At 41.6% G+C, this 288358-nt stretch overlaps 2 protein-coding genes across 2 annotated transcripts; one reads left to right on the top strand and one right to left on the bottom strand.

Annotated features, from left to right (window-relative positions):
• The first annotated feature begins 74605 nt into the window (after positions 1 to 74605).
• Positions 74606 to 99206, top strand: CTNNB1 (catenin beta 1). The gene is made up of 16 exons (XM_033165526.1): positions 74606 to 74709; positions 88876 to 88934; positions 89931 to 90158; positions 90239 to 90492; positions 90703 to 90941; positions 91026 to 91227; positions 92033 to 92177; positions 92774 to 92877; positions 94474 to 94812; positions 94985 to 95143; positions 95573 to 95692; positions 96341 to 96491; positions 96566 to 96687; positions 97331 to 97391; positions 97996 to 98216; positions 98451 to 99206. The coding sequence occupies exons 2-15, from the start codon at positions 88922 to 88924 to the stop codon at positions 98202 to 98204; spliced, it is 2346 nt and encodes a 781-aa protein (XP_033021417.1). The 5' UTR covers positions 74606 to 74709; positions 88876 to 88921; the 3' UTR covers positions 98205 to 98216; positions 98451 to 99206.
• A 1311-nt stretch (positions 99207 to 100517) lies between these two features.
• ULK4 (unc-51 like kinase 4) lies at positions 100518 to 255356 on the bottom strand. The gene is made up of 37 exons (XM_033165153.1): positions 255279 to 255356; positions 253167 to 253312; positions 252012 to 252111; positions 251270 to 251409; positions 251036 to 251195; positions 250079 to 250180; positions 248640 to 248723; positions 248372 to 248447; positions 248144 to 248238; positions 247595 to 247726; positions 246487 to 246556; positions 246276 to 246381; positions 244545 to 244649; positions 243014 to 243074; positions 241345 to 241526; positions 239687 to 239733; positions 236787 to 236865; positions 233856 to 233963; positions 228292 to 228375; positions 224503 to 224664; positions 220444 to 220626; positions 215642 to 215769; positions 212236 to 212369; positions 207442 to 207563; positions 205370 to 205426; positions 199839 to 199890; positions 199650 to 199744; positions 197422 to 197473; positions 197181 to 197322; positions 195480 to 195572; positions 193729 to 193777; positions 176600 to 176705; positions 160006 to 160172; positions 159214 to 159312; positions 153347 to 153532; positions 104182 to 104270; positions 100518 to 100642 (listed from the first exon to the last, which is right to left on the bottom strand). The coding sequence occupies exons 2-37, from the start codon at positions 253302 to 253304 to the stop codon at positions 100561 to 100563; spliced, it is 3867 nt and encodes a 1288-aa protein (XP_033021044.1). The 5' UTR covers positions 253305 to 253312; positions 255279 to 255356; the 3' UTR covers positions 100518 to 100560.
• Between the last annotated feature and the right edge of the window lie 33002 nt (positions 255357 to 288358).

The raw sequence follows: 288358 nt of genomic DNA, 5'->3' as shown, positions 1-288358 counted from the left end.
ATATATAGATGCCTATCATTAAAATTTGCTAAATTTGCTGAATAACTACACAGCAAAAGCTGAGCACAGATTTACTCTGCAGGTTTTTTTCCCCCCTGACTGGCATGGCAAAGTGCCTCAAGATCTAATTTTTCTATTACTTAAGAGTTTTTTATTTCCCTTTCTTAAGATTAAGAAACGACGAGAAACACTACAGCTAGCTTTCTTCATTTTCGTAGGCATGGGTGGGCATTCCCCCCCCCTTCGTTTCCTCAAAATCTGGATGACTTTGAAGGATAAAGAAACTGTCTTTGAGAATCGGGTCCATTCTGAGCTGTATTTCATGCAGCATTAGATCATGTTAATATTAGATATAATCCACTGCAAATCCTCTTAGTGTCCCTGGCACTGTAATCGTTGCTATAATTGCTCAGTGCTAAAAACACTTTTGTAGCTTTTCCTCCACTCAGACTGTCAGTCCCAACTTTCTGAATCTGTAGTGGTTGTACTGAGGACTCAGCTTTTGTCTGTGGAATATGCAGTTTCTCCTAATGCGGTGTGATGAATGACTGTGCCATTGCCTCATGCCAGTGTTTCTCACACCAGGGCCGTCTTAGACGCTAGTGGTGTGGGGCACTGCAGGGTGCCAGGTGAGAGTCCGGGGAACACCGAACGAGCGCGCTGAGTGAGTGAGGGTGCGTGCGTGCGCCACTCCTGCCAAGTGCCGGCTCGGTTTTTTTCCTTTTTAGCCTGCAGGCGCCAAATTCTGTGGGGCACCAGAAGGCTAAAAGGGGGGGGAAACGAGCCAACGCTTGGCAGGAGCAGTGCCCTCGCCCTCACTCGCTTGGCGCAGGCTCGCTCAGTGTGCTCGCTTTCCCAACGGGTTGAGGCGCAGGCTTGCACAGTGCCCCTCCTGCTAGCCGTCTTCATCTTCAAGCCGGGCACCAGGCGCTGCAGATCTCCACAGGGCCCGCTCGCCGCCCTCGCCCGCCTCCACCATGCCGCGTCGAAGCAGTGCCACGTCCAACCTCTGCCTCTTCCCCGCCAGAGGAGCCTCCCTCCAGCTGCTGCCCGCCTCCTCCAGCCCCACAAAGCTGGGTGCATCACCGACAGCGCTGTCCTGTCCCAAGAGGTTTCCTCCATCGCTGCTGGTGTTCCCTCCCTTAAAAAAAGGTCGCCAACTCTGAGAAACGGACGGGGGGGTGTGCCGCCGGAGGGATCTTTGCACCACGGCACCGGATATGTTTAAGATGGCCCTCACGCTTTTTTCCCCTCTGGGCCACACTTTCAGAATAAAGATTTGCTCGTGCCGCACTGAATTTTTTATCGATAAGAGAGACATTGGAAAACAATATAGTGTCACAGGGTCCTCAGAGTGATTGACTTGGCATTGAAGTAAGCAAATGTAATTTCAATCAACAGACTCAGGCTGAAATGGCTGGCCTGTGGTGTAATCCTGATTTTAGAGCCTCTGTAAAAACTGAGCGCTCTTTCCCACACGATCATTAACTTTCCCAGCACTTGACGAACTGTTCGCGAGAAGAGATCCCACTGCTTTTAGAAACCACTGCGGTTGACATTTTGCATGTGGCGTTTGATCTGAGATGCAAGTTGCTGCTTGATGCTGCGGTCGTCTATTGAGCAGCGCATGAACCTGAACTCCAGAGATTATGCAAGCAAACTTTCCTTGGCAATCCAGAGCCAATGCAATGGCCTTGCACCTCAGGCTGATTGGCATCATGGGTTTCAAGGGAATTCTGGCTGCTCCTTGTGTTTCCTCTATGGATAAAAATCTAGTTCATGAATAAGCGGGCAGCCAATTGCCTTGGGAATAGTTCTGTATAATAGAAGGCCATCAGCTTCTCTCTGTGTTCCTTTGACAGCCATTCATCTTCCCATGCACCTCATCCCTCTTGGTTTTGACAAAGGCCTTGCTGCAGTAGACTGGAATGCTATCAATGTATGCACTGACACCTCATCTGAAACTGAGATTTGTAGAAAGGTTACAAGAGGTCACCGGGAGAAACAGAACTAAGGATTCTAAAACTGCTGCCTGAACGAACAGCATCCTAATCCTACTATTGCCCCTCTGCCAACCTTGCAATGAACAGATTTTTAATGGAATTGGGGGGGGATCAGTCTCAAATATACATTAATAACAGTGTAATCCATGCATTTTCCAATGTTAGAGTAACAGAAAATGCAAAATATTTGAAGAAAATAACTAGATCTTTTCTTTGGGGAGGGATGAAATGTATTGAGGAGACTAAGAGGTCAGAATTATGGGGCAGCGGTAAACATCTGTAACGTTTCCCCAATGGAGTTCTATTTCATACAAATCAAATATCTCAATGTACCAGGGAAAATGGCTCAAAATATTAATTTCAATAATGCTCAACTTCAGGACATTAGTAAACCATGGAGGTGTGTGTGCCTGAGTGTGGAACTTTAGGGGAAAAGTTTGTCTTGGGGGGGGGGAACCCCTATAGCTAACCTCATGGAAAGGGAGGGTAGAGATAAAGCACTGTGATAAAGGAGAATTATTTTCTCTTCAGATGCACAGAACAATGTCAAATCAGATTCATTTATGTGCTTCAACTTTTGCAAATGAGAGGAAGCCGTCTCTAAAACTATTTCTGTTTTCAAGGTCAATAAGCAAAGAGCTAGTCCTCGTTCTTTGGAGATAGCGTCCAGTCACATCCAGCAACTCCCTTGTCAGCCAGCTGTTATCTACACAGCCCACTTCTGCTATTTGATGTGCTACTGGTTTCTTGTCGCTAGAGCATGAGATATTTTCATCCTTCCTCTAGCAGGCACCCTTAACATTCCACATTTTCCAAAGCAGAAATCTCCATCCATGTCCTTAAAGCGGCAATTGGCTTGGGAAAGGAAACATAGAGAGCTCTTCAAAAAATAAAAAAAATAAATTATCGCCACAGTAATGTGTGTATCAAATACTCCTGCATACTCCATGTGATCTTGCTGACCAAGAATGGCAATTTGCATGTTTTTATTAGAAATTAAATGTCCAGTGAGAGATGAACTGTGTGCTCCCAGGAGACCAGAGTTTCAAGTCCCTGGTTTTGAAATTTTGGAGTGTTTCTGAGTAACAAACCTACAGACTCACTAAGGTACAATTAGAAGTTGTTAGTCGCTGATCTTGTTCTCGGAGATATTACATCTCCTTTTGTGGGAGCAACTTTGCCTCGATTCCATCTGCGCTCTGCAATTAAAGCTGAAGCAATTGCTTTTCGCTAGTCATTAGTGGTGACTAAATTAGTGTTTGCCTACATCCAGTTATGGTAGGAGACCGTAAGGGTGTGGACCGAGTAAGGCTGGGATTAGGCAATTTTGAAGTAATGAAAGTACTGACAGCCTTAAAACTTGGTGGCAACTCCTGTCAGCAACAGAATTCACAGTGCAATGGTATGCATGTTTTCTCTGAGGTTCGATGTGGGCTCACTCACCGTATTGTTTTCTGCCATTTAAATTTAGTATATATTAAAGCTTCTCAACCAAGTTTGCTCTCTTAGTGGCATTGTCTGGTCTCATCATCGGGCTTTCCATTCGCTCCCCTTTGTCCTAGCAAGCAAAAAGCACTTGGAAACCGAAATAAAAAATAAAAACAAAATAAAAAATAAAAAATAATTCCTTCCAGTAGCACCTTAGAGACCAACTAAGTTTATTCTTGGTATGAGCTTTCATGTGCATGCACACTTCTTCAAATACCTGTGCACACGAAAGCTCATACCAAGAATAAACTAAGTTGGTCTCTAAGGTGCTACTGGAAGGAATTTTTTTGTTTTTTATTTTGTTTTGACTACGGCAGACCAACACGGCTACCTACCTGTAACTCAAAAATAAAAGCTAAACAATTAATTGGCCACTTGTTCATTGCATCCAGATTGACATTGCCCAAACACAGGAGAGACTTCTAATGTGTGCCATTTGACTACAGGTGTGATATTTTAAAAAAATCAAATAAATTGGTTTTGACTTGGCACTCACTTATTTTTTATGTTAGCAATAAGGGCCACAATAAAAAGCCACCACCCTATTATGCTAGAATTTGGAATCCATGGCCCTGTGTTGTTTTTTTATGGTCCATAGACCCAAAATACACAGTACATTTTAAAAAAAAAATTACATTGTTGCTGTTGTTTTAAGTTCATTTTTGTACTATTTCCTTGTATTGCTTTTAATATTGTTGCAACCCGCTCTGGGACCTTATTTTGGAGGGCAGGAATAAGAAACCCATGATATAATTATAATAATAAAAACAACAAGAAATAATCCAACTAAATAATAATGATAGGAAAAAACAATACGTGAGTCAGGGATGAATTGCCCCATTTCTTCATGGACTTTAGAAAGTATAAACATGAAATGCGGGCTGCCATTCCCCCACCCACCCACAACGCCAAAAACCCAGAAGTAAGTGTTCCAGTTTTCAGACGCTTTTCAGAAGCCAAACTTATTATGTGGCTGTTGGCTATTGTTTCCAGGGTACCTGCACCAATCAGAAGCTGCGCCTTGGTTTTCGAACATTTCGGAAGTCAAAGGGACTTCCAGAACGGATTAAGTTTGGCGCTTTTGTTTTTGCTATTTATTTTGCGTTTTTGAGGCTTTTTTGGTTCATTTGTTTTGAAACTGTGGGAAACCTAGTTCAGCTACTGATTGATTGGTTGATTGATTGATTGATTGATTGATTGTGTGACTTCAGAAATGGATAAAAGCCCCCCATCCAAACAAGGACAATCATTAGTGCAGGTAAGAATTTTTTTTTCATCTACAATACAGTCTTATTTATTTTATAGTACAGTACATTGGTTATTGCTTTCATTTTATGGATCAATGGTCTCGCTAGATAGTAAAATTCATGTTAAATTGCTGTTTTAGGGGTTGTTTTTAAAAGTCTGGAACGGATTAATCCATTTTGCATTACTTTCTATGGGAAAGCACGCCTTGGTTTTGGAACGCTTTGGTTTTGGAATGGACTTCTGGAACGGATTAAGTTTCAGAACCAAGGTAACACTGTATATTTAAAAAGTCTAAAGGTTGTATTAAGCTGTTTTTTTAAAAAAAAAACTGAAAGCAATCCAGCTTTATAGAATAACTTAGCATTTTTAAAATTAAAATGGAAAGATAAAAAGTATAGGGCAATGTTGAAAGATAGGGGGTGGCTTACTAAAGTTTTGTCAGAAATACGAACATAAGCGGTTGTGGTGTACTGGGTCAATTCATCTATGGAGGTTGCCAACATATTTAGGCCTGGGTGGACATTAGAAGTTTTGAGCAGGTGCCAAGTTTTGAGCAGGTGCCAGCCAGCTGCGTTGGATGATCCCTGAGAATACAAACCAAACAACTTGCTTCTGTAACAAACCTCGATACCAACTTTCTATTCCTCTATATCAAGGGATGCTATACAGTCGTACCTCGGAAGCCAAATGGGATCCGTTCTGGAAGTCCGTTTGACTTCCAAAGGGTTTGGCTTCCAATCCACGGCTTCTGATTGGCTGCAGGAAACTCCTGCAGCCAATCGGAAGCCACGGGAGCCCCATCAGACGTTCGGCTTCCAAAAGAACATTCGAAAAACAGTCGCTTCCGGGTTTCGATCGTTCTGGAGCCAAAATGTTCGAGAACTAGGCTGTTCGAAAACCAAGGTACGGCTGTACTTGGATCAACACCATCAGAATATCATCAGGAGATCTTTCACCAGCACATCTTCTAACATATGTGCTGTTTTGGGTCAAGAAATCCCCTTCTGCATAGACCTGAATCACTCTAATGCAGGGGTCAGCAATTTTTTTCAGCAGGGGGCCAGTCCACTGTCCCTCAGACCTTGTAGGGGGCCGGACTATATTTTGAAGAAGAAAAAAAATGAATGAATTCCTATGCCCCACAAATAACCCAGAGATGCATTTTTAATAAAAGCACACATTCTACTCATGTAAAAACACACTGATTCCTGGACCGTCCACGGGCTGGATTGAGAAGGCGATTGGACTGGATCCAGCCCCTGGGCCTTAGTTTGCCTACCCATGGTCTAATGCTATGCAAGAGAATGAACTTCTACACAAGCCAGACAATATGAATGGTTGCACCCAGAATCCAATCCCTAAGCGTCTCCAGACGCTCAAAAGCAGGTCGGAAAGTTTCCACATTTCAACCATGAAGAGCCTCCAGCGTGAAACTGCTGAGCTGGACTTTATTGGAAGATCGGATCCTATCAGACTTGGGCTCTATAAGAAATGGGAGCAATTGTCTCTCATTAGGTGTTTTAAGGAAACGATTCATCTTGATCTGCCAATTTAATAAGAGTGAGAAGACTATTGCACCCACTCCGATTGGATTTTTTAAATGCTTTTGAATGGGTCTTTCATTCAGCTGTGCTTTGCATAATAACATGGCACACCTATTTCTTGCCCATCCTATTCCCTCTCTCTGACCAACTGAGAAGAACATTTTATGTATCTGATGAAATCAGCTTTAGCCACCATAGCTTTTCAGTTGTTAAGGTGTCGCCAGACCCTTTGGAATTTTCATTTTAAAGTTGTCCCATTCTACTCTAAAAGTTTTAACGTGACTTGGTGGCTCTCTGGACCCCCAAGGCCAATTTGGCAATGTACATTGTTGAAAAGGAGCACTTGAAGCGGCCTTTTTATGGAACGAGAAGTGAGGTATCCGTTCTCCTTCGTGTGGAATTTATGAGCTTTCATTCACCGCAGGCCAAAAAGCCCTCAGCCATGTCTCCAGCGCTTTGTTTCAGAGGTATCTGACATCCTAACCTAAAGGGATTTCGGGACTGAGTGTCAGAGCCATAACTATTCTTGTGTCTTCAACGGATTCTCTAAATAGGTTTTGTGGATTGTTGTAGTTTTAATCCAGTACGGTATTGACCAGTTTCCACAAGCACCATGATGTTGCTTAGCAACAACCTTTTCCTCTTTCGATCTGTCGTCCGTCCGTCTCCCTCCCTCCCCCCCCCCGGCCATATGTTTGTAAAGACTAAAAAAAGAGAGAAACAAAATGGGAAGGGGGAAAGGTTGCCATTCTATAATATATTCATTAGAATATCACTAAATACAGGGCCTCTGAAGTGAAATTAATTTTTGTTATTTATTTTTCACCGTTTTTATTTATTTTCATGGTGCAGGAGATAAATTTTGAGAGAACAATCGTTACAACAGTAAGCAACAAGTAACTTCTCCTGATAACATTACACACTTTTATCATGCCATCAATAATGGCAGTACCTACTCTGAGAGACCTCAGAATCTAAACTCTGAGCAAAGCTGCGGTGTGGGAAAGAGTATCCGATTTCAGCTGGAGAAACTGTGGTACAAACCCCTCCTTCGTCACGAAGTTCACTGGCAGATTTTGGTCAGCAAACTATTTCTCGCCCTAGCCCTACTTCACAGGGTTGATGTGAGGATAAAATAACCCCATGTATATCTTCTTCAGGAAATTGCACTGCACAAATGGGATGAATAAATGTATAGTTCGGCGTAAATTTGTTAGCTTTCAGAGAAGAATCCTTGACACGTAGATCTCAGCTTCTTTACAAGTGTTTTGTTTGTATGAATACTGTGCGCAAATAATAATAATAATAATAATAATAATAATAATAATAATTTACTTATACCCCGCCCATATGGCCGGGCCTCCCCAGCCACTCTGTGTGGTTTCCAACAGGGTATTAAAAACACAATAAAAAATCAAACATTAAAAACTTCCCACAAATATTTCTGAGATATGATAACATTTCTGGGAATACGGAATACTTGCAATATTCACAAACTAGGCGCAGACCACGGGGCAATTGGCATTTCACTGCTGGTTCTAAACGTGTTTTGGTGTATTTAGCTATTGTTTCTAACGTATTTTATCATGATATTTTGAAAATGTTGTAAGTGGAGCTATCCCAAGCACTATATTGCCCAACAATATGGACTGTTGGGAGAGAGGTTTTTGTGTGGGAGTCAGAGAAGTATTTCTTCCATTATTTCATCTGAGACCTGAACCGAGCCTTGTAGGATCACCAGGAAGTATTTTAACATTATGGTCACACATAACTTGTCAGCTCCTTGTTAGTATATAGATTTTTGTAGAATATGGGCTTGAATCAAACATGAGTCATATTATTATTCATTAGGACTAGTCACTTGCATGAAATTATTTGCAGAGTCAAACCTGAAAGATTTATGCGATCTAAAGAGTATTTGTAGAGTCAAACCCAATGGAAGTATCAATTTATTTTCTCCCACCATTGAAAAGGGGAATATGGGAATATGTATAATTTATTTGCCTGAGCCATATTGTGTGTGTGTGTGTGTGTGTGTGTGTGTGTGTGTGTGTGTGTGTGTATCACCTGATTATATGCTTGATTCTGTTTGAAGGATGCAATCTACACTCCCAGTAGATATTTTGACTTCAATAGAAATGATGAGAAAATCACTGGAAGAGGACCCTGATCTACTCTCCTTTCTTGGCTCCATTGATTCTCAGTTCCTTGGTACAAAACCAGCGAAGAAAGAATTAAATCATAGAATTGTGGAGTTGGAAAGGACCTCAAGGGTCATCTAGTCCACCCCCCTGGAATGCAGGAATCTCAGCTAAAGCATCCATGACAGATGACCATCCAACCTCTGCATAAAAACTTTTAGTGAAGAACAGTCCACCACCTTCAGAGGGAGTCCGTTCCACTGTCAAACAACTTTTTACCACCAGGGAGTTATTCCTAATATTTAGTTGGAACAGCAACAAATCCCACAGCATTCCCAGTAAATTTCGGGAAGATGTAAGTCTTCTGTCCAACTCCCTAGACATTTTGTTCACACATAAATGTCATAGCCATTATTATTATTATTATTATTATTATTATTATTATTATTATTATTATTATTATTATTTCCATCTGACTGGGTTGCCCCAGCCACCCTGGGCTGCTTCCAACAAAACATTAAAAACACAATAAAACATCAGCCTTAAAAAACATCCCCATACAGGGCTGCCTTCAGATGTCTTCTAAAGTCATCTATTTAAAGGAAAACCAAAGAATGACGATTCCCCTGCTACAAAGTCTTGCTGTTTAGTATTTCCTTTCCTTTTAGTTTGTGCTTTTTAACACACCGTGGGCGCATGGATCCAAAATCGAGCACTTCAATGAGTCCTGTCGATTTCAATGGGAAAGTAAGTTAAGCACTTGCTCAAATCTCTGCCATTGACTTAAAAGTGTTTTGCGCTGGTTAGATATAAACAACTAGCGTTATTTTTTTAAAAAAAATTAAAATTGGAATTGCTTTGTTACTTTCAGCGGAATAGTTAAAGGCTGGTTTTATTCTAAACTAGCTGACCCGGCCATGCGTTGCTGTGGCTGATTTAGTGTAATGGGAAAGGAAGATGCAGTATAAAAGAGAAAGTTATGTCTTACCATAGGTCTTTGCATTGAAGTTGAGGTTGTTTTGGTTTTCTTTTCTTGCTCATTATTGTTTTTGTGTATATGACTCATTATTAGTATTGTATTTTCTGATTCCTTTTTTTTTAATTGTTTGCATGTCTTGGTTTGATGTTGTTGATGTGTATTGGAGGGCAGTATATTTGTTTGTACAGTATCGGGTTAGGCCACCCGAACCCGGAAATGGTGGATGGGACGTTTGCAGCTGGCCTGACTGTGCCGTTGCTTCGCTGTGTACCTGCCCATTCTATCAGCAGACTATCTCAGTGTTAGCGGGCGGCTTACCTTTCCTGCGATCCGTCCGCCCTCCCAAAAGGCGGACGGGACGTTTCCGGGTGGCGTGGCCATGGCGCGGCTTCTCTCTATAGCTGCTGCAGGCGGCATCTAAAAGCCACGAAGGCCAAACTCCGTCTTTGCAGGCGGGGTGCCTTTTGCGGGTGGCATGCCTGTTGATTGGATGGTGGCAGTGACATCGGGGGGGAGGAGGAGGGATCGGCAACGGGTGTGCTATTTAACGTCCACTGGAGGGCGCTGTTTTTTGCACAAATTCACGGATTTACCTGGGAAAGGTGTGATATTTTTTACAATCTAGGTACCTAAGATCCTTCCCATATGGCCAAGGCATGTTGTGTCCACATTTGAAGCCAATCGGTCAAGTGGTTATGGAGAAAGGCGAAAACAAACAAACATGCAGCTTGAAGGATATATATATATATATATATATATATATATATATATATATATATATATATATATATAGATTTCATTCAAGCGGCCCAGAAAAATCTTGTTTGACAATAAGCCTGCTTGAAATAAATAAATAAGCCATATCCTTAGTTGCTCTTTTCTGTTTTCAAAGCTCAGGACTTCTCTCTCCACTGCTGGAACACACAATTCCCATGACGTAAGTGTTTTATTTTTATTTTTAGTCGAAGTGACGGTATTTAGAGAGAACAGGGGGGCAATCACCTCACCCGCACACCCGCAATTTATCTCCCTTCCAGGAAAAGCTTCATCTGCTAGATTTCTGGAAGTCAAGCTGCTGCAAAAAGGCACAGGGGCAGTTAAAAAACAGGTGACAACGATAAGAAGCACTGCCCCACCTTAAAAAAAAACCCAACAAATATATTTCTGCCTTTGGTATGCATACCTCAGTGCTTTGGCCCATTTAACTGACAATAGCAATCTTTTCAGTATGTAAAACCTGGGGCATCTGTCATGGATGCTTTAGCTGAGATTCCTGCATTGCAGGGGGTTGGACTAGATGACTCTTGGGGTCCCTTCCTACTCTACAATTCTGTGATCATATGTGGAAGTTGCTGCCTGCTGCCTATATGTCCCAGGCCAGTAGTTGTCAAAATCATCACCAAAAAAAGAATGAGAAAGGCTGGAAATAATTTATTTCCGTATTAACTTTGAATGTCTCAAAGAATGGGCTCCCAAGTCTTGCCGACAGTGACGCAGGATCTGGGTTAGTGCTAAAAATAAAACCCAGGGTTGTTGTTTCCCCTCCCCCACACCCCTTCCAATAAGGTCCCAAATCAACGGTTTTGAGTCATTTCCACTGTTTTACAGAGTTGTTCTTCTTCTTCTTCTTCCCACCATGCATTGGGAAAGTGTGAAAATGCCTGAAGTACTGTAGGAGTGAAATGGCAGCTTGTAGATTTGAGAAGGTGGTGATAAGATCTTGGGAATATTTAAGATTTAACACTGAATATTTTGTTGGTGTTTAATTCCAAGTCGTTTTTGCAAAAGTACTTTTAAGTTTTCATGCTCAGGCACAAGCTGCATATGCTTCCAGTGGACCTGTGTATTGAAATACGGTTCCATTTGTTCCGTTCAAATGTCAAACGTGTGTGTACAACAGACTTAAGTATCCAAATGAGACAGAGAATGGAAGTTTTAGTCTTGTGGGCTCTGGGGTGTCGGCAGGCAGATAAGACAGGGAACATGCCTATCAGGAGAGTCTGTTTCATGGGGGTTTGGGTTTTTTCAAGGAGATAATACGGTGGCGAGCATATTGTTGGGGACTAACTGTGTACCTTTTTCATTAAAAAATGTTTTTCTTTGCAACTACCTCATAATTTTCATACCCTCCAACATTTCGCCGATGAAAATAGGGACGGCTATTCAATAATAGGGATGCAGGTGGCACTGTGGTCTAAACCACAGAGCCTAGGGCTTGCCGATCAGAAGGTTGGCGGCGGTTCGAATCCATGTGAAGGGGTGAGCTCCCGTTGCTTGGTCTCTGCTCCTGCCAACCTAGCAGTTTGAAAGCACACCAAAGTGCAAGTAGATAAATAGGTACCGCTCCGGCAGGAAGGTAAACGGCGTTTCTGTGTGCTGCTCTGGTTCGCCAGAAGCGGCTTTGTCATGCTGGCCACATGACCCGGAAGCTGTACGCCGGCTCCCTTGGCCAATAAAGCGAGATGAGCGTCGCAACTCCAGAGTCGTCCACGACTGGACCTAACGGTCAGGGGTCCCTTTACCTTTACCATTCAATAATAATATCTTCTGCCAACCTAACAGTTCCAACGCGTACCACTGCAAGTAGCTAAATAGGTACCGCTGTGGCAGGAAGGTAAACGGCGTTTCCGTGTGCTCTGGCCTCCATTGCGCCAGAAGCGATTTAATCCTGCTGGCCCCATGACCCGGAAAGCTGTCTGTGGACAAACGTTGGCTCCCTCGGCCTGAAAGCGAGATGAGTGCCACAACCCCATAGTCGCCTTTGACTGGACTTAACCGTCCAGGGGTCCTTAATAATAATAATAATAATAATAATAATAATAATATTTATACCTCACCCATCAGACTGGGTCGCCCCAGTCACTCTAGGTGGCTTCCACAATAAAACATTAAAAAACTTCCCTAAACAGGGCTGCCTTCAGATGTCTTCTGAAGGTTCTATACTGTAGTTACTTATCTCCTTGGCTCAGGGGTTGCAAAACTCCATCCCCTTCCATACATATGCAGCTTCCAACATATATAAAAACATAATAAAACATTCAACATTTTTTAAAAAACTTCCCTATACAGGGCTGCCTTCTGATGGCTCAGGGGTTGGATAACTCCATACCCTCCAACATTTCTCCGATGAAAGTAGGGACATCCTAAGGAAAAACGGGACATTCTGGGATCAAATCAGAAACTAGGATTGCTTCTGTAAATCCGGGACTGTCCCTGGAAAATAGGGACACTTGGAGGGTCTGCCATCATGGTCCTCTTTGGAAGCAATCAGTAAGTAAGTGGTTGAAGAAAAGCACGAGCAGCAGCGACAGACAAATTCTGACCATGATATTTGTATTTCTATGATATATGTATTTAGTGCATCTATAGACTGCTTTGTATTTCAAACAAAATTGCTAAGCGGTTTACAACATCCTCAAATACAAAAAAAATGCAGTAAAAATTCCACATTTTAGAGCAGGGCACATAACAATTATATGATACCCTCTTAAGCCTCAGTATAAATGGAAACTAGCACATGGGGACCATAATAAATGGTAGCAGATCCAAAATCTAGAAACCCAGTAGAGAGAACCAGCTCTACCCACCAATTATAGAAGCCTGTATTTATAGACAGCAAGAACACTCTCATTTCTGCTGCTCCCTCTCCAAATTAAGCAGATTTTAAAAATTATATAAGATAGTTTTAGGTCATATTTTAGGAGCAACCTCCCGCAAGGCAGCTTCCACCAAATGAAATGCAAAATGTGCACTTATCATTTATATATTTAACCATAAAACAGAAATCAGCAATAAAATAATGCGAAATGGGCAGAATCATTAGCAATAACAACCTGCAGCCCAGCATATTAACCATAAAAATCAGTTCAAAGCTGTTTTGGTACAAAGGGTTCTCTGTATGTATTGTGCCTTGTCCTCCTCCTAGATCTCCCTATCTGACTGTTTCTTCTCTGCACAGAGTTTCATTTATAACTTCATCTGGTCATCCATTTGTTTGAACCATCATGTGCATTTGTCTGATTCCACGATTCTGGTGGAATCATCTATCAGAATCCACATTGTGTGAGAAGAGAAATATTCTGCTTTCTAGGGGTGCTTTTAAAGCCCTAGGACCAGGTTACTGGAAAGACCGCCTTCCCCTATATGTATCGACTGGACTTTAAGATCTTCTTCAGAGTCGCTGTTTTGACTGCAGCTGCCAAGTGACGTGAAGTCAGTAAGATAACCATGAGGTTGGGGGTCTTTTTAGTGGTGGCACCTGAGCATGGAACAGACTTGCCAAAGAGATTCACCTGGCACTTTCTTTGTGGTCTTTCAACCCCTGGTGAAGATCATTTTCTTTATCCAGGCCTTGTAGATATCTTGTGGTCTGGCCATGATACCTTTTAAAATTCTGTGTCTTGATTGCTTTTAGTTTTCAATAGCTTTTATTGTCTATACTGCATTTTAATTGTTGCACTTGTTTTATGAGCCACCTTGAGAACTTGAGTTATGGAGCAGCGATATAAATTTAGTTAATAACGAAATAAACCCGGTGAGAATACTTCTGTTGAAAATCACAGGATGTGTATTGTGTGTTGTAGAAACCTGCTCTGTGTCCTTCCCCTTCAGCAACGGAGGCTCTTATCATTTTGCCAGAGGTTCTCATTAATCTTCCTCCTTCTCCATTTGCTTTGGTTCAGTGAGTTGTAATTTTCCTGTGAGCAAATCCTCCGTAATCTGCAAACAGTTCTAATTCCAGTCATTGCAAAAAAAAATCCGTTGCCTGTTTTGAGTGTGTCTGGGATTCCAGAAGATATGTCACCTGACTTGAGGGTGTCTGCTTTTGCATATGTGGATTTCGCAACTTCCACCAGAAATCCTCAACCATGACAACCAGCAGAAAATCCAGCAGAAAAGACTCACAAAACTCTGCAAACCTTTCTGACCGTGGTCTTGGAGGAATGTAATCATACTGAGGGGGTCCACAACTATATGAAGCAAAGCAGCAAATGAGGCAGACCTCCTTTAGAACAAAAGGGTACAGACCCTCCAAGTGTCCCTATTTTCTAGGGGCATCCCTGATTTAGAAAAGCTGTGCAGGTTTCTGGTTTGATCCCGGAATGTCCCACTTTTCCTAATAGGCTGTGCCTATTTTTATCCTTAAAGAAATCAGCCCTGAGTGCTCACTGGAAGGACAGATCCTGAAGTTGAGGCTCCAGCACTTTGGCCACCTCATGAGAAGAGAAGACTCCCTAGAAAAGACCCTGATGTTGGGAAAGATGGAGGGCACAAAGAGAAGGGGACGACAGAGGATGAGATGGTTGGACAGTGTTCTCGAAGCGACTAGCATGAGTTTGGCCAAACTGCAGGAGGCAGTGGAAGATAGGCGTGCCTGGCATGCTCTGGCCCAAGGGGTCACGAAGAGTCGGACACGACTGAACAACTAAACAACAACAACATTTTAATTGGAGAAATGTTGGAGGGTATGAAGTTATCTGACCCCCAAGCTGTCTGAAGTCAATCCTGTATAGGGAAGGTTTGTTTAAAATGTTTATTGTTTTATTATGTTTTTATATGCGTTGCAAGCTGCTCAGAGTGGCTGAGGCAACTCAGCCAGATGTGTGGGGTACAAAGAGTAAAATTATTTATGGGACGTCCCTATTTCCATCAGAGAAATGTTGGAGGGTATATGGGTGGAAGAATCAAAACAATCAATTTTACTATTTATATTTCTCTAAAGGGAGAAATGTTATTTCTTTTCCTCCGTTCATTTCAATACTGAACACGACCCATTATTTTACACAAGTTGCAACTGCACTCAAAGGCTGCCTTTCCTCTCTGCTGCAAATGCTATGCCTGCCGCCTGCGGTTTTGAATTTGAGATTGGAAAGAAAAATAAGGAGTCAGGTGGCTCCGAGCACCAGTCCAACAAGCTCTGGGAATGGTCAGGACACTCCTGGAATACATAACGTGAGGGTGTAATTGTCGCTCTGAAAAGCAGCCAGGTTACACCACAAAGAGAGGGTTGCTTGCTTCCAACAGCGCAGATGTTTAATGGATGGGTGTGGTCACTCACTCAGTAGCATAAACACAAAGCATGTGCTGTTTCCATCTCTTCTGTTTCCTTTTTCTCTCTTCCCCTGCTGTGAAAATGCTAGGCTGGATAGCAATGACAGAATGTTCTGCAAGGAAATGTCAGTGTTACCAGCCCCCGTTCTGTAAGAAGAAATGTAAACAAGGTGGCATTTTTTTGGATTTCCGAAGACCTTCATCACAAAGGCTAGGGAGGAAAACCAGCCATACTAAGACATTTTTTTTCCCCAAGGAAGCCAATCGGTGAACCTCGTTGATGCTCCTTTTTATGTGTACACTGGGATGGAGCCGAAATTCAGTTTGGTTTCCATTTTCATGCAAGCTTGCCTAATTAATTTCGTGATGCGATTCTCCAACCCAAAAATGCACACAAGCTGTTTAGCGGGGAAGGGGTGCGTTAAAATGCATATATTAGTAAAAACAACAACTACCAAAAAATCCCCCAAATTTCTTTATATTTGGGGAAATGGTTTGCTAAAATGAGTTTATTAGGCAAAGTTGGAGTGTATATTAGGATAAAAATGCATGTAAATGTAGGTGAATCTTCATGCAATTTTTTAAAATGAAAAATTAGTGTGGAAATGTGACAAACTAGCCTTAGGATTAGAAAAATAAGTAACTGAGAGAAACTAAATGCATCAGTCATTTTGTTACTGCAATGACATTTGGCTGCACAATGTAACCTCTCCTTCCTCTCTTCTCCACTCCTCTCCTCTCCCAGTATGCCCCATAGGGGTTTCCCCAGTCCTCCAGGGAATATTTTTGGTAGGGCGCAGGGGGCATTTGGAGAAATGAAATAGGGAGGGAAAGTTCTATTGCAAAAACACAAATCCTTGTGTTAACAGAACTGCTTTGTTGGATGCCACCCATTGCATTTTTGCTGGTTTAAGGTAATAGAATCATAGAATCGTAGAGTTGGAAGGGACCCTGAGGCTCATCTAGTCCAACCCCCTGAAATGCAAGAAAAATGCTGCTGTCCCATACAGGGATCGAACCTGCAACCTTGGCATTATCAGCACCATGCTCTAACCAACTGAGCTATGTGGTTTTAAACTGCTGTACTGTAATCCACTGTGTAGGCATGAGAAGGGCAGGGTAGAAAAGGTAAATAAAAATAAAATAAAAGTGACTTCACAGCTTGGGCTGCAATAGTAAATCCATTGAATTCAGTAGGACTTACTTCTGGGTAGAAATGTTTAGGATTGCCTCATCTGATATTACGCTGCCTAAGCAAATAGACCCCCCAAAAACCTTTTTAAAAAACAAAAACAAAAGACTGACCATCAGAAACAACAGGTAAACTTTATCAAGGTGTGATCTTGTGATTCTGGCATTACAATCCTCTCAACAGGTGACAGCAAAGATAAGAAGGCTGTTGTAAGAACTTTTAACCCTTCTCACCTGGTGCTGAGAAGTGCACTGGGCGACTGCACTGAGAGATATGCCATTTTGATGCCCTCTCCGCCATGTTGGGAAGGGATAGTAAGAACCATTTGTTCGCTCACGGCAGCTGCTTAGTGCACTTTAATAAACCCCCCTGGTCCAGTTCTGACAAGACAGAGGTACTGTTTTGGGCAGACAGGGGATGGGCGGATGTGGGGGACTCCCTGGTCCTGAATGGGGTAACTGTGCCCCTGAAGGACCAGGTGCACAGCCTGGGAGTCATTTTGGACTCACTGCTGTCCATGGAGGTGCAGGTCAATTCTGTGCCCAGGGTAGCTGTCTACCAGCTCCATCTGGTATGCAGGCAGAGACCCTACCTGCCTGCAGACTGTCTTGCCAAAGTGCTGCATGCTCTAGTTATCTCCTGCTTGGACTACTGCAATGCACTCCATGTGGGGCTACCTTTGAAGGTGACCCAGAAACCACAACTAATCCAGAATGCAGCAGCTAGACTGGTGACTGGGAGTGGCCGCCGAGACCATATAACACCAGTCCTGAAAGACCTACATTGGCTCCCAGTATGTTTCCGAACACAATTCAAAGCGTTGGTGCTGACATTTAAAGCCCTAAACAGCCTTGGCCCAGTATACCTGAAGGAGCGTCTCCACCCCCATCGTTCAGCCTGGACACTGAGATCCAGCTCCGAAGGCCTTCTGATGGTTCCCTCACTGCGAGAAGCAAAGCTACAGGGAACCAGGCAGAGGGCCTTCTCGGTAGTGGCGCCCGCCCTGTGGAACGCCCTCCCACCAATGTCAAGGAAATAAACAACCTGACTTTTAGAAGACATCTGAAGGCAGCCCTGTTTAGGGAACCTATTGATGTTTGATTGTGTTTTTAATATTCTGTTGGGAGCCGCCCAGAGTAGCTGGGGAAACCCAGCCAGATGAGCGAGGTATAAAGAATAAATTTATTATTATTATTATTATTATTATTATTATTATTATTATTATTATTATTTTCAGGTAGGTGTTGTTATAAAAATTAGGGTTCAACCCCAGAAGGGAGTCCACGAACCCGGGGGAGAGCCTTTGTAGGGCTCCCCTCCTCTCAAGAGCACTTATGAATAAAATAGAGACAATACAGAATCTCCCAAAGCAAGGCGGTCGCCCTTTATTAGAACTGCTGCAGCAGGGTGTCTTTGCAAGCAAAAAGACCCCAAACAAAGGTGTGCAAGCTCCTATATAGATTTTTGAAATTGCCCCCCCTCCAGCTCAAGACCACCCCTCCATACATTAGAATTACATCACAAATTGGGAGGGTCTGGTAGCAGTCACCTGAGCATCTTGGACCCTGCCCCCATGTCTCCTCTCCCCCTCCATCAAAACCCATCAATTGGAAAAAAAAGATATTTACATTTCCCTATATCCCAGCCAAGTTAATCACACCTTTTTGTCTGACACTCAGATATCAGGATGCCAGAGATTATCACTCAGGCAGAGGTCTGCTGAGTAGCTGGAGGGGCAACCCCCCCTTTGTTCCTGAGACAAAGAAATACTTGGCCAGTTGGGAGTGAGGCCTGTCTTCCTGTGCTGGTTTTCAGACATGTGGCCTTATTTGTTTTTGGTACATTAATAACAATTATTATATATAAATAAAACACCTTAAAATTCTTACAACAGTGTCAGAGGTGAGTGAACTCTCCTGGGTCCCCAGAGCCCAAGGATGACATGCTACCACACCCACCAAATTCTTCATCATCCTGGTAGCAGCTGTAGCTCCTTGTTTCTTAGAGAGCAAATGTGCCTCACTTACTCTGAGCACTGTAAGGCGACAGTAGCAAAGGGCGGCTTTTTAAAATAGTGGTGGTCAAGATGAGGATAGGTTGCTATGTTTGGCAGCCGTGCCTGCTCTTCAGCATGAGGCAAGGGCAGACAAAGAAATGAGTCTCTCTAGCCTCCTCAGATGTTCCTGGGAGGAAGTCCTGAGATGGTGTGGAATAATTGTGCCGTTCCAAATTAAAATCTCTTCCCCTTCCCTTCCAAAGACACAACGCCTGCCAAGGTCCGTCAGGGCATTGCTCTCCGTGAAATAATCACTATGGACTCCCTACTGAAGACCAAACTTCACTTTCCTAGACATTTCCTTATTTTTAACTGGTTTTGTAAACAGCAGATAAGCGTGTGAGTCACAGAAGTGTAGAATTGGAAGGGACCCCACTGGTCATCTAGTCTAACCCCCTGCATTGCAGGAATCTCAGCTAAAGTATCCATGACAGATGGCCATCCAACCTCTTCTCCCAACCTCAAAATACTCTCCTTTTCAACTCCCCCTCCTGGAACCCCAGACAGTCATAAGCTGCCATTTGTCAACCGTTTGCTGGCAGGAAAAAAAGGGGGGCAGCACTTGTTGACCTAACCTGCCCAGTAAAAGCAAACTTTTCCGTCACAACTCCTTCCTCAGAGTGGTGCATTCTGGGCGACGCGGTTGGGAGATTGGCTTAAACTTGGTTTAAAATGTACATCTGGTTCTTAGGTTAAGACATTTAGCTAAGGCGAAAATGCAAATTAAAATATGTAAGCTTCCAGCTGCAGCGGCAAAGTGGTGGCGTTGCAGGCAGTTTATTGCCCAGAATGCATCACTCTTTGAATCTCCTCCCCAACTTCCCCCCACCACCAAAAAATAAATAAATTACTACTTCAGTAAAACAGGTTGTGCGACCCCATGGGAGATAATGTTAACATCTATAGAGCTGGCTCCTTGAGAATTTAATGCACCTTCAACTAATGCATTGTGAAACAAGATGGAACACAATCAACACACATCTTTTGCAAATTTCCACTTCAATACTCACCCTCTTTTGAGTTCGTTGCACGACTGAACTAACTGGGTCATTTGCTTTGGGTGGCTAGGGTATTTTCCTCCTTTCTTAAAGTAAATTGGCTTTTATGTAAATAATTTCTAGACCCGCTGCACTGAACTAATTATCTGGGTCATTCAAATTTCTGCTTCTGGAAGTAATTATGGCCTTTGGGAGTGTACTGTATAATACAGGCTTCTGATTGGAGCGGAAGTGAGAGGCCTCCTTATCTGCGTGAACAGTAGGAAGCAAGGTTAGCAAATCTTCCTTATATCCTAAGGGCCCCCGTTTCATGCATAAAACTCCCATGGATTTGAATGGAAATCACACACAAACACACACATAAACCGAGAACTATACGGGGACCTTGTTACCTGCGCATTGTGTCTTCCTGTTTGCCTGAACAGTCCAGAACTGTTTTCCTTGAGGCAGTTTCCAACTGGTTCCTGCCCCATAGGAACCAGAGACAACATGGCAGCCAACCCAGCTCCCGATTAGAGCATGCAGTTGTCATCTGCACAGGGGTGAGGGGTGGAATAATAGAGGTTAGGACGCTCCCATTCTCATGATTCCTCTTTTAATCCATTGCTGTGTTTACGGGCAGCCAGAGGTGTCTTTAAACTATTGTCTAACGTGATAGCTGTTCAGCTAAAAATAAGAAGGAATGCCAAACTATCGTTCTTAAGTATTGTCACAATACTTCACCTAAGCGTAACAATTGATTGTTCCCATTCAGAGGCAGACTATATTGGAATTCCAAATGTGTGTGTGGAGGGGACCCAATAGGAAATGTCATTTATAATATTTCTCTGCTTGTGAGCTCCTTGGGCTTTGTGTTGAACCGCCCTGAGCTAGAGTGTCAGACTAGGACTAGAAACTAACTTGTGAGAACATAAGCATCCTATAGACCAGGGGTGGGGGAACCTTAGGCCTGGGCACCAAATTTGGCCCTCCAAGCCTCTCTATCTGGCCCTCGGGGTTCTCCCCAGGCCACACTCACTCCAGTGGCCTTGCTCCGCCCTCTCCTTGAACATTTTTGCCTGGCTGGGATGTGTCTCCTACATGTGGCCGGCAGAACATTGCATGGAACATCATGTGGCCCTCTGCATGAAAAAGGCTCCCCTCCCCCTCTCTGCTATGGACATGGCTGCTTCTCATGATTTGATCTGTAGCGCATTCCGTGTAATTCCAAAATTCCTGTTGAAGAGCGCAGTGCTTTCAAGATGCTCTAATTGAGACAAAAGAAGCGGCAGTATAATTAACATGAATCTTAAATGTGAGCAGGTAGCGACTAAACCACCAAAAAAAATGCTCTTTTAAAAATAATAATAATAGATAGATAGAGATAGAGGATGTTGTTGTTGTTCAGTCGTTCAGTCGTGTCCGACTCTTCGTGACCCCATGGACCAGAGCACGCCAGGCACGCCTATCCTTCGCTGCCTCCCGCAGTTTGGCCAAACTCATGTTAGTAGATTCGAGAACACTGTCCAACCATCTCGTCCTCTGTCGTCCCCTTCTCCTTGTGCTCTCCATCTTTCCCAACATCAGGGTCTTTTCCAGGGAGTCTTCTCTTCTCATGAGGTGGCCAAAGTACTGGAGCCTCAACTTCAGGATCTGTCCTTCTAGTGAGCACTCAGGGCTGATTTCTTTGAGAATGGATAGGTTTGATCTTCTTGCAGACCATGGGACTCTCAAGAGTCTCCTCCAGGACCATAATTCAAAAGCATCAATTCTTCGGCGATCAGCCTTCTTGATGGTCCAGCTCTTACTTCCGTACATTACTACTGGGAAAACCATAGCTTTAACTATACGGACCTTTGTCGGCAAGGTGATGTCTTTGCTTTTTAAGATGCTGTCTAGGTTTGTCATTGCTTTTCTCCCAAGTAGCAGGCGTCTTCTAATTTCGTGACTGCTGTCACCATCTTCAGTGATCATGGAACCCAAGAAAGTGAAATCTCTCACTGCCTCCATTTCTTCCCCTTCTATTTGCCAGGAGGTGATGGGACCAGTGGCCATGATCTTAGTTTTTTTGATGTTGAGCTTCAGACCATATTTTGCGCTTTCCTCTTAATGGCATTCACAGTGACCCTTGGAATTTAGGGAATTCTGGAGTCAGTAAAGCTATGCTGGTGCTTACCAGATGTTTTGGACTACAATTCCCATTAGCCCCAGCCTTCTTTGCCAGTGGTGATGGGAGTTGTAGTCCCAAACATCTCAAAGGAACCACCAGCCTGGGAAAACATGCAGTTAACGGAAGTCTGTAAAGTAAACAGAGAGGAGAGTTTTGCTTTTGCACCAAAAAAAACCCCTTCAGGTTTTGCTTGGTTCCCCCTGATTTTCTAATCTAACAATAATGGCACTTGCTGATTAATGAATTGGAATGGATCCCAAGATTGCTCACGACCAGCAGAAGGCTTTTATCCGTGTTAATCTTTTATAAACTTTAAACCCAAAATAAACAGCACGACATATCTGATTTGAGAAAACATTGGGCCCAGCAGTTTCCAAATATGTATATTTAAGAATGCGCTTGGCAAATCTCCCCTGCTCTCTATTGCACTCTGCTTACATTTTCCTTCCTGTTATTCAGTCCCAAACTCAACTGCTGCTGAATAAAATATTTCTATTACAAAACAGAAGTCCAGCTAAAGCCTGGTCAACTTTCTATTCTCAAATACTAGGACAGTGTTATATGTTCTCCCAATTACCAGGTATGCCTCCAGAGTTAATTGATTCATGAGAAATCTCTGCTAGTGGGCCTCCTATTTCATGCACCAACTCTTTTAATATTCTTAAATGAGCTTTATCTCTCCTCTCCCCACCCCTTCATTGAAGTGCATTAAGAGCTTAAATGTCTGTAGCTCCACTGTAATAACTTCCACTTTGCCACATTTTTGGCATGTGCTTTTGATTCAGGCACCTTTTCAGAAGCAGCCAATTATGGCTGGTCCCCTTCGGGACTGATGGGGCAGAAGGCTGGGAAGCCAGCAGTAGGGGGCGCCAGAGCAAATGACAGGCAGGGTCATACTCTGGTTGTAAGGAAGAAGACAAGGAAGTAGGGGCTGTCTCAGGGCAGACTGGTGAGGTTGGTGGGAGAAGTGTCCCATTTGCCGTAACGGGTCAGCCTCCCCCTCTATTAAGCTTCTGTTGTCATTGCTTGTTGCTTTTTCTGTTATCTCCAAAGATACATATTCCAGTTCCTCACCTGCATTTGCAGCTATTTTGCAGTTTTAGAAATAGTGTACATGCCATTGAAATTCTACTCAATGTTGATCCAGAGTAGATTCTAATGTATAGTCAACAGAGTAGAAATTGAAACACGTTGCAGGATTCCCCAAAAAAACAGACCAGAAAAAGAAGAAGAAGAGTTTGGATCTGATATCCCGCTTTATCACTACCCGAAGGAGTCTCAAAACAGAAGTGATAAGAGAACCAGTTTAAGCCAGCTGTACTTGGCTTCTCTAAAGGAATAACCCAAACACCATTAACCTTCTGCTTGTTTCTTTCACACAGAGAAGCTTCCAGAACCCTCTTGAATTAAGTAGAAGAGGAAAGATCTCTACACATCAGATCAATACTTTCTGCACTAAGAAATGCAAACTTACAGTATACGATGCCAGATTTCAACACTGTGGTCTGCAAACGGGACATGAAGGCTGGCGGCATGGACCCCGCCATGTGGAAATTCCTTGCAGATGTCCACAGTCCCTGGAGACAGTCATATCATACATCAACAGCAGCGACCAGAGGAGGAATGACAAGCTCAGAGGAGCTCAGAGAGTAGCAACACCATGATGCATCTGCAGCACAACCAGATGCCTTCATCTACCCCAGCTGAAATAAAACATATCTCTCCCATATCGCTCTCTAGAGCCACAGCAGGCTTTATACCCTTCCAACAGTTTGACTTCAAACCCAAAGGCATACTCCTTCTGAGACAGACAGACACCAACAAGACCACTATGGTCAAAGTGGTCTAGACGATGCAAGATGTCCACACAATTCATACTGATCTGTTATAGGATGGCATTTATCATCTGCGAGTGTTTCTTCACTCTCTTGCCTGACCAGTTGTGGAGTTGCCTTGACACAGGGGACCAATGGGGCACCTTTCCTAGGAGTGGCTCCTCCCCGCCTCGGGGGACCCAACCACATAGGTGAAGGCCAGTCACAAGGGTGACCCAGAAACCATGAGGTGTAGAGGTCAAATGCTTTATCTGATTTCTACAAAAACTGTGAAGCACTTCATGATAACGCAAGCATTTCCTCTGCCCATATTTAAGATATTATAAACTTGCCGGATGCCTGCCTGCCTGCCTGCTGCCTGTGAGCCACACACTCCAGCTTTAATAAATATTTTTGACAGCTCCTGGGAGGAGTTGTCAGTGATGGAACATCGATAAACAGTGCACTCCTGTGAGCAAAATGAAAGGTCAATTTGCCCCGAATGAAAGCTTCACATAGAGCCTAGGGACAGGATAAATTGTGTTATGTTGGCAGGGAAGGGTGTGGGCAGGGAACGTTCAATACATAGAGACAGAATCAAAGGCTATTGGGGTGGGGGGAGAGAACAATATAGGTTGAGATTTGGGCTCTGCAATGCCTTCAGTGGGAAGTTAACTTGATGCCTCCTCTTTATTGCATTTCCACTAAGTTCTGAAAGCTGGTGACTTATCATCTTTCCCCATCCTGCTTAGCCCTGATTTGTCCGCCATCTATCATGTTACTTCCATTCCTGAATCCTAATTACATCCTACCACTTGCCCCAACTTGAGTCTCGAAAACTTGATCAAGTCATCTCACGGGACTTCACCATCCAACGGAAGCACCTCCTTGAGAACATAGAGCCCCGTGTCAGAACACTGTCGTGGTGCATTTTGACTTCAAAGCTGTGCTTTCAGACAAATAATTTATGAAAGCAGAGGCTGCGGAAACCTCGTGAGAAGCCTCAGCCACCGCTACCGTTATAGAGTTTGCCTCAAAAGTAATCCCTGAAGTCCAATGGTCTGCCCAGCAACTCTTTGAGGTAAGTTTGACTGAGAGTAAGTGACTGGACCAGTGAGTAGCGGAGAGGGGATCTGAAACCCTGATCTTCCAGGTCATGGGTAGGCATACTAAGGTCCAGGGGCCGGATCCAGCCCAACCCGCTTCTAAACCCGGCCTGCGGATGGTCCAGGAATCAGTGTGTTTTTACATGAGTAGAATGTGTCCTTTTATTTAAAATGCATCTCTGGGTTATTTGTGGGGCATAGGAATTTGTTCCTCCCCCCCCCCAAAAAAAATACAGTCCGGCCCACCACAAGGTCTGAGGGACAGCGGACCGGCTCCATGCTGAAAAAGTCTGCTGACCCCTGTTCCAGGTCCTTACCACCACCAGAATTGGTAGTCAGAATCACCTGCTAATCTGCTGCAAGCCACTCGGAGATCCACTAGCAGATTTTGATCTACGTTCTGCCCACCCTTGACTTAGCGGCTGCAGCACACACGGCTGCATCCTTCAACACCTGACTGCCCCTGCAATCTGTTCCAAAACCTACCTCATTCTGCCCAATGAAAGGGCCGGCCCTGGTTTGCTGCAGTGCAAACGCACAAATCCCTGCTTCCCCACCCTTAGCTGCTCTTAGCTTTGCCTGGGATCACCTCCCTGTCCCCATGTCCTTTCTTAGCAGCAAATCCGCAGCTTGGAAGAGGAAATGCCCTCCCTCCCTCACACTGCTGCTGCAGTACTTGCAATGTGCTGCCTTCAAATCTGAAAGCCGCTAGCTGGCCTGGGAGAAGCCCCATGCTCCTTTAAGAACCACTAACTAAGGGGTTATCCGTACTTACTTTTTGCTCCGCAAAGGGGTTGGACTAGATGATGCTTCCAACTCCACAATTCTATGATTCTGCAATTCATTCCAGACACAGATCTGTGGTTTTTGCTTCAGGAGCTTTCCCCGTGAAAATAGACTTTTTACAGCTCAATCATAGCAAATGTCAATTTAGATTTACTGTGGGTTGATGTTTACTCCAATGGAACATTAAAAAGCAGGTTTCTGTGGGGGGAAAGCTCTGGAGCAGAAGAAAAGGGTGCTTGGGCATGGAGTTTTGAAGCGAGGATTGGGCCCGGAAATAGCAGAGGAAAGGTGTTACGTATTCAGCGGTCTGTGTTGTGGAGCTCTGCCATTGGCCCTTAAACTCTGAGTCATGATTCGCAGCTTGGAAGTTTAGAAAGCCAATCACGTTGGGAGTGGGAGTGGCCCAGGCCTTCAGAAAAGTATATAAGCAGTTGCTTTGCTCCTGTTGTCCAGTTATGTAGTTCAATAAAGGTTCTTGCTGTTATCACTGGCTTGCCCCATGGGAACCCACCTACACTTCAAAAGGTAAATGTGGATAAGCCCTTGTACATACATAATACTGCTTGCCAAGTGGCACCAAACACAACAGGTCCAAGCAAGTGTTTTCTCATTGTATAATTTAATGGCTAGGGCGCATGACCATCTGGTCAAGGTCAGGTCTGGCAGGCAGACAGAACAGAATATATTAATTTATCCTGCATGCATTGAGCTACGGGCATTGCAATGGAGGTCCCCATTTCCATCTCCTTCACACAAATTATTTCTCTTGCTCAGCTGGTGAACTGCACCCTCTTAAACTGCCTCTCTCATTGAAGCACCCTAGAGCCAACCATACAGGGAGCCTTCTCTTATTTCCACATCACATGCTGTAAGCATGGTGGCATGAATTACAAAGGGTTAAATTGATGGAAAAGGAAGGAAATGTATTTTTGCCCTTATTGCCTAGCGAGCTTTCTATCTGCAAAACACAGCAGAAAATGATGCCATGACACAAAGACTCGACTCATAGCAAGGGACTGGCTGGAGCACCCCCCTGTACGAGTCAAGATGAGCCATTGTTGCTACTTGTGCTGTTATTAGCACTTGCCATTTGTGGAACACTTAAAGTTTTGGAGATGATGGAGAGAGAGAGAGAGAGAGAGAGAGAGAGAGAGAGAGAGAGAGAGAGAGAGAACCCGCTCTCAGCTGACTTGCAGTGTAATAGACATGACACAAAATGGGATGGAGATGGTGGAGAGGGAACAGCAAAGCAAGCAAGCAAACTCTGGTGTCAATTCTCCAAAGCCATGAAGCGATTTGCAACATGACAACATATAAAAACAGTTAAAACAATTGCACAGGGAAAAAATACTTTATAGAAACAGTTTAAAGCAACAACAGCGCGCACACACAAATCAATTCAGACCCAAGACAGATACCAATGAAGGGATAAAGGTTTCAGAAGGCCTGATGCGAGAGGAATATCTTTAGCAGACAGTGAAAAGACAATAGAGAAGCTGCCGGTCTGGTATGCAGTGGGAGGGAGTTCCAAAGATAGGTCTGATACTGACATGGTGCAGAATGGACCTCCTGATTGGATGGTATGTGTAGGATGCCCTCTCACGCATAACACAGTGATTGGTTGGGGACGAAGGGGGATGCGGTGAATGGAGCTTGCCTTGCAAAAAGGAGATGATTATGCAGATTTACCCTCAGGGACTGTTGTTTGGGGGAGTGCCTTCGGCTCTGGCCCCGCCTGGGCATACGGACATGGCCATTCCACCCGGATCCCTTTAATGGGATACCCCAGCGTTTGGAGGGGCAGGCAGAGACTACAACCTCCCCTCCATCCAAAACAAAGGATTGCCCCAATGCCCAACCAGTTGTGACAATTGCTATGAGGTAGGCAAAACCACCGGGTCAGTGCCAATTAGCCCGGTGGGCAAATTCCTACATGGCCCCATAAAGAGCGGTGACTACCGTAGCCACAGCAAAGTCATTGACTATCAGCTTAAACCGAGGGTGGGTGGCCGGGGGGAAACTTGGCCAAGGAACAAACAAACAGGTAGTGCCCCAGATGCGGGCTGCTCAAATGGGGCAAGGGGCGGGTCCGAGGGTCGCCTACCTGCTCTGTCGGTTCCACCCCCTGGCACAGCCCAAGTCCCCAGCCTGCAACCCCATTCGCCAAAGCAGGGTACAAGCAAAAATATAAAAAATAAAATAAAATTGCGGGGATGCTAAATGAGAAATGCCAGTGCTCCAAATCTATCTGTAGAACTTGTGGGGGGGTTTTTTTTGTGTGTGTGTGGTTTTTTGCTAGGAACCAGATAGGCAGTTCATTAAATTCACACGACTTGTATGCTTTCATAACAACATAGTTACATGCCCAACACAAGAATCTATCAAATTCTGTTTATAAGGTTTATTGATATATTGGTTGACTGAGATGTAGAGGACTATATGCAGCCCCAGTGTCAAAACTCTGGCGGATTTTACATTCGCCTTTTAAAATAAAGAGATTCTGGGGAAGTAACAAGACGCTCGGCTAATGTGAAAATAAATGCATGTCTTGAAAAGCAGTATAAAGAGATATTTTATTTGCAGCCGTTTACCCTGTGCTTCAAAGACATGAATTCTCAATCTCTGTTGCTGCATAGCATTACACTGGAAATAAAGTGCCTTGTGTGAATGACAGTAATTGTTTTAAACCAGAATCTAAACTCTCATTTTAAGAAATAAGAGTGTTGCCTGAGAAACAAAGGTGATGACAGATACTGCATTTCTCTCTCTCTCTCTCTCTCTCTCTCACACACACACACAGAGAGAGAGAGAGAGAGAGAGAGAGAGAGAGAGAGAGAATTGTTTGTTATATTTTCTTCCTGGTCAAGTTCATTACCTTCACAGTAGTGGTGGGGTTTCTCATTTGAATGGTTGTCAGCAAACCGGATAAATTAATCATTCTGTGCCCAGTATTGTCATTCTTAATTTGAAAGAGCTGTGTGAAACCTGTAAAGCCAGGCCTCAAAACTGGCCTGGTCTTGCAGGATTTATTTATTTCATTTATATACCACTTCATACTCCAATACAAACCTCTGAGCGGTTTACAAATCCCAACAGAAAGGAATTAATGTAAGCAACAGAAAACAAATTCCCCATTCAAAATGAAACAATACTGCTACCAGTTGTCGTCATCGCAATTCCACATTTTAAGTAACGTAATGAGATAAATCTCTCTAAACAATGTGCACGAGTAAAACAACTAAAAACCAGAAATGCAAATTGTATACAAAACATAAAAAATGCATTGATACATCAAAATGCAACATAATCACAACATGGCATTTAAGAAACTTATTGGTATTGCAAAAAGGAACATGTAATGTAATCATCAAAATCATTCACCTACATTTACAGGACATGAGGAAAAGAATGTCATTTGAATGTGCTAAGCACCGTGCATTACCTACCCCGACTCCTTAAGATGGAGCGAGCTACATACACAAGGAAAGAACGACAAGCCGAATTCTTCCGCACCCCAATTTAAATGTTACAGCTTCCCCTGGGGTCTCATGATTTTGCAAACCTGGTCCCTGTCATAGCTGCCAACCCTCCCTGATATTTGAACATTCACGTTCTTACCCCCATCCCCTGGCAGCAGGCCTATTGTACAATTTAAGGATAACTTGTTTGGCTCTCATCTATAAGGCGATAAGATACAGTGCCATAAATACAGTGTTTTCAGCATCGACGTTTACTGCCAGGCAACCTCTAGCCAGTATTTTATTATTTGTTCCAGAGCCAAGAAGAATGGGCTTCAGATCGTATCTTTGCTTGGTCTTATTGAACATTTCAACTCTGTGCCATGAAGAGATAAATATGACCTTCTATTATCTGATATTTGGAATGGAAATATAGCCCCCTCTGAAACCTAATGCTTCTCCCACAGTATACCATGATTTCGCCCAGAAATTATTTCACCAAACTACACATTACACAGCAATTGCCTCTGCCCATTTTTCAAGCACAACTTTGAAACTCTGTGGAAGGGGAGGCTCCTTTGGGGAGATGATATGGAGCTAGTAAAAAGCAGGCTGAGAAAGGGGCCTACAACTCCCAATCTCTTCCTTTGGAAACACCTTTTCCTGCTCCAAAAGGACACGCCATATGTTTGCATACAACAGCATTTCCCAACCTGGTGCCCAGATGTTGTTGGGTGTCATCTCTCAACATTTCAATCCCTTAGGAAAGGGATCGGAAATAAAACTGCCAATATCCTAAGGCCATAACACAAATCTACAGTGTGGCCACATTTGGGATGCTGCGTACAGTTCTGGTTGCAGTGTTTGGGAACTTTTCGTTCAGAGAAAATGCAAGTAAGAGGTGACTTGAGAGAAGGGAATAAAAGGGCATGTGGCTTGGAGAAAGCAGACAAAGAAAGGTTTTCTCCCTCTCTCATAACACTAAGAATAGTCAACATCCAACGAAGGTGAGGATGATGACGACAATTTTATTACCTGCTGCCTTGTGGGACATCTTCAGGAGAAGAAAAAGTTTCTACACAAATCCAGAGTGGAGTCACTAAGATGGTTGGGTGACATCTTGTACGCCTCCTTCGGGCAACTCCTGCAGCCAAGCTGGTGCCAAATGTATTGCTCTGCTTTCCTTTGGACCACATCAGAAAGGAGGAGGAGGAGGAGGAGGAGGAGAAGAAGAAGAAGAAGTAGAGGAGGAGGAGGAGGAGGAGGAGGAGGAGGAGGAGGAGGAGGAGGAGGAGTTTGGACTTGATAGCCCGCCTTTCACTCCCGTCTCAAAGTGGCTAACAATCTCCTTTCCCTTCCTCCCCCATAATAAATACTCTGTGAGGTGAGTGAGGCTGAGAGACTTGAGAGAAGTGTGACTAGCCCAAGGTCACTCAGCAGCTGCATGTGGAGGAGCGGGGAAGCTAACCCGGTTCACCAGATTACGAGTCCAAAGCTCTTAACCACCACACCATGCTGAAGGGGGTGATCTTCTTGTCTAGAAAGCCCAGGACCTCCAAACACACTGCCCAGGCTTGCACCCCAGAGAGGCCACTTTGGTGCTGCTAAAACAATGCAGCAGGCAGCAGTTATGAGTTACCAGTCTCTGCAGCCACAGCAGGTGCTGTGAGTCTCCAGCGGTTTGACCCCCGGAGGCACACTCCATCGTCTCTCGAGACAGATGGATGCCAACAATAATAATAATATGTTTGTTTATACTCCGCCCGCCCCACCCTGCCCCACCCCCCGATGGGATTCGAGATAACAGAAAGTACTTCTGAATGCAGAGCATAGTTAAACTATGGAAAACTCACTTTCACAGTGACGGCTGCCAACTTTAAAAGAGAATTAGATACATTCACAGAGAATGGCATATTAACTGTATGTTTCTAAATACCAATTTGCTGGGAATCAAGGAAGAAGAGAGTGCTCTTGTGCTTGGGTCCTACTTGAAGGGTTGTTGTGAATATAAAGAGAGAAAGAGGAAACCATTTGATCAACCCCCTTGAGGAGGAAGAGCCGAATAGGAATGGATAAAAAATGGGTTTATACCGAAGCTGTTTTAGGTGCACGCCTAAAAATGCAAAGAGTACATATGAAGCTATACACCGGCTTCCTCGGCCTATAGAGCGAGATGAGCGCTGCAACCCCAGAGTCGTCCATGAATGGACCTAATGGTCAGGGGTACCTTTACCTTTGCCTTTTACATATGACAAATGCACCTGTATCGTCCAGGTGGCCTTATCAGGGAGGGAGCAGCAGTTGGTTGTAGCTCATTGTTGAATGCCCATTCCACAAGAAGCCTAAGATTGCCTCTGTGTCGTGTGTGGAATAGCTCAAATGGTTACAGTCATAACCCCTATAATTAATAATGCATTTTATTCAAATTGAAGAAGAGAGCGGCACATATAAAGGTGAGAAGAGATTGTCTTATTTTGGAAGAGGAGGACATTTCAAAAGCAAACCCCATGATTATCCAAGCATCAAATAACCTGGTATAATTTCCTCTGTGTGCTCTGCTCTTTCTTTCTCTCTCGTTCTTTTAATTCCTCCTGAAGTTTAAAGCGATCGTTTATTTCTCTGGCAACATGAAACAGATGATAACAGAACTCCCCTTTTGTTTTGGGTTTTGCTTTGGCTCTCTATCTATCCTTTGCTGGAAGACCAGGAAAAGTCAGGGGAGGGGAAACGCCTGGGTACACAGCTGCTGTCTTCCCCTGTGGTGCTTGGTGCTAAAGTAGCGAGAGTGCTTCCGAACCCTGATCCTTCTCCCTATGTGCTTTAACAGGATAATTAAGTGGATTTATGCTCGCCAGCAAAAATTTAGAAAGTGCAGGGAGTGGGGGGTGGGAAGAGAGCATCTTGAAACAAGCACATTTATCTGCCTAATCCTGTTACTCGTAATCTGGAAAGCACTGGATTTTGTGGATTGAGAAATGATTTATGGAGGCTGGGAATGGGATTTGACTTGTTTTTTGTTTTCGTTTCCTTGAGGTGCATTAAATGACTGCGATGTCTGCTACTGTTTACGTGGCCTTTCATGAGTAGAGTGCAACTTGGCTGCAAATTTACAGCTATCTTTTCGTCTCACTTTTGAAAATAAGGAGACTGGTTTAATTACAACCCATAGTATTCCCCTGGTGCCAGCTAGTTACGTTGGTGGCAGACTGCTATCTGCAGTTTGTAGCTTGGGAGTAGTCCTGGATCCTTTGCTGTCACTTGAGGTTCTGGTGGCCTCAGTGGCCTGGAGAACTTTGGTTGGTGGCCCAGCTATGCTCCTATCTGGACAGGGATAGCCTAATTACTGTTGTCTATGCTCTGTCAACAAAAGAGTGGCGAAAGCTGTACTGGGATGCAATTTCAAAAATGATAGAATGATCTCGATACGAATCCAAGGCAGACCTTTTAACATCACAGTAATCCAAGTTTATGCACCAACTACCAGTGCTGAAGAAACTGAAATTGATCAATTCTATGAAGACTTACAACACCTTATAGAAATGACACCAAAGAAGGATGTTCTTCTCATTATAGGGGATTGGAATGCTAAAGTAGGGAGTCAAGAGATAAAAGGAACAACTGGCAAGTTTGGCCTTGGAGTTCAAAATGAAGCAGGGCAAAGGCTAATAGAGTTCTGTCAAGAGAACAAGCTGGTCATCACAAACACTCTTTTCCAACAACACAAGAGACGACTCTACACATGGACATCACCAGATGGGCAACATCGAAATCAGATTGATTATATTCTCTGCAGCCAAAGATGGAGAAGCTCTATACACTCAGCAAAAACAAGACCTGGAGCTGACTGTGGCTCAGATCATCAGCTTCTTATAGCAAAATTCCAGCTTAAACTGCAGAAAGTAGGAAAAACCACTGGGCCAGTAAGATACAATCTAAATCAAATTCCTTATGAATACACAGTTGAAGTGAAGAACAGGTTTAAGGATTTAGATTTGGTGGATAGAGTGCCTGAAGAACTGTGGATGGAGGCTCGTAACATTATACAGGAGACAGCAACGAAAACCATCCCAATGAAAAAGAAATGCAAGAAAGCAAAGTGGCTGTCCAATGAGGCCTTACAAATAGCGGGGGAGAGAAGGCAAGCAAAATGCGAGGGAGATCGTGAAAGATACAGGAAATTGAATGCAGATTTCCAAAGAATAGCAAGGAGAGACAAGAGGGCCTTTCTAAACGAGCAATGCAAAGAAATAGAGGAAAATAACAGAATGGGAAAAACCAGAGATTTGTTCAAGAAAATTGGAGATATGAAAGGAAGATTTCGTACAAAGATTACCACAATTAAGGACAAAAGTGGAAAGGACCTAACAGAAGCAGAAGACATCAAGAAGAGGTGGCAAGAATACACAGAGGAATTATACCAGAAAGATATGGAGGTCTCATACACCCCAGGTAATGTGGTTGCTGACCTTGAGCCAGACATCCTGGAGAGTGAAGTCAAATGGGCCTTAGAAAGCCTCGCTAACAACAAGGCCAGTGGAAGTGATGATATTCCAGCTGAACTATTTAAAATTTTAAAAGATGATGCTGTTAAGGTGCTACACTCAATATGCCAGCAAATTTGGAAAACTCAGCAGTGGCCAGAGGATTGGAGAAGATCAGTCTATATCCCAATCCCAAAGAAGGGCAGTGCCAAAGAATGCTCCAACCACCGCACAATTGCACTCATTTCACACGCTAGCAAGGTTATGCTTAAAATTCTACAAGGCAGGCTTAAGCAGTATGTGGACCGAGAACTCCCAGAAGTGCAAGCTGGATTTCGAAGGGGCAGAGGAACCAGAGACCAAATTGCAAACATGCGCTGGATTATGGAGAAAGCTAGAGAGTTCCAGAAAAACATCTACTTCTGCTTCATTGATTACGCAAAAGCATTTGACTGTGTCGACCACAGCAAACTATGGCAAGTTCTTAAAGAAATGGGAGTGCCGGATCACCTCATTTGTCTCCTGAGAAATCTCTATGTGGGACAAGAAGCTACAGTTAGAACTGGATATGGAACAACTGATTGGTTCAAAATTGGGAAAGGAGTACGACAAGGCTGTATATTGTCTCCCTGCTTATTTAACTTATATGCAGAATTCATCATGCGAAAGGCTGGACTGGATGAATCCCAAACCGGAATTAAGATTGCCGGAAAAAATATCAACAACCTCAGATATGCTGATGATACTACCCTGATGGCAGAAAGGGAGGAGGAATTAAAGAACCTTTTAATGAGGGTGAAAGAGGAGAGCGCTAAATATGGTCTGAAGCTCAACATCAAAAAAAACTAAGATCATGGCCACTGGTCCCATCACCTCCTGGCAAATAGAAGGGGAAGAAATGGAGGCAGTGAGAGATTTCACTTTCTTGGGTTCCATGATCACTGCAGATGGTGACAGCAGTCACGAAATTAGAAGACGCCTGCTTCTTGGGAGAAAAGCAATGACAAACCTAGACAACATCTTAAAAAGCAAAGACATCACCTTGCCGACAAAGGTCCGTATAGTTAAAGCTATGGTTTTCCCAGTAGTAATGTACGGAAGTGAGAGCTGGACCATAAAGAAGGCTGATCGCCGAAGAATTGATGCTTTTGAAGTATGGTGCTGGAGGAGACTCTTGAGAGTCCCATGGACTGCAAGAAGATCAAACCTATCCATTCTCAAAGAAATCAGCCCTGAGTGCTCACTAGAAGGACAGATCCTGAAGTTGAGGCTCCAGTACTTTGGCCACCTCATGAGAAGAGAAGACTCCCTAGAAAAGACCCTGATGTTGGGAAAGATGGAGGGCACAAGGAGAAGGGGACGACAGAGGATGAGATGGTTGGACAGTGTTCTTGAAGCTACTAACATGAGTTTGGCCAAACTGCGAGAGGCAGTGAAGGATAGGCGTGCCTGGCGTGCCCTGGTCCATGGGGTCACGAAGAGTCGGACACGACTGAACGACTGAACAACAAATGCTCTGTTAACCTCAAGGTTAGATTACTGCAATGTGTTATACGTAGGGTTCGGAAACTTCAGCTAGTGCAGAATTCAGCGGCAATGTTGCTCACTGGAGCAAGCCGGTTTGAGCATATTACAGTCGTACCTCGGAAGTCAAACCGAATCCGTTCCAGAAGTCCGTTCGACTTCCAAAACGTTCGGGAACCAAGGCACGGCTTCCGATTGGCTGCAGGAAGCTCCTGCAGCCAATCGGAAGCTGCAATAGACGTTTGGGTTCCAAAGAACGTTAGCAAACCGGAACAATCACTTCTGGGTTTGGGAGCCAAAACGTTTGTCTCGCAAGGCATTCGACTTCAGATGTACGACTGCACACCGATCCTGGTCTGACTGCACTGGCTACCAATTAGTTTCCGGGCCCAATTCAAAGTGCTGGTTTTGACCTATAAAGCCTTAAACAGCTCAGGACTGCAATAGCTCAAGGACTGCCTCTTTCCATATGAACCTACCCAGACCCTGAGATAGTCTTCTGAGGCCCTTCTTCGTGTGCCACCTCCTTGAGAGCTCTGGAGGGTGGCAACACAAGGCCTTCTCTGCAGTGGCTCCCCATCTGTGGGATTCTCTCCGCAGGGAAGTTCACCTGGCGCCTTCATTATACACCTTTAAGCGCCAGACAAAAACGTTCCTTTTTAATCAGGCCTTTAGTTGATCTGATTTATATCATATGCCCTTTTATAACGTGTTTTTCTTGGGGGGGGGGGTGCTATTAGGTTGTTGTTTTATTTTTATTATGTATTTTGTTGTTTTATATCTTTATTTTATTATGTGAACTGCCCTGAGACCCCCAGGTATAAGGCAGAATAATAATAATAATAATAATAATAATAATAATAATAATAATAATAATAATAATAATAATAATAATAATAATAATACAGTCATAATAAATGAGGACTTACCCAGCTGTGAGGCTTTTGAACTACAATTCCAATTATCCCTGATCACTGATCCTGCTAGCTAGGGATGATGGGAGTTGTAGTCCAAAAACAGTTGAGAACCCAGGTTTGGGAAACAAAGCATTATATTGAGGCAGACCTACCAGTCAATCTAGCTCGTTTTGTGCGCAATGGCTGGCAGTGATTCTCCAGGGTTTCATGTAGGAGTCTCTCCCAGCCCTACCTGGAAGTGTCAGGGGTTGAACCAGAGACCTTCTGCAGGCAAGATAGATGATCTACCACTGAGCTATGGCAGCTTTGGGGCCATTGTGCCCATGTATTAATGGGCTAGGCTCAAACTTAAATGACCTCATAGAATGGATGTATAGAGAAATTCATAGAGGTTAAGTCTAGGTGGACCATTCATTAGGGGTAAAACTATAACTCCATAGACTGTCTCTTGGCAGTGGGAAGTACATTGCACTGTAACAGAGGAGGGAAGAGAAGGGATGCAGAGCAGTAACTTTTTGCACAATCTTTCCTTGCAGCTGCTCATTGGGAGAAATTGAAATAAAGAACTTGTACCTGAGTTTGCTTATTTCCTCCTCCCCTCCAATCCATGTTCCTTTCATGCCGCGCCTTTTCAGATTCTAAAACCGAGAGCAGGAACTGCCCCCCCCTTTAAGGATCCGTAAACCAGCCTGGGAGCCTTCCCCTGTGCCCATTGTTCTTATCAGTTTCCAAGCTGCAAATTTTTATTTTATTTTTTTAAAAGGTGGGTTTGTTGGGCAAGGATGGTGTTCTTTAATCCGCTTTAAAAATGCAAATCTAAAGTTCTGGGACGCGCTTGGATCCTTCCTGCAAATTATGGCGTCTGGAGGCATTTTTCAAAGGACTAGGTGTGTTTCTAAAAGTGGAATAGCTCCTGCAATCAAGAGTTCACTGCAAATAAATGCGGTGCCTTTTCTTCCACTTGTTTCCAGCTGCAGTCAGAAAAATGCAAGTCAGAATTAGGGCACAAGAAGGCCCCCCCTTCCTTTTTCTGTCTCCTCCTTCTTCCCTCTCCTGAATTCTGCTGGGAGCCAGCTGCTGTTGCTCCATTAGGTTTAACACCTCCAAACCCAGCCCACGCTATCAGCGCTCACATGTTCTCCACTGTAATAATAGGGCTGGGGATTGGGGAAAGAGAAGAAAGGAGGGCTGCTGGAACCTGGGAGCTCCTTCCTCCCCACCCTTCCCACATAGTAAATGTTGTGAGAAGAAGTATGCACTACCTATCAGCCTGTGCAGGATGAAAGGAAACATCCCAGGTTCTTTATCACAGTGGAAAGGAAGGGACAGAGATGGTTTTCTAATGGTTTGATTTCACAGGCTTTTGTGCTGCTTAAGTACTATTCAACTTCTTCCAAATCTCCAGAGGGGGAGTTTCCATGTGGCCAGGCAGGTCTATTTTTATCAGCTCAGCCAGATCATACAAAAAAAAAAAAAAAACCCTATCTGACCAGATATCTAGCTAAACCCTGGCAGGGAGGCAAACAATAGGTTACTTCTTCCACTCCAAGATTACACACAGAAATAAAATAATACGCGTTGCTTTCATCCCATATATTCCGAAGCAAGCACTACACTTATCTCTTTCTTTCTCGACTTCAGGGGCTATCGCGTCTTCTTAATAAGGATTTGCACCTGGGAATTGCCAAGCATCAGCCGCAGATACAACTTCTTTCTGATAGTGAAGAAACAATTTCGGTTGCAGCTTAGGAACATGGGAAACTGCCTTGTACTCGGTCAAACCACCTGTCCATTCAGTTCAATACTGTCAACAGTGACAGGCATCGATAGGAGTCTGGAAATATTGGTGACTGGAGCCAGATACCGAGGTTTGAGCAGGATGAGGGAAAGAGATGCTGAAGAAATCAATGTGGAAACCTCTCTACGATCTACTAGCATAATCCTTGGAGATGGGGTGGCCGTGTTCAGAGGAAAGCTCACCTCCCCATTAGCAAGCGTTCCTCACTGAGAACCTTTGATTAGGTGCAATAATGGCCATTGGCCATCATACCGGGGTAATTATAGTGAATTAACTTTGTGGTGACATTTTGAAAATGATGTGCTATGCACACAGCATCACTGGTGAGTTCTCACAGGATTCTTAGCACTAAGAGACTGCGATCTACTCACAGAGTTAAAAACTGGCAGTGATCTGCCCCCTTTTTGAGGGTTCAAGTCAAAGTTGTTGAGTTTTTTCAGAGAGGAGGTAAAATGTTGAGCTTTTTTTTTGAGGGGAGCCACAGTTGTGCAGCTTCTTTGGGGGTGCCAATGATCTACCAGTGATCTACCGCAGACGTCCAGTGATCTACCGGTAGATCACAATCTACCTGTTGGACATGCCTGAAATAAGTATGAACTACATGCCGCTCAAATGCATGGAGTTCAGATAAAAGCCAAACACAATTAAGATGCAGGAAAGAGAATTCCTCTTTGGAGTGGACATATCCTGCGACGCCAGATTTATTACCGTGTTTCCCCGAAAATAAGACATACCCATAAAATAAGCCGTAGCAGGATTTCTAAGCATTTGCGTGATATAAGCCATACCCTGAAAATAAGTCATAGCGATAGGCGTGGTTATGCAGCGTACCGACGTGGAGTGGTTAAGAAGCTGGGAAGCAACTGATGTATTAAAAATAAGACACCCCCTGAAAATAAACCATATTGTGTCTTCTTGAGGAAAAATAAATATAAGACAGTGTCTTACTTTTGGGGAAACACGGTAGAGGATCTGGCGTGGGCTTGGCAATCCATACTGCCCAAAGGAGACAAAATCAGCTGCAACATCAAAGCCGTCAAACTGACCTGAACAACAACAAAAGACCCAGTCATAGGGAGGTGATGTGCATTGTTCCCAACATAGGAGCCTACTCCTAGGGGCAGGAGGTCCCTTTGCCCCCCCCCCCAATTACATATTTGAGGGAACTGTCCCTGTCCCCCCAGTTGATGGGCATTGTCATTCAAATGCTGTGTGCGTGCCACATCTTGCGATCGATTGTGTGGAGTGGGGCTTGTGTGGGCCCTCCCAATATTTTATTCAAGTTGGTACCCCTGGTTCCAAATGAGGAGGAGGAAATAACAGTTCCCTAAACGACTTCCTAATCAGGACTGCACTAGTATAAAACACATTCCCCAGAGGAAGAAATCTTCCCAGGCCATGAAGGGCTTATGAAATCCGCACTGTGACTTCCCAAGTGGTTGCAAGCAAGTTGTGGCAAGCTTACTATCTGCTTGTGAAACGTGGACCACTTATAAACGCAGGGCCATCTTAAGGGGATCGGCCGCCCTGGTGCAACGATCCCTTGGCGCCCCTGGTGGGCTGCCTCTCCGCCCACCTCCCTCCCACGCTGGCCGCCCCTTGGGAGGGGGGTGGGCGAGCGGGGTATGAGGGGCGTGGCGCTGCAAGCCGGCCGCCCTCCGGAGCCCCAGCTGGAGCGCTGGAAGGGCGCGCAAAGCCCCGCGCTGCTCCAGCGCCATGCCCCTCATTCCCCGAGGGGCGGCCAGCGCGGGAGGGAGGTGGGCGAGCGGGGGATGAGGGGCGTGGCGCTGGAGCGGCACGGGGCTTTGCGCGCCCTTCCCAGCGTTCCAGCTGGGGCTCCGGAGGGCAGCCGGCTTGCAGCTCGCCCGCCAGCGCGCGGGCGGGCGCGGGTTGGGGAGGGGGCGCCCGGTATGCCGGCGGGCTCGCGGGGGCACCCCTGGGGGGCCTGGCGCCCTGGTGCACCGCGCCACCCAGCCCCTATGACGAGACGGCCCTGTATAAACGTCATCTCCAACTCCTTGAAAGATTCTATCAATGGCGTCTCCGAAAAATTCTACACATCACTTGAGAAGACAGGCAAACTAATGCCAGTCTACTGGAAGGAGCAAAGATCACCAGTGTCGAAGCAATGATTCTTCAACATCAACTTCGTTGGACTGTCATGTTGTGTGGGTGCCGATTATTGTCTTCCAAAGCAACTACTCTACTCCGAACTTAAGAATGGAAAGCGTAATGTTGGCGGTCAACAAAAGAGGTTTAAAGACTCTCTCAAGGCAAATATTTAAAAACGTAGTATAAACACCAACAACTGAGGAACACTGGCCTGCGAGCGCTCCAATTGGAGAACAGCCTTTACCAAAGGTGTCATGGATTTTGAAGACGCTCAAACTCGGGATGAAACATGCTATAAGAGGAAGGCATGCTTGGCAAACCCTCACCGTGAGCAACTCCCAGAAACCTATGTCCCCACTGTGGAAGGACGTGTGGATCCATGGAAGACAATCTGTTCATGGAAGACAATCTTACTCGGCTACGAGTGATTACCACTGAGAGCCAGTGTGGTGTAGTGGTTAAGAGCGGTAGACTTGTTATCTGGGGAACCGGGTTCGCGTCTCCACTCCTCCACATGCAGCTGCTGGGTGACCTTGGGCTAGTCACACTTCTCTGAAGTCTCTCAGCCCCACTCACCCCACAGAGTGTTTGTTGTGGGGGAGGAAGGGAAAGGAGAATGTTAGCCGCTTTGAGACTCCTTCGGGTAGTGAAAAGCGGGATATCAAATCCAAATCCAAAGAAGAAGCAGCAAGCAAGTGCCTGGTGTTTTTCTGCACGGGTCTTAGGAGTCTTCCTGCTGTGCTTAAAAATTGGTTGGGAAAGCAAAAGCTTGACAAGGCACAGAGTGCATCACCAGCACTTTTTTCTGAGACCGTTTGGGTTATAGCTGAAGAACATAGGAAGCCGCCTTATGCAGAATTATTGTGTCCACGTTGGGCAAAACAGGGTGGACTGGATGATGCCCCAAGGTCCCTTCCAGCTCTACAATTATATGATTCTAACAGTCCATCAAAGGAACGTGGGTGGCGCTGTGGGTTAAACCACAGAGCCTAGGCCTTGCTGATCAGAAGGTCGGCGGTTCGAATCCCTGCGACGGGGTGAGCTCCCGTTGCTCGGTCCCAGCTCCTGCCCACCTAGCAGTTCGAAAGCACGTCAAAGTGCAAGTAGATAAATAGATACTGCTCTGGAGGGAAGGTAAACGGTGTTTCCGTGCGCTGCTCTGGTTCGCCAGAAGCGGCTTAGTCATGCTGGCCACATGACCCAGAAGCTGTATGCCAGCTTCCTCGGCCATTAACGCGAGATGAGCACCGCAACCCCAGAGTCGGACATGACTGAACCTTTACCTTTACCAGTCCATCCAGCTCACTACTGCCTCCATCTCACTGGCATCAGTTCTCCAGGCAGGGATAGTAATAATAATAATAATAATAATAATAATAATAATATATTTATAGCCCACCCATCTGGCTGCGTTTCCCCAGTCACTCTCTCTCCTAGTCCTGCAGATGCTAGGAACTGAAGCTTGAAGCACTTGTCACCACATACAGCAGAGCTTTCCAAACTGTGTGTCGCAACACGTTAGTGTTTTCGGCTGCAGTGTGTAGGTGTGTCATGCGAACGCTGCTGCCGGGGCTGGAAAGAAGGGGTTAGTTTAACCTCTGGTTTGCTAGCAAAACTGAATTACTGTGTTGCGAAATGATGCATGTCTAAAAAGTGTGTCACCCACGTGAAAAGTTTGGAAAGCTCCGCCATACAATAACTTTTTTAAGTTAGGAGGGAACTTTTGCCCTTAGTGATTATGAGATGCTTAGCTGAGATACTTTGCTTTCACTCAGGTTGTTTACATTAGTAAGCACAGTTGTACCTTGCGAGTTGAACGTTTTGGCTCCCGAATGCCACAAACCCAGAAGTGAGTGTTCCGGTTTGTGAACGTTCTTTGGAACCCAAACATCCAACATGGCTTCCTCAGCTTCCAAATGTTTTGGAACTCAAACAGACTTCCAGAACAGATTCCTTTCGACTTCCGAGATACCACTGTATATGCATCCCTTAATAAGGCTTCCTCCGCAGGTGCATGTTCTATGAATCCAAGGGAAGGAGGCTGGGATTGTGGCTGCCCATGATTTATGAATGTTCATTCTATGATCTGAAGCATAATTGTACATGAACAATTGTACACGAACACTTTCGGTTCACATGCAGATCTGTGGCGGTGAATATTTACAACTAGAAATTCAGCTGCATCCCCCAGTAGCTAGTTTGAGAATCCGCTCATGATTTCTGGTCTAGTTCTCCCTCTCTCTTTTTGGATTTTTTTTTTAAGTGACGTTTTCACAATACAATTAAAAGAACAAACTAATCTACAAGAAATAAAGAAAGGAAAGGAACCAAAGAAAGAAGAAACAGAAAAAGAAACTACAAAATCTCTCTCGCCCCTATGTCTTAACTTTCACCCCCTACTTCTGATCTACTTCAACCTTGGTTTTACAAAATTGGTAAATACCTGTACAATGTTCTTTTTAGGTGCCTTTCAGCAATTAAACTCAACAACTAGCGAAAGCTAATATTGTTTTAAGTTGGCTTTAACACATTGGCGTTAGCTTCCTCATCACGTAAGTGCTACCCAGACACCAATTAACACCTGGCTGATTGGGATCCTTGAGTTTATCCAGAGTGTTGAGTCATTCCCATATATAAAAGGCATCGCTAGGGTTGGAATAAGATTTAAACGTTTGCCTTCATAGCACAGACCTGCATTCATACCATAGATAATACTGCCCACTCACAACACAATGGACCAATGGCATCGGATAGTATGGGAAACAGCCTTATTAGAAAAAACTAACTGAAACTTCACCCCGGTATGTTTCCCCTCTCTGGCAATTGTTAAAACCATAGTGTCTTGGACGCTGGGGAAGAGCTGATCTCTTAGGTATTCTGTGTGCTTTTATTACAAAGAGATGGTGGGTTTCGCGATTGAATCCTCCACTGGAGTCAACTCCAGGGGGCCTTTGGGTACTTCGGCACCCACAATAGTATATTTGTGGGAGCTGGGGGCCCTAAAGTCAATGGGCAAAGTTGTAGCCCTTCACTGTGGGCAGCCACAATCTTTGGCACCTATGGAATCCTCTATTCATAGGTCAACCTGCCTCCCCAAAACCTTGTGTCCTCGCAAAGTTGTAAGGACCTGTCAGAAAATAAAAAAGATGGAGACATCTGTATACAGGGCAATAAAGAAGCAGTTTATGGTGCTTCCCAGCATTAAGCATTTTACCGAAAACAAGACATGCCATCTCTGTGAATTAGCTGCGGCACTTGGCATCAACTGTGTTAGTTTAAAGGTTTGCATCGAATCGTTAACCTTTATTATTATCAAGATCCCCATTGCAGATGGTGTTAGACATACCTCATGCCATACGAGCTAATTAAGCCAGATAATACAGTTTTGCCAGGCAGGTCAAGAAATTATTTCCCCCAACAGTCTCTCTCATTACGTTCAGGATTTCCCGTTCTGTTTCAATTTGGAAATAGATAATGCAGTCTTAAAATGTGTCTCCTCATAACAAGCAGATAAGGTGATTTAGAGAGAAGGCAGCAGCAAAACCAGTGAGACCTCAAGACCTGGGCAGTTTCCCTTTTCAGTTTTGGAGCTGAAACCCAAAACCCTGATCGAGATTCTTCAAAGCACCACACTGTACCATTGTGTATAAACCACATGAATTCATTCTTCCACTTTAGTTTTAACAATTACTTCCCTCCCAATGACATATCAGCTTATAAAATCAGGATATGAATACATTTTGTCACATGAAGACCCGTCAGTCTTATGGAAAAGTAACTTGATTTTGTGCAATAACCGTAACTCAAAGAAAGCAAAAGATTACAGCTCCACAAACCAGTCATAAATTGAGACAGCTCACAGTCAAATTCCTCTATTTATTTTTTTAAAACTTTTAATGGAATTCATATTTCATTAGATACCTATTTTAAATCTATTTAATTAGAATATTGATTGTTAAATTCCACTTTGACTGTTTTAATGTTTATGTAGAAATTAACCTGAAATTCTGGGTTTTTTTTTTACTATGCTGGCTGTTTAGCCAGAATAATAAACATTCATTCACTCACTCCGTTCTGTAGATGTAAAATAATGGAAACAATGCCACAGACCTCATGTTTGGAGACTTCATACAGCTTCAATCCGATTGGAAAATGTAAGCCATATGAAAATATCCATGCCCACTGGTGTGCACTGAGATGGAAACACATCTACCCATGCAGATGGGTACGAAAAATGTGAAAATGTGATCTGAAACACAGTGGAGGCAAACCATCTTGCTGTGCTTTTTATTTTTATTATTTATGTACTTTATTTATGATTTTCAATTTTATACATTTCAATAATTTTACAATCATTTTAACATTTCAAAACTTGACTTCCTTACCCCTCTTTCTGCGGTTCCTTAAATTTATTTTTAATATTTTCTGCATGTCCAAATTAACTTAATTTGCTCATTCATTCATCGACTTTAAATATATACTCTTGTAAAGCTGCAGGTTATTACAATAATCCTGCCAGTGTTCTTATCTGTTTACAGTTTGTTTGTAAATATTCCATTATAAACCATTTCCATTCTTTTATAAAAAAAAAAAAAAGTCTGTTATCTTGATTTCTTATTTTTCCGGTAAGTTTCACCATTTCTACATATTCCATAAGTTTTTGTATCCATTCTTCTTTTGCTGGGACTTCTTTCCATTTTTGCTGTGTTTTAAGCCCATAACGTGTACACAACCTCCATTAAAATGGCATGCGGAGAATGCTACAAAATCTATGCTTCCCTGCAAGAAATTATGCCAGGGAGTGTGGGATCTGCAGTTTCCCCTGCCTCCCAATTCAATCCAGGGAGCAGGGGAAATTACAATTCCCATGGTAAGAACAATGTTTCTAAGTATGCCGAGGAACTGGCAAACAAGACAGGCACCAGATATGGCTTTTTCCAGCGTTCCCTGGGAATATTAAGGGGGTGGGACACCCATCAGGGAACAGGATATCAAAGTACAGTATAAAAAATGCACAGAAATCCCAATTGGTTTGTTGAGACAAGCCATTTGCCTAATGCCTACCACCACCTATGGGTTTATCCACACAGGGGTGGAGGAAGGGGGCGGGGGGCGGGTTGCCCCGGGTGTCACCACTGAGGGGGTGACAAAATGCCAGGTGGCACTCACTGCAGGGCCTGCAGCATGCCCAAGCCACGTGTCTCTCCTGGGAGTGACACGGTAGCTTGGGCGCCCGCAGGCTCCATCCTACCCCAAACGGTCCGCCCACTGCCCCCCCCCAAGCTATAGGGTGACTGAGTGGGAGGAGGCAGGCAGACTCTTCAGAGGCCCCGTGGAGCGTCTTGCCCTGGCTTGCCCCACCCCATTGGGCGGCTGGCCCCACCCCTGGGCGCAGGGCACGCACGCCACCCCAGGCACCCGATTGGCTGGCTCCGCAGCTGTATCCACACTTACTTTTTGCCCTGCTTTTTCCAGGAACCTGTGTCTTAATGTTCCATGCCCAAGTGCAGGTTTTTTTCTTTTCTTTTGCCCCAAGCTTTCCCCATGAAAACCCATTCTTTAAAGCCAAATCAGAGCAAGCATCAATTCGGATTTTCCACGGATTGACATTTGCTCTGATTGAGCTTTAAAGAGTGTTTTTTTTTTTTTTTTTTAGTGAGGAAAGCTCTGGGACGACGACAAAAAGGAGTGGCGCTCAGAGAAGGAGCTTTAAGTCATTGACCATGCCTGGAAAGAGCAAGGCAAAGGTAAGTGTGAGTAAGCCCTATATCTTACAGCTCTTTACATGGGATCTTTCTTCGGACTGTATTCACTATGCCATACAAAAATAGGAAGAGGCGTGGCCTGTTCAATTGGGGATTTCCTGACATGTATAAAACACACACTTACTTGCAGTCATCGCTATGTTTGCAACCAAACCGAACTTACTTAACTCCTTCCTTGTGTAACTGGAAATCTCTCCTGTAGATAAGCTCAGTTCTTGAGGTTGCCATATTTCAAACAGTGAAAATCCAGACAGAAAAGCATGTTTGGCCAAAGTTGCGGGGGGGGGGGGGCTTTTCTTACTTTTGTCCAAAGTTGTTCAGCTCTTTTGGCAAAATTGCCCAAAAGAATATGCTGTTTTGGACCGATTTTTATGGGAAAATGGCAACAAAGGCATTGTCAACATAGGCTGGCATACGTCCGGATTTCCCCGGACATTCGGCCGATTACCGCACAGACGCTGCTGCCGACTGCAGTATTCCGGATATTTCTAGGAAATTCTGGACATATGGCAACCCTATCGGTTCTGGATTTAACAACCACAGCCAGATTTTTTTAAAAAAATCTACAAAAATGGAACAAAAGGACCACCAGATCTCTCTGAACTTCTAACATTTGGGGAACGCCCAGGCTAGTGCCACAACTGGAGAAAGATGTTGATAAACTGGAAAGGACTGTAAAATGAGTCATGAGGCTCACAAAGCATCTAGAGGAGGTTTCCCCACAATTTTCTGTTTCTATGGAAATGCAGCTTTGGGAGTGGGCAATTTAAAGGAGACAAACAGTGGAGAGTGCAGATGAATTTAACCCTTTGTCCACTTGCGGTTTCTCTGCTCTAAATCATACCCTTTCCCCCCTCATAAGCAGTAGGTAGGATCATTCTGGCATTAAAAACACACATTTTACTTATTTGATTGGTTATTGTGTATATCACCAAGAAGGGAATAAACTTAGATAAATAAATGTGAGCAGAATTGTGGGTCCCATAAAATCAGTGAGTCTTTAAAGAAGTTCTATTTTCCCCAACCCAATATTAGGTGAATCAGATTATATGTGTTACATGGCTGGGCTTACTGGCCCAATTGGTAGTTGATGGCATGATCATATGATGGCACACAGCTGACCTCCTGACAACTGAGTCCAGTGCTTTTTTCGGGGGGGGATGCAGGGGTACGCATACCCCTAAAGATTTTGTGAATCTAAGTTTGGCCTCATTGACGGGCAGTATTTCAATATGACTAGGAAAATGAGAGTAACCCTAAACATTTTTTTTTAATAGAAAAAAAGCACTGACTACTCACTTCTGTTTCTTTGGAAGGAGAAGCCTCCCTGCCACCTTGTCTCTCTAATAATAATAATAATAATAATAATAATAATAATGGTTGGGTTTCCCCAGCTACTCCTAGGAAGCAGCAACGACTCACAGCAGACTCCAAACATGAGGTCAGGTAAGCACCACTGCCCCAAGACTGCACTGATTTGGGGCAATGTTTTGCCCAGAATCGTGTGAGATCTTGCACGCTCCACAGGATCTCGCGTGATTTCAGGTGAGATCTTATCCAAAATCGCCCATAATCGGTGCCAAAGGTGGCAGCACTGCTGGTGGAGGCAGTGGGGCAGGCAGGGCACCCATGGGCATGCCACCTGATAGACTCCTGCTGCCTGAAGCACTGGCCTCACTTGCCTCATGGTTGGGCCGGCTCTGACTGCTGAGCAAAATATCTTCCTCCTTGGATGGATCAGTGCATTTTTACCATCTACAATGCTGACAGGTTCTCTTATAATTTCTTTTCTCTTGTTTGGTGCCCTAATACATACTTCATTAGCACCTTCTGCATTTTTGACAGAATGTTTTATTTCCCCCTCTACAGGTCGTTAAATCTCTATTGATTCCAAGCAATTGGTTCTCCACGCTATCTGTGCTTTGTTATAAATTAGTAATACATGATGGGAGTTTATTTAGCTTCCCGTCAGATACCATTAATGGCACCATGTAAAATGCTGAATTTTTAGTTTCTCTTTTCAAGGATACTGTACTTCTTGGGGGGGGGCATTTGTTCCAGTCTGATTGGCCTCAGTATGCACCCAAGGCCTCGATTCAGCACGTCTCTGGAAAAGCTTGTTCTGTCATTTATTTTGCTTTGCATTTGGTACCCGGCAATTGGGTATCAAATATGAGAGGAATCTGGGGCAAGACCAACCCTTCTCTCACATACCCTCCAACATTTTTTCGATGAAAGTTGGGATGTCCTATTATTATTATTATTATTATTATTATTATTATTATTATTATTATTACAGTCATACCTTAGATCCCAAACGCCTTGGTACTCGGATGTTTTGGCTCCAGAACGACGCAAACCTGGAAGTGAGTGTTCCTGTTTGCAAACGTTCTGTGGAACCCGAACATCCGACAGGGCTTCCATGAATTCCAAACGTTTTGGAAGTCGAATGGACTTCCGGAACGGATTCTGTTCAACTTCCAAGGTATGACTCTATTCTTCTTCTTCTTCTTCTTCTTCTTCTTCTTCTTCTTCTTCTTCCCCACCCATCTCTCTGGGTCACCCAGTCACTCTGGGCAGCTCCCAACAGATATAAAAACACAATCAAACATTTTAAAAGTCCCCTATACAAGGCTGCCTTCAGATGGCTCGAGAGTCAGATAACCCCATAACTTCAGACATTTCTCCAATGAAAATAGGGACATCCTAGGGGAAAGTGGGACATTCTGGGATCAAATCAGAAACTGGGACGGCTTCTGCATATCTGGGGCTGTCCCTGGAAAATAGGGACACTTGGAGGGTCGACTGACCTGTATGTAAGCCCTGATTTTAGCACATGGATCAGCTGACATACCAAAACAGCTTACAGAATTATCTGAAGTGGTCCTTCTATATCAGGCTTCCTCAACCTTGGCCCTCCAGATGTTTTGAGACTGCAATTCCCATCATCCCTGACCACTGGTCCTGCTAGCTAGGGATCATGGGAGTTGTAGGCCAAAAACATCTGGAGGGCCGAGGTTGAGGAAGCCTGTTCTATATGTTTGTTTGTTTGTTTGTTTGGTGTGTGTGTGTGTGTGTGTGTGTGTGTGTGTGAGAGAGAGAGAGAGAGAGAGAGAGAGAGAGAGAGAGAGAGAGATTCAAATGTAAGCAGGAGAATTACAGGACAACTGCAATGTCAGATGAAGTCTAGCAGTTCTAGACACTGAATTCCCTTCTGGGATTTGTACACCTTAATTTCGCAAGCGAATTCAGATTGAGTCATATGCGACACAGAGTTCAATGGAATCTTATGTCGAAATAACTGTATTTATCATTGCAGTTTCCGAAGTGGAAATGACCAGCGTGTCTTTCTTGGTGACAATTACAAATGACATTCCTTTGCTTAAAAATGTATTATGAAGCACATTACCAAATGAAGGAAATGATAACACGACTCTCCTCTACAGGAACCCCTCATATGGCAAAAAAACTTACGTAGCATGCAGTAAACCTATAGCTACACAATTATGGCGAAGGGCATTAGAAACCACAGCTATTTAAAGCCCCTTTTGCATATACTAGGTAATAATAAATGTTCTTAAATAAATGGGTATGGTGGGAATCTACTGTTTGATTAAGCTGCCACTTCACTATAGCATAGAAGTTTGGTCCCAGCCACCAAGTGATAACACAGCAATAGCACCACTCATTCCTAGACAAGGCTGAGATATTTTCACGAAAAGCAGTTTGAGTTTGGGGACGCAGGGCTGACTGCTCAGGGCCTTTTCCTATTTTATCGTGGACCACTGTAGGCAATGCTAGAACCCTTTACAAAAGGGATGAGGACCCTGTGACTCTCCAGCTCTCACCATCCCTGAATATTGACCATGCTGGCTGGGAGATGTAGTCACAGGTTTCCCTTCCCCCCATTTACAAGGCATGTTCCAAAGGGCAGGGACATTTCTCAAGAGCAAGTGATACGGACAGGTATGCCTACATCTTCTGCTGTGGTTCATTTGGTTGCTCAGTATTCACTGGTGGAACTTTTAACACCTGCAAGGTCTCAACCTGCAGAGCAACAGAAGTTGCTCACGGGAGAGATGTTCTAGGACAGGAAAACTTTCAGGGCTGAGCCGCTGTCAGAAGGGAGCCAGGAGTTGTGCCAGGGTATGAGAGCCACCTCATGAGAAGGGAAGACTCCCTGGAAAAGACCCTGATGTTGGGAAAGATGGAGGGCACAAGGAGAAGGGGACGACAGAGGATGAGATGGTTGGACAGTGTTCTCGAAGCTACTAACATGAGTTTGGCCAAACTACGAGAGGCAGTGAAGGATAGGCGTGCCTGGCGTGCTCTGGTCCATGGGGTCACGAAGAGTCGGACACGACTGAACGACTGAACAACAACAACAACAATGAGAGCCAAGGGGCCAAGCCACAAGTCAGAGATGAAGAATAAAGCCAGGACATTAAAAACTTCCTTAAACAGGGCTGCCTTCAGATGTCTTCTAAAAGTCAGGTTGTTGTTTATTTCCTTGACATCTGATGGGAGGGCGTTCCACAGGGCGGGCACCACCACCGAGAAGGCCCTCTGCTTGGTTCCCTGCAACCTCACTTCTCTCAGGGAGGGAACTGCCAGAAGGCCCTCAGAGCTGGACCTCAGTTTCTGGGCTGAACAATGGGGGTGGAGACGCTCCTTCAGATATACTGGGCTGAGGCCATTTTGGGCTTTAAAGGTCACCACCAACACTTTGAATTGTGCTCAGAAACGTACTGGGAGCCAACGTAGGTCTTATATATTCCTTCCTGTCTAGGAATGCCCAGTGATCACTGGAACCAGTCCAGAGCCTCAGGACACTTCATTGTTCAGAATGATGCTTTTAATTGCCTCACCACCCAAAGCAGTTGCACACAGAGCTGAGCTTTCAGCCCTGGTAGTTTGTGATGGAGGCTCAGGGAACGTCACCCTGGCGTGGGCCTGTGCTGCCCATTCTTCCACAAAGTGGGCCGGGCAATGTTGACAAACCTTTAGCACAAACTCTGGCCTGTATTACTGTGCAACGGCTTTGCACTGACTAATAAAGGCAGGGCTTTCTCAAGAAGATGACTTTCTGCTTTAAAAAAAAAAATGTCAACAGGAAATCTCTCCAGGCTGAGCAGTGCAATGATGTCATGCCTTGACAGACTGCAGAGATAAATGATCTGACCTTGGCTGCTTTACTAAATTCTCATGATAAATTCTCAACAATATCCTTATTTCAGGTCTTGGCTACTTTCCCTTGAATTGCCAGCCAGCATTTCACTGATTTGTTAGTTACGAAAACACCGCACCTTTCGGTCAGGTAACCAGTGTTCACACCTGAAAAGCCAGTTCTTCCCAACGAACAGCAAGATGCTTTCAGCCTCTATTTCTGGTTCTGTGTTGGCTTCACTCCTATCCTGCCTGATTTTCTTTTTAAGGCTTTTAAGCCGAGGTTGGATGGCCATCTATCATGTATGCTTTAGCTGAGATTCCTGCATTGCAGGGGGTTGAACTAGTTCAGGGGTCAGCAACCTTTTTCAGCCACTGTCCCTCAGACCATGTGGTGGGCCAGACTATATTTTGAAAAAAAAACAACCAATGAATGAATTCCTATGCCCCACAAATAACCCAGAGATGCATTCTAAATAAAAGCACACATTCTACTCATGTGAAAACACCAGGCAGGACCCACAAATAACCCAGAGATGCATTTTCAATAAAAGGACACATTCTACTCATGTAAAAACACACTTGATTCCCGGACTGTCTATGGGCCAGATTGAGAAGGCGATTGGGCCGCATCCTGCCCTGGGGCCTTAGGTTGCCTACCCCTGAACTAGCTGACCCTTGGGGTCCTCTCTAAATCTACAATTCTACGATTCTTGTGGCTTCACCCCTGGCCTTCCACGTTCCTTCAGGCTCCTCTCTTGACCTAACATGTCCGTCCCCCCATGGACTCCACCAGCCCCAGCCCCTGAACCTCTCCAAGGGACCAGGAGGTTTTAAATCAAAAGTTGGCGACTTCATTTGGCTGATTGGAAGGACACCAGGATGCTAGATAGTAGAACAAACCTACCGCTGCATTTCAAACAGAAGCCACGCTGGAGAGATCCCACATTGTCATGGGACAGAGCTGTGTAACAGGCAGCCTTTGTGTTTTCAGAAGTGGGGGGTGACCATTGCTTCTTTGACCCTCTAGGTCTGTAACCCAGTGGTGGCCAAGGTGGTGCTCTCCAAATCCCATCAGTCCCAGCAAGTATGACTAACAACAACAACAACCTTTTTATACCCCGCCTTCTGGCTGGGCTTCCTCAGCCGCTCTGGGCGGCTCCCAACAGAATACAGTGGTACCTCAGGTTACAGACACTTCAGGTTACAGACTCCACTAACCTAGAAATAACACTTCAGGTTAAGAACTTTGCTTAAGGATAAGAACAGAAATTGTGCTCTGGTAGCGCAGTGGCAGCAGGAGGTCCCATTAGCTAAAGTGGTGCTTCAGGTAAAGAACGGTTTCAGGTTAAGAACGGACCTCCAGAACGAATTAAGTTCTTAACCCGAGGTACCACTGTATTAAAAACACCATAAAACATTAAAAACTTCCCTAAACAGGGCTGCCTTCAGATGTATTCTAAAAGTCAGGTGGTTGTTTATTTCCTTGACATCTGATGGGAGGGCATTCCACAAGGCAGGTGCCACCACCGAGAAGGCCCTCTGCCTGGTTCCCTGTCACCTCACTTCTTGCAGGGCCCTCGGAGCTGGACCTCAGTGTCCGGGCTGAACGATGGGGGTGATCAAGAATGATGGAAGTTGTAGCCCAACAACATCTGTCTGGCTATGTACCCCCACAGGTGCAATCTGTATCACCTAGCAGAGATTATTTCAGTTGGCAGAATCCATCTTGGAATGAAGTCTAAAAGCTGATGCTTACCATTTTTGTTATTTGCTTCTTATTCATCCTCCCAGCTTTGTGCAACATCTTCCTTGATGAAAAGTTCTGCTCTTTTGTGAAAATTTGATTGGTTTCAATAAAAGCAACACCCAAGTGGATTCCCCGCCTCTCTATTCTTCATGAACCAACACAGCTATCTTGGTTTTTAGATTCACTGGAGACCAAATGCATCCTTAACCCCATAACTTCCCTATTACCATGATTATTTCCAAAGGCTTAGCTGTGTTAGGCTGCAGCAGCATAAAGAATAGAGAGACTTGTGGCACCTTACAGAGCGACAGATTTATTTGGATGTATCAAATGCCTTTGACTCTAATCTAGAGAAGTTTATGTTACAATGCAGACTTCATGCTGCTGTGATACTCTGTGTTTTTATCATTAAGGTATTGGTGATAGGGACTTTCATTAGGGCATATCATTAATGGCAGGAGACTTGTGTCACAAACAAGTGGTTTTATCAACTATTTCGTTTTGTTTTTTAAATTTGTATACGGCCTTTCTACATTACCATGCTTAGAGTAGTTTGAAACACACGGAAATGACAAAATGTACAACAAACACCACACCATTGTCCTGCAATGTTTTAAAACAGATATGAAAAGAAACAATGAGCAAAATTAAAGAACCCATTTCACACATTGTGAAATATCAACAAAATATCAGCATGACAGTGATGATGAGCATTTTAGAAACAATTCTTAATTGGTTGTATCCAGTGCTTCCTCCCCCCCCCCCGGGGGGGGGGTACGCAGGGGTACACATACCCCTAAGCACTTTGTGAATCTTTGTACTTCTGTCCATTTACTGTATTTATTTTCCCCGATTTGAACTATAAAATGGTGATTTTCTTGAGTCAAAACGAGAGTAGCCCTAAATATATTTTTTAGGGGGAAAAACACTGGTTGTATCAAAATAAGTCAGAGCATGGGCATACCCAGGGGGGCAGCTGGCCCCCCAATCAAGTAAATAAATAAAAATACATAACTAAAAGTAGAAATTGTAGAAAGATTTTGACAGATTTTTCTGAGCACTGAGGTCAAAAGAATGTAAATTGAAACAACTGTTGTTGAGACATTTCATTCCAAATCTGCTAGACAGAGCCAGGCAGAGGACGATGTTATGTTATGCCCCCCCCCCCAACATAAATCCTGGCTATGACCATGACTCAGAGTAGACCTACTGAATAACTGGATGTAAGGTAGTTATGACTAAGTTAAGTCCTGGTTTCAGGGAGTCTAGTTGGAGTATGACTCATAGTGCAATCCTAACAATGTCTACTCAGAAGTAAGTTCTAATTACTTTACCATGGCTTGTACACAGGGTTGCAGACTTAGTCACATAGAGCCCAATTTTTTATTGAGTATGACTTCATAAGCATCCAAAGTACTCAGACGGAGAAAGAGCAGAGATTGATTTTACAAGTTAAGTCAGCAGCAAAAAAAACCCCAGCCTTACTCTAGTGAACAAAAAAGCAAAAGAATAGGGAAGAGTCGTGCTGCAGAGGTGGTCATGCTAATTAAAATGAACTGGGCAATTTTAAGATCGGACTTATTCTAGTCCCTTTAATGAGGATGTAGACAAATGTTTCTCCCCGAATTTTAATTCAGCTTCCTGAAATAGTTTGGCGCAATGCAAAGGAATCGGGACTGCCGCCTAGTTGGGGGGAAAGTTGATTAATCAACTGAATCTGATTCAACAAGAGTTAGGAAGAGAGGGGAAAAACCTTCCTTCCTTTATGCATGCATATGTCTAGAAAGCACATTGCCTTCCATGCAAAAGAGGAGTGCTACCTGCTGTTCTTTGGTTGTGATCCTATGTGAACTTTCCCAGGAGTAAGCCTCATTCAATTACTTCCAATAAAACATGGATAGGATTGTACTGTTTTGTTTTTTTTTAACTGGCTTTTAAACCAAGTGTTTTAACCAACAAATTAAATTAAAGATGGCAACCTTAAAAATAATGGAAACTATGGATGATGGATATTACCACTGCTGAAATCATAAGCAATTGGGAGGGGGGGAATTATGGGCAATTGCTTCGACTGCGAATTCAGCCAATGAACAATGCTGCACCACTCACAGGGAACAGGAACTGACTAATCAAGGGCCAGTTCACACAAGTGAACAGAAAGCAGTTAATTAAATGGGCAGAAGCCACTAATGGGGCAAGAAGGAAATCATTACTTAAAGAGCCAGTTGCGGGAAGAAACGGCGCCTTTGCTGACCAGGACTTATTTATGAGTAAACATAATAGGAGAATAGTGCCTGTGAGGAAGGGCATTTATGGGGAATATAGCACCGTAATTAAGTGCCAAGCAGAGTTACCCTGCTAGTTTCTAAAAGCAATGCTTCCACAGTGTTCAAGGTTTGGAAGCAACCACTGATCTGACGGTGAATGGGGCCCTTTCTGCAGGAACTAGCTCCGTATAAATAGCATGCCCACTCAATTTGTTACCAGTGCTGAGGAATCAGAATTTCAAATCAGTCTTTCATTATCGGTACCTTTCTTCATTGAACAAATGGATGCTCCGGTGAGGTACAATAATGATGAGGATTGAATGTTGGAACTTAAAAGGTATAGATCCCAGTAAAGACCAATGTGAGAAGCCGTGTGTGTGTGTGTGTGTGTGTGTGTGTGAGAGAGAGAGAGAGAGAGAGAGAGAGAGAGAGAGAGAGAGGTCTGTAGCACTAGAAATATTAAGACTGCATTCTTAAACACACTGAACTCTACTGAAAGCCCAGGGAAGCCTTGTGTGGGGGCAGTTTCGTTTCGTCCATTGTTTTATAACTGCCTTTTCTATCGTTAACAACATTGCAAGCCACATTTCTGTTTTCCGTAATTTTACAAGATGCAGGCATTGTTCCACAACAAAATGTTGCAGTGTAAAGTGCTTCTGTTTAGGTTTCTGTCTTGATTTAATTCCATTATTCCCTCCTCTCCCCACAATTTCTTTGCTTCTCCCACTCCTCCAAAATATCGCTACGAGGAAAAGCATTCTGATGAAGCCATTTGCTGCGTGTTTAGCTAGCATACTACAAAATTCCGAGTTTACTTTGGGGCTTCTTTGTTGCCGGTATTTCTGAAACGGCAAGAGCGAAAACCCTAAAGCCCTCTTCATGACATTTCCCAGAAGCTATCAGTCCACAAGCAAAGGAAGGTCTAAGAAGCTGACTTCAATCTACTCAAATGCTCTTATCTCTATTTCTAAGGTCAGTGGGAAACACGCCAAAATGATTATGCAGGAAGTAGCTCCGAGGGATTATCTTATTTGTCAAAGTAATAACAGTGAATTCAATATGTGTAAATCTCTTCTCCTGATGCAACACAGTGGTGCTTTGGGATCCTAGAGGGAGTTGGACGTGAATTGTTTTCTAGGCTGCCAGTCTTCTGGGACTGTTTGCAGATGATATATCCTTCTATATATATACTGTATAGGCCCCAAATTTCTGTAGAGCTTCCTTAACAGCTAAAGAAGAATTCACTGGGCACAACAAATCCTTTGAGCTACCTAGAACGGGGCAAAATGATCATAAACCACGCAGCAAGCACTGTACTATCACACCGAGGTAGCACAAAATTGAGTATTGGGTGAAGAATATCTCCTATTGATTTTTGCAGCCCTGTTGGCACTAATCCATGGCAGGGCCTTTTCGGTGGTGGTTCCCCACTTGTGGAATGCATTCCCTAGTAGGGTGTGCCTGTCTCCATTATGATTAAATTTCAGGAAGAATTTGAAAACATTCATGATTGCTCAGGCATTTGATAGTCAAATAATACTGTTCCTGGCAACCGCAAGATTGCTAGATGGAAGGAAGATTTTAACTGTAGTTTCTTAAAGAACGTTTTACCTGTTTTGTAAGGTTTTTGCTTTGTCCTTGTTTTTAGTTTTCTTATTCGTTTGCTGCCCTGGGCTCCTTTGGGTGGAAGGGATGGGTATACAGTAGACTCAATATATGATACTTCTTTTGTGAACGCTTCTAGCTTAAGGAAGCAAAGGTGGGTGGTTTGTGTAGGAATTAGATGACAGATCCATCTATCCAAGGTAGATAATTTCCTTTGGCCAGCAGGGACTCACCACAGTATTAGGCAAAGGTCATTTCCATTCCTGGCCACTTGAAATTCTCTTGCCATTGGAGACGTATAGCATCTAGATCAAGGGAAGTAATAGTACCACTGTATTCCGCTCTGGTCAGACCTCACCTGGAATACTGTGTCCAGTTCTGGGCACCACAGTTCAAGAAGGATACTGACAAGCTGGAACGTGTCCAGAGGAGGGCAACCAAAATGGTCAAAGGCCTGGAAACGAGGCCTTATGAGGAACGGCTTAGGGAGCTGGGTATGTTTAGCCTGGAGAAGAGAAGGTTAAGGGGTGATATGATAGCCATGTTCAAATATATAAAAGGATGTCATATAGAGGAGGGAGAAAGGTTGTTTTCTGCTGCTCCAGAGAAGCGGACACGGGGCAATGGATTCAAACTACAAGAAAGAAGATTCCACCTAAACATTAGGAAGAACTTCCTGACAGTAAGAGCTGTTGGACAGTGGGATTTGCTGCCAAGGAATGTGGTGGAGTCTCCTTCTTTGGAGGTCTTTAAGCGGAGGCTTGACAGCCATCTGTCAGGAATGCTTTGATGGTGTTTCCTGCTTGGCAGGGGGTTGGACTGGATGGCCCTTGTGGTCTCTTCCAACTCTCTGATTCTATGATTCTAACCGAATTTGAGATCTTATGCAACATATGTGCTCTGTCATTGAGCTGGAGAAAAATCCATAGTGAAATCTTGGGACCCAGAATGAGTGGAAAGTGCGTGTGTGGGAGAGAGGGGGGTGGATTCCCAGTACTTGCATCCTTTCTCAAATTTGGGTCCCCAGATGTTATCAGACTACAACTCCCATCATCCCTAGCTATGAAGACCAGCGGTAAGGATTGATGGGAGTTGTAGTCCAACAACACCGGGGAACCCAAGTTTGAGAAAGGCTAGCATAGAGGCTGCAGATAATTTGATTCACAACATCCTCATAGCTCATCCCCGCATTTGGGAGATCAGAAACAAATTCCTCAATTGTGCAATTTTTCAACGTTTATAGAAGCTGCAGAATTGAGCCTGCTTGACACAAAATGTGGGTGATTCTGCAGTACGAGTCTGATTGTTTTTAGGACAGAGTGCACTTCTGGCTTGCCTTTCTCTTTATTTTCTCTCCTCTTCCAATTCCTTTTCATCTCACCTGCACTGACACAAATGATGGTCAATGATTACCAAATTTCCTCTTAATCAGTCTTTAAAACCTGCTTCAAACCTTTCAAGAAGAATGCACTGCAGTTAGAATGCAGGGAAAGGAATGCATTTATTGTGCATTAGGATATTTTTTTTATGATCGTGCTATCGTGTATTTTTCCTTCGGACTCTGGGTTCTTTCACCTATAAGGAGGATAAAAATACTTTCCACAGTCATTATCACAGCCTTGGCTTTGATTTTCCCCCTCTGTAATGTAAGAGCTATTTTCCTTGGATCTCGGCTTCAGTAGCAATAACAATAACAATAGCATTTCAATACTATGGTTGTTATCTCTTTAGCAACATTTTCATATAATCCTAAATATAGCTGACCCTCAAGGGTACTGTGTTTTTACGACTCTGAGAACGATGCCCACCGAAAACCAAAAATCGCTCTCGCACATTGAAGCTTGTGTTTCAGAAGTGATGAGGCCATTTAGAAATTTCTGGCAGCCATCCACAAATCAGTTTTGTCTGATGACTTGGATTTAAGCAATTTATAGGCTGATATTAACTGCATCATCATCATCATCATCATCATATATTTATATCCCGTACATCTTCCAACATATATAAAAACGTAATAAAACTATACAGGACTACCTTCTGGTGTCCTTCAAAGGTTGTAGAGTTACTTATCTCCTTGGCTTAGGGGTCGCCTAAGTTCATACCCTTCAACCTTTCTCCATTGAAAATAAGGATGTCCTGCCATGTCCTCCAACATTTCTCTGGTGAAAACAGGGACGTCCTAAGGAAAAATCCAGGATCAAATCAGAAACCGGGATGACTTCTGTAAATCTGGGACTGTACCTGGAAAATAGGGACACTTGGAGGGTACAATACTTCAACTACAATAATACTATTTAAAATAGCTTATGCTTATTGTTGTCAAAAGGGATCCCAAAGCAAGCAAAATCTTCTCTTGCTCACGTTCCAGCATTTGCTGCATGTAACAAAGGTTTCTAACACACTGGCAATCTGCAACTGAAGAAGGAAATGTACCTCCATTCAGACATGACATAGCACACTGATGGATGGGTTGTAACTTAGTAGTAGAGTGCATGCTTTGAACTCAGAAGCTTCAAAGTTCACTCCCTGACATCTCCATGTGGGAATGGGGGGGGGGGGACCAGAGGCTCATTTGGTCCAATGCCAAGAAATGCAGGGATCTCAACATGTGGTCCTCCATCCAATATGAAGCCGTAGCATTCCTTCCAGATCCTGAAGCTGAGGCTCCAGTACTTTGGCCACCTCATGAGAAGAGAAGACTCCCTGGAAAAGATCCCCATGTTGGGAAAGATGGAGGGCACAAGGAGAAGGGGACGACAGAGGATGAGATGGTTGGACAGTGTTCTCGAAGCTACCGACATGAGTCTGACCAAACTGCGGGAGGCAGTGGAAGACAGGAGTGCCTAGCGTGCTCTGATCCATGGGGTCACAAAGAATTGGACACGACTAAACGACTAAACAACAACAACAACCATTCCTTCACAGATAAACCTCAGTGGGGGGGGGGGAAGTAACATGTGAAATATCCCTGAGCTTGACCATGCCAGCAACTTTACAGCTTCAAGAATGAAGCGGTAGAGAACTGGAAGTACTGGCTTGACAATCTTCTCTCTTTAAAGGCAGGTCGCTTTTTTTGTTTTTTATAAGCATGTGGATTACAGTAATGTATAAGACATGGAAACTGGTCAGATTGAAACAGGCCTTTGAAACTGGCTGGAAATGCCAGCTGGTTCACAAGAGGGCAGCAAGGTTAACTTGGGTGATGGGTTAATACGATTATATATTATTCCAGTGCTTTGCCATATAAAGTATCATAGAGTTGGAAGGGACCCTGAGGATCATCCAGACCACGGGTGTCAAACACAAGGTCCGCGGGCCTAATCCGGCCCGCCAGACCTTGTCATGTGGCCCGTGTAGCCTCCACTTTACATGCATTCAGGAAACCTCCACTTGTGACTAGACTGAGGCGAGGAAAAGGCAGAGCTTCTGCTCTGGCTCCGCCCGCCGGCCCCCTCGAGCAGAGCGAAGAGGCGAGGGGCGGAGCTTCCTTCCATGGCCCCGCCCTCCCCTGGGCGAGCGAGTGAGCGCGGCCGAGCATGGCCAGAGCAGCTGAATCCCTTCCTCGCTCCTTCGCGGCCGCTGCTGCTTCACGCCCGCCCGCCAGGTGAGTCCGCGCCTTCGCTCGACCCCCCTCCCTTATGTATGTTGAAAGACCCCCAGAGTGGCTGGGGAAACCCAGCCAGATGGGCGGGATGTAAATAAATCATCATCATCATCATCCTTCCATGGCTACCCACACCAAATGAGGTGAGCCACATAGCGGCACTCCAGTTGTGTGACCCCAGAAAAGTTTGTTTGGGGCCTACGGCATGGTCTTTTTAGGCAAGACCATTTTAATTTTCCTTTGCTTCCGAGTTTTAAAAAAGTGTCTTAGTGCTTTTTAGACCTTGGACACCACTATTTCATCTGCTGCTGGTTTTGTTTCTGACGTCGTTTTGATTATATGTTTATGTTTCATGGTTTCTTGTTAATGGGTTTTTAATGTTGTTAATACCCACACCCATAAACCTGAGCACCACCGCCCTGGATGCAAAGATCGTAGAGGAAAGTCTGGTTAGCATTCTATTTGGATAGTTCTCCATCTACAAAGAAAGCCCCTCCTCCTGACAGAACTCCTAATTGACACTCTTTCTTCTGGAATATAAGCATAGCCTTATTCAAGGTCTCTTGTACTTTGAGCCACATCAAATTGGGAGGCCTTGCTGCATAATTTATGTGGCAGCCCCGAACGATTTCTTGCATCCCTATGCTGGAATATCCACAGATCGCCTATACCTGTGTGTTTTGCCCACAAAACATCCCCCATTGCCACATGTTGAGGTTGGGGGGCTGTGAAGGAGCATTTAACTGAAAGGGGAAGTGCAGGAAATATCTAGAGGAGCAATTTTCAAGCAAAGATTCCATTCCGTTCCATTATTTATTGACAAAGGCTCTGGAAGGCAGCTTACGATACTTTTTTTAAAAAATGTAAATGGGGGGGGGGGGAAATCCTATAAAGTAAAATTGGTAATAGTCGAAAAGGAAACAGATTGGAGCAGAAAATAAAAGAAATGCAGGTCAAGAGGTCAAGGTTGCTCAGCGGAAAGGAGGGCAGCAAAATTGCCATTTGGGCCTCCCTCACAGGGCATTCCACAACCTAGGCAAAAAATCCCGTCTCAGGTCTCCCCATGGCAATTTCCAGTAGAGGGAAGAAAAGAGTGCAAGTGTCAGTTGCTGAACAGAAAATCACCCAAGCAGGCTGCCATGAATAATAATAATAATAATAATAATAATAATAATAATAATAATAATACCGGTAATACTTATACCTAGTCCATCTGGCCGGGCCTCCCCAGCCACTCCGGGTGGCTCCCAATAGAATATTAAAAACACAATAAATTTCAAACATTAAAAACTCCCCTAAACAGGGCTGCCTTCAGATGTTTTCTGCTGGAACTTTTAACACCTGCATGGTCTCAACCTGCAGAGCAACGCAAGTTGCTCATAGGAGAGATGTTCTAGGACGAGAAGACTTTCAGGGCTGAGCCGCTGTCAGAAGGGAGCCAGGAGTTGTGCCAGGGCATGAGAGCCAAGGGGCCAAGCCACAAGTCAGAGATGAAGAATAAAGCCAGGGATTGGATCTGAGGAACCCATCAAAACACCACACAGCCAGGAAAACTGTTGCTGCTCATGCAAAGTCTCAGTTCCCCAGCCACTCTGGGCAGCTTCCAACAGAATATTAAACAGAATAAAACTTCAAACATTAAAAATTACCCTAAACAGGGCTGCCTTCAGATGTCTTCTAAAAGTCAGATAGTTGTTTATTTCCTTGACATCTGATGGGAGGGCGTTCCACAGGGCGGGCGCCACCACCGAGAAGGCCCTCTGCCTGGTTCCCTATAACCTCACTTCTCTCAGGGAGGGAACCGCCAGAAGGCCCTTGGAGCTGGACCTCAGTGTCCGGGCTGAACAATGGGGGTGGAGACGCTCCTTCAGGTATACTGGGTCGAGGCTTCACAAGTACATTGAGCAAAAGCATGACTTAGACCCTCCAAGTGCCCCTATTTTCCATGGACAGTCTTGGACTTACAGAAGCCGTCTCAGTTTCTGATTTGATCCCAGAATGCCCAACTTTTTTTCAGGACATCCCTGTTTTCATCAGAGAAATATTGGAGGGTATGGTAGGTTGTCCCTATTTTCATGAGAGAAATGTTGGAGGGTATGGAGTTATCCGACCCATGAGCCTTCCCTGCATAGGGAAGTTAAAAAAAAAAAAGTTCAATGTTTTATTATGTTTTTATGTATGTTGGAAGCTGTGCTGAGTGGCTGGGGGCATCCCAATCAGACAGGCAGTGTATAAATAAAGATGGCAAAATCATACTGCCCATAATAATCTGAAATTTTGTTATGCCCTCTTTAAATTGTGGCTTGAGCTATTAGCCCCAGCCGCCAAGGGCAAAACAATGTATAATTTTATTGCCCCTGCCAATAATAAACACGGAGGACAAAAAGGTATGCATTCTTGCTTTCAGTCTTTCTTGTTACATTTTCATCTTTCAAAAATATTTTGTTAGAAAGAATATGAATAGAGACACAATGAACACGTATGTATCTTCAGAAGATATTTGCAGTGGATCATGAAAAACAGAACCCAAGTTCAAGATGTTCCCTTCCTCGGTATTTGCAAAACTACACAGTTACTCATTATTGCTTAACATGGGTTAATGAATATGAAACTAATATAAAAGTATTCAGTGCTCAATATAAAGAAACATTCTCAGAATGATGAGCTGGAAGAAGGTCTCTTTTACAGCCAATAGTTTGTTGTTAAGCCACTTAAACCACTGAGAAGAGAGTATCTTAACTTGTAAGTGGCCTGTTCTTGCAGTGAAACACTTTTTTTTTTTAGTCAAACAAATGTGTTTAATTCGGAAGCAAGAAGAAGAAATTACCGGCATTTCCCCCCCCCATGTGCTGGATGTACCATAATATAGTTTTCTTCACTGTAGTAAATGGGGGGCTTTTTTTAAAAAAAAAATCATGCAGACATTATAGCTCACTGTTACGAATATTACCGGAGTGATGCAGCTATGGGGAGTGGTTTGGCAGTTGTTATCCAGACAAAAGAGCTGCTGACATCAATGAAAGTTTGGTCCGATTAAGGGCTTAAGGATTAGATCGGCAGGATGGCACGAAGAAGGAGAAGAAATACAAAAAAGGCAATAACAAGTAAGGATTAGTCAATGGCTGACTGGAAAATGGAGATCCTATCCTGACAGAGAGTCGGCACCCAAAGCAAGATACGTTGCCTTGAGCAGAGATGAAGAGTGAGAGGTTTGGAATTTCCTGCAAAAAAAAGGAGAATTCACAAAGGTTTATATAGTATCAGAAAAGGGAGAGATAAAAGCCTTCCGCCAAGGGAAGAGAGTGAGAGGATGGGGGATAATGCAACGTACCACGGAATAGATGTTAGAAAACTACAACGCCAAGGATGCTAGGGACATTAAACAGACATGTGCATTAAAGAAATTAAAATTGCTTTGACCAGTTCCTTATCCCATTATCTTATGGAATTGTTTCCTCTGAAGGGGGCTTTTGTCTGAAGATGACATCCTGACAACAATACAACGTTCAGTAAATAATTCCCCCTCCAAATGCATCTTCCCCAATTCTCAATTCTGTTACTGATAGGTCTCTCTGAGAATCAGTGTGATACTTTTGCTGTTTTAGGATTGGACAATTAGCATTCAATTTTTGATTTTTTTTTTTTTTAAATTTCCAATGCCTTAACCCAGAAAGGCATTCTATTCTGAAACATAGGAAAAGCGTCTTTTGCCCTTTAGCTGCTGCAGGGACATTCAGTTCCCAAACACTTGGGGGCTCTTATATGTGCGTAGACACAACTTGGGCAGGCCTGAGTTTTAAGATAGGGGCCTTATTGATTATTAAAGGGATCAAAAATTCTCATATCAATATTGAGAAGAGGAACCATCTATGGAGATCTTTCTGCAGAGGTGCTCCATCGTTGACACCAGTGGGGAAGTGGAGCACACGATTGTGTTGGCAAAGGGGCTGGGATGGGGCAAATGCCCTTCAGAAAAGGTTTGGTGCACATCTGCGAATGATCATCATTCACCCAGAGTGCTCATAATACGATGGAAAGAAATTACTCCACTGGAATTGTTGCAATGTAAAAAATAAAAATAATGATTCGGTGCTAATCTTCCCCTGATATTCAGATCACTGTGAAGTTAAATCAAAACCACTAATGAAATCTAATCAAGCTCCAAGAAATTAAGTTTAGAACATCTTTTGGAACATATACGCACGCACAGAGCTTTGGTTTTTAGATCAAAGAACAAACATCTCAAGGTTAACTCCGTAAGGCAGAGCAACCTTTTAAAATACATAGTACATAACTGTTTGCTTTAGTTGTGCAGCTTGAATTTGGAATGCAGTGCGTGGCAGCAGCAAAATTAAAAGGCAAAATCAAATTAAGAAAACATTCACCAAGAGGAAGCAACATTTGAGCCTTAAGTTTCCAAGGATGTGGTTAGCCTCTAGTCCAATAAGGTTGCAGTTGTATACCCACTTCTATAGCAGCAAGCCCCACTGGGCTTACTCCCAAGTAGGCATGTCTGCAAGTTGGGCTGGTGCTTCTTTAACATGCACAGAGAGCTGTTCTTTTTTTTTCTGCATTCCTGGCCTGGGGATGAATATGGGCAGCTGCTTCTGGGCATGACAGCTTCACTTCACCTCCAGCTTTTGTAGGCTTTTGAGTTACTATGTTGCCTCACTGATGGACACCCATAAGGTAATTAATTGACTAGTCACCAGTTTCTGCATCGGCTATAGTTGTCACCAGAGGCTCCCTTGCAGATCCGACACAGGGAGAATTAAACACTGTTTACAACCCAAAACATGAATACTCGGTACCCAGCCTCACTGTATTGAATGGCACATCATCTGGCCATAAATAACAGGCTTCAGATTAAAGTTAAAGGGACCCCTGACCATTAAATCCAGTCACGGACGACTCTGGGGTTGCGGTGCTCATCTCGCTTTACTGGCCGAGGGAGCCGGTGTACAGCTGCCGGGTCTTGTGGCCAGCATGACTAAGCCGCTTTCTGGCAAACCAGAGCAGCGCACGGAAACGCCGTTTACCTTCCCGCCAGAGCGGTACCTATTTATCTACTTGCACTTTTGACGTGCTTTCGAACTGCTAAGTTGGCAGGAGCTGGGACCGCGCAATGGGAGCTCACCCCGTCGCGGGGATTCGCGACCTTCTGATCAGCAAGCCCTAGGCTCGGTGGTTTAACCCACAGTACCACCCGCGTCCCTCATAAGCTTCAGATTACCAGACTTTGAATTCCTTTTGTCTTCTAATGGAAGTTGGAGGCATCTGAACTCGTCTCAGCTGCCACTGAGAAGTACTTGCCGCATGCCCCCCTCCCCCAATGTCCTTCCTCTGCCTCAGCGCAACGCCATTACCGGCAAGGATCTTAAAAACAAGAATAGCTAAGAGGTGTTTTATCTTCAAGGCTGGAGATATTGAGTCTCTTTAAATACTTTTAAAAACGCCACCCACTTCTATGATGGTCAAAAATCCTCTAATTTTGTCCTCTACCAACGATGAAAACGTTCAGGAAAGATGGTCCTTGACAACAGAGGCAAATGAGGTATTAATAGAAGGACACCTATATCTGCGTTTATTTTTATTTTATTTTTTGCTTGGTGCAAGAGTGGCTGGGGGGGGGGCATAATTACATTCAAAGAGGAAACGGCCTGGGTTATGCAGTTCAGATCTCACACACCTGCAGCAAATTAATTTGTTGTAGCACATTAATTATCTCACAGCTTCTATTTAGGCTGCAGCTGTTGCTATTATGTTAATATTTCCAGCACCACTGTTTACAACAGGTTATGGCAGTCTCGAGGAAAAAATTCTTGGGGCGGGTCCCCCTTTCCTGTCTTCCGGGCTGTGCATGCGTGGAAATAAACAAAAAACATGTTTTGGTCAGGCATTTCACCTTCTATTTCTTAACCGACTCGAGGAGGGGATTGGGGAACATCAGGAAAAAGGATAACAATAGACAAAGATGGCGCGTGCAGAATTTGTGCGAGAGAGGAAAAATAGAAGGTGGGGAAGGGAGAAAGAAAGAAAGAAATCCCAAACACTGCAATGCTGGGGCGGTGAGTGTTCGGGTGGGGAGGGCGGGGGAAATGCTGCAGTTTTCATGAAATAATATGGTGGAGGGGGAAAAAAGGCATACAAAGAGTAGGTTTTCCATTGTCTGCAAAATATAAACACAGATGAATTCTGTCTTTGGTTTGTTCATGCTTTTCACTCTGCACAGCAGGGATGTTCTAAAGAACTTGCCCTCTGCGCAATTTCACTAAATAGGAACCGTGGACCTTGCATGATGTGATTATAATCACACCAGCCATTCTTTTATTTTACATATTTTTTTAAAAAAAATCCAGTAAATCTTTATTATCATTATTTAAAATATAGAGATACATTTGTATATAGGTACGTAAAACCGTGCCTTTTAAAAATTTATTTTAACACCCCTACAGCGACGTAGGAAGGGCGAAGATATGACTGGCTCTGGCATCCCATCGACAAGCCTCCATGGAGTCAAAAACAATATGAAAATTTGGAGCTGAGGAGAACATGTCTGCTGCCTGCAGTCACCGCAATAGCTCACCATGTTGCCTACTAACCAAAAGATCAAAAATTATCGATTTCATGGCGCTGCGTGCTCAGGATAGAAAAGCTACTTTAAAATTTGCATTATTTAAGTAATGAAACAGGAGAAAAGCCCAGTGTTTTAGGATGCTTTGGAGTGTAAAATAGCTTTACGTTTTAATCTTATCAATGATTTAACTATAATTGTATTATTTTAAACAGCTGGGGTCTGGAAATGATTTTTCTTCTTCTTTTTTAACCGATGAATTTAGGATTTTGCCGCAGTGTACATCTGCAGTCCCAGAATCCTCTGGTAAGATAATCCCCCTTGCGAAGGGGAAACGCCTTTAACCTTTCCGTGAATAAAAAAATCTGCACCCATTTTGAAATTTAAGAAGGGAGGGGAAGGCTGATGAATTCCAAGGGACGGAGTGATTTTGGCTCTTCGGTGAAAGAAAACGGGAAAGAAAATAAGACTGTAAGCGCTTTATATCCTTTTGGGTTTCTCGCCTCCATTGCTCATCATCTCCCATCATCGGAGCATACTTATAGCATGGAACTGTAACAATACTGTATTTGCTTAGGAACTGAAAGCTGAGATCTGAGATGTGTGCAGCATTTACATTGTAAAAATGGCACAACTGTTACCACAGAACAATCCTATGCACATTTGCTCCGAAGTAAGGGCTACTGTGATCAATGAACTTACTTCCTAGCAAGTGCATTTAGGATTGCAGCCTTAGCAGTTGCAATATGGATGCAGGCAGTTCTTTTTTTTCCTGGGGGGACGCAGGGGTACACATACCCCTAAACCTTTTCTGAATCTAAGCTTGGCCTCATTGAGGGGCAGCATTTCAATATGAGTAGGAAAATGAGAGTACCCCTAAACGTTTTTTTTTAAAGCACTGGATACAGGATAATGATAGAAACTTCCTTTGTTTGCACAGCCCAATGGACACTTACAAGGCTTGTTTGTATTCTCGTTTGCAACGAGTCTGACTTCTTTTCAGAATAGTTTAAAGCTTTTTAGGGCTGGAAATAACATTAACAATTTTAACTAAGCAAATACATACCCTTCAAATCTAAAATCCAGATTTTGCCTGCTTGGGGTCTCTTGAAATAAAACTCTCATCCCCACTGCCAAGTATTTTCAAATTAACCATTCATTACGTTGGCTTGGTTGATGAAGGAATTGTCTGCAGTCTGTTAAGAAATAAACAGAGCTGCAGCAGAATATTTTCAAAGCAGCCTGTCAACTCGTTATGCCCTGCTCCCCAGGCTTCGTATTCTTTATCAACTAGCAGAATTTAGGGGGTTGCCTATTATTCAAAATATTGGGACCAGGTAGGTGGAATTGGAGGAAAAAGGCGTTGCTGCTACAATTTTCGTTCGATTTCTGACAATTCCTCCCCTACAAGGCTGGCTAAACACAGAAATCCCATATTGATTTAAAAGACAAGAGGAAGAATATAATTCAGAAAGGACTAGATACGTATATATTTAATGATCATTTTTGAGTCTGTGGGATGCTTGAAAGGGCACGAACTGGGATGTGTTCAAAGGCCACATACACTGACACCAGTCCTACTTCTGTGCAATCCTATTAGTTTGAATGATCCTCGTGTTCCCCCGCTCCCCCATTTTGAAGTCAATAAAAATCAGAAATGACTACCAACCTCTGTATTTACATGTTCAGGTTACTGCTTGGGAAGGGACCGCCTCCCATTCATGCTTCCTGATCGCATACTTTGATGATTAATGTCTCTCCTGCTAAATCGCTAGGAGACTTTCAGTCACACAACCACACTGGAATTTGAAAATATAATTGTTAGGGTACCTATATAAACTGAAAGAAGGATGGCAAACTAGTCCTATGTTGTACTTACCTTGGGGGGGGGGGGAACGTTCGTGTTCACAATTTTTAATTTGTTTAAGAATCTATTTTTTTAAAATAAAAAATACCCTCTAGCAATGGTTAGTGATTCTTACCAATAGTATTTAAAATACCGGTAAGCAATAAATTATAATCAGATTTTTGGGCGTTCACTGTAACAAGTTTGGCGAATGTCAACTTTCACACTCGAACGCTGACAATCGAAGATGAAATCAGTGACTGTCCAAAAAAATAAATACCTATTTCCGCTCTTTCTGGGGGGGTATTACGTGTTTCTAATTTTCAGACGTTTGCAAAATTCTGCTGGGATCGTCAACAGTCACAAAACAAGGTACGCAGGTATATTTGCATTGTACACGTATACATGAGAATGCATGCGTGTTTTAAATATAATGTTTACGTATGCTCCTTAAGTAACACTAAAAAGAATATCAACAGTCATTACCTATAACATAAGCTAAAAAAAAACCCCCAAAACCTAAACAAAAGCTGCTCCTAGTGGTAATATTTATAAATCTAAGGTTTGGCCAGAATAATTACTCACCTACTGTGGCAAACGTCAAATATATTTATCAACTACAAAGGTGACACTGAACTCATAGGGCAGGAGCACAATACAGAAACGCTAGATATTCCTCTTTTGCATTCATTTCTAACTTTATCCCATCAGAGAAGCTGGAGTATGTCATCTATGTGACAATTTTACTCTTGCAAGTGCGAAAAGATTTTGTATACTGAAGAGAGTATTGTTCTGCAGTTAGGTAGCATTCAAAATAAAGTTCTGCTTCAGGGAAAAAATAAGTATTTGTATGATTTTGAAATCTGTTCCTAGCATACACAATATTATAAGTTAATTATACGTATCTTTCAAGGCTATACATCAAAGGCTGAGGCCCACTGTTTTGATGTTTCTTTAAATGTAGTTCTGCTCCATCAGGGGCACTACTGTACTGTTTAATTCTCCAGTATGCTTCTGAATCAGGAATAGCTAGAATTTAATATTCTGAGTGTAAATAAGAGCCAATTACGTTTACCTTAATCATAATTTTCTGCATTTTTATCTGTTTGCTGCATTAAAGCGGATTTCAAAAAATAAAACGTCCCAACAAACTCAGAAAAGTGCTTTAATTTTTATCCTGAAGCAAATTACAAAAACCAGTTGTTTATTATGATAATTTCTTATTCTAGGGATAGATGATAATCATATCAGACCGTAGCTTAACCCTGTTTTTGGTAGGGAAGGATAAATCTCTGCAGGGTCACCATAACAACCCTTTCAAACTATCATCTCTTATTCAAAAACTGCAACTTCCAAAACTATGAACATTGCTTGAAAATACCAGTGGCTAATTTCTACACACAGCTCTGTAAATCTATTAACTCGAGCCTTGCTTGTTAACAACAACAACAGGACCACAATAAATTGCCTTACATTGTGTATAAGTTGTATTGCATTGAGGAGTTGAGCAATTCAATCATAAAACGCAGTTATTAGACACGACCACTTATAGCATTATGTCCAAAATTTGTCAGCCTGCATTCTAGAAAAGTTTAAAAAACACCAAACGAACAGAATTCTTTCCAAAAAAAAAAAAAAAGTATAAATGAAACCAATTTAACATATCATATACAAATCACCTACATGCAAAAATGCCCTAAGAGGCTGCAATAGGATGCAGATTGAATTGCTTAAATTTACAAGGGGGGGGGGAGGAATCACAGGCCTCTTGAAATATATTTGAAATAAAAGTTTAGAAACCTACTTGCACCGTGCCCAATTCTTCCTCCATGTGCCACGTTTCCAGGACCAGAGGATGAGATACAGACAGTATTCCTCCTGCTCCAGCAGCAATACCCAGACTTCAATAGCCCTAGCTCTTCAGACCTCAGAGGGTGGGATGGCACACACAAAGAGGCTCTGAAAGGTATCCGGGACCATGAAATGCTTCAAGGGTAGTAGGCGATTTCTCCTGTTGTGATCAAATGCCCAGTGGAATTACTTGCAGACGACTCGAAGGGGGTGTCCTACAGCTCCCAACACTTTGAATTTTCTGCACACATTTTGGGGGGACGGGCCCAGATGCTGTGGCCTTATCCCCATTTTGCTGGGGGCAAAAGAGGGCCTAAAGTCACAAAACCTGTCTGTTTGCCTGTTTACTCTTGGCATTAAAACAGCTTCTCAGGTAGAACGGCTTTTGAGACCCCAGTCAATTGCGACAGTTCCCAATTCCAAAAAAATGAATCTGCTCGCTTATCTTTGCAATTACACACAAAACCATTTTGATCCAAATGGAAGGAGAGTATTGAGGGGTAAAGTTGTATATGTTTGCAGGATCCGTACTTACATCATTACCAGATGTTCCTTATTTTAAAATAATGGCCGCAGACTCCAATAAACAGAAAATACGCCCCTTAATTCAGGCACCAGTGGGCTTTTTTTGGGTGGGAGGGGGGGAGATACTGGCCATTATTTTTATCTATCTGTCTACAAATGCACACACAAACAAACAAATACGTATGCCTTACTTTTCTGCTGCTAATTTGATCATTAAGGACTTACTGGCACAAGCAGTGTACCCTGGGATAATTTTAAATCCAAATAGCATTGTGCCAATTCAATGCCACGCTTTGAACCCAGGGCTAAGAACTTTGTATGCACTTTGAACTAAGATTTTTACTCCTGAGTAAAAGCTTGTAGGGTAACCATCTAGTCTAAGTGAATAGATATATTCATGCTCCCAGCTACTCTGGAATAAAAACATATATTTTAGTTATGGGTTGTTAAATGTTAATCAAGGTTATGCCACTGTACAGTATCTCAAATGTAAGGCAGTCTCATCTCAAAAGTAAATGATTTGAGGAGGACTTCTCATTGTGACGTACCTCTGAGCATGTCTAGCATTGGGCTATAACTCACAAAATATCAAAAACGGTGTATCTCTCTCTAATAATTTACATTTTAACCATCTCACATGTCAAATATATGCAGTTAGGCAATTTGTTTTGACACAGGCACTGAAATCTTCATAGCTTGAATACAAACAGCAAAACTCACTTGAAATACTCCTCTTAGAATTTCATTTCATGGTGAAATCACCCAGGCCATCTTTGTTCATAAACTGAAAAACAAGATTCTTTAAAAACTGGATCTTGTTATTTTCTTACCAATAGTGTCAAAAGTTTCCAGCTGTGGCAACAGATTCTTAAACTAATTTAACAATACATTATCAATCATTCCTATCTTAATAATTAATAACTACCCATTATTTTAAAAACAACAACCTGGCATGCTAGTTTCAAATCCTCAGCAATGCATTTCATTGAAACCATTGTACATTTTGGATTGGGCTTCCAGAAATTTAGAACTTTTTCACCTTTTAATTAATTATGATTTAGGTGGAGATGCTGGTTTTCGATTCTTAAAAAAGTTCCTGGGAGAACAGCTTCAAGGAGGAAGTGATAAATAGATGTTGTGTTAGGTACTCAAAACCAACAAAGTTCTGGCAACTACAGGTAAATAACCCACAAACCACTGAAGCTGGCAAGATACACAGGGCAGCCAGTTTGTTTGCTTATTGCTCCTGCTAAGTTTGGCGGGACACACTCCCAGGTAAGCATCCAAGACACACAAGATTACAGTGGATAGAACGTGAGACTCTTAATCCGAGGGTCGTGGGTTCGAGTCCCACGTTGGGTAGAAGATTACTGTATTTCTGGGGGTTGGACTAGATGACCCCTGCGGTGCCTTCTAACTCTCAGAAGAAAGCCCCCCTGTATTCAGGGAGGGTGGGAAATTCCTTCCAAATAGAATGTATGATGGAAGTTAGAGATCAATAAATCTTTGGGGATTTAGGCTGCCCCCCCCAAAAAAATTCCTGCCAAGTCTCAGCACCCGATGAGGTCGGTGGGGAGGTGTTTCCCCACGTGGCCTTTGGAGGAGTCGTAACCCCCAACGCCAGCCTGGGACTCCTCCTCCCAGCTCTGCGAAGATGGAGAAGAGGCGGAGCGAAGGCAGCAACAAAAGCTCGCGAAAATGCAGGCTGGTTTGGTTGCTCCGATTCCTCAGCTGTCGGTAGGGTAGGTAGCTTGCGGTTAGTGGACAGGCTGGAGGAAGGAGCTGCCTTTCTAGGCTCTTCCTGCCTCCCAAGGCCACATGGGGATCATTTACGTCCCACACTGAAACCTGCCGAAGTTTTAAGGCAGACCTAATCGCTCCTCCTCCACGTTTCGGAGTCACTTCGGTTCCGTTGTCAGCTACTGTATTCATGTCGGGTCTTATTCAGGATTGCGCCGGAGCAAGTCGAGTCTCTTGCCCGGCGAAGTTGAGATGGTTGTGAGTTGATGTGCAACATTTGTGAGTGTGAGGGCGTCGCGATGTTTGCAACATCGACGTAGATCCGAGTTGGTAAAGGGAGTTGTTTGGAGGAGGCAAAAAGCAGCCGAGTGCTTCGATTAATAGGCGTGTTCTGATCAGTTAAGGCTATTAAGAACTCGCCATATTAATACCCAGCGCAGCCTAGAGACGGGACAACCCGCTAAGATAAAATCACGACCCCCGCCAGTTAAGAAGGCCCCTTTGCAAGTGGTTGTGGGGGCAACACAAAACACCCCGCAGTCACCGATGATGGGGCAGGGAGTGCCACCCTCTGCACGTTACCTTGGAAAGCAAGCTTTGCTCCCAGGAAAGCGTACAAAGGATTGCAGCCACCGGAGCACGCGTGCTCTTTTTTTGCGACCTAAAACTTGGTAGCATCTATATTGGTAGGGAAATCTGGCATAGGGAAAATATACTTTGGCAAGGCTTGGCGACGTGTGTGGGGGGACACCCCCCCCACCCTACAGGGTTGCTTTTGCACCGTCGAGGCACTTCCAGGTACTGTCTTCTAAGCTCTTCGGGCTGTTTTCGCTCACCAGAAACCGGGGTGGGTGGGGGTGAAGTGGGGTGTTTGTTTTGGCCCACATGTCCGCGGCGAATTTGTTTGGAGAAGAACTGCAGAGCAGGCTCTTCCCACTGCCTCCGCCCGTCCCCACAATCTCCTCCCCGGCCCTCCGTCGTAGTAACTTTAAGTTTTAAGGAGTGGCTGCTGCTGCTGCTGCGGGGAGGGGAAGCGAGAGAGCAGCAGCCGGAGGAGGACAATTCCCAGCCCGCCGCCGAGCCCGAGGATCCCGGTTCCGCAGACCCGGCTTCCCACGGGAGGGGGAAAAAAGCGAGCAGTAAGTTGACGCGACACCGGAAGCCCGGAACAGAAGAAGGGAGCCCGATTCCCACTGACGGGGCCGGTGTGGGTAACCGCGGGGGTTCATTTAAAGTCGCCGCCTTCACTTTCGCTGGATGCAAATATGGGGTGGGCTGAAGGGTTAACGTTCCCCCTCAAAAGTATTTGCAATGGGGACGGGGGGGGGAAAGCATGCATGCAACGTTTGCAAGGGGTTTGTGTCGGGGGGAAACAGCCTGCAGGCAGCTTTCCCAGCCCCCCCCCCCCCCAAAAAAGCAGCAACTTCTCTCCCAGGCTGCGGGAACGCGCCTCATTCCCAGCCTCTCCAAGATAAGGAGGGGGGAGGAAGGGGGGGAAGAGGGAGAGGGTGCCTCTCCTTCTGCACCCCCCCTCCTCCTTGAGGGCCTCATCACACCTCGCCGGATCCCTGCACCCGTCCTGCCTCGTCCCTCCACAGCCCCTCCCCCCCGAGCTCCCACAATCCCTCATCCTTCCCGAATCTCCGCTAGGCCATTTCCCTATACTAGCAGCAGCCCCTTCTCTTCGCCAGCGACTTCGCTCGTCTCCCTCCGCCGCGCTCTGTGTATGTATGTGTGGGTGTGCGCGCGAGCGCCTGGCTGAGGGGAAGCCGGCCGGGCACTATTTCTCTTTCCTTCCCCCCCCCTCCCACCTTTCCTGCCCCTTGCGCGTGCGCTGCTGGGTGGGTTTAGCCTGCGTGTGGAATGCTGCGCGCGGCGAGGCGGCGTCGGCGGCAGGATACCATGCGAGCGCTCCCGCCGCCCTCGCTTATAAGAAGCTCCTGGCGAGCGGCGCCATTTTAAGCCTCCCTCTCTCTCTCTCTCTCGCCCGCTCGCTCTCAGTGCTCGGTGGCCGGCGGAGGAGGAGGCGAGGACGGCGAAAGGAGCGCTCGCGGAGGCGCCTGCGTGGCCCGCGCTGCGGCGGTTAGCGAAGGGGGCGAAGGCAGCAGCGGCCGGGGGAGCAGGAGCCGCGAGGAGAGGAGGACCTTGCGCTCTCTCGCCTCACCGCCAGTGTTAGTACCGATTCGGGGCTCCTGACTGTTCCCTCCTCACACGAAACTTGGCCTTGGTCCCAGCACTACTTCTTCTGAAGGGGGGGGGAAGAGTATAATTGTTGCTGGGGGGTGAGGGAGGCTGTATTTTTGCCTCATAAATTGATTGGATTGGTGGGGATAGATACTGTCTTTTAAAAAAGTGAGGGGACGACGACGACAGGGTTTTATTCTCGGGGAGGGGGGGGGGCTCGCGCGTAAAAGAAGGCAGAAAGCAAAGGAGACCCGGAAGGCGTTTCTGCAATTTCGACGTTGCGTTGAGGGGGGCGGGATAGACACCCCCAAGATTTAAAATGGGGGGCACCGTTGGGATCAGGTTGCGGGAATGTTTTCTCTTTGCTTTCTCCCTCCCCCCCCACTTCCTGTGTTAAGGGTGGAGCGCAACTTCTCGGGTTTTTTAACTCGCAGCCTTGGCCGCAAGGTGGGACCTCTTTTCCCTGTCGGCTCGGGTGAGGTAGGGTCCGCGAACCGGGCAAGCAGGCGGCGTGTGCTACGCTTATTTTTATTCGTTATATATTTTGTTCTGGGGCGAGCCTTACACCTCGAGGCGTGTTGTGTGTGTGGGGGGGGGGATCGGGGAGGCGAGAGAGAGAGAAAAGGGGCGAGCGCGCCGTAAGGTCCGAAACGTGCGACAAAAAGCGTCCGGGGGATCGGGAAGGTGGGGAATTCCTGCAGAAGATCCGGCTCGGAGCAAACGGCGGCAGCGGCGTCTCGTGTTGGGCTTGTTCTCCCCGCGGAGGTCGTGGAGCGACTTGCTGGCGGGTTTTCGCCCCCAAGGCTCGGGTTAGGGGATTTGGTGGAGGAAGCGGGTGTTTGGGAAGGTAGAGGGAGAGGGGGGCGAAGTCTCGGGTTTGTTTGGATTGTGTGTAATTAACTCCACCGCCTCGCTGCAGTCAGCAGCACCAGATATCTGTTGCATTGTGGGGTGGGTTTTTGTTTTTTTGGCCTTGCAGGGCAAAGAGGCTCTCTCGATTTGTCGAGCTCTGTGAAAGTGTGGTGCGGCTCAGATTCCCGCCGCTTTGGATGCGAGTGAAAAAGCAAGGCGTGTCGGAGATTTTGGGCGGATCGCATAGAAGCTTTTTACAAAACATCTTGGGTGGCACAAGGATCTTTGAGAAGGGTGGAGGCGACCTTGATAAGGAAGGGAAAGTATGCGCTGCTGAATCTGGTGCGGGGGAACGATGAAGGCTGTAGGCTTTACTAAATGTCTGCCCTCGTGAAGATGCTAATTTGCCCTCCGGTTCCTGTTCTTACACGGGGGGGGGGGGGGCTTACTTAACCAAATCCTGACACTGCTAACTGCTGCTGCCATTTTTCTAGATAGCATTAGAAGAGAAAGTTGATACCCTATCTCTTGGAGGTTTGAGAAGAAACAGGCTCAACAATATCTAGAACTTCCAAAACTATTGTACATGCTGGTGTTCTGTTGATTCTAGATGTTTGAGCAGGCATTGCTGCAACATCCTGCATTTTCCTCTTTTTGCCTTCCAAATGCGTACAGTGAAGTGTGTGGTATGAGATGTATGTAGAAAAGTGCTTGCTTTTTAAAAAAAAACAAGCAGTGGGAGCTTAATAGCAGGTAAGCCCAAAATACATGACTGTCTTAAAGTTCCAGTTGGTCCAGGGCATAATAAACTACTGTGAAGCTTTAATGGTGTTTGGCATTTAACTCCATAAACCTCTATGCTTTTAAATATTCCACACAAGTAAACCTAGAGACCTAGTACAATTGGCTGAGCGCCCTCAAAACATGACATACTAGAAAACAAGCTGGGACTTGAGAAGGAAGGTTAAAATGCACATTCATAACATCTCCACTTGGTTTCACAAAGATTTCATATGCCAACCAACTACATCCCTTGGTCTTAAACTAAGTGGCATTATTACTTGTTTTAAGTGTTTCAACAAACTATAATTTCTGTTTCGAATGGAATACAAATCCTATTTAAGAACTGCAACAGAAATGGGGAACTTGTGCCCTCTCCTACAGCTCCCATAATCCCTGATTATTAGCCACTCTGGTTCCTCATCCCTGAACTTCGTATATTATGACAAGACATAGTTTAGAGAATTCTAAAACTGCAGGCATTTTAACTTTGGCACGGAGTAAACTTGTATAAAATTAGATTGTAAATGCAAAGCTTTCACAAGTGTTTGGCATCTAATGCAACTTCTAAACCAGTGGGGGCATGCTTGTATCTTAAATTTGTAACTTGTATCCAGGTATAGAGGACTTCAGACCCTTATGACTGTAGGACATATATTCCAGCTTAATGTTTCTGTTGAAGTTTAAACTTAAAATCTAGCATGTTGTGGAGCATCTCTGCCATCTGATCCAATTCGGGCCAAGCCATAAATGGTGTTAATGTTACAGATGTGAAAATATATACAGTATGAGGGTGCACCTTCAAAATACATAACTGTACCATTGGAAACTAAATCTAGAGTTACTGGTCTAAGGCAAGAGCTTGAACATCTCAAAAATTTAAAGAAGTTATTCTGTGGCAGATAACAAACTTGTAGTGTGAGTGCTTTTGAATGGCTAAAACTGTTCAGCATCTGGGTATTGAGGCTAATATTTTAAGAAGTACGTTCTGAGAGGAATGTCATTGAGGGTGGTACTCTGTGACAACTGTATTGACAGTCATTACCTGTATATAATTTCTGTATACCCTCATTCTTGTACCTCTGCATTAATGTTCCATGAGATCTAATTTGTTTCGGAATGAAAGTTGAGTTGGGATTTTCTTGGCTACCATACTGAATTGCCCCCATTTTTAAAATTTGTATAAGCTTGTTATAAATTGAGCAAATATTAAGTGCCTAGTAACTGTGCCTAAAGACTATAGATGTTGCCATCTACGTTTCTGAAACTTCTAGTCCTCATACAAGCTTCTGTGGTCTAATGTCAACTTTTGATCCGATTTTGTATACTTCAAAAGGAAAAAGGCTGCTTTGCTTCTGTAGAAATAACATATGAAGAAACCACTGCAATTCCATTTGGATACCTTCACTTCATATTGCATAACAAACCTATGTGGGTTTATGCATAACATAAGTGAGCTGTTTCATATGTAAAGTGATTCCTGCATTGGAAAAATGGGGAACTTAGTTTTGGTAAAACCCTAAATGCTGCAAAAATCTTTACCTAAAGAATAATTGTTATTGTTTGTAGTAATTCAGGTGAGAGCAAGCAGTTATGGCACAGCTGGTAAGGTAAAGGGACCCCTGACCATCAGGTCCAGTCGTGTCCGACTCTGGGGTTGCGGCGCTCATCTCGCTCTATAGGCCGAGGGAGCCGGCGTTTGTCCGTAGACAGCTTCCGGGTCATGTGGCCAGCATGACAAAGCTGCTTCTGGCGAACCAGGGCAGCGCACGGAAACGCCGTTTACCTTCCCGCTGGAGCGGTCCCTATTTATCTACTTGCACTTTGACATGCTTTCGAACTGCTAGGTGGGCAGGAGCTGGGACCGAGCAACGGGAGCTCACCTTCTGATCAGCAAGCCCTAGGCTCAGTGGTTTAACCCACAGCGCCACCTGGGTCCCTGGCACAGCTGGTATCTGAATCTAAATTTGCAGCTCTGCCCTGCTCTTTCCAACAGCCAATACTGCATGTACCAAAAGGGTGCCATATGGTACATCTGGCTTACACTTGCTGCTCTTTTCTGGGAGGATTAAAAAGTTAGGTGATGGATTTTAAGTATTAGTGTGTCATTTCAGCTTTTGAAGCAGATTGTGGTTAGCATGGACAAGTTTATAGTGGATGGTAGGATAGCTAGTATGGTGATCAGATGTGTGTACTGCCATGTGAGTATGCTTTCTATAAAGCCATGCTTCCAGGCCTATATATTGAACCTTAATGAATATAGACATTTATACTGTATGGTTGAAAGCTGGGATAGACATTTAGTTAATAGTTGTCAGAGCTTTGCAAACACAATGTTCAAATTACAGATTCTTAAAAATGCTTGGTGTTGGGGGGGAATAATATTGCATATTGGTTCTTAGGCAGGGTAAGTCTTATGAACTAATTCATAACTTAATTGAGAAAGTACAGTACTAGTACTCTATAGGTCAGTAGTTTTTTACACAAGAAATAATATAAATATTTATTTCTTGAAAAAAAGCATGCATAGGTAAGAAACAATTCTGCTTCAAACAACTCTGATCTAAAATACTTGCAAGTTATGGCTTGACAAAATTAAATGAAAGATATTAGGGTGTCAGTAATTTTGTGTAATAATTCTTGGATATTTGTTTCTAACAGGTGTTTACTCTTGGCCGATCCTAGCTTTCTATTGTTAAGTTGAGTTTTAACTTTAAACTTGTCTGCTAGGGTTTGTAACAGAAAAGTACAGCTGTCCTGAGTTTGGATGCCTCATTATAGTTGGTAATTCCATTCCTAAACATCTTACCATAAAGTTGATGCATAGGTAGCTTAACCAGTTGTCAACAATAAATTGGAGATAAAAGCAGAATGGTGCCATTAGAAGTACTTTTATGACAAAGTAATGAATATTTATGACACAAGTTGAGGGATATAATGTTCCACTAAAATGCTCTTGGTGTCTTTAGCAAGTAGTTGCATGTTAAACTGGGATGGTCAGTAATTAAAGGCTGTAGGTGGAACTGTAGTGTAAGAGCTTACTTGGAACAGCAGATTCTGAGTGGAAGACCTAAAAGAGGAAGAGGAGATACTTCATAGAAGTGTTGGCAAATTTAAAGAACTTGCTATTCCAGATTTCCTGTTGGTTTTATAGGAAGATACTAACACATCCACCCATCGTAACTTCAGCCTTGAAACATGTAGAGAGCTATTTCACTACATGTCCATGTGTTGCCAGTTGCATCATACTCTAGTTCTTTGCAGCATGACAGTATTTGTGTATTGTCAGAAACATGCTTGCTGCATGCACATTGAGTTTTGCAGGCATACATAATTTGAGATGGTCTTAAATCAGGTGGGGATCTAAGATAGGAATTATGAGAGTTGGAAATGTATAAGCTTGCTGAAGGCAATCATAAGGGTTTTTTGTGGGGGTGGTCAGGGAATGAGTGTAGCATGTTCTGCCTTACTCATCCAATAATTGATTAGTGATGAGTGTTTAATTAGCAAGAAGTTGGTAGAACTGTAACATGACAAATGCCACGAGTTAGTTCTTAAATAGTGAATTAAAATGTTAGCATATAGACTTCAGAAAGTTATCTGAACAGTGTTTCAAAATAATACAGCAGTGCTAAACATCCAGAAGTTCTCTGGTCTGCATTGCAAAGTACAGGGGAGTTTATGGTCTGCTAGGGAGGCATCATTGGTTATTTCTCCAGTTGGAATAGAAATCTTGATAGATAAAGCATTAACTGGTCTATTGGCTTCATTTAGCATCAAACTGCTTACACTCATGCAGCCACCTTTCCATGAACCGCCGCTTACTGTAGCTGAACTGGCTCTCTAGCCTGTCATAAATTCAATATATCACAGAAAGTTTCTGCAGTAACTAGGCAGACCAAGAACTTAAGTAGCTGTCAACTGCTTAAGAACTTCCCTGGCCAAGATTTTTTTCAACATCCCTGAACTGTATCCAGTTACAGGTAGGTAGCCGTGTTTGTCTGCCATAGTCAAAACAAAATAAAAAATAAAAAAATTCCTTCCAGTAGCACTTAGAGATTGGACTTGGTTTCTTTTCCCCAAGGAGACATGGGCCTAGTTTGCACAATTGGATCGTAACTTAATAAGCATCATGCACCTACACATAAGCATTTCTGTTTCCACTTTGTGAGAACAGGAAAGCAAACCAGGAACCTACAGTTAACCATTGCTTCCCATTGCAGGATCTACTTTTAACATGAAATTTTCTGAAGAAAACCCACAATGAATGTATCCTGCTTTATGAAAAACAAATTTAGAAATGTGCACACTGCATAGTATATATTCCGTCAAGCAAGCCCCTGCCCCAAACTAGGTTTAGCAGCTTTCTTCTTTCACTTAGTTGAGATTCTTATCGGAATATATTAATCTGGGTAAGATAATAACTATTATTATTATTTATACCCCACCCATCTAGCTGGATTTCCCCAGGTTGTGTGTATAGACAGAACTTAAGATGCATCCAACTCACACTCTGACAGTCAAAACTACTATGCTCAAACAGGTTTGCTTGATAGAACTTTGCTACTTAAATGTTAGTGCTGGTATGCACGAATGGCACAACAACAGAAGTAACCATGTGGATGATGTGGAAGTGACCATCTTCTGTAATTTATTACCTGAGGGAAGGCTGGCTAACTTCTGTGGCCTGCTAAAGTTCTTCACCCTGTTATACTGCACTTCCTCTGTAGGAGGAAAACAATTTAGTTGATAACAATAGACAATTTGATATGTCTGTAGAGGAGAAGTTGTCCTTAAGCAATTGGAGTTGAAAATTCTAAACCCAACTTAAGTTTCAGCTAGCATATTCAGACCCTCTGAGCAAATGGTCTGAATGGATACCTGCATGTGAGCACCCTCTCCAGTTGCAATAGTTTCATTTCAAAAAGAGGTTTTATTTCTGGTCATTAAAAAAATACTATGGGTTCTTTTTGTAATTTTAATATTAAAATTTTGGACCTGTTTGGGCTAACAAGTTCCCATATGATGGGTTGGTGGCAGATAGAATTGTGCAGTGTTTCTGTTAGGTTTTGCTCTTTAAACGGTATACACTGCAGAGTTTGTTGAGTGCACTATTGAAGTAAATTAAAATAAAAAGAATGCAAGTAAGGGCATAGTTTGTTACTGTTCACCAGTTTTTCACTTAGGGGAGAGCTAGAAGAGTACAGTACAGCGGAGGCTGCACACAGCTTTTAATAAAAGGGGACGAGAAAATGCAACCTTGAATTCTCAGGAGGATAGAGAAAAGGAGTGTTTAATCATTCTATTTTGCACTCACATAATGTAGTGGAAGCAGTGTGTGTGTGTGTGAGGAACTTCCATTACAAAAACACCTGCAGTTTGCTGTTTAAAACTAAATATTGCTTCAACTGAAGCTCTAGCCTGGGAGAAGGAAAACTAATATTCCCAGTGCAAGTTAATTGTCAGGAAAGGACCCTTATTTTGGTTCTTCAGAATGTATTCAGTAAATATTTATTACTCCTACAACAGGAAAATTCTTTGTTAAGTTACATGTAAGTGGGGGGGGGGGGATGAAACCTACTCCTACACTATTATTCCAATATTGCAAGTTTAAACATGGTGATGTTGAGGCTAGATAAACTTGCTTTCTTTGTTGTTTTAACTTTGAAGCAGTGTAATAGAAATTAGTGAGTCACTGGAGTAATAGTAAACTTTCACCTGCATATGATAGTAACTGAATGTGTAGTAACATTTCTTTCACTTCTCCAAATGGCAGAACAAATTTTCACTGAGTTCTCGGAGCTTTTAAGTTTCAAGATTCAACACAGAGCAACACTGCATAGTGTTGAAAGAATTATGGATTTTTTTCTAAAGCTTTTTTATATGGCACATAATTCTATTTTCAGAGAGTGAAGAAAAGGATTCTGGTGCAGTACCTCAGTCAGATGTATAAACCATGTCGGTCTGTGAACATTTGAAAAACACCTGTTTAGAGTAAGATACTCTGCTGATTCACTGACATAAGCATCATGCCGTCTTTCTTCCCTGCTAGTATTGGGTAGACCAGCCTAAGAACAGGTCTGTTATTTTCACAGACCTTGTAAACAAGTATAAATAAAGACGTTAAAATAAAGTAATAGAAGTACTAGTATTATTGAATGCCTTTTATATTGAGCTGCTTGTGAAGATTGTTTGGAAACTGCAGCTGGAACAGAATTCAGTGGTCAGGTTGCTAACTGGGGCAAGGTGGTTTCAGCACAATCCTGGCCCAGAACAAAGTTGATTTTGATATATTAAGTCCTGCGTGTCTCAGGATCCCAATACATCATGGACTGCCTCTCCCCATATGGGCCAACCTGGACACTGATCATCCGAGACCCTCCTTTGTCTGTCTCCTCCATGGGAGACCTGGAAGGTCGCAACACAAGAACAGGCCTTTTCAGTGGTGACTCCCGCTTGTGAAATGCTCTCTCCTAGAAGGCTTGCCTGGTGCCATCATACATATCTTGTGTACATTTACAGAGCAACCCATACTGTTCCAAGTGTGATTGTACTAGTAGCATGCTTTGGGATGGACTAGAAGCCAGAATCCTGTCCCATGCTAGCAGTGCTAGAGGGTAGTTTTTTTTTTTACCTGTACTTGCACTGCATTTTGTGCCAGGTTGATACTGAGCCTGAAAAGAGGCTTTTAAATAGCACATGCCTGTTAGAATTTGCACCAGATGGGCAAGTTTTAAAGATACTGCTTTTTATGTCAAATAACAAACACAGACAAGTGGGCTGTAACTTGTAAGGCTGTACATATAAGCAGCTGCTTAATTAGTGGATTTGTAATAGAAATGCAATATGTAGGGTTATTTGCGCGTAGGATAGAAGTTCAAAATTTGAGTCTGCTGTAGATGTATTAAACCACAATACCACAAACCAGATTTCATTTCCCTTGCACCCCAGAATAGCAGTAGCTATTCTAAAGTGGACAGGGTTGCCAGTGTAGTTTTAATTTTCAAAACAGACATGTAAGCGAAAAAACCTGTTTGTTGTAACAGGTTTCTCTGCCTTTGCCCCAGGAAATGGTTAAATAATAAAATTGTTATATTCTTAAAAATATGGTTGTCTTAATTTTATGTTGACTCCTGAATTGAGAGTATTTCCAGAGCATATTTTGTATACTGCCTAGAGGTTTTTAAAATCAAGTGGTATATAAATTTTGTTTAATAAAACAATAAAATAGAGTTGGTGTAGTGTAACGGATAAAGAGACAGTTGTGAATTTGATAAGTTCCCACTTCTAAGTTGTCATCTTGCCTCTGTTATGAACTCGCTAGGTGGCCTTAAGCAAACTGCTCTCTCTGCCTCAGTCCTAATCTTACATGGAGGGAAATACTGATGATATGCATTGTGAATTGAACACTTGAGCACTCTACAGAAGTTTGTTATTTGATGCTACTCGTATTGCTTCTTCCATTAGTATTTTATAATTGCCTCTCCTTTGGTGAAGCTGTGTAAACATATGCTTCCATTGATATTATGGGTTGTGCTAAGAACCCAAAAGTGCACTTAGGCACAAGTTTTTAGATAATCTGGTTGATAGGTGAAGTTTGTTAGGCTTGTAGAACAAATTCATCTGCTCATCTGCAAAAATGTTTTCCAGCAAAATTTAGGAAATCTGTGCTCTACTCTTAAGAAAATAAGGTTGGCAGTATAACCCAGGCTCTTTCTCTATTTGTGTGGGTCTGTGTGTACACACACACACGAGCATTAAGTCTTTAATTAAGAACTTAATAGCTTGCAAAACGCTACTCAGAAAGGGGTCTGCATATTGAACTGGCTGGTGTCCAAACCTTCTGTCCATACGAAGAATGGGAGATTGCTGTAGTGAGTCCAATATTATCTGCATTAAAACACACTAAAAAACAAACCTTGCAGTACTGCTGTGTGCACTGGTTCTTTGACGCAAGTTGCTCTGCCTGTATGTCTTGTCTGGTAAAGCTTCATTAGACAGCTTGTGTTCCATTATATGCTATCTGATAGGGATTTCATTAATCAACTATCTTGGGTTAAGAACCTGAAAGGTGCTAATATGAGCAGATTCCAGCAACTGTTGTAACAGCATAAAAAGATTTGTTGAAGCTATGACTCCCACATTAGAGAGTAGCATCCTTCTTGCTGTAAAGTGGATACAGGTAAAAGAAATGTAATTTAATTAATATATTTTCATGCATTGGGTTGTCAACATGGTGCCCAAGGCACACATGTTCCCAAAGGATTTCCCTTCCCTGCTGAAACTAAGCTTTATTACAGCCAGTAGAATAGGTTGTGTCATGTACTTGGTTGCTGTGTGTGTGGTGCCCTTGACAGTTTCTGCATTTTGCAGATGTGCCCTTGGGCCCTAAAAGGTTGGCTGCTCCTGCATTAGAAGTGGTCCTAAATGTAACTGACTGCTTTGCATGGAAAGTGTTTAGGCTACTGCTTCAGGATAGCTGCCTGATCAACAACAAATTTTGTTGAGTCTTGTTAAAGTACTCTGGGCTCATCAGTTTTGATTCTTTTGGATATGCTATTAAAACTTGTAAACGTTTTATTACTTGAGTTCACAACTAGATTGAAAACAATTTCAATTTTTCTGCTGGAGAGTCTTCTTTATAAGGGAACATTAGAGACGTGCTTTTGTGACTGTAGGTTAGTGAAGTGGTTAATAAGCTGTTCATTGGAACAACTAAATTTCATTGGAGCACATTAGATTTTGAATATGTTGATTTCTGAAGCAAAACATGGATGTACATTCAGTAATAGTAAAACAGAAGGGGAAGAAACCGGTCTTAAAACCTGTTGGCTATGTTAGGGAGGAATGTGTGTCTGTCGTTTCAGAAGGAAGCAAGATCTGTTTTTCTCAGGCAAAGTGTTTTACTCAAGAGGTACCAGAAGGAAATGTTTCAAAATTGATGAATGACTATTATAGATAAAAGAGGATTATTATTTTTTGAGAACAAGTTATAACAGGTAGGATGCGTCCCAATCGCCTTCTCAATCCAGCCCGCGGACGGTCCGGGAATCAGCGTGTTTTTACATGAGTAGAATGTGTCCTTTTATTTAAAACGCATCTCTGGGTTATTTGTGGGGCCTGCCTGGTGTTTTTACATGAGTAGAATGTGTGCTTTTATTTAAAATGTGTCTCTGGGTTATTTGTGGGGCATAGGAATTTGTTCATCCCCCCCCCAATATAGTCCAGCCCACCACATGGTCTGAGGGACGGTCCCCAGCTGAAAAAGGTTGCAGACCCCTGTGTTATAACAATGTATAAAAGCCATAGCAAAAATTGGTAACTGAAGAGGTGGTGTGTAGGGAGAAAGGATAGATTTATTTTGAAATTATCTGTTGGAACCATACATGCAATTCTATAACGTATACAAAATTATTTTGTACTAACGTTACTTGCACATCTGGGGAGGGGGCTGAAATAGTCAAAGACTGGAGCCTTAGAAAAACAGATGGATATTCATGCTAAGGAAATATGATTCCCAGACAAAGCAAAACTTTTGCAAACTTGTCTAAACCTATGGCAGAAATAATATCTGCATGATAGAACCAGATTTTAAATTCCTTTGAAACAGCTCTGTATTCAAAGTTGTATTCATAGCAGTGATTTTGCACAGTGCACAGGACATCTCCAGAGTATCTATGTAGACTTACAGGATAGCTGCAGTTCACCTTGACTTGAACTACCAGACAGTTCCGTGAAGGTGTGTTACACTATTAAACCACCGTTCTAGCAATGCTCAGAGGATGCCTTATTGGCTGTGTGAATACATCCATTATATTTCATTAACCTTGTTGGTTGGCATCCTGAAGGGTGAGCACTGAAGAAGCCAAATATAAGTAGGTCTGACCACTTCCTTCCAGATACCAGGTTTCCACACTTAATGAGGCAATGAGGGATTTCTTTTGGAGGGATTTCTACCCAGCACAACAGATTAGGAAAAGAATTGTTTAGCATTTAATTGCAAGCTTGCAGAACTAGTTATGCAGCACGTAAACTAGTATGCTTCATATGAAGCAGGAAAGACTACATAGCAAATTCACCAACAAGAAAATATTCAACTCTAAAAATAAAGGCTGGAGTTGTACAGGTACCGTAACTCTCAACTTATGTGCATTTTAATTTGTGCTCATTCAGCTTTATGTGCTTTGCTTAACAAAATTAAAAGGGGTTGGCATCCAGGAAGAAAAACTTTGGCAATCCCACCCACCACTGAACCCAGTGTGTTTTGACCATGCACAGTTTTGGCCTTACCTGCTATTCCTGGAATGTAACCCCTGCATAAGTTGAGAGTCACCAGTATTCTAGCCGATCATATTTAATGGTTGCATCTCCAGAAATCTCACTACTTTGGCTCCTGTTTATATGCCATACTTCCACAAATGCCAGTAGTTTTGCAAAAGGGATTGCAGGTGATAGTCTTAAATTGGTATGTTTGGGAGGGAAGGCAGCAAACAGAAGAAACACTATTTGGCCCTTTCATCCAGGACAAAGTTGAGGGCTTTCCAGTATCTTGCTGGAAAGCCATGTTGGTAAGTGTATATCCCACATGTATTGGAGTATATAGGCTTAAGCCTCTTGTGATCTTTATCACTGGCTCTTGTCAGTTACTACTCAATTCAGAGCTGGGGAATCTTTTCCACCCTGTACCAGATTGCCTTCTGGTCAGCATGTGCAATAAGCACAGATTTTACCTTTTTACAGTAGGCTAGTTTATACACATCATTCTATCCAGACTAGAGATGTAAAATTTCCAGATATTTTGAGGTTGGTGGGCCAGGGTGTGTGTATGCTTTTCTAACTTTTTGGGGGGAGGGGAGAGGGAATTGGAAAAAATATATAAGTTTTTATTACAGCTTATCTTATAAGGAAGTTAGCATCTCTGCTTTTGCTAGTTTATGAGGAGCAGGCAAAGTAACAATAGAAACAGGAGCCATCAACATTACAGTAAAACAAATCATTATTTTGAAAATTATCATGTCTCCTCCAGTTCTCCCACAGTGTGAAGCAAACATAAAACACCCATTTCCATAAAAATAGGGGGGAACAAACTTCAATGAACACCACATGAAATTTAATCAGTCTCCATTTCTAACTTACCACTTTCCATTTGTTCCTTCATATTGCAGTTCTAAAATTGGATTATTTGCTCAGATTAAACTAAGCTAGTCCAGAGGACAGGACAGAAACAGGTCCACTACCTATGTCAACAAGAAGGCCACAAGCAAAGAAGGCAGTGAATCATTCTCCCTTCTCTTGTGACAATGACAGTGCCCTCCAAGAGGCAGAAAGCATCTTGCTCTTACATTTTAGAGGTGTACTTTTTGTGTACAGTTTAGGATTTGTTTCTGCTCTGTGTACAGTAGTACCTCGGGTTAAGAACTTAATTTGTTCTGGACGTCCGTTCTTAACCTGAAGTACCACTTTAGCTAATGGGGCCTCCCGCTGTCGCTGCGCTGCCATCGTGCAATTTCTGTTATCATCCTGGAGCAAAGTTCTTAACCTGAGGTACCACTGTACAGGCATATTACGATCTGATACTGTACACAGACTTGCATAAACATTTTGGGGGCCTAAATAAATGCATGCCTTGTCTTGAAACATAATCCAGTTTTTCTATTTTTCATAAAACAAAAGTCCGTGGGGAAAAGCGTATTTTTTCCTGATATTATATACTGGGCTTCCATGTGTATAATTCAGATGAAGCTTTATTTGAGTTCAAGGAAACACTACCAAGTGCGAAGCAGAGCCCTTGAGGGCTGTGGCTTTGAGTGTGGCATGGGCAGAGTTTTGAGGGCCAGGTAGAGAAGCCAGAAGGGCTACATTTGGTCCCTAGCTGCTCTATTTAAAATATTTTCCCTGACCTAGCAAAGATGCAACTCCTTCATTCAACTTCATAGAAACTAATCTTTAGATCATAGGTCATAGCCTAGCAGTTGCATTGTTCTCAAGGTCACCTTTGAGTTGCTGTCGCAAGGCTTCCATCACCCAATAACATTTGGGCTAAGAGTGTGGCAGTTACTTTCTCTGCTGTAGTTCATTAACAGCAGCTCACAGTTCCCCTGCAAGGAAACACAATCTTCTAACAACAGTGTTAATGTTCACTGCACTTAAATGAGCAATAAGAAGATCCAGATGTGTAGTTTATGCCTGGGTTTGGTTTCCTTTGGAAGGAAGTAGCTGGGTGTGTATTGGTATTGTAATATTTGCATTTATTCCAAATGCTCAAGTTGCGCATAGGTTAAGGCACAGTTTAAACAGCTGAAGTCCACTGTTCCCACATCAAATTTCTTGAGAGGCAGTTCCTAAAACTGCTATTTGCTGACAGGGCCAAGCTCAGAGTATAGGATGGCCTACAAATATTAAATTATGCTAGTTTCTTTAGCAAAGCTATGTCTCATTACTTAGTGGAATCGTACCTTAGATCCTCCTATTGAAACCTAAAGCCAACAAATCTCTTAACTATATGTTTTATTGTATTTTAGGGTCTGAAGTGCAGTAGACCACAGTTCTGGGATCACATCAAGGATCATGGCAACCCAAGGTGTGTCTTTTGTGTAGCTATCAAGTTACTGATGGTTCATTGTGATTGTTTCAACTCTGATCTTGCTGGGTGTGGGCACAAATTCTCAAGACTTAGCAAATAACAGCTCAATGTGTCCAGGGAATTAAGGCTACATAGAGTTGGCCTGTTCTGGTAGTTTCACTGAATTCTGTTTTTAGGTTTACTTTGAACAGAGAGTGATAGAGTTGCAGAACTCTGAACAGAGCAGAAAATGGAAGTCATTTCAAGTACATGCAGGCTTCTGGGTGGGCTTGATACGACTCCAAAATCCCAATCTTTTCTCCCTGCCCAACAGACATTTAGTTAGCTTGTACTTACAGGAAAAGCAATACTGTTCTGTAAATCAAATTTCAGGTTTTTTTTTTTTGTTTCTAGAATTTAATGTGTTCGTAAAACAAAAATAATGAATGGCAAGAAGAGGATCAGTACATATTTTAATGCTTCTGGATCATGGCCAGTAGGCATTAGATGGAAAACTTTTGAATTGTGGGGCTGCAGATAAAAGCTCAGGTGAAGGAGTATGAAAGTACGAGTTTGAAGGGCTTGTTGAAACAAAATAGTGTTTCACTATAGTGACGAAACTAGTGGCGAAACAAACAGCAAGGAAGGGGTAATGTGGACTTCTCTTAAATGGGATTTCCTCAGCTTAAGGCTCTTCCTTGACCAATCACTCTGCTGGTGTGTGATACAGAGAAGAGCCTCTCCAGCAGGTCTTAAATGGGGTGACCATTTAATACATAACGCTGTATTGTTTTAACATTCGTTTGGGAGCCGCCCAGAGTGGCTGGGGAAGCTCAGCCAGATGAGCGGGGTACAAATAATAAATTATTATTATTATTATTATTATTATTATTATTATTATTATTATTACTACTACTTATAAATGCATAGATAACTTGTATTTGTCCAAATCCAGGATTTTGCCAAAATGATGTGTAATGTTGAAGCAAGCTCATTGTTAAACATCTCTTGCAGCTGACTTGATGGAGTTGGACATGGCAATGGAGCCAGATAGAAAAGCAGCTGTCAGCCACTGGCAGCAACAATCATACCTGGATTCTGGTATCCACTCTGGTGCCACAACAACGGCTCCCTCTCTGAGTGGCAAGGGAAACCCTGAAGAGGAAGATGTTGATACAACCCAAGTTCTATATGAGTGGGAACAGGGATTCTCTCAGTCCTTCACTCAGGAACAGGTTGCTGGTAAGTACAGTTTTGTTACCTAAATAACTGCCTACTTCCTTGTCAGTCAAGTTGTTAAAAAATGCTTGCTCCTATTCCAGATATTGATGGACAGTATGCTATGACGAGAGCACAGAGGGTGCGTGCCGCCATGTTCCCAGAAACATTGGACGAAGGCATGCAGATCCCATCAACACAGTTTGATGCTGCTCACCCAACAAATGTGCAACGCCTGGCTGAACCATCCCAGATGTTAAAACATGCTGTGGTTAACTTGATAAACTACCAAGATGATGCAGAACTTGCAACTCGGGCCATCCCAGAACTGACCAAACTGTTAAACGATGAGGACCAGGTAATGTGCATGTAATTATTGGCACATAAATAATGAGTCTTTTTCCGTGAGCACCACAAGGGACACTTGAGTTGGACTGTGCTGTTTCACATTGGAATTGTGCCCCCAACGTTCATAGTTTTCCCTTGTTGAAAGTGTTTGTGACTTTATTATCATACCTTGAAAAGTTCATGAACATCAAAACAAGTAACTTTCAAATGCCTTTTGTAGGTGGTGGTGAACAAGGCTGCAGTTATGGTTCATCAGTTGTCCAAAAAAGAAGCCTCCCGCCATGCTATAATGCGCTCTCCTCAAATGGTTTCTGCCATTGTGCGCACTATGCAGAATACAAATGATGTGGAAACAGCCCGTTGTACTGCAGGTACACTACACAACCTCTCTCATCACCGTGAAGGCTTGCTGGCAATCTTCAAATCAGGAGGCATTCCTGCTCTTGTAAAGATGCTTGGGTATGTAGATCGTTGACATGACACATCTTTCCAAGATCTGTCAGCCTTGGACTGGAGGTTTGCTAACCTAAACTTTCTTCATAGTTCTCCCGTGGATTCTGTGCTCTTCTACGCCATTACTACTCTGCATAATCTTCTCTTGCATCAAGAAGGCGCCAAAATGGCTGTTCGTCTAGCAGGTGGTTTGCAGAAAATGGTTGCCTTGCTCAACAAGACAAATGTTAAGTTTTTGGCCATCACAACAGACTGCCTGCAGATTCTTGCATATGGCAACCAAGAAAGCAAGGTAACTATCAAAACATTTTAAACTGTTTTGAGTATGCAAAGGACAAATAGTACTGTATTTACTCGAATGTAACATGCACCATTTTTGGCCAAATTACGTTGTGAAAATTAGGGTGCGCATTAGATTTGATGGCACATTAGATTTGATTGCAAGCTTGAAAAACACCACTGGCATAACAAATACTTTTTTGGTTTCAAGGTTTTGAAAATTGAGGTGCGCATTAGATTCAACGGTGCATTAGATTCGCATAAATATGGTAGTCTGGGAGCTCAGAAACACCATTAGCAAACAGGAAGAAACACCTTCCATGGTTCTTTTAGTGACCAAGAATCCAATAAGTCTGTGCAGGCAGGCAATGGCACAAATGTCAAAAGAGCCCACATGACATAGTGGTTAGTGTTGGGCTGGGGAAACCCAGTTTCAAATTGTCACTCAGCCATCAAAAGCACTTGGTGACTGGCTGCATCTCCCAAGGGGCACCCACAAAGAAGCCTTCTCTTTAGTAGTGTAACTGGTACATTCATTTTTATCATTTTGGTGTGAGGCCAAGATTCATTTGCTTGGGCATTTTGAAGGTTTTACTGTTAGATGTGGTGTTCTTCCGTAGTTCTTTAATTTTAGCTGCCCCTATTCATGGATTTTTAAATTAAATTTATTGCAAGGTTGGTTGTCCCTCACCCTCGTATCTATATAGATGAAAGGCGGGTTATAAATATTTTAAATAAATAGAGTTACTAGGAGGAAAGGTAGGATATAAATGAAATGAGTAATTACTGCTTTATTTTATTTTTAAAACTTTTTGCAGCTTATCATTCTGGCCAGCGGTGGACCCCAGGCTCTAGTAAACATAATGAGGACCTACACCTATGAGAAACTACTGTGGACCACAAGTAGAGTGCTAAAGGTGCTGTCAGTCTGCTCTAGTAACAAACCGGCAATTGTAGAGGCTGGTAAGTATCTTTTATGGCAAGTATCTTTCACATTTTGTGTTGCCTCTGTGTCAAAGCTTATGGATATGGGAGGTGTTTCAACCCAATTGGAATGCTTTGGGTTTAGACAATTATTGCTAGATAGTACTTTTAACTAAAGTGCCACATATAAGTAAAACAAAAGTTAGATGATGCCATGCCACTTTAAAATGGGTTTCATTTCCCAACTACTGTATAATTAGAGACCTCATGACTTTCTAAACTGGTGGATGGGTTAAAGTGTCTGAATCCTGAAGAGGTATTAAAATTGGAAGTACACTGTGATTCTGGCCACACGTGTGTGTGTGTGTGTGTGTGTGTGAGAGAGAGAGAGAGAGAGAGAGAGAGAGAGAGAGAGAGATAATGTGTCCTCATTCACTATGACTTAAAGTTTAGCTCTGAAATGAAACATGGTTGTCAGAAGAGTTAGATGGTTCAAAAGTGAAGAAAATTCAGAACAGCAATCAGGCACATGTGTGGTACTTTTAAGTTAAAGACTGAATGTCCCATGTAAAGACTTGAGGTTCGAAGAAAGATACATGATGATGTGAAACCTAAAATACTTAACTGTTATTTAGGTGGAATGCAGGCTTTGGGACTACACCTTACAGATCCAAGCCAGCGGCTTGTTCAGAATTGTCTCTGGACTCTTAGAAATCTTTCGGATGCTGCAACTAAGCAGGTAAGGAACAAGAACTAAAAGGTTATCACAAACACCAAAGCTATAAAGTGTCCCAAGTGTCAAGCTAAGTTGATAAGTCACCATGATTAAACGGAGGAGCACGCATGAGCCTGAAACATGCATGTTGATTGCAGTAAACCATGGGTTGAATGTTGCCTGGCCCCTGAATTACAGAGCCATGAGACTAGTATTGAGGTATAGGGATGCTATGCTGATTAACCCAAGATAGTAGCATATTGCAACAACCAATTGTGAGTTGGGGGCATGGAAGAGATGGTCTAAGAAATAACAAATGTTGTGTCCGGGTTAGGAATTCTTACTGCAGACTGAAATGAGTGAGGAATTTGAGGTGCCTGGCTTTCTTCCTCATTTTTACTATGTTTTTATTTAAAATTATATGTTGTCCTTTAATGAACCATATTCCAGGCTAGTGTAAATAAAAAAAATATATATTCTGCCTATGGATATGCAATTACTTTCCCAGGATTGTTTTAAATCAAATGTGGGGAAAATAGAGACAGATGAAGAGAGATGCACTGCTGATTCAGCTAATGCTCTTGCATCATCCTATATTTTGGATGAGCTGTTCATGTTTCTTATTTTTCAAAGTGTCAGTCCTACATGTTAAGCGCTTAAGGGTTCACTTATTCCCGCCTCAATTTTAGCCTTGGAGAGGGTTAGTTATGTGCTAATGAGAATGTGGTAGGTGCAGCTGTGCTTTTATTTCTACCCTTAGTTAGAAAACGAATTGCCATTGGGAAGAATGCTAGTCACCTGGGGAATCCTTTCACATTTAGTTGTGGGCTTGATCAAAAGGGCTTTTTCAGGCCTCCCATAGTTGTACAGGAGGAATAAAGTTCCTGGTAGACAGTTGCTAGGGTGGATCTATCTTGGTCCTTTTCATTGTTCCATAGTAAAAACAAATTAAAGAAATTCCTTCCAGTAGCACCTTAGAGACCAACTAAGTTTGTTCTTGGTATGAGCTTTTGTGTGCATGCATGTGAAGAAGTGTGCATGCACACGAAAGCTCATACCAAGAACAAACTTAGTTGGTCTCTAAGGTGCTACTGGAAGGAATTTCTTCATTTTTTATTTTATTTTCATTGTTGTGTACTTTGCTGAGAAGCCCTGTTAATCTGCGATCAGCCATCCCTTCAAATTTCCTATCTGGATTAATACAATTTACAGATAGGAAGGTGAGATAGTATAAATAGCTGCGTGAACGTGTGTTGTCCCCCCTTTTGGATGGTTTGAAACCGCAGCATGGTGGAAGTGTTGGATTCTCTCTCTCTGACATTGACCAAGGGGTGACTGCGGGGGTAGCCGAGTTTTTGGCAGCAGTGCTTCAAGGAGTACTTTAACAGGAGGAAATTCTAGATTTTACATATACACACACATAATCAGCCTATGAGTTTAATTGCTGTTTCTTTGTGTATATATATTTTAAAGTTCCTGTATGTGATTCTTTCTCTCGCGATTTTTCTTGTAAATGCCTAATAAAGGTTTGATAAGTAAAAATAGCTCTTACAGAAACTTGGCATTAATAAAGGGTCAGGTACAAAGAAGCTGGTGTTAATGCATGCTGTCTTCTTACAGGAAGGTATGGAGGGTCTACTGGGAACCCTTGTGCAGCTATTAGGGTCAGATGACATCAACGTTGTAACCTGTGCAGCTGGTATCCTGTCTAACCTTACTTGCAACAACTACAAGAATAAAATGATGGTGTGCCAAGTGGGTGGCATCGAGGCTCTTGTGCGCACAGTTCTCCGGGCTGGTGACAGGGAAGATATCACCGAGCCAGCTATCTGCGCTCTCCGTCACCTCACTAGTCGGCACCAAGAAGCCGAGATGGCACAGAATGCAGTGCGTCTCCATTATGGACTTCCGGTGGTGGTTAAACTCCTGCATCCGCCGTCTCACTGGCCTCTTATCAAGGTAACAGAATTCAGTATAATCCTGTCTTTGAGGGTGGGAGAGGACGGAGGTTTGTGAGGATGGTGGGAATCCGAAACATTAGTTCCAGTTGGACTTTCAAATGCTGAAGCAAGGTTTTTGAGTTCCTTGCAGGATGTCTTAAACTTTCTAACTGCTTTCCTTGTAATTGCAGGCTACCGTTGGTCTGATCCGCAATCTTGCGCTCTGTCCAGCAAATCATGCTCCATTGCGTGAACAAGGTGCTATTCCAAGACTAGTCCAGCTGCTGGTTAGAGCACATCAAGACACCCAACGCCGTACGTCAATGGGCGGCACACAACAGCAGTTTGTGGTATGTGACTCTTAATGAAGAAGGGCAGAAATAAGTGCAATAGGATCTCCTTTGTCTAACCAAAGCATCAAATAATGCAACTACTTGTCTTGCTTTTCCTGCTATTGTGTTAAAATACTCTAGGCGGCTTACTGCTGAGGCTAATTCTGTAATGGCAGACAGGAAGAACTTACTGGTAGACATCTGTAAGTGTTCACTAAACTTATTGCCATACCTGCTATTCAGGGATGCATTATTCTACTATAAAAGTAGTTTTAACTCTTGAATCTCTGCACTTGCAAAACTTGACCGCTCACTGAAAAAACACTAAATATGCCAATACAGACTAGGTATCAAAGGCATGTTTGTCAGGATTTCTGTAACTTATACCTGTGTAGTAATTACATCTCCCCCCCCTCCCCAAAAAAATCCCTCATGTTTCTCGTGCAGGAGGGTGTTCGTATGGAAGAAATAGTTGAAGGCTGCACTGGAGCCCTTCATATCCTGGCTAGAGATGTCCACAATCGAATTGTAATTAGGGGTCTAAACACCATTCCACTATTTGTGCAGGTAGGTAAAGTTTCTGAGCAAGAGAATACTTGGAAGAGTTGTGATCTTACGGAAGAGTGTGGGAAACAATTTTTAGAAACTGCTCAGTTATTTTCTCGCTGCAGCCTTATCCGAGCACAGTATTGGCAGAGTTTTAGTCAATATACCATATATTTGCATAGAAATAAAAAAAATTGGCATTGTGTGCAGAATTTGGCTTCCTGAGACCTTTTTTTAAAAAGTTGAAAATGTGACGGTATGGTGCCCAAGAGTCTCTAAAACTGAGGAGGGTCTTACTACAATCATGCGCCCACTGCCCAGAAAAATAGGGTCTGGATATTTACCTTTGCTGTCAGGACCACCAAACTGGCTGTAATTTTCCAGAAAAAATAAAAATAAAGGAAGGCATCTGGTCCAATTAGTTGAGCTGTCAGTGGCTTTGGAACCCAGCTTGTACAAGTCAACACACATGCACCGAATTCATGATCTCATCCTAATTAGTGAAAGTTGAATTTCTCACCAGAAAGTAGTGTTTGATTACCTAGAGGCCTGCAGGAACCAAACTTTGGTCAAGGCCTAAGGAAGAGAGGTTTTTCTTGACAATGCTTGTAGTATGTTCTCAAACAACATAACCTACAATATCTGTCCCATTTGATGTTTTCCTTCTAGCTGTTGTATTCCCCTATTGAGAACATCCAGAGAGTGGCTGCAGGTGTACTGTGTGAATTGGCTCAGGACAAAGAAGCAGCGGAGGCCATAGAAGCAGAGGGAGCGACAGCCCCACTGACGGAACTTCTTCATTCTAGGAATGAGGGTGTGGGTAAGTGAAGGAGGAGAGAATTGGACTTGGTGGTTTTTGAATTCCTCTGCTAAAACTCACTTTTCCTTGAACAGCGACATATGCAGCTGCAGTGTTGTTTAGGATGTCCGAAGATAAACCACAAGATTATAAGAAACGGCTTTCGGTCGAACTGACAAGCTCTCTCTTCAGGACTGAACCAATGGCTTGGAATGAGGTCAGTTAAACAGCTAGATACACAGCTAACATTCCTTTAATCATGGAGTTGAAAGGGACCCCGAGGGTCATCTAGTTGAACCCCAGCAATGCAAGAATCCTGCCCCTGGGTGGGTTCGAACCATCAACCTCCTGGTTAACAGCCAGGACGGCTCACCCTTGGCACCATATGCTCGCAAACAATAACATTAAGCTTGGACTTTTGTAGTGTGTTTCGGAGCAGTTTTCAGATAAAAGCCATTAGTTGTGTTCCTAAACTGTTCTGTGGTGTGAGTGAGCCTTTGGATTCCTAAATGCTGTTTGGTGTTGCAAGATCACTAATGGCAAATTTAACGGAAACCATATAATGTTCCTATTAAACACCTGATTGTCGCTTAGACTAGAAGGAAGTCTCCCAATATTAAGGTTTCTATTAGAGAGACTATTGCAGAATAATCAGCCTTGGTATGGCAACTTGGTCTGTTTCGTATGTGCTAGCTACATAGAAAAATAGCTGAAGCTGACTGTTGTGTACTTCTAGCCAAATCAGTGCAGGCATATATAACATTAAGTAACTCTTGGAACCAATTCAAAGATTATGGGTGCTTCTGGAATTAATTTCCTGCCTCTGCTGAGAGACTTAATTCTTTGCATATTCCCTACAGACTGCAGATCTGGGACTTGATATTGGTGCCCAAGGAGAACCTCTTGGCTATCGCCCAGATGGTATGTATCAATTGCAGTAAAACCAAATATACTCAAAATGCCTTTAATAAAGAACTGCAAAACATTAAGATGGTAGCATCTTAACTGAACCTTCGTTATTTGCGCTGTTCCGTGGAACAATGCCACTCAAAACACGTGTTGAGCAGCCTCTGTGTGAGAGCACTTCACCAAGTCATTCTAGATAATTGCCTCATATTCAAATGCTACGAAAGTTCCCGGATGTAAAGCGTTTTTGTATATAAAAATGGGCTGGTTGTCAAAATGTAGATGCATCTGTTTTATGGGCAGGTAAAAGCAAGCTATAAGTGTTTCTAGTTGCATATTTAAAAGTCTGCATTTCAGTTGTGTGCATTGTAATAGTATTGCTGTTCTGGGTTTTCAGCAGTATGCAGACTAATGGCTTGGCTGGAACTTGCTTATGCTTCTGATAGTAGCATGCTACTGACTTGCCATTTTGTCCATACAACTTCCAGGCTAGAAAATGTGACTTCAGTGTGGCTGGGTTATGGAATCTCACCCACTGATGTTTGGAGCTTCTGGTGCACCTAACATGTTAACATGCTTTTCCCCTCCTTCTCCCCTCTGCCATCCTTAACTTTCTTAGATCCTAGCTACCGTTCTTTCCACTCTGGAGGATACGGTCAGGATGCCTTGGGTATGGACCCAATGATGGAACATGACATGGGGGGCCACCACCCTGGTGCTGACTACCCAGTTGATGGGCTGCCAGATCTAGGACATGCCCAGGACCTTATGGATGGGCTGCCTCCAGGTGACAGTAATCAGTTGGCCTGGTTCGATACTGACCTGTAAATCGTCCTTTAGGTAAGAAGCTCCACCTACCTACCAATCTGAGAATTTGGCTGGCAGGGAGGGAACGGCTTTGGGTTGGTTCGTGTTGGTCATAGACGCGTGTTTCAAAATTGCAGTGTCTGCTTTCAACTTGACTCGCGATACGGTCTGCCAGAGTGATTTACTTCAGTGTGTCATGATGCAGTTCTAACCTGAGTAACCATTCCTGTTGTTTAACCCTTATTCATTTTTTTTCCTCCTACACAGCTGTATTGTCTGAATGATCTTGCATTGTGATTGGCCTGTAGAGTTGCTGAGAGGGCTCGAGGGGTGGGCTAGTATCTCAGAAAGTGCCTGACACACTAACCAAGCTGAGTTTCCTATGGGAACAACTGAAGTAAACTTTTTGTTCTGGTCCTTTTGGTCGAGGAGTAACAAATGGATTTGGAGAGTGACTCATGAAACGAAGAATGCACAAGAATGAATATCACAAGATGGAATTTATCAAACTCTAGCCTTGCTTGTTTAAAACTTTTTTTAATTTTTAAATCTCTTGTAATGGTACTGACCTTGCTTGCTTTTACAGTAGTTTTCTTTTTTGCAGTAACTGTAGGGTTTCTAAGTCTCTGTGTTTTTAAGTTATAGTGAACCTGCTACAGCAATTTCTGATTTTTAAGGATCGAGTAATGGTGTAGAACACTAATTCATAATCACTCTAATCGTATTCTGAAAAGTGTAACATTGTGTAGCCTTTTTGTATAAAAATTAGACAAATAGAAATGGTCCAATTAGTTTCCTTTTTAATATGCTTAAAATAAGCAGGTGGATCTATTTCATGTTTTTGATCAAAAACTTATCTGGAGATGTCTGGGTAGGGGCCAGTAAGAACTGTTGTATGGAACCTTGTATTGGACAGTTTACCAGTTGCCTTTTATCCAAAGTTATTGTAGCCTGCTGTGATACAGATGCTTCATGAGAACAGTTATACAAATGGTTCAAAATTAAAGTAAACTTTTAAATTCACTTTGCTGTGTTATTTCACTTATTCTCTAGGAACGAAATTTGGTGAAATGCAAAATGGTAGTGGCTAACTGCAGGAGTATCTAATGCCACATCTGATATCAGATTTGCAGTGCAATCCTATGCCTAGGTAAATAACACGTGCTCAAAGGGGTTTTACTTACTAAGTGTTTCCAGGATTATAGATGCATTACAGGATCTTAACATTTCTAATCTCAGATAAAATGTAACTGAGAAGGTTTATAGATGCAGAAAGGTATTGTTAGAATCATAAAAAGCAACATTTCAGAAATTGCCACTTTGAAGAACTATTGGGGTTGGCCATATTCCTCTTGGAGTACTATTACAGGTTTGTTGCAAAATCCAGAAAACATCCATCTAATACAGTATCTCTGGCAAGGGATACAGAGACGTATCTTCTGATAGTTGCCTCAGGCAACTTCCCAATTTTTAAAGGTAAAAAATAGCATGTTGAATTCACTTTGTAACCTGTGAGTCTCTGTAATGTTTCCTTATATATTGGCGAATTAGGAAACATCTCTCATTAAATTCATATATAAAAGCTTCAAATCCAATATAGAGACTGGGATGACAATACCTACTTAAAAGGCCTTCAGTAGGTGTGCCAAAAGGTCAGTAGACCACAGTTCCTCCCACCCTGAGCATAAATTTCGGGGGGGGGGGAGCTTTTAATTTGACTTGTGTTTGAGCAAAGATCATTGTGTAACATTACTAATGGAAAAACATGCAAATTTAAAATTATACAGGATTTGGCTTCGCTGGTAGTGATGGTACACTGTTATGCTGCTAGAATACCTGTTGGGTGCCTACTTACTGTATTACCAACACTCCATTAACTTGCTTCATTTTCTAAATGGTTTGATTAAACGGTTGAAGCTAAGTGGAAATGTGTAGGCAGCAGGGCTCCTAGGTAAGCAGTTTTTTGAAAGCTGTACCCATCTTCTAATACTCAAGCTCCCCTCTACTATGACTAATGAAAACAAAGTTTGGAGCTAGGCAATTGCAGGTGTGCATTATTCCTGTTCCTCCCTTATATTTGGAACAGCAAAAGACACAAGACTCTCTTCACCATTCTCACATTTTGTGCTCTCAGCAGAAAGGTAGGAGAGCTAACACTTGTCTATGTGAGCATTTGGTGAGAAAAGATGGTTCTGCAATTAATGGGCTCATTATATTACACACACAAAACAGGTGGGTTTTTAAATATTTAGGTTGAACCTAGATATAAGTCAGAGCCATGGAAGCTGATTCCAGTTACCCATCACAGCCTTTAGAAAAAAGCCAAATGATAGTAATGAGAATTTTTATTTACGCTATTTCTAAAGCAACAACTGTCTTAGCTGAATGAGCCTTGATAGTGCTCAATTTTCTTGAGGATTTCATTTGCCAAGGAAGCAATCGCTATATCGGCGTGGAAGCTAAAAAAGAGAAGAGGGAAACTAGTTTAGCATCATACAGCAAGAGGAATGAGACAGAGAACCAAAAGCAGGTTTAATTCCATATACCATTTTGACCAACAGCTGCCACATCTGTTAAATGAATTTTCCTGCCTTTAAAAAGCCATTGTCCCTCTGCAAAATGGTTACAGTGCTCTAAAATCTAGCCAGAATGATTTGCTCTTCCTTGTGAGCTCATGTAGCACAGTTAACATGTTATGGTAGAGTTGAAAGCTGACTAGGCTAGATCATGCTCCTAAAGCTAACCAAATTTCAGTCGAGATGGAAAAGTCTGCCTGTAGTTGCAACATGGAAACCCTTTCCCTTTTGTGTGAAAGGCACGAGGGGGAAATGACCTTTATGTTTAAAATTCAAGGACTACAATGCATATGTTTTTATGTAATACTATGTTTGCAAGCAAGTGCTCCTTACCTATCAAACTGGCAACAATTTATTAATGAAGGTGTATCCTCTCAAAAGTTTGACTTTCTGCAAGTGATGAGCTGGACAGTGACAACCCAACAGGATCTTATTCCTCCACTACAGGAAAACAACTGAGATGCTTTGTAGAATATATAGGCCTCAACTAGAACATAAAGTGCTCTATTCTAAGCATAATACAGTTACAGCATTTGGCCTAGCAGCCTAGAGTGATTCTTATGTCAGAGATTAACTGGGCAGCTAACCCAGGGAAAGTACCTGGTTCTCATGGAAGAGAAAAGAGAATTTAGGGTGGAGTGGGGGAGAGAGAGCGATGAAAGTTGGCAGCACCTGAGCAAAGAGGCATAAAATGCATGTAGGGAAGCAGGAAAAAAGACAGGGCCTGCCTACTGTGCCTCACTTAACGCTATTGATACTATAGGTACTTCCATTTTCTGCTTGTTTTCCACATAAGAATGACAACCCTCCTCCCCTGACCTAAAATGAAAAAGGCATCAAAAGTGGGATGAAACGTGTTTAGGGGTAAGGATTAGGAGAAAGCATTGGGTTCCCCGTAGGCTTCTTCAGCTCTGCCTGGACATCATCCCCTAAAATGTAAACATTCAATCAATTTACTTTGTACAAACCTAATATCCACATTATGTAATCTGTGGGCAACCCATTCAGATGAATGCAGTACAAAAAATAAAATTAGATTATTATTCTTAACGCTGGAATGGAAAACCTGTGGCCCTCCAGTTGTGGCTTCAACCCCCACAATGCCTAACCATTGGCAATAGTTGCTGGGACCGGACTGGTGGGAATTAACATCCCCTGACCTATATAATCCACACAAATTATGTAGCTTGAAAAAGTGTCAATAACTACTCATGTAATAGAGGAATGCAGGCAAATGGCTTAGCTGAAAAAGCAAGTCGGCTTAGATCGAAGTTGGGGTGCTGCCCGCTTTTTAGATGCATGGTCTTCAGGCATAAGCAGGAATCAAACCATACTTGCATTAACATTTTTAAAAACAGCAAGAGGCTGTTTAATTAACACCTCTAGGGCATAGATGAAGGGCACTATAAAAAACAAGGGAAGAGACTACAACCCAATGAACTACATGCATGCACATGCAGGGGGGACAAACAAGGCAGAAGGTTAAAAAGGTACCAAAAACACTGCAAAAAGATTTGAACTGCCAATCCACAGTAGAGAGAGCAGCTCTGGAGGGTGGGGCAAGAAGACCTGAAAGAGCCCTGCTTATCTAAACCAAAGAGGTTTTGCTTCATAAGGGCTTGATACATAATGCTAAAAAGCCAATTCTCATTGGAATTGAGTGCTCTTTTTGAAAAAAATTACTGGCTACTTAGCCACAAAAGAAACTAGATACAGGTAGGTAGCCGTGTTGGTCTGCCATAGTCAAAACAAAATAAGAAGTAGAATTACTAGTCATGGGGGGAAGCACAGCAGCCTCCTATCAGGAGGTGCAGCACCACAAGCATTCAGAAACACGTCTCACTAGTTCATTGTGTACCAGATGAGCAATGCAACGGGGAATGGCTCAAAGTGGTGCCAAGGCCACCAAGAAGTTCAAGACAAAGCAGAGATTTTCTTTAATCAATGTATTAAATCTATATCTCACCCTAAGGCAAACACAGTGGGTAACATGCTTTAAAGATGCGTAGAAACTAAAAAGATGTTTTAATAATGAGGTGCAGTAAACTGAGATTCTCATTTTACAGACAGGAAACGGGGGCAAGGAGAACGTGACACACCCAAGTCATGACTCCGCTAAGATCTGAGCACATGTCCACCGCCAATACCCAATTAACTGAGCCATTTCTTTGTGAAAATCAAGAGAGTAAACATTTTGATGAAACTAAGGGAAATGAGACTGGTACATAATGAGCTATGCCACAATTAGGTTATTAGGGTTAGGGATTAGGGATGGAAATCTGAAACAGCTTCTGTTCAAGCCAGTTTATGTCCAAGCCACTTCCTGTTTCCTCCCCACAAATGGGCAACAATTCTATATTACAAAAATACAATATGGATAAAAGAGTCAAGTCCCACGTGTTAGTATAGCACAGTTTCAGAAGTATTAGTACAAGTATTGGCATGGAGGTTTTCAGATAATATCCCTAATTAGAATCCACACACTTAATCTTCCGGAATATGTCATTCAGCTGGATCCTACGGCAATGACCCTGGCAGAATCAGACTTAGGTGTCCTCCCACAAGGAAGGGAACAATTAGCTCAGCCAAGCAGGCGCCAGGACTTGGCTCCTGCTCTGCTGTGGGCTCAGCAGCTGCCATGCCTTACTGGCTGGCAGTAGCTAGTGTGGCAAAGAGTGGCTGATTTAACTAGCAGCAATCCTAAAAGCAAGCACTGGCAATTGGCAGTTGTGTGCTACCAGGAGGAGTTAGGATTTAGCTCCTGTGGAATAAGACACTGCTTGAATCAGCAGATCTGTATGACTGGGAACTATCAGCAGATATCCAGGTCTTCACATATTTACTTTGCAAGAAGACACACCATTCTGTGTACAGTGGTACCTCTGGTTACATACTTAATTCGTTCCGGTGGTTCGTTCTTAACCGGAAACTGTTCTTAACCTGAAGCATCACTAGCTAATGGGACCTGCCGCTGCACCGCCAGAGCACGATTTCTGTTCTTATCCTGAAGCGTTATTTCTGGGTTAGCGGAGTATGTAACCTGAAGCATATGTAACCTGAGGTAACACTGTATCTCAAAGGATTTAAAGACCCCCTGCTGCCATTGGTCTCAAAGAAGGCAAAGGCAGCATGCAGGACTCTCAAACTAGTATGGGGATACGTGGTGCAATGTTGGAAGGGAAAGAAAGGAAAGAAAATGTGCCACATAGCTCTGGTCTGCCACATCAGAGGATCCAAAGAAAAGTAGCTGAGAGAGAAAGCTAGAAAGCTTTGAATGAAAGGCATTTTGATGGTAGTATTGTGTAGGAGGGGGTGGGCTGGTAATACAAGAAGCTTGTAGTACGGGAGGTGATTGCAGACAGATGAAAGGGGAGGAATGTGCATACAGCCTGGAAATTCCAGAAAGCCTAAGGGGAACTCACCTGGCAGTCTGGGCCAATCTTTCTAGTGTGCGAACAAGCATTTCTCCATCATTCTTCAGGCTTTCAGAGTGCTTTTCATTTGAAGTTATCTGCAATCAAAAGAACAGCTATCAAAGGTTTAGAAAGACATTCTTCTCTGTCAGGTGCGGAGGAGAAACAACTTAGTTAAGTGGAACTCAGGATTAACAAGCCAAACAGCACAAATTATCCTGGCACAATGGGAGAACAACTTTCTTCTTATTACTCCACCACAGTCATAGAAGCCATAGAATTCTCTGCCTCTTTGCAGATTTGCTGCTCTGACCACAGCTGAACTAGCAATGCTGCTGGGGAGAGCAATATGACAGGAGAATTCAAACCTTAAATTCTTGTATGTCTTCAAGGCTGGGTAAAGGGGGTTGGAGACCGGATGCAATTCCCAAAATAGCAACACAAAATTTGCATATTGATGGTGGTGGTGATAATAAATAGTGGTTGTTGTTGGCATCTGTCTGTCTCAAGACACAATGGAGTGTGACTCCAGTCAAACCACAGCATTAGCAGCACTGAAGCGACCTCCTTGGGGCGCAAACATGGGCAGTGTGTCTGGTGGTGCTGGGCTGCCCAGAAGAAAAAATCCCCCTCTCTGCCTCACTGATGTGGTCCAAAGGAAAGCAGAGGTGTTTGGCACCAGCTTGGCTGCAGGACTTGCTGAAAGGAGGCATCCAAGGCACCATCCAACCACCCTGGTTTTTTTTTGTTTACTCCTTAGCCTTTTCTTTTCCTGAAGATTCCCTGCAAGGCAGTGGAGGTTTCTAGATGTGCTACTTTCCCTGGTTGATGAGCCCCACCTGCCCCTAAATATTTATTATTATTATTATTATTATTATTATTATTATTATTAGTAGTAATTTCTATCCTGCCTTTTTCCCTGACAGGCACTTAATACAACACATAACTGCTTGCATTAATTAGCCTCTTTATTTCACAAAAGTGACCCAAAGCAACTTATAAAAATAGGGTCCGGGTCCCCCTTCCCTCACCCCCAGAAAGGAAAACACAAATAAGGTACTACAAAATAACTTGCGGCATCTTAAAGACTAACAAATTTACTTTGATATATGCTTACATGGACTACGAAAAAAGCTTTCAGCCTGTAGAGCTTCACAACTGAGTAAAACACACACCTGTGCTCCCTCCCCACAAACTGGTAAATGGAAATAAAGTACTCTGAGCGTGCATAGTTTCATATTTTAAACTTGGTGATCATTGTTTTTGCTCACCAATTCTCAGCCTAACCTACCTCACGTGCCTATTGTGAAGATGCAGAGGAAGACTTGTTGCATCTGAGGCATCTCTGTATTACAAAGGGTTGTGTTTTTCTGCCTGTCCCCCTGCAAATTACTACAGCTAACTGCTGTATGTTTAAGATGCCTAAGTCCAGGGCTTTTTCCCCAGCTGGAACCCACCAGAACTTGGTTCCGACACCTCTCTGGTGGCTGCCATTGCAGTTATAAAAGAGAACAAGGGAGGTGTTCACAATGAGTTCTGGGACCTCTTTTTCTAGAGAAATAGCACCAAGTGCTTCAGGGGATTGATACCTAAGATAGGGTATCTTAGTCCTGTAGTCAGGATACCACAGAAAAAGGGGGGGAAACAGCAGCTCTTTAGGATCACAGGGATCCCTATAGCCTGGTGTTCAAACTTGTCAAAATGGCCAAGAAAAACCTATGGGAAATTAAACTTCAGGGCACAATTTTGATGGTGGGAAAATGTTAGCAGATGTCAAATGAAACACTGGACTATCACATGATTACCATCTCATGGCATTAAAATGAATGAGGGATGTGCAGAAAGTTGGGACTGTCGATAGCTGACCTGTAAATCTTGTACATCAGTTGAGGGGGTTGCATATTCCTTTTATTTAATATGTTATGTGTTTTTATATTGTAAACCACCTTGTGATCTTTGGATGAAGGGCAATATAGAAATTTAATAAATAACTAAAATAAAAATTTCAGTCTACGTTATTAAAGTGTTACAGTGATGTGATTGTTTCAATGTTCTTAGGAAGTAAATCACATTACCTGAAAAGAGTACTTTGCAACTTTCACTCTGATCAACGGACAAAAAAAGTCAGCCCCTTTGCTTAGTCCAGAGAAGCTTCCCCAAATTACACTGGCGAGTTGTCAAAAAATGAATAGTATTATTAATGGAAAGCAAAGCAAACACAAACGCTTCACCTTGAATTGAATTGTAACACATAGTGGAGCTTCTACATGCATGAAAGGTATAGTTCTTCCACATACTGCACATTTGTGTTAGTGTATCTACTGCACACAAATGCTCTCTCTCAATAGTGCACTGAATAAGGCATCTACATCATATGCATGAGTGCCCTATGTGCATTGGAGCTGTTGTGAATACAAGCACAGAATTATGAGAGTTCTTTGAGAGTGTCAACAAGCAAAGAGATACTGTACGAGGTGATCCAGATGGCATTGCATACTTAGGTTTTCAGAAGGCTTTTGACAAAGTACCACACCAGACACCTGAATAAGCTTAGCACTCATGGAATAGGTCCACTTGTGGATCAGTAATTGGTTAAAAGACAGGAAGCAGAGATCAGAAATAAATAGACAGTTCTGCAGATGTAGAGATGTATAAAATGGGAGTCCTCAGTGTCATAAATGATCTAGAGTTAGGGTAAGAGCGAGGCAGCCAAGTTTGCAGAGGATAACAAGTTGCCCGGGATAGTTAAAACAAAAAAGGATTGCAAAGAGCTTAAAAGCATTTCTCCAAACTGAATGGATGGGCAGTAAATTGGCAAATGCAATTCAGTATAAGCAAGTGTAAAGTGATGCATATTGGGGCAAAAAATAAAAAAAATCATCTAAATGTCACATATGCACTAATGAGGTCTGAACTGGCCGGGGCCAGGAGTTATAGTGGATACTCAATGAAGATGTTGACTCTGTGTGGCAGGTGTGAAAAAGGTGAATTCCATGTTAGGGATCGTTAGGAAAAGGATTGAAAATAAAACTGATCTCATAATGCCATTATACATATCTATTCACATGGTAGGGACGCGGGTGGCGCTGTGGTCTAAACCACTGAGCCTAGCCTAGAGCTTGCCGATTGGAAGGTCGGTGATTCGAATCCCTGCGACAGGGTGAACTCCCGTTGCTCTTTCCCAGCTCCTGCCAACCTAGCAGTTTGAAAGCACATCAAATAGGTACTGCTCTGGCGGGAAGGTAAAAGGCGCTTCCGTGTGCTGTTCTTGTTTCGGCAGAAGCGGCTTAGTCATGCTGGCCACATGACCCGGAAGCTGTACACCAGCTCCCTCGGCCAGTAAAGCGAGATGAGCGCTGCAACCCCAGAATTTGGACTGGACTTAACTGTCAGGGGTCCCTTTACCTTTATTCACATGGAACATTGTGAAGAGGTTTGGTTGCCTCATCTTAGAAAGGATGTTGTAGTGATGAAAAGGGTTCAGGAAAAGGCAACCAAAAGGATGGAGAAACTCCACTACGAAGAAAGGCTACAACATTTTGGCCTTTTCAGTTCAGCAGAAAGGTAAGAAGAAACATGGTACATGTGTAATGTAATATAAAAGTGATTATAAATGTTTTTCTTCCTCACTTGTAACACTAGAAGAACTCAGGGATATTAAATGAAACTGAATATTGGAACATTCAGGACAAAGAAAAGGAAGTCCTGTACACAGCACATATTTAACAGAAATCATTCCCGCAAGAGGTAGTGATGGCCATCAGCCTGGATGGTTTCAGAAGAGGATTTGATAAATTCAGAAGAGATAAGGCTACCAATGGCTACTAGCTACAATGGCTAGGTTCTACCTCTACTACCAGAGGCAGTAGACCAGTTTTAATCATAGCTGTCAACTTTTCCCTTTTTTCAAGGGAAATTCCCTTATTCCGAACAGGATTCCTTGCAAGAAAAGGGAAAAGTTGACAGCTATGGTTTTAAAACCAGTTGCTGGAAATCACAGGTGGGGAAAGGGTTGTTGCACTGAGGACCTGCTTTCAGGCTTCCCACAGGCATCCGATTGACCAAACTGTGAGAACTGCATGCTGGACTAGGTATGTTATTAAGCAGCCTCTGGGTCTATCTTATGTTCTGCTTAGTTTTCAGATGAAAGCATCTTTTAATTATGTGCCTCAACAAGTATTTCATTTGTGCATATTCTCTTACACTTCATATAAAAAACTTGTAACAACATCTCACCGGTTCAGCTGGAAAGGATTCTAAGACTTTCCCCCTAACTTATATCAAGTTATTGTTATGAGGAATAAGCACATGTTGAACTCTTTACAATCACCAACTCTTCCCTTAATTAAATACTTAATTAAATCTTGATGTAGCGTGCATTCATTGCAACTGAATAAGAAATCCAAAACAACTTTTCTTTATGAAGCCAATAAAATGCATTGCAGCTTTCCTGGTTAATACAATTAAACAAAGATGAGTTATAAAGAACATCATTGATATGTAAATATCCAAGTTCCTCAAATATAGCATAAATGTGCAGGTGAAACAGCATTTTAGTAAGAAATTACATTTCACATACAATGAAGAAAAAGAAATTCATGAACAGATCTATGCTATTGTTCTTCTAATTCGTGTGGAGTCAGAAGGTCTATTTACATGGCAGTTTTTGACTGAGTTAATTATTAGAAGAAGATTAAGAAATAGTAATCCATATTTTCTAGTTTAAAAGGGAAGAAGAGGGTCTCGGCTTCTCAAGGTTTATGTGTTCATAGTACTGAATTAGTTCCCTCCCCCACACAACTTGCAGTTTTCAATTTACAAGAACTTTCAAAATCAATTAACCTGAAGAATGAATTACTTTAATGCTTTTGAAAGGGATGGTTTCCTCCTCTCCTGCCCCACTGCAACTTCAATTAAGTTGGAAGTTTGCTGCCTGGTTTGGAAAACTCTTTGCTACTTACAAGCTGCTACAAAAGATGCAAAACAGTAGCTTTTTCAACAAAGAGCTTATAGTTTTGCTTGGTCCAAATGGAACTGTAGCCCCCCTTTTAACTGCACTTCAGAGCAATTGTGCAACTGAATAACAATGTCATGTGAAATTAGATGGACTTAACTACTCTCAGGGATAACGACCATTTCCCACAGACAACTGAAGTCAGATTACACACACATGCAAATGCAGATAGCACGTCCATTATTTTACACATTCCTTGGATTTATTTAATTATGGCATTTATACCCCACCCTTTAGCCAAAAAGGCTGTCAAAGCAGCTTTTATTATTTCTTAATATGGACATCCTAAAAAGCTGAGTTAACTTTTTCTTTGAAAATCGAGGCCACTTTCTCAAGTGTTTTCAAAGTCCACACATTTTTGTGACTGTAACACAGTGTTTTTCAACCTTTTTTGGGCAAAGGCACACTTGTTTCATGAAAAAAATCACAAGGCACACCACCATTAGAAAATGTTAAAAAATTTAACTCTGTGCCTATATTGACTATATATAAAGTAATTTTTCAATTTTTCCCACGGCACACCAGGCAACATCTCGCGGCACACTAGTGTGCCACGGAACAGTGGTTGAAAAACACTGCTGTAACATATAAATTCTTATGTGCTCTCTTTTGTTTTCTTAATAGGATCACACATTTTTAATGGATCACAGGATGTAAGTGAACATACTATCGTTTACTGTGACTGTATGAATATACAGTGGTACCTCATTTTTCGAGTTTCTAGGATGCTTAACGTTTCGGTTTTCGAACACTGAAAACCCGAAAGTAATTGCTTCCGTTTTCGAATGCGCCTTGGAAGTTGAACAGCTTCTGCTGTGTGTTTTTCAATTTTCTCCATTGACTTTGCCGACCACCCTTTGCGCCTCGGTTGTTGAATGGTTTGGAAGTCAAACGTATTACGTTCGACAACTGAGGTACCACTGTACAATGGTACATACTCATTCCACAAATGAAGCAATCACATCCAAAATGTGGAATAATGTGGAACCTAATTTCCAGTAATAAGGAAGGCAACCATTTTCTCATTAAGCATTTTGGTTTCTCGTTGGATGTACACCCAACAAAAAAATAAGAAGACTTGCACATCCAAAACCATCAAGAAAGTACTGAAACCTACATCAGGCTTCCATTTGCAGACGTAACGAAAGGTACCAGGTTGCAGTCAAGGCTCAACTTTAACCTGTTTTCAAAGCCAGAGTTCAGGAATCATAAAGAAGTGTCTCACAAACATGTCCAAAGTGACTTTCCTTCACTAATGAATATCAGAAACTGAGCCCCCTCTGAACATCTGTCTGTCATGGTCAGACAGGATATATAATATCAAAGTTTAAAATCAGTGTGTGTGGTTTGTGGGCAGGTTTGAGCCTCAGTGTGAAGTTCTACCTCCTTGCCTTCAGGAAATACTTCATATACAACATGTTGTATGGAGAGGCAAAGATACAAATGCAGTCTGGGTATGGCAAGAAGAAAGCAAGTTAGACAAGTTCAGTTGAGACTGTCAGCTGCTGACTCATACAAACAAGCCTGGGCAATGACAATGGGCCATTTAAACCTGAACCATGTATTTAAAAAGCCAGAGTATTCCAGGTGTTCTTTGGCATATATCATTATAGATGTGTATTCTCAGACAGATTATGGAGATTTGTAACATACAGATCTCAACAAAGACATGTTAGAACAAGCAGATCATCTTCAGCAAGGAAAAGAAAAGAATCAAAGCCTAAACAGAAGAGCTCACATTTCAAACACTGAACTTATTTTCTCTTATTTATGAGAGGACTTATCTTTTTAGGAGTTCAAAGCAATTTGCACTTGTAACTTGGCAAGGCATGCATTGCCTGAAAGCGGCTCCTTCAAAAATCTCCTTTGAGAATTTCATTTGACCTCAGGGTCTACTGTGTGTTCTTCATTTGGAATGTATTTTATATTGATAGAGGAGTAAAAATAAATAAATCACTATACATTAAATAATTCCATATTTTCAGTGGGCTAAATAATCAAAGGTTTGTGATACTTGAGTGTATGCATACATTTATATATACAAACATAATGCATAAATACACACACACAGGAAACAGCATGGTGGTGAATTGTGCAAAGCAGGACTGGAGAGACCAGAGCTCAAATTCCCACTCAATGATGAAGTTTGCTTGGGCCAGACACCTTCTCTTAGCCTAACCTATCTCATAGGATTGTAGGAATATGTGAGCATGTGTATCATGTACAGCATTCTGAACACCTTGGAGGAAAGGTGAGAATAAAAAAAGGTATCTCCTCTCTTCTCTCTCACAAACACACGATTTAAGATACCGTAAAAGTTTTCAAAATGGAAATATCAGAAGTTCACTCTTTTCCCTTTAGAGAGAAAATACAACAGCAGCTATTATTCATTCTTGACATAAACTAATAGAGAAATTATATTAGAAATGTTCAAGGTTAATACTGTTGATAAGGGATGTCAGTGATATTATGTATGTTTGCATAAAATATGGGACGCGGGTGGCTCTGTGGTCTAAACCACAGAGCTTAGGGCTTGCCGATCAGAAGGTTGGCGGTTTGAATCCCCGCGACGGGGTGAGCTCCCGTTGCTTGGTCCCTGCTCCTGCCAAACTAGCAGTTCGAAAGCACCCCAAAAAGTGCAAGTAGATAAATAGGGACCGCTCCGGTGGGAAGGTAAATGGAGTTTCTGTGCTCTGCTTTGGTTCGCCAGAAGCAGCTTAGTCATGCCGGCCACATGACCTGGAAGCTGTACGCCGGCTCCCTTGGCCAATAAAGCGAGATGAATGCCGCAACCCCAGATTCGTCCGCGACTGGACCTAATGGTCAGGGCATGGGCGTACCCAGGGGGGCAGGGGGGCAGATGCCCCCCCCCTAGAAGCAAGCTGCCTCCCAGAAGCAAAAATGATCGGCATCCGTCGCCAGGCAAGAGGAGCCGCAGCCCGGGCTGGGACCAGATCGCTTGCTCCAGGCCCGTCTCAGCCATAGAGCTGACTGGCGCAAGGCGCCAGGCCGCCACGGCCTGGAGCCCACCTCAGCCACACCCGCCACGCCATGGAGAGCGCCTCCACCCTCCAGCCCCGCTGGCAGCGCGGTGCCCTCCAGCACGGAAGCGCGAGATGGCCGGCCGCATTGCGCCCTCCGGCTGCCCGGGGGAGCGCGAGCTGGCCGGCCACGCCAGGGCGCCTGATGTGCTTAAGACGGCCCTGGCTGGCTCGCTGGGGCTTCGCGCTCCTTACCGGCGGCTCTTTGGCTCTGTTGGGAAAGTTGCCGCGGTCGCACGAGCGCCATAAATCCGCCTCCCAGCAAGACAGGGAGGCCCGGAGGGCGGAGACTCAGAGCCGGAGGGAGGGAGGGCATATTCCAGGAACATTTCAGTAGCAGAGGGGGCATATTGAGGGAGGGATTAAGGGAGGGAGGGGGCATATTGAGGGAGGGATTAAGGGAGGGAGGGGGCATATTCTGGGAACGTTTGACGGAGGGAGAGGGACGAAGGGCATATTCCAGGAAGGTTTCAGGGCGGAGGGGGCATATTGAGGGAGGGATTAAGGGAAGGGGGGCATATTCTGGGAACGTTTGACGGAGGGAGCACATATTACAGGAACGTTTCAGTGGCAGAGGTGGCATATTGAGGGATTAAGGGACGGAGGTGGCATATTCTGGGAACGTTTGACGGAGGGAGAGGGACGAAGGGCATATTCCAGGAAGGTTTCAGGGCGGAGGGGGCATATTGAGGGAGGGATTAAGGGAAGGGGGGCATATTCTGGGAACGTTTGACGGAGGGAGCACATATTACAGGAATGTTTCAGTGGCAGAGGTGGCATATTGAGGGATTAAGGGACGGAGGTGGCATATTCTGGGAACGTTTGACGGAGGGAGTGCATATTACAGGAACGTTTCAGTGGCGGAGGGGGAATATTGAGGGAGGGATTAAGGGAGGGGGGGATATTCTGGGAACGTTTGACGGAGGGAGCACATATTACAGGAACATTTCAGTGGCGGAGGGGACATTTTGAGGGAGGGATTAAGGGAGGAAGGGGGCATATTCCAGGAACTTTTGAGGGACAAAGGGCATATTCCAGGAACGTTTGAGTGCGGAGGGGGCATATTGAGGGAGGGATTAAGGGAGGGAGGGGCATATTCTGGGAACGTTTGAGGGAGGGAGAGCATATTCCAGGAACGTTTCAGTGGCGGAGGGGGCATATTCATGGAGGGATTAAGGGACTGAGGGGGCATATTCCAGGAACTTTTGAGGGACAAAGGGCATATTCCAGGAACGTTTGAGTGCGGAGGGGGCATATTGAGGGAGGGATTAAGGGAGGGAGGGGCATATTCTGGGAACGTTTGAGGGAGGGAGCGCATATCACAGGAACATTTCAGTGGCGGAGGGGGCATATTCATGGAGGGATTAAGGGACTGAGGGGGCATATTCCGGGAACGTTTGACGGAGGGAGGGGGCATACTGAGGGAGGGATTAAGGGAGGGAGGGGGCATATTCTGAGTACGTTTGAGGAAGGAAGGCATATTATAGCATGGGCATACCCGGGGTGGGGCAAGCTGCCCCCTCCTATAAGCAAAAATAATTGGCGTCCGGTGTCGGGCTAGAGGAGCCGCTGCCCGGGTTGGGACCAGATCGCTGGCTCCAGGCTCGTCTCAGCCATAGAGCCGAATGGCGCAAGGCACCACGGCTTGGAGGGCGCCTAAGCCGTGCCTGCCCCGCCGTGGAGAGCGCCTCCAACCTCCAGCCCCGCCAGCAGCGCCCTCTGGCTGCCCGGCGGAGTGTGGGAGCGTGAGCTGGCCGGCCGTGCCAGGGCATCTGATGCGCTTATGACGGCCCTGGCTGGCTCGCTGGCTGGCCGGGGCTCCGCACTCCTTACCGGCGGCTCTTTGGCTCTGTTGGGAAAGTTGCCGCGGTCGCACAAGCGCCTTAAACCCGCCTCCCAGCAAGACAGGGAGGCCCGGAGGGCGGAGACTCAGAGCCGGACCTTCCCTCCGCCCCGCCCCCAGCTTTTCCGTGCTGAAATGTCATAACCTGAACGACCATGGCTCCCCCCCCCTCGTTTTGATCCTGGGTACGCCCCTGGGTCTGGGGTCCCTTTACCCCTTTATGCCTCTTTTAATTATAACTGTGCTCAAAGTATATTAGAATGCAATACTGCAATGCATTATACTGTCAATTCCTTTCAAAAGAAGCCCAAACTTTGACTTCACTAAAATCTCAAGACTGCCTCACTAGCTGAAAGAATGTCAACCCCCAAAGTTCCCAATATCTTCCTCCAAATAGCGTGATTGTGAGCTTTTCCTTTTGGCGCCAATCCCAGTACTATAAATTCCTATCAAAGTGTTCCTGATGATGACATTTGTTGAAACAGAGTTGGGAGAGGCGAGTGCAACTCTGCTCATTCTCTTTGATTTAAGCATTTCTATTTTGAGCTTCCCAGGAGGTTTCAAAAGTCCAGCTCCACATGTGGACCAGCATCAAACCCACAAAAAGAAATAGTTGTTTAAGAGTTAAGGCTTCATGTGTCAGGCAATGAGGCATTCTAGTGTGACGACAACTTAGGCAATTATGGCCACAACATCTGATAATATGAGATGCCATTATGTGATAACTGTAAAGTGTTGACTTCTGCAGAATAAATATGCAAGCCACAGATTTGACAGAGATGAAGAAATGGCTTGATTGTGTAAGGAACAGCATTCCCAAAGGCTGTGCAGTTCTGGTTGCCACACCTAAAAAAGCATTATTGTAAAGGTGGAAAAGGTGCAAAAAAAGCGCTACTAATTTGATCATGAGGCTGGAACAACTCATCCACGTAGAAACTACACAACATTAGAGATTCTTAGTTGAGAGAGAAGGTATGTAAGGGGTGTGTGGGTTAAGACAGAGATTATAAAACTATGCATGGCAGGAGGAAAGAAAAGATTTTCTTCCTTGATCATAAAATTAGAACTTGATATCATCCAACAAAGCTGCGTGTTGGAAGATTCAGGACAGACAAAAATGGGACACAAAGTACAGTTAAACTATGTTATTTGCTATCACAGGTTATAAAGATGGTCATCAACTTGTGTGGGTTTAAAAGTGGCTTAGAAGATAAGGCTATCAATAGCTGTGCACTAACTCCAGTATCAGAGGTGGTATTCCTCTGGATATCAGTTGCTAAACAGCACAAGAGGGGAGAGTACTGTTGTACTCAAGATCTGCTTGTGGGGTTCCCACAGCCATCTGGTTGGCATGAGGACAGGACGCTGGACTAGACGGGCTTTTATTCTGAACCAGCAGAACCACTATGTCTCTCCAGTAGTCAGATTTTCAAATATGAATTCAAATATAGCTTATAGTAAAATCATTATGACAGTAAACAAGAAAAGATGGGAGAAGAAGAGGAACAGAACTTGTATGAAGTCCATAGTCCTTCTAGACTTACTGAAAATATATTTTGTGATATTAGCATTCATCAGTGTGTCATAAAAACCCGCAATTCTCACATTTATACACATTCACACACACAGGAAGTTGCCTTATACCAAGTCAATACATTGGTGTATCAAGATCAGCACTGATATCAGCTCTCCAGTTTCAGCCAGAGCTCTCTGAGATTGCCAGAGATGCCAGACATTGAAACTAGGACCATCTGCAAGCGTAACACTTGCTCTACCACTGAGATGCATCTCTTCACAAACATACACACACTTGAACTACTGGAATTTAAAATTTGATTTCCTATGTACTATGTACTAAACCTGTTATGAAAAACAAACAAAACTAAGTGATATTTTTAAAAACCACTGTTAGCAGTAAAAAATAATAATAATAATACACTTTTACACTTTTAATGCTAGAATGTACTGCTGTTACTGTATGGGTTGGAAAGAAAACCACTAAGGTTATTAATTATCAAACATGCAAGTACAAACCCCAGTAAATGAGTATTCACACATCAGTCAATTTTTTATCATTATAATCTGTATGCCAAGAAAAGGAAACTAGATTTATAAATGACTAAGCATTATGTTGAGCTCTAATCTCCCAATTTCTAAAGAAAAGCTGAAGGAGGCGGTAATACTATGTACACAGATGGTGCTATGTAAATAATGAATAGAAGTGCCTTGGTACACTCAGATGGTCTTAGGCCTTGCAGGGAAGGAAAAACAAAGCAACGTGAAGTACTGAAATACCCAATCCAAGCTGTCACATCAGAAGAGTTGCTTTGGGAAATATTTTATGTGAATTGTGCTATTTAGCGATAGGTGGCAAACACCATAAAGGATTAAACAGGTATGTGCATTTATTAATATGGAATGGGGAGGTCCATCCAAGGTCAGAGAATGCAACCATCGAATCCCTGGCATGTGTCAGTGGCACATTTACCGGTACATAGCGCCACATATGCAGCAATTCTGTCTTCAGTGCAGTGGATAAAAGGTTTGGAATAAAAATCCAACTCTCTATCTATCTCTATATATAGTGTGTGCATAAATATGTAGACTCTTCCTCTGCTGCCACGCATCCTACTTCCCCCCACCCCCAAACTTTATCCCAGTTTCAATCGGTGACTGACAACAGCAAATGTGTACAAAGGAAATTGAGTTTCTATGCATGTATCCACCCCAGTGCTGGAAAGATATGTGCGTAGGGGTCTACAAATTCCTGCAGCTGTCACCCAACGTAATGCCTATTTGCACGTCTTGAATCATTATTTCAAGACACAAGCAATTGTTAACCACAGATTTTAATTGCTGCAACTGTAGAAACAAAGAAAACATGAATATTAAATTAAAAAGGATGTACAACAGCAACACTTCTAATGATGAGAAACAACTCTGCTCACTTCTTTCCCATTTATCTATATATGGAATGGAGAATCTGTGGCCTTCCAGATGTTGTTGTACTACTACAATTGGTAACTTCAAGACTCCATTATTGTAAGGTGCTCTATTTGAGGGCTGGTCCAGGGACTCCAGCTCATGAAAAAGGCTGTAGCAAGACAGCTGATGGGGAGAGACTATTGCCAGCACATCGTAACTCTGGTGCTTGAAAGTTTGCACTGGTTGCTCATATACTATCAGGTCAGGTTCAACGTTCTTGTATTAATTGACAAGGCCCGTAACAACTTGGGTCCAGGAAATATCTAGGACTACCTAATCGCTTATATTCCTGCTTGATTACTTAAGTCTTTGGGGAAGTCACTGTTCTTAGTCCTGCATCACTAGGAGCAAAGCAGCATCTAATGCCCCTAACAGCACAGATAAGTCTCTGCTAGGCCTGTTAAAGGGGGGGGGGGCTGAGGGGAGATATAACTTCTTTTTACCTTTGCAAAAGGGCCCCTTCTACTTCTGGTGCAGCACCATTCATAAGTCTTAGGAATGGCTTAGAGGCTTAGGAAGCAGGAGAAAGTACAGTATTCCTTTTATATTTTCTAAACTGAAAAAATGACTTTATTTGTCCTCTCCAACACAGAACTAGAGAATCCTCCACCAGTGCTTCTCTGGATAACAAAAATACTGTGCTTTTGCAACTCTCCCCTTAGAAATTTCAACAGTCTATTCAAAATTATTTTGGCTTCTCAAAAATTCTTCGTATGCAGGGGCTGATTGTCCTTTGTTGCCTCAATGCCACTGGACATATGCTTCAGCAGCATAGATTATCTGATGTAAGGAGGAATTAACTAGTCAAAATCACTTAAGCCACCATAATACAAGTAACTTGCAACTTATGTGCATTTAACTCGTGTGCATTCAGCTTTACACACTTGCAAAAAAAATTAAAGGGAAAGCAAGGGGGCAGGGTTCTAGCAAAAATAACTTTGGCAATGCCACCTGCCACTGAACCCAATTTGTTTTGACTATATGTGATTTTGGCTTTACACACTATCCCCAAGACGCAACCCCCTGTGTAACAGCCTGGAAGAAACATTACACCCAAAAGTTCTCTAAAACTGGCATTTACTAATTAAGTCTGTTCTTCTTAAAATAGGCATATGACAAAATCCTGGTTCCATTTTCTATCACTAGCTCTTGTAAGACCAGTCCCTTGCTAATCCTATCACATATCAAATATTAATGTTGTCATGTACATATAGGGGGGACACGGGTGGCGCTTTGGGTAAAACCACAGAGCCTAGGGCTTGCTGATCAGAAGGCCGGCGGTTTGAATCCCTGTGACAGGGTGAGCTCCCGTTATTTGCTATCACCTAGCAGTTAGAAAGCACGTCAAAGTGCAAGTATATAAATAGTTACTGCTCCGGTAGGAAGGTAAACAGTGTTTCCGTGCTCTGCTCTGGTTTACCAGAAGCGGCTTATTCATGCTGGCCACATGACCCGGAAGCTGTACGCCGGCTCCCTCAGCCAATAAAGCGAGATGAGCGCCGCAACCCCAGAGTCATCCGCGACTGGACCTAATGGTCAGGGGTCCCTTTACCTTTATACATATAGGGACGCGGGTGGCGCTGTGGTCTAAACCACAGAGCCTAGGGGCTTGCCAATCAGAAGGTCAGCGCGATGGGGTGAGCTCCCGTTGTTTGGCCGTAGCTCCTGCCCACCTAGCAGTTCGAAAGCACATCAAAGTGCAAGTAGATAAATAGGTACCACTCTGGCGGGAAGGTAAATGGTGCTTCCATGTGCTGCTCTGGTTCGCCAGAAGCGGCTTAGTCATGCTGGCCACATGACCCGGAAGCTGTATGCAGACAAACGCCAGGTCCCTCAGCCTATAGAGCAAGATGAGTGCCGCAACCCTAGAGTCGTCCGTGACTGGACCTAATGGTCAGGGGTACCTTTACCTTTATACATATAATATCAGCATTGAATACCTAGTTACCTATTGGCAAACTGAACATAGGACATAGTTAAAATTGATGACTCTTGACTTTCACTCAAATTTCACCTATATTATTAAAGAAAGCCTTTGAACAAGCAGTTAGTAATAGCATTGGGTTTTTAAAAAATGTTCAAAAGCTTAATATAATCTAAATAATTTACTGCCTTGTTTTTAATAGGCATTTCTAGAGATATATATCATCTCCCTCTCCCCTCCCCCCAAGTCTGTGATCCTTCTTCATGGAATTAAGATACCTGAAAGTACCTTTCTGTCAGGTTAGAAATAATCTTTCACATTAAAGAATAATTTTGTAAAAACAATTTGAAGTATTAACATCAATAAAATTTGGCTACGAGTTCAATTTTTGAAGCCTTTAGTCCCCTACATGAAATTTGGATTATTCTCTGGCAAACTATCAGACGTGTGAAAACAACATCTAAAATTACTGCTTCCTTTTAAAAAAATACTTTCATGATCAAAGCTGAAAGCTCACTTGAATTTATTGAAGAACCGAGTAGCAGCAGGAAAAGTCTCATCATGTCAGAGATGAAGTAAAAGCCAGGTGTTTAAGGAACAGCTGATACTAGATTTTTCTTTCCAACCCTGTCCAGGTGCATCAGGGATATGGGCTCTTTCTTACACCTTCAAATGATGGAGCTATATCCAGTTCAGAACAAGTGTTATCACTGGTACACCAGATCACAGAATCATAGAATCTTAGAGTTGGAAGGGACCCCAAGGGTTATCTAGTCCAACCCCATGCAATGCAGGAATCTCAGCTAAAGCATCCATGACAGATGGCCATCCAACCTCTGTTTAAAAACCTCCAAGGAAGGAGAGTCCATCGCCTCTCGTGGGAGTCTGTTCCACTGCTGAACAGCTCTTACTGTCATTATTATTATTATTATTGTTGTTGTTGTTTATACCCCGCCCATCTGGCTGGGTTTCCCCAGCCACTCTAGGCGGCTTCCAACAAAATATTAAAAATACAATAAAACACCAGACAGTATTGAATCAGAACCTCATGTGCTTCTGGCTTGCACTCTTTAAAAAGATTTGATGTTATTACCCCTCTACTGCTATCCATGCCAGGTCGCTCAACCATTGCTCTTCTAGCTGATCAAGATAACCAGGTGACAGCAAAAACTGCCAAAAAAAAAAAAATAGCAGGGGCAATCAGATTAAGATCTATTATTTGATTATAGATGTGAACCTCCAGAATGCATTTTGTATAATTAAGTTTTTACCTCTATCTTCAGTAGATTGTACTGTCAGAAAGTCTTTTCCTGATATTTAGTCAGAATCCCCTTTCTTGCAACTTGAAGCCATTGGCTCGAGTCCTACCCTCCAGAGCAGGAGAAAACAAGCATGCTCCCTCCTCCATGTGACTGCCCTTAAGATACTTGAAGGTGGCTATCATGTCTCCTCTCAGTCTCCTCTTTTCCAGGCTAAACATACCCAGCTCCTTCAAGTGTTCCTCATAGGACTTCGCACACATAGCTATGTACATGGTCACTTTTCTCTAGACTTGTTATAATTTTTCAGTGTCCTCCTTCAAATGTGGTACCCAGAATTGTGCACAGTATCCCAGACGCAGCCTGAATAGCAAATATTACTTTTGGTGATCTGGACTGTGTTTCTGTTAACTGCAATAGCTTTTTTAAGCAGTAGCATCCCACTGGTGCTGACCCATGTAACCAAGACACCTAAACCTATTTTTGAAGGGCAGGAGAGGTAGGGGTGTGTGTGTGTGGGTGAATGTATATGTATGTAGAATAATAATTCTAGTATTCATGCTTAATAAGATATTATTCCTACTTCTAGGAAGTAATCATGTAAAGGAGTCTATTATTTTGTGAGGGCTTCCATAATATAAAAAATAATTTCCACCATATGGAAGAGATTTGCCTGTGCTAATGTTGGAAGAAATTTATGAACGTTTTTAGTTTGTTTTCCAGCTGCTATTGATTCACACTTATATTAAAAGACTCCTTTTGTCAGGGAACCTAGGGTGGGTACCTTTTCTTGGGGCAATGGGGATGGGATGCTATTAAATCACATCATAGTTTTTAATTTTTAAAAAAGCCCTACAAGTCCCACCTGGGAACTCTGGTTGATAAAAGTCTACTAAATAAATAAAATACATTTGGGTGAGATTTTGTCAGCTCCTGATGCTGAACACATGGAATGGCATGGAACAAGACCTGCTCTAAAGTGACTACATTTTGGGAATTCATCAATACTGCTCAGAGATTAATCTGGAAGTGAAGTCCATGTAAATGGCAGTACTCATGTGGTCCGCTTGTAAAGGAAAACTGCAGAAGTTATAAACAGAAGATAACCACAGTATACAATAGTGTCAGAGGGAGGAAAGGAATGTTGCTTGTTATCAGGTGGGCTAAAACTTGGCTGTTCTGGGCTAAGGAATACTTCAAATCAGGGAGTTTAAACCTCACTAATAAGGATGCAGAACTGCTATTCACCAATCTGGGCACTGGATTTTGGCAAGCAATGAAGAGATCAAGAAGCACCTGGTGATTCAGTGGTCTGGTTTACATGACACAGGAAGCCAAATTATGATTCACCAGGACTATGCAAATGTACAAGCTCCCAGAAAGGAGCTTGCAGCTCCTTTGGTCCTCCTTTGTGTCAATAACCTAATGCACTTTAATTTAGCAACTGTGACCTTCATGAAACATTTCCCACTGATATACACCTATTATCTGCCCTGAGGGAGGATTCAGTTAACAGAACACAGTTATTCAGAAGACACGGTGAATAACTGCTATAGGTAAGCAAGCCTATTTTATCCTTTTTTATGTAGTCTGATCTATGAGATCTAGTAAGCTGTCACAAATAGCTCATAGGAAAACAGAACCCAATGGTATTCTTCCTATGGTGGCACTAGATTTCAACTGGCTATCAAGAGAACAGCATTCTCTACATACCTGAACCTGAAGTGTATATGTTTGCATCTGTCAGCAATGCTACCCATCTCAGAACTTTTTCAAAGCAAACTATAATTGGTTGGAATATGTTTGGAGCAGTAGTGCGGGGTGCCAATGCAAAACACTTGATTGGGCATGTAGAATTGTCCATGGGTAAAGTAATGTGTGCTTTGGTCCTTTCCATCAAGTAACATATTTTGGAGGCAAATTATGCCTTATAGCAACTTATATTTGTGATGATGGGCTTGGTGTCAAGCTTGTTGACAGGAAGACTTTGCTATGTCATGAGGGTTGTGCAGTAGCTGAGATTGGCAGGACGACTCAAATGTTTGTCGTTAACTTAGCCTCTTTCAGCTTTTGAGGGAACGGTATTTGTTAACCGCACACACACACACACACACACACACACACACACACACTTTGTCCAATACCAGTAACTTCAAAGCCATTTGGCTAATATGACCAGTCATGCTAACTTAATGTTTTGACTGCTTCTCTATGAAAAACAGTTAGCGGTCAGAAGATCCTCTACAGCTTGATGAAATAAATCTAGAGATGAACAGAAGAATTGTAAGCCCAGTGTCAAAGCACTTTGACCCAGTGCATATCCATCTCCATCTGGAAGCAGATGATGGATGTAATGTTTTGATCTGCCAGCTTTTAGCATACACCTGATATGCGCTGCTGGACATTGACCAGGACTCGAGGATGTGTCACATTCTGTTATACTGAACCAATGCTAGTATTTCAGAGTGAGAAACACAACTGATGTAAACGAGACAAACAATTATAGGTCAGCCAAACATTATTAGATGAACACTGGAGTTTCAAGATTCTGGTTGAAAAACAGCGAGAAAAATCCACAGCAAATGAAGTACAAAAATAACTCAGCCTTCAAGCCATGACAGGGAAATGTCCATGTCCTCAGCAATTTTAGATTTTCTGCTGAAGAGAAGTGACAGCACGATAACAGTTATAATAAAAATATAAGCCTCCTCCAGAATTCTAGAAAGAATAGCATGACCTCCATTCAGTGTGTATATTTGCAACTGACAGCAAGGACAATTTTAGCTTCAGGACTGTATTCTTATTCCATATTCTCTACCTGCTGTTAATGCTCATCTTACTTTTCCATTCCCCCCCTCTTTTAGGATGAGTAAAGCGCAGTGCTCAAATATCTGCATCTATGAAAAGCAATCCGCATACAAAAGAAAAAATATACTATGCACACCAAAGCTTAAGAAATGACTGTGTTTTGTCATAGCACGTGATGGTAAATTTGTCTTAAACAATTGGCAGCCCATAGTAAAGTACACATGATCACTACCGCATTTGTAAAATCTGCCAAGAAATGCACTACTGGTAGACACAATATGATTTTGGACCTATCCATCAAGAACTTTTGCACACATCCCTTTTGCAGTGTATGGGAAATGAGCATGAACACCTTTGTGTTCTCATTAATTGCACTGAGGCTTGGTCAGGAAGTGCTTGGTAGATTGTATCTTTCATTAATAAAAAGTAATGCACCATGTACCTCTCTCCTAACATCGTACAGGAGATGCTTAGCTGCACCACAGGAAGAAACAGAGGAGTGGAGTGGAAAGATGAAGACCAGAGATATTGAAGTTCAAACCCCCACTCATCAAGGAAGCTCAGGGTAACCTTGGCCCAGTTAGCCCCACAGGTGCTTTTGAGGATAAAATGCAGGAGGGCGAGACTCTTACGTAACAGCCATGAAACAGCACACATCTTTCTCTTAAATCAGGCAATGGATACCCAGCTGCTATGAAATATTTTCCTTTTACAAAATCAGTGAATATGAGCCATTTATTTATGGAGCACATTCATGGCAGAGAATCAGGACAATGCTTATTCCTTATATTTCACACTACATAATAGCTATTCTTGACTCCCAATGTCTAATTAATTATAGGTCTTTGCAGATCTAATCATAACCATCATAATAATCCTTTTTAAAAATATATTTATTTTAAAATACAAACCAACATGGAAGATAAATATTATTTTGTGTTGGTGTGTTGCTTGGTTAGAAAAAAATCCCACAGCAAAAGCAGCATAATGCCTTTATTTGGGCCAACTGAGACATCACAGAATGATTCACATACTTTCAATTTTACCAGAACTCTTCCTTTGGTGAAACCAAACACTTGTGGTGAGAAGAGGAAGAATTCGACGGGAATGGAAATCCTAATCTGCAGACTGTAAATGTTTAATGGAGGACTTGTTTTGCAGCTGTAATTAGGTTAAATCATGCCTAGCGCAAAAATATTTCGGGTTCTAGCACGGCATGCTGCGCTAAAGAAGCAATGGATACTCTTTGTTGGAAAATATAAAAGCCAACTGCTATTTGAATCTGCCTGTAGCATTAAGTGGAATACTCTGGTCCTTTGTAAAACAGAGACCAGAGAGGATAATTAAAGGGAAAGCAAGCTATTCTTTTTAGCAGCAAAAAGTTAAAAGATTTTAAGTGGTAAAAGTATCAACAGAAACCAAACTGAGTAGGAGGGAAAGTATGCTTCCCTTGAAGGCAAAGAACCATCAATTCAATAGCAGGATTCAAGTGTCTTCCAGCCAGGGCCGTCTCAAAGGGATCGTGCGCCCTGGCGCGACGATCCCTCGGCGCCCCCGGTGGGCCGCCTCTCCGCCCACCTCCCTCCCGCGCTGGCCGCCCCTCGGGAGGGGGGGTGGGCGAGCGGGGGATGGGGGCGTGGCGCTGCAAGCCGGCCACCCTCCGGCGCCCCAGCTGGAGCGCTGGGAAGGGCGCGCAAAGCCCCACGCTGCTCCAGCGCCACGTCCATCATCCCCCGAGGGGCGGCCAGCGCGGGAGTGAGGTGGGCGAGCGGGGGATGAGGGGCGTGGCGCTGCAAGCCGGCCACCCTCCGGAGCCCCAGCTGGAGCGCTGGGAAGGGCGCGCAAAGCCCCGCGCTGCTCCAACGCCACGTCCATCATCCCCCGAGGGGCGGCCAGCGTGGGAGTGAGGTGGGCGAGCGGGGGATGAGGGGCGTGGCGCTGCAAGCCGGCCACCCTCCGGAGCCCCAGCTGGAGCGCTGGGAAGGGCGCGCAAAGCCCCGCGCTGCTCCAACGCCACGTCCATCATCCCCCGAGGGGCGGGAGGGAGGCGGGCGAGCGGGGGATGAGGGGCGTGGCGCTGGAGCGGCGCGGAGCTTTGCGCGCCCTTCCCAGCACTCCAGCTGGGGCTCCGGAGGGTGGCCGGCTTGCAGCGCCACGCCCCTCATCCCCCACTCGCCCACCTCCCTCCCGCGCTGGCCGCCCCTCGGGGGATGATGGACGTGGCGCTGGAGCAGCGCGGGGCTTTGCGCGCCCTTCCCAGCGCTCCAGCTGGGGCTCCGGAGGGTGGCTGGCTTGCAGTGCCAGGCCCCTCATCCCCCGCCCCATAGGGGCGGGGGCAGGTTGGGGAGGGGGCGCCCGGTATGCCGGCGGGCTCGCGGGGGCGCCCATGGGGGGCCTCGCGCCCTGGTGCACCGCGCCACCTGCCCCTATGAATGAGACGGCTCTGCTTCCAGCGCTAGGAGCCAGGACAGCTACCGGTAATTTCTACGTTCTCAATTTTTAAAATGTAGCTAGCCATGTGGGTGCATTAGAAACAAGCCAAAATCAGTACTAGGTGCAATAGAAATGCAAATAACATACTGAGATGTTATTATCTTTATTTAATTATTTGATTTCTTACCCACCCTTCACCATGAGGTCTCAGGACGGGGACAACAGTGAAAAAACCTACTAAAAACAGTTTTAAAACTAATTACGATGAAAAGATTAGGATAGGTCCCTAAATATCTATCTCAAGGGTCAAAGAGGCTCACCTTCAGCATATGATATAAACTACATCAGGCATGTCCAACAGGTAGATCGTGATCTACCGGTAGATCACTGGATGCTTGTGGTAGATCACCAGTAGATTAGTGGCTTCCTCCAAAGAAGCTAAAAACTTTGGCTCCCCTAAAAAAAGCTCAACATCTTTGCCCTGCACCGCTAAAAATAGGACTTTCCTTCCTAAAGAAAAGCTCAACATCGCTTTTCTGTTCCCTAAAGAAGCTCAACAACTTTTATGTGAACCCCCCAAAACAGGGCATTCCTTCCTAAAAAATGCTCAACAACTTTGACCTGAACCCCCAAAAAGGGGGTAGATCACTGCCAGTTTTTAACTCTGTGAGTAGATCCCAGTCTCTTGGGAGTTGGCCACCCCTGAACTACATAATGCAGACGCCAGACACACCACTGTGGAGAGGAAATTCCACAGCCAGAGAGAATGCCCTCTCCTAAAGCTGCTAGGCCCTGAACTTCTGAGGGAGGTGGAAATACCAAGAGGACAATAATAGGTGCAATGCTTTGGAGCGGCAGGAAAAAACAAGCCAAAATTATGGCATGATTATTAGCATATTAGGGAAATAAAGCAAAGGAGCAATGTATAGGGTGCTCAGTGCCATGCAGGGAGGAGGGAGCGCTGTACATCTTTGTCAACGGCTTTTCTTTCAGTATGCAAAGTAGCCAAAATGGAGCAAGCTATTTTTCTTATCTAAGTCATTTGTGCTTCTAAACAACAAATGAATAACCAACTTTATTACGATGGGAACATCAGGATAAATGACTTGAGTGAAGCTGCAACTCCTGAGGGGGAAATTTAATAACATTTAAGGGTTTTGATTTATAACAAAGCACCGTGCCATCCAGCCCTATAAACTGGTGCTTTCCAATATGCTAAAATGCACCCAGCAACGATAAGGGCAGGGCAAAAATAAAAATGCCACAATAACAAGATTGATCTCCTCATTCAGAAATTAAGGACACTGAGTTCAATTATTTTTCTCAGCATCTTATAGTGACAGAAAGAAATCAAAATTATCTTTCTCTCTTCCCAGGGGGAAAATATATAGTTTGCCACCTTTCCAGAATTTCCAGTTTCTGATACTGCCATTCATGGTTTACAGTGAATTATTCAAGACTGCAGTGCAAGCTCACAACTACCACCTCCTGTCCCCTGAGGAACTAACAGGTCTGAGGTCACCAATGGTATATGTTAAAATGCAACATTTTCTTTAGCTGCCCCCACCCCCAGTCTTTTAACACACTTAGGCTTTAGCTCTTCCCTAAATTGAATATTATTGCAAAAAGCATTGTCCCCATAGCATCACATCATTGCAATGACGGACCAGTCTTTTCTGACAATCTTTAATATACACGACAAAAATGACAGTATTGATGATGCTCGGTAAATCTCAGTGACTGCCATCTTTCCATCTCTGGCTACTTATCTGTGTCAATGGACGAGTATTCCAGCAGTGATCAAAGGTATATTGAACTATGGCTTGTAGCAATATAGGACATACTGGTTGAGATCCAACTTAATATTCTGAGGTGTTGCTAAATTTCAATCAACTTGGCAATGGTCTCTGCAGTATTTTCAACAGGCTCTGCATCAAGAGAAATATGCCTCTGGTGGAGAAAGAGGGTGTGTGTGTGTGCATGTGACCTGTGTATAATCCCAAAATTCAGTCCTATTAGTATCATATTTATCATTACTGCTTATTAATCAAATGTGATTAATGCATTCTGAATTTACACAGGTATGTCAGTAGTCTGCAAATGAACAGCATGGCATGTTCCACTAAGGTTTGTTTTGTTTTGTTTTTTGTTTCTAGTGAGAACACATTTGTTTTACTCCCCCCCCCCAATCTTTAATGTTATGTTATTTGTTGTTCTAAATTGCTAATTTTAAGATGAAATGTTTGGGTCTCTTATTTTGTATTTCAGTTTCTGGTGTAAACCCCTTTTTCCCTAAAACTATAGATGGAACAGAGGTCTATATATTAAACTACAATATAAAACTTTTAAAATAAGATTGATGTTAATCCATCCAGTGATGGTGTTAATAGAGTGAATGGAAAGGCAAAGGCAATATGTTTTGTGGTTCCTTCCCCCCCCCTTTCTTTTTGATTGATTCTATTTCTATGCCGCTTTTTATTCAAATAAATCCCAAAGCGGCTTACAAACAAAAGATAAAAATAACATAGTGCATAATGGCACCTCACGAATACAGCATAAATCGTATAGAATACTTAACAAATCATCAGTAAAACAATCACAAATCACAAATAAAACAATTACCATCTATGTAACACTATTAACAAAACAACTAAAAAAATAAGCTTAACATCAGTTACACCAAAAATCATATTATAGGATTCACAAAGTGCTACAGCATTCATATCCATCGAACAATATTAACATTAACAAAATAGCAACAAAACAAATAGACAAAGCCGTCTTGAATGCTCTCCCCACCGCCATGACTGATAAACTTTCATTCTTGGTACCGCTCTCTGCTGAGTAGCCTGCTATTGCTAGTACCGGTACTTCTTTCATATGCACATAAGCAGTTGCCACTGATACAAAGCTAGACTATTAGTCCATCTAACTCAGACTTGCAATGGCACAAGTCTTTCCTGTCATTGAAGACCTTTTAAGCTGGAGATGTCAAGGACAGAACTTGAGACCCACTGCGTGCAAATCATGTTGCTCTACCACTGAACTATGCCACCTGTCCTCGGGGGCATAGGAAGGAGGGTGCGGGGGTGCGGTCCACCTCGGGTATCATCCTTGAGGGGGGTGACAAAATGGCACACTGCGGGGGGCGGCACTTACTGTGGGGTCTGGCCTGCAGCGTGCCCGAGCCACACATCTCTCCTGGGAGTGAAGCGGTGGCTCAGGGCCCTGGCCTACCCAAAATGGCAATGTGGGGCTTGCGTCCACCAGGTGGACTATGTGGGTAGCTCACCGTGGTGCCCCCCTGGGCGAATCGCACCCCCTGCTGCTCCAGGTGCCGGAGCAGCTAGCTACACCCCTGCCTGTCCCATCCTTCTAACATGCAGTCTAAGCAAGGCTGGCTTCCTCATATAGGATGCTGGAGAGAACTCTTTGTACCTTACACAACTGCTGGTCACAATATAATGAATTGTCTGGTAACAAGCCCAATTTCATACTGACAGGATTTACATTTTACAACTCAAATAAGGTATTTATTGACGATTCCATGTTAGTTCTTTCAGTCTAAAATATATTGCTAAGTGGTAAGTATAAAGTTAATGCCAGTTAAGCACATAATTTTAATGCCAAAGAGCAGATCACCCAAATGTATGAAATATTAACAAAATTAGACATAGGTGGCACAACAGGATTACGAAAATGTTGGGAGAAAGATTTGGGTTATGATTGATCCCATAATATGTGAAAGAACAAGGGGGCTATGAAATGAATTTAAGCACTGGTGGTACCATACACCAGTGATCTTATCATCAAGAAATCCCAATCTCTCTCTAAAACACCGATGTTGAGTAAAGCATACATATTTTCACTTATCAGTGTCATTCAGTGGCAGCCTTTTGAGAGATAGTGTTCCAACAAATAAATTCAATAGCAGGCCAATAATTGATGCCACTCCCCTCATTAGTATTACTGATATGAGATGGGCAAAATGAACAAAAGTGATTTTATATTTCTTATTAGATTTTATACTTAATTAATTTCAACTACATGGCAGAAAAGTATTTTATATATAAATGAGACTGACGTGTACAGGCTGTGAACCTCCAAGTCTAATGCAGCCTACCTGACATACTTGTTCTTGTAGCCTTAAGCAACCAGCACAGACAGAAACTTTATGAAACCTCTAATGGTAGGTGAACTGGACATGGTTTGGTGGATTAACATGATTCAGTACAATGGTTCTCCAAATTTGATGCTTCGTATGTTACTATTACACCCTTTAAAAATAAATAAAGTACAGTGGTACCTCGGGTTAGGTACTTAATTCGTTCTGGAGGTCCGTTCTTAACCTGAAACTGTTCTTAACCTGAAGCACCACTTTAGCTAATGGGGAAGTTCTTAACCTGAAGCGTTGTTTCTGGGTTAGCGGAGTTTGCAACCTGAAGCGTATGTGACCTGAAGTGTACTTAACCCGAGGTACCACTGTAATAACAATGCTGTATAATGACTGGGGGCTTAAGAATATCATGAACAAACTAGATTTACAATAATAATTGTAAATAAAATTGGAATGAGATGTTGCATATAATAAGAAATTTTAAAATGATGTTTTATCTCAGCATAGGGAGGCAGATCAAGACACTGTACGTCAGCTAATACACTGACAGCTTCACATATTTCAGAATTATCATAATTCATCCAAAAGTATAATCCTTACCTTCAAGGAGGTAGCTGAAATAGGAAAAGGAAAGCTTTTACTGTAATGTACTTTCTCACTGCATTGCTCTGCTATTGATTATGGATGCAGCTCACCTGTGCTATCTAGATTAGAGAGATGGCTGGGCTTGTGTTACTGGCTGCTCTGCCAGGCTCAGCTGCAGCCAGAAAGAATAACCAGGTGATGCAGTTGTAGGGTCCCCTCCCAGCACCTTAGTCAGGACCATCAACTTAAAGAAATATCCCTCTTGATAGCAACTGCAGTGTTACTTTGTCTCCAACTACCCTTTTCATATTTTCTTTTATTAAAATGAAATTAAGGGCCAGATTCTGACAAAAGCCTGTCCACATTCATTAGCTTCAACATGGCCATTTACCAGTAAATTTTGTGCACTTCAGAGATGGCTTTGGGATTAACAGCATTTATCCTTCTCTGTTTTGGGACATCTTTAAATTATCTGATCCATTAAATGTGTTTTGTGTTACATCTAACCCCCTCCCCCCTTTTTTCTTTTATGCTGCAGCCTTTCACACCAGGAGATTTTCGCACACAAGCTTCCACAGCTCCAATAGCACTCCTGCAGGCTCATTTGAAAAAAGAGAAGATGTGTTAATTAGGGCACTAATGGTCAGAAAACAATCTTTCTCAGTTTCCAGAAGAAATGAGACTGCTGGAAACCCAGCATTTATTTCCAAAGTGCTAGACTGAATGAAAAATTCAACAAAGATGATTTTACACTGTACTTTTAGTTCAATGATAAGGAATACTGGTATACAGTGGCTAATGAAGCTTTGAGCTTTTGAAACTATAGGTATAATTTAAGGTGTTGGGTTTTTTTGCATGGGACAATGAAATCTTTTAAAGTTTGACCAAGTCACATGGTGATAGGAATTCATCCTAAGATTATCTACTTCTTTTCCACATATATTATTTTAAAACAGTTCCATTTAGACCATGCCCTATCTCATTGATGGCCAAACTTGGCCCTCCAGCTGTTTTGGGACCACTGGTCCTGTTAGCTAGGGATGATGGAAGTTGTAGTCCCAAAACAGCTGGAGGGCCAAGTTTGGCCACCACTGCCTTATCTGATGCTACAATGAAGTCAGTATATAGTAACTATATTAAAACCAAAATACTAATTTGTACTAAGCACTCCAAATCTGCAAATTACTTAGAATGAGATCCATTGTAACAGTAGTCTATGAAGTTTGACAGCTGATACTTTATGAACAATAGCACAAGCCTAACTGTCACCAAGTAACAGCAGTTGTGAAACATCTTTTGCAAGACACCCATTAGATCTGGCTGTTGTGCTATGCAACTACAACTAGATGCCACCTTTAAACATATAGTAGAATTAAAATAAATTATGCAAAAAGTTCCCTAGTTTAGAGACACAACTCGTGTACATCTTTGCATCCTTTTTCAGTTAATGTCATGATGTTAGCAAGAGCAGTTGCAAGCATTCTTAGATGAAACTGATTATGCAGACATAGTTCAGTCTGGGCAGTTTCAGAATCAAATCAGTCTTGACTGCCCCCTGGCATTTGCGCTGTGAGGGTGTCAAACCTTGTTGCTCAAGAGCCCACAAAAACCTGAAGCCAGCCCTGATTGTACGCTGCATCTTTTTAAAATCTGCATGGTTGTGGGTGGTCAGATGTACACTTGGCTTTACAAGCGACATGAAAGAGCTTAAACAGCTGTTTCCAAGAAAACTTTGGTGGCATATTTTTTCCTGACATTCATCCAAGACCCCGCATTGTGTAGTAATTACACTTCCTTTCAACCTCCACTAGTTCTCTCTCTTTTTTTAAGGCATATAATTTATTCTAAATGTAGTAGACCTTAAAGCAGTAACACCTGAAAACTCAACTTTTACATGTTTAAAATCTACAGTGAAGGTTTTCTCTATGGAGAAGTATACTTCTCAGGATAATTTCTGAGTCTTTTAATATATTTGAATAACAATAAAACCCACCAGTAACTTAGGCCTTCTCATAAGCAGATGCCAGAGTTGTGAAACAAAAGGGGATCTTTGAAGAAATCACAAACTGTCATTCCATTAACAAACATTATTTTTCCATTTCTATATTTAGTCAAATTGGCTTAAAAATTGCCTAGATGCCTCTGTATATATTTGTAAATTGTTTTGAGCATTGCATTACTTCTGCATGTGATTTCCTCTTTGTTCTAGTCTAGTTGGCATTAGAGAGAGAGAAGAAATCAATCTGGCAACTAAAGAGTAGATGGAGACTAAAAACGGTTTCCCCATTTGAAACCTGGTCCTTTTCTTCTATCCAGTGATGTCTCCTAGCATTAAACTACACATTATTGGGACAGCAGTGATCACTGGAGGAAAAACAATATGAGCAAAAAGGTTTGGTAGCCTTGAGAGGTACTGGGAACACCGAATGCTTCTGTATTCACAGAGGAATGTGCATGAAGAGAACAAAAACAAAAAAAGAAAAAAAGCAAGCTACTTGGAATGAATGCGACAGGTGTGGGTTCAGGGTATGTGACACACACACACACACACACACACGAAAGAGAGATATAATATAAAAGAAACAGAGGATGGGTTGGGTAAAGTATACAGTGGCAGATGGCTGAAGTAAACTGTGGTTGTGCTAGAATGACTCACAGATCTGTCAAAACTAGAGATTTTAACATAGCTATAAAAAGATTTTAAAACTTTACCAAATAAAAAGTCTACTGGCATATGGCCAATACAATAGACAATTATAATCAAACCCTAGAGTGTGGATTCAGAGCAGCATACAGTGTATCTTTATGACAAAAGTGAAGATTGAGAGTCACTGGCGAGTAATTTCTTTTATAAGGGACAGTGCTTTTCAATAAAAAGCCTTTTTTTTAGTTGAATAATTATAACCTAGAGGGAATATTTTCCACAGGGGATTGGAAATTGCTGTACTGCAGAAGAGCCTCAGATTAATCTTTTTAAAATGCGGAAGTTTGCGGCAGCATAATATATCAAAATTTTATTGAAGAATAAAATGTTTTTAGAACATGTTAGTGAAAAAAACATCATTTTATATACATATATTTAAGAATTTCACCTCTGAATCCACACACATGAATATGCATTTTTTCAGCTATATGCAACATTATATGTATCAAAATGTATTTGGCATGTTTTCTGAAACACATTTGTTGTAAACAGTCTTCATCTTCAGGATATCAAGGTTTGGTGCAACCATCTCTTTGTATTTCAGAATACAGAATATGTATGATATTATATGATGGGGCTTGTCAACCTGGGAAAGTAGCTCATCTAGGAGAAGAAAAATTCTGATCCTAAACCTCTTTTGCCTTGTGGGATATCCTCAGGAGAAGAAAAGAATAAGGAGTAAGGTAAAGGTAAAGGGACCCCTGACCATCAGGTCCAGTCGTGTCCGACTCTGGGGTTGCGGTGCTCATCTCGCTCTATAGGCCGAGGGAGCCGACGTTTGTCTGCAGACAGCTTCCGGGTCATGTGGCCAGCATGACAAAGCCGCTTCTGGCGAACCAGGGCAGCGCACGGAAACGCCGTTTACCTTCCCACTGGAGCGGTCCCTATTTATCTACTTGCACTTTGACGTGCTTTCGAACTGCTAGGTGGGCAGGAGCTGGGACCGAGCAACAGGAGCTCACCCCGTGGCAGGGATTCGAACCGCCGACCTTCTGATCAGCAAGCCCTAGCCTCTGTGGTTTAACCCACAGCGCCACCTGGGTCCTATAAGGAGTAAACCCTACACAAATCCAGAGTGGAGTCTCTAAGTCGTTTGGATGATGACTTGTAGACCTCCTTCAGGCAACCCCTGCAGCCAAGCTGGCGCTGAACATATCTGCTTACTTTTGGACAACATCAATGAGGCGGAGAGCAGGGTCTTGTCTTCTGAGCAGCCCAGGACCTTCATACTCAGTGCCCAGGCTTGCACCCGGGGAGGTCACTTTGGTGCTGCTTATGCAGGAATTTGACTTTATTGCAGGAGTCACACTCCATTGTCTCACAAGACAGATGGATGCCAACAACCAAGCTATCCTCAATATTCATTCCTTTTAACTTTAGTTCTCATATATCATCTGCTAGTAAAGTAAACCCACTAATCTGTTTAACCTAGCCCACCTCAAACCTCTGATGCAACTATTTATATGCTGTTTTCTAGCAGAATGCCCTCCAAGCAACGCACCAAAGCTCATGATCATTCTTTTGGTACAGAATTTACTGGTGTTGAGATGCCAAATGAAAAGTGTTGCTTTTATTTCTGCTGCTGTTTTAATCTGCCAAAGCTTTGATTTGTTATATATTATTATTATTTAATGTTTTATTGTTTTTTAATGTGTTGTACGTCACCCTAGGAATTTCAGTTGAAAGGAAATACATAAGTCAAATGAATAAATAAATCTAATCAAACTCTTCATTTTTAGTATTTTAAAAACTTCCTTTGGTTTTCCTGCTGCAGGGTAGCCTTGAGTACAACTTTTCCTATAGGATTAGAACATAAGAAGCCCTCTGAGAGCAGATCAAAGGCCTGGAATAGATGCTAAACCAACTGGCCCTTAATACAAGATTCCCCAGAAACTTAAAACAAAACAAAAACTGGGATTACATTGGCCACTTTCCTGTTCTTACATTTGGAGCTCAACCATGCTATTTTTTGTAGAGAAAGAAGTGCCAGATCTCATAATGAAAGTCTCCCTTGTTCTCTTATAATGCCAATATTTCCCACCTGAGAGGTGCTGGAATTGAGTTCTGTTGAGTTCTGACTGGGGAAAAAAACCAAAACTTTGGAGCTCAATCTTAGGGACCCACTTCACTTCTTGCTGAGGCCTTTGGGTTTCTCTTACACCTCCCTTCACAGCTCTTTTTTATTTTCCCTTTCAGGCTTTTCTGTTTCCAGTCACTCTGCTTCTCCTTTCCTTCCACCAACACAATAGTTGACTTTGCACATCTCAGCTTCATCTGTCTCGTCTTCTTTTCTGTTCTCCCATGCCTTTCAAACACCTATCACTGTTGGCCAGTCAGGATGGAAGGAAGTGGACACAAGTAGAAACCCCAGCACAAAAAACAAGGCCTAACAAAGAATTGGAGCAGTCTGATGGCATTGCACTGGTGACATCTTGGCACCAACGGGCACTACATTGGCAACTCAAAACTAAATGCTTGAATTACCATTTTTTGTGTGTATAAGATTGCGATTGGTGGTGAGCGAGTGGGTGATTGGCAGCGGCGACCTCCCCCCCCCCCCAAGTTCAACAATTCCCCTTTAAAAAAAACAGTAACTTTGGCTAACTTCCCACTAAAAAGCTCAACAATTGAAGGGTGATCTCCCCCCAAGGAAGCTAAACAACTCAAGAAACATTGATTTCTTAATTTTGGCGAGCGTTTTTAGAGGTACCTCTTGCCCTACTTCCTCTTTAGTAGTTCAGTTTTTAGAGCAAGCTGCCACCTGGATGCAGCCTGATTCATTTATCTTCCTCCCCCATCATATTTTATTTCTTAATTAACATTTAAACTTATTATTAACTTGGCTTGCACTTTAAGTGAGGCTGTGCAGTACTTAAGAGATAATGGGCAGAAAGCAATATGATGTATTATTTAGTTTGTTCAGCCCACTATTCAGTTGTTGAGAATGCAAAAATAATGGTGCTGTTTTTCTTTGTGGAGCTCCATTTGGCTGAAAGGATGTTCTCCACTATTCTGTTATCTAAAATTAGCATGCAGATTCATGATCAACAGCTATTAAAGATATGCAAACCCTTGTACGTGAGCCACTAACAAGCAACCAAGAATGCGTAGAATAAAAACTAGGAGAATGACTGACACTACACATAATGTGTTATGATTCTAAAAATTATTAAACATTGTATAAGCTTTAATTACCCACCAGCAGCAATCATACTATTATGATACCACAACATTCAATTCCCCTATGTAAACTATGTGGTTAATCAACAGATGCAACATTTTAATTAATGTCAATGAGGGATTGTAGTCAGTGATGCTAGCCTTAGATGAAAACACAAAAGCAAGAATGCAATACTTTAATAACAAAAATGATTGATCCATGTCTATAGTTAAGCCCTATTTGGTATTTATGCCATGTTTGTTCAACCTTATCAGACAATCACAAGGCATTATTACTGAGGAACATTGGGATAAAACCTCCTCTTTAAAATTATTTAACAATCAAACATAGGCACATAATGCTGTTTAGTATTATAGAATCAGAATTCAAACAACTGCTGTTCAACATTTTGAACATGGGCAGTGGTACAGTGGTAAATTCTGAAGTACAGCAGCTCATCACGAGAAGCACAACAAAAATGACATTTTGACCAAAGCAGACATTGTGGCTCCATTACCAAACCATCCTTTTTCTCCACCCACACCCATCCTCCTCTTTTGCTTAGCATTCAGTCTGAAGAGTTCTGGTAGACTCAAAAGTTTGCTCACTATTTTGTGACTTTAGATTTCTTAAAAGTAAAAGTGGAAGTTTAATTCTAATATTCATACATGCTAATCTCACTCTTCCTCTGCTTAGCCTATTTGGCCAGTTTCTCTCTGAGAAAAGACTACTAAGTATGCAGAGAATTTGCATCTCTAGAGAAAGGTGTGTGAGAGAGAAGAAAACACACAGAGAAAAAACTTGGTTTCCCTGTCAGAGAGGGAAGGGTAGCCTTTAATGTTGGAGAATGTTAGGAAGAATTAATTTATTGGTACTCACAGTTGAAGGGGAATTGTTCTTTAAATTTAATTTCTAATGGTTTTTTTTTTAAAAAAAAACAACAACAACAACCCTGCAAATAATTATTTGTATATATGGGCTATACATGTGTCACAATCTGTCATCTAGCCCAAAATGTTATGATTGGACAGTCCTTTCCTATCCTAGTTTCAAAATATCAACGAGAGTATGATGGATTGCGTACAGTAAAGTTCCGGCGTAATGCCCAATTTATTATGTACCGAATTTTAGACTGCCATACTCCCACATTTGATTTATCTTCTGGTTGTTATGATGGTGGCTTCTTTCTCTTTTTTTAGTAGTGCAAAAATATATAGCAACAGTGCCCACAGGCTCAGCTCATTATCAGGGCTAGTCATAGTACAGACACATTATTAGAGACAGCTCCTGCCCCAAAGGGCTAGTATTCACCATGCTATCCCCAGTGTCTGTCATAAGTAGACTGGTTTTACCACTATATATTCCCAGGCTTCCAATTTACATTTCTCATCCTTCTTTATTTCTATTGCATTGTGCCTGTGTGTTCTGCAGAATTTCCCACCTTACTTGCCACAACAAGTGTCTGCTTGCATATATTCCAATTACTGTACCTTTTATTTTATATGGGGCAGCCAGTGCTCAAATTAAAGCTTTGTATCTGCTTGTCGGTTTACATTTTTATACAAAATTGCCAAAGATTTCTGAGCCCCCTTTAAAAATGTATTTCACTGTTCTAAAAAGATACACAATGTCATCACTCTGCATACAGAAAAGCAGCAGCCAAGGAACTGACAGTAGCAATGGAACAGCCTGAGGTTTCGAAAACCAGAATGTGAAGAAGAATGTGAAACAAAAAAGACGAGAATTATACATTCTGTGATGAACACGGAAATGCAAATTCAATTGAACTTTAGAAAACAAGGTAAAGAAACAAGGTAAAAATTAAGAGTTAGTGTCTCTCTTTATGAAACACAATTCTACCTTATATACAGGAAGGGAAGTCTGTCTTTCCAATGAAAGGCCCAAGCGTACACACCTGAACCCAAGGTTATATTTGACTGTAGCACAGTCCTCTCAGAGGTCTTTGGCACTTATACAAAAGCTTTGCAATGCTAAGGAAGAAGCATGGTGTTGAACTACTTAACAGAAAGTTAGGGTTGCCATATTTGGAAGAGCAAGAAAGAGGACGCATTTGCCGACGTCTTCTTTTAACTACAGATTGCTATACGACTCTCTATAGAAGCTGTGATATATTGCTAGTAGCAATGTTCTTAACTTTCAACAAAATAATAATAATAATAATAATAATAATAATAATAATAATAATAATAATGTGCATACATTTCTTACATGAATAAAGCTTGGAAACACAGAACTGTAAGGCATCCGACATATTCAGCCTCAGGAAAATGGCCTGGAAACACAAACCTGAGTTGCTGGGCATATCACGCCCAGCAGCCTGTACTGACAGCCAGCCAGATGCCTATGGGCAGCTCACAAACTGAGCCCAGCTCAATAGCACTCTCTCCACCAAGGCAAAAGGGAGCCTTACCCAACACTTACCTACCTGGGAGCAAGCTCCACAGAACACAGTGGCACTTCCTGAGTAACCATGAGCAGAATTGCACTGAAAGGCTCTTGCACATCTACTCAAAAGCAGGCTTCATTGACTTCAGTGGAACTTGCTGCAGGGGGACTGACTGCCCAGCGCAGTGAGCAGAAAAAAATGCAGCGTTAAAGGACTTGGGGTGGGGTGGGTAGGAGTTTTCCCACTTCACCATAAGGCCTGTCAGAAGGGCCGCCAAAACCCTGCCTCCTCTTTCTTTCTGCCGCCTCAGCCAGAGTCCCGTTCCTTCCTGTACTCATGCCACCCGCCTTCTCCTTCTTTGCCTGCAGATGTCACAACGTCGGCGGCCAGTGATGGCAGAGCGCCTGGCTGAGGCTGCGACACCGTTCCTGGGGGGAGATGGCGGCAACGGTGGAATCTGTGAGGAGCAGCCACTGCTCCCACTGCCCTGCCACTTGCCTTGCCAACTTCACCAGCAGCTGAGTGGCTGCCTTAGGTGCTCAAGTAGCACCTGAAACAAACCGAGCAAGCGCCGCCCTGCCACCTGCCCTGGCTCCTTGGCTGCCACTCACCTGGGTGCTCTCCTTCAGGTTGTAGCATGTGATCCAGGTCAAAGCCGATCACTTTGCTGACGCCCAGGGAGGAGGGCAGCGCCATGGTAGAGGAAGAGCACAAGAAGCAGCAGTTGCGGCCGCGTCTGCCTTCCACCACTCCACGAAGGAAAGCCGCCACCCTGCTCTGGAGGTGCCTTCCTGCGGGAACCAAGCCGACTCATACCACCAGCTGCTGGTGTCCCAAATAAGTGGTACCACCCCACCCCCTGGACATTTTGCAATATTTTAAAAATCCGCCCAGACAGAAATTTTAAACCTGAAAAAGAGGACTTGTTTGGGAAAAACCAGACATATGGCAACCCTAGTTAATGATGGCCCTTGTGGTCTCTTCCAACTCTATGATTCTATGACTGTTGAAGAAAAGTTTTATGTGAACAATCTATTAGCTGATAAAATGTGAATGGCCCCTTTGTTACAGGGGCAGCTGTGGGTGGGTGTGGATACGAATAGTTACAAAAGCTGTTGAGACGCAGAACAAGCAGATAGGAGGAGATGCAGAAGGTTGGACAATCCAGTAGACTGGTGGGCCTTCAGCTAGCATTTCAATAGGAACCCAATGACATTTAGAATCAGGCTAGACAAGATGCAGGAGATCTGTGGGATGTCCTTTGGTGTGTGTGTTTTTGTGTTTCAAGATTGAATTAGTCATAGGAGAACTGGATCAATGCCTCAGCTTTGTAGGGAAGGAAAGGTTATCAGCAGCCATTTGTTCCACAGGGGAAAGCATACAAGTACCATGCATACCTGTTCACAGATTTTCTGCACCATAAATAGGTTTGGCCCTTAGAAAGAGTCCTAAGGCAAAACATGCTTATGAAAAACATAACAGTAATTATAATCTTTACTTGCGATGTTATTATTTCAAATGGGGTGGACAAGCCTGTTTTATTTTCGACTTGTTTAAAACACTAGGGATTCATGAGCTCACCTAGATCCTGACAGGAATTAACTTTCACATGATGGGAATTGAAAAGTGAGGCAAATGAAGGAAGAAGCAGGAAAACAAGTATATCAAACACCTAGGCAAGCTTGAAAATGGGGTAAAGTAAAAGAGAGAATCTTCTCAACAGAACAGCTGAGAATCCTTTACCTTTAAACTATTAGAAATTTCATTCTGATACCCTGCTGGCATTATGAAGGCAAAGAAAAAAATAAAATATGGGTGGAAAGAAATTGGTTTCTTTCCTGAAGACTTTAATTTTCTCTCTGAAAGAATAATTGAAAAAACTGGGGAACAGTGAAACCCCTTCATTTGCAATATTTTTTCTTTTGGAATGTGCAGGACGAAGATTTTCATATGAGATATTTTAAACAGTGGGTTTTTTTGTTATCATTTGTTATTATAGTATGTATTTGTGTTTTTATTCTGTAAACCTCCCTCCTTAACCATGGTTTGGGCACCTGTCTTGCCCCAAAGCCACAGAGCTGTGAGGAAAGAGTGGCTAGAAACTAAATCCACTTAGAAGGCTGAGTGGCTCTTGCTGGCACTTCTTCTGAAGTTGACCAGTCATCAAAACTCTGCCCATCAACAAGCATTATTGCCTGCCCTCTCCTCTATGAAAAGCACTTTCTAGCTTTATTTTGAAGCTCCTGTGTTGCAAGGTGAAGGAAATTTAAAGGGATCACTGTCCACTCTGTTCAGGCTTCATCTAGAAAGGAGCAATAGGAAAGCAGCAACACACAATTAAAAGGTGCCCAGCAAGTAGTAAACTAAGGTTATTTTTAATAGAATTGCAAAAGCTGCTTTGGGGCTGTTCTGGAGTGCATTCTGGACTCAATAGCACACCAATATGTGCAAGATCCCTATCAGGGCTACAACGCACTACTGTGCTGCCACCCCCAATCTATTGAACCACTATAGCAGGAGCCTCCAACTCTTATTAATTTCCCTGGTAATTCCACAGAGAAACAGACACAGAGAGGAAAATATACTCCTTAGGAAAGCTGTCACTTATCCACATGGGCTTAACATGTAATCCTTAACCTACCTTGATGCCACTGCACTCCTCACTGGTTCTCCCTAGCCATTAATGGCTTCCACTGCACTTGAGTAATGTGACTGTAGAAAAACTGTTTTTAACATCGGGGCAGGGGGAATAAAAGAAGGCCAAATATCACATTTTGGATCTTGGTTGGGAAATTTCTACTCTAGCAGAGTGCAAGGAAGATAGCATGAGAGGTGAGGGGCTGGTAGGGGGCAGACAGAAAAGCCATGCTCTGATGTAATAAAGAAAGGCTTGCTTGATTGTCTATAGGATGACTCAAACAATAATTTATTACTCAAACAATGGCTGACGTGTATAAATGTGAGCAGTGTGTGTTTAGCACAGTACAGCCTCAGATGCCACTCTGTCAGTAACCACAAACCTATCTACCCCCAGAATTCAAGTATGCTTTGGGAGGAATCTTTAGCCCAACGACACCGTAACACAATAGATTACACTGAGGTGTGTTCCGATATCCTCAAGTGCTATATTATGAGTCATAGAATCATAGAATCTTAGAGTTGGAAGAGACCACAAGGGCCATCCAGTCCAACCCCCTGCCAAGCAGGAAACACCATCAAAGCATTCCTGACAGATGGCTGTCAAGTCTCCGCTTAAAGACCTCCAAAGAAGGAGACTCCACCACACTCCTTGGCAGCAAATTCCACTGTCGAACAGCTCTTACTGTCAAGGAAGTTTTTCCTAATGTTTAGGTGGAATCTTCTTTCTTGTAGTTTGAATCCATTGCTCAGTGTCCGCTTCTCTGGAGCAACAGGACACAACCTTTCTCCCTCCTCTATATGACATCCTTTTATATATTTGAACATGGCTATCATATCACCCCTTAACCTTCTCTTCTCCAGGCTAAACAGTGCAAAGCATTACAATGCAAAGTCAATGCAAAGCATTACAAGCTCCTACTTCTCCATAAACCACTGTGAACATAGTTACAAGGCTACTGAGTATCACTCAAAGGTTACATCCTATGGTCCTATGTGGTACTTCAGGCCTGGCGTCTGAATGCAGCCATCCAGGTCTCTCTCCCTAGGTCACACCCCTCACTTGCCTTGCTTTGCACCCCAAGTGTTAATGCCTCTTCCTTCCCTGGATAGAGAATAGGGAAGGAGGTGGTGCAGAAACTAGTCTACCCTACAAATGCAAAATTTACATTCATTGCTCCACCCACTTTTGCCTCTGTTCTGCCCTTTGGTGCCACATGGCCCTTGGAAGGCTACACAGGGGGAATGTGGGCCTTGTGCAAAAGGTTTTCCCATCCCTGTCCAATGGGATTGTGAATTTCACTTCCATTCCTGGTTCCCTCTTCTAATTAAGTAAAATGGTTTGTAGTTCTGTTGAATGCTGTGCAATTTCCTCACCCTAGATATTCCATGTCAGCACTAGGTACTAGTACATATTATTTCCATCAAAAATATGACGCAATTGGAGAAGCTATGCTGCTGCAACATAACTGCCCCACCTCATGTGGGCAGAACAAATCACTAATAAGAGTTTGCCAACATCTTCAAAAACAGCAAGGTAGTTTTACTGCCTAACCTTGACACATACCTCCATAAATATTTAATATTTCCCAAATATCTATGATTGAAAAGAGCTGCTGAAATCAGACCCCAGAAGCCTACAGTCACTGTGGAAAAGCTTGACCATTTATATCCATAGACAGAACAAACAAAAATCAAAAGTTTTCACTCACGTTTAAGATACAGGTAGGTAGCCATGTTGGTCTACCATAGTCAAAACAAAATAAAAAATAATAAAATCCTTCCAGTAGCACCTTAGAGATCAACTTAGTTTGTTCTTGGTATGAGCTTTCGTGTACTATCTGAAGAAGTGTGCATGCACATGAAAGCTCATACCAAGAACAAACTTAGTTGGTCTCTAAGGTGCTACTGGAAGGATGTTTTTATTTTTTTATCATGTTTAAGGTGTTATTTAAAATGTTGACCATAAAAAAATAGGGACTAGGTACTTGTTAAGTGATTTTTAAGAGCATGCAAAATGTAAGTACAGTGTCTTTTTAAGGGTGGTCACTGTGTAATGTAAGATAAAGCATATTAATATTCAAGATGTTGCTGTTATTCCAATTCTTATACAGATCATCAGCTTTGTTTTGTAGAAGTTGAAGTGTGGAAAGTTGTCAGATAGGTGCCTTAGGACAAAGGATGAGAGAAGAATCAGAAAAATGTGGAGGAAGTTTAACTATAGGATGGAACACAAAGTAAGGTAAAACAAGATTTTTAAAAGTCTTCAGAAACAAAAATGGCAGTGGGGAGGGGAACAAGTTAAAGGGATTTCCCAGATGCCAACTTCCCTAGCAACTGTAGCCATAAATACAGCATGTTATGTCATGTAAAGGTACCCATCATAATAGGTGTTTAGAACCCCATTGCCCTTGTGCTGGACATTCTCTGGCTAGGACCAGCAAAAAATCTGCATCAAGATCGGCACAGTTGTCACCTAGTGTGTGTGTGTCGCATGCTGCTATGCTAACACGCCAGCGTGCAAATCATCCACAAAAGTACTACATTACTGGAGAAACATATATCTGAAATGCCTTAACAGATTAGAAGACTGCAACCACAAAAAATGTTCACATAAAATAAATCACATATTTCTCTTTCTAGCAGTATATTTTAACTAATGCTTAGCTGGGAGCAGGTGTAAACTTTTCACAGAAGTGTTCATTTCATTTTGTGTGTATGCGCTTGATGTTATATCCAAATTGGAAAACTATGGTCCATTTTAGGGCTGCAATCAAGGATAACTAACCAGTTTCAAACCACGGTTTATAATCCTGGTTTGGAGGGCTAACACAAACTGTAATTTACCGGGTGTAATGACAAACTATGGAAATAATCCAACTGAGGCACACAATGGGAGGAGATGAGAGTGCATGAGTCTGAGGTCTCGGTTTGGTGATATAAGGAACTGACCCTGAGTACTTGTGGGTCCACTGTGATTGAAGAATAGGCAAGCTATTTACTGACATGCACTCCTTGTGCACTTACTATGGGGAAATTGCTTTCTCAACTACTGAATAAAATAACCTTTCAGAATGCAAAGCAGAAGATTTGCTTTCCCCTGGCAGATAGCCATATATATGCAACTCATTGAGTGGCCCTATTCACTACTGCAGCTGCCAAAATTAGAAATAATTTTGTGGAGGCAAATATGATTAAGTGTCAAAGTTATTTTGGAACGAAATAAAAGATTAAAAAGACCCTTTATAAGTTACTATTCCCCAAGAAAATGCAGTTTGTCTTAAGACGTCTCTTATGTTTTGGATGCAAATTCATTCAGGATATGACACACATCTAGTTATTTTATACATTTTAAAAGTCACGACTTTGGTTTGGATGATAAAAGGAACACTATTACTTCAACCATGAATGTTTTAGAATGTGCATCTTAGTGCACTTTGTGTGACACAAAGATGGGAGTACAGGTTAATGCAAATCTTTTAACTGCAAAAAACATATTTGTCCTTTTAATGTGTTCTGTGCCAGCTGCTAGCTAGTTAAGGAGGGTGCAAATTCCATTGTATGCAAGTATACTACTACAGCCACAGAGCCCCCTAGTGGGATTCTGAGATTCATTCAGAGCCACTGCAGCAGGTTAGAAAGTCTTTCTGACCAATGAAAATGAGTTTGATTAGCATGAAGGTGATTTTATTAGTAAGTTTTATACCTTATTTCTAGTGGGGCTCATAACTCATAATGCTCACCTATTCTGAAGCTTACCAACTACTAACCAATTGATATAGAAAACTTTGTTTCGGTCACTGTGTAGCATAAAGTTTTATTGGAGAAGAAATGATCTGAAAAACTTGAAAGAAATAAGAAACCAAAACATCACCATTCAGGGGAAGGATAGTTGGATTGCAGAAGCTGGGGGACGTATTTGGAGAGAGCAAGAATATGCACAGGAGACAACTAGGAAGCAGTCAAGATACGCTCTGAATTTGTTTTGGAGGGTGGGAACCAGAACAAAAGTTCTTATTTCCTTAAAGAGGGAAAAGAGGCAGTAGGCCATAGTCACATGATGTGAATGTATTCATTCAGGGTTAAGATTTAGATATTCAGTAGACACAGCAGCATCAATTAATGAAGTTTTTATTCCCTAGATTGTACTAATTTGGGCTGGTGTTAAGGGGCTTCATATATGAATGCTCCCTCATTTACAAAACTCATTGCACAAACAAAACTTGCATGGTAGGAAACAGAATTCACTCTATCCTTCTATCAGACACATTTTTAGGTGGCTCATAAATTAAAAATGATATAGCAACAAATTTATAAATAAATACATGTTGCAGTCAACAAGGCACAAAAGGACAGGAAAATAGGAGCAGAATTATTCATATTTTAAAAAGTAAAAGGGAAAGAAAATCATCTCATCATTCCACAACGAAGAAAAGGGATTTCCCTTGATATTGGCATAATTAGAATTCCAATAATATCTAAGCAATTTCTGCCTCTCTTCAAAATAGGTTAATCTTTCAATGTCCTTCTTTAATTAGTATATTGCTTGTTAACAGGATCACAGTAGCTAAAGCTTCAATCCAAAGCACACTTACTGGAGAATAAACGCCAATGAACTCAGTGGCACTTACCTATGAATAAATATGCTTAGGATTGCTCTGCATGCCCCATTATTCCAGTGAGGGTGTTCTACTATTTTTCTAATATCTGGTGGCTAATCTGGCTGCCACTAACATAAAGAACAAGTGGATTTTTGGCCTCTGAAACTATTCTTTTCAAAAACGTAATGAGATAACTTTTAGGGTCAAGCACCAATTTAATCAGAAGGGTTTTATTTATCAGATACTTTAATTCTAACCAGAACTTTCTAGCTCTTCTTCAGATTCACCAACAAGGAATGAAGTCTTTTCTTGGTAACATTTTAAAATCTTCCTTTTCTTGGTGATGTTTCCATGGTTCATAATAATTATTTCTGTATCTTAGACATAAAAAAAAAATCTGAGGGAAAAGAAGCAGCACTCAGGCACCTGTCCACGGGTTCCAAGTCTGAACCTTTTATCATTACAGAGGGATAGGAAACTGCCTTATACCCAGACAGAATATTTGTCTATCTAGTCCCTGGCTCTCCAGGATCTGTTTTTCAAGTTTTTGACATTCAGGGTCAACCTGAGACATTTTTTTGCTGGAGCAGCAAATGGCACCCACCACTCCAAGTCAAGGAATATGCAATAAAGTTGGTTTTAATGGGGTACAGTGGTACCTCAGGTTACAGACGCTTCAGGTTACAGACTCCGCTAACCCAGAAATAATGCTTCAGGTTAAGAACTTTGCTTCAGGATAAGAACAGAAATTGTGCTCTGGCGGCGCAGCGGCAGTGGGAGGCCCCATTAGGTAAAGTGGTGCTTCAGGTTAAGAACAGTTTCAGGTTAAGAACAGACCTCCAGAACGAATTAAGTTCTTAACCTGTGTATTTTATTTCCATAGGATCCATAAACCACAGTACTATGCCACCTGCCTCCTTTTCCCAGAGAGTTGAAGACATAGGCTCTTCAAACACAAAGAAATAAGGCAGGAGTAGAGGGAACTATTTTCCATAAGCCTTAATGGTTCTGGTGTGCACATGTGATATGTAAATGAGGTCAATATATCTTAGGGCTTACACATACAAACACACACACACACACACACACCCTTTCTATGTTTACTCATAACTAAGTGACACTGATTTCACTGGAAAATGCTATCGTTGTTGTAATTCCCATAGGCATCTAGTTGATCACTGTGGGAAACAAGTTGTTCTTCATACCATATATAGTTTTGCCATGGGGCTAGCTAGTTCTGAGTCTTCTGGAAATCAAGTGGTAAAATGGAATGAATGCACACAGTTAATTAACACCTGGAATTCAAGGAAATATATATTCACCTTCTGTGGATAATGACAGTTAATTCCAAATCTAAAGCATACCCTCAAAATCATGAAAGCATTTTGCATGGGCAATTTAAAGCTACCGTGCAAATCTGAGGAACTGTGTAGGAAAGCATTTAATAATGTATCAGATGTATTTCATGGTGGACCAAAGGTCCTAATGAACACCAACAACTCTAATTGACAACCAATAATAAACTAGTGGAGATAGCAAAAGTAAAAGTCCAAGCACAGAATATATCAAAATATGAAAATAAAGAAAACAGATGCCTAAGGTCAAGCACTCAATTGAATATATATTCTGGCAGGCTGTTTTAATCAAGAGGACTTCATATCCCAGAAAAAAGCAGTATGAAATATGAAACTGTAATTCACAACTCATGCATAGACCAATACTTCATCATCACTATACAAATTATGGTTGTTATACATTTATAATAGTATTCATATTAAAAATACATTTTAGTAGTTTGTAAAGAAATGACAGCAGTGGGCACATATATAAATGATTAACTAGGTGATCCTTCATAATTCAAAATGTTTAGGTTTTATTCCTGAATATGTGAATTACAACATCATCTAAACCTAAAAAAGTCAATTGCTGTGAAATACACTGAAAGCACAACCTCATTCCAAGTGCTATATTTAGACATCACTTGCAAACCTGAGGTTCAGATGAGCTGCCTTTTCAAAGCATGGTTTCATCATGCTTTGTTGGCTCTCTCTCTCTTTTTTACTGCTCCCTCCCTATGTAAGAATTTAATTCAAGGGGGGTGGTTCACTTTTATAGGAATTCTCAAGAGTAATCAGTAAGTATGCACAACATGTTAAACACTCTTAACATCACAAATCTAGATCTGCCATTCAACACAAACTCAAGATACCCAGGATCTTCAAAGAATGCTTCATAATGGAATTCTGTTGTCAAACGTATCTCCTATCCCCAACCTAGCAAAACCGACAACAGAAACTAAGCACTGAGACCTATATAAACTTACAAAAGACACTTTTCATTCTACCACCTAAGCTCCTGGTCCATATATACTGAAAAGTTATTGCTAGTCTTCTGATATTACAGTGAGTGGTGTTACCAGATCTCCTAGCGTGTCCTGTACAAACATGCATGTGAGCATGTATCCTACATGTGTATACACAGAAAGTTGTAATTTGAGGAATTAGCAAATAATTGCTTGGGATCTTTACTAGAGACAACTGTGTGCATAAAGGCAGGATCACATGGGCTATGAATACATTGCTTACAATGTTCCTGTATAACTTATCACTGAGCAATAAGAACCAAATATGGTGGTGTTTGCTCAACAATGACCACACCAGTGTTACAATTGTGATGTTTATTTACAAATGAATAATGGCACTTTGAAGTCAGGTCATGCCAACAAGGAACAACAATGGCTTTTGCAGCTTGAAATGCCACAATATGAAACTCAACCAGCTGTGTGGAAACAGTATATATATTTGCTTAATGGACAATGGTGAAAATCTACCTTGGTGGCAACATGAGGAAAGACTTCTTTTACAGCATAGTTTCCTAACCCACCACCAGAATATAACCTTTAGAATGTGATTAGTTCTACTACTTTTTCATCAGAAACTGGCAATAGAGAAGTGTATTATATTATTACAGTGCCTGCAAATGTAATGGTTTAAGGTTGCTAAGCAACTCTTTAGCAGTAAAGGCCTTGGTATCTATGATCTCTCAAGAGTCTCAAATTTCATTAAAACATGCTTGTAACTATTATACAAAAATCTTGGGTGGAGTTTACATACAAATAAGGCTTCTTGACACTAGCAATGTGATTTTAAAAAACTGCTGTGGCATTAATACTATCAACAGTGTTTGCAATAAAAACATAGGGTTCACAACTTGTTTCTTATATGCATAAATGTACCTTAGTCTTAAGCTAGATTTTTATTTCTGAAGCAAGCTTTAGGAAGAAAATAAACAGAACTTGGGAGGGCTGTGATCAGTAAAGCAGATTCCAACTAAACATCAGGAAGAACTTTCTGACAGTAAGAGCTGTTTGACGGTGGAACAGATTCCTATGAGAGGTGGCAGACTCTCCTTTCTTGGAAGTTTTTAAGCAGAGGCTGGATGGCCCATCTGTCATGTATAATCTAGTTGGAATTCCTTCATTGCAGGGGACTGGACTAGATGACCCTCGGGGTGCCTTCCAACTCTACAATTCTATGATCCAATCCAATATGATTCAATCTTGGCTTGACTGCCAATTACAGTAGTTTCCGGGCCCAATTCACAGTGCTGGTGTTGACCTATAAAGCCTTACATGGCTCAGTACCGCAATACCTTAAGGACCACCTCTCCCAATCTGAACCAACCTGGACCCTGCACTTGTCATCCAAAGGGTTAACACGAGAACGGGTCTTTTCTGTGGTGGCTCCCCATCTGTGGAATGCTCTCCCCAGAGTGGGTTGTCTGGCATCTTCATTACATATCTTTAGGTGCCTGGCAAAAACATTCCTCTTTGTCCAGACCAATGTCCAGAGCAGAATTTTATCGGTTGTGGGATGTTATACTTGGGCCTTGTCCATCTGTGTATATTCGAAGTCTTTCAAATAAGGTTAGTGGTCTTGTGGCTGCCGTACTGGTAGTTGGGTTAGCCAAAAAAGTGTGGATTTGGCTGAGCAGCAGCCAATGGGTTTCTATTTAATTATTATTTTTCTGCCACTTTTGTATCTGGTTGAGTGGGATTGGGAGTGATTGGAATAGAAACAATTCTCCCTACAGCCCTTCAGTTGAATATAACGTTCAGTGTAACTTTGCCATGTGCATTCCATATGAATCTCTGAGTGGTGCAAGACTCCAGGGGTTGCAGGCACTTACCCAGGGTTCTGTTTCCTTAGAATCAGGAACAGTAGATAATATGATGTCTTTATGATGTATGCTTTATTTACACTTATATACAACCTAAGCCTACAATGTAGGGGCTCACAGCATCAACACCCCAAAAAGGGTATTGCTTCTTCTATAGTCACAGCCTTGGATTCAAACAGAAATCAAGCATGTCTCTCCCGCTCAGGCTTCTTTCTACTGTACTGCAGTCTGCTTCTTCTAGCCCAGCTCTCCCACACAACTCAACTTTGGCTTTTTCCCTTCTAACTACTAACCAGTTGAGGGTCCCACCCATTTGTCTCCTGGCACAGAGCCACCTCAGGACCTAAATTTAGGGGACCATTACCAAGAAGTTGGCCTGGCTACTTCAATCCTCCATTGGAGAGGGACTTCCAGTGAAGCGCCATTCATGATGGTCGGGAGTCTTCTCGGCTCCGAGAGACTCTGGCGAATTTGGGCAAGGGGGTTGCTGTACCCGCGCTACAGACCCCGAAAACCTCCATTGGATTTGAACCCTTGCTGGATCCAGGAATTAGAAGGATTTCAAGCATACAGCCTAATATGTGTCCCCACCCCCTGCCACAACTTACAACAATACTATTGTGTTGAAGAAAAGTCTCATGACACTTACAACAAGAAACCTTAACAGACTGTATTCACAAACTATCCCATTTTACCCTCCCAGACAGATTAGCAATAGTAAAAATGATGATCCTACCAAACTGCTGTATCTACTCTATAGTTGCACAGCTCCAGAGTATAAATGCCAGCCAATGAATTATGGTTCTTTCTCATGGGTTTTGCATCTGTACTATTCACACACTCAGATGCAGTTCTCACAAACCATGCAAATGCTGCTGTCTTTCTGTCTTCAATAAAACCAAGATGACAAATTCAGAGAGCAGATATCCCTATTAGGGCAGAATACTCTTCCTTGGTTGCTATTGTTAAGGAAGAGCTAATTACCTGAAAATACAGCTAAAGGATCTTCCCATGAGACTTCAAGGTGAGAAGTATGATAAGCAGTGTGCATATCATGTGAATTGCCATGTATTCCTGTTCAATCTATTTCCAAGAAACTAATTTGCCACTTAAGCAGGAGAAGTGTGAGAGGAATGAAAAGTCATTATATGCCAGCAGGTTCCCATTCACTAACAAGTGATAGTGTGTTTTTTGTTGATAATTAATGCATCTTATAACCACTCTACCATTAGTGCTTTTCTTTCTTGATGAGAACAATCAATAATCTGTAGTTCTGCAATGCAACAGAGTTACTAAAAAGATGGGAAACAAAGTGTTTCACAGTGCAGAATAGAGAAATGTCTATGACCTACTCAAGGAAAAGTAATTCTCATGCTCATTTTTGCCATGGAAAGGCATGTTCATGTTTTAAAAGCCAGTTTCTGACATGTCTTACTCATGCAGACTAAAAGCTAAGGTGCAATTTAACCGATGAAACTCTTTCCTCATTAGTTGAATCTTGTTTAAATACATCTCCTGACTATCAGGTTTCTCCTCAAGTAACTATGGCCCAGTGTACACATCACAATGATTGTTTTTGTGTGGCACTTCTCCCACATTCTTGCCACTGCACCATTGATGAAATAAGTCAGAGTCCAGCTTGTTGTGCCTCTGGGCTCATGGCTACTTCCCCCAAATAAGCCAGGAATGCCATGTCCAGAACATACATTGGTGTTTGGAGGAAACATACCATTTAACATTGGACAACAGAATGTAAAACTCCGACTTGCTTCATCAATGGCACAGCAGAAGCAGTGGGAGAAGCACTGCAGAAACTTTTGGGTAGCTTGCATCAGTATGTTGATCATTCACATTAAACCATAGCTTATTTTAAATATAATATGATGCCTAAACCAGTGTTTTTCAACCACGGTTCCGCGGCACACTAGTGTGCCGCGAGATGTTGCCTGGTGTGCCGTGTGAAAAATGGAAAAATTACTTTATATATAGTCAATATAGGCACAGAGTTAAATTTTTTAACATTTTCTAATGGTGGTGTGCCTCGTGATTTTTTTCATGAAACAAGTGTGCCTTTGCCCAAAAAAGGTTGAAAAACACTGGCCTAAACCACATTTATTTTAAAGTCATATTTTCTATCCTGATTTATTTGCATTGGATCAGATTGTTATAGGATTGTGATCTTTGCTGTTTCTATGGCTTGTAATCTGCCTTGTGTATAGCAATACCAAAGGTAGTATACAAATTAAAGTGAAAGGAAAAAATCAAATGAAAAGGTTGTTATTCACCATAGTTAAGGAGCCACATCTTGCCTGAGATGTACAAGCAAATCCTGGTTTGGTTTAGAGCAGCTTGTCAATGGTTTGTGGATCTAAACATAATAGCAAACCAAAGCACAAATTGTTGTGTGCAAACCTGTTTCAAACCATGGTTTTAGAACCTTAAACTATGATTTCTGGGCTCAGATTCAGATATTAAAACAAGCTATGTTCTCATGCTGTGTCTGAATCTAGCCCATTTCTAGTATTTTCTCCCTAAAAGGACCCACCAGAGCACAATTTTTTACAGTTTCAGAAGTCACATAAAGGTGATGATGTCCACATAAGCATTTGAGAATCTACACTAGTTTTATGTTAAACTTATTTCATTATTTTGTGACAGTATATTTTAAGCTATTTATATTGTTTTCGTTAACCAACTTGTGCCTCTTAAATTACAAAGTAAGCCTTGGTATCAAATAGTTATACTTCTATAAGCAGAAAAATCACTTCCTAAAAATCTACATTTAAAGAAATATTTACTTTACTAGTGGTTTAAGCCCATTAAAATAATGGGCACTAGAGTGGTGGAGGCCTCGTCATTCTCCCTTTCTCCGAATAGGTACGGGGGCTGTGCCAGCGCTGCGGGAGCCGGGAGAGCAGGTACCGCTCGCGGGATAAGGGAAGACCGCCCGGTTTGTTTGTTTTTTGCTCTTGCGCCGCTCCCCGCCCCCAAGCTCCTCAACCGCCCTCTGGCTGGCCGTGCCGCTCCCAGGCCGCTAGTCCTCGGGGCCCCGAGTCAGACGGTGGCTGCAGCAGCTGCGGGAGCGCGGCGTCCCTCCTCGTCCTCCGGAGCATCGGCGCTCTGCGGGGCGGGCTGCTCTGGGCCGCTCCTGGGCCACTAGGCCTCGGGGCTCTGGTTTCAGCGGCGAGAGCGGCAGCGTGGCCTCCCTTCTCGGCCTCCCCTCCTCCTCTGGAGCGCCGGCGTTCCATTTCAACCACCGCTTCAACTGCTGCCGCTGCTCCCGGCCCGATTGTCTCTCTGCTCCAATCCCTGTGTCCGTGGGGCACATGCTCAGTAGCGCAAACCCAGAGACACAGGGACTGGACGCAGAGACACTTGCGTTTTATATATATAGATTTGTACCCCTTAGTTTGCAGATTAGGTAATGGGCATTAGACATACTTCATGAAAATTGTAGATGTGAAGTAGGTGACTTACCAGTCTTTTAATGATTCTCAGCAGAAGCTTCTGATCTTTCACTTCCTTTTTGAACTGTAGTACTTCAGCAAAGCTGTCCATATTTTCTGGAGCCATACTATCCATGTTGGCTCCACCATAGAGTTGCACTAACAAAGACAGGCACTGTGATGCATTCACATATATTTCATTGTCGTCACTTGGAAGCTAAAAATGAACATAGTAAATGAAATGCAAACTTTGCTGAAGTCAGAATCCTTGGTTTCAGATGAAGTAGTAGAATTCACTTTATAACTTTAAACAATTTCTGCTTACCCTAATTTTACTTTAATAAAGTGGCAATTATAATGCAGTGTTTTAGAGCCCAATTATTTTACAAATATTTACTACTTGTTTCATAACATAGATATGAATACACATGGAACGCTTCCAATTGCTTAATCACATACCCTGTCCATCCCCTTCCTTCTGAGTTGAACTTCTTTGATTAAATTTTGTATCACCACGGGCATTAGCCACAGTTAAGGCTAAGGGTTCCTTCATAAACATAATCTGAAAACTTTCATCACAATAGGGTGGTGTCCTTCCTCTGGACATGACAGGCTTTGCCTCCTCATCCAGGGAAAGGTGTCGTCCTACCTTCCAGATCCAACTGGCAGAGCCAAACAACCCCTCTGTCCCACTACCTGCACTTACTAAACTTATGAAACTGCATAGCAAACCAAACACACATGCATAATACAGGCAACGACTGATTAATGTGTGTCCGAATGACACGATATCGTGCATGGTGAACCAGGAAGTGACCTGAAACATATCACTAAAAGGGTGGAATACACTTATATTCCCTCCGCCAACACATGCAGGGGGCAAGAATGGAACCCCCGTGTGAGAAAACAAGTACATATACTATGAGACCTGCTGTCAGCAGTAAAGACACTCACACCCAGCCCTCGTGAGATTTGGTAGAAAGTGGCAGTCTCACTTGATCTAGTTTGTGTGAGACTTGCTGATGTTGCTGCTGCAGGAGAGCGCAACAGAACTAAGAAAAAAAAATGGCTGACCACTTTACAATGGTCACTCAGAGCTCTCCTTCTCTAATCCCACCAGGGGCCAAAATACAAAGGGAAGAAACAGGAGAATAATTGCTTTCCTTGAATACCCTCCCTGCCCTCACCCCAAAGAAAATTCCAACTGTAGGAGAGGACAGGGCACACAGACAACGTTGACATATCTTCTTTTAAGAGAAGACACACAAGGAAACTAACAAGTAAAGAAATGACAACACTCTCACAAAGTCTCAGTTTCCCCCCACCTTAGAGGCAAAAAGACCTATCCCAATGGAGGCAGGTAATATCTAGAGAGTAGGATGATTCCTCCCTCAGAAAGAGAAGGCAAAGCTTCAAGACCTTGCTTGTCACATCTGTACATAGAATATCATCCTACTGGTATGTATATAGACTGTTATCCAACACAATCAAGTTAATGTTCTCTCACTCTCAGGGCACTTCCAGACAGTTCTTTTATCCTTGTAAGGAAACTTGCCAATAGATAAGCTTAAAAGTTAACATGAGCCTAAGGAGGTTTCCTCTGAGTTCAACAGGATTCACTTTAGTGCAATCTTCTCCTCCCCCCCCCCATTGTGAGTTATTTGCGCTATGACACCACTTTATATTTTGTTTTAAAGGTTTACTGCTGTGCTAAACCTTTGCTCCTTTCCACAACAAAATCCACAGGAATGCCAGCATCAACAGGGAGTGTGTTATAAAGAGGTGAATTCACTTTGACATATTGCCAGGGCACCTTACTAGTGCTATAGCACAAGAAAAAGGGGAGCAAAAAGAAAAAAAGAATTCCACAAAGCATGTGTGTACAGCATCTGAACAAAATTAATAACATAGGAGCTATATTATTACAATAAAATAATTATAATTTTCCCTTATATACTGCACTGGAAATATATACTGTATATAGAAAGGGTCCCACAGCATGGTCTGTAGGTACATTTTGAAATAACCCCTTTGGGAAAAAACAGGTTTGGGACTGATTGATGCCTGGAAACCTCATTGATTTCTATAACAGAAAAAGAGCAGAACATACGTTGATGTAAATACAGAATGGGAGATAATTCTCCCCCCTGACTAAAATAGAAATTTAGTAATTATCATATGAACCTTTTGTTTTGCCCTCAGTTACACAGCATTCATGAATTGCAAACTCTTGCAAGAAAGGTGTATGACTACTTGAGCTGAAGCAGCAGTTTTTGCACGGATGGAGTTGCTAATGCATCTAATAGCCAGAGGGAAGTCTATTTCAGCACATTAATGAGGTTATGCACAAAGAGAGCTTATTAGAACAGATAGATGTTTGTTACATCAGAAACGTCACAACAGAACAAACTGTAACAGATGGGCTGCTGGAAGTTATGAGAATGATCATTCAACAAATATTAGGCAAAATGGAAAAGCAAATTTCCATCAGCATTATTAAATTTGTTAATTTTTTATTTCATCTCACTTATTAGAAGATACATAAGGTTGCACCCAATATTAGTCATACTCAGCATAGACACATTGAAATTAATTTCAATGGATCTACTCTGAATAGAACTTAGGTGGCTACAACCCATAAAGACTGAAATATCTTAACAATATTGTTTATTGACTTTCAAAGATCTCCCTCCTCTTAAAAAAAAACTTTATTAGCATCGCTTTCTCAAAAAATCTTTCTGAAATTATGCAATGTTCATACAAATTTATACTGGAGAACTGCATTCCAAGATTCAATTGTTATGCCTCCATATTTATTTAGAAAACATTCATATTTCATCCTTGATTTCCAGTTGTCTTTCTGTATTCAAAACACTACAAATGCATTACCTATTTCCTTTTATTTGGAAATGCATTACCTATTTCCTTTTTAAAAAAATTATTGGTGTGAGTACATGGGCACATGCATGTTTTAATCTTGTAGCTTTCTATTCTTCTGCATTTTTTCTCTTCCATGCAGCTCACGTACACGATGAAATGTTTTGCAAACTTGCCTGTCCCGATCCAAACTGGGTGTAGAGATATTCGCCCATTGCTAGTTACAACCATTACCCAAGGGGAGAGGAGAGTAATGCTCCTAACTCCAACATTAGTGGCCAACATACTTCCTGTGACTCTCACTCCATAAACTGTGCTCTGATCCAGCTACAATTGATGGTATTTGTTTTGTTTGTAGGATTCCCCGCCTTGTGTGCATTTTGATTTGATTTGTGGTTGAGAGTATGAATTAGAACACACATCTCCAACTGCACTGTAATGCTATATTGTGTGGGGATATTTAAACTGCAGTCAAACCAACAATTCATGTTTTTCTAGATAGGCATGTGATAGGAGCTGAAGCTCAGAGTTTTCCTCCTCTCACTGTGCCCTGACAGGAGGAGGGCATGGCTATATATTCTCCTACCTGCCCAGGCACACCATCTTATTCTTTCCATTTCTTTCTGCTCTGCTAGCAATGTGAGAACACCTGCTAAGTCTGAGCTCTATGCCTAGACTACATCTTAAGCTAGACTTAAGTATGTCTTTGTATCTGAATTACCATTTTAAACCTGCCTGAACAAAGCTGCTGTATCTGTTACTCCTCAACACATATATTCTAAGTAAAAGTTATTGCAAGACTATGTGTGATTATTGTTTTAAGGGGAAGAAAAGGGGGAAATACCAGAAGAATCCAGTGTGCCTTTAAGCATCCTGGGTTGCTTAAACTAAAAGGCTAAAACAAGCCTAAGCTGCCCTTTTAAGCTGCAAAGGGATGGCACTCTGTTGAACTCACAAACATAAGGAAGAAGGGATAATATCTAGCAAATATAGCCTCTCCTAGCATGTATTCATATCCCAACATATTAGATAGGGTTTTAAAAAAATAAAATAAAATAAAATTACATGACAATGTACATCAATTTAGTTACCACAGCTCTCTGCCTCCTATTCTTATCCTTCTCTCATGGCTGTTTCTCAGTTCTCTGTCTAATGTATCTTGCTTTTTTCATAGCCTTCTCTGCTAGAGCCCTGTTCATTGCCTCCCATCTTTTAATTCTATTTCATATTTGATTTCCCAACTCTAAGCCACCACACTACTCATTTCTAGCCATAAACTCCCCTGCTCAATTCCTAGGTCAACTTCCCATTCAACTTCCCAGCCAACAGTTTTTCTTCTTGCACAACATCCCTGTTTCTGCTCCCACTTCCTGAATTGTATGACATTCCAGGTGCTCCTAGACCTTGAGTGAGGTTTTTTCACAACCAAATTTCCCTCACTTAATCAAAACTGACCCGGTATGAAATGTAATGTAATAGTTATCTATAAATAATAGATAAAAGTTACTTATAAATAATTGAAGAATGTAAACAGTTGTGAATAAAAAGAATGGTTCAAATTAGTTATCTGACATAAGCGGGTACTGAAGAATGAGTATGGAAAATTAATAGTCTTATTAAACTTCAAAGGATCATTTTAAAATAAGTTAAATCATCATTGTTTTACGTTATTTAAAGCTAAAGCTAAAAAACCTTCAAGCATGCAGGCATAAATTTTGCACTGAAATATTTAATAATAAATTTTTATCTTTTAGTTTATTTTGGTTAGTTTTTTCCAGAAATGCATCAAGGACATTATTCTGTGCATTATTTAAAGAAACTGAGTTTTGCTAAGCTTAAAATAAGATTTTTAGTTTTAATACTTAGCATTTTAAAAAATAAACAAGTTAGTCTAGAAAAGAAGATATCCAACTTGTGGTTGACACAAAGTTTATTTTGTAAGTACCCATATCCATGTCAAGGTTTCCATAGGCTTGCGGTGTCCCTGGGCTTGTGTTAACTATGGATAATGACTAAACGGTTGGAGGTGCAGACAGCAATCAATCCTTTACCTCAAGTAAAGATAAAACTATTGATACATCTATATTGATCCTGAGAATGAAAGTTACAAGCTCAGGAAAAGATATGGATAAGGAGCAGTAAGGGCATTCTTCTTAGTTAGGGCCAAGAGAATGGGAGCAAATGGATAATACAAGAAAAGAAGAATATACATTTGAGGAAGATCTGAAGAGGGTAACTCAGGTGTGGAGGAAGCCTCCTTGCTACCCAGGGCGGCGAATGGAGGCACCCCCTGGGAGTGGGGCGCCATGACGTCAGGACAGAGTGTGCATGCGCGCTCCGTCGCCGGGCTGCTTATCCTGCTGCGACCTCGCGAGCTGCTGAGCGATCAGCGGCTTGTGGGGCTGCTGAGCGCAAGCGGCGGGCATAAGGCCATGCTGCTTTTCGTGCGTGGCAGCCCCACGAGCCGTCGATCGCTCAGCGGCTCACAAGGTCGCTGCAGGAGTGGCGGCCCGGCGATGGAGTGCGCATGTGCGAAATCTGGCGCATGCTCACTCCGTCACCGGGCCGCTGCTGCCGCTCCCGCAGCAACGGCCCACGAGCCACCGATCGCACACGGCAGCCCCATAGCGATGCTGGCGGGTGGGCCGAAGACGGGCCACAGGGAGGAGTGGCCTCGCTCCGCGGCTTGCTCGCAGGCCACCGAGCAGGCTGTGGGGCAGGGCTGCCTCGCTCTGCGGCTTGCTTGGGGCCCGCTGGCGGGGTGGGGCCGGCCAAGTGTTTTCCCCTCCCCTGGAATCCGGGGCGCCCCGCCCCCTACGCCCCGCCCTCACTACGCCACTGGGGTAACTTAATCTTGTTCCTCAGTATTGGCAATTTTTTAAAAGTGGAAATGTATTTTCTGGATTATTATTTTTTAACCATCCTGTAACCTGATCTGAACCTTTCACATGAAGGGGGTGATGATCTAAATAAACTATAATTCATTCCAATCATTCTAACTGAAAATAAGAAAGCTCTTACCAATGGAATAAGCAGGCTAATTAGATCCGTCAGGGGTTTGTTGATAAGCAGAAGGTCCTCAGCGGTTTGAGTGTCCCCTCCTGTGCCAGATTTCTGTGCCTTCATGAGAAAAAAGTATAATTAACAACAATATCAGAAAGAACACATTAAAAATATCACTACCACAGTCATTTCAGGATGAAGGGTTCCCTTGAAAAGCATAAATTTTTGAAAATAAATCTGTTTTTATTTGATTGGTATGTCCTTGAGTGAGTCAACTTTAGAAAGGGAAGAGTTGTTTGAGTATACATCACAAGTCTACTCCACAGTAACTTGGAACAGGGGTTTCATTGTGGCAGCCCCATTTGTGGAACAGCCTAGGACCTCCACACACACTGCCCAGGATTGCACCTCAGGGAGATCACTTTGGTGTTGCAAACGCAGAAATTTGACTTCACCCCTGGAGGTACACTCCATGTCTCTTGAGCCTGATGGATGTCAACAGTACTTATCTAGAAATGTACTATTTTTCTGTTTCTGACACATGCAAAATATGAGGGTTCAAACTGTCTTGGATAAAGGGACTGGTAAAAATCAAAGAACCCATTATGGGTACTTACTACTTAAGCCAGAAAGACTTAAGCTTCAATTAATTCCCATGTAATTAATTAACCATTGTCAGTGGAACTGTGTAGACATTCACTTATTAGACTAATCTATTCAATTTCATTTGTATACATAGTGGGGAATTCAACAAGAACAATAGAAAATATACGCAATGACCCTCATTCTACCAGAAAACAGATTCTATACCTGTAGTGTCAGGCGGACAATATTTGCAGTGTAGATCAGCATATGGTGCAAAATATCAAGCAAGGACAGAAGCAACGTATTTGCTGTCTTGATGTTGCTTTTATCATCTGCATCCAAGCAAAGAGCTGCAGTTTCTATTAGAAGATTACAGATGTGATGGACCAGACCTAAACAGACAAGCGTACAAAATCAATAAACACAGTATTTGCAAATAAAATTGGTATACAGAAGAAAAAGGATATTAACCAGAATAATGTGTTTTCATATGATCAATGATATTTACTGTCCCATTTTCCTTTATATAAAACTCAGGCTTTAAGGTGGGGGCAGGGGAAAAAGCAGCCTAGTATCAAATTGACAATTGAGAGAGTGGATTCTAACTAGGAAGTCATTCACACAGGAGTGACAACAGTAGGGCAGGGGGACTGTAAATAATCATATTCATCTGTGCAATTGTGATTGTAACATAAAAAGAGAAGAGAAGATGCATTGGTTTATAGCTGAGAGCTGAATGCATGCACCTGAAATGAGTAGGGCAGGATAGGATCATCACTTTTTGAATTTTAAAAGACACTCTATTATTTGATACCCATGAACTCCTAGTTTTCAGTGGCCTGGTAACAAATTTGATTCAATTTATTTTCAGATTAATATATTGATAAATATAAAAATAATACATAAGTTGTTGGCATAAGTTGTTGACATAAGACCCCTCCTTTCGTCTCATCACTTTGTCCTCTCACTTATTAAAAGAACTAACAGGGCTTTCTTAGGTAAAACTAAACTCCCACTTATCCCTTTAGCCTTTCTACAAACCTTTCTCTTTTTAAATAAAAGAGAGTCCCTTTCCAGCACCAACGTGGCCAGGTACCCTTTTAAACTCTAGGCCAAATATGAGACTATCCCTTGTGTCCACAGTATGAGGGGTTCAGCCACTAGAAATCCCCTCATGTAAAAACTCACCTCTGCCCTGAGGTAACTTTGTGACACCCTGGGTCTGTCTGCCTATTTCGCCCTCACAGTGCCCCTCAAAGACACACCCTCACAGTTCCACTCTTGAAGGAAATTTTGTCTTTTTAATGAGTGTCCACACAAATGAGTTATATGTACCTTTGCTGGAAAATAATACAGACGACTTTCTGACTGGCACTTAAAGATGGACATTTATTTGTTTAAGATGATAATGGTTGCATTAAGGTTTCTTTGCATACAAGCTTAGTTTCAGTGGTAATATCTTTGTTAATCATATAATCAACTACCTAACCTAAGCCTACTCTCACAGACCTTCTTTTCAACCACCCCACACTCCCTCTTCCAAGCACCCTCTCAACTGAAAAAAACAGCTGCCCATTCTCTTTAAACATTCAGCTGCCCCGCCCCTCGTGGAATGTTCCGTCAGTTCATTCTGGAGTCTGCGTTAACCCTTGATGGGCCAGGTTGAAAAGGATAGAACAAACAGTACACAAAAACGTCACACACGTTAAAACATCAAACATTAAAAACTTCCCTTCAGATGTCTTCTAAAAGTCATATATTTATTTATTGACATCTGATGGGAGAGCGTTCCATAGGATGGGCGCCACTACCAAGAAGGCCCTCTGCCTGCATACCCCCCTAATCTAGCCCAGCAAATGCTGAATCATTTGCAACAGCTGGCAGGTGAGCATTATTGAAGCTCAAGGTCAGGAGTGCCCAATGGGGTGACCTCCAGTTGTTGTCAAACCATAATCACCCCTGACCACCGGTTGTGCTTTCTAGGACCGATCGGAGTTGCAGTTCAGTAACATCTTGAGTTCCATGATCACAGCAGATGGTTACAGCAGCCACAAAATTAAAAGACGCCTGCTTCTTGGGAGAAAAGCAATGACAAACCTAGACAGGATCTTAAAAAGCAGGGACATCACCTTGCCAACAAAGGTCCATATAGTTAAAGCTATGGTTTTCCCAGTAGTAATGTATGGAAGTGAGAGCTGGACCATAAAGAAGACTGATTGCCAAAGAATTGATGCTTTTGAATCATGGTGCTGGAGGAGACTCTTGAGAGTCCCATGGACTGCAAAAAGATCAAACTTATCCATTCTTAAAGAAATCAGCCCTGAGAGCTCACTGGAAGGACAGATCCTGAAGTTGAGGCTCCAGTACTTTGGCCACCTCATGAGAAGAGAAGACTCCCTAGAAAAGCCCCTGATGTAGGGAAAGATGGAGGGCACAAGGAGAAGGGGACGATAGAGGATGAGATGGTTGGACAGTGTTCTCGAAGCGACTAGCATGAGTTTGGCCAAACTGCGGGAGGCAGTGAAAGATAGGCGTGCTTTGGTCCATGGGGTCACGAAGAGTCGGACACAACTGAACAATTGAACAACAACAATTACTTCCCTTGATTGAGACACTAGCCCAGGCATAGGCAAACTCGTAGTTTTGGGACTATGATTCCCATCATCCCTAGCTAGCAGGACCAGTGGTCAGGGATGATGGGAGTTGTAGTCCCCAAACATCTGGAGGGCTGAGTTTGCCTATGCCTGCACTTCCCTCCTCTGATGTAGCTTAGAACAGCATTAGCTTTTTTGTTGCTGCATCACACCGTTGATTCATGTTATGTTTATGTTCTACTAAGACCTCAAGATCCTTTTCACATGTACTACTAAATCCACTGAAATCAATGGGCATGACTAACATGGTGCATTCGTTTCAATTGGCCTACCTTGAGAATAACTCAATTGGTTATGCTATCCTATGCTTGATTTTGCAATGCCTTCTCAATTATCTGGAACCATTTGCTGATGCAAAGTCCACATTAATTAAGCCAAGACCAATCACAGACTAAAATCCCCCTCTAATGGTCTATTCACTGTAGTGAAACAGACATTTTGTGCTAACATGAATAATATTAAAAGACATGTGAAAATAGGCAACAGCATGTTTTTAGTTGCAAACAACTACCCCTGTTAACTAACCAAAAATTTAGAAAATAAATTTGCCATTTGTCCTTCTTTTTACAATAAACTTGCTCTATGCACACATCTTGGAAAAGTTTAGGATCATAGTAAGTACAGTATTAGAAATGGAATAATTGTTTATCCTTATGTTAGAAGCTCAGTGTGATTAAACACAACATTTATAGGAAACCCAGTAACTGCAGGTAGCATAATGAAGGTAAGTTGGGTGATCTTTACACAATGACATGTGATATGTCAACTTATAAATCAGCATCACTCTGCTCCCTTGGGCTCCACAGTGTGGAGGAATACCCCAAGAAAGAATTATGCTGAACAGCTTGAACATTTTCCTCTTTCTTAAACTCTGATTCCTTCAATACAGCAATCCGAGAGTTAACTAGCTTACGGAATTTCCCGTAAGCAGATCCTCCTGCAAACTTGTGACCTTCTAAAAGAAAACATAACACACACACAAAAAAACTTCAGTTATGGACACAGCTGCAGTCAGTGTCTTCTGGCTGCTACAAGCATTAATTTTGGCTTGGCAAGGCCCAATACTGAATGCAAAGGCAAACCAGGGCTTCCCAGAACGACAAACAAGAGGAGGATTTTTCCCCCTGCAAAGACGAGTTTTCCTGCCAACATGGGGCAACTGAGATATTTGACTCTAGCAAATGATTCAATATGTTGTCATTAGAAATTAAGGAAGCCTCAAAAACCAAGCCTATCTTTATTTTACTGGACTGTGAGTAGAGCACCTGCTGAAGCATTAATAAGAATTCTCTGAGCTGGATGGCAACATTATGAATATAAAACTTCCAGCAGAGAATCCATTGTGAGAATAAAAAATAAAATCCATATGCAGCTTAGCCCTTTTATACCAGAAAACAGATAAGGCCCAGAAGACAGGCATTTTAACAAGTGACATATGAATCACTTACACTCACTCACTCTCTCACCCTCTCTCTCTCTCTCTCTCTCTCCATATTCAAAATGCATGATGCTCATGTATATATATATATGAGAATGAATAAAGATAATAAAGCTGAAGATTATAAAGTTTGTGTCTAGAAGGCAAACTATTAACATTCAAAACATAAGCAATGGGATCCCAAGTCGTTAAATCAGCACATACTAATTTCACTATATATTTTTCAGGCAAATTCAGCCTGCTCTAAGTTACTAGGTTTTGCAAGTATTACATTCTTTTTAAAGATGCAATATATAATCAGAATCTCACTACAATCAGAGCTAAGTGCTCGCAGGAAAAGACGATTAAAGACTCGCCGAGTACTTAAATTTAGACAAAGCACTGCAAAATGATTCATTAATTTATTAAAAACTCTACTGATACGTTTCAATATTTTACCATACTCGTTTCATAAAGTAGTTAAATAAGAAACTTTACTTGAAGCCATTGTGCACTGGCAGGACATTCATAACCCATTCTTAAACATTTCTGTTGTATAAATTTTATTATTTCCACAATGGGCCCACTTTTTTATTTTTTTACATATTTGACATCCCCCCTACTTAAATCAAAATCTCAACGTTTAAATAAGATTGTTATTTGATTTCATTCTCTTTATAAACTGTTTCTGTTAGTATTTAGAGTATGCAGCACAAATAACAGACTGTACATAGATATATTTAGGTGATGTCACCACTGCCTACAAAAAGAAACTGCAAAAACATAATTACATATCTGCACTATTGAAAACCTGTCATCAGTCAGTTTTTTTCTACAAAGCGAACATTCAGTCAGCCGAAGTAAACAATCCAGCAGAAAGTGGTGCCTATCAAATAGAAATCTGCAAATGTGGACAGATGACCCTTTGCACTATGGTTTGCTCGCTATGCAAGGCCACTACAATTATGCTCTCTCACCACATCAAGTTGCGGTGCGCAATACTGCTTGTCACTCTTGCTATGGCAGAAGTGATGAAAGGAGCTTAGCCTTCCTCTCCAGCTCAGAGTTGGGCAGGTGGGAATCATCCTCTACAGTTGTGCTGAGCTTCAAAGGATGCAACACATCTGCAGGGAAGATCCCTGCCCCGCTCTGCAGCTCAAAGCTGGAGAAAAGGGCTTTGGTTTGCTGCTTTGCTTCGCAGCTGTGAAACTGAATGTTTCAGGGGTGCCAAGCTGAATAAAATATTGGAGGGCCCAGATAAGCCCTGCCTCGCAAAATCGATCACAATATGCGGTGTATGCACGCCATTTGAATGGCAATGCCCATCAATTTTGGAGGGGCCCAGCTCCCTCAGATATTAATGAGCCCCCCCCCCAAGGGATCTCAGCCCCTAGGAGTTGGCTCCTATGCAGTGCTTCAGCAATACAAAATCTAAATAACTTGTTTTTTGCCCAGCTTTGACAATAATACTGTATTTTTCTTACACTGAAGTTGAGATACCATATTTTCTGGCGTATAAGACGACCCCCAACTTTTCCAGTTAAAATATACCAGTTAAAATATAGTTTGAGATAAACTCGACCGCAGATTCTCCACCCGGTGTATAAGATGACCCCCAACTTTTGAGAAGATTTTCCTGGATTTATAAGTAGTCTTATATGCCAGAATATACAGTACATATTTGTGCAAGTAGGCAGCAAATTGCAAGACACAGATACTTATGGTTTTATGATACTGTTGCTGTTTTTTTCAGTGCTGGTGATTTTCAGAAGCAGGCATGTCCCTTTTGGCATGCTATAATGATTTTGCCTGCCACTTTTAGTGGGCTTGGAATTATTTTTATGTTTTCCTCTGGCAAAACAATAGAACCTTGACTCATGCAATGAAATAGGCTGACAATTATACTGGAGCAAAAAGATGATGATGATGAAGAATCAGACCTTTATAACTTGCCTAATTTATAGAATCTACTAAATTAATTAGGAGAACTGCTGGTTATTTATTTATATAGAGATTTTGATGCTGCCCTTCAAACACAAAAAAGTTCAGATTGTGATTTATAAAACACTGCCACCTGATGGCTACCACTTTAAAACAAACTAAAAAAAATTCCTTCCAGTAGCACCTTAGAGACCAACTAAGTTTGTTATTGGTATGAGCTTTCGTTGGTCTCTAAGATGCTACTGGAAGAATTTTTTTAATTTTGTTTCAACTATGGCAGACCAACACAGCTACCTACCTGTAACTTTAAAACAACTTTACACTGATTCTTGTAGTATGCCTTGAGGTCTCATCCTGTGATTGAATATGGCTGTTTTCCATCATGCACTGCTGGAGTGACTTACTTCCACTTCAGAACTCTTAGTCTGATCTTTTTTTTTAATTCCAGTTTTAATGGGGTATCTTCATTTGTATGATGGGTAAATATTTTTTTCCCCTCTCCACCCTTTTGTAATTAAAGTACTGTAATGAAAATATATTTAGAATCCGCCTCTGACCTACAAATTTAGTTGCTGAAATTCATCTACCAAGAATTAAAAGGAAAGTCCTGTACTAAGATCTTCAACCTAATATTTCAGTTACTAGTGAAATATGAAAATAATTAAAACCTAGTAAAGCTTACTGAGGAATTTTATGATGCAGCATATTTTATCTTTTAATTGCTTGTTTTCTGCTGGTAGTATGCAAATTAGCAGTGCCTGCAAATCAGCACTGGGGACTTGTAGGACTTGTAGTGAACTGTTCAAAGCAGATAGGTTGTACTTAAGGAGGCCAATAGAGAGAATGGCAATATTTATGAACCGTCACGTGGCTTGAATCTTTCAAAGGTGGAAAATGTAATGCTTGCCAGGTACACTTGCTTCTTCAGTAAAGCATGCTTTACAATGGTGCTACAAAGCATACTACAAATTTGGGCTTCTTGAAATGTATCCCTCCTTTCCCAGTGTTTGTCTAATTGGAAACAGCCTACAAATGGAAAAGAGGCTCTGCGAGTATTAAAGACTAACATTAAATAGAGAAATGGTATATTTCTAGTTCTAATCCTTTTTCAGCATCTTATTTATTTTAATACATTTTTATCCTGTCCTTCCCCCAACAAACTCCGGGGGGTGGGTGCTATTTGATTCTCTCCATGTCCATTTTATCCTTGGAACAATCATGAGATATGTTAGGCTGCATTCACTGATGGGTGGTAGAGCCAAAGTCTGCTACATCTACTAGGGAACTCACTCACTCAGCCAATGCCTACAGAAATCAGCTGGTGGGTGGTAAAAGCTGAAGTCTGAGGTGTTTCCTAGTTTGTCCCAGCCTGGTCCCTGGGATGCATAACTTCAACCTACTCCCACAGGGCCAGGAGGAGTTTGGAAGAGCTTGTTTTTGCTTTCATTTAACTGTGGTTTGTTGTATTGTCTAGTACAGCCAACTGTGGTTATACTATGGGTAATTTTCATTCAATTATCTTTAAACCATGGTTTATCAAGTTGGTCTGTTTAAAGTAACCATAGGTAGTGTTACCCATAGTTCCTTATAAGTGGAGTCCACTTATAAGTTAGAAATCTGCACCTTTTGCAAAATTACATAAGATACATTTAATTATTATTCATAATTGCTGGCACTCCATTTACCACTTTATCAGTAGGGTCTTTTGTGCATGATGGAGTTGCTACTCCAAAATGATGTACTAACTCTTTCATTATATTTTGGAGGGAGAATAATTAGATTGGGATAGAAGTGTTGGAGTTTTATATTACTCTTCCATTATATATGAACATTTTACTAATTTTACTATTAGTGTAGTAAAGCCAGCCATACTTGATTGAAATCTTGTGTTGCAATCTAACTCAATGGAAAAAATAATTAATTTCAGTAGGTGATTATGAGGCTTCATGAATTCCTATCTCCTTCAGTGCAACTAATGCATGGCCACTCAGAAATGCTACTGTATTCAATAGGACTTACTCCTAGGTAAGCATATATAAGATTGCAGGCTTGGGTGTTTGGTCACTGAACTTGTGCAGACAACATGCTCCCTCCCACAGCTTCAACTTTGGCACTGGAGAGAAAAGCAAGCATGGTCCTCGGAGTTAGACTCACTTTGGAGAGCCCAGTGAAACTCTGGCAATAACCTCTGTTTTTCTTCATCCCCTCCAGCTGCAAGGTGTTTTTAGATTAGCTACCTCCTGTCTTCCTTCCTAAGATAGAGTAAAAGACTGGGGGTTGTTCTGGTGGTGGGAAGCAGAAGTGTTTTGTTTCTGCAGTGCTGAAACAAGCCTTCCAAGCCATCCACTTTGAAGACAACAAAATAAGACTTATGCAGTGTAACGACTTTGCTTAGACAGGTTCTTTTCTCTATGGCATAAAGCAGCTGTCCTGTGCATTTTAGTTGCTCATGATTCTAGGAATGCACAGGATGGTGAGATAATGTTAGAATAATAACAAAGATCAGGCAATAATACACACAGAGTTTGCATGTGGCAACAACAAATCACTTTTTTTTTTAAGCATGGGAGGCCAGCATTTTTTTGTTATTGCTTATACATGCCACATGCGAACTCTTGTATTCTTGCCTGATCTTCCTTATGAATTGGAGTGCTGGAACCAAAGAAGTACCATTGTGCAGTACTTCTTTGGTTCCAGCACTCCAATTCATTTTCTAACCCACCCACACCACATTTTCCTCCCCTACTCCAACACTGAGCCAACATTCTGTGCATGCACAGTCCTCATTGGGCTGTTTTGGGTTTGTCTACATTTGGTTTTTGTTCTTTTAAATATGGGTGGTGGGGGGGGACATGCCTAAACCCAGCTACATTTAAATCTTAGCTTTCTCCACCGATTTCGAGGGGCAGCTCTCTTCTGTCACAGGGACATTTAAAAAACAGCTCCTCAGTGTCTACCAGTAAAAGAAGCTGCAATAGAGCTCAGTTGGTAGAGCATGAGACTCTTAAACTCAGAGTCACGGGTTCGAGCCCCATGTTGGGCTTAAGATTCCTGCATTCCAGGGAGTTGGAATAAATGACCCTTGTGGTCCCTTCCAGCTTTACAATTCTATGATTCTGTGACAAATTTTATGGTATGAAGGTTCTCTTAATCATTCTAATACCTGTGTCCCTTCCTCTTTTCTCCTTTCCCCCATTCCATTACCCTTAAAATGTACAATTTCCCCCTCTTGTTCAGCCAGCACTTGGTGTCCATTGTGAGGTTTTGGGGGGCACTGCCCCTTAAGAGGTTTCCCCCTAAATAATTTTTGTATTTTCCTAAAGCTAGAGGTTACCTGGGATCTGCTGATTCCTCTCTATTGTGCACAGGTTCTGCAGTTTTGACTACATTAATCGGAAAGAGAGGGAACAATAGACTTCCTGTCAAATAAGACTTAACCCTGATCATTAGCATCAGATTCTAAACACTTTACATCAGCACCATCTCTTTACATCAGCACCCCTCCTAACAAAATTGCTGGCTATATTTAAAAAACTGAGAGCCACTTCTGACAACCACCTGTAAAATGCAGATAGGAAAAGCAACACAACACACAACACACACACACACACACACAATTAAATTATTTGTTACCAACTGTCAACATGCATTCCAGCACCTGGGAACACTTGAAAAAAGTTAACACTAATTAGCACACAAGAGTATCGGCCTAAAAATAATACCACAAACTAATAATGATTACAGAAAATTATCTAATGTTAATCACAACATAGCACTTAATACTTACACAATTTCATATTTAGGAAAATAGAGAAGACTAACGTGACCTCTATGTGTATTCCTTTTGATGGGGAAACCCTTAGTAGCAGCTGTTATTATAATTATAATTTTTAAATCATACTTCTTGTACATTCAGTGATGGACAAAACGACAGTGCCTCAGCTGTGCTTTATTATTCTTTAAAGTGGCTCTCCCCAACTTTTATTATCTGGATGGGCCAAAGTGCTGCCTTTGTCTAAAAGGCTAGCTTGGAATGCCACATCCACCTTCTTGAGGGCCCAACCAGACACAATGTGGAAGATTGGTGATTATAATACCCTGCATTTCAAAAATAAATGCAACTGGAGGGAGAAGAATTAGACTGGGATAGCAATATTGGAGTTTCATATTGCTTGTTCTGCCAAGGTGCCATTGTCTAGATCAGGGGTGGCCAACTCCCAAGAGACTGTGATCTACTCGCAGAGTTAAAGACTGGTTCAGGTCAAAGTTGTTGAGCTTTTTTTAGGGAAGAGGAGAGCCAGTGATCTACCAGTAAATCACGATCTACCTGTTGGACATGCCTGGTCTAGATTAACACTCCCCCCCCCCAAACACACGGGTGGCACTGTGGTCTAAACCACAGAGCCTAGGGTTTGTCAATCAGAAGGTCGGCGGTTTGAATCCCCGCAATGGGGTGAGCTCCCGTTGCTCGGTCCCAGCTCCTGCCAACCTAGCAGTTTGAAAGCACGTCAAAGTGCAAGTAGATAAATAGGTACTGCTCTGGCAGGAAGGTAAACGGTGTTTCTGTGTTCTGCTCTGGTTTGCCAGAAGCTGCTTAGTCATGCTGGCCATGAGACCCGGAAGTTGTACGCCGGGTCCCTCGGCCAGTAAAGCGAGATGAGCACTGCAACCCCAGTGTCTTCCATGAGTGGACTTAATGGTCAGGGGACCCTTTACACACACACACACACACACACACACACAAATTTGCCCTATGGATAGAAAAAAACAGAATTTTCTGACCTGTTAATTATTCACAGAGGCATCTGGAGGGCAATGAACATCTGCTCTGGGAGACTCTGGTAAACATAGTTATCATACAGGTACTTCTCTGTCCTACCTCACATTATTTTTGAGGAAGGAGTATTTTATTTGTGGAAATTTCAGTGGGGTGGGGGGAAAGAGTTAACCCTTTCATTATATATCTTCTCAATTTATTATATTGCAGCATATTTATTCATGATCAGGTTTTAGAAATCAAAGGGCACAGTGTTACCTGAAATCCAGAATAACTCATAATCTGGTTTTACTTTATTTTCCATTACAGTGGTGAACCCTAGAATATATTGAGCAAAAACTGAGCGAAGTACAACCAAGAAGCTACAGCAGGGATGAGGAACCTCAGGCCCTCCAAACCATCTCTTTGTGGGCCATCTCTTTTCTCTTCCCAGGCAACACCTTCTCCCCATACAACTGCCCCTGCTCTGTGCCCTCCTCAGTGGCTTTTTCCTGACTGTAACATGTTTTTGATCTGTAATAATACCCCTTGCTTGCCTGGCACGAGAGCTTTCTGGGTCCAATTCAATATGCTTGTGCTAGTTTTTAAAGTCATAAATGACTTAGGTTCCAAACACCTGAAAAACTGTCTCATTCACTACAAACCCTCTAGGGTGTTAAGATCAGCAGAGGGGGCCCTCTTGGTAGCTCTGTCTCTCTCTCAGAGATTTGGGGTGGAGGTGGCCCAGGAGAGCAGCCCCAAAGTTGTGGAATTCCCTTCCCTAGAGGTGTGCCTAGCAATATACTATATAGCTTTTGGCAAATGCTGAAGACTCACCTCTATACCTGTTCTTTGACACCTGAGATGTGCTTTCAGGTCTTACCTATTCCTGTTATTGTAATCTGTTTTAAATGTTTGTTTTAAATGTTTGTTTTAAATATTAAATTGTTGTAACCTGCCCTTGGTTCTGCTGCTAAAGGGCAGGTGATAAATTTGATGATGATGTGTCTGAATTTTGTGTAGCTGGAGTGTACATAGCAAGAGTCACACCTGCTGCTCCATCCGCAGCCCTCAGACTGAAAAAATGCAGCCCTCAGACTGAAAAAAGGTACCTTTGAGGTACAGAGTACATTTCACTCATTACTCAGTAGCAGCACACGGGGATTATCAGGGAGAGGTTCCCAGATCAGAGGGTGGTGTTCCCACACATAGCTGAGCCCTAACATTTCTTTTCTGAGGACATAAGCATTGAGCACAACCAAATTCAAATAAGAAATATGCAAGAACGGGATAAAAAGTACTCTCCTTACTGAAGTGAACTGTCCTTCTAAGGGATGGTTTGAGTTCAATGCTTTAAAAAACGTGCTAATTCCAGTAGAGCCAATTAAATATCACAGAATAAAGATATTAGGTGGAATGGAAGAATGGTAATTAACAGTACTTAATTCTTACTATGTTTAGCACTTTTCATCTTCAAAGTTTTATGCAAGCCTTAATTGCTCTCTGACACATGGATCTTGGATTTAGAGCATATTTTGGACAAAAATCACCATAAAAGCTGTCTATCAGGTATTACAAAGGATTGTTCTAGATAACTTTTGAACCACATTTTGAATTTACTCTCCAGCAACTTCTGAGAGTTTTTATAATTATATCTGACACATTACACAGTGGCCCTGTCAACATTAGATTCCAATTTATAACCTTTAACTACACTTCTACAAAATTATTCCCATTATTTATTCTTTCAAAAACTCATGGTTACTCTCCAGCTGGCATGTGCAGCAGCCACATACAAAGCAAAACCATGTGTACAGAAGCATATCTGCACACACACACACACTCCACTGTATCATCCACTAAACCAGGCATGGTCAAACCTGGCCCTCCAGCTGTTTTGGGACTACAATTCCCATCATCCCTGACCACTGGTCCTGTTAGCTATGGATGGTGGGTGTTGTAGTCCCAAAACAGCTGGAGGGCCAAGTTTGGCCATGCCTGCACTAAACAGAATACCAGCTCCTCTCCACAGTTTTAGAACTGATCTTTTTTCCAGACCTACTGAAGATTCCAGAAATTAATATTTGAACCTTCTGCATGAAAAGCACATTCTGTGCCACTGAAGTACAGCCCTCTCCATAAAGACACGGTCGACTTATATGCCTGGTCTAGGATTGTGGTACAAGAGACACAGTCAGAAACTTCATATCACCTAGGTTTTTACATGTGCAGATTGTGCCCAAGCCATGATGAAGGATCAGTCAAGAGCTCCACTATTAAAACTTTTTAAAAATCTCAACAAATTCTAGTATTAAAAATAGTATTAACATCTGAAAAGCAGGAATTACTCGAAAAGCAAAACACTTTAGTTGCTCCCAATTAGACAACTACAAAAGCGACCTATTTAATGGCCCTCTATGTCTCTTTATTGCAACTTTTGAACTCCTTTGTTTAAGAAAAAAACCCTATGATTCTGGACCAAACGGCATATTAATCAGGCATTTTATTGAACTAATACTGCTTCTTCCTTAAATCCATTCACAATGTGGCCCCACAAAATATTACATTCTTAATGTAAGATATTCAAAATAGTATACATTATTTCAAGGCAAGGTTGTGCTTAACAGATGGAAATGGAAAGTATGGGAAATAACGAGGGATTCAAGATCTATTCAACTATGACAGTGTAACGTAGGAGTTGGGTAAGGGCTGACAGAAGAGAAAAGTTGACTCTGGAGATTGGACTTGTAATAAAATTACCTATACATACAGGAAGGGTCCTGCAAGCATTTAAGCATGCTGTACTCTCTTTGGGGCTTATCAGGATCTCAGAACCTTTCGAAAATTGCCCATTATATATTAAAAATATAAAAGGCTGACACATGACCTTTTTTTGATTAAAAGCGTTAATGCTGGATTGCTGCTCTCAGAGGAGTCACTTTAAGGATGCAAGATTTAAAAGACTTTAACAATACGACAGGCACAAAGACATTTGAAATCTAATTAATCTCTTGACATTTGACTAAAAGTCAAAGCAGTGGACTACAAGATGGAACAGAGGACCTCACCCGTGAAGGTTGACTACTATTATCTTTCTTTCATGAGGTGTAAATGAGTTATTAAGTGTCTTCTACCAAGGTTTATTGCAGACCTAATCCTCTTTTTAATAACTGCCCATGCATTAAGGGCCTATTGTTTTCTCTTAATACAATCTTGGATGTAACAACTGCTGCAAGCTCTCATTTGTGATTTCACTAAAGGTCTTCTTTGTGTATTTACAACTGTGACAAGCCATTTCTATTGAAAGTTGCCTTTGGAAGCTTTAACACAATAATGTGTGTAAGGTGCTTGTTTACACAACCACTTTCAGGCTACATGATGGTTATGACAATTTAGGTGATACTCTGGAAATTCAATTTTATTTTAGTATCCAATATTCAGCAGGTACAGCAACTCTAAAATAAAGGGACAGCCTATAATTCAAGGTTTATTGCGCAGCAATTTCTGAAGATAAAAAGTAACACATTAGAGTTAACTTCTCTCCATTGCTTTAATATCAATGACACCAACAGGCTGTTCCTGCATTGATTTACATCTTTCACCTTCCAAAATAACAACTGATTAAAAGATGAGTACCACTATTAATTATTAAGAGCAATTTGATTTCTTTTGCCTTTTTTGATTTGCATTTAAGCTGCATTGTTTTCAAAATATTTTGTTTAAAACTTTGTTTTTAAAGTATTAGTTGATTTTAAAAAGTGAATAATTAGAGGAAATTCATAGGCTTGACCCCACGTACAATGCTCATTATTGTTGTTATTATTGGTTTCTATTGATTTGTTGGTTTGTTTGTTGCTCGTATAGGATATTTTGTTTTTTAATGTTTGGTGCTTTGTTGGGTTTTTATATATGTTGTAAGTCGCCCAGAGTGACTGGGGAAACACAGTAAGATGGGTGGGATATTAAATATTCTTCTTCTTCTTATTATTATTATTATTATTAAAGATTGTAGGGTTGTTGATACTTCACATGACAATCACTAAGCAACATATCTTAATTTCTATTGTGTGCACAAAATTCAGTACAGTTTCTGGTAGAGAAACATTTCACATATGGTACAAGTGCAGCCATTGTAGCAATGGTACCAAGTACCCTTAAATAATATCCCAATTCGAAATTGCCTTTGTCAATAAGCAAGGAGTAGACAAACCTTTTTTTCTGAGTGACTGAGACTTCAATCTTATGCACACTTACAGAGAAATACAGTGGTGCCTCGGGTTACAAATACTTTGGGTTACAGACTCTGTTAACCCGGTAGTAGTACCTTGGGTTATGAACTTTGCTTCAGGACATAGCTGTCAAGTTTTACCTTTTCTCACGAGGAAGCCTATTCGGCATAATGGAATTTCCCTTAAAATAGAAATTGTGCAGTGGCGGCACAGCGGCAGCAGGAAGCCCCATTAGCTAAAGTGGTACCTCAGGTTAAGAACCGTTTCAGGTTAAGAACGGACCTCCGGAACGAATTAAGTTCGTAACCAGAGGTACCAGTGTACCTCCCATTGAACTCAGTGCAACTTAATTCTGAGTTAATATGCTTAGAATTGTATTGCATGCAATTAAAATATATTCCAACTATCTCCATCAATCGTTTTTTGTGCCAATGAGCAACATGCTTATTAATTTTTGATGCTGTTTTGGGCTTGGTTTGTTACTGTCATGCAGATGGAAAACGACAATGTAGACTGGTAGCTTTTGTTTAATAAATTGTAATCTATCTTACAATTGCATATCATCAGAGCCCAAAGTATAAATGCTTTCTTATCATATAGAAAGATATTTTGGGTTCTGATGATATGCAATTTTATTTAAATCTCTTCAAAGGCAGTTTATTAATTAAATAATTAGATAACTAAAATTCCTAAACAGAATCACAGTAGTACTATTTAAAATGATTTCTTTTATTTTCTCCAAGTGTTCTGGTAACCTTTGACTTCCTGTCTTTGACTAATTTCAGATGAGACAGTGTGCTTTTGGACACTGCTGAATACAGTTCTCAGCGCTGATTCACAAAGTTTTTTTTTTAAAAAAAATTCCCTGTTCTTCAAACATCAAGAGTTGCTCAAGATGAAAAAAGTGCATTTTGAACAGCATGGGAAAAGCATAAAGTCCTGTGCCTCCCCCCCTTGCTATAGCTGTAAGAGCAGTTGAACAGGCAAACATTAAAAGTTCAGAAAGTCAAGAAGCGAGATGCATCATGCAATGTGTGTAATAGGTAAACCGGATGTCATGCTATAATATCCTTCATCTAATGCACACAAATTCTTAGACAAAAAAAAGAAAGAAATGCAAAAACTAACTAGGCTCTTTGATTTGCTTTTCAAATGTAGTTTCTTGGCAGCAAGACAGAGTAGCATATCAGACAAAATCTGAGGGCTAAACCAATAAAACTTTATCTAAGTAAAAAAAGAAACCAAACACTCTAGAGACATATGAATAACATCCCTGTGAGGGTTCCACCTGGCAACCCCGAGGTCACTGGCTGAGAATGCTTTTAAACTGTTAGAATTTTTATGATGTTTTAAAACTGTTTGAGTGGGACATTATGTAGACGATGCTGTTTAAATGGGAACACAAACAGCTTCAGATACACACATTAAACTCAAGTGCAGAGAAGTCCAAAGAAATCTTGGAGGAAAGCTTGGGAGTGTATTTTTTTAAAAAAATGGGCTATGAGTTTAGTTCTATTCATAAACTCCAGCCACTATTTTACACTTGACTCTGACTGATGGATCTTGAGTTTCTAGTAAAAAGGAAAGTAGATCCCATAAGCCTGGAGTCTCCTCTCCTTAAGCTAGGGCAACTGTGGGGAATTAAAAAAAGTTATTGACTCTGTAACTGTTGAAGCATACCAAATTCTGGAATTAAGGAGAAATCACCAGTGATGGAAGCCATTCTGAGATGGTTATTCTTCCTAAGTCACATTCTGAAGAAACATGCTGCCAAATATTTGTGTACAATAGGTGTACAGTGAAACAGTGTTAAAATACATACCTTGCTCATAAAGTAATGTCATGTTTGCTTTCCTACAGGAAACCAGGTTATTCAAGACTGCCACTGCATTTTGCATTGTATTCCCCAGAAGTGCACCTTGATGTTCCTGCAATGAAAACATATCTGTATAAGAATTTTCATTCCAAATGTACAATAGGTTAAGTCACATTGAAAAGGAAGCCCAGTGGGTGATGAAGACTCTAGGATGCTGATGCTGGAAATAGCTGATAATACGTACCTATCTTATATAATGTTTATTCTAGATATGCAACAGATTAACTTTGACCATAATGAAACTTGCTATTGCACATATTACAATACAAAGAATGGCAATCAAGTAAAATTCCAATATACAATCCTGATTTATATTTCCAGATCTGACTTTGTGGCTACAAGCACTGATAAACTATATAAAGAAAATGTATAGATGTAATCAAATAAGATACTTGTCACCTGTAACCATTAATTTAAACAGCAGTGCTTTTAGTGTTTATTTTCAAACTGTAACAAAAGTAAACAATCAAAATATACAGGAGCAGCCCAAGCCATTTTTGTAGCAGAGGACGTAAATCCAAATGGTGTCCCAATGTGATGACAAAATACAATAAACTAAATACTGGTAAGTAGGCAATGTACTTCCTCCTAATGATAACTCAAAATCTGTTGCCAATCCTAAAAAAAGTATTAGATATTTTCTGTTATTTTCATTTTTTGAAGCAAGTGCTTTGTGCTTGGATACCAAGCAATCTACAATCCAAGTTGCCTCAGGGAAAAAGGGGGGGGGGCAAATGGGGGAATTGCTGTCAAAAGGAACAAAGGAATCTACACACTTCACAGCCATTCCTGAACCCTTCCAGGGAGTTATCTTTATCCGGCTGTTCAAAGCCCACTCCCCAATGACTTCCTGAGCACCCCCACGAGAGAAGAGGCTCTTGATGGGTCTCTGACAGTTTCCCCACTTTTTAGGTTCATGTATGTGTCCCACACTCAATCTTGCCCAGTTACCTAGCATAATATTAGCAAATAAAACAAAACTTTAAAACAGCCCACCGGCAGTTTAGAACTCAACTAATTTTACTGATACATTGAAGTATATACAGTTTCACAACGCTGACTATGCACATTTACTGATATGATTTATTTATTTATTTATTTAAATGTTTATACCACTGTATCATCAAGGTGTACAACACTTTATAAAACAGATCTGAAATCTGCCAAAGGGAGACAACAGAAGAAGCTGGAAACATAAATTTGTTACCTGTGAATATGTGTTGAAAGCTACTGAATACCTGTGGGACGATACCTCCTATTGGAGCTCACAGACAGAGCCATCCAAACCTGCTTCCTCTGCTAGGAGAAACCACCCACCACTCCCCAGGCAAAACTGGAAGTATCAGGCAACCCCCCCAAAACAAACAACATATAAAACAAAACACACTACTACACATTATGCATTGAACCATACATTATCAACTGTAGGCAAACAGAAACCAGGGAGACAAGGTGTGGAAGTGAATCGAAAACACCTCTTTACATTCCCACATATACGGTGGCAACAGATGCTATAAGGATCTGGATCACCCAGCAGTATGTGAAACTCTCCTGGAACCCAGGACAAGAAGAATGCCCCTGAGAAGCCTCTTTGAACAGAAATTCACAGGTAAGAAAGTTGGTATGCTTTCCCCAGTGGTTCTTAGAGGGAACTGAACACAATTGAGACATAGCAACAGTACCAATACACGGATGGTGTGTCTAGGGACTACAGACCCCCTACGAAAACCTTCTGCTGCACCTTTCTACCAAATGCTGTGCCCACTGACATGGTTGAATCTATACCCCTTGGGAAAGGGGTGCATGGACTCTCACATGATGGTTTTACAAATACCCAGAATGGGTAAATGACCTTGAAAAGGCTTCCGAAGCAGCTTTGTTGTTCAGTCGTTCAGTCGTGTCCGACTCTTCGTGACCCCATGGACCAGAGCACGCCAGGCACGCCTATCCTCCACTGCCTCTCGCAGTTTGGCCAAACTCATGTTAGTAGCTTCGAGAACACTGTCCAACCATCTCATCCTCTGACGTCCCCTTCTCCTTGTGCCCTCCATCTTTCCCAACATCAGGGTTTTTCTAAGGAGTCTTCTCTTCTCATGAGGTGGCCAAAGTACTGGAGCCTCAACTTCAGGATCTGTCCTTCTAGTGAGCACTCAGGGCTGATTTCTTTGAGAATGGATAGGTTTGATCTTCTTGCAGTCCATGGGACTCTCAAGAGTCTCCTCCAGCACCATAATTCAAAAGCATCAATTCTTCGGCGATCAGCCTTCTTGATGGTCCAGCTCTCACTTCCGTACATTACTACTGGGAAAACCATAGCTTTAACTATACGGACCTTTGTCGGCAAGGTGATGTCTTTGCTTTTTAAGATGCTGTCTAGGTTTGTCATTGCTTTTCTCCCAAGAAGCAGGCGTCTTCTAATTTCGTGACTGCTGTCACCATCTGCAGTGATCATGGAACCCAAGAAAGTGAAATCTCTCACTGCCTCCATTTCTTCCCCTTCTATTTGCCAGGAGGTGATGGGACCAGTGGCCATGATCTTAGTTTTTTTGATGTTGAGCTTCAGACCATATTTTGCGCTCTCTTCTTTCACCCTCATTAAAAGGTTCTTTAATTCTTCCTCACTTTCTGCCATCAAGGTAGTATCATCAGCATCTGAGCATCATCTGAGCATTACTCCTCTGTAATGCTAGTGTCAGTCAGATCTTGCTAATGCCTCCCTTTAGCCACCTGGAGATGGTCAACTTGGAAACCTTATTTCCCCAACCCTGATCCTGGAGAGGCACAAACAAAGCCTGTAGAAAGAAAAACTTAGAAGCCTCTTGAGCTTTAAACACAATGCCATCGGAACATCCAGCCTATGAGATGTTGCAGAGTTTGATAGTTGCAAAGAAACAAGTACAGGTACAGAATACAGCAGCTAGGTTGCTGGCTGGAGTCAGACATATGTAACACATACCACTAGTCCTTAAATAATTCCCATGGCTCCCAGTCCATTTCAGTGCACAATTCAGGGCAATGGTTTTACCATTTAAGGCTCTAAACAGCTTGGGACCTAGGTAATGTAAGAGGCTCTCAAGAATCAGTTTAAACATTAAGACCATCTTCATAGGCCTTTCCCATGGTTTCCATGCCTTCAGCAGTGAAATGGGCAGTGACAAGAAATCAGGCCTTTTCAAGTGTGGCACCCTAACTTTGGGAACACCACTTTTACATTGAGGCTTGTTTGGCACAAGTCTGAAGAAATTCAGTGCCATGTGAAGTCGTTTTTATTCACCCAGGCTTTCGAAATAATTTAAGCATGTGTTTATTTTTACCTGCTGCTGCTTTGATGACGATATGGGGTTGGGTGTAATCTTTGATGCCCCCCTTTCCATGGAGGCGCAGGTTACAGCTACAACAAAGGCGGCATTTTTTCATCTCCACCGAGCTAAGCAGTTGGTCCCTTATCTCTCTTGCCCTGACCTCACCACTGTGATCCATGCGACGGTCACCTCCAGGCTTGATTATTGCAACTCACTCTACATGGGGCTGCCCTTGAAACTGACGCAGAAACTCCAGCAGGTGAAGAATGCCGCGGTGAGACTCCTTACGGGAGCCTCACCACAGGATCACATTCACCCAGTGCTATACCGGCTGCACTGGCTCCCGGTGGAGTACAGGATCAGGTTTAAGGTGCTGGTTTTAACCTTTAAAGCCCTATACGACCTAGGACCCTTGAACCTACGGGGCCGCCTCTCTTGGTATGCCCTACAGAGGACCTTAAGGTCTGCAAATAATAACACTCTGAAGATCCCAGGCCATGTACTTGAATAATAATTTTAACTGCACTTTATATTAATTTGTATATTTATTTTTACTTATTTGGAAGCCCAGGTTGAAAAAGCAGGTATAAAAATTTAAAATAAAATAAAGGTGAGTAATCTGGCAGGTTTATTTCTGAAAGCTAACCCTCATAATTGTCAAACAAAAGCATCTGTTACTTGGAAAGAATTTCATGATGGACCCAAAATGGTTGTGATCCCATCTTCTGGAAGAAGGGGTGGGAATAAACTGAAGAGCAAGCCCACTGAGCCATGCCTCCACATTGAAGCTTCCCAAGACTAGAATAGGTGATGAGTCCTTACTTGTCTCTATTAACCTCCCCTGCACTTCTTCAAGTCACAAGACAGAAATACAAGTAAAGTTAGTGAGTAATCTGTGTGTCCATCAATTGCCCACTCCAATACTCTTCTGTCTATTTCCAACTGCAAACAGGGGCATATTCAAATCAGAACGATTCATGACTGCTAAGCATTTTAACTCTAAATACTATTATTAAAACATTTTTAGATCTCAAGCTCATTAATAAATATGAAGGCAAAAGCACACTATCCACAATAAAGCCAACTACTAATAGGAAACCATGTCCTCTGTCAAATACAAATTGCAAAGCAAGCAGAAAGATCACCCAGATAAAAGTGACAGATGATGCCTTAAATACTTCCAATACAGTGTAATAAATACGTCAGTCTCTGTCCAATGCACCATACAGTTGATAAAAAGATAATAAAATCCAACTTTATAATGTATCAGTATAATAGAGAAAAATATGTGCAGCTCTCCAATTCTTTCACAAGGTTGACAACATTTAATGATACCACATTTCTCTGAGCAGAAATCAATCAACGGTTACACAGCTGTCTAATGAAATGTTGCATAGATGCTGTTGAAAATATTAATATTGCATTAAGATTGTATAAACAGCCCTGTCTCAAAGTAGACATGGCGTAGTGCTCTTTATACTTTCTCCATCAGTGCCTGCTATGTACAGTTTAGACCAATATGCCATGGAGAGAAACATAGTTTTATTCTACCAGTGCAGAATGAAGCAGGTTTGTGGACATTGAGCCAGCAGTGGAGTGCTGAAAACAACCTGGAGCAGCACAAAAAGTTTGAGGACAGTGGCAATTGAGCCACCACATGAAATCTGAGATGACACAGTACTGTGAAAGGACTGCCACATCAGTTTCTGCATGTCTGAATTGGCCCAAGTATCATGAAGTCATAGGTATTTCTCATATGTACATATAGAGTTGTTTGTGGCTGTTGCATTGGATTCTAAGGCTTGTGTGGAAAGTATTTAAGTTCTACACAATCCATCAATGAGAAAAGCTGATCTAATTTGTGTGTACGACACCACAGACTGTGGACATTTAATGAACAGTGCTCTTGACAGCTTTAATAAAACATAGCATTTGCCAGCAGAGATAATTAGAACTGAAGCAGCAAAATTCTAGTGTTTGGCAACACAGATGAAACAACTTCATTAAAATGTACAGCTTCAGCAAATGAAAGGCAAGAAAGCACTGGACCCTGAAGAATCAGCCTTCTCAAAACTAATTGCTTCAGTGCTTCAACAGGCCAGCTATGAAATACCAAGGGTATAACAAGGAAAGGGAAATAAATAAATAAATTGGAATTCAGAAACGAACCCACCAAAACTAATACTTTTTACAGCACAAGCCTTTTTATTTACATTTTAAGCAGCACAGAATGATGGAATAAATAATTTTTAAGATTTTGAAACCAATAGGGACCCCCCCCCCCCGAAATCTAGCTATGTAGCCCATGTTAATGAATCAGATCTTAACAGTTGTCAGTACTATTGAGTTTTGAAACAATTTTAAGCTCCTAAGAGAATAGATTCGTATTTATCTTTCAACTTTGACAGATCAAAACACACTGTAAGGGTTAATTTCAGGTATATAATTTAACTAAATCATAGGGTGCCATGACATTTCGCACAGTAATGTTATTCCACTTAATGAAATTACGCTGGTTACATTGCAGTTACTAGGGGCATCTCTCTCTCTGAGCTTCTACATGACCTTTGTTGGCAAACAAGATAATTATTGGGAGTGGGCTGTGTATGTGTGTGTGTGAAGTCCTCATATTGTCTTCTACAGATACAGTAATCTAGAAATGATGTTGGGGGGGGGGGAGTTATGTCTTACCTATTAAAAAGTTGTTTAGTGTAGCATTTGTGTGAAAACTAATAAAGCAAGCATCAATGTTTCTACTGGCTGTCTATGGAAAAAATGTGAAGCAGCAATGTTTTATGCTGAATTTGGTATACGTTATTCCTACCAGCACCCAGAAAGCCAAAATCACAGTCTAAAGATAGGTGGCTATTCTATTTTTTTTTAATTTTATTAAAGATTTTCTTGATTTAGAAAGGTAGTGCAATGTCTCTCTCGTATTTTTCCATATAACATTTTTACAAATCAGTTTTTGTTGTTGAGACATTAGGAAGAAAAGGGGGAGAGAGGTGGGGGGATGGGGAGATAGGTGGGTAGGGTGACGATGTTTTTATTTTACTTAATTTGAGTAGGGTTTGGTGTCAGCGTTGTTTGTGTAGGTTCTCTGTTGTTCACTTGTGCTCCTTTGGCGGTGAGAGAGGTCGGGGTTGGCGTAGGGTGTGATTGTTCATTTGTGGTTGGCTGTGGTGATCTTTGGTTTCCTGTGTGAGTGGGGGTTGGTGGGTGTTTTGGATCAGGTTAGCCATATTGATTTGTATGCTGTCGGTAGATTTTTGTCATTGTCTTGTTGGGCTGTGTGTGTGATGAAGGGGAACCATACCGGGGTGAAGGTGTCTTCTTCTGTTTGTCCCCGTGTCAGTTTCAGGTTACTGGTTAGTTTTTCTAGTAGGGCTGTTTCCCATACTACTTGGTACCATTGGTCCATGTTTGCTCCTGTTAGGTCTTTCCAGTGTCTGGTTATGAGTTGGCTATTCTATTGTATTATTTATATATGTTATTTATATATTATATATTTTATATCAAAGTAATAAATTTAGATCCATTTATATTATATTTTTAATTAAAATTGTAGAATGAATCTACATTTGGTTTGTGACAGAAGGCTAAAACATCACTCCTATGACTAATTATCCTTTTCTCCCCAGTAATGTATAAGACTTCAGACTCTTGTTTTATTGCAGGTGTCTTCTTCTTCCCAAAATCCGCTCTGGAGGGTTGGGAGAATCCCAGAACAGCGTGTCAGGGGGAGGAGAGGGGAGAAAGTTCCGTTTGGCAAGTAGGAATACGTGCACTGACGGAACTACCATATTAGTGCAATGTTGAATTCCACCAATAGTTTCTAGCAAAGTCTGAGAAATAAATTATTTTGTAGCCATGATGAAAGAGAATGATGCAATTGTATGTTAGTTTGCCCACAGTGAAATAGTATAATAGAATCATAGAATTGTGGAGTTGGAAGGGACCATGAGGATAATCTATTTTATTTTATTTTATTTGTATACTGCCCTATACCCACAGACTAATCTAGTCCAATCCCCTGCAATGTAGGAATCTTTTGCCCAATGTGGGGTTCAAATCCACAAACCTAAGATTACAAGTCTCATGCTCTACCAACTGAGCCATCTCAGTCGATGTATGTGGCAGTTGTCTACCCAGATTGTATAAGATGCTACTTATCCAAAACCAAAATATATGACTAATTGTTTGGATTCCAAAACTGTATTGTTTATATTTGTTTTTGATTTTATGATGCAAGTTAATGCAGTCGTACCTCGTGTTACGAACGCTGCGTGTTGTGTTCGTCAAGGGTTACGAACCCACTGAACCCGGAAGTACCAGAATGGGTTACTTCCAGGTTTGGTGGTTTGTGCATGCACAGATGCGTCAAATGACGTCACGTGCATGCGCAGAATTGCTGAATTGCGGAACAGATCCCATTTGCATTCAGAGGTACCACTGTACTAGGGAAAGAGTGCAGATGGTTACTTCACATCATAAGGGATTTATAAATGTTGGATTTCAACAATGTGATTACAGTGGTACCTCGGTTTACAAACTTAATCCGTTCCGGAAGTACGACACTACTTCCGGTTTTGTGGAGTTTGTTAACCGAATTGTTTGTAAACAGGGCTGTTCTTAAACCGAGGTACCACTGTATATAATTGATCAATAATGGAAATACTTAACTAGGCACACATTATGTGGAAAGGCTCTGGTCCTCTGCTAAGATGTAAGCAATGATGCATGAGGTAGTAAAGTTACTCACCACTGGAAACCTACAACCATGTTACAAACTCATAGGCAACTTAGCAAGAACATCTGTTTGAAATCAGAGGATTTGGAGTCAAGTGCAACACGAATCATATAAATTGGCAAGGTAACTTCCATTTTCTAAAGTTATATACCCAATAGCTATTGCAAATCAGTAAAACAAGTAAAGAATCAATGCAAGTAATTGGCTTTTGTTTGGGAGTAGACAACAATATTTGCTTTGATTACTTGGGAAGCACGGTAAGCCCGATCCAATTTGAGAGAAAATGTGCACAGGTGATTGAGACTCCCCTTGCTAATGAAACAAACCCCCACCTGAAGCCTTCACATAAATGTTGAACTTCATGTTATTCTATAAAATTCATTTTCCCTATAAACATTTGTTTATATAAACAGATGATTGTACTTAAGGATGTTTTCAACTTAAGATCTGCAACAATGTTTCCAAGAGGACATATCAATATTGCATTATTGGTCATTTTTATTTCCAGCACAACATGTATTTCAGTGCCTCATGGAAAAGTAACTCTGTGAGACTGGTAAAGAGCCTAAATTAGGTGTAAGGAATGATAATGCACCTTAATGATTGTGATAGCATGAAAATTAAATCTAATCATGTTCCATTAAGCATGCTCTCACTTCCATTTTTACAAAATTATTTTATTATGGTTCCTCTACTGTCTATTGAAATAAGCTTTTACAGCAATTTAATTTTCTACTATAAACAACCCTCATTTTTCACAATGCATCCCCCTGAGATTAGAGAAGGATAATTTAAATTTCTCCAGTCTTGCAGCTATACTAAGGTAACAATTTGCAGAGGCGAAGATTTTGTTTTCCTATTTGCAGTAGAGATCATTAAGATATAATTAGACTCTTATTCATGAGTATGAGCATCCTTGCTATGGAGATGCCAGTCATCCAATCAGTGTCCTCTGCACCTGTGTCGAATATGAAGGGCAGCAAGAATAATCCCCACTTCAGTCTCAGGGGAGTTCTGCATTAAATGAACTGCACTAGACATCTCTTTCTCCCTCTTTTGTTATTAATGGAATCTTATTCATGCCTCCAGTGTTTTCTCAGACTCCATTATTATCGATCAAAATTGCTAGACTATTTGCTTTCAGCAATATGCTGTTGCACTGCTACCCAGATGTGAGTCCTAACGACAACTACGTGTGGTGAATTTTAATCACACCCTGTCTGAAACTGATCACAAGCAACTTATGCTATATAGAAAAAGGCAAACCAGTCTACTTACAAAATAACCCGTGGCTCTTTCAGAAACAGTATAAATATATGTAGGTCTTGTTTTTAAAACTCAGTACTAACCCCCCCCCCCCCCCCGCTACAAAAAGTTCTAGATTTAAAATGTATGACTTTAATTAGAATTTAAACCAGCATTTTAATACTTTTGCTGCTATGCTGAGGAAAAACAATGGTAAAAATAATGTAACAGAACTTACATTCCTGAACTGAGAGGCTTGAATCCAATGTTATCTTAGTGTGAGAAAAAAGTCACATCTGCTTGTGCAAGCAGGAGATTTCCCATTTCTTTTGATTTGTCCCCCAGCTGCCTGTCACAGCTGGGGCCTGGACAGTAGAGATGTAGCAGAAGAAAGAAGAATGGGATAAGCCAGTAGTTAGCCCAGAAGTGCAACTCAGAAGAACTCCAGGGCTTACCAGGAGGCAGGATCAAGAAGCAAGTGGAAAGTCAGGACTGAAGAGCAAGTCAAAACTTAAGGAGACAGAAGAGGAGTAAGTGAGAAGTTAGTGCTGAAAAATAAGCAAGGATACAGGTAAACGTGATTTTCCTGAGCTATACTGTTTGTCAGGCAAGGCTCCACGGGAGCAGGAAGCCCTTTCAATTTCTTTGTATCTAGAAGGATCTAATAGCCAGCCTGGATGGACCATGTCTGAAGTTATTTCCCCAAGATGGTTGCCACTTGCAGTTCAGTGGTTCATCACATGGGGAGGTGCTCACACATCCAGCAATTGCTGACATTATAGCATCTCCCTATTCCACTGAATGTTATTCTGAGCTTCCAGAAACAGCATGGGAAGGAAACAGGAAAGCCCTTTTCTGTGAGCAAAACTCTGGCAAAATCTACACCATAGTTTTTGTGAAGAGATTTAAATCAAAATAAAGGTACAATAATAATAAAACCCACAAAAAGCTATTTTGAAACAGAACACAATGCCATAAAAAGGTTCATCCCTAACATAACCACCCACCCATCCTAAGATGAATACCAAAACTATACAAACATCCAATCACTGTTGCTAGACATATGTTCAGAAAAACAAGACATACCAGTATGTGCCTGCTGCCAAAACATTGACAATGTTAACACCAGGCAGCCCTCTTAGGGTGTGGGGAGAATTCCATAGAAGGGAGCTACTACAGAAAAGATCAATTATCTTGTTACTATCCTCTAGACCTGTCTCAAAAATGGCAGACAGAAAAGGGCTTCCAGTGATGATCTCAGGGTCCAGTCAGGGTCATATGGTAAAAGGTGGTCTTTTGGCCATAGGTGCCCTGAGCCATATAAGGCTTTAAAGATCAAATCCAGCTCTTTGAGCTGGGCCCATAAACAAACTTGCAGCTTCTGCAGTCAGGCCAACACTTCCAGAAATCTATTTTACAATGAATTTATGTTTGAAGTTGATGGTGGAGGATACTCCTAACCTCTGAGATGATGCTTTCCCCAAAAAACCTGTTACCACAGTGCTCAACACTCACCTATCTGTGATGTTTCTCCACTGGTTAATAAAATGTAGTACACCAGCCACCACTGCATTCTCACATACTGACAGATTGATAGCAAGCTGTGATGTGCTGCTGCTTTGCCTGTGAGTATTGGGGAGGTCCGCTCCCCCTTGAAGCCGATTTTCCACGCTGAGCCTGGGGGCGGGCCCATACTCACCACCACAGCATATAATGCTCCAAGGAGGACTCAGGTGGGGGGGGGGGTGTTTAGCCGGGTTTGGGAAATTGTTTAATTTTGGTATGTTTGTAACTTTTACTGTTTTTGATTTCTATTCTTTTATTGTTGGTGCTGACCTTTAAAGCCCTAAACGGCCTCGGTCCAGTATACCTGAAGAAGCGTCTCCACCCCCATCGTTCTACCCAGACACTGAGGTGCAGTGCCAAGGGCCTTCTGGCAGTTCCCTCACTGCGAGAAGTGAGGCTACAGGAAACCAGGCAGAGGGCTTTCTCGGTGGTGGCACCCACCCTGTGGAATGCCCTCCCACCAGATATCAAAGAGAACAACAATTACCAGACTTTTAGAAGACATCTGAAGACAGCCCTGTTTAGGGGAAGCTTTTAATGTTTGATGGATTACTGTATTTTAATACTTTGTTGGAAGCCAACCCAGCCAGTTGGGTGGGGTATAAATAATACCTAACCTCACGGCTCACATATATCCGGCCCTAGCAAAGACTGAAGTGGTGACTGAAGACTTGAAGGCATCAGCCTCAAAATTAATGCACAATGTGCCCACCACTTGTTTATCATAGGAATCATTTGCTCCCCCCTCCCCCCCCATAAGGAGTGACAACAGAAGAAACAGGGCAACCACAGGCTAGTGTAGTGCTGGAAATTGAACTGCTGCATAATTTTATTGGGGAAGATATAACGCTTCCCAGCCAATCTGAGGTTCAGTACAGCTTATCAGGAATGATCTACTCCACCTTCCAAACACTATCAAAGGCTAGCGGAAAGGGCACTGTAACGGGTTTAGATGAAGCTGAAGGAAATACCTTTTCTACCCCAGAAGCCAAAGACTCATTAGATGATTCAGGCTCCACAAGGAATTCCTCTTTAAGCTGCAAAATCTTTCTAGCTTTTGCCAACAAGGGAGGATGAACATCTGAAGAAAAAAGCTTGCCCTGAGAGCTAGTGGACTCTAGCTCCTCCTCAGATAACTGTCCCACTTCATTGCCTTCCATAGCAACCGATTGCTCAGATTCAGAAAGTGCATCCCCATCTGCTCTAGTTTGCTCTGTTGGTGCCACAATTTCTCCTAAATTGGATTCTATGTAATTGCCTTAGCTCCCGCCAAGACCCACATGTTGCCCTTCAAACTGGCGAGAACCCAGGGGAGGATACTGAGGAAAGAGATCCCACAGAACTGCAGTGGAAGGAGATCTGTGGCATCTCCTCCTTTTGTGGATTTTGTAGATTTAAGCTTCTGTGTTTTGTTTTGTTTTTGCATTTCTTGCTTGTGAAAGACCTCCCTCAAGCCAAACTAATAGATTTAGAAGGAAGAGAATCCTTTATTTTCTTCAGATAACAACTCTCTTATCCACTGCAGGAATTTGGAGAAATGACCTCCCCAGGAAAAGGCGCACCAGTGAGGGCAAACCACTCACCCCTTCAGTGGTGTGACTGCCGCCTTTGGAATTCAGATGTGCTGTGTACAGAATCAGACTGTCCATATTCAGAAGTGCTGTTTTCGGAAATTGCTCCATTTTGGGCAATGGTATATGAAACACAGAGGAGGCCACCAAAGAGAACATATGCCTGCCAAAACCAAGCTCTTTCCAACAGAGCGAGAAGCAGCCCTCTGATAAGTGCTTCACAAAATTCTATGGCAAAGGAGCTGTGATGAGCTTGAGGGAAATCACCCCACTTGAGGTAGAATTGTGGAGAGATTTGCTGTGATCAAAGACCAGCGCTCTACAGAGGTCACAAGGAAAACCGCTCAATGTGGGATAAGTCACCACAATCCTGCTGGGTTTCACCGAGGTAGCAAGACTAATCATTACTAGCAGAAATAATGGTGATGATGATGATAATGATGCAGGATAATGAGGTCTAACCCTTCCCTCCCAAGCCACCACCCTGACAAACAATGCCCATAGTCAGCCGTACAAAAGGCAGAGTTGAAAGCTTAATTTCTAATACGGTAGTACTTGAGGTGTGTGGGGGATTTTTGTTGGGATTGTGGTTGGAGAGGGAAGAGTTAAATATTCTCTCCCTGTGCACAATTGTCCCAATGAACATTTTCCTCCTCCTCTCAATTTGTTTGAAACCACAGGTGCTTCTGTATACTATGCATTTAATACAATGCGTAGTTAGGCTCTTAGTATGTTGAAATGCTAAGGTTCAAGGCATCTTTTGCATCTCAGAAAATAACATTAGAATTTACTTCTCCGGTTTAGTGAATTTAAACCAGAAATAAATTTAATCTGTGGACAGATGCCTTCTTCACATAAATGACGAGGAAGGCATCTAGTCATCTGTGCAAATGCACCTTTTCTGTATGTACACAGGTACTTGGTATGTGCCTGACCTTTCAAAAATGAAATCTCCCTCTAAATTATTGAATCCTCTATGCAATATATTTAGAGTGGTGTATACCATTTGGATTCTACCAGACTTCAAAATAAAGATAATTAACTGAAGTATAATGCAGAAATGTGTTCAGATAATGGCAGCACCATTAACCTGGAAACATTATCCCAGGTATTACTTAATTACAAAAGGTTTAATAAGATTGAGAGGTTTATAATTAGCTCATAACTTCTCCTGTATTGAAACATCTATTCAGACAACAAATATTAATTCTTTGAGAACACAGTATCAAATGATCATCTTAGCAGCTATCAGACTAAGGTATGAATCAGGACGTTACCTGTTTAAACCTGCTATCTGCCACAAATTAAGTAGATCATCTTAGGCAAGGCACTCTCTCCCAGTCTCAGTCATCCTCAGCTGTAATATGAAGACTAGCAATACTGACTTACTTTAAGGCTGTGGCAGGGAACCTTTAGCCTGCAGGCCTGTGTAGGCCTGGTTTAAATCCCAATTAGACCCACATAAATCACACCTGCCTTCCCCAGACCCTGACATCATGTGTGGGGCAGGTATGGATGTGACTACAAAGGAACAATTTGGAGCTTAAAGTGAGTGACAGGGTGTGCACTGGGATTAGCTGCACTAGGGAGTTCCCCACTGGGTGGAGTATAAGAGACCAGACAGTATTTAAGGTACTTTGGGCCCAAGTGAATGAACACAAGAATTTTGTTGTTCAGTTGTTCAGTTGTGTCCGACTCTTCGTGACCCTATGGACCAGAGCACGCCAGGCACCCCTATCCTCCACTGCCTCCTGCAGTTTGGCCAAACTCATGCTAGTCGCTTTGAGAACACTGTCCAACCATCTCATCTTCTGTCGTCCCCTTCTCCTTGTGCCCTCCATCTTTCCCAACATCAGGGTCTTTTCCAGGGAGTCTTCTCTTCTCATGATCACAAGAATACTGAACCTTAAATTGGCAAATGGTGCAGCTCTAAACAGTAGAGTAACATGTTGCCAGTAACCTGCAGCTTTGGACCAGATACAAGGGGCAACCCCACATAAAACATGATGCGAAATCAATATTTGAGAAACCAATATGCATGGACCACTACGGTCAGGCTATCATGGTTCAGAAATGGTTGCAGCTGGTGTACCAGTTGGAGCTGGTAAAAAGCACTGCTGGCCACAGAGGTCACTCTAGCGACAGAGATCAATCAAGGAATACCCCCCAACTGCATACCTGTTCCTTAAAAGGGAGTGAAGTCCCATTTAGAACAGGCAATTTGACCCACAAGGCCTCAATATTTTCAGAATTCAAGCTCAGTTTATTGACCCTCAGCCAGTCCAACACTGCATCCACGCACCAGTATGCACAAGCTCCCGACACAGATGTAATGGAGAAGTAAGAGTTGGGTAGCATCAGTGTACTGATGAAAACTTTGCTCCAAAACACCTAATGCCTGCTCCCAACAGCTTCACAGAGATGTCAAACAGCATTGCTGACAAAATAGTGTGGTGCCCCATAGTAAAAACACCATGGAGCTGAAGAGCCCTCTTCCAATACTACTTTCTGGACACAATCCTGCAGCTAGGAGCAGAACCGCTGCAACACAGTGCTACTGAGACCCATACCACAGATTCAGTCCAGGAGGGTACTGAAGTTCAAAGGTACTGAAGGCCACTGGGGGATCATGCAGAAGGAGCAGGGTTGCACACCATCAGAGCAACTAAGCTGATCCAGTCCCAAACCTATACATACAATGTATAACAGAAATGATGTAACTGGGCTTATTGTGAACCTTCCAAAATTCAGTGAACTTTTGTTGTACTACAAATAAAGCTTTGCCCATAAAAACACATATTAAGAAAAGGTGTTATTATTTCAAGTTATTCTGATCTTGGGTGTGGCTGGCCATCATTCAGGCTATGATGATAAATATAGGAAAAAATGAGCTTTTTGAAGAACATTTAATTTACCTTGTTACAACCTTTTCATAGACAGAGCTTTAAATTAGAGATTTGAAAGAATTTCCCCCAAGGATGTAGTTTAATTTGAAAATATAATTAACTTTGGAATAATTATTGCTACCACTTCACTCCTTCCAACTTCCCTAGAGATAAAGCAAACTTTTGCTTGGTACCCATGAAATGAGAAAGTCATTGTAATTTTACAGTGTTTAAGGAGTACCAAGGAAGACATAATAGAATTCTATTGCTCAAGGAACAGATAGGCAAATTTACAACGAAACACTCATGCGGATTTTGTAAAGAAATAAATATTCTGCTAATCCTTAAATTATTTTCCAAAAGCCAAAACCTCCAATTAAATTTTTGCTTGCTGTGCTGTTATCAGTTACTCCAATTCTAAAAGTTTTGCATACTATAACACCTTAGTAATTTAGCTAGTCTGTCCACTCTCTACCCTGCAATTCGAATAAATAATGTTGCCAATTATTTCTAGCTAAATATGTTGGAAACATACTCTTTTTGTCAGATGTTACGACTAACCTGCTCATTCATTAGAAGTAGCATGGTTCTCTGGATAGAACAATTCATATGTATACAATCAATCCTCTGCCTTCAGCTTATTCTCCCTTCTCATTGAAACCACCACCAGCATAGCTACCAACCAGGACTTTCTAGGTCGTGCAAGTCCCTATAAGCAGTGATGCTGTTGCTAACACATTCAGCAAGCAAGTGGAACTGTTTCTCCTATGCAATAGGTACATAGCTAAGATGTCATATAAATTGCCTGGCTCACCACAACTTACAGGGATGTTCTAAGTTACATCTGGAGGGCCTCAGCTAGCACTGCAAACAACATCTGGACAGTTCTTCAACCCTGCTCCAAGCCATATATATTACATTGTGCAGCAAGAGGTCAGTCTGCAAAGTTAGGTGTGATGTTACTCTCCAGAGGGATTGGGGCAGGACTGGTAGGGTCAAATGCAGGGTGGCCAATGAGAGGCAGAGCCTGCCTGGCACATAGTCTGCAGGAAAACTGTAGGATTTTTGCTTATTTTTTTCACACGAAAAGTCCCTAAGATGGTTGGTTGGCGCCTTGTATGCCTCCTTCCGGCAACTTCTGCAGCCAAGCTGGTGCACTGCTCTGCTTTCCTTTGAACCACATCAGCAAGGACGAGAGGCGGGTCTTGCTGTCTGGGTACCCAGGACCTCCATACACACTGCTCAGGTTTGTGCCCCAAGGAGGTCACTTTGGTGCTGCTAATGCAGCTGTTTGACTTCATTTCCAAAGGCACACTTCATTGTCTCTTGAGACAGATGCCAACAGCAACAACTCCTAAGCCACATGGCAACTTTGGGCTCTCAGGCTCTCACTTCATTCTGGGCCTGCAGCTCAGGCTTGACTCTTTATGCATCTATGATTTTGAGGGCAGAGGGTGGTTTGACTGCTCCCTCTGTCTGCTTCCCTAAATCTTCAGTCAATGGGTGGTACAGTTTGTCCTCGAAGGAGTCTGAGTCTGGCTCCAAGTCAGGGTTAGGCATGACAATCCACAGTATATTGAGAATATGAAATAATTTTCTCTAGTATATATCACAACAAAATCAGTCTAATAAGACTGCACAGCCTTTTTGAAATAATGGCATGCCCACTGAAGTAGCATATTAACAAGCAGATCATCATAATTAAATAATGCTTTAAAGTTATGTTAAAATCAAATTCTGTAAAATATATTCTCACCAGAATTACTTGAAAAATAGTTGGAACAAGATGAATTTCTTCAATAAGGCTGTAAAAAAAACACCAGAAACCCAAATTAAACCATTGAACATGAAACAGTGTGACAAAGTCTTTGTTGCTAAAATATGTGACCCAGAACCTCAGCCCCTGACTACCTCTTCATTTAAATAAGTTCTACCACAGCTATTAAAACATAAGAAATCCAATACTGCTTTAAAAATTACTTCTTGGTCTACCTTACAGATGTGAAGCAAGTGAGTGGAACAGTAAGTAAATTAATATTTTTTTAAAGGCAGATACTAAAATGCATTAAGCCCATCAAATGGGCAATGGAGGCAGTAAAATAATTTGAAGTAATAGGCTACAGTGGATATACTGAAATTAACACACATACACCGAAGCAGCTTTTTATGTATGCTTCATTAGCTATTTTATCTTCTCTGCATTAATACATTCAAGTATATTAGAATCACATACTGTGTATCTGAGAAGTGATTAACCACCAAGTTTCAGATAAAGGACATTCAACTTTATGACAACAGAGAGCTACAGAAGCCATTAAAAAACTGTTTAAATATGGGAACTTGACCAATTGGCCTTAAACTTCTACCACCTCAAATGTACTTCCAAATTCCCTTCTTTTGCCATGTTACTCCTTAGGGACTTATTTTGCCTCATTTGTCCCTAGTTTTCTGACTTTGCTGTGCTCTCCTACAATTCAGGAGATGAATTTTACCTGAGTTCAGAGAAAAACAATCCAAAATCAACATAAGAAAAGCAAATCTTACACACTTGCACAAGCACTATTTATGTGAGGGTGACAGCACATCAGAGTCGCTCAAATAGCTGTTGTATAGAGGTGGGCAAAGGAATGATTATGGAAAAACAGGCTAACCCAAAAAAGTAGATCAAGTCATTAAAAAGCAATGTCTGATGTCTGGTGGACACTTTAGTCTGAACAGAATTTTGAAGCACGGTTAGAAGACTAATTTATACAACAGTTCATTTTTTATTGAGAGATTCATTTGTTCCAAGTGTCTCGTGAAACGGGGGGGGGGGGGGAAAGATGTAACTATTCCTTGTTGATATATTCAATAAAGTCTCGCCAAATCTCCCATGTAGATTTCAAAGTAGTCTTATCTCCAAACTTAATATTGACGAAGGCGTTGTACATAGCTGCAACAAGCCCTTTCCCCCGTGGGGCCTATATACTCTCTACATGTGTAGCATGTATGAGGACCACAGAATTGTTGATGAAATTGAAACTACCCAATGGCCATTCCTTGAGTCACCATTTGTAGCTGTTCTTTGGTGGGTGGGTCATCCCCTCCCCCCAAAAACCCCTCAATCTATAATAACCCTTAGATCAAAATTTATATTTCTACTTAGAATTAACAGTTTGAGTCTTTCTGTAAGAATAGTTCTCTTATTAAGTGACAGTACAATCCTAAAGATGCAGAAATAAGTCCCGCCATATTCAATGATGTTTACTCCCTAGTAAATGTGTTTATGATTGAGAAAATACGGGAAAAAGTAATTTGATGGCCAGAATATTAGTTCCTTGAGTTCAAGGGGGGTTTAGACTCATTTTTCTAAACAGCAGGACCCTACGCTACATGGCTCACCACAGTTAAAAGTGAAGGAAGTTTCAAAAGCAGTTGACATAGCAAGGGTCAGCTAATCTAAGATGAGGAAAGGTCAAGCTCTCTGGATTCTGGCTCACAGAAGTAGTGAACGTACAATTGGATTACCTTGTAAAAACAGGGCTATACTCTGTAAGGGCAACTAACAGCTTTAGAGCATAAGCAGGTACTGGGTCAGGTGCCATTAGAATTTGCTCAAACCTAGAACAAAAGAAAGAACAACCTTGTGAAACACAAATCATTTTCTGTAGGAAAATATGCTAGCAGTTGATCAAGTGAACCTTCCCTTAATCTGTCGACTCATACATCCTTCTACTGACTTATCTGTTGCTGTTGTTCAGTCGTTCAGTCGTGTTCGACTCTTCGTGACCCCATGGACCAGAGCACGCCAGGCACGCCTATCCTTCACTGCCTCTCGCAGTTTGGCCAAACTCATGTTAGTAGCTTCGAGAACACTGTCCAACCATCTCATCCTCTGTCGTCCCCTTCTCCTTGTGCCCTCCATCTTTCCCAACATCAGGGTCTTTTCTAGGGAGTCTTCTCTTCTCATGAGGTGGCCAAAGTACTGGAGCCTCAACTTCAGGATCTGTCCTTCTAGTGAGCACTCAGGGCTGATTTCTTTGAGAATGGATATGTTTGATCTTCTTGCAGTCCATGGGACTCTCAAGAGTCTCCTCCAGCACCATAATTCAAAAGCATCAATTCTTCGGCGATCAGCCTTCTTGATGGTCCAGCTCTCACTTCCGTACATTACTACTGGGAAAACCATAGCTTTAACTATACAGACCTTTGTCGGCAAGGTGATATCTCTGCTTTTTAAGATGCTGTCTAGGTTTGTCATTGCTTTTCTCCCAAGAAGCAGGCGTCTTCTAATTTCGTGACTGCTGTCACCATCTGCAGTGATCATGGAGCCCAAGAAAGTGAATCTCTCACTGCCTCCATTTCTTCCCCTTCTATTTGCCAGGATGTGATGGGACCAGTGGCCATGATCTTAGTTTTTTTGATGTTGAGCTTCATGGATCACTGCCTTGTCGTGGCGAAGGGGCTTGAATTACTCAGGGAAGCTATGGACAGGTCAAGATGGACAGGTCATAGTGGAGAGTTTGGACCAAACATGATCCACCTGGAGGAGGAACTGGCAACCCACTCCAGTATCCCTGCCAAGAAAACTCCATGGACAAAGACTGACTTATCTACTTGTACAATTTTTTTTAAAGGAAAGCTATGTGTTTTGAACAGCAGAAAAATCAATTTTATGCTAGTCTTTTGTAACAGAATGACCCTATTAGCAGTGGCAGGATTTGCCTTGGCAGCTTCTAAAGTTCAAGCCCATTTTCTATCTGCTCAACAGTAGATTTTATTATTAATTTGAGTATATTTTTTGTAATTATCATTTGCTTTTTTTGTTCTCTTTTGTTACTCATAGTTGATGTATGATTGAAACCGCTCTGCAACATTTTTCAGGTGAAGGAAAATTGAACTAATTAGGACAACCCATATATATTATAGTTGAAGAAGCAAAATAACTTGTCTTTTATTAAAATCACACCCAAAGCATTAGAGGAAACCTTGTTTCTCTTTAGGAAGAGCCAGGCAGATTGTAAAATGGTTGTGCAAACTTGGGTGTCCTGCAGCTGTGTTGTTTCTACCATAAATATAGTGAAGGACTGTATAAAATCTCTTATACTGAGACATCTGGCAGAAAAATGTGCGACACTGTTTATTAATCCGACTGCAGTTCAGAAATGTGCAGTCAAAACAGATTGGTTATAGAATTAGTTTTGATTAGAAAAACTTTTCTGTACTTACTGAGGCAGCAATGAGTCTTTAATGAGAGACAGAAGTTTGTTGTTTGAGTTAAGGTTCTCTTTCTCTTCAGCCATGACCTCGTGGCTCACAAGCAGTGATGTGGTTTCTGAGAGCAGCCGCAAGCTGAAGAGTCTCCACTCCACTAAAGAAGAAGAAAGGAATCAATGTGCCAAGAATGTGTCCGCACCGATGCTTAATTAAAGCAAAATGGGTATTTCAGTTGATGTGGCCATATATTTACCATTTTGACTGGAGACCAAAGAAACTAAGGGTGGGAGGATGTAATCCATAACCTAAAGGAAGGCATTATAAAGATCTGGCTTCAATTATTCAGACATAACGATATTTCATGTATACTGCATACTACGTTTATTTCCCAATTATAATAAAGTACAATTCATAAATAGAGAAACTCAGGTAAATTGTTTCAGCATTACAAATAAGAATATGTTCTTTCTTTAAAAAAAGGTACCAATTCTTAACTGAACACCAGCATAGATTTCTAACTATCATTTTTGCAAGGTAACTGGCATTGATTTTTAGGGAAAAAAATACAAGCTTCAGTGGCACAATGTTTATTTAAGATAAAGACTTGAAGTCTCTGCATCATTCAATAAGGCATTCAGCTCACAAAGTTTGGAAATGAAGTAGCTCAGCTAGAACTCAGCCCACCTGCCAGAAACATGGTGGTCCTTAAAGCAACAGTTGTAGCAGTGAGTCAGGGGAGCAATTCACCTCCCATCTCTTGTGGAAGAATTGGCTTGAATGCATAAGTGGGCTAAGTAGGGGGTGGATTCCTTGCTTCTGGTATATATTCTGATAAAGGCTCTTGGTGGCCACTTTCTACCCAAAGTCCCAGTTTAAGAGCTTTTGGGCCACGAAGGTCCTCAGCTCCCCTAAAGGGCTTGACACATTGGCCCATGCTCTGGTGAGCTCAAAACCTCAGTCCAATGCCCTACTGGTGAGCCCAGCAACTGGGCCCTACATCATGCCTTAGTGCTCTGGAACTAAACTACAGTTATGGCCTAAATAAACCAACACAAACCTCTTGTTGTGTGTTGCTCCTTCGACCCCAGGTCTTTGCTGTGCGTGGCAGCACAAAATGATGACAAATAAATTATTGTAAATCTCTACTTAAGTTTGCTTGAGCAGTACTAATTTGTACTTAATTTATATGTAATTTTCCTTGACAAGGTTTTGTAATGTGAAAAAAAATCTAAATAATCAACTCTAATTACATAATACTGAACATGTTCATACATACATGAAAGGTCTATAGATTAACTCAATTACTGGCTGCAGACCTTATCATTCTGGTCCATTAGTTTGAAGAGAACATCATGTCCATATACTTAATTCCTATTTCCTTAATTTCCTATTGCAAACAATTTTTCTCCTCTCTACAAACTATTACTCACCACCCAAGGTAGCTTAAAAACTATTTTACTTCATGAAAACAAAGAACTCTGTTGACACTAACTAGCTTAACCTCTGGGACTAATCTTAGACACACATTTCTAGTCAGAGAAAAGGATATCCGATTAAGAAGTTTTATATTTGAAGTATTGATCTGGAACCTTGAACATGTCTAGCTTCAATTTAACAAGAAAGCATTAAGCTCCTTTGGGTGCTGAGCATTTATATTCATGGATTTCAAGTCATGCTCAACCAGCACCAATTAGAAGACATCCCTGGAGTGAAAGTATTTCTTTTTTAAAAAACCAACATTATATATATCATGCAAATGAATTACAGCACAATGCTGCTAAGACTTATATTCCATTTATTAGTTACACACCTTTGGAGTGATACAGCACTACCGCAGTTCATGCCACTAACACCTGGAAAGGTCATGAGCAAGTCATTATGGCTCTCTGTATCATCTCTCTAATATACATTTGTAGAAGACTGTCACCACATGGTAGTTTGTGTGACTGCCGAGAGATGGTGCTTGCCCTATGAACTACAGTGTAACAATGTGAGGGAGAGGAGGCTGATGAGGACAGGTGGTGGTGGTGAGATGACAGCAGGAGGAGGAGTAGGAGGAGGAGGGATGGGGACTTAAGGAGATGAGGAAGCTGAGGAAGAAAAGGAAGGGCAGGAGGCAGAAACTTCTTGCACTCCATCGGAAGCCATGGAAGCCGTGTTGGACATTCGGCTTCCGAAAAACAGTCGCAAACCGGAAGACTCACTTCCAAGTTTGCAGTGTTCGGGAACCAATTTGTTCAGGAGCCAAGCTGTTTGGGAACCAAGGTACCACTGTACTTCTAAATGAATAAATAAAATTATACACAACTGCCCCACCCCCTCTCTACCTGAGTCAAACATACAGTAGTTTAATCACTTTCCTTTTTACCCCCAGTGCTTCATTTCTAAAGCCATGACCCTAATAACTCCTAATGATCTGGAAATACTAAATTCATTAGTGAGAGTTGGGATGCTAAGTATTCATGTGGCATCAGAACTTACCGTTGAGTGGTAAAGCGTTAACACTACTGGATGTTGCATTATTGCTTCAAATACTGAAAAAGCAGTCTTAACTAGTTCTTCTGAAGCTGTTTGACCTGTTGGGGGGTGGGAATTGTAGTAAATCTCTTTTGCAAGAGCAGAAAAATAATTTTATATAAAGGGCATGATGGATATCATTGTTATACTTACCTATTGCTCCATCTAAGTTAGTTTCTCCTGAATCTATTAATTTGACAAAACTCTGAAGAGAAAAATAAGACACAAAAAGAGAAAGGTTAACAAAGACCTATGTTTTGTTAAATGAATATGTATAAAATAAAGGCCACATAGCAATCACAGTAGATTAAGGTTAAAGGTTTAGTGACACAATGGCAGGATCTCCACAGAGAGAACATAATTTAAGCCTCTTTAACACATTTACCATACAGTGCAATCCTATCCAAGTCTACACAAGAGCTACTGAATTCAACAAGATCTATTTTCAGGTATCCTAAGTATAAGATTGCAAACTTAATTATTCAAATTAAACATAAGACTTCTAGAATACACAATTTTCTCTTATTTGTGCTATCTTTTTATCTCCCCACATAATGCATACTTTATGGGTAGACTTACGAGTAAGTAGAGAAAACTGTACCCTACTACATTTTAAGGATAACCTAAATAAATCATCCTTCTGAGGAGCAGCAAAAATAAAATATTAATGCTCTGGGATAAGTAAATACTTTGCTATTATTCCCTCTTCTCTTGTGCCACTTAATTTATTTCCATTTTTCTGATTCAATTTAATGCATAGAAGACATTTTAGAGGGATGCAAGAGATATGTCATTGATGCCACAGAAATAGTAATCCACATAAGAATTTAAATATATATTTTATATATAAATTATCAGGTCATTTACATGGCTACCTTTTCAGTACTGAGAGATGCATAGGAAAAAGCATAATCTGATAAGTAAAAAAAAAGATCATGGCACATTGATGATAAATGAGGAACAAGTTGATACATTTATTTATAGCCCACCTCTCTTTTTCAACAAAAAAACTAAAACTGTTTAATAAAAAGAAATATACAATAGAAATGGGTCAAAGCCCATCAACAGAAGGGACACCATTTCCCATCTTTGCAAACTGATTGGCCACTGATGGCATTCCACAAAGGAACAGTATCAGGGGTACATATAAAAATGCACAGCAGCTAACTGTATATCCAGTAGTCCATTTCACATGCAAAAACATGTGCAAACACATGCAATAGCACATCACAAATCAAACAAACACACAGAACACTGTGTCATATGTGAACATGCATAAAGTAGTTTTTCACAAACACAAACAAACATGCAGCAGTTATTGTCTTTCATTGCTGTAGCCTACTCTTTCTAACTTTTGACTTCAACATGGGAGCTGCGATCTGTTCAATATGTGGATGAATACTTGTCCTTGGCTAAATCACTGATGAAAACAGGAACTTATACTGAACCATACAGGAAGTTACTAGTTTTCTGTAAAGTCAAGATCTCCTTGATTCGTCTACTTTTGGTGTTCAGCAGTCGCCTCATATGAGAGGTGCTGGAGGTGTGAGAATCTGACACCCCCCTCCCACAAAGGAACAACCTAAGCAAAGGCACAATAAAGAAGGGTAAATTTGAAGAAACCCGGTGGCCTTTCCTAACCTTTCTAAATCAACCTGGATGTACTAGACGTCCACCAAATAGCCACTTTTCGTTTTGGTCGGCCCATAACCCCAGATACTAAGTTTTTATTATCTTCAGGAAACCCACCCTTCCACTGTAGTTTTGCTCAGTGGGTGTTTCTTTCCATTTTACTCTTGCATGTGTTTGCACATACTTGTAATTTCTACTGTCCTTACCTTTATTTCTTTTGACTGTTATTGTTATGTTGATGTTGAAAACTAATTTTAAAAATTACACACACACACACACACACACACAGAGAGAGAGAGAGAGAGAGAGAGAGAGAGAGAGAACTGGGAGACATGGATGCTTTGCTGAGGCAGTTTCCAATGTATTAGACCTTGGAGCCAGAATCTAAGGCTATCTGACTTTTAGAAGACACCTGAAGGCAGCCCTGTTTAGGGAAGTTTTTAATGTCTGATGTTTTATTGTATTTTTAATATTTTGTTGGAAGCCGCCCAGAGTGGCTGGGGAAACTCAGCCAGATGGGTGGGGTATAAATTAAGTTGTTGTTGTTTTTGTTGTTGCTGAGCACGGTCACATTGGCTGCTAAATGTGCCATATTACAGAACTGGACCACAACCAAATCCCCGTGAATACATACCGGTAATTAGACATGCTGGCTTTGGTGGCACCATTTGGTCCAATATTGTTAAAATGCCTTTCAGTTACTGGACACTGATGGGGACAGTATGCTTGGTCAATTCTGGCAAACCACTTGTGCACTCAGTCCTTGTCCATCATAGCTTTTTAAATATAGCAGGATGGGCAGCTGGATCCAAGGGGTTGTTAAGGACTCTTTGAAAGAGGGAGTTGTTCTATCATCTTTTAAAAAGGCAACAAATCAATTACTCCTGTCAAAACCTAGCCTGGATCCAGAAGATGTTATGATCAGTCACTCTTGGATCTAAGTAATCTGTTTCATCAATTTAAAATCAGGCTTCAGGCCTGGGTTTTGGGTGTAAACTGCCTTGGTTGCCTGGTTGGATGGCTTTTTCTATAAGAGAACCAAGTAGGACCTGCATGTGCAACATTTATAGCAGAACACCTAATGCCATGCAACTCAGGCACACAATGGGTCGTTGCATTCAGCTGCTGACCCAAAGGTTGGTGGTTTAAGCCTACCCAGAGACAACTAGTGGGCAGGATTTCAGGGGGTTGGACTAGACGACCCTCAGGGTACCTTCCAACTCTACAATTCTATGATTCTCTGTCTCTTCCAGAGATTAAGGCTACAAGGAAGAATGAGAAAGTTGGGGAAAGCCACACTGATTCAAACAGCATGTCAAATATGGGATTTAATGCCCGAGATTATTTGCAGCACTCTCTGTAAATGACAATGCCTATCCCATAGAAGTGACTGGTTCCACAGGTGTCAAATAGGTTTGCTTTTACTCAACACAGGCAATATCAGAAGGACGAAAAAACATATACACCTTTTCAAGCGATTGCCAATATTTTGACATAGCAGTTCACGAACTACAAACCTAAAGGCTGACAGCTTTACAATGTGTCAGTCTTAAAATTCAGCACATTGCTCAAGATAATCAGAATGATCCACTCCAACCCAAGGTGTTTAAAGCTCATTTGATTTCAATGGAAGAAAACAAGCACATGCTTTAACCTTAGCTGGATTTTGCTCTCAATTTATCCTCTATTGCTCATTATTAAGGGGGGAGTGGAGGAGAAGGAACCTTTTATTAAGACAAGAAGGAAGCATCTGTTAAATGATGAGACCTGAGAGGTGACATGATATAGAATTCCAGACACCGTGCAAATACTTTCACATTGCAAATCTCAATCTCCAGGGATCTTAGTGCCAAGGCCTACATATTAGCAGTGTGCCACTGTTTCTTTTCAACTACTACACAATAAAATAAATAAATTTACGTTCAGTTATAACCCATATCCTCAATTGCAATCAGACAGAAACCATAGGGCTGATGTAAAGCTGTATGTTTAAACCGCCATTGTGCGAAGCAACTACAGAAATGGTCCTTCACAATTTGCCTTGCACAGAAATATACAAACATGCTAATTCATTAAACATTCATATCTTGTACTCTTTGTTCATAAAGTTTTTTTTAGTGAAGAATAAGCAGGACAGAAATGAGAAATAGATACTGTCCTCCTCTGCATTGCATCTGTTCTGTTGAAATTTTTTTGACAGCAATTTGTAGCTCAATACATTAATCCAACCTCTGATAAAAACCAAAGTAATCAAATATTTAAGAGAAGAGAAAGCTTTGCAATTTTTTTTTAACGTGAGCTTACAACTTATTATAATGGTGGTTCTAAAAATATTTCCTTCACAAACATTTCAGTGTCTCTGTGAAATCATACAATGCTGCAGCTAAATAATTTATATTCTCTTGGAATTAAAAGAACACAACAAAAGTGAACATGAGGTCCATACTGCTTCCATTAGGAAGTACTGTAGTCTCCTGTATATCATTAATTTAAGCACCTGTTACTGAAACATGTATACTCACCATATTTGGTTTCAAAGTAAAAAATGGTACTCTTAGAATAGAGTCATTTCACAGCAGCTATTGCAGAGATGGTGAAAACTAACAATACAATGCAGAAGTACTACTTCATTTTAACTGCAGCACTCTGGAGCATTGGGAATCCCAATACAGATTTTATTGTTAATATCAAAGCTAGTATGCTGATGCTGAATGTGACATATGTCTCAGCTTTCTAGTTTATGTAACTTAGCATTTCATCAACTAAACATAATGCAACTGTCCTAGCAAGAAAAAAATATAACTCTTGCAGGTTGTATCTTTAGTACACAAAATAATATTTCAAAGTAAATACAATATTAAATTGAATGAGATATGAAGAATGATCTAAAAAATCTGTTCATAATTCCATCTAAAACATTGCTAGACAAAGAAATACTAAACAAAAGACTGTAATAATTACATTGTTGCTCAAAATCTTTTTTTTTAATAAAAGCTCAGCCCACTCAATTCTCTTATCCTTAATTAAGCTAGCCTTAAGTTTTGAGGGACCTGATGTTATTGGAAGAGAGATTTCTGATATATCGACAAAGGCTATATAAAGTTTGTGAGCCTATCAGTTAGCAAGCAGAAAAAGGACCAGGAAACAGAATTTCCCGAAGCTCCAACAGCAACTGTGTAGACGTTGGCAGCAAAAGGAATAGAAAGGTAATGGATGCTGATTCTGACCATAGGAGTGCTGTGGTTCTAAGATTATCAGATGCGACTATGAATGAACTTGTTTAACAGAGAACTGTCTTATGGAAGGAAGCGGAAGATGAGCTGCTGTGGGCTGTCTTTGGACATGTGATGTTCAATATAATACAGGCTACCTGATGTGTAACAGCAGAATCTAATGTAACATGCATAGACAGTTTAGTGCAGTTCTCTAAAACATTATAGATTTTAATGTCGGAGATCTTCTTGTGCGGGTCCTTAACTAAATACGTTTTTATATTTTTATATTTTTCTTGCACATGCATATTTCAGAAGGGAATCCTATATCACTATGTTAAATTAAAAAGGTAAAGGTACCACTGACCATTAGGTCCAGTCGCGGATGACTCTGGGGTTGCATGCTCATCTCGCTCTATAGGCCGAGGGAGCCGGCATTTGTCCACAGACAGCTTCCAGGTCATGTGGCCAGCATGACTAAGCCACTTCTGGCGAGCCAGAGCAGTGCACAGAAACGCCGTTTACCTTCCCGCTGGAGCGGTACCTATTTATCTACTTACACTTTGACGTGCTTTCAAACCGCTAGGTGGGCAGGAGTTGGGACCGAACAATGGGAGCTTACCCCGTCGCAGGGATTCAAACTGCCGACCTTCTGATCAGCAAGCCCTAGGCTCTGTGGTTTAGACCACAGCGCCACCCGTGTACCTTTTATGTTAAATTTATATATAATACATATTAAAATAAAAATGCTAAAATTGTAGGTATTCCATTTTGCATATAACTTGTGTTTGTATTAGTTATATGTATGCATGTTTTCCACAACCTGAAACCATTACTTACCAGCAAAGTTCCATAGCTGCACAGAAACTCCTCAGTTACAATTTGGTGACGAAATACCTATGAGATATATATAACATTGAAAAATAATAAGTACTTGGAAGACATGGTAAATATGCTATAGCATGCAGTAAAATTGAGAATGACATTTTTGAGTCACAGCTGATTAATAATAGACAGATAATACAATAGTTGGAGCTTTTCAGTTTAGAAAAAAAGGTAAGTAAGGGACATGATAAAGATATATAAAATTATGCATGTTGTAGAGAAAGTGGACAGGGAGAATTTCTCTCTGTCTTCTGATGCTAGAATTCAGTATCAACTGAAGCTCAACTGTGGAAGTTTCAGAATAGACAAAATGAAGTATTTCATCACATACTGCATAGTTCTAAATAGTTCCCTACTACAAGTTGCGGCGAAAAGAGCAACTTAAATGGCTTTGAAATGGAATAAGGGACATTTGTTGAGGAAAAGGCTGATTTTGGCTACTTGTTAATTATGGCTATATGTACATTCAGGATCAGATGTAGCACACCACTAAACACCAGTTGCTACTGTATTCATGTCCAGATTGATGGCTTCCCATAGGCATCTGGCTGGCTGCTCTTGGTCTGATCCAATGAGGATTTTCTTATGTTTTTATGTATGACAAGTATGAATTAATCACATTAGAATGTGACAGAGATGGAAGGAGCAACCTGACATAACAGTGTTAGGGCTTAGATAAGGGCTTCAATGTTACAATGTGAAGCTGACTCTCTCCTTCCCTATCTTCATCCAAAACAGTGGTGGAGATGTGGGGTGCGGAGGGCAGCCTCCAGTGTGCAACAGTTCAGGGTAGGAGATGGGTGGAGAAGCTGCTGCCCACTCTTCCCCCAATCTCTGCAGCCGGGTCAGAAGTGAGCCAGCGCCACAGCTGGCACCATGCACAAGGTGTACTGTGGCCGAGGGTGGGTGGCACCGCTGCCCCGAGCTGCCTGCTCTCATGCTTATTCTGGTGTGGAGCCAGGCTCCGATGAAGGAGCCTGCTGTGGGGATGCCTATTTGCACCCCCTCTCAAAATTGTGCCTGGGGCCACGGCACCCACCACACTATGCCTCTGATCCAAAGTACTACATACTGTGAGATTTCCAATACACTGGTACCTTGGTTTACAACCATAATCTGTTCCGGAAGTCCGGTTGTAAACCAAAACAGGTTGTAATCCAAGGCGCACTTTCGCCAATGTGGCCTCCCCCGAAAAAAATTCGTTGTAATCCAAAAAAAATGGGTTGTAATCCAAAAAAAAGGGACACACACTTCCGGGTTTGACGAAGTTGTAATTCAAAACGGTTGTAATCCAAAGCGGTTGCAAACCAAGGTACCATTGTAGAGAGGTAGCAATGGCAGGTAGAAACATGGTGTGTTCTCTTTACTGCCCTCTGCTTTCATTTTATTAAATCCATGTTTTAGTTGAGTTCTGTGAAGTTTGGGAAGGCTTTCTCTCCCACTCTTCCACCTGTCAGAGCACTGCACCTGTCCACCTCTTGAGTCAACTGGTACTTTATACTACTCCTTGGCTCTGTCTGGAGCAGACACTTTCCTACCCAAATGCAGCACTGAAAGAGAGTTAAAAAGGCTTGTGTCCTGCCAGATCACTGCATGCCTTATGGGGCAAATGTCTTGCACATTTTCTCCCTTCTGCCCAATACTCAGATAGCTCACTTCCACACTAACAGAAATGCAACAGGAAGAGAACTGGGGGGGGGGGGAGTTGGGAGCAGTATCTGCTGCTCTCTAGGTCACTGTACAGACTGGTAAGACACTGGTCTCCATGTGCTCCACTCATATTTGATCTTGAACTGGAGAGGGTTGGCAGCGGGGGTGTGGGTTGGAGAAACAAGCCACAAAAGCATGCTATGTTTCCCTTTAATTAGCAGAATAAAATGAAAGTGCAAGAACTCTAACAAAACTCACTGGCATCAATTAATGCCAATCTACAACAAGGCAACATTTTGGACTATAACCAATAAAGTGGAAAATGCAAACGACCCAGAAACCAGTAACAGTCTTCATTTTCTGTTAGCAAATTATACCTGGGATGTCACAAGATGAAGTACCACAGGCATCATTGGAAGGCACCCTTTCAGCTGCTTAGCTTGAATTGTTGATGGGTGTTTACGTCCTGATATGTTTGCTAAAGCAGAAAGAATGTCACCTACAAAGCACAAATTTCATGATGTTAGCAAGTCTGTAGTCCTTTGCAGTTATTGAGAATAAGCTCCACTTAACAGTTACTTTCTTTCAAGAAAGTCTGGGCTGGTACAAACTGAACTCCTGTGGTGTCAGACACTGTGATTGCAATGGAGCACGAGCGTCCTGCTGTCTGCCATTTGGCTGGGGCTATTATGAAGTAAGAGGAGCACCTTCATGTCCTATTTATAATTATATCTATTTATAATTATTATCTGCTAACTGAAAGGAAAAGCTGCAAGATATAACTCCCTTCTGCAACGGATAACATTTTTTACAGAGTAGCATTGTTGCAGTTATGTAATATCCTCCAAATATGTTTATTAATAAATCATATTGGTGTCTGAATTTTTAATACAGTACAAGTTGATTGTAGACGGTCCCAGCTAAAATTGAATTTTTCAGGTTTTCAGTATTTTAACATTGTATGCAATGCTCCACTACTGGTGCTCTAAATAAAGAAACAGGCTTACTTTAGCGCTACCTAATTATCTTATGACCAGAAGTAGAGGCTCGCCCACTAGGGCTACTGGGGCATGGTCCTCCCAAGGAAAATGTCAAGCATTCTCCAAAATCTCAAAGCCACATGTTTTTTTCCTGTTGAACAAACCTTTCATACTTCTACTTGAACTCAAAGATGTTTTGCAAACATTTCTGTCAACCTATTTTTCTCTGACCAATCAAGTATTTACAGAAGTCAGCTATACTATTGGATTAGGATCGGCTACGGCTAAGAGATCCCTTTCGTGTGTCTCTAAGCAGAAAAACCATATGACTGACTGGACTGTCTGAAATTCAGCACCACTATGAAGGTGTCAACTCCATCTGTTATGAGGTTAACCAGCAACCTCAGTATTGACCTAGTGGGGATGCCTTGAAGGGTAGTTAGAGCAGGCACAGAGCTGTTTCCTAAATTGCCCATTCCTCAAAACACATTCTTCGCTGCTAGCCAGAAGAAGGGTGTGGTTGCTAGTTTGAGCAGCTCAGGTTTTTTTTAAAATATATATATATATATATTGATTAAGAGAGTACAATGGTGGAGTATGTTTTTTGCTTAATCATTTGCAATTATTTTTGTGAAGGGGGGGGGAATAACTGCTCACTAGATAAGCCCCATAACCTCCTAACACCCATACCAGGTCTAGCGAGCACCAGCCACCACTGATGCTTTGTGCGTATCTCAGTATTAGACTCAGGCTAAAAGTTGATCAACCCCTAACACACCAAATAGGCAAAATAGACAATGCCCTTTGGCCACACCTCTTAGAACCCAGGTGGGCAGTGTTGTATAAATGTATATATTTAAAAATAATAAAAATTGAATTGGATTTTTTAAAAAAGAACCCACGTGGGCAGAGTTTCTACTCAACATGCAGGCAGATACTCCAACAGGTATAGGGAACTCAACCAGTCTCTCACAGGTAATATTGTTTAAATCTCAGAAAATGGTTTTCTTAGGTAGAATCCGATAGTTCAATCCTGGCACAGCAACACAGTGTTGGCAAAAGGTCTCAGGGCCAAATGATATTTCATTAAGTAGGTAATTTGGCCTTGCATGTCTGTTTTTCTTTTCAAAATAGCAGCTGGCAGGACAGTTAAAAATACAAAATCACAAAGGTGCATAACACAGTTACAAACAAATCAATATCCCACTGCTGAGGAGGGGGAGAACCATGTGTGCCATCTTAAAAAAATAAAAATGGAATAAATAAGACACCAGATTGGGAATGCATGTCCAAGACAACTAATTGAACCCTCATTCAAAAATCCTGTCAAGCTGACACAGGAAGGAATCTGTCATTGATAGGTGATCTATTTTTTATATTTGCCTAGGGAATGGTATGGTCCTGACAATATTTCTGTGGGTTCTGGCTTCTGTCAAGGTGTTCTATTGCGCCTGAAGCGGTTAAGTCATGCTGGCCACATGACCCGGAAAGCTGTCTGCGGACAAACACCAGCTCCCTCGGCCTGAAAGCAAGATGAGCACCGTAACCCCATAGTCACCTTTGACTGGACTTAACCGTCATGGGGCTCTTTACCTTTTACCCCTACCATGACAAAACAGCTATTCATTTAACAAGAAAAAACAGACATGCAAGGGAGAACAATATATTTAATGTGATGTGTAGTTTGACTCTCAGTTCTGGCACAAGGTAACCCGTAAGTTTCCAGTGACATCCATCACCAGCCTCAGCATCAAACGGCAGCCACTACCTTTCCTATGCTGGAGCGACAGAACAAATTCTCTGCTGCACTGGTGAAAAGACTAATGGAATATAAGATACCTTTCTGACACCATTGCACTGATTTCTGTTGGGTCCCTACTAAGTGAGGACATGCCTGAGAATTCTCTGAAATTATATGCCATGAAGCAGCAAAACTAAAGCTCAGATTAAAAAGGAGGTTAACCAGTTTCTAATAAGCATTGTTATAGTTTACATGATTTAGGTTTGAAAAATGTACATCTGAAATGTTTTTCTACTTTTTTAAAATAAGTACTTTAATATATGTGGTTTACAGCTACATCTGCTGGAAGAGACTGAAATTTCAATATTGTTTACATGCAAATCTTCCTCTCAAATCTACAAAAAACTAGATCGGCAATTGAACACTTTTTAATCTAGTTTTATTTGCCAATTTGATTATTTTGGACATTAAAGGGCCTTCTCGGTAGTGGCACCCGCCCTGTGGAACACCCTCCCATCAGATGTCAAGGAAACAAACAACTACCTGACTTTTAGAAAACATCTGAAGGGAGCCCTGTTTAGGGAAGTTTTTAATGTTTAATGTTTTAACATGTTCTTAATATTCTATTGGGAGCCGCCTAGAGTGACTGGGTAAACCCAGCCAGATGGGTGGGGTATAAATCAATCAATCATCATCATCATTATAACGGGTTAACTGAATATTATTCACATCATCGTCATTATAACGGGTTAACTGAATATTATTCACAAACACGTGTAAGAGAGCCCCATTTAAAATAAAAAGGAAATGAAGTTATGGGAGAAGCACGTTTGTTTCTTATCTTTGCCATTAAAATTGAATACAAATTAACAAAATGTTTATATCCTCACATATACAAGAAGATATCTTGGCACTGTAATATTGTTGTCAAGTTCTCTAACTTAAAACTCTTAAACCTGCTGTTGCCCTATACTGTATATTCAGGAAGAATTCAAAATGCATTTCTTAATTATGACATTATGCCTCACTTAATTTCTCTAGCACTTGCTTTCTTGCATGAAATCCTTGTATATCAAGTAATGCTAAGATATTGTTGTAGCGCTCCAGCAAGTGGCAGCTTTTGGGCTCTCAAATGTCAGTGGTGCCTTGTGCAACGCTAAAATTCAGTGCCCATCGCCTTCCGTGCTCTGTTCTACATCACTGTTGAGATGCCCCTTGTGGTGCTGGTAAAACTGCCTCTGCTTCAGCAGACTGGTGATGGTGGAGTCATGGAATAAAATTATTATTATTATTATTATTATTATTATTATTATTATTATTATTATTAATGTATTTATACCCCATCCATCTGGCTGGGTTTCCCCAACCAGTCTGGGCTGCTCCCAACAGACTATTAAAAACACAAAATAAAAAATAAAAAAAATCCTTCCAGTAGCACCTTAGAGACCAACTAAGTTTGTTCTTGGTATGAGCTTTCGTGTGCATGCACACTTCTTCAGATACAGTGTGCATGCACACGAAAGCTCATACCAAGAACAAACTTAGTTGGTCTCTAAGGTGCTACTGGAAGGATTTTTTTTATTTTTTATTTTGTTTTGACTATGGCAGACCAACACGGCTACCTACCTGTATTAACACAATAAGGCATAAAAAACATTAAACACGGCTGCCTTCAGATGTCTTCTAAAAGTCAGATAGTTGTTTATTTCCTTGACATCTGATGGGAGGGCGTTCCACAGGGTGGGCGCCACTACCAAGAAGGCCCTCTGCCTGGTTCCCTGTAACCTCACTTCTTGCAGGGTAGGAACTGCCAGAAGGCCCTCGGAGCTGGGCCTCAGTGTCTGGGCTGAATGATGGGGGTGGATATGCTCCTTCAGGGATACTGGGCTGAGGCCATTTAGGACTTTAAAGGACAGCACCAACACTTTGAATTGTGCTCATAAACATACTGGGAGCCAAAGTTGGTCATTTAGGACCAGTGTTATATGGTCTCGGTGGCCACTCCCAGTCACCAGTCTAGCTGCCGCATTCTGGATTAATTGTAGTTTCCGGGCCACCTTCAAAGGAAGATGCTGGGATCATGGATGTTGACGCTGATGTTGTAGTTCCACCTTAAATGTGGGCCTGGAGGGAGCGGCCACAGTGGTGGAAGCTCACCAAGAAATTGTAGAGCCTACTGCCCTCCCTCCACCATTTCCAATTATAATGGTGGAATGCAATCCAGCAAATTCATTCCTATTACCACAGGACCACAACTGTAGCCCTCTAATACTTCTCCCATTACAGCATGTTATCTTTCCTACTGTAACTCATGCCATTACAGCTTTTGGAATGTCAGCATCTTGAGGCAAGAACTTTGTTTGCTTTTGTCATTAATCCTCTACAGTGCTTCACAAGAAAAGAGCAAAAGGCACCTCTACCTCCTTTTATAGCGAGGCAGCAGAATTTACCTAGAATTTGTGGCAGTTCCTGCACAATGTGATAGATGAGAAGATCCAGGCATTTTGACAGGTATTCATTGCTGCTTTGCTGCTCTTTTCCTGGCATGGCCTTTCTGCTGTCTCTTTCAATGTACATCACCAATCTACACACATAGAAATTCATATTATATAACAAAGCAATGATACTTCTCTCCAAAGACTGCTACAAGAATTTCCATAAGGCAGCATACCCCTTTCTGGAGCCCTCCAGATGTTTTGGCCATGTTGGCTGCTGCTGATGGGAATTGTTACCCAAAACATATAGAGGGCAGTGGGTTGGTGAAGGCTGCCATGAGAGTGGGTATAGGATTGCAGCATAGCATATAAGCTCTTAAAATCTATTCTACATAAGTGAACCTTCATTGCATGTAATTGTATCACCTTGTTTTCACATTTTATTTTAGACTGAAGAGGAATAAAAGTCCTTCTTTAACAAGTTAATTTATAATTTCTTCATTCCACAGAAAGTAATACTAAATCTTACAGGCTTTAATTGGGTGAGCAATCCCTTAGCATCTAAAAAAAAAACCTCCACTGTGACTGCTATTCATTCAGGAAGAGAATCACTTCAATAGACCCTTAGGCAATGGTGAAACAGAATGCATAGCAAAGAGAATATATATTTTAAATTTTACTATGTTTTTTTGAATGCTTCACATTTGAAAATTCTTTCGCTACACGTATGATGTAGGCATGTATATAGTAAGAAAAGAACAAAGAAATGAAGCAACATTTCTTTGTACAGTGGTGCCCCGCTAGACGAAAATAATTCGTTCTGCGAAAATTTCTGTCTAGCGGTTTTTTCGTCTAGCGAAGCGGCAATGACAGCCGCGCTCCGCTAAACGAAAAAAAAAAAAGACGAAAATTTTTCGTCTTGCGAGACAGCCCCATTGACTTTTTCGTCTAGCGGGGCAGCCTTCCGCAAGACGAATGCCTTCGTCTAGCGAGTTTTTCATCTAGCGAGGCACCACTGTATGTTCAAAGTGGTTTGCATGGCAGGGTGGAGCTGCAACAATAGCCCCCAGAGAGCAGCACTGCTGCCACTGGCAGAGGAAGAGGGAGCGGGGGGAGGGCACCTCCCCCAGCCCCACGATCCCGGTGGGGTGCCATCGCAGCTCCCCCCGCGCTGGGTGCCATGCCCCTGAGGGCGGTGCACCATGCCCCCCGGTGCCAGAGCATGAAGCTCTGCCACTGAGTGCTGCCACTTACTAGCAAGGGAAGAGGCAAGGCAGTGATGAGAGTTAGGCTGTATGGGCACCAAACTGGGTCTGCTGTTTTTGCCTCATAACCCTGACACCATTGCTACCTTGTTCCTACCGGTAAGCAGCAGTGACGGTGCTGCCAGGAGATTCAATATTGCAGCTCCCCCTGCCCAGACCAATAAGCTGCCAGTAACTGTATTAAGTTTTCAATTGTCAAATATCAGGTAGTGAGATGCAAAATGGGGCTTGGATTAGAGCTTCGAATTTTCTCGGGCCATGCAAGAGATCAAACACTTCATAGCTCAATTTCTGACTTGCTCAGAGTAGCTTGGCAGTCTTTCCCATGTCTATAAAGGTTTCTCCTTTGTTTATGATCAATCAGAGGATGCTTACTCGGTAATAGTAATTTCATAGTTCTGCCTTGTAATCCCCAGATAAGTAACCATGCCTTCAGCACTGGAAGATAACAAGTTTGTGGTGGTTGCTTTTTTGGGGTTTTTTTTTTTTTTGCAGCAAAGCAATCCTATTGAAACACCACCGCAATTTACAGGAAGGAAACAAGAGAGCATTGTGTAGCAGATCATACTGATGCTGTCTCAGAGGAGGACATTTCCCTTTTTCTTTTAGGGTCCAGTGTGCTTTGAAGATGTCGCTGTTCATTTAACGGACGAGGAGTGGGCGTTGCTGGATCCTGACCAGAGAGCTCTGCAAAAGGACATCATGGAGAATTGTGGGATCGTGGCCTCTCTTAGTAAGGCTCCCTGTGGGATCATCATATCTGCCTTCTCTTCGATCGGGCCACAGGTAGGCCAACTCCAGCCGAACTACTGTCATTGTGAACTGGGGAAAGCTTTGGGCAAAGGACAGCAGTGCAGAGATGCTGCTGGCAGCCAGGTTTCTGGTCTCCCCGCTTTCTTTAACGGTGAAGCTTTTGAAATCATTGAGTAGCTGGAGGAGGGTGGCAGCATTGGGGGGCCTCCGTAAAGAGACCCTCCAGCAGGCGGTGGAACTGACCCTTCAGAACCAGAATGGCCTCCACTGTCCGGTGCTTGGACACCTGAAGGGTGTGGAGGCCTCACAGGGCAACTGTGTGGCAACTCTGTATCACCTGGAGCAAGAAATCTTGCTCCGGCTCCAGCGGTATTGCTGGATGGAAGAAAACCCGTGGCACATCTAACACCATGGGCGCCTCCCGGACTTGCAGCGGGGCCACCCTGTTCCTCTGCTGGCAGCTGAACAGGGCCCTCAAGCGCCTGAACATACACAACCGGAGTGTAGGACAGAGGGGCTCACAGCATCAACACCCGAACAGATCTTGCTTCTCCATTAGTCGCAGCTTTGGCTCTGGCACAGAGCAAGCTTGTGTCGGGGTTTCCCACAATTCTCTCTGGGTCTTGCTTTCCTACATAGCAGCCAGGTGAGATGGGAGTAGGGAGGACAGCCCCCCCCCCATTAGCTGCAGCTCTTGCAACCCAGCTCCTTCTTTGGGGATGCTGAGGAGGACACTCAATGGCCAGCAAAGGCCCTTGTCTTGCCAAGAAACTTGTCTGTGGGAACCGTGCATCTATAATGCTATGGAAAGGGTGAATGTCTTCTAGAATTCTCTGATGTCACCAGAAGAGTAAGCTTCTTTTCAGTTAGGTCTGTTATCAACTGCAGAGGATGAGTAGCCTTGGGAGCCTCTTGGGGAGATGGAAGTGTTCAAAGGACTGAATCCATGAAGGTGAGCTACCTGCTCTGAGATGGGGGAACCTTTGGTCAAAGGCCAGCAGAGAAGGGTTGCTGTTGATTGCTAGTTTCTGTTCCTCCCCACTTTCCCAAAGGGCGCAACATCAGAGGTCGTTAAGCAGGAGGAGAAGGTGCGGAGCATTGGGGGTCTCTGTCAGAGCAGATGATGGAAGTGCCACTTCAGTTCCTTCCTGTTCACCTGTTTTTCATCTCCAGGAGTGCCTGAAACATCCTGTGGACTACTGAACTAAAGAGGTCGGAGGAGAAGTTTGGATTATGGGTGCTCGTCAAAACGGCCAGTGCCCCAGGATGTCCTCCCTGTCCTCTCATTATTTTCCTTTAGGACAGGTAACAAGTTTGTTGATAGAAACATGATACAATTCCCAGACTAAAATTTTAACTGCACACACCTTTCGGTTCTATAATAGCTTAGAGCATCACTTTACCTTGCTTGGCAGCTCAGAAGAAGCATCTCTTTATTATTAATTAAAACTTGTAACAAGACTAAAAAAGCTTTTGCTCGAATGGAGGCAGAAGGACTTTCAAACATTCGAATAACTGTAGTCACAAGGTCCTGGTTGGAAAGTTGGGTGGGGGGGGGGAGAGAGAGATACACAGTTTCTATGAGAAGAATACATATAACTTGACTCTTCCCCTCTCCCTATCATTTTAATTTAAAACAATGCATTACTAATGGTATTTTTTCACAAGTCAAAACTACAGAAGGAAATCATGAGATAAAAGTTCTGCTGTTTGTTAGCCAGTATCAGTTTGCCATTATTTTGGGGGTGGGGCTCAAGTATGGTCATTCAGTCTCCTCCATGGTATCTGCAGATGCCTGCCCTGCAGTGGTCCACCTTATAGACATCACCAGTTTTAGCCTGCACATGCCTGCCACGTGCCACAACCCACAGGTAGGAGACTATTATTTCCCTTTAAATTGTTTTCCACACTTGTTTTTGTGACATCACAAACTGTAATGCAAACACTTTCCATGAAGTTGTGTCTTTCCCGGCATCTGCATACACAATCTTCCAAATACTAACAGATAATAGCAAATTTATCTTCTACCAAATGCAATGTAGTGAATAGACACAAGGGTGAACATAGCAAATGAATGCACAAATTAAAAGGTGCAATTCCACCATTAATATTAAGGACAGTTTAGCAGACCAAGTTGGCAACTCTTTAATTTATAGAACTGAAGATACTGATTTTTTGCAAATGTGTTGTAAGATAAAAAATAAAAAAAACTTTATTGGCAGTGTTCTCTCGGACGATAAAGGGATGAATTACTTTTTTAAAAAATGAATTTGTTTTGTAAATTGCATTTTTCAAAATTCACATCCCCAAAGATCCCATAAGCAGACAATAGTGACAAATCAAAGAAAATCCTTAGCAATCCCATGTGACTTTGGATTGTTAGGCTGGCAGGTGAATTAAACAATTAAACAGCAGGCCACAGACTTGTCATTATCTTTAATGTAACACAGAGGTCATTGGAACTCTCAAACTATAACATATAGCAACAATACAGGAGGAAAAGGGGCTGGTAATTATATCAATAAATCTGTTGTTTAAAAAATAAAATTGGGTGGTATTTTAATACGTTCTACAAATGACTTTTTGCAGTCTGAACTATAGGTAGAAATTCCAAAGCACAGGAAGAGACTTGGTCTCTTGCCTCCAATTTGTAATACACTAAACTAGATGTTCTTCGACAGTATTCTCGAAGCTACTAACATGAGTTTGGCCAAACTGCGGGAGGCGGTGAAGGATAGGCGTGCCTGGCGTGCTCTGGTCCATGGGGTCACGAAGAGTCGGACACGACTGAACGACTGAACAACAACAAAGATGTTCTATAATGACTCTGAAGGGATTTATTTAATTAAAATTCTAAAATTATACCCTCCCATGGAAGCAGGGGTGGGGACAGGCAAAAACTGACTTATCTTCCTTCTGTCCACATCAGCACACAGATCCCTCTCCCCACTGATGATTCAATAATTGGGAGATCCTGATGAATGGGCTGGGGGACTGAGGGATTCTTTCAGGCACATGCTGGACGAGGAAGAGTGGTGGCAGTTCAGGAGGCACGTGAGGTCAAAGTCAAAGGGGACTTTGAACCAGGTTCAGACTGGTGGCACAGGGAGGAATCATCAACAGAGTGAAGGGGAGAGTCTTGAGATAGCCACAGGTGCTGATAAAGAAGGAGCAGGGGCTGGGGCTCCTGCTCTGCAACACAGTCTTGATTCAGGAAAGAAGGGTCAAGAAAAGGCTAGAATAATTAAGAAAAGCTGAGACACAGTGAAAAAATGCAAGGAAGGAGGTATAAATAAGGGAGGGAGAGGACAGAACTTTAGCTCCTGCAACTGACGTGCTTATCTGATGGATGCGCTGTGTGCTGACTCCTTCATTACTGAGCAATAAAGTTAATTACTGCAAGCACTGTGCCTGGTTCTGCTTACAGTATCAGACAACAGACAGAGGGGCTTTTCTGGCAGCCTGACAGGTTCATTGTGAAAAACTGGGTAGAAGTACCTTCATAAGGTAAGAATGTGGCGTGTCTGTGCCATGCAGTTTCTGCATGTGCCTCGCCACAAACATGGTCAGAGAATGTGGGATGTGTGAAATCACACAGACCAAGCATAGAAACAGGAAGCCTGAGTGAATCATGCCGTCCTTCCTGTCACCTGACTAACTGAAGACCCAACAACTGTGTCCAAACAAACCTCAAAGTATATTTTATGATCTGCATATTTACAATGTATACAAAGTAGAAAGAAAATTATGGCCATTATTCAGATTTCCTGCCCCGCACCAAACTACAAAGTGGTAGATTTCAAATAAATATATACTAATTATGCCAATGATACACAGTGGTATTTTGCATTGGAAACTTCTATTATCTCAGTAAGCAATTACCCTGAAATCTCTTGTACTCCATTACTCTTGAGATCTTTATAATAGTGAGATTTTCAAATGCTAGAATTAAGAGTATAAGTATAGTTTCCCTCAACTTTTTAAATTCCCCCCAAACCACCCACTTTAGGCCAAAGTTTGTATGAAGAGTAAACTATTCTTTATTACTGAAGAACTATAATAAAGTCCCAAAATAAATATTTTCTAAAATAAAGAAACAAAGCTACTCAAAAACAAAAACAAAAAACCATTTACCAACATCTAATCAAATAATTACAAAGATTAAAACCGTTTTTATGGACTGATAACTGTGGGGTTTTTTGTATGGTTAAGAAGAGTCCAGTTTACTAAAAAAAAAATCTGCGTAAGATATTTCACTTACAAACTGGCCTAAGGTCCTTTTAAGGATAGTGTAATCGCAGTACAACTTTAGTTGCAATTGTTGCACTCATTTTTTTCTTTTAGGTGCCTGGGAAGGACCATGCTGAAGTAGTTGTCTTCATACATTTCTCATTGTTTTTTTCCTTGTGGCCATTATTGATAGGCATACTACAGCTCATTGAATTTATTGAATTTCAGCAGCAATTCAAATACAGATTAGTTCTACCTCTTGGGACTTGGCAAAGAAATCATGTCAACTTCTGTGCCTCATTATTTTGTATTCTGCTTATTTCAGTTATTATTCCTTCTATTAGTGAAGTTCAGGGTGTATGCTGATATTTATGTAGGTAGAACATTAGCACCCAGGCTTGGGGAAAGTATGTTATTTAGGAAAGGAAAGGAAAGGAAAGGAGAAGGTGAGGTTCCCAACAGCAAAACTGGGGGGGGGGGGAGGCAGGTATTTATTTGTGCAGAAAGTGGAAGGGGTAAGCAGTGTGGAAAAAAGCCCAACAATGTGCTCTGGAGCTCAGGACATGGCCAATTGTCCCCTCTTCCTAGCAAACCCTTCCAAACTGATTTGGAGAATCCATTAGCCATCAATCCTCCAGGAAGAGCTGCTGAAAAGCTTATGAATAGCAGCGAAAGGCACTTTCTTCTGGAGGCAAAAGCAGTGAAGAGGCTGATGCCAAGAAGCAAAAGGGGGAGTGGGGGGGGGGCAGGAATTGAGGCAAAATGGGAGCTTAGAGAAAGAGGGAGGATGCTACATGTTAGAGGCAACCACAAGGTATGCATGCAGACCTATGCAAGTCCTAAAAATTTAGCCCCTCAAAGGGAGAAAACCGCTCCCAAAACAGTTAAGTGGGGAGTGAGCAAACTTTAGGAAAGCATAGAAGTTCTTTTAACGTTTCAATCATAAAAATGGTCTAAGAATAGCAAAGTGAGTGCTGCTGGAGCCTCACAAGTGGAAAATACATATGGCTGGAACTTCGTTTCTCTTTCTAGGCAGCCATGCAGACCTACACAGTGGTGCACAGCAGTATCACACAAGCAACATTTCAATAACTTTAGTAAGATGACAATGGCAGCTAACATGCAGTCCTTCAAACCTGGCAATACTAGTTAAGGTTTCAGTAGGCTTCCCTGGACTTCTCTAGACAAGGAAGAAATCCCTGTCAATTTCACCAGTGCTTTTTTTGTTTTACATTACTGAGTATACCTTCTACCCTGGAGCAGAACTACAGAAACACAAACACAACACAACTGCATGAATCGTGATACCAGTGCAAAGTGTGTGGAGGGGAAATCAAACAGTTCAATGGCTAAGATAGACCTTCCTGAATCAATCTTTTTTTTTAAATAACCACAGCAACTTTCCTATGATGAGAACACCTTTCTTGTTGCCCTCCAATAAGGGGTTTCTGAAGCCACATACCTGCCTATCTGCTTATGAGACTGACTACAAGGTAGAGTGTGGATACTGATCACAGTTCCTTAGCTGTGCTAGCCCCCCCCTGCATATCTAATAATATCATATGCAGGAAAACTTATTTTGTTTTTATTCCCTCTCGTAATTTATTTGCTTCCATAGAGAAACATTCCCAAGGGTGGTGAAAAACAGATATATACCCCACACATCACTAGGCATCTAGGGCAGGGAGGAGGCAAGCAAAACACACCTCTCTTACTTTGTTTTGACCCCTGCTGTTTATGTTTGCAGTGCTACTATTTTATGATTTTTTGTTTTTCTTGTATGATAATTTTTTGAAGATCACTTTAATGGAAAAGTCACCTATGCCTGTTTATTTAAAACTAAAATATGAACTGGCTACTGTAAAATTTATAGACGGTTTATAGAGATGTCTTTAAAATCTAGTGCAGCACATAGTAACAGCCAATAAAAGTTTATGAAAAATATTTGCAACACAAGAAAATGTTTAAAACAAACCTTTTCCTGAACCAGCCTTTGCAAATGGATTCCACATGACAACATAGCAGAGAACATAGTCATCATGTGCTGTTGAACTTTGCATATTCCAGTTGCAAGTGAATGTATCACTGCTGGTAATCCCACCTTTTCAATCACACTCTGGAAAACACTAGGTGAGTGACGAGTAATTTTGCATAACGCCTGTATAAAACAAAAAACTCTGTTGAATGTTTTCAGTTTAATAAATGTAAATACATACTTTGTAGCAATAGTTTTTTTCTTTTAATTAAACTTATATGCTAATTTATAGTCTTAAGAACCCTCAAAGCAGCTCCAAGGTTTCAGTAGAGAAACAACACTGTTTCTTAACTTGGCATTTTGCTTTCTTCAAAAATCTATGTTTAATTTTAACATGTTAAATAGTGTATTGAAATACAAAACAAAAAATTTCTTAGTACAGAAAGTATTGATCTGATGTGTAGAGATCTTTCCTATTCTAATTCATCCAAGAGGTTTCTGGAAGTTTCTCCGTATGAAAGAAGCTTCATGATTGTTTGGATTATACCTTCAGAGAAGCTGAGTGTACAGCTGGCTTGATCTGGTTCTCTTATCTCTTCCAATTAAGGTCATGCTGACTATAAATATAGCCCAGAAGGAGCCTGAGTTTTACTTTTTCTTTCTATCTCTCTTCCTTTTGGTGTGGTGTTCCGTACATAGTATGCTTAGTGCTAAGGTTTAGACTTATTCTAAGTTATTGTAAGTACTGCAACTGGAGTTTTATGGACTGTGCCAATCCTGAATGTACTGGGTTTGTGACCATTATGCTCATTTGCTTTCAGTAGCAAGTAAAGCTCTGCTGGATGAAGTACAATTGCCTCTGGTCTTTTTGGGAGGAATTCTGCTATCTGTTTACGTTTTTTCCTCTTCTGGCGCTGGCGCAACATAACTGTCTTCTATTTCTTTGACAATGGCAGTTCCTGGCATTGGGTTCTGCTCCTCTTCATCCTGTAGTGCCAGAAACCCTGGTTTAAAAGAAATCAGGCTGGATATAATTAAGCCTTGTTCCAGCAAAGCAATGGGAAAAGTCTCCTTTCTTTGATTACTTAAGCGTCCCTTAGTTGTTTATATCTGTTACTTGCTCTGTGTTGCTTATACCTGTCCTTTAAATAAGGTTCCATATTGGTAAGGTAAAAGATAAAGGACCCCTTGACAGTTAAGTCCAGTCAAAGGCGACCCAGGGGGTTGCGGTGCTCATCTTGCTTTCAGGCCAAGGGAGCCGGTGTTTGTCCACAGACAGCTTTCTGGGTCATGTGGCCAGCAGGACTAAACCGCTTCTGGCGCAATGGAACAGTGACGGAAACCAGAACACACAGAAACGCTGTTTGCCTTCCCATCACAGCAGTATCTATTTATCTACTTACACTGGTGTGCTTTCGAACTGCTAGGTTGGCAGGAGCTGGGGCACTGTGGTCTAAACCACTGAGCCTCTTGGGTTTGCCGATCGGAAGGTCGGTGGTTTGAATCCCCACGACCGAGTGAGCTCTCGTTACTCTTCCATATTGGACATAGGCATATACAGTATGCCTATTCAATTTTAAGAAGAAAACCTTGTATGGTGAAACAGAGGCCACTGTAAAATGCTGTGGTGGTTCCCAGTCAGAATTGAGAGGGTTGGTAGAGGAGTTCCATCTGAAATCTTGGCAACATTGTTTGGGATCCTATTTTAGATTCAAGTTTGTATGAGATTGTATTTCTTTTGGAAACTTAGTGAAGTTCAACAGTAACAAAAATAATACGAAATAATAGTAAACCACAGACCATTTCTACATTAATATTTTGCATAAGGCCACCCACTTGGATCTACTGACAGCTCCCCAACTGCACATACGTACATGTAGAAGACTATTATATTTTTAGTGAGCTGACAAACCATGAGCTTCCCTTTAAGACTTAATTAGCCCACATTTCAGTAGCTTTATGCTTGCATAGGGGTAGCTATTTAAGAGATTTAAAGGATTATAGGTTCAAACAGTTTTTGACTAACAAGGGCAAACATATGCTACTTATTTAGAGGCAAATCATAACAATCCATCTTGTAATAATGATTCTAAAATTTAATAGAATAATTTTGGATTTTGACACTAGCAAGATGATGAAAGATTCAGTCTTGTTAGAAGGTATGTCTGTGACACATACCTGAGGCAGGTTACACTGCAAAGCAAACAGAAAATGCTGTGACATAGTTCTGGATTATCAACCATGACAGATCAGACTGCAGAGGGCAGTGATATTTGCTATTCAACCCACAGGCTACATACCTAGTACTTCTGGCATAAAAACTTTCCTAAATATGTTTTTATTATTGATTTAAGAAATAATAACACCACCAGCATGATTCTTTTAATATAAACATTGCTCTAGGAAAACAGTGTCTACTTTCTCCAAGTAAACTTGTCAAAGCTATCAGGGGAAACTTCTCATAATACCACATAAAAATGTCATAACTTAATTTTAAAAAATGGGGGGGGGGGGAATAGAAAAATACAATGCAAGCCCTATGGGAAAACAGTATTATACAAAACACTGTAGCCTAAATGCAGAAAATGGCATTAGCTTATAAGGAGGTTTCAAATAAGCATACAGCATATTCAGTTTGACCTGAAAATGTGGTACCTTAACTTTTCTTACTGCATTAAGAACAAGGATAATTCCAGTGATAATTCCCCTAATTTTCTGTTCAAATACAATTAAAATGAGATTTTCAACTTTGTAATTCTAAAATGCATATTGAAAATGTAAAGTTTTTATTTAGCTACCCAGATGCAATAAAGTAAACGGGGAAACATCAGAAGTAACTCATTTTTACTTTTAGCATATTTTAATAAAAACAAATTACTTTGAAAAAGCGTAGAAAATAAAACCTCAAATTTGACTTCATTTTAGTTGCTATTTACAATAAGCCATGCCATAGAAACAGCACGAACAAAAATGCACAAGTTGGACCAAACCAACAAAATATATACCTTGAGCTACACTTCCATTTTACAAGTGGCACAATGTTGAAAACCGTGTTTGAGAAGAGAACCTAGAAGGACCTTGAGATGTTTATCACACAGTTGATGCTTCAACAAATGATGGAGCAGTTCTTCATCACTGTCCTGCAAAGTTCAGTAGGGAACATTCCCTTCTACCTGTTGTTGCATACATATGACATTTGTCTGAAAACACAGGTCTATTAAAAAAAATGAGTACCCTACCTCTGTGCCCAAGCCTGCAGGCTGTTTTTCAAAATAATGTTGCTTAATGCGGGAGAACAAAGGTGAAACCTGAGGATTTCTAATCATATCAAAATGATTTTGCAGTTCTGTATCTTGAACTCTACTTCTAAACTGTACTTTAGCTTCTGATAGGTTAAGAAATCTTTGCTATAAAAGCAAGGAATCAAATATATTATAAAGAATATAGGCTAAAGAGCTTGATGAACAGAACCAGGATTATGCTATTTACATTAAGGAAGTTCGACTTTTCTACAAACTAATTTTAATCAATAAGTTTCATCTCAGGGGGCTGGGGGTAGAGGAAAGGAAAAAAATGACAATCAGATCTTAGATCTTTTAAGTTGAGCAGGAGAAGTTCCTGGGAAATCAAGTCAAGACCTCAGCAAAAGTGTGACTTTGATTTAAAATAAAAACAATTACACAGAATCCCAGACTTGTAGAGTTGGAAGGGACCAAAAGGGTCATCTAGTCCAACCCCCTGCAAAGCAGGAATTCATTTTGAAATTAGGAATAGTAGAGCAAAAAGCCAAATGCCAAGATAATAGTAATATGCCCTACTATGTATAATTCAACCATAAGGAAGATGAGAGACAGCTTGGAAGAATTTTTTGTTGTTGTTGAGTCAACTAAATAACCACCCATTTTCTTCAAAATGAGTATGAGTTGCATCTAAAGGTAGTTTTGCCTTAGTATAAAGAATATATTTCCAAACTATCCTAGTTTAAAAAATGAGAAGAAATGAAGCATAAAAATTAGGAATGATGTACACCTTTATTTTTAAAGAACAAAATCTGCTTACCGAAACAGCAGTTATTCTCAAAGAATCTATGGTTGAATGTGTAAAAAGATACCACAATATTGGTCCAATTTCTCCAGTAATAAATCCCTGAGCATAAGAAGAGAAGGTGGAGCATACATTTTCAACAATCTTTGCTGCCATATGGTTCACAACTCGTTCTTCCTAGAAAGAGAGAATTTTTTAAAAAATTAACTATCACTAAGTAAAAATTAAATTCAAACTACAGTATAGCAACTGCTGATTGATACAGGGAAGGACTGCATGTAGGAAATCCCTAGGGCATGATTTTCCACACCTCTGGATAATAATTTATTTCTATTTTTCCATAAGGGCAGATTCAAACCACTTGGCTTCACATGTAATTTCTACAGTAAAATGACTCCCACTTATCAACTGTTAATGACCCATCAACTCTAGTTTACTACACCAGTTCCTAACAAAGACGTCCACATTTCAACAAGATGGAATAGATTATCCTAAAACAAGTGGGTAAAGCGGACATTTTAGCATTGCTTTCCCATACAATTGTGACAACTGTCCTAGGATCATTTTGTCATTTCTTTGCCTCATAGATTCCAACAAAAAGGACACAAATGGATGAAGGAAGTGTCTCTTTGGCACTGGAGTCTTAGAACTATTCATGGGAAAGCAGAGGAAGGAAGATATATTTTTAATGAAATAATTTATTTTATAAACCTGCTTCCCCTTTTAATTTTGTTCTGACTGTATTTATTTTAAATATATGACACAGCACTACAAATTGCTGTGATCCATTCCCAGTATTACTGTATTGTTGAGAAACAATAACCACCAATAAAAATGGGGGACGATGACGACAACGGCGACAAAGTGTTTAATATTATGAATCTTTATTTAAAGTGTAATAATTAAATCACTTGGGGTTCCAATTTTGCTTTAATTCAACACAAATTAAAACTACTTTCAAAATAGATCAAAACCAAAGTAAAAAAATTAACAGATAGCAATTGTTACTATAAGTAATGTATCTCCAGCAACATAAGACAGTAATTTAGGTTATGTACATTCAAATGTATCCCTTAAGGTTCTCTTTTGTTTGCATATGGCAGCCAAAGACAAGATGAAGCATGCCCTGGACCAGATAACCATAGCATCTTGGCTGGAAAAGGGTCATGGATTGTCACTGCATTCCATGAACTCAATGAGGCTGTCAGACTACCGTAATTCAATTTGCTGCCACCTGAGATAGGCTCTCTTAAGCCCCTCTGGGATCTATTATCAAACAGTGTATAAGCAGGAAGATTGTGCCATTTTCTGCTTAATTAGTTTCTGGAAAGGAAGACTGACCTAAACTAATATTTGGTCTCTTATACTGAAGAGTTCCTTTTGTCATAACATGAGTATATAAGCTACCCTGCTTGACAAAAATGAATCTGTAAGAAATGATTATATAGCTTTCCTCAAACCTTTAGTCTGTCCTGTATAGTTCATAAACACCGACTAAACATACTTTTTAATCAGATTCTTGTTACTCAATACTAATAATCAAATTCAGGAGATATTAAACACCTATTAGTTAAGCAGAAGTTAAAATGTTCAAAACAATCACATATTTTACCTTTACCTAATACTGTAGAGCCCTGGAAAAAAACAGACCACCTGCTTCTCATGAAAACTAAGAAACTAAAATGTTGTAGGGAATGGCATGGCAACACCTAATTGTTCACAACAACTGACAAACTGCCCTCCATAGGAACAGAAGAAAAAAAACACCAATGGACCAGACATACCGGTAGTTCCATCTACCCTATAACTCTATTTCTGACAGTGACCAGACAGATACTTCCAGAGAAGTTCCAGTTGCAAGATGGCTTCATCATTTTGTACAGTTCATTTTTTGTCTCTTCTGAAGCTATCGTCAATCAGTTTCACTGAACGACTTTGACTAGGGGGAGGAAATGTTTTCTAATCAGTTTCACCATGGTAGACATCATTTCATAAATGTCTATCATGTCCCCCCATAGTCATCATTTAAAAATCTCGTTTGTCACTGTGCTGCACATTCACCATTTTACAGTACAATCCAACTCAGATCTACTCAGAAGTAAGCCCTGCTGAGATCAATGGGACTCACCATGGCATAGGGCCATTCCTAAAAGCTCTTAGAGAAGTTTAGGAAAAATTAATTTATTTCTGTTTCCCTGTTCAATACCTAACAACGGTGCCACTAGAGAGAGACTGGGGCCTTTTTTCAAAGGTACAAAGGGCCTATGTTTCTTTTCTCCAGTGAAGTGCTGGAACAACAGGAGACCCTAGTACACTAGTCCTGCCCTAAAGAGCACAAATGCTGTTGAACGTTTGTGTGTTTGCTGAGTCTGTTTCCCCACACACATTCTGTGCCTGTGTGTATAAGATCCTGTCTGTTCCTTTCTTCTGCTGTGTGTGTAGATGGAAGCTGAATGTCTGCCCATCCTTCTGCTGAATGTGTGCATGCACATGAATAGAAGTGTGTTGATATGAGAGTATTCACATATGAAATGGGCTCTGGCTGGTATGCAACTCTCAGAAAGGTGGCAAATCCTTAATGTGGCCATCGAGCCAGAAAAGGTTAGCCTTTTCACAGTGACGTTCAAGTCAAGCCTCCTTTTCCCGGTTATATATCTTTAGATTATTTCTAATGTCTAACCAATGATTCAATTTTATTGCTTATTTCACCAAAGCCTTGAAATAAAAGGCATTCTAACAGTAACTGGGCCCATGATAGACTCCAGAGGAATTCTACTTTTGGATTTCTATTTTAAGAATCCATTCAGATATTCAGAATAATCTAATGTATCTGGAAATTATCTTTCATTCATACAAATATGTAAATGATAAATAAGTTTAAAGACTCTCTCAAGGCAAATCTTTAAAAATGTAGTATAAACACCGACAATTGGGAAACACTGGCCTGCGAGAGCTCCAATTGGAGAACAGCCTTTACCAAAGGTGCCATGGACTTTGAAGATGCCCAACTCAGGACGAAAGGGAGAATTGTGCTAAGAGGAAGGCACACTTCGCAAACCCTCACCATGATCAACTCCCATCCAAAAACCTATGTCCTCACTGTGGAAGGACATGTGCATCCTGAATTGGCCTTCACAGTCACTTACGGACTCACTGTTAAGACTGTGTTCATGGAAGACAATCTTATTCGGCTATGAATGATCGCCAAAGAAGAAGAAGAAATATCTTTTGCTTGATGTTTTTCCTTCATATAAGCATTTCACTCCTTCACATTTGCCATGGGCATTAGTAATGCCAGCTGGCCTCATGAAAATAAATTATATAAATTATTTTATATATGTTATCAATTAAGGAAATTATCCCCAAACCAAACACACAAAACAGCAAACCAAAATTAGCTGAACCCAACCCAAAATGCCATTCTAAGGATATGACAACTGAGAACATAAAAAGCAGATTAACTAATGTCTAGAAAAACAGGTAAAAGAAGAAAACTTGCCAAGTATAAAACTAAGAAATTGTATTTGTTGTCAAAGCTTTCCTTTAAAAAATACTGTCACTTAAAATTAACCAGCTAATTTTATTTCCAAAATCAAAAGATAATTTATAAATGCTAAGCATATCGGAGAACACTCCCCCCCTTGCACTTTCTTCTTCTGTGGGTCATGGTCTTATGATTATTTAAATTCATGAGCAATCCTTGGTTGATAAGGCACTGCAGTGCTGCAGGCTACAATCCTCACACAATGCCTAAAGGGTTATTACAATGGAGAAATTCTATTGAGAACAACAAAAGAAACTTACCCCTTCCCGAAGGCACCTCATTAGCACAGTGTAAGCAGCTGAAGGAAGGGCCCAGCATTCTCTGGGGTGCTCCTTTTTCCCTTCCTGTAAATGATGTGGAAGGGCCAGAAATGAAGTGAACAGTATAAATTATGTTAAATCTTTATTGGAAAAAATACAATTTTATACGCACACATTCTCTATGAACCTGTCTGTTTTTTAATGATGCCTCTTATGTCATTGCATACACATTAGAAAATGGTTTTGCTAAATATGTTAACTTTAGCCACAAATTAACAACAGTTCTGCCAGCCTTTTAAATCAATGGTATAATATCCATTTTCAGATGAGTCACATGTAGACAGAAGAAGCTCCTGGACCATTTTAATATATTTTTTAACTTTGAGCATCTGAATAGACAGGTTAGTATTTTAATATTTCCCGCTGCCCTACCCCAAGGCAATTACTTGTATCTCTTTTTCGGTTTGCAAAGACTATGCAAGGGAGATCAGAGTTCTAAAGGGTTCTACAACAACAGAAAGAAAAAAGACAGTTGTGAGAGCTTCATTAACTATGAATTCTGAAATCAATCACTGGACCTTTGAGGCAATTCATAAACTTATCTAGAAAGATACAATATAATGTTTCTTTCCCTGTTTGCAAGGAGCCTAAGGTCTATTTGAGGTTCTCCATTCTGCATTCCAAGGTTCCTCAAAGGCCTTGGGGAAGGGAACAAAGGCAGGCTTAGCCATTGCTGCATGAAAAGCTTTGGTTACTTCCAAGAGATTCAGTGGGGGCTGTCTCTTCCTTTGGCAATTGTATCACCCAACAAACCTTTTTAATATTTAATAAAGGCATAAAAACCTTAGCAGAGAACACCCTAGGTTGGTTCTTAACCTCAATCACTTCCTCTTCTGAGAACTCCCCCTCTTTCTTATCTGGGTTGCACTGGGAAGACCCCAATTCAGACAGTTCCCTAGAGGTCACCCACTAAGCCCCAGTGGCACCCTGAGGCTTGGAGGGATTAGGAGTGCAAGTAGGAGTGACATCTCCTGTGGAACTGCTGCCTGAGTGGGAGGAACAGATGTCTTAGCCTGTTTTGGTGGCAAGGGAAGGCCATCCAGAAAGGGCTCCTAGGACCCCGGGTGTGAGGGGAAAGAGGGGGAGCATCCAGCTTTATCTGGTGAATACCCCCTCTTTTCCCTATGCCTGCATGTGGACCGCTTGTGCTTGCATTTACTCTTATGGTGACGAAGAAAGCTGGTCCGAGTGACCCCCCCCCCCCGAGGGAATCATCAATCTCTGAAGAGATAAACCCCTTTGTCCCTGAAGGCAATCTTGGGAAATTTGCTGAACTAAGGAAGGCCTCATACTCACCTCCGCCTGTTCTGTTGAATAACCTGGAGAATCACCAAAGGCCACTTTGCCTGGGATCTCCAAATGTATAGGCGTCCTCCGTTGGGAGGAGACAGGCTGTCCTGCCAAGGCGAAATCATCCTGCATGCAGACGCAGTGCAAAGGCAGGAAATCAATGTGACTGAGCATGCTGCTGTCGCTGCTCCAACTCCCAATTGGTGCTGGGACCCGAAGGTGCAGCAACAATGCAGCCAATCAAGGCAGGGAGAGACCACAGAGAACATGAAAGCCACTAGACCAACAGGTGCAACGATCACCTCTCTAGGAGCTGTTGGGGCCTCCTGAAGAAACACGGAGTTGTTGAAACAAAATGATGTCCCTGCCTTTTTTGAAAAAGGGCAGGAAATGCAAGCTCCTGGCCCTATTGCCTCTGTGGACTCCTCCTGTGCCTCCCTGGCAGTCAGGTCAGAATCCAGCTGCCCCCTACACTCTTCCCTTCCCCAGACAACTGGGGGTGGGGGAGAGAAAAATGAAGAGAATGTAGTAGAAATGAAGAAGCTTGGGGGGAGCAGCCAACAGGAAAACACAGTGAAAAAAACTCAGAAAGATGACCAAGCAAACCGGATGAGGACTAGACAAAGGGAAAATCTACACAAAACAAGCACTCTAGCAAACGTTTCTCTTCACACAAAGAGAGAGACATGAAGACCCAACCATCCCTTGCAGTAGGCAGGGTCGGATTGACTCCTCTGCTCTGGAGAGGATGTTTCAAGTTGAAGACTCTGCCTGTGTCCAGCAGGGGGAGTCATTCCTATCAGGAATGGCGTCCACCTCCATTTGGTAAATCTTACTTTCTCCATCTGAGTCTCAACTAATTTGCAGTCTTCCTTACAACTTACAACTACTTACATCTATAATATGTAGCTGGAAGCCAAAAATGAAATATTTTGGTCCTACTTTGGTGCTAGATTCCTGCACAACCACACCAAAGTCACATGATAAATTTCACACCAGGTTTACTTTTCATCAAAAGCATGAGCTGCTCACATACTGATTGCAATGGTGTATGTAAGGTCCTTGGATGGTTGCTCATGAGTAACCTTTAGTAGTTTTACAGTGCAGAGCTTAAAAGTTCATGTCTGTATCAACCGTCTGCAGAATCCGGGAGTGGCCCCTTCCGGTTCTGACCCCAACATAAGAGTTTCGGTATACGAAATCTCCGCCTCCCCTCTTTTCGTTTCACCCCACTGTGTACTTGGGGCAACGGAAATAGCGTGTCTCCCTCCTCGCCCGCTGAGCGAGAGGAGTGCAGGGTCTCTCCAACATCTCCAGAGCCTCGGCTCTCCAGCTCCTGAGCTGCCTGCCCCTCCCCACTGGAGACCTCGCTGCTCCCTCTGCTGGATGAGGAGGTGCTACTGGTCAGGTGGCGCTGAGGTTCTCTGTAGCATCCCGAGAGCCCTTCCACAACCCTGCGCTGAGCCCGGGACAGTTCCCTGACAGTGTAGAAAATGGAACAGGTTCAATAGACCACTGGTAGTGGAAAATCTGAGACTTAATGGTGCTGAATAAAACAATACAATATAAACAAATATGGGATGGAAGAATCCATTTAATGTAAGTATTTCAGAAAAAAATGGTTCCTTTTATTCTTTACTGAAATACAACAGAATTGCTGTAACTGTAATTCTATAGGTTTAAATTAAAAAAAATCAGACCAAAAACATTATCTTCCTAAAACATATTTAAATCTAAGCTGCCATAGCCATACCTTTTTAAGAATGAGCACACTTTCATGATCATCTACAGACCATAACTTGCATAATGGATTAGACAGTCTGAAGGTGACTATGGATTTTAACACAACTACTGTACAAATAATTAGATGATTTTTCCTATGCTCTTAAAAGCTTTGACAAAAGATGAACCAAACTGTTTGATAAATATTTTCTATTTTTCTATTTTACTGTATTTTATTTCAATTACAGAAACAAAGCTAGAGAGGTGAACAACCTCTCAGCTTTTAGAGCATAATGGAAGTATGCTCAAAATGTAAATGCAGTTATCTTATGTTCATATGACTGCTTCATTTTTATTCAGGCTTAATGCCCTCAGCCAGTGACCTTAGGAACTGACTAGAAAACTAATACAGGAACTTCTAGAAATGACAGTTAACAGATATGTCCCCTGGGGAACCAGACACCACATCTCTTTAGGCTTTACTTCCATTCTGAAGCCATCCAAGGGGAAACAATTATATTATAATCAGGAACTAAAAACCCATGCATCTCTACTGATAACTATTATCTGGCTCTGTAAATAAATACTCCCTCTTGTTCGACAATGTAAGGAAATAAAAGGGGGAGGCAACTTAAGTATACATGGAGGGTATCCAAGAATACCAAATCAAAAATATTTTAAGACCCACCACCACATTTGGACATAAACTTAATAGCTTTATGACAGGGAAGAGAATGGCTTCCTAAGACAGATAATTTATGACATCCTAGCTAGCATTCGGCCTTAGGTGTACTGTACTAGAATCTAGATGAGGAAAGTTACCTGGAGTAAATTTTGTTATCCTTCTTAACTTCACTGTAATTGAGTGAAATCGAATGTCATACAAACAGGCCTCTGCTCATGCAATGAGATATATCTTTCCCTTGTGTGCCCCCATATCTGTTCTGGAGGGAGTCACCAACCCTTAATATAAATTTTGGTGGCACATTTGGGGTTGAAGGGGGAAGAGGAGAGAAAGAGGAAGTCTACTCCACTTGCACACAGATAACTGCATCCACTGCTTTTGGTTCCTTCTCTCTTTTCCCAAGACCTTTGTCCTTGTCTTACAAAACAGTCATTCCCCCCCCCCCGTCTCTTCTCTGCCCAGCTCACATTTAACACAGTGGAGTTTACTTCTGAGTAAACATGCATACCACTGTGCTTTAAGGGCAGTCAAATGAGTAAGTTAATTATTATATGAACACAATGTTCAATGTAAAAATTACCCAAACCACAAGGGATCTGTATCCATACCTTAATTTAAAGACTCCATGTAAATACTTCCAAATGGGTCCTGGCTATCAAGGAAAACTTTTGAATGACTCAACAGCAGTACTATATATGGAATATATTAATTTAATAAAGTAATTTAATTGGTCTAGCCATATTAACTGTGACTAATTTCCACTCTCCTTCACCCACCTCCTGTCTGGTAACTGGTAACAAGGATACCCCAGCACTTTAGGATAAGAAGTAACTTTCTGGGAATTTTAGGGAAAGGCATAAGACTCTTTCAAGAGGCTACAAGCAGTGACTGCTTTAGGCGTGTCCAATTTGTGCGTGACCACACACACCATTCTGAACCTGGAAAGGGCCTGGAAATGTCACAAAAAGGGATGGAACGGGAATGGGGTGGAGGTGGAACAGGGTGTTTGCAGGTTTTTTCAATGGTGTTTCAAATATATGTGATTTCACATAAAACACACAGTGCCTTGGAACATAACTCCCCGCATAAATAGGGAGTTGCCTGTAATTTAAACCTTTAAGAAACTAAATCCTGTAACATTTCAAAGGAATACAGCCTAAAGAGTCAAAATAGTAGTCTTTCTATATAGCATTTTTAATAGGACAATTCAAAAATTCTACTTTTAAGAATGGGCTTTAAAGCCCATTTATAGGTGCTTTAATAGTAGGACATGTACAATTTTGGCTACATTCTCTGTTCGCTCTAAAATGTGGGTTTTTAACTCTATTTATTTTTGTATTTACCATATTTATAGGATGATGAAAATCACTATAAAAAGCTAGCTGTTAAAATTATTTTTAAAACACGTCAAGATGAAACTTTTGAGATATGCAAGGCAAACTTAAAAACAGGCAAATGCAGGAAGCGATCGTTTTAATAACGTCTGATATGTGTGCAACCACACACACGTGCATCACACTGAATCTGGAAGTGACCAAGTGTCACAAAAAGGTGTAGAATGGGGGAGGGGGGAGGGGAGGCAAAGATGCTCTGATTATATACAATTTCATGCAAGCACATAATGACTCAGAACCCAACCCCCACACAAATGTCTGTATCTTAAAATTAGCATATTTTGCTTATCTCCTATAAACTGAAGAACAAGCTATACTTCCAAGAGTTCTAGTATCTGTATTTATTTCCAGGTAATCACTTGTTTGTTTACTTCTGCAAATGTAAGATATTTTTATACAGCTGTTTAATTTACCTGGTCGGCCACAAGATAAAGCAGTTCTCCAAGGGTAGGTAAAAGGCACTGTTTCAGTTTGCTGTTTCTGAAATTTTCTCTGATCAGTTCCGTTAAGAGGGTGACTGCCTGGAACAATGAATACGTTATTAGCACAAATGGGATACAGCAGGGAAAAGCATAACTATGCAACTTTACAGGAAGGAAAGTAAAAGCTAAAGACAACAAAATAAATTTTCTCTGGTAGTTTCTGAATGCCTTTCTGCACAGGCACAGATTGTCATAGTCAGTGCTTTTTTCCTGGGGGGAAACAGGGGAACGCATACCCCTAAACATTTTGTGAATGTAATGGGAGAAGAAACTGAAAAAATTAAATTTTTTAAGTTTCTTCTCTAGCACGGTGAATCGTCAGTTCCATTGCTACCCCCAATGGAGGCCTCATTTCCTGTCACGGTGTTTCCTGAGTCTCAGACGGAAGCGAGCATTTAATGTGTGAAGTAGGAGTTGGAATCTAGCACAGTGGTTGGTCAGTTTTGTTGTTACCATCTCCGATGGCGGCTTCATTTCCTTTCCTGGTGATTTTCTTGAGTCAAAATGAGAGTACCCCTAAACATATTTTTTTAAAGAAAAAAAAGCACTGCTCATATCTGTTCAGTCAAAGACATGTAAAGAACCAGCTTCTCCCCTACTATATTCAAGTCCATGATATTTTTATAAATTTGACATGAGTCCTTTAGAATGATTACTGGATATTAAACTCTGTGCATCCTCTTATGACTACTTTGGGGTTTTCCTTAAAAAAATATGGCAACCCTAATTTATTATCACTGTAGCCTATATACCCGCCTCTCAATACAGTGGTACCTCGGGTTACAAACTGCGCTAACCCGGAAGTAGTACCTCGGGTTAAGAACTTTACCTCAGGATGAGAACAGAAATCGCACAGCGGCGGGAGGCCCCATTAGCTAAAGTGGGTACCTCAGGTTAAGAACAGTTTCAGGTTAAGAACGAACCTCCAGAACAAATTAAGTTCGTAACCCGAGGTACCATTGCATTGTATATTACCCAGTGAATCTAACTCTTTATTATTTAAAAATGTGAATTCTCCGCCTGGGTAGAATTTCTATTTTTGAAATGAATATTATTATTTCTGTTATTAAAATTTCCTCCATTTATTTTCACAAAAATTTCAAAGAATGGCAAAATGTTTCTGTGTTTCATATGAAAAAGGAAAAGATCTAAAGTCATAGCTCATATACTTTATAAACCAACCAATGCTGGGCTGTTAAGATTTTCAAAAACATTAAAACTTATGACAATATGAAATTATTGTTTACTCATAATAAGAGACTAATTGAAGAACAGTTTGGAACAAGAACTATTTTTGTCTATTACAGAGGAGTTAGACTAAATATGGAATGGTTTGAAGTAATGCCGATTCAAGAACTCTCTTATAATCACACAGAAGGGGGGGAGTGTAAGATTGACTACACCTCACTGTGGCTAAAAGGCACGTGCTAAAGTTGGGGGTAATCCAGACCAGTTTAATTAAAAATAAAAAAACCAATCACTTAAATACAGGCCAAATGCAATCCCAATAGTAAAATGCTACAACATTATTTGGGAAATGGCGAATTATTTCAACCAAAACTTTTGAGTGACTAGAACACCATGTATTAAATAGTAAAAACATAATTATATTGTTTAATATGCATCCCTGCCTAGTGTACATTCAGTCCCCAAATTAAAAATAGGATTCCCTACTCACCACCCTTGTATTTAATTTTAATATCCAAGTGACCTCTAGTGGAGGTTTCTATAACAATACACTGATCTGACCAGATAATGTTGAATATCTTTAAAATTACCGAATAAATATCATGAGAGAAACATTAGACCCTTGAGACATATACCCATGGCCCATCCTCTTTCTATCCCCTCTTCTGCTGTCTGCACACATCTTTCACAAATCCCAGAAATGAATTTTATCCAAGACATCAAGTTTATTGTTGATGTGGTTATCAACCTTTATAAGATATTAGTTGTGAAGAACTTAGAAAAGAAACAATATTCTAAATTATTTCATTGAGTTTTCAATCCCTTCCTTAGAATATTAAAATGTTCAGTTCTGTATCTCAGTACCTTTGCCAACTTTAGAAATGAGAGAAGCATAATATTCATATTCAAAAGTTAATTTCAGATGGTTTAACCAAGGTCAAAATTAAAGATCCCCAAACACTAAGATTTTCTACAGCATTTGTAACTTATTATTTATCACAAAACAAATTTGATCAAACCTCACAAATTATCATTATTATTATTGCTATTGTTACTGATTTATTTACCCATCCTTCACCATGAAGTCCCAGGGCTATTATTAGCCCTCTTCTATCATCCATACCAGGTTGTTCATCCACTGCTACAGTGTCCTTCCTTTTTGCAGACCAAGATTACCAGGTGAAGCAAACATGGCAGAGATTTTAGCTGGGGCAATTAGAATTAGCTCTACTACCTGACTAATCTGTTTAATGCCTAGTAAAGAAAGACCACTCGTTCAAGTTTTATTTGTGGTCAAGGACTTTTATTTGTATGGTTGTAAATTTTGTATAGCCAACCATCTAGCTATATCTGTATTTTATTGCATTTGATTCCTTTGCTATGGCTTGTGGCTGACGCAAATAAAGATTTTATCTATCTGTCCCAGGGCACATCATAACAATGTAAAATGCAACAGTAAAAACAGTTGAATACAAACTAAAATCACAAATGTGCTAAGTGTAGACAAAGTTGCAGCCTTGCAAACTTCCTCCAAAGGTGCGTTTGTAGAGTGAGCAGAGGAAGCAGTATGCCTTAATGGAACAAACTATGAAACACATAGGTTAAACCAAGGCATTAAAATGCCCAAACATTGCTTTTGAAAACTCCAATAATTGTATTAGCAAGAAATATTACCTCTATAACAGGAACAGTCTCTTTAAGCTCAGTTGTATGCAATGCCAGTAAACCAATCACTCGAGCTGCTTTGGCACGTCTGTAATTAAATGCATTTATTAACTTTATGAAAGCCACAAATCTGAAAATGCAAAACTATGAAAAAGCTCAACTTACATAAAATGTAATATAAGTTGGTCATCACAATTAAATTAAATTAAATTAAGCTTAAATATAAGCTTCGTTAGCGCCGAATTGCTTTAAACTGATAGAATGACCACAAAAACTTTTAAGCATGGGGAAACTTTTAAGCATGGGAAGACTAAGAATTGCACTTAATTCTTTCAGATGAAAAATGGAATGAATGTTGGAAAAATGCTAACCAAGAAGGCTGGCTGCAGATAAGTTATACATTTTGCTATGCAAATCTGTCGCCTGCATCTTAACACAAAAAAGGAATAATTTACAGAAAGTAGTACCTCTGGTTATGAACACGATCCGTTCCAGGGTGCTGTTCGCACCCCGAAAAGTCCGCAACCAGAGCAGCGCTTCTGCGCATGCACGCGTGGTGAAACCCAGAAGTAAACACTTACGGGTTTGCCGCATTCTTAACCTGAAAACACGCAACCTGAAGCAACTGTAAGCCGAGGTATGACTGTATCTGCTTCATTAAGTGCATACATGTGTGAATACATAAGAGCCATTTAACTATCTGCCTTGCTTCTATTTTCCCATTAAAAATGTCCAACATATTTTTCACTCATAGTGGTGATGGGGATATTCAAGGATCTTACTTGTGGAGTGGGGGTGAGAAGAGTAACGCAATACAGCTATTTGCAAAAGTAGCCAGCAGAGGGCATTATGATAGAACACTTGAGGTTCACCTACTCTGTTTTATAAAATTACAGAAAAGCAGCCAGAAAAGGAGATTGAACACTGAATAGAGAAGGCTGTACAGCAGATAGGAATTTCAATGCACATTCAAGAACATTATATCAAGAACATATATTATAATATTCTCTTTCCACATAAACAATAAATGCGTTTCAATCAACAATTATTTTGTAGAAATTATTCACTAAATAACAGCCCTTGTATCTGACAGGTGGGCATAGCTGAATGATTATTTTGGGGTAAGAGTCTTTTCCCCCCTCCAAAACCCTACATCTAGCCCTCCTTATTGCTTCCCACTAAGAATGAAGTTACATAACATTACAAAATTGTGTCAGCATCAGACTTTGAGATAAGAGCATGTTCATGCTGCAGCTGCTGGCAGGTTTCTCTTAACATATCTGGAAGCATTCAAACATTCCTTTGCCTGCAGTCTGAAATAGTACAGCCTAGCAAAAGTTGCCCCATGTATTCTGTTCCAGTTGTGTGCTAGCACCACATTTTGTGGTAAATTCTACAAACATGTAGCATGAAGAAGTGCTTCATTTGGCCTCTCCTGAATTACTTCCAGTTTTATTTCTCTCTGTCCCAATTCTAACTTTTCCTGTTCTTTTTCTTCATTTTTACAGACTTTGCAATGCAGCACAGTCAGTGCAGGCAGGAAGAGAGTTACCAGGAAAGTGGCTCTATGAGCACTGGCCTCCAGTCACAGCACCATTCCTGTTACTCTCAAGCATGATAGAGCTTGTGTGTGTGATGTAAGCCCTAACAATATTTTAAGTACTTTAATGAACAAATATAGTATATCCTTTCCTGTTATTTAAACAATTAAAATTAAATAATGAAGATTATAAAGTCAAACTAATCCTTGACTCCTTAAAATCAGAGCTTTCCATGCTGTGTGTCGCGACACGTTAGCGTGTTGCTGTGTCACACAAATGCTCCCTGCTCTTCTCCCAGGGCTGGAAAAGGGTTAGTTTAACCGCCAGTTTGCTAGTAAAACTGAATTACTGTGTCGCGAAATGATGCCTGTCTAAAAACTGTGTCACCAACATGAAAAGTTTGGAAAGCTGTGGTGGATATGGCAAATATTCCAAGTAACCTGGATAACTGAAGGAGCGTCTCCACCCCCATCCTTCAGCCCGGACACTGAGGTCCAGCTCCGAGGGCAAGAGGTGAGGTTTCAGGGAACCAGGCAGAGGGCTTTCTTGGTACCGGTAGTCGCATCTGCCCTGCGGAACACCCTCCCATCAGATATCAAGGAAATGAAAAACTAGCCCTTTATAGGGAAGTTTTTAATGTTTGATAATAAAATAAAATAATAATAATAATAATATATTACAGAGAGTGCATTTCACCAAGTACTGCTGCCATAATTTTCACTAATTTCAATTAGACATGCATTAGTTGAACTGTTTTGCTTTAAATAACCTTTACAAGTTTGTCTTTCATAGTAAACACTTGCAAAGTACTAACTGTCGAGGTATACACAGCCTTCTTCTAAAATTCTGAAGAACCTCAAAAAAGCAGACACAACCCTGCCTTTTGTATTCAAAGACAGTGCTGAGAGAGGTAAACTATCGGGCCACTGTCTACAGTTGGGGACCATGAAACTTACCACAAAGTTAAATAGAGATAGGAAGAGCGATTCAGAGAACCTGTCAAGTAAGGCCGCTGTAAAGCAGCCTACACATATTCGTTTGTTAACCCACTGTTTCTCAGTAAGTACTCTTCTCAATCAACAATCAGCCTACCACTGCTAGATTGTCTCATGGAAGATACTTTTTCTGCTCCAAGCAACAAAATACCACATGCAGGAGCAAAGGCCCAGATTCTTGTATGACAGCGTTGGTGGCAGTCCTTGCTTTGGTAGCAAGCCTATCCTATTCAGAGAACAGAATGAAGGAAATGTATACGCCTTTCCTTGACCCTTTGCATGGTGTGTGGTTTGTTCTCCTGCATGAACTCAGCAGAGGCAGGATTGTGGCCAATTTTTGAAGATAACCAGACAGATGTGAGTTGTCACTTACATGTCCCAGTTTGGAGCTATCCGCAACTGTTGTAGTAGCACAGGGAACTAGATTTTAAAATAAACACACAAAAAAGTATAAAATTAATCACTGTGATTTAGTTCACCACCAAAAAGTATAGCATATTTAGGGTTAATAGTTTTACCTATAGAGCGCAAAGACCTTGCAAAAAATGACTGGTTTTTATTTGTTATGGGACTCAATTTTCTATTGCACCTTTGTTGTTGTATATATTGCAGAAGGTTAGCAACCTTAATCTATGCCTTTTGAGTTTCAGCAATGCTATTAGAGATCTGCCTTGATTTAATCATTGTTTTATATAGGACTGTTTATGTCAGTGAAGTCAATTTACATGAGAAGTTTCCCCCTTCCCCCAAAAAGAATGGACTGTGTTCCATGCACTCTGGAAATAATTTATCATGAGGTCAACAGGTTTGGACGCAAGTTTGTTTAGGCCTGAAAAGAAAATCAGAAGTACCGGTATATTTACACACCTAAGTTAGCAAGGCATACCTGCACAGGTTCAATTATTATTGAACTTGTTGCTTCAAAGACAGCCAGAACTCACTATACAAAAAGGTGGCTTGACCTTTTTCACAGGAAGACAATGACATCCTTCATGGTTATGGAGTCATGACAATGAGTGCCTCCTACACCCCTTATCTCCTACATAAGCCAAGATCTAGGAACACAGAGTGATGATGCTCATACACAGCTTCGCAAAATGACCTTGAATGATTATCCAAATACAGCTAAATTGATAAAATCAGCCATATCACAACATGCCAAGAGCTCCATGAGTTAGGACGTTCAGTGGTTGCCCATGAGTCAAGCGCCAAGATGCAGAACTTCTAAAACTAAGTTCTTTATTGTGCACAGCTATGTACAGTGGAGCAAAAGTTGACCCGTCCATCTCATCCCTCCGCAGAGTCCAGGAATGAACTCTTCTGGTTCTTTGTCCAGCAAAATAGACGCGGGATTCTAAACCCTCGCCTCCCTCTTCCACGTCCTTCCTGCATCCGACCCCGGAGCATGGGAACCTGACCCCGATTCCCGCTTTCCCTGCGGTGCTGAGGCTCTCTGACCCCTTCCAAGCCCCTGCACCGCCTTCCTGTCTCTCCCTCCCCCTCCCCGCTTGAGGAATGGTCGCTTCCGGCGGAGGAGGGGGAGGACGAGCTAGTAAACAGCGGACGCGGGTCTCTGTATTCCAAACGCTCCCGTGACTCCGTCAGCCGCGGGGAGGGGGTTTTCCTGACACCACGTCTGCACTGGAAAGGCATAGTCTTTGTGCTCATGCTTTTTAAAGAATTAATGCAGAACAGTGTAAAGTATTTTAGTATTTCTAATCCTTGTTCAACCTATCCATCCCAAATAATCAAAATCATTTGGCAGCCTGCACACAATCAATGTATACAATGCTTTATCTAAAAGTATGATTAGAAGATTAACGTTCTTAATTCATGTTACACGCTAATTCTTCTTACAGTACAGTCAGGCATTTTTAATCAAAAGTAAGTTTCAGTGTTCAGTGGGGCTCATTCATGGGTATATGTACATACGATTGCAGCCTTAGTTTCTTAAAATACCAGTGAAATGCACCCTGACTTTTGCACCATTTGTTGATATGTCAACTTATGGGCTCTAGCAGTTTTACTTACCAGCTGTGTGCTGATTAACTTAGTGGCTACTTCCTTATTGCCAACCACAGTGCAGAGGTAGCAAAGTAAATTCAGTTTAACTCTGGCTGCCCCTGTGCTCTTCTCTGGGGAGTCAGTCAGCTGACATACTTGGTATAAGAAGTCATTCCAGTCGTCTTCTTTTAGTATCAACAATTTCTCAGCTGGAAAGAAAAATAATGTTTTAAGAGCACTTGTTATGAATATACTTTCCAAGACCAAAACTGAAACATAGTATATTTCTTTCTCCTTACTTGAACCCCTGAAAAAGCTTGTTGTGAACATACAATGTATGTCCTGGTTTGACTACATTGGCACCCAGTTAGTTTCTGGGCCCAAGCCAAAGTGTTGGTTTTGACCTATAAAGCCTTAAACAGCTCAGGACCACAACACCTCAAGGACCACCTTTTCTCAAATGAACCAACCTGCACCATGTCATCATCTGAGGCCTTTCTTCATGTGACTTCTTCATGAGAGTTCTGAAAGGTGGCAACATAAGAATAGGCCCTTTCTGTAATGGCTCCACATCTGTGGCATGCTCTCCCCAGGGAAATCTACCTGGCTCCTTCATATATCTCTTTGGGAGCCAGGTGACAATGTTTCTCGAGAACCAGGGCTTTGGTTGGTTAAACAATTTACAGCTTTTTGATTGTGTTTGCGGTAGAGGGGGTTATTGGTTTGTTTTTGTAATGTATTTTTGTGTTATCGTTTTGCATTTTTGTGTTGTGAAGCACCCCCTCCCCCAGTAATCTTCAGATGAAGGGTGGTATGCAAATTCAAGAAACAACAACAAGAAGATATATTATTATTCCAGACTTGCCTTTAGGCAGGAAGCAAAACAAAGAAAGGATCTGACTTGTCACAAGATCCCCAAAACTTTGGCTCAAATCCACATAGCAGAAAATCTTGACAATGCTTCTAAAGAGTACATAAGGAAGTGCTCCTCAGGAAGAAAGTTAGTATGGTGTTAGTGATCTTTTGTTTCTATAAGCAGCAGCTTAATATAGTACTAAAAGCATGCTGCAATAGCTACTGGAGCAGCATCACTGTTTTATAAAACTTTCTGATGGTCAGTAAGTATCTACCCTATGTGTTTTAGACTATGTGCTTTAGGTATAAATATATCATGCAAGACACACCACATTCTGACAAGGTCACCTGACCCATAATCATTTGAGTAAAGCATAAAATAGAGGTATAAGTGACTTAGGTTGCAATTGTATTAGAAACAGAAATAAGTCCAACAAAACTCAATAGATCTTCCTTCTACCTAGGCACATATAAAATTACATTGTGAAAAAACTACTTTTTTGCTAGCTTATATTGAATTGGATTATTACTCTGGTCCTGTTACACTGCTCCTTGTGAGCCAAAAAGACAGCATGCCAAACATGGTCTGTAACAACGTATACAGCTGTGATTTCATAACTAGGCTCAATATAATTTAAAATGACAATTAATTATAGCAGCTGTCCCTTCTTGCTTGGGCATGCATCCTAAATATTAACATTTGTGAGAGTTGGAAGTAGATGCGAAACACACACACATGAGAACAACAGTGTTAAATGAATGCTAAGACATTTTTGAGTATCAAAGAATAATATTTTCTTGTAAATGGCAAGTTGCCTGTAATTACTTTAGCAAACTGTACCTGAATGTGCTGGTACGTGTAAAGTTTTCACGTCAAATTTCACTGGTGGTTGCTTCACTATCTGAGAAAAAAATTGTTTGACTTGAGGCATTTCTGAACATCTCATAGACCAAGGGTACACTATGCACCTCTCCTCAAATAAAACACTTTCTACCATAATAAACAATGAGCTGTCAATATTTCAGCTATAAATACACAAACTTAATGACCAGTAGGAAGTCACTGAACAAGGTACCAAAGGAAGCAGACTGATTTCCAAAACATTTCCTCAAAATGGAGAAACGCCTCAGTGAAGCCAATTCCAGTGGAGTTCCCTGTTGGTGTTAATAGCTCAATGGCACTGACAGGGAACCCCACATGCAAATAAACAACTGGGAGCTAACATGAGTTCTCAGTTATTCCTTTGTAGCCAAATCCATACCTGCCCCACAACTGATGCCATATATGGGAATGGGTGGGACTGATTGGGAATGGTCTCATAGTCCAAACTGGAACCTGTGCCAGATTTAATTAGGTTCTCCACAGTGGGTATAACCTAAATAATACAGTTAATGTGAACAAAGTATAGTTAACTTTTTCCAAAAGTTAATTTCCAGAGAGGCCCGTATTTTGAGTTTACCTTCAGCACTGATCTGTGGCTTTTTTTGGTATATTCTTAACAAGCTATCTAGAGTTAATACCACTTATATATTGTAATGATTCTCACCTACGTTTTGACAAATTGTTTTAGCCAGACCTTTTGTGAATATGCAATGCCACATCTGATCCAATATATCTGAATCTGTCATTTTGCCCAAGGCTATTTAAAAACCATTAACACAAACAAAAACATCATTCTTGATTCTAGGTTGTTTGACTTATTCAGTTATCTATTATTTTATAGCTGTAATCCATAGAAGGACGGCAGCAACAGACAACCACCAAAACTTAACAGTAAATGGAAAAAAGAAGGTTTTTCAAACGTATCTTGTTAACAAAAATAAAATGAGTATTTTTTCCATATTTGAACCATTATATGTTTCTGTCTATCTTCTTTTTCTATTCTTTTGGTGGTGGCAGCCATTTTGTGTTATACCAAAAGTAGCTGTGTTGTGACTAGTAGCCGTCAACACATTCTCAAAATTCCAATTGTGCCCCCAGAGAAAAAAAGGTTTGTGACTGTACTGGTGTGGAGGCTTGCATTGATGTGAGTGCTATCAAGTGATACAAAAATTGTCCATTTGATTAGCATAACAATTTAATGTAAACCTGCAGGAATGAGGTATAGCCACTAGGTGGGAGTAAAATAGTTGAAGATTAATCCCTGTAGTGTAGAATCATAAAATTGTGGATTTGGAAGGGACCAAGAGGGTCATCTAGTCCAACCCCCTGCACTGCAGAAACCTTTGCCCAACATGGGGTTCAATTCACAACCCTGATATTAACAGTCTCATGCTCTACCAACTGAGCTAGTGCAACGGGTAACAAAAAGCACTATAAATTTCTGAATATATTATTTGAAAAAGTAATGTATGGTAAGTGCTAAAAGTACCTTTGGATTATCAATTACAGGGGTGACAATAAAGTCAGACTCCAAAAAGATGAGCTCTTTCACTTTGGACTCTATATCCTGCTGGCTGCAGCATATGTTTTTATCCTAGAATATAAGCAAATAGTAGTATTTACAGTAACATATATTTTAAACACAGCAAACATTGTGCCACTCCTGCATTTATTATGAAAAGGCGCCAGAAGGCTTCTTTGTCAACTCCAAAAGATATTAATGCAGGCAGCAGAATTCATTGGTTTCCTGGAGTGACAATGTTGATTTTTAAGATCTGAGTGAAAGTAACGCGGGTGGCGCTGTGGGTTAAACCAGAGCCTAGGGCTTGCTGATGAGAAGGTCGGCGGTTCAAATCCCTGCGATGGGGTGAGCTCCCATTGTTCGGTCCCAGCTCCTGCCCACCTAGCAGTTTGAAAGCACATCAAAAGTACAAGTAGATAAATAGGTACCGCTTTGGCGGGAAGGTAAACGGCGTTTTCATGCGCTGCTCTGGTTCGCCAGAAGCGGCTTTGTCATGCTGGCCACAAGACCCGGAAGCAGTATGCCGGCTCCCTCGGTCAATAAAGCGAGATGAGCGCTGCAACCCCAGTCGTCCACGACTGGACTTAACGGTCAGGGGTCCCTTTAATGCATCCCATTATCTAGAAAATTACTAGTACATTAGGACCTATCAATTAAACAGCTGAAATTTTCCTCACAATTTCTTGGTGTACAAGAATACTATCATAATCTTATGCAATAATTTGCTTGTTATGTAAAAAAAAAATCACTCAGATATATTCCACTGTAAATATATTCTGATCCTTCTGAATTCTTGCTTGTTTCATTCAATGGCTTCATTTTTTCCACACTTTACTCCACCTTCTTCTGTTTTGTAACCCCTCATTCTTCCCTTCTCTTTTTTACATTCTCTCCTCTTCACCATATAAGTTTTCAGGCTGGAACAAATATACTTCCTGTTTTCTTCATGCTACCATCCTATCACTCTTCTACTTTAAAGCTTAAGTGAGGGTGCAACCTTTATACTAAAAGTAAAAAATGTAAAGGACCCCGGACGGTTAAGTCCAGTCAAATTAGACTATGGGGTGCAGCACTCATCTCTGCTTTCAGGCTGAGCCAGTGTTTGTCCACAGACAGCTTTCTGGGTCATGTGGCCAGCATGACTAAACCGCTTCTGGCGCAATGGGAAACATTAATGGAAACGCCATTTACCTTCCCGCCACAGCAGTACCTATTTATCTACTCATGCTGGTATGCTTTCGAACTGTTGGGTTGGCAGGAGCTGGGACAAGACAACGGGAGCTCACCTACTGCATCCATTACAGAATCCTAAACATTTAGTTAGAAATAAGCCCCTCTGAAATAAATGAGATTTCCTTCTGCACAAATGACTAAGATTGGGCTGTACTACTGCTTCTTTGTCTTCAGCTCTCTGATAATCTCCATCACTAGTTTCTATTTAATTTATTCCACAAAAACTAGTTTTAACAGGAATTACCAATTGCTGTTTTCTAGTTAAATATAAGGGCCTCATCATCATCCTCACTCTTCTCAATCTGTGTGCCTCTTCTGACATTGTCAATTATTTTATCACCATCCTTGGCTTCAGTAATGCAATTTTTTCTTAGCTGTGATTTGGCAGCTCTTCCTCTTCTGTTTTTCTATAGCAGTCATATGGAATTCAGTCTCTTGCTTCTGTTTCCTTCAAACTACACTCACCTTTGCTGAAGGACTTGGAGATGCTGTGTGTGCTGAATGTGTAGCTAGAACAGCAGCAGCATTGTTTATTTCCACTGTGTTAGTAGTTCTAGGCGTGGGACGAGAACTGAAAGACAATATACACATATATATACAAAACTGAATACTTCAATGCAAATTATCTGAATTATTTTCTACAACTTCATTTTAAAGTGTTGTGCTGTCTTCGTACCTGAGAAGAAATATAGATTCATTTGATTCACCATCAACAGCACTTTTAGGGCGTAGTTCTTCTGGATTTTCTTGACAAAGAAAACATTTAACTATTTACCAGCATGAACAATGTTTACAATTGTAATGTTTCAAGCATGCATTTTAGTTCTCAGTTTTACATTACAGTGGTACCTTGTAAGTCAAACGGAATCCGTTCCGGAAGTCCGCTCTATTTCCAAAACGTTCAGAAACCAAGGCGCAGCTTCCAATTGGCTGCAGGAAGCTCCTGCAGCCAATCAGAAGCAGTGGAAGCAGTGTCAGATGTTCGGGTTCCAAAGAACTCTCGCAAACTGGAACACCCACTTCCATCTGGGTTTGCGGTGTTCGGGAGCCAAAACGTTCAACTCGCAAGGTGTTCGGGATCCAAGGTACGACTGTACATGGTGGCCCCCAAAGCTATTTCCCCTAAACTACATCCACCTGTCAGTTGCTCAATCAGGACTAAGAAATGTAATTTCCTTGCAGGTGCTTTTGAATTTCTCACTCTGCACCCCCTCTTCTTAGCCCTTTGTTCTTTCCCTCCTTACTGCCATGCTTTCCATCAGCCCTCCATGTTGGCTCCATGAACCTGCACTGGCAGAAATAACTGCTATTCAAGGTACAGTACTCTGTGTGTGAGAAAAAAAAACTTTTTCTCAGCTGATCTGTGAAACGCAGGGGCAAGAAACCTGCTTTTTAGATCAGCAGTGAGATAGACCTCACTTGCACGCAGTGGATGCCTGTAGAATACCAGCTTCCTTCTCCCCACACCCCATAAAGATGGAAAAAGAATTTCTTTGCTAGCCTCATGTTTGCTGCTTTGGGAATTGCCAAGCAATAGGGCTAACAAACCACTTCTAAAGTGCTTACCCAGGTCCCAAAAGGACCCTGTGCAAGGGTTTGTAACAGGTGGGCAGGACAACACATCTGTCAATCATATGTTATCATAATAGTGACTAGCAGGTAAGTGGCCCCCATCCATCCGTCAAATTTGGCCCATGAGGCTGATTTTGGTAAGAATCTGGCTCAAGAATCCAGAACAGTTCCCAACCCCTAAACTAATACATAAAATGAAGGTGCAATCTTACCCAGCTTGAAAGATCTGTTAAGTTGATTGTTTTCTGTTCTTGGCAACATAATGTCTGGTAGACTTTTACTCTCTAATTGAACCTCAGACTCTCCAGGTTCAAGCAGTCCAGCTTTTTTGCTGCTGTTCAAACAATTGACAATGAAATGTACTTTGCAGGCAATGCAAATTTATCTGCATTTTATTCCAGTCAGATCCTTAAACAACTGCAAAATTATCTTTTTACTTATATATAGACAAGCAATTTTTTATTTAATTCATTTATGTTCCACTCTTCTTGTCCAAGGATATCAGCTACAATGTTAATGGGTTGCAGAACAGGAGCTCTCTAAAAACAGGGCGACAGCCAAGGATGAAGCCATATTGTTCTGTTGCAGCAAAAACAGGGAATCTTGTGACATCTTAAAAACTAGCAATATTGTCGTGGCAAAAGCATTCAAGGGACAGAACCCACATTGTCAGAAATCTTTAGCCTCATGCATGCATCCTTCTCACAATAAGTTTGTTCAGCAACAGAATTCAAAATTTCAAATTAATTTTGAACTGTACCTAGAGCTTGTTTCTTGGCTGGAGATTATGTCACTGGGAATTTGGATAAAAGCATCTTTCCAGAAAGGATGCTGCAACAGCTTGGCCCAAGTCAATCTTTAAATAAAATAAGAAAATACATATACAATCCTCTCATACAGTACCAATTTAAATTCCACAAACTTTAGATTTGTTTTTTTAATCAGTGTGTATCATTAATAAATAGCAGCTCTTCAAATAATAATTTTACCTCTTCTGAGGATCCTTTTGAAGTAAAGAATCAAGCAAGGTAAGGAAGTCTGAAGATGGTTCTAGAGGTGCTGATCCTGTAAGATAACAAAACTATTCTATTTTGGAACAAATATAATTTTACTAACTACCAAAATCTAAAAACAGCAACGTGAAAGAATTCATATATTAACTTCTTAAGGAGGGAATGCATGGAATCATTCACTCATTTGTCCCATTTTATAAACTTATAAAATTATTTTCACCATCATTTATCTAAGGAACAATACCTTGCTGTGTAGGTGGGAAAGGATCTTCATGTAAAATCTTTTCTGCTAATTCAGTAACACTTTTGGAGAAGAACGGAGGTCTTCCTACAAACGTAAGTAGATAAGATTTCAATAAAACTTGAATAAGCATCAGAAAAATTAAGTAATAATTTTATTTGCATCAGCCAAGAGTTATTACAAGTCCATTTAAGAGATAATAATAATAATGGAAAATTGGCAGCATTATACCAATTGATTTCTAAAAACAGCATTTTTTAAAAAATTGTTTTGCTTAAGGCTCTTAACAGCAAGAAACACTGAGTTACACCTATAATTCATAAAAAGATATACAATGGGGGGGGAACCAAACTAAACAAGATGCAGAAGATCTGAGATCACATCCCAAGACATTTCCTTTGGGAAGAAAAAGCAGCCACAAGAAGGCCTGAAAGGGATCTGGGCAGAAGCAAGAATGGGTGGGAGAATCTTTCCTCTGTGCCATTCTCATAGTTTAAACACCCACCCACCCAAAAAACCTATACTATTTGACCTACTGGCAGAAGACAACTTTTTTGGGGGGGAGGAAAGAGCTAAAAAGTTAATGTCAGAAGATGAAATCACAAATTACTCACTTCTCATTCAGTTAGGCCCTAACAGATTGTCAGTTAATCTTCTTCCATCCCGACTCTGAAATGCTGTGGCAGCGGCAGCCACTCCTCACTATCATATAACAAAGGTCCACAGAAGACAACCATAGACCAGCAAAGTGGGTTATGATGACTACCCACTGTAGCCGAAGAGTCACTTGGGATTTGATTTGAAATTTAATGAGTGTTCATTTTATTTATTTTACTTTTATTTTATGTACTTAACAAAATTTATAAGTCACATGATTGTAAAATCACTGTCTAATCTAAGTGATTTACATGAATATGAAATAAAGCATTAAAACTTTCTTTATAATGAAGAAGGTCTGCAGCAAGAACTTTAACCTAACTGAAGGGAAAAACCAAGGGCTGAGATTATCCTAGTCTGATTCTGAGATTAAATTCTACCTGCTTATTCTATTAAGTAACTGTATTAATGACTGGTTACAGGTGGGTAGCCGTGTTGGTCTGCCATAGTCAAAACAAAATAGAAAATTCTTTCCAGTAGCACCTTAAGAGACCAACTGAGTTTGTTCTTGGTAGGAGTTTGTTCTTTCGTGTGCATGCACACGAAAGCTCCTACCAAGAACAAACTCAGTTGGTCTCTAAGGTGCTACTGGAAAGAATTTTCTATTTTGTATTAATGACTATACAAATTAGATGTTCACAGCTCTATCAATAGCAAAGGAACCTACACAGGTTCATAAATGGAACAACATCTCCATCTTAATGTTCCTGAATTGTATTAGTATTTATAACACTAATTAACATTGTAATGTAATGCTAATCATGTTAGTATAAATAATGTAATACCTGAAAACATTTCATATAACAAACAGCCCAATGCCCACAGATCACTGGCTATAGAGAAGTCACTTCCTTCTATCACTTCTGGAGCAATATATGACAGTGTACCTACAAAACAAAGTCATGAATAGCGATTTGCTCTGATTTTGTAATAAACATCCTTTCAAAAGTCACCAACACTTTTATGTTTTAGTGGATGGTCTTGCAGGGCAGGATCACTCATCTGACCTCCAGTTGGTAATGTTACTGCTTACTGGGAGGTAGGGTGGGGGGAGATGAAGCCATGGGGAGCTTGGCAACAGGTGTGCTGGATTTGCTCCACCAGTGCATTTGCACCATGCCAACCTCACCCCTCTCTTTCTACCTCCTGAAAAACAGCAGTAATACAACTGACTTGTGGTGCCCCACCTTGGTGTCCACTACTGCTTTCATCTTAAACTCATTTCTTGGATACTCAAAGGAATTTCAGGCTGATTTTCTTCTAAGTCTGTGCTAATGCAACAGAGCAGCTCCAATAATCACAGAGTAGCAAGCAACCAGGAAGAAGGGTAAACGCAAAGACTGAGTGCATTCTACTTTGTCTAGCCCTGCACCTTACAACAGCAGGAAGGTAACCCCAAAGTGGAAGAACTGGAGAGTTCAGGGAGGGAGGCAGGGGTAATATGGCACCCAGCATTTATCTGATGAAACTGACAGCCACACAACTCAGCTCTTTGAAAACGTAACTGCTTGGTATGACTTTGCACGGAGGAAACGACCCTAAGAGGTTACTACTGACACTAACTAGCACAGCCAATGGTAAAGAATGATGGGAGCTGTAGCAACATATTGAGGGCCACAGATGCCCTATCCATCAAATGTAGAATCACTGCTTTCAATAAGGCAGGGTAAGATATCACTGAATTAGTTTCCCATTTACAACTCTGCCTTTTGCTACTGTTGTCTTTACATATTGCAATGTACCTCTGAATCTGTTCTTCAGATTTTGTCTTGAGTTTTCATCACTATCACCTCCTCCGTCTTCTGTTCCAATTAAAGCAAAAAATTCCTCCAAGTTTTCACCCTCTGCTTTAGCCAAGCAAAAGTTACTGAACTTCAGTGTTCCAGGCCCTTCAAGGAGAATCTGTAAGGTATATCAGTTAGTGATTTCTTGAATTATTATTTTTTAAGTTGTTTTTAGAAATCATTCCCTCTTACCTTCCCAGGTGTAAGGTCACAGAAGAGAATTCCAAGGTTGTGAATATGATGGAGTCCAGTAACCAAATCAACGCCAAATTCCCTCACAACCACCTCAGGTAGACATTCATCTTGAGCAATTACCATTTCCAGTGATCCACCTGTAAGGCATTTATGGATATTCTGCTATGAAATTGTTGTTTTTTAATTCAAATTAACTGGCCTCTATAGTACTATGTAAATTTTTGTCCTTAAGCTTTTTCTGACAAAATAGGCATACAAAACCTTTGATCTACACTGCCCACCTGCGATTCCTAGCATGCAATATTCAGAGACATAATGCCTCTGACGCTGGAGGTAGAAAGAACAATTGGTCTTATCTGAGGTGTAGATTTAAGAGTGGGGCACCGGAGCCAATGGAGTAAGTTTTATTTTTTGCAGATTACTGTTGTCTATGCTCTGGTAACCTCTAGGTTACATTACTGCAACATATTATACGTGGGGCTGCCTCTGAAGATGGTACGGAAATTTCCACTGGCACAGCATTCACCGATCAGGTTGCTCACTCGGGCAAGACTGTTTGAGCATATAACACCAATCCTGGCCCGATTGTACTGGCAGCAATATGAGAACAGGCCTTCCCACTTTTGATTGGTCCTAGTAAAATGGAGGTGGGGAGTCTAGGGAACAAATCCATCCGTCAAGGCTTCTCTAGATGGCCCTTGGGAAACAACAGTCACAAAACATTGTAACAGCTGCTTACCTGTGCACAATTCCACCACAAGCCAGAGGTGATTGCTTGTTTCATACCATTCATGAAATGTTACTATGTTCTTGTGCCTAATTTCATGAGTAAGGCGCACCTGCAACAGATTATCCACACGTGAGTTGGTTTGGGCTGAGGATGGGACAGGCACAAAATGGAACAGTTGCCCTTAAGAAGTGGGATTTCAAGAGATGTCTATGCAAAAAGCAATGTAGCAGACTAGAATTCCTCCTGTCCCCAGGGAAAGGCACAAGAGGATGGTAACAGATTAATACATTTGTGAAAAATGTTGGGGTGGATTCATTATGTTCCAGGAAAAGTACAAAACAAAAGTTGTGATTGATGGTTTACAGATTGTGACGTTTCAAGACAGAAAAGGATTGAACAAAACATTGAAGGCCCATGGCTATTCCCCCCCCCCCCAAAGTTTGAGATTAGTCAATTAAAAACATTTTTTGAAACATTTTTGAAAAGGCATCTTCATGAACACTTCATTTGATCAAACCTGATTAGTCTTTGTAGCAAAGGTGAAAAGGAAACCAAATCCACCCATTAATATCATATATTACTCTTGTTTCTTATCCCCAACAGAGTTAATCCAGAGAGAGAACTGCTCAAGACAAGAGCCTTTCAGAGTAAAGTAAAAAAAGGGATTTAGCAATTGCCAAGTCAGTTTCAGACAAAACTGTGGCACACAAAAATCCTGTGGGAGTTGCTGTGTTTTTGTGCCAAGCTCTCTTCACACTATTGTAATAGATCTATACAAGCCACATTTTTCTCCAGCACATCTGAATTACAGCTGTAGTTAATTCTCCAGAGACTGTTTACCTCATAAAAGTCACCAGCGGTTGTTGCATTTACACAGAATTATTTTTCCAGAATGTAAGGTATTTCTTACAAAACAACAATGAAGCATACAATGAACACTCAGTGTGCCCACCATAATTATCTAATCTGAGCACACCCAAAATTTAAGAGGAAAAAGGAGTACCGGTATCTAGATTCTGCTTAAAAACTCCTTTAAAGTACAGCTATTTGGAACATGGATCTTGTTCAAAATTATTGTGGACTTTTTCAACCAGATGGCAACGTTTGTATCTGAAAATATGTTGAATAATTTCATTTACATCTTTCTAAAATAGTAGTTCTTACCCAGTTCGTTATTTCAGCTCTCTTGCATTTCTCAGTGCACAAAATAGCCACAAAATTAATAGTTCCTTTTCTTCTGCCTTTATATACAACTGTTTTGCTTCCTCTTCCAATCTCTTCATACAAAATAAAGTTCTCCATAATAAAATCTGTATACATAAATTAAATCAAAGCCACAAAATTAAAACCTCAAAATGAAAGGAAACTCTTCTAATTTAATATAAGAATAAACACCTTGATTTTTTGAATAGCATAACCTACAAAATGTTTTAGGCATGTACCCGGTGTAGTTTTACATAGTCTTTAAGAGAGTAATTTACACCAGAAAATCAGAACCTGTGGCCCTCCAGAGGTACCTAGAGTCCAACTCTCATCTGCCTCAGCTAGCAGAGCCAACTTCAGGAGGACCACCAGTTTCTCATCCCTGACATTCACAACCTACAACTAAGGGAGCCTGAGCAACACAATATTTTACATACGATGACTTTAATGTTCATGAGGAGAGCCTGAGAACTCTTAATCTAGGTAACATTTACGGTATACAAAGTGACATAACACCAAAGAATGAGCTGTACCTTATTTCTAAAGGACTAGGATAAAAGCCATTTTTAACTGTTGATTATTTATATAGGTAACCTACTAACATATTTCTCTTCTGGAGGAGGGGGAATTAACTAATTAGCAGTGCAGATTATACATTAGATTACAATTACATGTTAAGAACTTGCATAAATAAAAAAAATGTGGGAAGAGAAAGGGATCTCAAGAGTTCAATATATTTTTGAAAGCAAGCTGCTCTTGCAAGAAAAGTCGTTCCTGGTGGTGCCAAGTTCTGTTCTTGGCTCCATATCCATCAGCTATGAAGTTTTGCAACAAAACTTTACAGGAGGCCCATAGCTCTGTTACAGTGAGAATCAGTGTCTGCAACACCCAATTCAATTTGGGATAGATTATAGAGCAACCTTTATGGATCCTAGGAGACATACGAAAACATTATTATTATTATTATTATTATTATTACTACCACTACTATCACCATCATGCCTTTTTGGTGCTCTCAGACCCTGGAACTCCCTCCCTAGACTGGCTCCTTCCTTGTCCTTCTGCAAGCAGATGCAAACTTTCTTGTTCCAACAGGCTTTTGAGAACTGATGGCTTCTAATGAAAGGGCTGGTGCTGTTTTGATTGTAATTATGTTTGCAAAAAAAAAAATTTAAAAATGGGAAAAGAAAGGGATCTCAAGAATTGAAAATATTTTTGAAAGAAGCAAGCTGCTCTTGCAGGAAAAGTCCTGCAAAAGCATCATTCATATATATATATATATATATATATATATATATATATATATATATATACACACACACACACACACACATATACATTATGTATACACTATGTATGGGTGTGTGTGTACACACACACAAAAAAATTTTTTTCCTGGGGGTTCGCATACCCCTGAACATTTTGTGAATCTTTGTACTTTTGTCCATTTGCTGTATTTATTTCCCCGGTTTGAACTATAAAATGGTTATTTTCTTGAGTTGAAATGAGAGTACCCCTAAACATTTTTTTTAATAAAAAAGCAGTGTGTGTGTGTAGCAACCACCGGCACTTCCCCCATCCCCTTTAAGATACGTTTGGTGGACTTCTTAACAAGATAGGGAGAAATCCCAAGACCAAGGGATTTTCCCCTGTTGAATGCCTGCCTGTTAGAGTTATTAGAGGCGCCGAGTCTCTGCGAAAGGAAGGGGGAGAAGCAGCAAGAGGAGGAGAAAGGAGATGGTGAAGGTGATGGCAAAAGGGGCGGCATATTTCTAACCCTTTCCTCGGAATGGGCCGCTGAATGCAAAAAAACAAAACACCTCGCGTTTTTAAATCCTCTGGACGCTGCCTCTTCGCTGAGGGAAGCAGCTCCTGCTCTCAGCCCCCAATGCCTCCCCTGAGGCACGCGGAGAGGAGCCCGTGTGGGCGGGCGAAATAAATAATAATAAACAAACAAACAAAATCTCCCACTGAAAGGAAGGGCTGAGGGGCGCGGAAGACACGTCGCCGGAACCTCTAGCTCGCTCGCGGCCTCATCCCGCAACGCTTCGACGGGAAGAGAAGACGGACTACCTGCTCTCCTCCGAGGGAAGGAGGCCGCGAGAGCCCCGCTCAGAACACAAAAGGAGCGCGCGCGGGGCGGGACGGGGCGCGGCGCGAGAGAGCCGCTTCTGCCACAACCGTTAACTGAAATCCGCGAGAGACCACGCTCTCCGCAGGCCGCTCCATTTTCGCAGGGGGGGGTTCCTCTCAGGCCTTTCCGGCTTTAGGGAAAGCGGGTGTTCTCGCCCGGCGGGACGCGTAGGGTTGGAGTAACACTACCGGGAGAAAGTCACCCGTCAGTCTGATTTCTCTGAGAAACGGTGCGGTTGGAGCCTTCTCCTACTCTCTCTCTCTCCCCCGCCCCCCGTTTTGGGCCATCGTGTGGACTAGTCCTATCCGCCCCTTCAGTATCTTAGATACCGCACAGGACGCCGGAAACAACAGTCGGCACATAGCTGAGGGGAGTTTGGGGCGGGGCGGGGGAGAGAGAAAGAGAGAGACCCTGGGCTTGCGCTCTCTGCGTTAGATCCGCCCCCTTATATCAGGGGTACCCGGATGTTGGCCGCCCTGCGCAAGCCGGAGTTCTCCTCCGTTGCTATGGAAACCTGGCCTTTACAGATTGGACCCCCTCGCCCCGGCTGCGGCCTTCCCGCCGCAGATGAGGGAACAGATTAAGAGTACAGTAGTGCGAGGCTTGTTTCTACCTCGCCATTGGCCCTTCTTTCCGCCCCGTCCTCCGAGAGGGCTGCCGCGGTTAAGCCCCCTTTGCCAACATTCTCCCATGTTTACGTTTCGTCGCCTTGCTACCGCGAGGGGGCGCCAGCTTCGGAGCGAAAGGCCTTCGCCAAAGCGTTGTTGAAAAGCCCGCCAGAATCCGTTCTGCCTGGCCGGCCCTACCGTTAGGCAGCAGGAGGCGGCAGCCTCGGGGAATCGATTTCAAGTGCTGCGAAAAACCTTTTTGCTTTTTGTATAAACTGCAGCAGATAGGTACCTATTGTTACTGTGGTGACGTTTTGCTGCGAGGGAGAGGCAGTGATGCATGTGGGATTTTCCTTCTTTGGGTGCCATAGTAGGGTGGCGAAGGTCAACCACCACCCCCCCCCCAGTCCCTGCGGAACAGTAGCAAGATTCCAGTGAGTTTGTGTTTCCATTCAAGACATGGCAGGGACTGCTGTGTCTTTCAGAAATATGGCTTATTAACACATACTTACAACCTGGTGCAAAAGGTAAAAAAAAGGTAAAGGACCCCTGGATGGCTAAGTCCAGTCAAAGGCAACTATGGGGTTGTCACGCTCATCTAGCTTTGAGGCCAAGGGAGCCGGTGTTTGACTGCAGACAGCTTTCTGGGTCATGTGGCCAGCATGACTAAACTTCTGGCGCAGCGGAACACCAGGACGGAAACCAGAGTGTACGGAAACACTGTTTACCTTCCCGCCACAGCGGTACCTATTTATCTACTTGCACTGGCGTGCTTTCGAAGTGCTAGGTTGGCAGGAGCTAGGACAGAGCAATGGGAGCTCACCCCATGGGGGGATTCGAACAGCTAACCTTCCAATCAGCAAGCCCAAGAGGCTCAGTGGTTTAGGCCACAGCGCCACCTGTGCCCCACTTCAACCTGGTGCAGATGGAGGGAGCACAGAGTTTACAGCATCCGTGTCTCCAGAGGGGCTTATCCTTCACAGGCTTTCTAAGCGCCATCTTTGTGCCTCTGCCCCAGCTTGTCTCCAACCAACCTTCATGATGTCTGCCTTTCAGCCCCCTGCATTGAGTTATCTCCCACTTTCTGCTTCTCCTTCCCAGAAAACACATTGACAAGCAAGTCCCCCCCTTCTGTCAGCTCATCCCTCTTCTCCCTGCTGTTCCAAGCCTAGTTTTAATAGGCTGAAGGAGACAGGTACCAAAAGGAACCAAAGTGGTGCCATATTGTCTCAGATAGGAGCCGTTAGATAAAATTGAGGTAGTCATTTACGAACTGTTAGAAATCATTCTTTTTTTGCAACCCACCCATGCTGGCTTATGAAGGAGAAAGTGATGCAGAGTGAGACATATCGGGTTCAGACTTTATAATCATCTTCTGCTTGGTGCAAAGCACAAGATCAGACCCTATCAGACCCTATTTCAGGGCACATAATAGAAACTGATTAGACTGTAGTTGAACCTTACTCCAGTGCTGGTAAAAGTCTTCCTCTGCACTTGAGAGCAGCAGGTTAGCATAGCATTGAGATATAGTAAGTGTTATGGTCCTAGGGTTACCATGTGTTTTAAGTCTTTTTTTGGATGGTGTATCTTCAACCATCTAAGGGTGGGGGGGTAACAATTTAAGTTTCTCCTTCCATGGAAGGATGGGATAATATTCACCTGCTGAATTCCCCCATTTAGCATATGCCACAGATGAACATGTAGAGATCCTTTCATACAGTTATCTGCATGCAGCATGCTGCTGAGTACAAAAAGCTGTGGCTTGGGACACATGGAAGCAATAATCTCAGAAATCTAATGTGGACGAATAAAAATCCTCTGCCAGAGGGCACATGCTTGACTGATGGAGCAAAGGTTTTGCTTGCTCAGGATTGGTTTCCTTCTCTGCCACTTCATCCTCATCTAAGAATCATGTCTTTAGCAGTGTTCGAAACTCCCATTGTTCTAGGCACATTTTGTGACAGAATTTCATTAGTGCAAACAGTTTCTGAGCTCTGGGCACAGTACTGCACCTAAGATTTCAGATTAAAACTGCAAAGTGGAAGGAAAGGAAGACCTTTTTCTGCCTCCCCACTTCCAGCTACTCTGAAGACTGGAGAAGAGACCCTCTTAAGAATATTAGGGGGATGGGCAGGGGAAGGACTCAGCCATGTGAAACATGAACATATTTTAGCTGCAGCTCATTCATTTTCAGCTTTGTATTCTTGCTATAAAAAGTGTGACTAGACTTTCCGTTGTTACGCCCATAACCTAGGTTTAAGGTCCCATTTAGCTCCTTGCTTTCATATCTCAGTTTCTAACACTGGTCTTTAGCTATGTATTTATAATGACAAAACATTATCAATAGCTATAATGCACTTGATTTAAAATGTTATGAGGCTGCATAATCAACAATTACAGTGTTAAATTAGCCAAGTGGATAGCTATAAATGTGAGATGACTGAGATGAAAACTGGAAAAAAATTGGTTTACTTTTAACACTGCCTTAAGACATGACAAATCTACATCCCCTCCCCTCACCCCTTTGCTTTGGCCACTTGTTTGTGTGTGCAGGCATTAAATAGATGACTCCTATAAACTGCAGGGAGAAGGTGGCTACAGTCCTATTGACCAGTGTTTCTCAGACAGTAGACTAGGAGTCCAGGATGCACCAGTGGACCTTGGGCTGCTTTCAGGTAGGCCTCAGAGTCACAGCTTGACAATTACTTCCTCGCTTGCCTGGAAAAGTTGTGGGGGTGGGGGGCAGAGGCAGAGTGTTTATACATTTGTATGCCTTTGGAAAACAATGCCACCTTCACCATCATGGGTTAGCATAGAGTGTGGTTTTAAAGCTAGGGCTAGGAACAGAGGTGAAAGCTGTTCCTTGGTTCTGCTGGATCTCTCAGTGGCTTTTGATACCATTGACCATGGTATCTTTCTGGACTGTCTGTGGGGGAGGGGGGAGTTAGAAGATGGGGGCAACTGTCAGGCAGTGACTCTGCTCCTTTCTCTTGGGCCATTTCCATAAAGTGGTGTTGGCGGATGAGTGTTTGGACCTCTGGGCACTCACATGTGGGGTGTCTCAGGGCTGTGTCCTCTCCCCTATGCCTTTCAACATCGATATGAAGCTGCTGGGCATGCTGGCTGATGCTGATAGCAGTTGTAGTTGAACAACTGTAGAGTCACATGTTTCCCATCCCTGACTAAAATTAATAACTTATCTATCTTTACTCCTGAAGTCATAACTTTAACACATGCAATTCTGGCAATGAGCCCAGAGGGAGAAAAAACCATCATCAACCAGGCCAGGTTTCCCCTCCCAAGTCAGCAGCCCTACTTCTCTTGAATGCCTGCAGTTGAAGAATGGAGTTTTCTTTTGTTTGTAGGAAATTACTGTATATATGCCACTTTCCTGCCCCTTCCAGCCCTAGTCAAAACTTTGCCATAGGCCCAGTACTCTTCAATATCTCTATGAATGATTTGGATGAAAAAGCAGAGGGGATGCTTACCATGTTTGCAAATGCCACAGAGCAGGATAGCTGACACCTGAAAAGATCAAATAAATATTCAAAATGATCTTGAGAGGGTTGGAATGCTAGACCAAAAGCAACAAAATAAAAGTCAGCAGAGAAACAAAGAATTGGAGGCACAAAGATAGGAAGGGCAGCCACACCTATGAAAAAGGTCTAGGTGTCTTAGTTGATTAGAACCTCAGAATGAGGCATCAGTGTAATGCAGTGCCTAAGAAAGCTAATGCATTCTTAGGTTGCTTTAACCAAAGCAGAGTGTCCAGGTCACAAGAGTTAATAGCTCCGCTGTATTCTGCTCTGGGCAGACTGCATCTGAAGTGCTGTGGCTATTTCTGGGTGCCAGGTTTTAAGAAGGGCATTGTCAAATTAGAGTGTGTCCTTGTACTGAATTTAGGATCTTGGTTTTACTCCTCTTGTAATCAATAGGATTAGTTCAATTATACAAGTATATGTAACCAACACCGCCTGTAGAATCATAGAATCGTAGAATTGTGGAGTTGGAAAGAACCATGGGGGTGATCTAGTTCCACCCCTGTAACATTGTATAGAGTGGTGTTTGTATTGTCTAAGCTACAAAATAATACTCTATAAACCAAATGGGATATGTTTTTATTGGTTTGAGTCTTTTGCACAAATGTTCTTTTGTTGCAGAAATTTCCTTCTGACAACATATGTATGAGCCATGCTTCTCTGCCATGTCTTTTCTTGTGACATAAGCTTACCCACATCAAATTATACAGAATGTATAATAGGATACTTCAGAATGTATTGTTTACTCATTTTTCCTGATTGACATCCACCCATTTTCCAATTTTCAGCAGTAGGGAAATAACTGAACAAAACAACAACAACTTTGTAAACTTCCATGGTTTTTCAGAAAACAAACATTCCAGGAATGCTGATCCATCCAATTTTTTTACAGTAGATGTGGACGATGAGTAAAATATGTAGGTTGGTTTTGTTAAACAGAAACTTGCAGCAGAATCCTAACAATTCTGATTTAGAATTCATTTGAACGCTGAGTTTTTCTGGGCTTGTTCCAGCCTTAAGAGTATTTTACCTTATTATTCTTATGTCATCTGTAACACTGCTGAAAACATTAGTTTTCCAGATTTCAATTTGGATCTTTTCCTATTTGGATTAATTTCCTCTTTAGGAAATTGCCACTTACACAAGGGTAAAGTGCCTTACTTTGAGAATGTTTGTATGACACAGTGATTTGGAACATGCAGTGCATGGGCAAACTCTTAAACAGTCACATGAATGCCATACTTTAACATAGGTGATGGTGGGAGCGCATCCACCTTACTTCCAGCTTGATTCTAGTTACTCAGATGTAGGTGCCAGCGTTCCATTAAGCTTACTTCCAGGTAAGCATGGAATCACAATCTTCCATGACAAGTCAATTTCTGCTTGCAACTAGTGAGCTGGAGATTGTAGCTTGGTCCTTTTGCCTAATGAATTGCCTTTGAACTGGGAAATGGAAATTACCTCTGGCCTAAATTTGTATGTCTTTGCAGTATGCATGCTGCATACATTACTGCTTCTGCTGAAGTTAGCTTCAGCCTTGTATCTGAGTGAGTGGTAAACAGTCCGATCCTCTGCATATTAACTCAGAAGCAAGTCCCAATAAATTATGTGGGGCTTGCTTTCAGAAGAATGCACAAAGAACTATATATAAATGCAACGAATAAATTTTAAAAAATGCATTAGGACTGCAGCCTTTTGTGTCCTAGCCACTTGGGGCAGGGGTATGCAAATCTGAATGAGTTTAAAATGCTGTCTGTGACATGTTTTTAATTAACCAATTAACACGTTAATTACACCTTTTCCCCGTTTACTGTACTTGCCCACTCTTCCACACTTGCTTGCCCAAACTTAAAAGGGTTCCAAAAGTTAACTTCAGGGAACAGCAAAAAAAAAAAAAAAAAAAAAAAGGACGCTCTTCTGAAGGTCGCCGTTTTATTTTTAAGTTTGGCGGAGTTCTCCTGATGCAGGGAGTGGGATCAGCTGCCGTGGGTTGTTATCCGGAGTCCGTTGCCTGGAAACTTCAGGCACCCGGGCGCTGCCGCCTCCCCAGCAAGCGGGGCTTGGGCGATGAGGTAATCCTGTGTAGCCGGAGAAGCGGGGAGGAGGGCCTGAGCTTAAGGAACCCAGCCGAGGGCCCGCCCAGCCGGCAAAGAAAGCCCTGGCGGCAACCAGCATTGAGCGCGCTCACCTCTCCCAAGCCGAGGAGCGCCAGCGGCAGCAGCCGGAGATCCGCAGCCAAAAGGGCAAAGCCTCCTTCGCCTCTGGGAAAGGTCGCGAGGCCCTGGAGCGGAGGACGTGTGCGCTGAAGATCCCGGCTTTTTCCGCCAGCCTCAGGGCGTGGGATCCCGGCACGTAGCACCCAGCGATCCCGGGAGCAGCAGCGCCCCCCGCAACACAGCGCCGGCTGGAAAAGGGAGCAGCAACAGCAGCGGCAACCGGCCTTTTCTCTCTCTTTCTCTTTCTCTCGCCTCTCCCACGTGGTGGATCCGGCTGGCTGTATGCCACCCAAGCGGGGCATTTGCAGCCGGGGAGGTGTTTTGGATCGCCTCGCGGCCGGATCGCCCGTCTCCACGCGCGCGCTTGGCTCAGCCTGAAGGCGATTCGGCGGCGGCGGGGCTAGGAAGTAGGAAGTAGTCACAACACCCTCGGCGGCCCTGCTGCTCATGTGCCGCTCCATCCATCACGCCCAGAGGGGGATCCGTTTACACTAGCCCGGAAAACAAGCCGAAGCGAGCGCCCGGGAACGTACGCGCCACCAAGAAACGGCGCGCGTTTTGGAGAGCCTGCGCGCCGTTTTGGAGAGTGCGCCTGGGTGAGTGGCGTCTCTTTGCGCGGTGGTCGCGGCAGGGGGAGCGGGAGTCCCGAGCTTGTTTCTACAGTCCCGCGCTCCGGAGGAAAACCCGGCGCAGTTTTCTGTCCTCCTCGTTCGTGTCTCCTTCTGCGCTGCTTCTTTTGGATAAGCCCTGGCCGCCTGGGAAGATCTGGGAGACGTCCTCTCCTCGCTTCTCCTGACCTGCGTGCGCTCAGGTAGGGCCAACGGAAGCAGCCATTGCAGATGTGGCGTTGGGTAGACAGATGAGCTGCTTCAGGTTCAGGAAGCTGGCAGGAATTGCCTTTATTGAGCTTGCAGCCGGGATGTGCCCCTGCGTGGTTACGGTTTGTCCCAATTTTTCCGCGAACCGCTGAATGCACCGCATGACAGTGGACATGACCTTCAGGAGACTTGCTTGTAAATTGGCAGAACTCTGCCTGGTTTTTACACGTTCCCTGGTTTCTTTGGCTTCCTCTTAAAAACAACAGTTCAGCCTGTTTACACAAGAATTTGCTTGCAGAGGCAGACCTTGTGAATTATTTACAGCAGTGTTTTTCAACCACTGTTCCGCGGCACACTAGTGTGCCGCAAGATGTTGCCTGGTGTGCCGTGGGAAAAATTGAAAAATTACTTTATATATAGTCAATATAGGCCCAGAGTTAAATTTTTTAACATTTTTTTTAACATTTTCTAATGGTGGTGTGCCTCGTGATTTTTTTTCATGAAACAAGTGTGCCTTTGCGCAAAAAAGGTTGAAAAACACTGATTTACAGCAGAGGGGGAAAGGCTTCTATGCAGCAGTCACTAGCCAATTCCAGAACATTTCAGCTTTTAATCCTGATTTGTTAATGTATTTTGCATAGGTTAGTAACTGTGAAAGAAAGAAAGGTTTTATTCAGTGTGTATGTGCCCTTAACGGTACAGAGAAGAAATGGTAATGTAAAGACTTACATAAAACCAGTCATTTGCTGTTTCAGTCCTTGGAAGTTGAAATCATACTTGACCTAAGCATGCAGCTGACCTCCAAAACTATAACTAACGGATGTGTTTTGATGGGGTTAATTGAAAAACATCTCACAGAATTATTTATAAAAGGCAGAATTTTAAACCAGAAGTAAGGTTTTTTAAGGTCATTGTGCTAGATTTATTGTTTCCAGCAGAGGCCTTGCTGGGGCTCCTAAGGCCCATGCCTTTTTTGGCTGCCATAAATGAAACCGTAGAGCCTACTAATCTCTCAGCTTTTGCTAACCTTTATTATGATATGCTGTACAATTCATTGCCTTGTTTGTTTGTTTAAAAGATTCCTTACACACTCTTCATTGCTGAAGGAATCCCAGAGTGGGCTACATTAAGATAAAACACACAAATGTATAGGCAAATAAGTCTGCAGCTTGCTTTGGAAACTTAGGAGAGTTGGTTCCAACTGTACTTGAGAAAAGCAAGGGATTTCCAAAACCAAGATCCTGCAGAATAAGAAATGCAAGGTTTGTAGGTGATGCTATTTATTGAGCCAACTCTTGCTGGTGGTGCAAGAGTGTGTAAGCTTTCAAGGTAAAACTTGAGGGATGGTGATTTGTGTGTGTGTCATCTGAAATCTTACATACTCATAAACCGAAGGAGATTGGTCTTAAAGTACAATACATAGTTTTTGTTTTATTAATATTTATTCAATACCGTTGCTACATTACAGTTACAATACATTTTCACTCAATGTATCCCTCCGGGTATAGGGCGGTATATAAATTCAATAAATAAATAATAATAATAATCCCCTCCACAGACACTTCTGTGATGATGCTGGCATTAAAATATCCCGTTCTTCTTCAATAAAAGAGAAAAGGGGAGACCAAATCATGTCAAAGGTATCTTTTTTGGAGATACCTTTGATTAGTCGCCAATGGTATGTGAGGCGTTCTGATGACATAAAGTTAATCTATGGAATTGGCTATCTGCAGTATATAGTAAAGGTAAAGGGACCCCTGACCGTTAGGTCCAGTCGCGGACGACTCTGGGGTTGCAGCGCTCATCTCGCTTTACTGGCCGAGGGAGCCGGTGTACAGCTTCCGGGTCATGTGGCCAGCATGACTAAGCCACTTCTGGTGAACCAGATCAGCACATGGAAACGCCGTTTACCTTCCTGCCGGAGCAGTACCTATTTAACTACTTGCACTTTGACGTGTTTTCGAACTGCTATTATATATTCTATTTATAGAAGCTTTGCAGTGTTAGGAACACTGTGGTACCTCTACGTTCTGGGGTGCCGTTCGCACCCTGAAAAGTCCACAACTAGAGCGGCGCTTCTGCACATGTGTGAAGCAGAATGCTTCTGCGCGTGCGCGCATGGCAAAACCTGGAAATATACACTTCTAGGTTTGCCGCATTCACAACCTGAAAATCCGCAACATGAAGCAAACTCAACAAAAGTTATGACTGTATAGGCCTTGCTGGCAGTTTTAAATCATTTTCTTTTTGAACCCACTCCAAGATCTGGAAAAGCAATATAAGAGTCTGGTGCATATCAGTGTTAGAAACTCAGGTATATAAGCTAGGTGCCAAATGGCACCTTAAACTGCCGCAACAGAATGTCTGTTTACCAGGGGGTTGGACTAGATGACCCTCAGGATCCCTTCCATTGCTGCAATTTTATGATCGCAACTACGTTGCTTGACTGTAGCTTGCTCTTGCAACAGTTCACATGTCCCAGTATGCAAGAAGGAGACACACACACAGTAGGAATGGAAATGGTATTACGGTAACTGCCAACTAAGGCAGAGGTTTTTAAACTGTGGTCTGTGCGTTCCATTTGGATGGCCTTTGGAAAGGCTGCACAGTAAAAAAATCTGGATTTATTTCCTTCATGTGATGATGTAGGACTAAGATGCCCAGCAAGAGGTTCTTGATTCATGTGGCAGTGCAGAAGCACAAGACACATGTCTTTTGCTGCACACGAGTCAGCTGCTTTGATGGAGATGTCACTCACCAACCAGGTGTCCAGAAATCTCCACGTAGTCACAATTGGACCTGCGCCAGTAGCAAAATGCTACTGGTGCAGATGTATTCTTAACCAAGGTTTGGAAGCAGGTTCTGCTCCATTCTCCCATTCCTTCCTTTCCTGTGAGCAAATCTCACCCAGCATCTTAGCCACAGTTAAGTGGCAGCCGTTTTCACCTTGGAAAATCTGATCAGAGTTCTCACTTGAAACCTGTTTGGAACCCTGATTTACACTGATATGTATGTGTTTTAACAGGTTGTTTTTCATTTCACTATCATCGCATATTGTGGAAGAGAACTGCAGGCACCCCCACACTTGCACACAAGCGACTTGTGCGCGACTGTGTACATGCACAGCACCGGGAAATAAATGAATTCAAGTCTGGAAATGGCGGGCAAGAGCTGGAGACTGAGTCCTCACGGCTCACAAGGAGACGCTCCTTGCAGCCCAGAGAGGACGTCAGTGAGGGTGGAAGAAGCCCCAAAGAAACTGGAGGTGCAGCGGGGCTTTGTTTATGGTACTCAGCCTCCCCACCTAACAGCTGGTGTGTGGGGTATCGCAGCAGCAGCCACCACTTTCCTGCATGTCCTGCAGCCTCCTTCCAGCCCCAGAGCTTCAATCCTAGCTGTGGATATTTTTTGATACAATATTTTTGGTCTGGAGATAGGGGGGGAGTTTAAAAGGCTGTTTAGAGGGTTCTCCCACTTACACAGTTTTCCCTTATGGGGTGGGCTAGACCATAACCTCTGCATAAGTGGGGGGTGCCTGTAGTGAGGGGCATTCTTCTCTGTATTAAATATCTGTGTTGGTAAATGCATATTTTACAGGTATTAGTGGCAGATCACTAGTGATGTTTATCCCTCTAGAAAATCCACCAAGCGTGTTAGTTATTTAAAACTACTTACAAATATTGCTGTGTAGTATGAGAGCATTTCCATGACTGAACACAGCACATTCTAGTAGTGGTTTTTAACTTCTAAAGTTCTTTTCCCCAGATATTTAGGTCACCACAGTCTTTGTTATGACCCCATTCTTTGTTCTTTGGATACTGTAGTCTGGTTTGGCTTGTTTGTCAATATGTTGACTGGGAAGTTCTTCCCTCCTATGTGAGAATTACTTCCTACAATGTTACTAGATGATGTATTCTGCAGCTGGAATCTTAATTTGTTGTGTTAGAATTAAGTTCTAATTTCCCGCAGGATGTATGCTTTCATTAACTTGGTCTGTATTACACAATCACAGCAGACTTAACGTCCACATAATTCCTCTAGGAAATTTCATTGTTCATAAGCTTTACCTGGCACTGCTCTTGTGACAGCAAAATGCAAGCGTAAGACCTATCTAGTTAGTGGGATTACAGAAAACAGAAATTCAAGCACTTCCATGTGACTGTAGTGTATTTGTGGAGGGGGATGCTGGTTTTTATAGGCTTCTCTTGAAAATACACAAAAAAATCTTATTTAATTCAGCTCTGGTTTTCGGTTAAAGTATTTAAAATATCAGTTCAGTAGCACCTCTTTAAGATGACAAATTTGTAACAGCACAAGCATTCATAGGTTACATGATTCTTCATATGAAAAACTTGGATAGTTGGCAACAAGCATTACAATGCAGTGTGTTTATAATCTGTATGTCAAGTACAAAGGAATGTGGGGAGCTTATAGTGATAAATTGTTCACTCAGTTTTTAAAATGGGAGAAGACTCTGTAGTCCTAGATCAACATTGTATAAATTCTTCTGCCACCACCTTATGCTCTTTAAGGAAGAAAATTAATAATTTTCTTGGGATTGGTCATTGTGGAGTGTCCTTGAAAGCTGAACTGCTGCTTCGCAAGTTATGTTGTGTTTCTGCTTTTTATACAAGATTTATATCTTTTCTTCTGCTTCCTTAATGACAACATTGTTTGGACATTGTAGGCTGTTGAGGGACATTTTCACCACAATGTACCAGTATATGCTGAAATGGGAGTTTTAAGATGTAGTTATTTGACATTGCAATTGTACTGTTTGTGTCAATTAAGAAACACCGTTGGCCTCTTAAGTCTAGTGCAGAATCTGTTGCCTTGATGTGGTGGTCCTGTGGTGTGCTTATTGATAGTGAATTGTCCCAGACTTGGGCACTGTCTGTGTTAGAGAACAATAGTTTTGTCAAAACCTTAACTTTAGGCCCTTAAGTGTTACTGGTTGACATTCTGTAGTATGCAAAAATTTAACATCATAGTTGTTTCCATCAGTAAGTTTGTGTGCTGTTTCATACTGAAGTGCAACAGTATTGTTTAAAAAGGGACAAATTCTGCACCATTTTAATCTTAGTGAGGCTCACCCAACAGTTATGGAATGATACCATCAAGAGAAACAAGAGTCCTTTATCCTATCCATCAAAACACATTGCATTACTATAAGGCTAAATGTATCTTGCTGCTTCTTATAGCTAAAGCAGGGCTGGCAAGCTATGTCCTCCAGATGTTGTTCAACTTCAGATTCCATTATCCTCAGCCAATAAATAGTCCTGGATTATGAGAGTTGTAGTCAGTAACATCTGGAGGGGTCCAGGTTAGCCACTTCTGGGTTAAAGCATCTCAAGTCAGAAAACTTTCCCAGGTTGTTGCAAAGCAAGCCAAGTAATCTCTACTAAGTTACAGAGCCTAAGCCGCCAAAATAACTAACTTGTAAGCATTATCTCCTGGCTAATCTCTGTAGTATCAATAAGCCTCTTAACTGGATAAGTGTAAGTAGTAGAGTAAGTCAAAGTTTTTCTCATGAACATTATAAGGCAAACACTTTAGTTAAAAGTTTATGTTTTATTTGTGGGAAAGGCAGTCTTTCCTTTATAACTCCCCCTCCTCAATTTATGAACTCTTTTGTTTAGCAAGTGGATATTCCTAAAAATGAACTAGATCTGGAGCTCAACCTGCTGCTAAGGTGGGAGGAGAGTGACCATATCTATTTCACTAATTCCCCCAATAACTATTTGAGGTGTGCTGTTGTTACATTTTTAAAGTTGGAGAAATGATACAGAGAGAACCAGAGATGATAATGCGTGGCCTTAGTTAAAATAAAGTTTCAACTTTAGGGCTCATGGGTCCAAGCCTAAGACTACACTTCTGTGTACACTTGGGCTGTAGTCTTACTCGACTGCAGAAATTGCTTGCGAATAGCAATGCATAGGATTGCATCATTAGTTTGAATTGCAGTCCGATCCTTAGGCATATGTACTTAAAGCTAAGTGCTATTGTTTGGTAAAAGTTGCATCCAAGTTAACATGCTGAAGACTGGGCTGTAAATATTTATACTTTCCTCTGATCACAATAATCCCTATGAAGCAGCTGAAGTGAATGTTCTGTATATTCATTTCTCTTACAAATGATAGAATTTAGATCACTACAAACACACAGCCACCATATGCTTACAACATTGGGATTGTGACAAAATTGAAACCCAGATTTTAAGTCTTTGCCGTGAGACTACAGTAATCAAAGAGTGGATAGGAGCAGGAGCACCTGAATCCATTCCTTGGCCTTATCTGCCTCATTTTTGTAACTGATCAATATTTGAGTAACTCTTGCTTTAAACTCTCATCTTTAACACACCCAAGAAGCAGAGAAACTTGAAAACTTTCCATCAGAAATTCAGAATGTCAGAAATAAGACAATATAGAAATAAGTCAATATACAGGTCTAATGGGATGTGGGTGGCGCTGTGGTCTAAACCACTGAGCCTCTTGGGCTTGCCGATCAGAAGGTTGGCGGTTCGAATCCCTGCGACAGAGTGAGCTCCCTTTGCTCTGTCCCAGCTCCTGCCCACCTAGCAGTTCGAAAGCACGTCAAAGTGCAAGTAGATAAATACCGGTAGGTGCCACTCCAGCGGGAAGGTAAACAGTGTTTCCATGCACTGCTTTGGTTTTGCCAGAAGCAGCTTAGTTATGCTGGCCACATGACCCGGAAGCTGTCTGCGGACAAACGCCGGCTCCCTCAGCCTGAAAGCGAGATGAGCACTGCAACCCTAGAGTCGTCCATGACTGGACCTAATGGTCAGGGGTACCTTTACCTTTTTACAGATCTATTGCTGGGCAAATTAATTGAAAGGGCTGGGGAGGGAGAATCTGAACTGGAGAAACCGCCAGTTCCAAATATCTGCTGTGCTTGATCCAGGACAGGCATATCCCCCCGCACCTCCGCTATTCCAGAACATGAAAACTTTGAATGTGCCAGATCCAGAACATGTGTGCAGCCCCCCCCCCCTTTGCTAGTAGTGCTGTCAGAGCACCATTGGTGGAGTGGAAAAGCAGTGGAAGGTCCCACTCCTGTAGCAAGGGAAGCTTGCAAGGTGAGGTCATTATCTCTGCTTGTGGACCTTTCTCTCCACGGGGACAGAGGCAGATCTGTTCCATCCTGTTGCCCCTGAAATACCTGCCACAGGACCATAGGATTTGCACCCTTCCCTGTTTATACCATAATGACAGATCACATGACTAAAATTGCCCTAAAAGACCATATAGTAGGGATAGTCCGTGTTATGCCCTTCAGATGCAGGGCTACAACCCATCACCCCTGACCTTCGGCCAAGATGACTGGGGCTGATGGGAGTCCGGCAACATCTGCATTATTCTAAGGTGATTTGAACTCTGTTAGTAAAATGGGATATGTTAGTTGGATAGATAGATAGATAGATAATATAGCATTCTAAATTTTAGCATAAGTCTCTAAAACACCTTGGAGTTGAGACTAATCAAAGAACCTTTGTGATATAAAGTTAGCGGTTGTTTTCAAAAACTGGTTTTGAGACTAAAACCATCGACTTGGTTTACTTTAAAAAAAGTCTTCTCTTTACAACTTAACTCACATTACACGAGGCAAGCAAGTGTGCCAGAGCGGAAACTAGTGGTTGAATCATTGGGACTAAAGTAGAAGGACATAAATAATGTGGAGAGAGAGAGATTCATTGCTATTTGTCTCAGACGGAAACTTGCAGCAATAATAATTTCACCAATACATTTATGCCACCCATTAATTGATCACTTTATTTATTAAAATAGGATTTCCTGAATTCATAAGAAATCCTCTTTCAATAAATAAAAGTGATCAATTTATGGGTGGCATTTGATTTGTGTGGGGGATTATAGGCAGGCGTGTGGGTTTAAAGTAGAAGAAAAGAGGAAATGGAGCAGCTGATTAGTGTCCCAACATGACCAACCAACATGAGGTGCATGTGAAATTGCCACAGTCCGCAACCATTTTGGCAGATGAAACCACTTGCTTATCAGTCACGGGCATGACATAAAGCTTGCCAATAACGTGTTGGTAGTTTTTATCTACTGACATGTTTGTTGAATTTCTAGCATTGAAGGGTTGTTTCCAAAAGGTGAACAGTCTTGATCTAATAGCAACACTTGTAGGTGATCCAGGCATTGGAACCTTTGTTGGACAGCTATGGCTCTGAGCCACAAACTATTTAAACACACAGGTCTCAGATTTACTGTACTTTAAAACCTTTTCAGACCCACTTTGGAGCAAGCATACACTAGCCACTAGCTGCTAATGAATTTCACTTTGGAATGAGCTGATTTAAATGCTTATACACAGGATTATTAACTCCAGCAACTGGGTTACTGTTCCCATCTTCAGTGAATTTTAGCTTGGCATAAAAGTGTGGCAGAATGACTGCTTGGGGGGGGGGCATTGTGTGGCCTTTTATTCCCACTATTTGGGGACTCTGTCAGTAATCTGCCACCTGAAGATACATAGTACATCTGAGGAAGTGGTTTCTAGTCCATGGAAATTTATACCACAATGGATTTGTTGGTTTTTGGGCACTACAAGACTCTGTACTGCCTTTACTACAATAAATCAACATTACTTCCCCTCTGAAATGCCCAGTTTAAGTGACTTGTAGACAGGAAATAATTGTATTGCGGAATTGTTTGTTAGAGGTTAAAAAATAAAAGATACCACATAAGGAAGCAAATACTGCTTTGCAGCTCACCTCCAGAATTGGAGGTTGGTGGTCAGTTCAGCTTAACTTGTGTAATAACACAAGTACATACAACCTGATACACATTATGCAACAAACTGTATTTTATGTAATGGCTAAATTGACAGTTGCAAAAATCCTGTGGTTTGTCTTCTCTCTTCAGCACAATTACGTTTACTCAGTGTGCACATGTTTTTAAAATAATTGTATGACAAGGTTTTAATGGGAAGCCACAGTAACGTGTATGCAAAGAAATGCATTTTCCACCATAGGAAAATGTTTGAATATAATTTATGCAGATTAATATTTCTGTTTATTTCCCTCTGTTCTCCATGTTCATAGCTGCTACTTCTTTTACCTCTGGGAAATGAAAACAAGCCATTTAAGTGAATTAGAAGTACGATGTCCCTTTGTGCTGAGGGTTCCAGTGGAGACAATCTGTACGTCTAAGTTACTGTGGAAACCATGGCTGCCAAACACTAACTTCTTTGTGCTTTACTAATGGACTATAACCCCAAAGAAAAGCTGTCTTCTCTATAAGATATTTTATTAATTGGGACTCCTCAGTCCTCAAATTCTGAAAACTTCCCTTGAAGGGTCACGGTTGATGTCCAGCTGAAAAAGAGATTAAACTCAAAGCTAACTTAAAAAAAGAAAAAGAAATTCCCACACTTTTCCTGCCAACCAGCCTTCAGTGCTTATTCCCTCCTTCATTAAGCTGTTAGCAACATAGTTGTATTCAGAAGAGTGGGGTGTTCTGTGCAGTTTTCCTGCTATCTCTTCCTAATTTCAGACAATAATTCATTCTGGGATGAAGAAAATTGTACTAATTCCTGCATTAGTTGCTTTTCCTAACAGAGAAGGTCGTTTTAACAGTTACTCTGGGAAAGTTTTGCCTGGAGGTTGGAGTTCAGGGTGACAGACTGGGAAGTAACACAATCTTGCCTCATTGCTTACAGCCTGATACACCAAGACCTGTAGAGATCTACGTGATTATAAACTCTTAGTTACAACTCACCTTTTTGAAGATAGAAAGGGTAGAAAAATTTCCCACCACGGCCATATTACCATATGTCTGCACTTATTTTCTCTCTGCACAAAACTTCTTTTGCACTTAAAATAAAGTTGTATGAGAATGAATGGATGATTCTTCAATCCCTTTTCCTTCTCATAGTGAATTTTTGAAGGAGGAATATTCGCATGATGTGGTGATGAGATCACTCTGCAGGGAACACCAGCTGGCCTATTACTAGGCAGTTTAAATGTCTGTCTTGGATGTTTTTGGGCTCTTTTCCAGACTCCTTGCATATTGTGTAATGGAGTCTGTGGAAAATGCGAGGTGTCTGCCAAATGGCTTTTCCATGGAACAGATTTCCCTTGTCTTCCCTTTCCTCTTGTGCTCATTTGAGGAGGGGAGTATTCTTTACTTGTTAGAATTCAAACTCTTCCGTGTTAAATGAGAAAATCCTGGGAGTGACAAAAACAAGGGGGGAAAAGAGCAGTTCAAGGCAGTCCAGTGTATAGCCCCAAAGCTGGTCTGTAACCTAGGTATAAGACAGAGAAATGAATACAAATAAGTGCGGTACGTTTGAATAGAACTAATTCCAATGAGCCCTGAGTTTACAAGCTTCTCCCTATAGCTATCATTGTCTGCAGTTTCCTGTTGCTGGTGAGTCTACAGGATCTATAGCTTAGAGTAGGCTTTCTGGAATGCAGCCTCAGAAGCCAGACATGATCACTGAGAACAGCTGATTAGTAGCCACTGAGGCACCAGTTTGCTCCACGATTCTTTTTCCCTCCATAGAATGCAACTGTTGTGGCTTTGTGTGGCCTTACTTGCCATGCCTAAAGTGGTTTGATGAGTCCAATAGTGCAACTGTGTAGACCTGTGCCACAGTTACAGCCGGAGGATATTTGGATGCAGTTATTTTTGCTCCAATGATTGCAAGTTGTTTAGTCCAGGTGATATATTATGTGCGCTTCTGAGGTTAATCAAGGAAGTGTAAAATAAATTTACCATGCATTTTTAGGAGGAAAAAAATGGTCTTAAATTCTATCTTCCCAGCACCAGAATGGCCTCAAATAAACAGCTCTGTCCTTTAATCAATACCAGCTCTTCTCTTAATATTTGTCCCCATTGGCTAATAAATTGGTGATTGACCTAGTTTGTGGTGCTATTAAAATACATGTAGCATGCTCTAGCATAGGAAATGCTGTATAAACAAGATTATAAAACAATGAACATTTTGAGTCTCTTATTGATTCTGTTGGAAATAACTTTGCTGAATTTTGGTGTTTTAGAGTCTCTCTGAAAAGAACAATGTCTCCTCTTCCCACACCATTGCTATTAAAATGCAGGAGCCAGGGAAGTTTTAAAAGGATTAGTCACTGAGCATTGACTTAAGCTTGTCTACTTAACTGGAAAGAATAATATTCTCCTGGAAAACTGTGAAAAATGTTGCATTTTCTATAAGCCTCTGCTACTCTTTCTCCCTGAAGTGGGTGAAGTTTTGAGCAAGTGGGGATTCCTTGTTTTTCACTTGGGAACAGCTGAACTGGGGGAAATGAGCCTTCTGTAATACCGAGTAGAACAACAATTTATGCATATAATTGTTTAGAATGAAAATGTTTGGAGCGGTCAGAAGAACATTTGGAGCAGCTAGGAATATAGCTGTTCTTTTGAATCCTGAATGTAAAAGTTAGGTAATCCTCTCTTAGTCCCCAGCTTTTTTGGGGGGGGGGGGAGTGGATCAAGATGGAAAGGAGAAGAGAATAGCTTTATTGGTGCTCAACACCCTACAGTGTTGCTACATTGAACATCTCTTTGTGTGTAGAAGGTCTACTGAGGCCTCTGGTGTGAAACAGTGCCTTTGTTTGCAGAAAAGCTCCTTGAGCCCATTTACACAGTTAGTTGAGACAGGTTGCCCAGGGGCAAGGAAGTGAAGTGAAGCCGAAGCTTCAAAAGGTGTTCCTTACAGTAGTTTATCAAGCTGCAACATGTTTCGCGTTCTCTTTTTCAACTAGTTTAGTTTCCCCTGAGGAAGAGTGATCTGACTTCAGAGACATTTGATTTATTTTTTTTAAAAAATGTATGCTGCCTTTATTCCATTGTTAATATTCAAGGGGAATTACCGGTAATAACATGTCATGAAACATAGCATTCTTTTTGCATATGGGAATTGCAGTTCTAACTCCTAGAGCCGCTGGATGGAGGTGATTAGGAAGGAGTGTAGGAACGTATCTTGTGCATAGGCCCATGCAGTACCCTCAAATAGCTCCACAGGTGTAGGGCCCCAAATCAGCGCTGTCCTTGAATGGTTAAGAGACGGCCTTGAATCCAGCGCTCCTCTGTTCAGATAGTACCAAATATTGGAGATTGGAGTAACTAATTTCCCTGTATTGGAATGAATGGGAAGACAAATAATAATAATCAGATACCCACAACCAGAAAAGAGGCCACCCAGTAGGCCTGCATGATGTATCAATACATTGTCCAGGACCGTATTGAGGGCCAGACCATGGTGGTATATTGACCCAGTGGTATATTGTGGTATATGGTGTTTTGACCCGGTGGCATATTGCCTGCCGGCTGGCACCTTAACTTTCTTCTCCAGCTGAGCAGGTGGGCTGCCTCCTTTCTCCCTGCGGCAGGCACTGGCAGCTTCACCTCGGTGTTTCATGGGGCCAGGACCAGTGCTCCTTCCTTTTCAACATTGTGATGTATTAGCTGGTGATACATCATATCGCTCAGCCCTACCACCCACATGCATTTAGTTACTGTTGTGACCAGCACAAGTCTGATAGGGCATGGCAGGCATTTTTATTTTAATCTGCTCTTCTTGGGAGAGTTGCTGCCATTCAGCGTAGACAACACCCAACAATGTGGATCAATTGGTTTGACTCAGTAAAAGACAGCTTCCTGTTTTTGTAATGAGTGCACTGCAAATATTCCCCACCCCCCAATTTTCCTTGTCACACAATTGTCAGAGCGATTACAGTGGTACCTCTGGTTATGTACTTACCGGTAATTCGTTCCAGAGGTCCGTTCTTAACCTGAAACTGTTCTTAACCTGAAGCACCACTTTAGCTAATGGGGCCTCCCACTGCTGCTGCACCACCAGAGCACAATTTCTGTTCTTATCCTGAAGCAAAGTTCTTAACCTGAAGCGTTATTTCTGGGTTAGCGGAGTATGTAACCTGAAGCGTCTGTAACCCAAGGTACCACTGTAGTGTATTTTTGCAGAACCTTTACTGTCTGGCAAGATGCATGTGCGCATTGTGTTGCTCAGTCTTCAGAAGAAACTACCCCTCAGGCCCTGCATAGGCAGTTACTGCATTCCAGGCTCTCTTTAATAATCTGCTGGTAATTGTTGCTTCCTGACTTACTCAGTACAGTAAATGTATTCAAGCCTAACAAGACTGCGTTCATTCCTGAGCAATGGGCCGTTAACTGTTCCATTCTTCCCCAGGGATGATCTGATTAATAATTAGAATGTTTTTGTGACAGAAATTAAACACTGTGTTTTGATTGGCGAGATAATATTCGTGGAGAGCGGATGGTCAGAGTTGGCATAATATCACGCAGCCTGCCACATTATTATGGTAAGCTGTTAGAATTCAGGTTCATGCCAAGCTTGCTAAATAAGGCATAGGAAAAGCTAACGGCGACTTTTGAATCATAAAATATTGAAAAGCATAAAAATCATTGTCTTAATGAGAATCTTAAAGCAGCAATATTTTTAAAGTGTCTCTAAACCAAATTTTATCTGAGACCACCCACCCGCCTTGGCTCAGTTTAATTATTTAATCACTACCCCGTATCCCTTAGCCACAATTGCTCTCAACCCAAATCCTTTATTGATGTCCTGGCAGTAGTATATTACAATAATGTGTGATAAAATTTCACTTTCTTTCAGAGTTGAAAGAAAACTTAGGCTGCCCGCAGACAGCCCCCCCTTCCACTTACGTGCATTCCACTTGTGCACAGCCATGTTTGCGTGTGTCACCGTGGAAAAAAAATGATTTGAACCAGGAAATGGCACCAAAGTGGGAGAGGCTGGAGAGCAGGGGTAAACAGCTTGCACAGCCTCTCCGAATATCTCGGCCCCACTCACTCTCCTTCATTTGCTTCCTGGCCAGCAGTCATATAAATTCTAATAATAATAATAATAATAAAAATATTAGTAATAATAATTGTTGTTGTTTTTTGGGGGTGCTCCATGGCTACGCCTGCCTGCTTGCCCTTCCTTCCCTCCCTCCTTCGCTTGCTCACTCATGTTCCTTGGGTAGGCTCCAAGAATCCCTCTGCCCTCCAATCACCATCGCCCTCTCCCACAAGCAGGGAGCAACATTTCTTGGAGGTGGAGCAGAAACTAGATAAAAAGAAACAGTCTCCATCAACTTTCAAAACTAAAATGGAGAGTGCCAAGAGCCCCACAGTGGCCCTGGGCACTGGGAGCCACCCACCCACTGACCCCCCCAAGGTCAACTTTCCTGTCTCGAGAAGCAGAAAAGGCGCATCACTACTCGAGGAAGTTGGATGGCCGCTTCCCAGCCTCTCTCAACAGCACCCTCCCCACTTTCTGCAATTTCATGTATATGCACAGAGTGTAAGTGTGGGGGATTCCTGTAATCAGAAAGTTACCGGTAATTGTTGAAAGAGGTTAAATAATCAGGTTATACTTTGCACCTTCTGAATGGGAAGAATAGGTGAAGACCCTACAGTATTAATATAGAATGCCTTGGAGCTTGTGCAGCTATAGATAAAAACAAACTTTCTTGACAGCAATATATGATGATGAACATAAATTGATGGATTCATCTACGTCATTCTTTGATTTCCTTGTCATTTGGAGATTATTTCAGATGACGCTAGCAATGAAAGCCATTGTAATGTTTCTTAAGGTTGTTGGCTTATACTCAGTTTACATTTTGGTGAAGATTAGTACTTTGTTTAGTTTGACCCACAAAGCTGTCCTGAGACTGCTGTAGCAGCCAATTTCCATCTGTAGCTGCCAGATTCTATCTAGGCTGAAGGCCTAAAATTTTACCTTCCACAGCTGTTGCTATTAGGCTAGGGAGTTACTGCAGGCCCAAGTATTGGACCTTATTATCCACTAAATATATGTTCAATTCTGTAAGAAACCTGCAGAATTGAACACAGCCAGCCAGCCTGCCCTATGTTCTACTTCTTATTTCAAAGATACTTTGCTGCGTCCCAGTGCCTTTTCTTTTTAAAAAGAAGCTTTTGCTTTGTAATAGTGCACCTGAATATGTGACTTTAAAAATTAGACTATGAACATGGAACCAAGTTAGTTCTTAAACAAAAAGCATTCTACAGTTTAGAAAATTCGGGGTTTCGTGCATGTCATTCTGGTGCCTTTTTGTTGCGTACAGTTATAATTTAATTTACTAAAGATAGAAAAAATGCTTTAGAATCAAGAAGTTGTACAGTACAGTGGTACCTCGCAAGACGAATGCCTCGTGCAATGAAAAACTCGCTAGACGAAAGGGTTTTGCAATTTTTTAGGTGACTCGCAAGACAAATTTTTCTATGGTTGTGCTTCGCAAGACGAAAATTTCAATGCATTCCTATGGGAATTAAATTTCAATGCATTCCTATGGGAAACCGTGCTTCGCAAGACAAATTTTTCGCAATACGAAACGACTCGCGGAATGAATTAATTTCGTCTTACGAGGCACCACTGTACATTACAAGTAAACCCTAATTGTAAATGTATTTTTTACACTTCTCAATCTATATATACACTCATGTATTGTGATTATTCTTAAAATGCTTAGTGGTTTTGCAATTTGAGGCATGGTCTGTTTTAATGTATTCAGTTCTCTACATTTAATCCAGAGAGAGCTTAAATATGATGTAGAGTTGACCTACTGCTGCTTAAAGTGTTATAAATCACCTGTCCTAGTCACTATTGCTGGAATTCATTAGTTTAATCATTAGTAACACATTAGCAGGCATTAAGCATTGACAAAGCTCCATTTTCACTCTGAATAGTTTGCTTTGGATAATTTTTTTAAAAAGATTCTGACATTGAAAATGGAATTTTCATATAGACTTTTTTTGCAGGGATTTTATCTCAATTGATTAAGTGACAAATGTGGTCTTGGTTGGTACTCTTAAATTTGTATGCTGCCCTACACTCATAGATCTCAGAGCAGATCACAACTTAACATCAATCCAATACTGTGTTCTTCCTATGGTATGGTATTTGCTATTGATTTACAAGTGCTCATTTCATGTTATGAATTGGAGACTATTATATATGATTAAGTATGGAGTGGTTTAGCCATCATTAAAGCAGATAATCTTTCTCAGAGTAAGTATTTTTATTTCAGGATCCTGTTGGTTTTGTTGAGGCTCATCTTCAACACTCTAGTAACTTACCATTACACAAAAGGATAGTTGGAATTTGCTTTGGCAGCCATCTTACTTCCCGAAGTAATGTTGCTCCAGCTATTTTTCTTTAGGCTGGTGTCCAGTTATACTTGGTGGTTCTTAGAACTGGGAGGATATTTGCTGCATGAACTTGAGAGGATTGGATTTGAGCAATCTCTTCTTACGGATTGTAGTTCAAACTTAAGTAATTCATGACTGAGATAATTTGGTAAAACCTATAGGAGAAAACATAAAGGAAAGTGTGGTTGTAGTCTTAACACACATTTAGGTATGTTGCATTTGAACTCAGAGGGACTTGTTTCTGAGGAAACATGCATAGGATTTGGCTGAAAGACAGATTAGTTATGAGAGAACTCCCTGTGTTAGGAATTGGCTGACTGGGTGTCCATAAACTAACATTGAATCCTGACAGGGCAAAGGACTTCTGAGTGGGTAGTTCTAGGGCCAGTGAATTGGTTAAACACCTTTTTCTGGATGGGGTGACACTGTCCCTTAAAGTTCAGGTGCATAGTCTCAGGTATTAATTGATCCAGCTTTGTCACAAGAAGCCCAATCAATCCTTTTATTTGTCTGGTTAAAACCATGCTAAAGGCATTTTACAACATATTAAAAATACATAAGTAAAGTAGTCATAAACAATAAATAAAACATAAAAAGTACACAACCAAATTGAACAAGTTCCACATAAATTATAGGATACAAAATAAAGATACAAAAATTAACAGCAACAACCTCACCACAACAATACCCAAGCCTATATAGCTTCAGTGGCATGAAGTGCCTTTACTAAGCTCTGCCTGGTTTGCCCACCATGGCTGTTCCTGGACAGAGTTAACCAATCCCAGCAACCCATAATCTGTTAACTTCTCATTTGGATTCCTTTAATACACTTTACATGGGGCTACCCTTGCTTTTCTGTACATCAGTCAGAAAAGTTCCATGGACAGTAAAACTTAGCTTAGTTAAGAAGTTCCTAGGTGGCTGGTGAGAGCCATGTGGCTGAGCTGGAGCAACCAGCTCGAACCTCTTCACATGCCAAGTTTCTCAGGTATACTGGGGAAGGGAACAAAGGCTTGATTACCTATTTCCTCCCAGGTAAGAGGAAGTGACATAGCTAAACCTGGTAGGACATCATACTGCATGGTTTTAACTCCTTCATGCATTAGTTAGACTTAAGCATGTTGGTTATATGTGGCTGGTTATCCCACAGGAATGGCATAGCACAGGTGACATAGCATGGGTCCTTTTCTGTGGTGGCGTCCTGACTGTGGAATGCCCTCCTGCTGTAAATCTGACCAGCACTGATACTTTGTTTCAGTGCCAAGTGAATACTATCAGTTTGTCCATGCATTTATGGGCTGTTAACTGCTGCTGCATTTTTTGGTGTTTTGTGATAGAACTTTTCAACACTGTTTTTATCTACTTTAAATTGCCTAGAATTCTTAATGTTTTACACATACTGCAATACACCTTGAGATCACATGATAAATGTTGACTAAAATTGTACTTAATAACATTTATATTGTTGCAAATTCAAATTTTGTGTTTAAATACACATTTTGTTGTTTTTCTGCCAATAAGCCTTGTTAATTAAGATCAATTACCTCTCTCTGGCTCTGGTGCCATTTCCATAATTCTGTGTTTTTTTCAAATCAAAGAATAACAAACAAACACAAAAAACCTCCAGTTGATTCTAATTTGTATTGCATTTAGCGTCTTGAGTAAAATGAGAGCTGCCCTCTCTGGCCCCATCTTTCACAATTAGCTGTTCTAATTTTCTTCTGTTGACTTTATTTTGAGGAAGCCAGCATTATGATGATTTAGATTTAGATTCTTTTTATGGTGGGAGGAATGAACTGAAGCGAAATGTCAAAACAGCAACAGAACAGCAACACTGCAGACTGAGTGTTGCTATCGGCCTGTATAAATATTCTCCCAAGAGCCAAATGCCACAGAATGAATGGCATGACAGAGAGCCAAAGTACAGTTACATTGAAATGACCTTAATAAAATATAGTGCTGCTCATGGGAGGTTGCTGAGTTGGAGTGGGGGAAGCACATGTACAAATAACTTTGTATTGAAAGTGCAAATGCCTGATGAGAGAATAGACAGGAATAGTTCATAAACAAAAGCTTTGCATCAGTAGACTAAAAACGTATCATCATGCAAATCTCAGAGTGGGTAAGAAGTTTTGTTGTAGTATTCAGTACTGAATTATTTGCCTTTGAACTGTACATTTGTATTTGTGGCCTTGCACCACTGTTGTCTCCTGCTGGGTAAAAATCTAGGGAATCTGTCATTGTAATGCTGAAATGAGTTTTTAAAATATGATGAGATAATTTGTAGCAGTAGGTACATGACAGCGTTCTCTCCTAACTCCCCACCCGACACTAGCATATACATGGTCACTTCATTAACACTGAATATGGTATTTTGCAAATGGAGCATCACAGTGTTATAACTGTGAATAATGCTATGTTTCACTTTTTCACTAATGCCATTATGTATTGACTGATACATTTGAGCCAACAAATGTTGGCTCATAACCTCTGCCAGATAAAATGGAACATTAGGTATTGAAATGATACACAATGGCAGTGTTTGTACACCACTTTTTAAACCATAGTTAAACTTAAACTTAACTATGGTTTAAAGGCAAACATGCAGCTTCACCTCTGCTGCCAGAACAAAGTCTTAGTGTTGCATCCAAAGCTGGGCTTGAGGTTTATTTTACCATGAGCGGTAAGCCAAGAACAAATATTGGTCACAACAACATGTGGTTTGTTTGAGAGAGACAAAGCCCGAGCCCAAGTTTGGATTCAGTGCTGAGCAAGACCATAGCTTAGCTCCTGGAAGTGTGGCAGGAGTGGGTGAAGAGCAAAAAATACTGCACTTAACCCTTGAACCAGACTTGAGCCTAATTATGAAATAAAGTGGTAGGTGATGCCAGTGCTTATACTGTGTTTAATCTGTTACAAAAGTTAGAGCATGTGTCTCTTTCAGTTTCCCCACTGATATTGCTGACTATTATAATACAGCTGTACAATCAGTAAGGATAGATAAATTTTCCAGCTGGGTGAAAAGGTCTCATCCATAGTGTTTGATTGGATTGTTTTAAAAATCTCTTTAGCTGGGTTAAAAAAATAACTATTTTCAGGGTTTTTTTGTATGTTTGTAAATCTCTTCGAGATTTTGAAAACGTTTCAGTTTTGTTCTTACTCTCTAGGCTAGGGGATAATATCAGGAGTGAAATTTGCAGCAGTTTTCCTATTTGATTCAAAACATGAGCACCTTGTTGCATATATGTGTGTCGTCGACATTGAGATGCTTTGAATCTGTATACTGTTGGAGGGCAGCACATGGTTAACATGTGTACCAAATAGACCCAGTGTTGGAAAGTCTGTAAATCAAATCCAGTATGATGACATGTACATTCTGGCAGGAAGTCAGCAATGAACGGGAAGCTACAGGTGAACTTGAAAGGTTTATTCATATACCAGTGGTGAAGTAAACAGCTCTAGGTTATTTTAACACAAGGTTTAGTACACAGAAACATCTCATTTTCCTCTCCAGTAATGTTACCACAAACAATTTATGAATGAAAAATGAACAATGGTGGGTGGGTGGGAATTAAGAATATATTTGAACCATATTTCCTCTGCAATGATCCCCTTGGGGCTTTGTCCATTATCAAATCTCAGTTCTAATATTTGCTACGGTATCTACTTCTAAACATTCAAAATAAAGCACACCATTTAAAGCTCTTCTTTTATTTCATTATTTGTAAAGTGCTTCAACATAAAAAGTTTACAATCCAATAGGGAAAAAGAGAATGAACGGAGCCATACTTCAAATTCTAGTGGTGCTTGTCATTCATGCTGTAACTTCAAAACCTTTTAAAAACATTCCTGAAGCATAGCAGATTCACAGATGACTGAAACTCTTTTCAGCTGGCAAGTTTCAGAAAGGAAACGTATCTGGTCTCACCACTTTGAACTTCTGGTCAAGGCTTAATTTTATTAGGATTATCTCACAGGGTGGGAGGTATCTTTGTACTTTGGCGCCTGAATATAATTATTATCACACCTCTGCTTTGGTGTGGTGACTGTTATAGAACAAAGTAGCTGGAAAATGTAACTGTTAGGAAAATTTCCAATACAGAAGATACAGCAAGAACAGTCAGCTGTCTGCCAAAGCTCCAAAACTCAGATGAACTATAAGACGCTCAGGAGCTTAATTTAGTTGTTGTGGGATCAGCTTAATATAGACAGCTTAGTTATCATGTGGAAATTCCAATTTAGACATGTATTATTATTATAAAGGAATCTCTGTTTATTTCTGCCCCTGGCAAAGCAGAAATGCGACTTCTCCCTAGCTGCTCTGTGTTCTTCCTCTATCAAGAGAACCCTATCTGTAAACTAGATATTTAGCATTCTACTGAAGCCAGATGTGTGGCTGGGGAAACTGGATGGCAGCAGCCTAGTTCTAGTAATTTACATTTTCACAAGCATTTTGGAATAATGAATGTGTGTGTTCAGTCCTTACCCATGTAACTGTGTTTGCAGTGTTCCCCTCCCTCCCAGACTGAGATGGTTATTAAAGGGTCATTGTGAGGAACACCCCTATATCTGGTACTCTAGTCTTCAGGAGAGCTCTGGATCTCTGCAGAGTAATGCAGATTTATCACAGCCTCATGTTGCACCTTGCTAGTACTGAATGCATTTGCCTGATATACTGGTCCACGGAGAGCACTACAGTTGTTATATATGGGCCTGGATAGCTCAGTTGGTTACATTATGCTGGTGATAATGCCAAGGTTGCAGGTTCAGTCCCTGTATGGGACAGCTGCATATTCCTGCATTGCAGGGGGTTGGACTAGATGATCCTCAGGGTCCCTTCTAATTCTGCAGTTCTATGATTCTATCCAACAGACCTTTAGGAATTGACCTATTTTTATGAAAGGGCTAGTACAGTGCTGTTTTTATTTTAATTATTGGTATGTTTAAAAAATATTTTATATATGTGTATAGTTTTATATCAGTGTTTGATTGTATTTTAATGATTGATTTTTCTATTTTTAAAAATGTATTCTTTCATTTCATAAAATTTGTACACTGCTTGATTGCAGAAAACCTGAAAGCAGTTTACAAAAGATAAACAGTAAAATCAAGAAAAATGTTTTTTATCAATTCTTGTTTTTATCTGTAAGCTGCCTTGAGTTCTTGTCAGGGAAAAAGGCAGCGTAGGAATAAAGATATAACAACAACAACAACAACAACAACAACAACAACAACAACAACAACAACAACAAATATATGAGCCAGTCCTATGTGAACATTTAGAGAGGCAGGAAGGAAGTTGATCTTTCCCCACACTCTAAAATTGAAATCCTGTACATTGGGTGAGTGGTCCTGTAATTGTGAACATAGTTCAAGCATTTTCAATTTGTTTCTGGAGTTGTCATTAGCATCTAGGCAGGGGAAAGTTCAGCTTGTTTCTAATGTAGCTTGCCCTCTAACAAAAGTGTCATGGGAAAAATAAATTGGAAGACTGTCAGGATACTCCGGATAGCATTCCCCCCCCTTCCTAAATTCTGGTTTGGATTGTAGCGATTCGCTCTGATTTTTTGATAGTGTATGATATCGTACATTTTAAATTGCATTTCTAAGTTTATTTATGTTAAAGTGTTTCATTTTCTCAAGTTATCTGTCTTGGATTTAAAATTGCTGGGGTGGTAATGATAAAATGTGGAAGAACAGAGATCTCTTTTTCACTTGCAGTTCTGTAGTAACTTTTTATTATGCAGTTAATATTAAGGATGAGGTCAGTTGATTCTTAAAGTTAAAGATTATGTAAATATTTGCAAATTTGAGACTGTAACATTATAAATGTTAACACAAAACAATCTTTCCAAGCGTAGCAACCTTTTATTCATAAAATGTTACATTTTTCAGTGGTTTATTTAATTGGCAACAGTTGCAGGCCCAAACCTCAATATTGGTAGTTTTAGTAAGAGCACTATTTTAAGTTAAGAGAGTGTTTGAAGGGTATAAAAATTGAGATCATTCTGAAAGAAATATTAACATAAAGATCAGAAAAAAGAAAATGCATAATCCACCCTTCATTCTATTAGAAATATTTATTTCACCAGTATTGTTTTGGTGACCTGACAATATTTGTTCTTTATTTGTTGAGTCTGGGGTGACATGTCCGATTTTTTTCTATATATAAATGTTTTGTAGCATAGTTTCATTCCATGTGGTAGAGCAGAAAGTATTATTATTCACTTACTATGTCTTCTCTAACCCAACCATCCCTAATCTAGTGCCTTTCAGATGTCAACATCTGTAGTCCATTGTTGGACTACAACTCCCATCAGCCACTGCCAGGAAAGCCATGTTGGCTATGGGTAATGTGAGTTGTATTCCAAAACATCTGGATGCCCCTTGGTTGGGAAAGGATGCTCTAAACCCCATAAAAAAAAGAATTTTTAGCCCTACGCTGTCTGTCTTTCAAAATATATTAAGAATGTCCAGCTATTTTGGGGATAACATTGTGAACAAAGCACAGTTTGAACAAAGTACAATTTCCCTAGATTAGCTGCTTTTTTAAATTAAAACAACAACAACACCTTTCCACTTTCCCCTCTTATCCCCAAATCTGCCCTGTCTTCACTCTTCTGACCAGTTAGATCAGGAGTACCCTGCAAATTCTTTCCAATCGCATCCTACCTTCTCAATGGCAATTCCTGTCTCTGTGCCATTTTTTGAAGCAAATCATGGATAGTGTTACATCTACGTTGGCGTTTTAATGAACCATGTGTAGTCCAGGCCACAGTTGCTTCCACAGTTAAAAGGAGATTTGCAAATCATGTTCATGCAAGTGTAGATGAGAAAAAAGCCAACCATTATTGCCTCCCAAAAAGAATATGTATGTAAGGAGACAGTTGAAGAGAAGGGAGAAGGACTGTCTGAGCCAGGAATACACCCCTAAAACCAGGGGTGGCTCATCCCATTTTATCACCTGAGGCAAAACGGTAAGGTGCCACCGCCCCTGCCATTGTCCTCCTTCCCCCACTCTGAAGCCTTGCTTAACAGGGTCATGCAGCAGCAGCTTCTGGGTTCCGGTGGCTTAAAAAGCGAAGCAAAAATCCACTTCTCTGCTTAAAAATACTGCTTTTTAAGAGTTTATTTTAATGATTTGTTTAATTCCCACATCCCCTTGTTTTCTGCGTTTTGTGGGATCTAGCAGCTCATTATGCTTCCATGTTTCTTCAGGCATTAGAGAAAAGTTTTTGTCCTCCTTCCTCAACCCATGTACAGTGCTTTCATCTAGGCCTGCTGGGCTGTTCCCAAGTTAGCATGACTGTCTTTTGCTGATAATGTTCATGCCTTTCTAGCAAAGGGGCTATTTTTAGCATCTGCAGGGCTGGCGTCTACTTCTTCCCTAGAGTCACTGACAAAGTCCTGGCAGAGATTGGGGCTGTAGGAAGCCAGTGCAGATGGAACAAAAGAGACTGGTGAAAGTGAAGTCATATTTCCAAGCAGTTTAGATGCAGGCATTTAGACTGAGGCAAGAGAGCCCTCAGAATGGGGAACCCCACCCTTTCCAATTGCTACTTTACCTATTATCAGCTTGTGAATTGAAGGAACTATATCAATGACTCATTTTTGCATTTATGGTCTAGCTTTTAAGGCTGCAGTGTTTACTAAATTAATCAGTTGGATTAATTATTTAGAAAACCTTTTATGAACTGAAAACTACTTCCAAATGACTGAGCAGCATCTTTTAAATCTGTAAAAAGGAAAAAAATAGGACAAGTAGTTAATAAAAATACAGGTTGCAATCACCCCATGGGAGGCATTGTCTCCTTGTGTGAGTCTCTTTGAACAAAATGGCTGTTGCAACCTAAATGTGTCCCATTAAAAATAAATAAAAATATAGCATGTCTTTGTCTTTTAGAATGATTAGTTTTCTCATATGCAGATTTATGAAGATCAAATTGCATCAGCTAAAATAAGTACAACAAATCAAAATCAAAATTTTCTTACATAGCTATAGTGTGAAATGGTAGGTCAGAGAGTGTCTCACTGTATAAAAAACTTTTATCACAGATATAACTAAAGGTGAAATCCCTTAGTTCCTGATCTCGTTCCCTGTAAGCTCAGAGCATACCCAGCCTAGGTGACAGACAAGAGGATTACTTTTTAACACAACATCATAGTTAAACTATGGCATTTGTTACTACAAGTGATGGCCCCAACTTGTACAGCTATAAAAGGAGATTACACACTTTAAAGGACGATAATGCTGTTAGTCTTGGTTGTTTATTTTTATTATTTATTCAATTTATATACTGCCCTGTATCGAAAAATATCAGGACAGCGTACAACATTAAGAGAACATTTTATGGAGTGCAATATTAAAAGCATAGTAATAGATAGATAACATAATAATAAAATAATCCTAATAACAGTCTCCACCCACCCACAGCTTTAACAGGCCACATATTATTTACCGGTAATGGCCAAAGACCTGGGCAAAGAGCAATGTTTTTGCCTGTCAGTTAAAACAAATACAATGATGATGACAGGCATTCCTCTCTGGGGAGAGCATTCCACAAAAAACCCTGTTCTCCTGTTGCCACCTTCCATCTGCTCAGTCTGCTACTCAGGTGTTCACTGTTGTTGGGTAACTACAAGACCCCTCCTGCTTTCCCTTCTTATGGTTCTGTTACCTTTCAGACTGGACAACCCATCAAATAGAGGACACTGGCATCTTAAGAGTACTTCTGCCTGTCTGGAGGATGCAGGTGGGGCAGAAAGCTTATGACCTGTGGAACTCTTATTAATTGAAGGTTGCTGTACAATTGAAATTCTTCCCTTTTCAGTGTGTATGCACATGCTTTACTAGGAAGTTATTTTTGAAAGGTTTGATGGGACTATGAAATAATGGATTGAAAGGAGGGGCAGAGACTAAACTCAATAATGAGCACTTAAAGGGAGAGAGAGAGAGACTAAAAATGGTGAAGCTAAATCCTCAATCAGATGTGCAGTATCTGGAAAGGGGAGGGAAAGAGAAGAAATAACCCTGGTCAATGCCATTCAGAACATATCCCCCCCCCCCAAAAAAAAATCCACTCTGTTTTCTTGGCAGCCTAATTTAACTGTAATGCAATCTCCTCCCATCATACTTCCAAAATCAAATACTTTCTTGCCCCGTAAGTGTGTGTTTAGGGCTTCTATTAGAGACTAGTGCAGAGAAGGAGTGTAAAATAAGTGATGTGTTATACCTAGCTGGTTGTGCTCGGGATTGCTTTTGACTACAATTGTGTGTTGATCACATTGTCAGCACATGTAAAGGGCCATTAAATTAAGGCTGCATATAATATAGGGTTAATCTCCATTATTAGTCCTATTTCTCATATTTACTCTAATGTAATGGTTCAGGATAATTGTAGGACAGGATTCTGAATAGTATATAGTAGGTCATAAGGTTCTATGTTGAATTGTATTGTTTTTTTAAAAGCGCAGGAGTGCTTTTGTAATGTAGTATTAAAATTAAATAGGAACAATTTGTTGTGGTGGTTCAAGTTCAGGGCCAGCCCACCCATTAGGCTCAGTGAGGCAGTCGCTTCGGGCAGCAGGCTGAAGACAGCTGGGAAGGGTGGCAGATCT

The sequence above is a fragment of the Lacerta agilis genome, chromosome 12 (assembly GCF_009819535.1).
Source record: "Lacerta agilis isolate rLacAgi1 chromosome 12, rLacAgi1.pri, whole genome shotgun sequence".
NCBI classification, from domain to species: domain Eukaryota; kingdom Metazoa; phylum Chordata; class Lepidosauria; order Squamata; family Lacertidae; genus Lacerta; species Lacerta agilis.
Note: the sequence above shows the minus strand (reverse complement) of the source record. Positions and strands in the feature narration are given on the sequence as shown.

Excerpts from the sequence above, each read along its gene's own strand:
- ULK4 (XM_033165153.1), bottom strand. The coding sequence starts at position 253,304 with ATGGAGAACTTTATTTTGTATGAAGAGATTGGAAGAGGAAGCAAAACA. Across the intron at positions 241,527-243,013 it reads ACACGTACCAGCACATTCAG|CTGAGAAATTGTTGATACTA; the intron begins GTACAGTTTGCT and ends TTTTCTTTCCAG. Across the intron at positions 195,573-197,180 it reads AAAGACTCATTGCTGCCTCA|GTTTGAGCAAATTCTAATGG; the intron begins GTAAGTACAGAA and ends CTTTTGTTCTAG.
- CTNNB1 (XM_033165526.1), top strand. Across the intron at positions 91,228-92,032 it reads ATGGCAACCAAGAAAGCAAG|CTTATCATTCTGGCCAGCGG; the intron begins GTAACTATCAAA and ends AACTTTTTGCAG. Across the intron at positions 97,392-97,995 it reads TCTTGGCTATCGCCCAGATG|ATCCTAGCTACCGTTCTTTC; the intron begins GTATGTATCAAT and ends TAACTTTCTTAG.